The 249,368-nt window shown below is 44.2% G+C and overlaps 4 protein-coding genes across 8 annotated transcripts; all 4 read left to right on the top strand.

The window, feature by feature from the left end:
* Positions 1–11,782: 11,782 nt before the first annotated feature.
* On the top strand, positions 11,783–34,552 carry rpn1 (ribophorin I). Its single transcript, XM_078543056.1, has 10 exons — positions 11,783–12,112; positions 17,331–17,395; positions 19,292–19,598; positions 21,177–21,386; positions 22,676–22,868; positions 25,417–25,516; positions 30,395–30,533; positions 31,160–31,279; positions 32,482–32,727; positions 34,275–34,552. Exons 1-10 carry the CDS (start codon positions 11,876–11,878, stop codon positions 34,455–34,457), a joined length of 1,800 nt encoding a protein of 599 aa, XP_078399182.1. The 5' UTR covers positions 11,783–11,875; the 3' UTR covers positions 34,458–34,552.
* Positions 34,553–40,050: 5,498 nt separating this feature from the next.
* On the top strand, positions 40,051–145,061 carry LOC144681463 (host cell factor 1-like). Its single transcript, XM_078543055.1, has 26 exons — positions 40,051–40,247; positions 56,342–56,490; positions 58,453–58,613; positions 60,078–60,283; positions 61,858–61,942; positions 62,044–62,150; positions 62,649–62,828; positions 70,210–70,572; positions 72,603–72,778; positions 76,684–76,881; positions 77,957–78,184; positions 84,913–85,014; positions 86,446–86,665; positions 95,481–95,617; positions 96,382–96,529; positions 99,643–99,851; positions 101,512–101,770; positions 102,375–102,535; positions 107,113–107,515; positions 111,266–111,568; positions 113,562–113,680; positions 116,160–116,303; positions 133,380–133,568; positions 135,612–135,909; positions 139,320–139,377; positions 140,891–145,061. Exons 1-26 carry the CDS (start codon positions 40,088–40,090, stop codon positions 140,934–140,936), a joined length of 4,809 nt encoding a protein of 1,602 aa, XP_078399181.1. The 5' UTR covers positions 40,051–40,087; the 3' UTR covers positions 140,937–145,061.
* Positions 145,062–183,846: 38,785 nt separating this feature from the next.
* On the top strand, positions 183,847–226,173 carry LOC144681462 (ras-related protein Rab-7a). 3 transcript variants are annotated; one of them, XM_078543052.1, is made up of 6 exons: positions 183,847–183,989; positions 202,674–202,735; positions 215,605–215,731; positions 218,165–218,383; positions 221,856–221,984; positions 225,129–226,173. In XM_078543052.1, exons 2-6 carry the CDS (start codon positions 202,683–202,685, stop codon positions 225,222–225,224), a joined length of 624 nt encoding a protein of 207 aa, XP_078399178.1. In that variant the 5' UTR covers positions 183,847–183,989; positions 202,674–202,682; the 3' UTR covers positions 225,225–226,173. The 3 variants fall into 3 exon arrangements, with proteins under 3 accessions (XP_078399178.1, XP_078399177.1, XP_078399180.1); XM_078543051.1 differs by lacking the exon at positions 183,847–183,989 and adding an exon at positions 185,293–185,379; XM_078543054.1 differs by lacking the exon at positions 183,847–183,989 and adding an exon at positions 187,638–187,659.
* An 11,327-nt stretch (positions 226,174–237,500) lies between these two features.
* On the top strand, positions 237,501–239,953 carry h1-10 (H1.10 linker histone). Of its 3 annotated transcripts, none has more exons than XR_013576788.1 (2): positions 237,501–238,603; positions 239,464–239,635. XR_013576788.1 is itself a non-coding variant. In XM_078543108.1 (2 exons), exons 1-2 carry the CDS (start codon positions 237,783–237,785, stop codon positions 239,306–239,308), a joined length of 660 nt encoding a protein of 219 aa, XP_078399234.1. In that variant the 5' UTR covers positions 237,503–237,782; the 3' UTR covers positions 239,309–239,953. The 3 variants fall into 3 exon arrangements, 2 of the variants coding, with proteins under 2 accessions (XP_078399234.1, XP_078399235.1); XM_078543108.1 differs by having other exon boundaries at positions 237,503–238,308; positions 239,175–239,953; XM_078543109.1 differs by having other exon boundaries at positions 237,503–238,375; positions 239,175–239,635.
* The last annotated feature ends 9,415 nt before the right edge of the window (positions 239,954–249,368 follow it).

Raw genomic sequence — 249,368 nt, 5'->3', positions numbered from 1 at the left:
CATAGAACATCCCAAAGCATTTCACATCCAATGGAGTCCTTGTGGAAAGTTGCCGCTGTTATCATGTAGAAAACACATTAGCACAGCAAGATCCCACTAGCAGCAATGTGATCACAACGTTTGTTTTAAACAATGTTGATTGAAGGATAAATACCAGTCAGGACACTATAGAGATACTCAAAACAGTGCCATATGACCTTTTATACCAATCTGAGTGGGCAGACGAGACCTCAGTTTAACACCGTATCTGGAGGACAGTACCCCTGACAATGAAGCACTTCCTCAGTACTTCACTGGGAGCGTCAATCTAGATTTTTGAATCGAAATCTCCAGAGAGGGGGCTTGAAAACACAACCTTCTGACTCAGGATAAGAATACTTCCCACCGACACAGTTTGGAGGTGGCTTCTACAGGAGTGGTGGGGGGGGGAATTAGAGGGAGCCCATTCTGACCAGGTAACAGATTGAGGAACTTGTGAATCAAAGCCAGTTGAATAATTCTCCGCTTAACGTCACAAACACGCTGGAAAAAGTAACGATTACACGGCTAACGATGGTAAAACCTGAACGGCTTTCAACAGAGTGCAAAAAGAGAAAGAACGTGGGGAGGCATATGGAGTGAGAAACACTGTGTCTCCTGCCAACGCAAGATGGCCACTGATACCCGTCTGCGTGTGTGCACTGGTCCACACAAGGGCAAAGATCAAATGGCGTGCACACATCAGTTTACCTGGCACACTGCCAACTCACTTTTGCTTTCTAACTCAGTTACTGCAACACGCTCTTAGTTTGTGGATTCCACGAATCTCGCACATCATAGTAAGCAAGTTACTCAGAATGTCAAGCTCACAAGCATTTTATTCACACTTGGAGGAAGTGTCACAGTATTTTATGAGGAGTGACAGGAACAATCCGGAATTGTTACTGAACGCCAATGCTTCAACTCACTTCAACGATTTCTGTCATCTCGCAATTTATAAGCACTGTGCATACATTACTAAATATTCAGCAATCGGAAAGATTCAATTGAGACTGGAAAGTAAACTGTTGCAATGTTGTACTGAGTTAGCGAAGGGGCAGAAACGTCCGCATATTCTGTCACGTTCTCAAATCTCTTCAGTTTAAGAAAGATCGATGAATTAATGACTTTGCGGAACTAAATATGATTTTGAAAAGTACTCACAGCCACTTTATTTTGATGCACGGTACATAGTTCTGGAAAGTAAATAAGCTGGGTCCATGTTGCACAATGCCCCCTTAAAAAGGTGGCAGCCGTTTACCTGGGCCTACCATCAACAAATGACTGCACATGCAAGGCATTGGCAGCAAACGCAGCCAATGGGAAATGGTCTGTGAAACCTGCTCTTTTCCAAGAGTATGAGGTACGTGGACATGAAGAAACCCCCTTTGACCCATTTTACCTCAAGCCAACTGAGCTCCTATTACAAATCCAGCCATTGGTCAAACGAAACCTCAAATACCTTTCTCAATTCAATAGCTGACGGTTATTCAAAGGTGTCTTTTTGTTCCTTAGACAGTTTTGTGTCAGCCCTCGTACCCCTAATCTATTCCCATCTCTGGTAGTGTCGAGGGGATTAGGTCACACTTCTGCGCTGTAAGAGAAAGAAAGAGACAGAGAGAAAAGGTGACAACGAGAGAGAGAAAAAAGAGAAAGGGCGAAAGAGAAAGAAAAAGAGTGAGATAAAAGAAAGGCAGAAAGAGAGAAAGCAACAGAGAGAAATATGGAGAGGAGAAAGAGTCAAAGAGCAAATAGAGAAAGGAAGAGAAAGACTAGGAAGCAAGAAAGAAACCTCAGGACATCTCAAAACGCTGATCAAGGATGTTTTGAAGTGTTGTCATTGAAAGCATTTGTACTAAATTATTCCGAAGCTGCCAACTCCCAAACTCAGCATCCAAATCCCTGTCCCCCCATGGAAATGAATTCCTCTGATGAAACAAGTTAAACGTGCCTTTTTTTCCATTTGAAAGAATGCTCCCTTGTCCAACTGCCAGGATTTACTTTGAATTAATGACCTAAATTCCAGAGACCAAGGGGGGAACTTTCCATGCCCGCTGGTGTCCGGCGTGTTTGGCGGTGTGAGCGGACAGTATGGCAAGAATGGGTTTCATGATGTCGTGAAACCAGTTTGCGATCGTCCGCTCAGCCCATCGATGGCGGGCAGCGTTTCCTGCCGAGGCAGTCGGGAACCTCATTGTGATACATCTGCACATCATTAGAAGCCCAGCCCCCCGGAGTCATCCCTCCCACGCCGGATTGACCAAGCAGCGTGATTCCACACTGACATGTTTCACAACAGCATAGATAAGGCATGCGATTGGCGGGATGAACTCCACTCAGGACTTCAAGATTTGTTTGCCTACCTTGCTTCGGGCAGCACTCACAGTCATCAGCGCCAGGCTTCGCAGACAGCACCACAGCACTTTTAGGGGGCCCTCATGGGCAGGTCTCTAACTACCAGATCATGAGAGGTGGCTTTTCAATGGCTAGGGCTTGCTTGGGGTAGGGGGAAGAAGTGGCCTCGGGCAAGGGAAGAGGCTGCAGGGCGAGGGCTGTACCGGGGAAGCCAATGAGGAAAAGCCACCCGGGCACCCAGTTCAAAAACTTCCTCTGTCTTTCGGATGAGATGTTAAATCGAGACCCCACCTGTCCTCTCAGGGGGATGTCAAACCATCCCATCACACTATTCCAATGAAGAGCAGGGGAGTTCACCCCGGTGACCTGGACAATATTTTTCCCTCAATCAACATCACTAAAAGCACATGACCTGGTCATTATCTTATTGCTGTTTGTGAGAGCTAGCTGTGCGCAAATTGGTTGCCATTTTTCCTACATTACAGAAGTGGCTGCGCTTCCAAAGCACTTCATTGACTGTAAGGAACTTTGGGGTGTCTTGAGGTCATGAAAGGTGCTATATAAATGTAAGTCATTCTTTCTTGCTTAATATTATAATTTTAAAGGAGGTGCATGAAAAGGGAGATCTGTTTACGCACAAATGCTTAAAGGTACCAGAACAGCTTAACAAAGCAGTTAATAAAGCATATGGGGTCCTGGGTTTTATAAATAGAAACATTGAGTACAAAAACCAGGAAGTTATGCTAAAACTTTATCGAACATTAGTTTGGCTCCAGCTGGAGTATTCACTTTGAGAAGGGACATGAAGCTTTTGCAAAAGGTAGAAGAGATTTGCAAGAATGGTTCCAGAGATGAGAAATTGTGGTCACATGAAGGTGGGATTGTTCTCCTTCGGTTAGAGCAGCCTCAGTGGAGATTTGATTGAGCTGTTCAAAATCATTAAGGGTTCAAAGAGAGTAAATAAGGAGAAACTGTTCCCAGTGGCTGAGGTTTCACTAATGAGAGGGCATAGATTGGAGGTGATTTTTCTTTATTCTTTCATGGGTTGTGGGAGTTGCTGGCAAGGACAGCATCTGTTGCCCATCCCTAATTGCCCTTGAACCAAATCATTTGCTGGGCCATTTCAGAGGGGCAGTTAAGAGTCGACCACATTGCTATGGGTCTGGAGTCACATGTAGGCCAGACCGGGTAAGGATGGCAGATTTCCTTCCCTGAAGGACATTAGTGAACCAGATGGGGTTTTTACGACAATCAATGATAGTTTCATGGTCACCATTACTGATGTTATGAATTTAATTTAAATTCTGCCAGCTGCCATGATGGGATGTGAACCCATGTCCCCAGAGCGTTAACTTGGGCCTCTGGATTATAAGCCCAGTGACTGGCAAAAGAACCAAAGAAAACATGAGGTAGATTTTTTTTTACCCAACAAGTGGTTAGGATTTGGAATGCACTGCCTGACAAGGTGGTGGATGCAGGTTCAACAGTAGCTTTCAAAAAGGAATTGGATAAATACTTGAAAGAGAGGAAATGACATGGACATGGGAAGTGAAAAACAGAAGGACCAACAGAATTGCTCTTCGAAAGAGCTAGCACAGACTCATGGGCCAAAGGGCCACCTTTTCTATTGTACTGTTCTATAATTTGTTGCTCCTCTTGTTCTCCTGAGGTGAGAGGTAAGAGAGCTGAGAGCCCATTGGCCAAGTAGAATTAGATGTTCCACGTGAACTGAGTTTGTGCCATCTCAGTGGACAGTGACCCAAACACAAGTAATGTCCATGACCAAGACAAAAGCAAAATACTGCGGATGATGGAAATCTGAAATAAAAACGGAAAATGCTGGAAATACTCAGCAGGTCAGACAGCGTCTGTTGGGGGGAGAAACCTAGTTAATGTTTTAAGTCGACGTCCTATCATCTGAACTGGAAGTAGTTAGAGAAGTGATGATTTTTGAGTTACTTCAAAGGCAGGGGAAGGGTGAGGAAAGAACCAAAGGCAAGGTCTGTGATTGGGTGGAAGGCAGGAGAGATTAAATGCCAAAGGGATGATAGTGCAAGGGACAAGGGGATGGTAATGAGACAAGTAAAGAAACAAAAGGTGGGTCTAGAGGAGGTGTAAGTGGCAACAGCAGAATTATCACCAACTGCTGCTGTCCAAACACCAAAAAAAAAACAGAAAAGGAAATGAAGCAGGAACAGTGGTTATGGGTGTGAAATTGTTAAATTCAATTTTTAATCTGCAAGGCTGTAAAGTGCCTAATCAAAAGATGAGGCCCTGTTCCTCAATGTCAGCCTGCTTGATGCTGAATGTTAGTTGCCCAAGATAGAAGGTGTTCTATTTGCGAGCAGTAAAACCTGTCACATTGAGATAAGAGAAGGGAGACAACTCGGACAAAAAAAAACAAAAACTGCATCAAATCTGCCATGATCCACTTGCACGGTGTGGTTCCATGTTTCACTTCTTCAATCGAATATCGACCATCATTTTCCTTTTATTCTCCTGACCATTCAACAACGAGCTAAACTTCATATTCCCCACACCCCCAAATCACCTTCGCCTTTGAAATCACCGACATCCTTCCCTCACCCCCCATTACCGTCACATTCATCCCCCTCAGATTGGTCCATCTCCTCATGACCTCCTCTCCAACTGTCCCAAGTGCCCCTTAAACTCCAACGTATCTACAACCTGGACTCTTGTATCTGATTTCGTAACCACTTCCCAACAATTCCATTGCGCTTCTCTTCACTAATCAACTTTGGAATATCAACTTTAATCCAATCCTCATTGTTAAAACACACCTTGGCCTTTGCTCTTCCCAATGTCAGCAATTTTCTCCAACCGCATATCCTAACACAGATTTTCTTCCAGACCTTTCCCAGCCCTAATTCCCAGCCCTTGTCATTCCTTCTTTCTTCAATGATAAAGACTACAGCCAGTACAACTCACACACTCTGACATTTTCTCCCCAAAGTTCTTCATCGCTCAACCTCTCTCACAACTTTAAGAGACATCTCAAGACCTATGAGGACAAGTTGCATAGACTACGCTTGTGTTCTCTTGGGTATGCAAGATTAAGAGGTGGCCTAATTGAGGTGTTTAAGTTGATTCTGGGATTTGACAGGATAGATAGAGATAAACCATGTCCCCAGGTGGCGGAGTGTACGGGCTTAAAGTTAAAGGCATAACCTTAAAATTAGAGCCAGACCATTCAGGAGTGATGTCAGGAAGCATTTCTTCACTCAGGGTGAAATCTGGAACTCTCTCCCCAAAAAGGATATCGGAATTAGGGGTCAGTTGACAATTTGATAGATTTTTGTTAGAGTATTAAAGGATTTGGAACTAAGGTGGGTAGATGGAGTTAAGATACCATGATCTAATTGAATGGCGGAACAGGCCCAAGGGGCTGAATGGTCTCTTCGTGTTCCCATACTATGGTTCTGCCTCAGACTGTGACTGGTGACATTCCCTCTCCCCTCTTAGATTCCAGCTACCCCATCCTTATAAAGTATCTCTGTTTTGGTTACATACAAGATGCTGTAAGAGCTTTTGGAGTTCACGGTATTGATGAATACTAAACAACGTTTACTACCCTGCAGATGCTTTGCTATCCAGTTGCATTTTTATGTAGGTTTGACGTAGAGATTACTCCCATTGGAACCTGCACCATCTATGAGATGTTTTTTCCTATAATGCCAGACTGGAACTGCTACAGGATAGACCTCAAAACATTGCTCCATTGTTACAAATGGAAAGCAGATCCATGCTGACAAACTGGCATTGCACATTGGAGTAACGAGTCATGACACCACAGAATGGAGGAACCTGGGTCAGCCACTTTAGTCCTTCAAGCACTGTTACCGATCTCACATGGGGTATCATTAGGACAAGGAACGTTTTAGCTTGATTAGCTATCGAGATGAAGACCATTGTATCAGTTAAAAGGGCAATTGGACAAATATTGAAAAAGAAGACATAAAAAGGTAAGGGTAAGGGGGAGTATTAGAGTGGATGACTCCAGGTGAAGCATGCTCAGCATTGTAATTACTGCAAATCTATGTGAGTGATGCTAATGTCAAGTCCAAAATATTGCACCAAGTTATGGGCTAGCGAGAGCGCTTCTTACTCCGACTCTCTAAGGCCTCTGTGCTTGCTTGAGCATGAATCAGGGCACTTATTCCACAGAGTGCTGCCCAGTCATCTCCTCCTCCCCCCTGAACCATTCCCATCCCCCCCTCCCTCCCCAGCTGCTTCTGCTTGAACAACTGAAGACAAGCATCCACACAAAGCTTCCTGTGAGAATCTAGACAGAGCCTGTGTTGCCAGTCCAGGGTTTCCGGTTAATATCTCTGCCGCTGCCAGTCTTGGGTTTATCAGTGGGGTGCCAGGTGGTGGTCAGGATACTGTGGTAAAACTGGAGAACAGGAGCCATCAGTTGGGGTTTTCTTGAGTGTCAACTTTAAGACAGATTGGAGTTCCCGCATTTGGCCGTGACAGTTAGGATTGCATGAACTGGGCTGTTTACATCGTTCCTGATGTCTTCATTCAACATGTAGACCTTTTTCAAGTATTCTGTTAGCTACATAATCTACAGTGTGAGAATTTAGAGATTATGGGACCATTTGAGTCAACCAACTACAAGTGTCACAGTGTGGAAGTCAAACACACGAGTCAACATACTTGTAGACTTCACCAAGGCATCTTTGATGCCCATTCAATCAAAGGGAGCTAAAAATGGAAATTTGTTCCATTTCTTCTCAACTTATATTTACAAGTACATCTTTGGTCAGTTGTCATGCTAGAATCTCCTCATGTTACCCTTACTTTCTTTCTCCTTCTAACCCGAAGGCAAGAGTTGGTTATTAACTTTTCTCCAGTTCAGAGGGTGTCAGGAATCTTGCCTTGGCATCAGAGGGCGAGACACACCAAGGTTCTTAAAAAAAAGCTGACATGCCAAATATCAGATGCTCTGATACCGAGGTTGATTCACCTGAACAATCCAAGATCCCCAACCTAGTGTGTCCAGGACCCCATGTTCAATCTGCAGACACTCATTCCCACTAACAAATAGTTCTTGCTAGTCATTGAAGAACTCACTGCAAGAAAGGAGATGATGTTCCAGATGTTTTCTTCATTATTGGAGTTATTGGTTAATAACCTGAAGGCTGTGTGGTCGAGCCTTGTATCAAGAACATGAATTGTATCCATCAAGGTCCATTCCAGTGCGTGGTCACAGGTGCTATCTCTCAGATGAGGAGTTAAACCAAGATCCCATCTACCTCTTCGAGTGGTCAGCTACACTATGGGTCCCATGAAAACCATTTGCAGGAAAGCAATAAATGTCTTTGCCCAGCGTTCCTCCCTCAACCGCCATCATCCAAAAAAGATTAGACTGGTCATTTATGCCATTATCATTTGTGGGATCTTGCTGTGTGAAAAATGGTTGGCATGTTTTCCCACTTAACAGCAGTCATGCTATTTTAAAAATTAATTCACTTCCTCTGAGATTCTTTGACATGTGACCATGTGCTTTTTCAAGGTGAGAGGGCGTGAGGGTGGAGAGTCTTGAGACTGTAATAACAGGCGGGAGGGGGGGGTTTAAAATCAACAAAAACTTTTAACTTATCTTGCTGGGTCAGAACATTATCATCTCTCTGCTGGCCGACTCACTCCCTTACAGTCCTGCTTGAATCACGAATCTCAGGGCAATTAAGGATGGGCAATAAATGTTGGCCTAGTCAGTGGCGCCCACATCCTGTGACTGAATAAATACATTTTAAATATCACTCAAGCTCACCCAGGAGACTCCCAGGCTCAGTTTCCCACAGGCTGTCTTAGAAATGTGAGACAAAAGGCATCCCTGAAGAGACATGGGACAAACAGTCAAACTGAGGGACAATCCCTTCAAATACAGATCAGTTTTTTTTAAATTCTGTCATGCGATGTGGCCATCACTGGCAGTTCCAACATTTGTTGCCCATCCCTTCTTGCTCTTGAAATGAATGGTTTGCTAGGCCATTTCAGAGGGCAGTTAAGAGTCAGCCACATTGGGCCTGGAGTCACGTGGAGGCTGGACCAGGAAAGGACAGCAGATTTCCTTCCCTAAAGGACATAAGTGAACTAGATGGGTTTTTGGACCAACCAATGATCATTTCATAGTCAGCATTACTGCAACTAGTTTTTAATTCCAGATTTTATCAATTGAATTCAAGTTCCACCAGCAGCCGTCGTAGGATTCAAACCTATGTGCCTGCAGCATTGGCCTGGACCTCTGGATATACTAGTCTGGTGACATAATCACTGTGTCACCCTGCTCCTGGGTCACTGTCTGAAGATTAATCTTGGTGTCTCATTTAACTCCAAGATGGGATTCCGAACCCATAACCACACAGCCAGAACAACACCCCCACTCCCACCTCTGTAACTCTGTGCCTGCCTTAGTTTGCCTGCTCCTGAAACCCTTGTCCACGCTTTTATTATTTCTAGACTTGACTATTCCAACGCCATCTGTGAACTCACAGCCAACACTGACATCTCACTTCCACCCTGCCATCAACAAGGAAGAATCACTCTTCACACAACAAATTACTGATGATGATGACAATTGCAATGCATTCCTGAGGCAAACCTAGTTCCTGTATCTGGCTCCCCACCTCCGTTTTAACAAGTGGGGTAGAGTTTACATAAATGTGATATCTTCCATGAACCAGTGCAACTGGACAATGCTACAGAATGTATTTGTTTCTTAATTTTTTTTCTCTCTATTATATGGTATTCCCAGTCCCATTAATTCAGCTGAAAATGCATGAGTCACCAAAATTAAATACCTTTATTAAGCTTGTCCAGTCATCCATCTGTGAATAAACTGATTTTAAATCACAGAAAATAACAATACTGAGCCACTTAAGAGTTTCTTCACCAGCTAGTTTCTTAATAAATGAAGTCACTTTTTGTATGAACATCTTTTTAAAAATGTGCTGACTAAGTGCCTATGCCTCTCAGAGTACGAGTGCAATTTAAAGAGCGTTCTCAAACCAGATAATCAACAGAAACCCAAAAGTTCAGCCTGGGTGGCATGGCCAGTTTTATGTCTGGGGTCTGAATCAGGCAAATTGAATCTTGACTCAGTGTCACAGATCACAGGAAGCATGAGCATTAGTGGCTTTGGGCATAACTCATTTAAAATCCCCCCCCCACCCCCCCACCAATCTTTTGTGTTGGTTTAGCTCACTATTCCAGGACCATTGTGCAATGCAAACAAAAACCTCAGCTTCTTTTCTCTACTGCAAACTGTCTTCTTAAATCTCCTCTCCTCTGTCTCTCCCACCTCTAACCATAAGTGTGAGGAGCTCATGTATTTCTTTGTCACTAAGATTGAGACAATCTGACCAGCTGCCTCTGCTGTGACCGTCCCCTTCACAAGGCCACCAGGACAACTTCCTCTACTGCTCCCACCCTGCCCTAGCCCGGAACTCACATCTTTCTCTAGTTTCTCTCCTATCTTCCCTCATGCCCTCTCTGAGCTTATCTTGCCCATGAGACCCACCTCCTGCTCCCTCAATCCTATTCCCATAAACTGCTGACTACCCAACTTCCCCTCCTGCCCCCCATATTAGCTGATATTTTTCATGGTTCCCTCTCTCCTTTAAATCTGCCATCATCACCCCTCTCCTCAAAAATCAATCCCTGACCCCTCCATCCATGTCCCCTCTCCAACATCTCTTTTCTCTACAAAGTTCTTGAATGTGCTGTCTTCTCCAAGTTCCATTCACTTTTTCCCAGAACTCCATGTTTGAATCTCTACAATTAAGTTTCCCCCCTGCCACAGAACCAAAACAGCTCTTATCAGTCACAAAGGACATCCTATGTGATTGTGACAAAGACAAGCTTTCCCTCCTTGTCCTTCTTAATCTGTCTTCAACCTTTGATATGGTTGACCACACCATCCTCCTCCAACGCCTCTCCAGTGTTGTTCAGCTGCGTGGGACTGCCCTCACCTGATTCCATTCTTATCTATCTAATCACAGCCAGAGTACCACTTGCAATGGCTTCTCTTCCTGCGCCCACACTATTACCTCATATTCATGTCATCGCTAAGACCGCCTATTCCCACCTCTGTAACATTGCCCGACTTTGTCCCTGTCTCAGCTCATCTGTTGCAGAAACCTTCATTCATACCTTCAATTCCTCTGGATTTGACTATTCCAGTGCACTCCTCCCTGCTGCACCACATTCTACCCTCTGTAAACTTGAGGTCATCCAAAACTTTGTTGCCTGTGTCTTAACTCACAGAAAGTCCCGTTCCCCTATCACCCCTGTGCTTGTTGATCTACATTGGCTCCCAGTCAAACAATGCCTTGATTTTGACATTCTCATCCTTGATTTCAAATCCTTCCATGGACTCGTCCCTCCCTATCTCCATAACCTCCTCCAACCTCCCAACTCTCCAAGGTATCTGCACTCCTCTAATTGTGGCATTATATGCATCCCTAATTCTAATTACTTCATCATTGGTGGCCTTTTCAACACCATTGTGCCTCTCCGCCTCACTTTCCTCCCTTAAGACACTTCGTAAAACCCATCGCTTTGACCAAGCTTTTGGTCATCTGTCCTAATATCCCCTTATATGTGGCTCGGTGTCATACTTTGTTTTTTAATGCTTCTGTGAAACACCTTGGGACATTTTATTATGTTAGGGTGCTATATAAATAGAAGTTGTTGGAAGCCAGATAAACACATGAGGGAGAAAGCAATAGAAGAATGTTGATAGGCTGTGTTGGAATTTGGTGGGAGGGGACTCTTGTGGAGCATAAACACTGGCATTGACCTGATGGGCCGAATGGCCTGTTTCTGCGCTGTTAATACAGGTTCTTTGTCATCCTGTGTATAGGCATGGGATAAAAGAGCCATTTGGCTAACAGACAAAATTCATCCCTTTGCTTTCCAGACCTTGTGGGGGGGCGGGCACTATGAGGGTGGACATGTTGGACAACCAATGGGAGGAGGTTGGGCGGGACATGTTGGGCAACCAATGGGAGGGAGGTGGGCGGGACATGTTGGGCAACCAATGGGAGGGAGGCGGGCGGGACATGTTGGGCAACCAATGGGAGGGGCAGTTGGTCATGTGATGAAACCTCCCGGAATATATGCAGCCAGAGTTGGCAGCCCATATGGTGAACTGGGGTGTCTAAATATTATATAAGCTGTTTTTGGCTAAATATTATATCTGGCTGGAAATGGTTTTCTGCTATAAAAATCATATACCAACCTCGACAATTCACTGATATTGTAGAAATGGTATAATTGTTTTATGAGTTTTTTTTAAACAAAGTATTTTGACAGGCAGTGAGTTAGCCGCCAGCCGTTGCTAAGGGCGGGAGGGTCCTTGAGTGCAGGCGCCGCCATCTTGTTTTCCCTCAATGGGGGTGGGAGGGAGAGAGTGAAGGAAGCGGAGGCCGGCCAGAGCTCAGCAGCATCCGTCTCCATCTGCAAGTCTTGTGAGATGAAGGGGCTCCTCTCCCATATCATCTTCTTCAGCGGGCTCTGGGTTTCCGTGCGGCCGGTGCATGGCGACTCCCTGGTGAACGAGGATGTCAAACGCTCGATAGATTTAGGGACTCACTTGGCCAAAATCACGGCCGATGTGACGCTGTCCAACAGCGGGCCGTCCCCGGCCTCAACCTTCATCCTGGCGTTGGAGCCGGGCCTGGAGGACCACTTGGCCTACATAGGAGTCACCGTAAGCAATTTTGTTTGCCCAAGTGGGGGAAGCTCGGTCATTTTGGATTGCAAATACTTATTTGCAAGCTTTAATTGCAGATTTTTGTTTTTTTTTTTGCAAACCCCGTTTACGCTGCAAAAGAGAGAGAGAGAGAGAGAAAAAAAAATAATCCAATGGCCCACGAAATGTTGGCGAACGGGAATAAACCAGTTGCATTTGCCCAGACGGTGCATTTATGTTCTCCAGGAAGGATAAGGTGTCTTTGGAAAGTTTTGCCTGCCCTTGGGGGTTGAATGAATGACTCTGAGCTGTGCTTCCGTGTTGCTGCAGCTCCAGGAGTTTGACACGTATGCACAAAACTCCAGTGTTCAGGGTCATTTACCGACATCCCACCGAGTGGGATATGTCTTAACCGCATTACAATTATTAAATAAAGTATCCACAAGTATATATTTCAATTTGTGAAAACGTAAACCTTTTGAAGGTGAAGCATTTAATTTCATCACTTTCTGTGTTACTCTCAAAACTCTTACCCTTCTTTGTTAGATGTTAAATTTATCCCCTCCAGTCCCTGACTCGCCAGCCATTGGAAAGTTTTATTCCTGATTCACTTTTATCAAAACCTCTAACAGCTTTCAGTATTTTTTTAATGTGACATTGTGTCCTGAGACATCCATAGCGTTTTCTTTGCATGGTTTATCGCCTGTCTGTGGAAACGCTTTAAAGAAAGGGAGACTTGTATTTATGCAATGTTTTTTCGTGACCTCAGGATGTCCCAGGGTGCTTACGGCCAATGAAGTAGTTTTGAAAAGCGTAGTTGCTGTTCTGTAAGAAATGCAGCAGCCGGTTTGTGCACAGCAAGCTCCAACAAACAGCAAAAGTAAGAAGACTTGTATTTATGTAGTGCTTTTGACACCAAATGTCCCAAAGTGCTTTACAGCCAGTGAAGTACTTTTGAGGTGTAGCCACTGTTTTAATGTAGGAAATGTGACAGCTTATTTGTGCTCAGCAAGATCCCACAAACAGCAGTGTGATAATGTCTGGATAATCCTTTTGTTTCGTGTGTTGTCGATTGAGGCATAGGTATTGACCAGGAAATTGAGAATAACTTCTCTTCGACATAATACCGTGGAATCTTTTGTCAGAGATCAGATTAATGTCTCATCCAAAATAAAACACCTCTACAGTGAAGCACTCCCTCAGTTCCTCACTTGAGTGTCAGCCTGAGTATTTGTGTCCAAGTACTGGATGATTTTTGAATGCAAAACCTTCGGACTGAGCCATGGCTGACCCAGCAATCTCATTTCACTATTGGGAGTGGTTATAACTAGCCTGGTGGCCTCCAAGAAATGCTTTGAAGTTAGCCATGTTAGGAGATACTTTTCTACTTTTTGGGAATCTATCCCCTGGTCGTTGTGGGAGACTTCTGCATTCAATTTCCTTAAAATTCTTGACATACCCTATGATCATGTTCCAGCCCAGTACTGCCACATCTGCTGATGAAGCCCTCATCCATGCCTTTGGGCAGCTGTGTTCTACTGACTGGCTTCCCACCTCGAGATTGCCAAGAACACTAACTCCTGCCAATGCTGCAAAGTATGGTTTATGCGAGATGATGTCATCACGTACTGCAATGTCAGCGGTGAAGAAAGGGGGGGGATGCTGTGTTTTTCAGACTTCACACCCACTGGACTTTGCAAAGGCAGAGCTTTTTCTCCCTTCTGTATTAATTTGGCCTGTGCCATCTTTAATGCAGGCACCTACCTGAGTCATCCCTGATGACCAACACCACACCACCTTCTCAAGGGCAATTAGGAATGGGTAATAAATGCTGGCCTAGCCGGCGATGCCCACATCCCATGAATTAATTTTTAAGAATGACAGTGAAGTCACAGGCACTGACTGCCTGTGTGGGGAGTGCACCTTCCCACTCCCGGAAACCAAGAACTGTGATTGTACTCGAAAGAGTTGCAATCTGTGACTGTTGGTAACTCGAAAGAGTTTCTATGCTTGTGATGTCAACAGCCACCCTAATTTGCACCAAACCTCATTTACCAGTCACCCCCCCCCCCCAACCCAAGCTGTGCTTGTTGACCTCCACTGGCTCCAAGTCCAATAACACCTCATGTTCAGATTCCTCCATATGGCCTTATCCATCCCTATCACTCACCTCCTCCAGCCGTATAACCATCCAAGATTTTGGCATTGCTCCAATTCTGACCTTTTGCACATCCTTAATTTCCACCACTCCACCATTGGTGGCTGTGCCTTCAGCTTCCAAGGCCCTAAGCTCTGAAATTCCTTCCCTAAACCTTGGTGCCCAATTTTTGTCTGATTACACTTCCCTGAAGCACCTTGTGATCTCCCCCCCCACCTCCGCCCCCGCTGCCTCCAGTCCATTTTAAAGGTGTAGTATAAATGCAGGATAATGTTGAATGGCCTGTTTGATGCTGGGATATTGAATTGTTGGCACAGGTCTCTGCCTGAGATCACTGAGTCCTTAAAGTCTGAGACCAATCCTGGAGGTTTCAAACTGGCAACCTTGAATCAGTTGGGTAGGACTCTTGCCTCAGAGTCGAAGTTTTTGTGCTTGAGCTTAACCCAAGACTGAAGTGGATAAGCCCAACGCTGCCAGTGCTTAGAATGTTTTCGTTATTGCAAAGGGGATTGAATGCAAGAGTAGGGAGATTATACTTCAGTTATACAAGGCATTGGTGAGACCACATCTGGAGTACTATGTACAGTATTGGTCTCCTTATTTAACAAATTATCTAAATGCATTAGAAGCAGTTCAGACAAGGTTTACTAGATTAATACCTGGAATGGGCAGGTGGTCTTATGGGGAAAGGCTGGACAGGCGAGGCTTATATCCACTGGTATTTAGAAGAGTACAAGGTGTCTTGATTGAATCATATAAGATCCTGAGGGGGAACAAAAACAGAATTACCTGGAAAAACTCAGCAGGTCTGGCAGCATCGGCGGAGAAGAAAAGAGTTGACGTTCGAGTCCTCATGACCCTTCAATGGAAGTTCTGTTGAAAAAATTTTCTCTGGTTGTGAGACTTTGGAATTCTCTTCCTCAAAAAGGCAGTGGAAGCAGAATCTTTGAATATTTTTAAGGCAGAGGTAGATAAATTCTTGATAAGCAAGGGGGTGAAAGGTTATCGATAGGCAGGAATGTGAAATTAAAATCAGATCAGCCATTATTTTATTGAATGGTGGAGCAGGCTTGAAGAGCCGAGTGGCCTTCTCCTAATTTATGTGCCAGGACCCTGGAATGCTCCTTTGTTGGAAGTGCCACCTTTTGGTGAGACATTAAACCAAGCCCCATCTGTCTCCTCAGCTAGATGTAATGATCCCCATAGCAGTATGTTGCCCTCATCTAACATCAGTGAAAGATATTATCTGGTTATTAGTTTATTATTGTTTGCTGTGTACAAACTGCTGAGTTCCCTGACTTTGTAACAGTAATGTCATCTTTCCTTCTCTCCCTCCTTGTCTAGTTCAATCATGCCCTACTGTAACTGACAGATTTAAATAATGTCTTATCTAGTGTCTCGCTCATTTGCCTTGTTTTAGTAACGTCCTCTTTCTTGTATGGTTCACTTGCTGTGATGTTGTTCTGGTGGCTTTTGAATAATGGCAAATATATTCTGTTGGGTTAGATACAGAGTAAAGCTCCTCCTTGAACACGGGTGACAGGACAGACTTTCCCACAATAAATGATAGCTAACCCGTGCTGTACCTGCCCTGTGAATGTTTGATGGAGACAGTGTAGAGGGAGCTTTACTCTGTATCTAACCCCGTGCTGTACCTGCCCTGTGAATGTTTGATGGGGACGGTGTAGAGGGAACTTTACTCTGTATCTAACCCCGTGCTGTACCTGTCCTGGGAGTGTTTGATGGGGACGGTGTAGAGGGAGCTTTACTCTGTATCTAACCCCGTGCTGTACCTGTCCTGGGAGTGTTTGATGGGGACAGTGTAGAGGGAGCTTTACTCTGTATCTAACCCCGTGCTGTACCTGTCCTGGGAGCGTTTGATGGTGACAGTGTAGAGGGAGCTTTACTCTGTATCTAACCCCGTGCTGTACCTGTCCTGGGAGTGTTTGATGGGGACAGTGTAGAGGGAGCTTTACTCTGAATCAGCCCATAAGAAGATATCTGCCATTACACACACATTGTCATTCTGTGAGAGTAGCCAGGCAGTTGAGCTGTGGTTGGTCCTCCGCTCCCTTCTCCCTGAGAATGTGCAGTGTCAGGATACCCTCCTTGTAAAATCATACCCACCTCCAAATCTGAGACTGTGAATGGGGCGTATATCCCTGGACAAGAGAATGACCCTGGAGCAGGGAGGTTCCATTGGAATAGGAGGTTTCTCCTTGAGCTTGTTCATACTCAGCCGGCAATGATTTTGCTGGATAGGGGCCGTGGACCCGTGGTTGAGAACCCCAGGCCGAGTTCACTACAGCAGCTGGTCCCTGTAGTGAATTATTAGCAAGAAGCTGCAGGACTGAGCCCTTCCTCAACTCACTTCTCTTCCTCAATGTGTGCAGAGTTAGCTTATTGAAATCAGCAGGCAGTTGGTGTGTCAGCCTTGCCTCAGTGCCCATGTGTCGGAAGGCTCAGGTGCTATTCCTGAGATTTGGGCATGTAATGTAGACTGACACTGCATTGCAGTACTGAGGGACTGGTGCACAATCAGAATTGCTGTCTTTCCAGCCCTATCCACATTTGTGAAGTGGTTTGCGACATGCTGAGGCTATGGAAGGTATTATGTAAGTGTAAGTTTGTTAGTTCATTGTTTGCCATTATGGCCCTGGGCTGATCCGAGGAAAATAAGTGATTTCTATCCATTGGTGGAAAGTGCTGTGTGACAGGTTTTCTCTCTTGTGAAGCCTGCTGACAGCTGGTATCTGGGCTTTACGTGGTGATTGCTCATTTGGCTGAGAAACCAAACGGGCTAGTGCCAGTGAGACAGTAACCCAGCGGAGTCAGTGCTTTAAGGGAGGTGGAGAGAAAGTAGGAGGGAACAAACAGCCTACTGGAACTGAGTGGGAGCACAGCTAGCTGTTGGGCAGAGGTATTAAACTGATGACCATAACACCACACTTTGTGCCTTTTGTCCCTGCTGCTTTCACCATTTCTTATTTTGAAGGCTCCTGGGGTTATTTGGTAAGGTCAATTGTTAATTGCTTGATCTTCACTTTACGATTAATTGGACTGTATTATTTTATCCAGTTGAAAACCGATGATGAAGAAGAAACTTCATTGGCTTTGGAAGAGACACGTGTCACAGGGCAGAGGTAAGTGCTTTATCTCCATCCTGCCCATATCTATTCTCTTGCCTTCGTGCTCATTCAAGGGCTCAAGGCTTTTCTCGCACCCCCCCCCCATCAAAAAACCCGAGGCCAGGGATGCACGTTATTATTGTCCAAGTTGATTTTCCAGTTTATCACATCTATTTTCCTTGGATTTAAGCTGCAAATGGTGTGTGTAGTTTCCTAAAAACCTGCTGCTGCTTCCTCTTCCTCCTCCTCAAATTCTGGGGCGGGATTTTCCGGCCCCACCTGCTGCCGAGATCATCTGGCCCTGCCGAAAGTCGATGTACTTCTGGCTGGGCTGCCATGACGGGTTCCGAAAATCCCGGCCCCCGGCCCTATAGTTACCTGACTTTCACTCGCTGTGCCAGTATGTTAATGTTACTATTGCAGCTTTTTCAACTGACCATTTTTCTGACTACTTCTGTATTTGAAAGTTCCAAAACATTCCCAACAAATGATCTTTTGGGAATAAAAACTGATACCACCATGTTTTATTCATTTAGTAACTGTGCCGTGACTGGGATTCTAGGGAAAAATCAGGAACCACTAAAAGTGTGGTAAAAGGCTGTAGATGCTGGTTCAGTTGGAATTCCTAAGTCTGATTATTAGGTAAGGGTGCCCAGGGATGTGGAACGAAGGTGGGTAAATGAAATTGAGGTACAGAACAACATTGATTTAATTTAGTGGAGCAAGCCCATGGAGCTGTGAATGACTTTCTGTGGTTTCTTTTTACACTACCACCACCCCACCCCCCCGCTCTATTTTGTCACATTCCCAAACCTGCATGCTTGAGACCAGTTATAAGACCATAAGATGTAGGAGCAGAAGTAGGCCATTTGGCCCCTCAAGTCTGCTCTGCCATTAAATGGAGATCATGGCTGATCTGATAATCCTCAGCTCCACTTTCCTGCCTTTTCCCCATAACCCTTGATTCCCTTGCTGATTAAAAATCTGTCTATCTCAGACTTGAATATACTGAATGACCCAGTTTCTACAGCCCTCTGTGGTAAAGAGTTCCACAGATTAACTACCCTCTGAGAGAACAAATTCCTTCTTATCTCTGTTTAAATGAGCGACCCCTTACTCTGAGATTATGCCCTCTAGTCCGAGACTCTCCCACAAGGGGAAACAACCTCTCAGCATCTACCCTCAAGCTCCCTAAGAATTTTGTATATTTCAATAAAGTCGCCTCTCATTCTTCTAAACTCCAGTGAGTACAGGACCATATACAAGATGCACTGCAGGAACTTGCTGAGGCTTCTTCAACAGCATCTCCCAAGCCCATGACTTTTACCACTTAGAAAGACAAGGGCAGCAGGCGTGTGGGAACACTATCACCTGCAAATCACACACTGTCCTGACTTGGACAAATATCCATCGTCATCACTAAATCAATATCCTGGAACCCCTGAAGTAGCTAAAAACAGGAGAATCAACAGGATCAGTTGTGTAATTGGACTAGAAACCCAGAGATTGAGAATTCATATCCCACCAGGGTAAGTTGTGAAACTCATGGGGCTAGCGCCTTAGAAAAATGGCCACAAATTGCTGTAAAAACCTATTTTGTTCATTCTTTCAGTGATGAGAGCTGTCCAGCTGTACCTGGTCTGGCCTACATGAGACTCCAGCCCTTCATTGTGAAGCGGCCTAGCAAACCATTGTAAACACAATTTCAACTTGAAGCCTCATTGGGACATTTAGAACTGGATGATAAATGTGGTGATGCCCATGTCATCTACTCCCTGTGAGCAAATAATTTCTCATCTGCCTGAGTGTACATTATAGTATTAAAGCTATTTTGGGTTAACTGGTAGGGGTTTTGTTTATCGAGTCTAATGCACAAAGGAGCTAGCCCACCACTTTCTGCTTTATTTACAGTGGTAAGTTCTTCAGAGTGAAGTTGGGAATGCAGCTGGCTGCCGGTGCCAAAGTCAAGCTGGCACTTGAATCTACGTTCACACACGTCTTGCGCCCTTTCCCAACTCACATTGCCCAGGCCGAGAAGCAGTTTGTGGTCTTTGAGGGCAATCATTATTTCTACTCTCCGTATCCCACTAAGACCCAGACCACTCGAGTCAAGCTTTCTTCAAAGAACATCGAAAGCTACACCAAGCTTGGTAACCCCAGCAAATCTGAGGATTCCATTGATTATGGACCATTCAAGGACATCACTGCCTTCAGCCAGGTGAGAACAGCAAGTTTGTCTTTTTGTGCTCCCCCTGTCAGGATCCCACCTCCGCTCCCTCACCAAACTCCTTGACTTTTCTGGCACATATAATTTCAATGGCTGAAATTTGGCACACAAAACATGGGGTTCGCATTGTGGGTCAATCAGGGTAAAAGAGACTTGACCGATGAACACTCCAGCCGGGACCCAGTCTGCTCTGATGAACCTGGATGTGTGTCTCCTGCATGTATTTAATTTTATATTCCAAGCATTTGTTTGGCTGCAGTAGGGGTTCTGCTCTACTGTTTACAGTGATTTGCTCACCTGTTGGCAAAACCTTTGCTGTGCCTTTGCCTGATGAACCCAATAAGGTGTAAATGCACAAACATCTCCGTTCCATTAGTGATTTGTGCCACTGGGCCACCTGATGCTGTATTGAAAACATGGTCAATTTTAGGGAGAAATTGAAACATGTATAGGGCTGTGGGGAAAGAGTGTTAGAGTGGGAGTAAGTAGATAGCTCTTTCTAAGAGCCAGCACATGGGCAATTACCTCCTGAGTTGAATTTCTCGACCTTGAGGTTTGGAAAGGGTTGTTCTTGGCACAGTTGCCTCCTTGGTGAGTAGATTTCAGCTATCAGCTACAATGAGAATGAAAGAGCGTGCACTTGTTTAGCGCATTGTCACAACTCAAATGTCTTGAGGCATTTTGCAAACCAAATGATTGCTTTTAAGTATAGTGACAATTGTTATGTTGGAAAGTGTGACTGTCAATTTGTGCAGAGTGTGTAATTGGTCTGGAGTAAAAGCAAAATACTGTGGATGCTGGAAATCTGAAATAAAAACAGAAAATGCTGGAAAAACTCAGCAGGTCTGACAGCATCTGTGGAGAGAGAAACAAAATTAATGTTTCAAGTCCGTATGACCCTTCTTCAGAGCTGAAGAGAAGTAGAAATGTGATGAAATTTATACTGTTTAAGCGGGGGGGTAGAGCAGGTGAAGCCAGCAATAGGTGGGGGCTAAGGAGAGATTGACAAAGATGTCATGAACTAAAGGATAAAGGGAGTGTTAATGGTAGTGGTAAGGGTTAAAGAAGCCACTCTTTAGCCCTTACTTCTACCATTAACTCTCCCTTTGTCTTTTTGTCTTCAGCTCTGAAGAAGGATCATACGGACTCTAAACGTTAACTCTGTTTCTCTCTCCACAGGTGCTGGTAAATTGGTCTAGGGTATTTGGCATTCATTTATTCTTTCTCTGACTCCCACTCTGACACTCGGAGAACATGAAATGATTCTCCCTTCATGGTGCAGAACTGTTTGCCAACAATGCCAGACTCAGATTGTCAACTTGGCAGAGACCGATGTCCTTGTTTTGGATTTTTGATGATGCTTGTAGAAAGACCTGGGGACATGAAACAATCGGTCAAACATGTTCCCACCAGACTCTGAATTCTGCACTCTGCGAGGTATCTGTGAAAATGTAGCCCCAAGCGTATTAGGAAGAGAATAAGCGATGGCACCTAGACAGGAATGATGAGGTACCTTTGGTTATTTTTCCCACTGATTGAACGCTCTGTGATCTGTCCTTGATGTTTCAGGACACGCTGAGGTTGCACTACGAGAACAACAGCCCTTTCCTGGCTATCGTCAGCATGACCCGTCTTATCGAGGTGTCGCACTGGGGAAATATTGCCGTGGAGGAGACCATTGACCTGAAGCACTGCGGTGCAGTCCTGAAGGGGCCATTCTCACGCTACGACTACCAGAGACAGCCCGATAGCGGGATCTCCTCCGTTAAATCTTTCAAGGTACTTTTCACTTTTCAGCTATTACACTGATTTACAGTGCTGCCCTGCCACATTGGAGATGTATCAAACACCACAGTACAACATGGTGCAGTGTTATTGATGCACTGGATAATTCGACTTGGGGCACTTGTTGGCTTAGGGGGTGGGGAGTATGATTCATGTATATGGATTTTCATTGCTTGAAATGCAAAGATCCTAGATTCAATTATGAATAAGCCCACTTAAGCTGACATACGAATGATGGGCCAAATGGCCATATTCTGTGCTGCATCATTCTCTAACTAGAGGAGCCGCAGTCTAATTCCAACCCCCGATTTGAGGAAGGTTGAAGGTGGCAGGATAGTTTAACAGGGCAGATAGCAAAGCGTATGGGACCTTGGACTTTATAAATAGAGACATAGAATACAAAAGCCTGAAAGTTATGATAAATGCATGCAAAATGCCAGTTCTGACCCAACTGGAGAATTGTATCCAATTCTGGGCACCACATTGTGGAAGGATGCGAAGGCACTGGGTAAACTACAGAAATATTTATTAAAATGATTCCAGGGATGAGGGGTTACCATTATGTGGAGAGACTTAGGGAAGCTGGGGCTATTCTCCTTAGAGAAGAGATATGATAGAGGTGTTTAAAATTGAAAGATTTAGACAGAGAATATAAAGAAACCATGTCCAATTGCTGAAGGATTGATAACCAGATGACACAAGGTGATTGGCAGAAGATCCAGAGGTGACATGAGGGAAGACATTAGTTTGCGCAACGAGTGGTTAGGATTTGGAATGCACTGTCTGATAGGGCGGCGGATACAGATTCAATAGTAGCTTTCAAAAGGGAATTGGATAAATACTTGATGGAGAAAATAACTTGCAAGAAAACAGGGAAAGAGTGGGAGAGTTGAACTAACTGGATTGCTCTTTGAAAGAGCTGGTGCAGACTTGATGGGCTGAATGGCCTATTCTGTGCTATACTGTTCAACGAAATGTATTAAAGTAATCTACACGATGCTGCTCAGTGGAACTGATCTCTGTCTTTGTACCATTTAGCTTGTATTGTTTTTCCTTTCTTCCTACCAAAATGTATCATCTTAAACTTTCCTGCACTGAATTTCTTCGGCCACGTGTTTGCTCATTCCACCAGCCTGTCTCTGTCCTCTTCAAGTCTGTCACTATCCTCAGAGTTCACAGTGCTTCCAAGTTTTATGTCATCTGCAAATTTCAAAATTGTATCCAAGTCATTGATGTACATCAAAAACAGGAGTGGTTCTGGTACTGTTTCCTGCTTGTTGCAGACCATTCTACCTGCTGCGGCCCAGGATGTTTACTATCGTGATGATATTGGAAACATCTCCACCAGCCACCTGGTTGTTCTGGATGATTCCGTGGAAATGGAAGTCCGTCCTCGCTTCCCACTCTTTGGCGGCTGGAAGACTCACTATGTCATCGGATACAACCTGCCCAGCTACGAGTATCTTTACAATCTCGGTTAGTACCTATCTTGGCATCTTAAACGGGTAAGAGAGATCTAACAGTGAGTGCTATTGGTTCAGACTCTTGGCGCAGCATCCACTTGAAAAATTGCTTTGAACCTAACCAGTGGCAACACTTTGTGATGATTACCAGGGGTAATCAGCATAACTGGAACCTGTTTGTCTGCAATTCTGGACAGGCAAGGGCCAGTCTGAAGCCTGTCAACCCTGGGTTAAGTGCCCCATCAGCACTGCCCAGAACCCACAGCTCTTGTTCTTTTTCTCTCTCCTCTCCTGAAGACAATATCTTTCAGTGAGCCTTCAAGCAGTACCTCACCTAAGTCACTGGCCTTCATGTGCAAAACTAGATTGTCAACAGGGTATTCAGCCACAAAAGGCTTCACATTATTGGGAATAGGAAGAGTCTCATGCGGAGCTCAAATGGTGATGTAGACTTGTTGGGCCGAAAGACCTGTTTCTGTGCTGTGGACAGAACTTCACAGAATCTTAACGGCACAGAAGGAGACCATTCAGCCCATCATGTCAGCACTGGCATTCCAGATGAGCATTATTGCCCTGCCTTTTCCCTGTACCCTTGCATATTGTTTCTATTCAAATAATCATCCAATGCCCTCTCGAATGCCTCCACCACACTTCCAGGCAGTGCATTCCAGACCCGAACCACTCGTGTGAAAAAGTTTTTTCTCACGTCGTACTTGCTTCTTTTGCAAGTCACTTTAAATCTGTGCTCTCTCATTCTTGATCTTGGGAACAGCTTCTCCCTATCTACTCTGTCCAGCCCCCTCATGATTTTGAACATCTCTATCAAATGTCCCCTCAGCCTTCTCTCCAAAGAGAACAGTCCCAACCTCTCCAATCCATCCTCATAGCTGAAGTTTCTCAACCCTGGAACCATTCTTGTAAACCTCTTCTGCACTCTCTCCAATGTGTTCACATCCTTCCTATAACATGTTGCCCAGAACTGTACAGAATACTCCAGCTGAGGGCTAACGAGTGTCTTATATAAATTCAGCATAACCTCCCTGCTCTTGTACTCTCTGCCCCTATTAATAAAGCCCAGGATACTATATGATGCTTTAACTGCTCTCTCTACCTGTCCTGGCACCTTCAATGATCTATGCACATAAACACCCAAGTCTTTCTGCCCTTGCACTCCCTTCAAAATTTTACCCCTTATTTTATATTGTCTGTCCATGTTCTTCCTATCAAAATGCATCACCTCACACTTACCTGCATTGAACTTCATCTGCTACCTATTTGCCCACTCCAACTTGCCTATGTCATCTTGAAGCTCCACACCGTCCTCCTCACAGTTCACAACACTCCCAAGCTTCGTATCATCCACAAACTTTGAAATTGTCCCCTGCACACCAAGATCTGGATCATTAATATATATCAGGAAAGGCAAGGGTCCCAATATGACCCCTGGGGAACTCCACTACAAACCTTCCTCCATCTCTTTGCTTCCTATTTTTCAGCCCATTTTGTATCCACATTGCTACTGTCCCTTTTATTCCATGAGCAGTAACTTTTCTCACACTGACACTGCGGCACTGTGTCAAATGCCTTTTCAAAGTCCATGTACACCACTTATCCTCATCAACCTTTTCTATTACCTCTTCAAAAAACTCCCAAGTTAGTTAAATATGATTTCCTCTTTAGAAACCTATGCTGGCTCATCCTTATCAACCCATATTTTTCCATGTGACTACTAACTCTATCCCAAATAATTGTTTCCAAAATGTTGCCCACCACTGAAGTTAAACTGACTGCTCTGTAATTGCTGGGCTTATCCTTATGACCTTTTATGAGCAAGGGTGTAATGTTTGCAATTCTCCAGTCCTCTGGCACCACCTAGGAAAGACTGAAAGATTATGGCCAGTACCCCTGTCATTTCTACTCTCCCCTCCTTCAATATCCTTAGATGCATCTTATCCGGTCCCGGTGCCTTGTCAACTTTAAGTACCAACGAATCTATTCAACACTTCCTCATCAATTTTGAACCCTTCTAGTGAAAGAATTTTCTTGCCTGTCACCATAGCCTGGGTAGCACCCACCTCCTTGGTAAAGATGGATGCAAAGTATTTATCTAATACCTCAGCCATGGCTTCTTCATCCATTTCAGGTCCCTAAACAGCTCTACTCCTCCTTTTACCACCCGTTTTACTATTCGTATGCCTATAGAAGACTTTGGGATTCCCAGATTTGCCAGATTTTCTCATCATCCCTCTTCGCTTCTCTAAAATACTTGGTGGAAGCCCAGGCCCAACATCCATACAGGATGAGATCAGTCTTGGTACCTCATTGGTCTGTGTGGCACATTGCCAGTCTTTCCACTGACCCACCAGGGAGTGCTTCACTTTACTTGATATTTTCAGTGCCAAAAATAATGTTGGTCTAAGATTGGATCAAATCCATGTGTCCCATTCTTGGCCCCTGCTCCACCACTGTGATTGGATGGTTATGTGTATACTGTACTTGTATTTATTCTGCTGTTGTAGTTGTTTAGTTCCACGTCCATCACACTTTTTGTCTCCTGCCAGGTGACCAGTACGCGCTGAAGATGAGGTTTGTTGATCATGTGTTTGACGATCAAGTAATTGATTTTCTTACTGTGAAGTTAGTCCTACCAGAGGGAACGAGGTAAGCGATTAGCCAGAGTCTCTGGGTTCGGGGGAAGGGGTCATTTGGAGTCTGTGCTGTATTTTCTTTTTTACATTCCTGGGAATTGCACCTCTCCTGGGTGCTGTCCTTTGCCGGGTGCAGTCTGAAAGCACTGCTCTCACCAAAGTGGCCATTATTCACACATGAGCTCCTGGTGACTATAACCTAGAACCAAATTTAACCCTGCACTCGTCTGACCAGTGTCAATGTGCACACAGGCACCAGGACCCGTTCACGCTTCATTCGTGTGCTCACTGACCTACTTTTGCTCACAGTTAATGTCTCAATTTTAAAATTCTCATCTTTGCTTTTAAATCCCTCCATGGCCTTGCCTCTCCCTATCACTAATCTCCTCCAGCCCTAGAATGTTCCAAAATACCTGCATTGTTCGTATCTGGCCACTTGAGAATCCCAATTTTAGTCACTCTACTATGGATGGTTGTGTCTTCAGCTGCCTAAGTGCCAAGCTCTGGAATTTCTCCCTAAACTTCTCTGTCGCTCTACCTTGCTCTCTGAGGTGCTCCTTAAAACACTCCAAGCAGTTGGTCACCCATCATAAAGTTCCCTGCTCACTGGTATCTTTGAGTTTATTATGAATTGTGAAGCGGTGGCATCAGCATTGATTCTAGGCCGATGGTATGGTTGTTGCTCAGCTGCTGCCAGGCAGCACAGGAATTTCCAAGCCTTTCCGCTGGAGTGCATGAGGTCAATCTTCTTTGCTGTTTCCCACCATTTTATGAGGTGTCCTTCATCAAGGGACTCAGAGTCAGGCAAAGCAGTAGGGATCAATGGGATTTACTCAGAATTCCTGAAGAACATTGGGTCACAGGGAAGGAAGTAGCTAGCAAAGCTGTTTACTAACGCCCACACCATGGGCACTATTCCAAACACCTGGTGCCGCTCCAAGATACCGGCCATTGACAAGCTAAGGAAGCAACTCAATGATGCGTGCAGCTACCACCCCATAACCCTGCTCTTATAACATATAAGGTCCTGGAACGCCACCTGCTAAACAGGCTGAGTTCCATCCTGCAAGCAGCAATGTCTCTGCCCCCACACACCGCCCCAGGTTTTTGCACAGGCCACAACTGCCCTGAGCAGATTCTGACACTGACCTCATATTGGGGCTGGTTTCTTGAAAGGTCTGAAGACAGGAACTACCTTTGTTGACTTATCCTGTGCCTATGGCACAGTGTGATGCACAGGCATGCTGCTGAAACACTCCAAAATCATCTGCTGTGGGAAAACCCCACAGCTAATCAACTCCACGATCAGCAACCAACAGCTCCTTGTGCACTTGGGAGATCAAATGAGTCACCCACACACAGCCAACAACCGGCTCCCACAGGAATCGGTCCTTTTCAACATAAATTCCAGCGATCTCCCTCGCACAAAGTCACGGCTCTTCAAATTTGCTGATGCCTTGGCCCTGGATTTCCAGGCTAAAGAAAAACATCAATTGAAGATCCATGTTCTCTGGAAGCCTACTTCAGAAAATGGAGCAAAAACAAAAATTGCTGGAAAAACTCAGCAGATCTGACAGCACCTGTGGAGAGGAAGACAGAGGAGTTAGTGTTTCGAGTCCGTATGACTCTTCATCAGAACTGTTCTGATGAGTCGTACGGTCTCAAAACGTTAACTCTGTCTTCCTCTCCACAGATGCTGTCAGACCTGCTGAGTTTTTCCAGCAATTTTTGTTTTTGTTTCAGATTTCCAGCATCCACAGTATTTTACTTTTATTTCAGAAAATGGAGACTCTGACCAAACACTGCCAAGACTGTCATTTCAGCCTTCCACCTGAACAACTCATAGGCCAGGGAAGAACTTCATGTTCAGCTCTGTGGCCAATCATTAACCCATGACCCAACGCCGAAATACCCTGGCATCACTCTTGACAGTACATTGTCCTATCGGCAACACCTTCAGAACATCAGAGCAAAGGTCAAGACAAGAGTGAATCTTATAGGGAAACTAGTGGGTACCACCTGGGGCAGCAGAGCCAACACTACACACTGCTTCACTTGCCATGGTTTACTCAACAGCAGAGTACAAATGCTCATCCTGGCTCAGGAGCCACCACACAAACTTCGTAGATATCTACCCTACACCCCAGGAAGTCAAGGATTATTTCTTGGATGTTGAGACCGACAGGCTTCCTGTGCTTGAACATATTGAACCTCTTGATGTCCGCAGGGAAAAATCTTCAAAGAACGCCACTTAACAGCTAACGAAGTAACCCCATTGACACAGGACCGCCAAACAAAACTCTCACACTTGTCCGAAATCCAGTAGATCCTATTGGAACATACTCTACACCCAACAAACTCTAGACGACCCCACGTCTCAATGGACACCACCTAGTTTTCTGCAAACTGGTAACTGAACGATGTGTTGAAGTCCCAGGTTTCCCCTTCCATGGAAAATCTGGACAACCCTCAACCATTTGAGAAAGGCCCAGGGAAGATGTCATTTGCTCCACAATTAGAACATGAGGAGCAGCTCAAATTGTGACTGTGACCATCCAGATCAGACCATCGTCCACATACTAAACTCCTGCCGTGAGAGATCCATTGCAGGTGGCTTCGCAACCATTCACACTGTGTCAGCTGAAACCATTGAGTGGATTGTTAACTTTGACACTGATCTATAACTGCTCCCTTAGCCATTCAAATAACAAAAACCTGCCCTAATATCACCTGTGTAGCCAGTGTCAAATTTAATTTAACAACTCTGCTTTGAGGCACCTTGGTTGCTTTATTATATTAACGGCATTATATAAATACAAGTAATAGTTCGTCATTAGTAGCAATTGGTAAAAGATATACTTCTGTGTGAGGGGCACTGAGCAAGAGCTGGAGTCCTGGTCACTTACTCTCCCCCTCCGTCGGCTCCAGACCACTACATCCAATTGTAATGCCCAGACTTACATTCACAAGCTTTGATAACTGGTGGTGGCTTGTGAACCCTGGCTGATGCCATACTGCACATCAAATTTACCAGTTGGACTACCAACTTCGAATAAAGAGACATTAATGGTGGAGGAAAGAGCAGATAATATAGAGAACTACACGATGAATAGTTTAAAACCAGGCAACATGAGAGAGTCCTTGAGAACCATTAGATGCATCTGTACATGGCAGAATAGTTCGTGCACGAAAATGCTACTGTTTTCACCTGTGTATTTTTCTCGTATGTATATTTGATTACTTGCTGCAGATAATCTTTGGCAGATATTTGAGCCAGAGGGAGCTTTACTCTGTATCTAACCCCGTGCTGTACCTGTCCTGGGAGTGTTTGATGGGGACAGTGTAGAGGGAGCTTTACTCTGTATCTAACCCTGTGCTGTACCTGTCCTGGGAGTGTTTGATGGGGACAGTGTAGAGGGAGCTTTACTCTGTATCTAACCCCGTGCTGTACCTGTCGTGGGAGTGTTTGATGGGGATAGTGTAGAGGGAGATTTAGAGTCATAGAGGTCTACAGCACAGAAAAGGGCCCTTCGGCCCATTGAGTCTGCCCCGGTCAAACAAGTACATAACTCTTCTAATTCCATTTTCCAGCACTAGGCCCATAGCCTTGTATGCCATGGCATCGCAAGTGCACATCAAAATACTTAGGTGTTATGAGGGTTTCTGACTCCACCACCCTTTCAGGCAGTGAGTTCCAGATTCCCACCAACCTCTGGGTGAAAAAATTCTTCCTCGCATCCCCTCTAAACCTCTTGCCCCTTACCTTAAAACTATGCCCCCTGGTTATTGATCCCTCCACCAAGGGGAAAAGTTCCTTCCTGTCTACCCTATCTATGCCCCTCATAATTTTATACACCTCAATCATGTCCCCCTCGATCTCCTCTGCTCCAGGGAAAATAACCCCAATCTATCCAATCTCTCCTCATAACTAAAACTCTCCAGTCCAGGCAACGTCCTGGTAAATCTCCTCTGCACTCTGTCTAGTGCAGTCACATCCTTCCGATAATGCAGATTCCAAAACTGCACGCAATACTCTAGCTGTGACTTAACCAGCGTTTTCTACAGTTCCAGCATAACCTCCCTGCTCTTATATTCTATGCCTCAGCTAATAAAGGCAAGTTTCCCATATGCCTTCTTAACCACGTTATCTACCTGTCCCGTTACCAAAAGGGACCGGTGGACGTGCACACCAAGGTCAGTCTGATCCTCAGTACTTCCCAGGGTCCTACCATTCATTGTGTATTCCCATGCCTTGTTTGTCCTGCCCAAATGCAACACCTCACACTTATCTGGATTAAATTCCATTTGCCACTGATCAGCCCTCCTGTAATCTGAGGCTATCCTTCTCACTACTTACCACCCCACCAATTTTCGCGTCATCCATATACCACATACAGCAAGGGACCCAACACCGATCCCTGTGGAACCCCACTGGACACTGGCATCCAGTCACAGAAACACCCCTCAACCATCACCCTCTGCTTCCTGCCACTCAGCCAATTCTGGATCCAATTTGCCAAATTGCCTTGGATCCCATGGGCTCTTACCTTTGTTATCAGTCTCCCATGTGGTACCTTATCAAAAGCCTTGCTGAAGTCCAAGTAGACTACATCAAATGCATTGCCCTCATCTACACACCTGGTTATCTCTTCGAAAAATTCAAAAAACCTGTATCCTGTATCTGACCTTATGCTGTACCTGCCCTGGGAGTGTTTGATGGGGACGGTGTAGAGGGAGCTTTACTCTGTATCTAACCCCGTGCTGTACCTGTCCTGGGAGTGTTTGATGGGGACACTGGATAGTTGAAGTGGAGAATTCCATTAAAATTCATTGCCTTGAGCACAAAAATATAATTGCTCAGTCAGTTAATTTTTGCCCTTCAATTGCACAGGAACATTCAGGTGGACACTCCGTATGTGATAAACCGACAGCCCAACGAGCTTCACTACACCTACCTGGACACTTTTGGGCGGCCTGTCATCATTGCTCACAAGTCTAACCTGGTGGAGCAGCATATTCAGGATATTGTAGTAAGTGGATTGGATGTGATGTATCCAGTGATGAGGGGGCTCATGATGGATACCATGATCAGGGAGGGAAGGTGAGAATTGATGACAGATCCACTGATAGCGAGGCTCGTACGTTGGTGCTGATGGTATTCACTTTGCATATTTCCTATAGTGATGTCTGTGCTGCTATCCCGACATTTGGTTCTATTTGCCTTTCAGTTACATGACTTCACAGACAACTGAGGCTGTATTTGCACACCCAGGATCCATTCCAGAGCCGCAGCCATTTCACAAAGGAATTAACCTGGGCTGGTATTAAATTCTGTTAGGATTACACTGCCTGCCCTGTGTTTCTGAGCAGGCTTTGGGATTCAGGTGCTATTCCCCTCCCCCACCCCAGTATATGTACAGTTGGCACTCGGAACCCATGCCCATCACTCTCCGGGACAGCCTGAGTTGTGGATTTTACACCTTCCCGTAGACTAGTGATGTTCCTTGTGGGCTCATTATTTTGATGTACCGTCTAGTAGCTGTTCCACCCCTTCCTAATGAGGCTGCATTAAACTATTGAACCATCAGAGAGTTGCCTGTAATAATGATTGCACTTTCTCAGGGTTGTCTGTCCTCTTTTCTCTCCCCCTCTTCAGGTCCACTACACTTTCAACAGGATCCTGATGCTGCAGGAGCCCCTACTTGTGGTCGGAGCTTTCTACATTCTCTTCTTCACCGTCATCATTTATGTGCGTTTGGATTTCTCCATCACCAAGGTGAGTTGGTTAAAGTTAACGTTTATAATCCTGTCACTGTCATGGTTCTGCCTATTAATTTGTCCCTCTAGAAAGTTTGGCTCATCTCGGACTCTGCTGCTCATATCCTGTCACAGTAAATCCCAGTCCCCTATCACTCGCTGCTCACTGGCCCCCTTGTTTCTCCCCTCCACCCCCAGCGTTCTCATTCTTTTATCGGCTGTGGCTCCTTTGGTAGCACTCTTGCCTTTGAGTCACAAGGTTGTGGGTTCAAGTCTCACTCCCAAGACTTGAGCACAAAAAATCAAGTTTGACACACACATGCTGTACTGAGGAAGTGCTATACTGTTGGAGATGTCTTTTGGCTGAGACCCTAAATAGAGGTCCCGACTGCCTTCTCGCATAGACATAAAATAATCTGTTACTTGGAAGAGCAAGGGAAGTATTCCTGATGCCCTGGTCAATATCAATCCCTCAATAAAATCACATTATTACATTGCTATTTGTGGGATCTTGCTGTCCACAATTTGGCTGATGTATTTCCCATGTTGCAACAGTGACTTTATTTTTGAAATAAGTACTTCAGTGACTGTAAAGCTTTTTGGGCATCTGGTGGTTGTGAAAGACAGTATATAAATGCAAGTCTTCCTTGTGTTCAAACCCCTCCATGGCTTTTCCCACTCCCTGTCTCGGTAATCTACTCCAGCCCTACAACCCTCAGATATCTAAGCTCCTCTAATTCTGGCCACTTGAGCATCCACAATTTTAGTCACTCCGCCATTGGCGGCTGTGCTTTCAGCTGCCTGGGCCCAGGCTGTGGAATTCCCTCCCTAAACCCCTCTGCCTCGCTCTCCTCCTTTGAGAGACCCCTTGAAACTAACCTCTTTGACCAAATGTTTGGTCACTTGTCCTAAATCTCCTTAATAACTTGGTGTCAGATTTTGGTTCATATTTGTTCCTGTGACGTACCTTGGAGATGTTTCACCATATTAAAGGTGCTATCATTAATCTTAAAATCTGCAGCATAACATCTATTAAACTCACTATCAGAGTCTGCTTTGTTTCTTTTTATTTTCTTCCCCCAACCCCATTCCCAGTGACTGTGGTGACATTGAACTGTACAGAGGCCGATTTCAGCTAACAATATCAGCAGCAGTTCTCAGCTTTGTTTTGTTTTATTTTCTTTCTCTTCTGTTCCTTCCACATGATCTTCACCCCTGCAGGACCCAGCAGCAGAAGCCAGGATGAAGGTGGCATCCATCACAGAACAGGTTCTGACTTTGGTGAACAAGAGGCTGGGCTTGTATCGCCATTTTGAAGAGGCTGTGAATAAGTACAAGCAGTCGAGGGACATTGGCACGCTGAACAGCGGCCGTAAGACCCTGGAGACAGAACACCGGGCTCTTTCTGCCGATATAAGCTCCCTGCAGTCAAAGCTGAAGGCTGAAGGATCGGACCTGGCTGAGAAGGTAAGGGATTTGTGCTTGGTCTGTCCTGGACACATGATGCATGTCAGGCTTCCATCGTCATCAAAAGGCAGGTACAGCGTGGGTTAGATACAGAATAAAGCTCCCTCTACACTGTCCCCATCAAACACTCCCAGGACAGGTACAGCACGGGGTTAGATACAGAGTAAAGCTCCCTCTACACTTTTTCCATCAAACACTCCCAGGACAGGTACAGCACGGGGTTAGATAGAGAGTAAAGTTCCCTCTACACTGTCCCCATCAAACACTGCCAGGACAGGTACAGCATGGGGTTAGATACAGAGTAAAGCTCCCTCTACACTGTTCCCATCAAACACTCCCACGACAGGTACAGCACGGGGTTAGATACAGAGTAAAGCTCCCTCTACACTGTCCCTTCAAACACTCCCAGGACAGGTACAGCACGGGGTTAGATACAGAGTAAAGCTCCCTCTACACTGTGCCCATCAAACACTCCCAGGACAGGTAAAACGACTTGTTTTTAACTGGCTGAATTATGGGGAAGCTGGATGAATGTACTTTGCTATTTTCACTGCCCAGTCTGCAGATATTTTTTTATTTGTTTATGGGATGTGGACATCGCTGGCTGGGCCAGCATTTATTGCCCATCACTAATTGCCCTTGAGAAGGTGGTGGTGAGCTGCCTTCTTGATCCACTGCAGTCCATGTGGTGTAAGTACATCCACAGTGCTGTTAGGGAGGGAGTTCCAGGATTTTGACCCAGCGACAGTGAAGTAACGGTGATATATTTCCAAATCAGGATGGTGAGTGACTTGGAGGGGAACTTCCAGGTGGTGGTGTTCCCATGTGTTTGCTGTCCTTGTACTTCTAGATGGCAGCGGTTGGGGGTTTGGAAGGTGCTGTCTAAGGAGCCTCGGTAAGATTAATTGAGGAACTGGCCATATTAAACTTGGGAGAGGGAGGCAATGGGATGAAAAGGAAGAAAAGATACTTTGTGGTCTTATCTTTTAGTCAAAGGCTCTATCCCTTGTTTGGAGGAGGGAGGGAGTTTTCATGAAGTATTATCAGGTTCAGCTCCCTGGCCAGCAAGTTATTCTCTACTGCAGGACCATCCTTGAATTGCAAGATAACCCCCTAGTTTCTCTTTTCCAGTACAAACCAACTTCTTAAATCACTCCTTCCCCCTTTCTCCTCGACCCTCATCAACACGTGTGAGGTGCTCATGGGCTACTCTGTCACCAAGATTGAGACCTCTGCCACTTCCCTCCTTTTCTCCTAGCCCACTTTGGCAAACTGCCCCATTCTTCCCCCTGCCATAGCCCTGAACACTCATCTTTCTCTTTCTCTCCTATCTCCCCTCGTGCCTTCTCTGAGCTCCTCTTCTCCATGAGATCCATCTTCCATTCCCTGACCCTGTTCCCACTTGGGATGTTTTGTTCATGAGCTATAGAAATGTAATTTGTTGTTTGCTGTGAGTCTGAGCTCACTGGCTGCTGGATATGGGAAGGAAGGAGGGACTGGGTTGGGTTCTGTGTAACTTATGGGCTGACTCTGGCTCTCTCCCACAGGTGGCCGAGATCCAGAAGCTGGATGGTCAGGTGAAGGATCTGGCACTGAAGGCGTCTCAGGAGGCAGAGCGGCTGGTAGCTGGCAAAGTGAAGAAGGACACATACATCGAAAACGACAAACACCTCTCCTCCAAGCGGCAAGACCTGGTGTCCAGGATCGATACTATCCTGGACACCTTGTAGTAGTGATCAGCAGAAACTTGTGTGCATTTGGTTTATCTCCTCCTCCCCTGTAAATGCAAGATCAGATGGTATTAAATCAATTATTTTGTTTTTGATGTATTGTGTGGGTCAAGGAGTGGCGACTGTGTCAGACTTTGAGGCTTTTATAGCATGTGGGAGAATTGGTCTTATTTCTCTTTATTCTTCTTAAGCAATCCCCTCCCCTCTGCCCCATGTCCCTGCTTATTGGTCCTTTTGAGGTTTTAACAGGAGCCGCCAAAAGGCCATGGATTGCAAAGGGTGGGGATGTGGGTGGCTGTTGGCATGGAGTGAGATTCAGTGTGAGAAGCTGAGTGTGAAAATGATCGCAGTGTTTATTTGAAAAACCTTCACAGATCAAACATTCCCCTTGTGTAATCAATTTTTTATTTTTTTAAAGGAGATGAAAAAAAGCTGTGTTTTATTTTACTGTGAATCATTGTGAAACCTCAAACTCTGACTGGCTATTCCATGGGGGGGGAGGTTGTTCTCTCCCTCCCCAGCTCAGCGTCCACTTCCCCTAGTCGGAAACTAATTTCAATGCTCTTGGATTTCTTAAAGTTGGACGGAGCAAAATTAAAGGTACAATTGAACCAGTTTCCCCGTCTGTCTGATATTTGTGGCTGTTAATGTTGTAATTTTTATATAAATCTTTACATCTCTCTCCCTTGCAAGCTGCTGAGGGAAATCTGAGGGAGGGGAGAGAAGGGGGCAAAACCAGAGCTGGATTCTAGAACTGGAAGAGGCAGTGTTCAACAGGAGTATACCAAACATCCACTATACGTGCACCAAGAAGTCTCTGACAGCAGGGCTGGGTGATGATGAGAGATCGCTAACTCCTGATAGCTGTCGAGTGACCTTTACTGGGAGATATGTGAGATCCTGTCAGAGGAGATCAGAATCTGGTTTGGCAGCATATGAACAATCAATGATTCTCTCATGTTGGGTTGTCAGTTGAGTGCTGACTATCTGCAAGTCGATTAGAAGGAAAGGTTCCCTCACCCCTTTGCACCCAGAAAGAGTTGGGGTAGAGGAGTGGAGAAAATTCAGTTTAACTTCACAGCTTGCCTCAATGTTGATTAAACAACTCATACATTCACTTCAAAATGTGACTCATTTGCATTCTGAGATGTTTTGGTGGAACCAACATTTCCTCAGCCACCATCACCAAAAAAAACAATGATCTGGTCATTTCTCCTCATTGTGGGATCTTACCGTGTGCAAATTAACTGCTGTGTTTCATCTAACAGTGATAATATTTCAAAACTACTTTGGCTCTAAAAGACATCCTGATTAGAACACAAGAATTTTTATTATGTCTGTGAAAAAGAGAAATAACTGGTTTTCTTTGCTAATTTTATCCCCTCAGCAAAGCCACACTCACTTGCCTTATCCGGTTGTGATGTCTACTTTCATCTGTTCATCATTTGTATTACTTGTGTGAGGATCTCGGATGCACACAAGTCCCTAACCCAAATCCTTAGCCTATGCAAGTTTAATTATCTCTGTAAATAATCAGTTACTGCTGTCAGCCCTGGGTTCACTACCAGCGTGAAGTGTACTCCTTCCCCCAAAAATCTCGTGTGCCACTTGTTTCCTACAAATCCCACTCTGCACAGTCACCCAATTGCTCGGACAGATGCTGCAATTGCAAAACAAGAATAAACAAATCAGCCAAGGTTCAGATCCTGTTCCCAGATTGGATGAGGTCTGATAATCACACTCCAATAGCTGGTATAACACATGAAGAACAACTGGAAAACGGTGAACACCAACACTCAGGGAGGAGCCAGGAGAGTTGGAAAATGAGCAAAACTGTTATCAAAGCTAAAGTTGTCAATATTGTTTGGGATAAATAAAGAGAATATACTCTTGTTATGGCTATTATTCGATTGCAGTTAACTTAGCTAATAGTTTTTCTAACATCCAGTGGTTGCACAGAGGAAGCAGCAGATTGGGGTGCAGGGGTATGTGGAGTAAGGTTGAGGGAGGAGGTGAAAACCTGAATCATTTGGATGCTGAGTTTGGGGGCGAGCAGAACCCCATTTACTGTTATGCCAAACATTCTGGTCAGGCACTTGTAACCTTTACCAAAAGCTGGAAACGATTGAAAACTATCCATTCCTACTTCTGTTTTCAGGTAAGAGATTTTTTTGAGCACCTCTGTCTCTGTATGATGCTGTTGTCTCTATTATGCTGTTCATTCTAATCACCAATGTTCCTTGAAATGTCTTTAATCAATCTTGTTCAGTCAAATGAATCCTCTGCTAGTAAAAACAGTGAAGACCAGGTTGACATGAGTGTACAGGCCAAAGGGCAACACTAATATAAGTGATATGGTCAAAAGAGATGACAATAAAAGAAAATACTGTGTATACTGGAAATCTCAAATGCAAACAAAGTGCTGGAAATACTCAGATCAGCCTATTATCTGTGAAGAGAAAACATTAACCATTGCACTAAAAGTAAAACTGGCACATTAATTGATAATTAAATCCAAGATTAACAGATTTAAAATTTTAATTGGTTTTTTTCAGAATTTTTACAATCCTAACTCTTTTCCATCTGAAGGTGAACAACGATTAGATAACAACCTGTGTTTCTGCTCTAAATATGAATGGGTGCATTTACCAATTGAACCACCAGAGAGAGCCCTTGGATTATTTTCATTCATCCTGCGGCCTCTGATTACGTTGACAATTTCAGTGCTAAATTAGGAGCAGTTCTGTGCTGTAAATGCTGGATTGAAAGTGCTGAAGCTCACTTCACATTGGAGCCTTGCAGCAGAATGGAAAAACCTCAACCCATCTGTCATGGCTAGGTCTTGAACCATGGCACTAGGATTCAAACCAGCTATTCTAATATGTGGTCAAGATTAGTAGAGTTGGAATTTTGGAATTGTTCTCAATTTTTAAAAATACATTATTTGGAAATTAGTTTTATAGTACCTCCAATTCATTCAGAAGGACACTCTACCGTGCCCTGGTTGATATCCTCACTGTTACAGCCAATGGTCATTATTTGATTTGATTATGTGCTAGTTTGTGTGCACTGCAGATGAACCAGAGTTAGAGGGCCAGGGGGTATATTTCTCATACTTGTTTTCAAATCCCTCTGTGGTTTCACCCTATTTCTGATTTCACCCAGTCCCACAACTCTGCAGGATATTTGCACTCCTGATTATGGCCTCTTGACCATCCCCAATTTTAATATCTCCCCCATTGGCAGTCTTGCTTTCAGCTGCCTGGGCTGTAAGCTGTAGAATTCTTCTTGACCTTTCAGCTTTAAGAAATTGTGATTTACAAAAAACTGGTTTTATAATTTGGTTAACAAAACATCCAGCATTTGGGAAAATGGTTAATCGGAGGGAAGGAGTTTCTGCTATCCAGGTAAAGGAGCTTCTAAATGCAAAACTGGCAGGTGGGTGCAAACTGTAGTGTGACAAATTGAGGTGAGCTGTTTGCATTATAAGTTCCCATGTCAACATTTATAATGATTAAGTGCAGCAAAAAGTGTGTGTCTATGTGGGTTTGGGTTTTTTCCTTTCCATTTATTCTACGTCCTGTCCAACATTTGTCCCTCAACCAACGTCACAAAACCATTGTCCAAAGACAGCCTTGCACTTGTGTAGTATCTTTCATGACCTCGGGATGTGCTTTACAAACAATTAAATACTTTGTTGAGGTATAGTCACTGTTGTAATGGAAACACAGCAGCCAATTTGACAACAGCAAGCTCCCATAAATAGCAATGTGACAATGACCGGCTAATTTTTTGTAATGTTTGTTGAAGGATAAATCTTGACCAGGGATAAATCAGGACATTTTGGGGTGGGGGGGGAATCGCCTCTGCTCTTCAATATAATGCCATGAGATTCTTATGTCCATGCGAGCAGGTAGATGGTGGCTTGGTTTAACATCTCATCTGAAAGACAGCGCTTCTGACAGTGCAGCACTCCACTAGTAATGCACTGGAAGTGTCAGCCTTGATTTTTGTTTTCCAGGCATGGAGTGGGACTTGAACCCACGACCATCTAACTCAGGCAAGTGTGCTACTAACTGAGTCTTGGGCATTTATCATGTTGCTGGTTGTTGGGATCTTACTGTGTGCAAACTGGCTACCATGCACTAAGTTACAACAGTGACTACACTTCAATAAAGTACTTCATTTGCTATAAAGCACTTTGGGTCCTGAGGCTGTGAAAGGCACTTTAGAAATGTAAGTCTATCTATATGCATGCTCTCTCTTCAGGTACTGTAAAAGGGTATTGGCAATCATGGATGTCCATGTTAATCTTGTTCTGGAGGTGTATGTCATCTTTGTTAGTGGTGCATTCATCCAATTTACAATGCTCCTAACCTCAATTTCTTTTACCACCAACTTTTCCCATCAGCATCAGACTTTCTAAATCAAGAAATTCCAGCCGTCTCTTCCTGATCTTGGTCATTTAAAGTTCTTTTGGTTTCAGATTTTACCAGCACCTCTTCATTGTTAACGTGACATGTCCACTATGTACATAAAGGGTTTTTTTTATTCCATCTGATAACTTGAAGCCACCATAAAAATCAAAGTATAAAATGTTTGTGTTCCCTAATAAATAAATATATCAGATATTCCTATGTAATAAGTGGCTCCCATTCCCCCTCCACTCCCCATTGATAAAATTCACCCAAGTAGCATTTCACTTTGCTACATCATTTTTCAACAGGACCCAGGACGAACTATCCAAGTCATCCGCCTGATTGCAAAAAAAAACATTCCTTCTGACGAATGAGTTTTACGTTGTATAACCTCCTGAACAAACATCACCTTTTTTTAGAAAATGTCAGAGATTTTCACCCCCACCCCCCCCCCCCAAAAAAAGTTAGTAATGGGGTCTTTCTTGTGTCCAAGCCTTTGTATGGGTCTTCATAGGTGCCTAACGTATAGGCCTATTCCAACAGACGATTTTGTTTTCCCCTGAGTGTGTATTTAAGGAAACCGTCTTCGAGAGTTTATTTATGTTTAAATTAATTTAATTTAAATTCCGACTTCTTCATTCTGGGGTCTTTCCCTCTGCGGTATTGTGATCATCCGGGGACTTATTCCTCATTTTTCGGTGTCTGCCCATAGTGCCTGTAAAATAATTATTGGACAATATTTGTCACTTTCACATTATGATCACGGTTTAAAAAGAACCTATCCCCTGCAACGAATTGTAACTGATTTTTTTTCTTTGCAAAAGTGAAATAAGTCACTCTAAAAATACACTAAGAAAAATTCCATAACCCCACCCTCTGGCCTGTTTTGACATCCGGGTATTAGCCCTTTACGGGCCCCGCCTTCTTTTAGTGGGTCAGCACTTTTGCCTGAGAAAAAGGATCCCGGGAAAGGACAGTGGACGTCATCTGTTTGAAGTTTGAAACGACGTGGAAATGAAATAAATTTTATTTGAAGAAGAACTGAAACGAGAGAAGCGGGTTTGAAGCGAAATGTTTCCCTGGATGGTGGATGTTACAGGCGTAGGATTGGGGCAGCCCGGGAGGGAGGGGGACCTGACAGGGGTCCTGCGCTGACAACATCCGGGCTCTGTTCTTCTTCACCGCCGCTTTTTCTGGGAAAGCGGCGCCAAGATGGCGGCTCCCATACTCAAATGGAAGCGCGTAACCAACTCGAGCGGGCCGGTACCCAGGCCTCGCCACGGTCACCGCGCCGTTTCCATTAAAGAGTTGATGGTCGTTTTCGGCGGAGGGAACGAAGGGATCGTGGACGAGTTGCACGTTTATAATTCAGGTGGTTTGAATAGTAATAATATACCGTAATGTTTTTCTTTCCCCCCCCACTCTATCTATCTCTCTGTCTCTGTCTCTCTCTCTTCTCCCCTCCCAGACGTGGGAGGAGCGGCTGCTGTTGGAAGTGGCGAGTGCGCGCGCGCGCACGGCGGCTGCTGAAGGGAAGGCGAAGCAGCAACCAAGATGGAGCGGGAAAGAGACTGGGCCGATTGTCGTCGCCGCCGCTGCCGCCCCTCCCCCCTCCTCCCTCCTCCAACCCCACCCCCCCTCACTCTTTCGCCGGGTTCCGGCTCAAAATGGCGGCCGCGCGAGCGGCCCGGCCCCGACGGACAACCCAGAGCAGAGCGCGCCTTTTGGCGCCAAACCCCCCCCCTCCACCCGAATCTTTTCAAAAAAAAAATACAACCTGCGCGTGAGACATTCTCACCCGTTAAAACAAATCCTGAGGTAAAAGTCGGTTAAAACTCCCGACAGTGGGAGCGGTTAATCGAGCAAACGTCAGGATTTCTCTTCACCACCCCTCCCGCCCCCTTTCCTCCTCCTCCTCCTCCTCCCCCTTCAATAAAAAGGGCTGCGCGCGGTTTGAAATATTATATAAAAAAATACAATTCCCCAGAATTATTGATGAAACGTTTTTACGTGTTTTTTTTGTTTGTTTTGAAGTCGATATGATTTGGGGGGGGGTTAGAGAATCGGTCACTTTCCACCGGTTCTCTGAGCTGCAGAGGCGACTCAACATGGCGGCGCCCGGGTGGCTCAGCTTCTTGTTTTGTTTGTGGTTGTTTGCCGAGAGCAGTTGTCCCTTTAACCCCCTCGGTTAAAGTTATTATTCGGGTGCTGGTGTGTTTGTACCCAGTGTTTTCCAGTGGGAACTGCCTTGGTTTTATAACCAGTTTTCTGTCTGTCTGTCCCTCTCTCTCTAATGTGTACAAACGGCGCCATTTCTGTTTGGTTGTCAAGGGAAGAAGCTTCATCCTGTGTAGAGGGAGGTTTTAAACATAATTCAACATCCTCTACAGTAAAGGAAGCGAGACAGTTGCAACAAAAATCATTTTGAAATGCAATTTTTTGTTTTATAAATCTTTTTTTTATTTTGAATCAATCTCATCCCAGGCAGGAAATGATGCATTTTTTCTCTCTCTCTCTCTCTCTCTTCCCCCCTCAAATTGAAGTTTATATTTATCTTTCACTGTTTTTTTCTTGATTACGTTTCATTGATCGAGTGAGCTCCAAGATTGATCGTTTTATTTGGCTGGCTGCATTGCCCACCTTGTGTTGGAATGTTTAGTTCAATGACTTTGCAGAGAATGCTGCAGTCAGTGTGAGATCCAGCCTTAAATCATGCTTGCCAAAAAGTTCCCGATTTTTTTTTCTCTTGGGCATCTTGAGATGCTTCTTTGTTCTTTGTAAAAACTGCCTCATTAGTTATTAAGTAGCACGATATATGGACAGTTTCATTCCCTCTGCTGTTTTTCAAATGTTGCTTTCCCAATTTTTTTTTTTTGAAACATTCGTGGATTTACATTTCTAGGTGCAGACGTTAAAATTTGCATTTCCCCTAAAGTTGCTGAAAATAGACGCTTTTTAATGCAAATTGTATTCAATTCCTCAGCCCCAGTTTTCTTCAACCTAACCCCTGCTGGGTTACGGTCCCTGGATGTTCACAGCCTTCCAATAGCCACTGTTCATGTGGGCTTTTGACAGCAAGAAGCATCACATCCAAAACCGATCTTTTTCTCAACTGGTGGTCATAATAGCAGTACAAGTGATCAGGAATTGTTGATTTTTTTTCATAGCCCTAGCCATGGGGACCAAGGCCAATTTAAACAGTCCCTTCCTGAAACCCGAGTACCCAACCCTGCTGTGGGTCTGTTTTTCTTTCTCCTTTTATGTGGGGAATGCATTTGGAATGCAAGTCTTCACAATCTAATGATCAGAAGTGAAAATGCTTGCTGATTTTTAAAACATTTCCTCCCTAGTCCAGATTACGCATATTGTAAAATGCCAAAAGTGTGCAGGGCAAAAAGATTTCCTAATTCCACATGTTTTCTTGGGTTATGGAGTTACGTCATTAATCTGCTCTGAGTTGTGAATTTGTTATATAAATTTGTAAGTGGAAGGAATAGAGACAGGGATGAGAGGGGTGCATGTGCACATGTTGTTCCCTAGCCACGAACTTCATCCCTCTCCCTGGTCACCATATGAGATTGAATCAGACTGTTTGCAACCTTGGTGTTGTATTTGACCCAGCAATAATCTTCTGACTATCGCCAAGTTCGGCCTTTCTGTAACGTCACGATTTTCACCTCTGGATCAGCTCACCATCTGCTGAAACCCTCAGCCATCCCAGTGCTACTTGGAGGCTTGACTATTCCATAGCTGGCTTCCCATATTCCACTCTCCTTGAGCTTGAGCACATCCCAAACCCTAATGCCCATGTCCTGACTTGCACTAAGTCCGTTCACCCATCACCCTTGTGCTTGATAACATTGGCCTGGCAACACCTTGGGTTTTTTAAATTCTCATGCTTATGTTCAAATCCCTAAATTGCCTTGCCCCTCCCACCCCTTCCCTATCTCTGCAGCCTGTGAGATCTCTGCATGCCTCCAATTCTGCCCTCTTCCACCCCTCCAATTTCAATCACTCCACAGTATTCCACAGTGGTGGAATATTTACACAGCAAATTGTGATTTGGATAAAGAGAAAAGGGGAGGCTTATGGCAGATACTGAGGGCTCAAAACAGCAGAAGCCCTAGAGAAGTATCGAATGTGTAGGGGGGAACTTAAAAAGGAAATTAAGAGATCAAAAAGGGGGCATGAAAAGACATTGACAGGTAAAATTAAGGAAAATCCAAAGTTATTTTACAAGTACATTAAGAGTAAGAGGATAACTAGGGAAAGAGTAGGGCTCCTTAAGGACCATAGTGGTAATTTGTGTGTGGAGCCGGAAGGCGTAGGTAGGGTTCTAAATGAATACTTTGTGTTGGTGTTCACAAGTGAGAGGGACAACATGGGTATGGAAATCAGGCAGAAGGACTGTGATATGATTAAAAGAAATTAGCATAGAAAGGGAGGAGGTTCTAAGTGGTTTGGCAGGCTTAAAAGTAGATAAATTTCCAGGCCTGGATGAAATGCATCCCAGGCTGTTGAGTGAGGCAAGGAAGGAGATAGGGGCGCTGGCAATAATTTTCAACACCTCTCTGGCCACAGGAGAGGTGCCAGAGGACTGGTGGACAGCCAATGCGGTACTGTTATTCAAGAAGGGAGGAAAGGATAAACCAGGGAACTACAGGCCAGTCAGCCTAACCTCAGTGGTGGGGAAACTATTGGAAGCAATTCTGAGGGACAGAATTAATCTACACTTGGAGAGGCAGGGATTAATCAGGGATAGTCAAGGCATGGTTAAGGGGAGGTCATGTCTGACCAATTTGATTGAATTTTTCGAAGAGGTGACCAGGTGTATAGATGAGGGCAATGCATTTGACGTAGTCTACTTCAGCAAAGCTTTTGATAAGTTCTCTCATGGGAGACTGATAACGAAGGTAAGAGCCCATGGGATCCAAGGCAGTTTGGCAAATTGGATCCAGAATTGGCTGAGTGGCAGGAAGCAGAGGGTGATGGTTGAGGGGTGTTTTTGTGACTGGATGCCTGTGTCTAGTGGGGTTCTACAGGGATCGGTGTTGGGCCCCTTGCTGTAAACTACTTAGACTTGAATGCAGGAGGGTTGATCAGTAAGTTCGCGGATGACACGAAAATTGGTGGGGTGGTAAATAGTGAGGAGGGTAGCCTTAGTTTACAGGAGGATATAGACAGTCTGGTCAGATGGGCTGGCAAATGGAATTTAATCTGGACAAGTGTGAGTTGATGCACTTGGGCAGGACAACAAGGCACGGGAATACACAATGAAGCACTGGAAAGCACCGAGGATCAGAACGACCTTGGTGTGCATGTCCACTGGTCCCTTAAGGTAGCGGGACAGGTAGATAACGTGGTTAAGAAGGCATATGGGATACTTGCCTTTATTAGCCGAGGCATAGAATATAAGAGCAGGGAGGTTATGCTGGAACTGTATAAAATGCTGGTTAGGCCACAGCTAGAGTATTGCGTGCAGTTTTGGAATCTGCATTATCGGAAGGATGTGATTGCACTAGAGAGAGTGCAGAGGAGATTTACCAGGATGTTGCCTGGGCTGGAGAGTTTTAGTTATAAGGATAGATTGGATAGACTGGGGTCATTTTCCCTGGAGCAGAGGAGATTGAGGGTGGAGGGGCCTGATTGAGGTGTATAAAATTATGAGGGGCATAGATAGGTAGACAGGAAGGAACATTTCTTGGTGGAGGGAACAATAACCAGGAGGCGTAGATTTAAAGAAAGGGGCAGGAGGTTTAGAGGGGATATGAGGAATTTTTTCACCCAGAGGGTGGTGGGAATCTGGAACTCACTGCCTGAAAGGTTGGTAGAGGCAGAAACCCTCATAACATTTAAGAAATATTTGGATGTGCACTTATGATGCCATGGCATACAAGGCTATGGGCCTAGTGCTGGAAAATGGGATTAGAATAGTTAGGTACTTGTTTGGCTGGCGCAGAGTTGATGGGCCGAAGGGCCTTTTTCTGTGCTGTAAACCTCTATGACTCTAACACGTTTCTATTAAATGGTGTTGGAAGCAGATTCATTTGTAATGTTCAGAAGGGAATTGGATAAATAGTTAAAGGAGCAAAATTTATTGGAGGGAAACGTACAGGATTGTCACAGAGTCATGGAGGTCTACAGCACAGAAAAGGGCCCTTCGACCCATCGACTCTGCGCCGGTCAAACAAGTACCTAACTATTCTAATCCCATTTTCCAGCACTAGGCCCATAGCCTTGTATGCTATGGCATCGCAAGTGCACATCCAAATACTTCTTAAATGTTATGAGGGTTTCTGCCTTTACCAACCTTTCAGGCAGTGAGTTCCAGATTCCCACCAGCCTCTGGGTGAAAAGAGCAGGGAGTAATGAGACCATTAGATAGCTCTTTTACAGAGACAACACAGACATGATGAGTTGAATGGCTGGCTTTTGTGATGTAAGATTCTATGATCAAGAGAGGATTGCCACAGTACAAGGGGTGATGGTATATTTTGAAGCTGATAACAGTGTAACTTTCCTCATTGGAACAATGAAATGACAGCAGTAGCAATAATCTCCCACTGAATTGTGCTACCACATGCAATTTGTGTGTATATTTTTTAGTTGACGTTGCCTTTTGGAATTTAATGCAGTTGTTTCCTGGAAATATGTTGATTTTTTTTTCAGGGGCTGCTTCACACAAAAGTTTGACATCAGTGCTCAAGGGTCCCATTATATGGTAGACCAATCATTTGTTTTAACTTGCACTTTCTGCAAACAACAGCCTCATGGAACGATAAAAGCAAAATACTGCAGATGCTGGAAACCTGAAACAAAAACAGAAAATGCTGGAAAAACTCAGCAGGTCTGACAGCATCTGTGGGGAGAGAAACAGAGTGGATGTTTCGAGTCCATATGAAGGAGAGTCATAAGGACTCGAAATGTCGACTCTGTTTCTCTCTCCACAGATGCTGTCAGACCTGCTGAATTTTTCCAGCATTTTCTGTTTCCCTGTCATGGAAATATAAACTGAAATCAGAACAAAGGGTTCTGTTGCTATGTTTTTATCCACCCCCACCCCCCCCAAACAAATGGGACTCATCTGTACAAGTTTCCAAGCTGTGTTTGTATTACCTGGCCGCATGGTGTCTTCGTGACTTACCTGTGAACATCCTCATAGAACCCCTTGGAAAAATTTCAAAGTCTGGGGGTGCCACTGAGAGCTGGTTAACAGAGAATAGAGAGTAGGAATAAATGGGTCATTTTCAGATTGGCAGGCTGTGACTAGTGGGGTACTGCAAGGATCAGTGCTTGTTGCCCCATCTATTTACATTCTATATCAATGATTTGGATGTGGGGATTAAAGGTTAAATTTCCAAGTTTACAGATAAGACAGAACTTGACGGAAGTGTGAGTTGTGAGGAGCATGCAAAGACGCTCCATGGGGATTTGGAGAGGCTAAGCGAGTGGGCAAAAATTTGGCAGATGGAATGAAATGTGAGGTCATCCACTTTAATAGGAAGAAGAGAAAAGCAGAATATTTCTTAAATAATGAGAGGCTGGAAATGATGAACTTTAATGGGGTTTGGGTGTCCCTGTTCTCGAGTCACTGAAAATTAACATGCAGGCACAGCGAGCAATTAGGAAGGCAAATGGTATGTTGGACTTTATTGCAAAAGCATTTGTGTATAGGAGTAAAGATGTCCTACTGCAATTATATAAATGATTGATGAGCCTGCACCTAGAGTATTGTGTGCAGTTTTGGTCTCCTTATCTAAGGAAAAATATACTTGCCATAGGGTGAGTACAATGAAGGTTCACTAAGTTGATTCCTGAGATGGAGTGATTGTCCTATTAATTAGACAATTAAATAGACTGAGCCTTTATTCTCCGAAGTTTAGAAGAATGTGAGATGATCTTATTCAAACATATAGAATTCTTACAGGGTAATTGCAGGAAGGATGTTTCCCCTGGCTGGGGGTGTCTAGAACCAGGGGACACAGTCTCAGGATAAGGGGCAGGTCATTTAGGACTGAGATGAGGAGGAATTTCTTCACTCAGAGGGTGGTGAATCTTTGAAATTCTCTGCCCCAGAGGGCTGTGGAGGCTCAGTCATTGAGTATGTTCAAGACTGAGGCCGATATATTTCTACATATTAAAAACATCAAGGGATAGTACAGGAAAATGGTGTTGAAGTAGATCAGCCAAGATCTCATTGAATGGCGGAGCTTACAGGTAAATTTTCTTAAGTGTTTTTTTTTTCTGTCTTTTCCGCCTCCCTGGTTAATTTGAATGTTTTGCTCCTGCCAGTTTATCAATTCCATTCTGTTTCACAGCTGCTGCTGTGCCTTTTAGATTCAAAAGCTGAGTCTGATTATTTCCTTTATCCGTTGCTTTTTGAGCCTACCTTGCTTAGCATCATCACTTCCTTTATACTCAGTTGCCTTTTTGCCACAATTCCTGCAGCAGAGAATCTTTATTTTTGAATGATTATTAGTTATTATTTGAAGAGACATGAATTTGAGACCTGAGTTTCCCGTGGTTTTCTGAGGGGAGGAAGGTGAGAAATGGTAGGTTAAGAGAGTGAATACTAAAGTGACCCAGGTGACCTACCTCTTCCCCTTTGAACTACCAATGTCAGCCCAGGCTCTGTTAGTAACGCTCTTGCATCTTGAGTCAGAAATTTGAGTTCAAGCCCTGCTTCAGAGAGTTGAAGACGAAATCTAAGCTGACACTTACACTGTAGTACTGGGGGAATGCTGCATTATTGAAGGTGCTGCCTTTCAGATTAGACATTTAGAGGCTCCATCTGCCTGCTCAGCTGGGTGTAAAAGATCCCACAGTCGCTGTTTCAAAGAAGAGCAGGAGAGTTCCCCCTGGTGCCCTGACCAATATTTATTCCTCAGTCAAAATTACAAAAACTGTCCATTATCACATTGCTATTTGTGGGATCTTACTTTGTGCAATTGGCTGCTGCCTTTCATACGTTACGACACTTCATTGCCTGTAAAGTGCTTTGGGCAATCCTGAGGTTGTGAAAGGCACTGCAGAAATGCAAGTCTTTTTTCCTTTTTTACTAGCTTGAGCCCTGTGTCCTTTCTTCTTTTCCCTCCTGCATGGGTTTGGGTGTATGTTATTTGTTCTCTGCACAAGGTCAGTGATGCATTTATTGCCCAGCCCTAACTTGCAAGGCCACTCTGGAGGGCATTGTGGGCCAACCATATACTGGAGAACTTGTGTCACATATAGGCCAATCCGAGTAGGAGTAGCAGGTTTCTTCCCCTGAAGAATATTGATGGAATGGCTGGGGATTTTGTGGCAATCCAGCTTGTTCTGTGGCCATCGTCTGGTGCTGGGTCACAGATTTATCGAACTGAGATTCACAAATTGCTGTAATGGGATTTGAATTCACTATCTTTAGGTGGTGGGTAAGGGGAGGATTGTGTAAACAGAGGATAATTTCTGCTGCAATCTTTTAAATTAACAACCTACTGACAAATAGTCATTTGGTAGTACAGAACTTGAGTATTGCTGAATAGACACATGTTGAAGCTTTTTGTCTTGCACTCATCAGGACACTTCACAAGAATACCAATAGAAGGGAAAAACAACAATGTACTGTATGTGAAGAGAGTGCTGATTCGTTGCCAAATGGACTCATAGGTAGGGGTGTTGCCATGGGGAGTGCATCAGTGATGGTGACTAACAGTTAACTGCCAAGCATTGTTTGAAATTTAAACCAGGCAGCTTGACCCTGATTGGTTAAGACTTTGCCCTGAGAAATGTCAGCAAATAGCTATTGCTTATTTTGTTTAGATGAAGCAGGCCTAATGCATGTACATATTCTTTCTGTCTGCAAAGAACAGGGCCCTGTGTTTTAATATATGTAGCTTCCAGTACACCCAAATACGCCACACTGCTAGCCCGACTGACAATCTTAAATTGGTTATCACTATTTCCTAGCACACTGAGGATTATTTAGCAAATGTTGTTTTCCCTTAGATTGGTATTCTTGCAAAGAGTCCTGATGAGTGCAAGATGAAAAGCTTCAGCATGTCTCTTTTTTTTTCAGCAATACTGAAGTCTACTGACACTCTAGTGTGGCTGGTGCCTGTGCAGTTACGCCCAAGAAAGTGGTAAATGTTGGTGCTTTAATTTGGGGAAACGCAACTCATCCAGCTTTTAACCTGTAGTCTTTCTGCAAATTCTCTTGCAGCATCCAATTGATTCAAGAGAGTTTACCCCACAACCCTTTTTGAGAAGAATCTCTTGACTTCAGGCCCAAATGAATCACTTGTTTGAATTGGTGCAATAGTGCTCTCTTCTACTGGTGTTAATCAGGAATGAAAACATCAAGCATCAGTGAATGAGTGTTTTGCAGTGAATCAGTCACTATACCAACATAAGTATCATAGAAAGTTACTTGCAACACAGAAGGAGGCCATTTGACCTGTCTTGCCTGCGCTGGCTCTTTTGAAAGAGCAGTTGTGCTTATTCCCACTCAACTCCCTTTTGTCCTTGAGCTTTGTGTTCCCTTGCCCTCAAGTACCTGTCCAGCTTCCATTTAAAATTAGTTATGAAATCAGCGTTAACACCTTTTCAAGTCGAGTATTACAGATCCTCACAACTGAGTAAAAAAATCTTGTCCCCTTTCGATCTTATGGCAGTGGTTTTAAATCTATGACCCCTGGTTGTTAACTGATTTTTGCAGCAAGGAGTCAGAGTTGAAAGTGCAGTGCCTTAACTGCAAATAGAATTTTCCCTCCAGCGAGGGTTAAAGTTACGGCCAATCTGCACAAGGCATTTATATGTAATTCAATATGCTAACATTTTGTGTTTTAATCTTGGGTCAGACGCGTGTCAGATTTTTTAAAGATGTTCTCAGGACTAATTGCAAGCGGGGTGGAGTATAAAAGTAGGGAAATCTTGCTACACCTGTACAGGGCATTGGTGAGACCTCATTGGAGACTGAGAGGTGATCTTATTGAAACATATATGGTTCTGAGGTAGGGTTGGCAGGGTAGATGGTAAGAAGATGTCCTCCCTTGTGGGGGAATCTAGAACTAAAGATCACAGTTTAAAATAAGGTCCCCCATTTAAGCTGGGGATGAGGAGGAATTTCTTCTCTCAGCAGGTGATTAGTGTTTGGAATTCTCTTCCGCAGAGCAGTGGAGGCTGGGTCATTGAATATATTCAGAGCTGATTGACAAGAGAGTTGAGGGTTATGTAGGGATTGGATAGACGGGAAGGTGGAAGTTAAGGCCACAATCAGATCAGCCATGATCTTATTGAATGGTAGAGCAGGCTCGATGGACCGATGTCCTGCTCCTATTCCTTATTCTTATGATCTTATATGTATGACTCTGAGGGGAGCTTGCAGTTGGTGGTGTTACCATAAATCCACTGACCTTGTCCTTCTGGGCAGTAGAGGTCACTGGTTGGAAGTTGCTGCGAAGAAGGCTCAGTGAGTTGCTGCAACGTATCTTGTATATGGTTCACACTGCCCCTGTGGGCCAGTGGTGGAAGGAATGAATGCTTAAGCTGGTGGATGGGGTGCTGAACAAGCGGGCTGCTTTATCCTGGATGATATTAAGCTTCTTGAGTGTTGTTAGAGCTGCAGTCATCCAGGCTAGTGGAGAGTATTCTATCACATGCTTGACTTGTAGATAGTAGACAGGCTTTAGGGAATAAGCAGGTGAGTTACTTGCTGCAGAATTCACAGCCTTTGACCTGCGTTTGTTGTCAAAATATTTATATGGCTGGTCCAGTTCATTTTCTGGTCAATGATGATTCCCCAGGATGTTGATAGTCGGGGGTTCAGTGATGGTACTTCTGTTGAATGTCATGGGGTGATGTCTAGATTCTCTCTTGTTGGAGATGGTCATTGCCTAGCAGTTATGTGGTGTGAATGTTACTTGCAGTTTGTTACCCCAAGGCTGAATATTGTCCATGCCTTGCTGCATATGGGCACTTTATGCTTCAGTACCTGAGGACTTGCAAATGGTTCTGAACATTGTCCAATCAACATCAAACATCCCCACTTCTGACGTAATAATGGAAGGAAGGACATTGATGAAGCAACTGGGGATGTTTGGACCTGAGTCACTATTCTGGGAAAGTCATGCAGCAATGCTCTGGGACTGAGATGATTAGCCTTCAACAACCACAACTATCTTCCTTTGTGCTAAGTATGACTCCAACCAGTGAAGAGTTTTCACATTGGCTTCAATTTTGGTAGGGTTCCTTGATGCCACATTCGGTTAAATGTTGCCTTGACATCAATGGCAGTCAATTTCACTTCATCTCTGGAAATCGGCTCTTTTGCCCATGTTTGGACCTAGGCTTTAAAGATGTTTGTAGCTGACTGGCCCAGGCGGAACTCAAACTGAGCATCAGTGAGCAGGTTATTGATGAGTAAGTGCTGCTTGATGGCACTGTTGATGACACCTTCCATTACATTGATGATGATCAAAAGTAAACTGTTGGGACAGTAATTGAACAGATTGGATTTTTCCTGCTTTTTTGTAGGCAGGACATATTGGGACCATTTTCCATATTGTCAGGTAGATGTTCATGCTGTAGCTGTACTAGAACAGCTTGTCTAGGGAGATGGCTAGTTCTGGAACACATGTCCTCATCACTACAGTTGGGATGTTGTCAGGGCCCATAGCCTTTTCTGTAGCTTGTGTGTTCAGCTGTTTCTTGATACCACGTGAAGTGAATCAGATTGGCTGAAGACTAGCATCTGTGATGCGGGGCTTGTCAGGAGGAGGCTGAGATGGGTCATCCACTCAGCACTTCTGGCTGAGGATGTCTTTTGCAATGCAATGACGTATGGGCTCCACGATCATTGAGGGTGGAGGTGTTTATGGAGCTTTGCCTGTTAGTTGTTTAATTGCCCCCTACCTTTCATAACCTGGTTGCGGCAATACTGCAGAGCTTTGGTTTGATCCGTTGATTGTGTTAGCGCTTAGCAGAGGCATCATGCTGTAGACAGAGCTATTTACCATGCACTTAATGCTGTGTTGTAGCTTCACCAGTGCTGAAGTCGTTACATTAGTGGACTATTCATTGATACTGTGTGCAGTTTTGGGATACATATTTAGGGAAGGATATACTTACAATGGGGTTGGTACAGTGAAAGTTCACTAAATAGGTCCCTGGGTGAGGGGATTGTCCTGTGATGAGAGGCTGAGCAAACTGGGTCTATTTTCTCTGGACTTTGGAAGAAAGAGAGGCGATCTCATTAACACGGATAAGGGGCCATTTAGGACTGAGCTGAGGGGAAATTACTTCACTCGAAAGGTTGTGAATCTTTTGAATTCTCTGCCTCAGAGGGTTCATTTAAGGCTGGGATAAACAGATTTTCAGTGCCTGAGGGAATCGAGGGATATGGTGAGCGGGCAGGGAAGTGGAGTTGAAGCCTAAGATGAGCCATGATTGTATTGATGGCCATGGTCTACTCCTCCTATTTCTTGTTTTTGTGAGACTTGGGCTAATGATCCAGAGATATGAGTTCAACTTTAACCATGGCAGTTGTTAATTAACTTTTAAAAATTTCTTTCATGGGATGTGGGTGTTGCTGGCAAGGCCAGCATTTGTTGCCTGTCCCTAATTGCACTTGAACTCAATGATTTGCTAGGCCATTTCAGAGGGCAGTTAAGAGTCAGCCACATTGCTGTGGGTCTGGACTCACATGTAGGCCAGACCAGGCAAGGGTGGCAGATTTCCTTCCCTAAAGGGCACTGTGAAACAGATGGGTCATTGCAACAATTGATGAGAGTTTCGGGTTCACTGAGACTAGTTTTTTAGTAATCCCAGATTTATTAATTGAATTCAAATTCCATCAGTTGCCATGGTGGGATTTGAACCCATGTCCCAGATCATTAGCCTGGACTTCACGATTAATAGTTCGTGACATTACCACTACACCACCATCTCCCTCCAATACAAAGCTAATGTCAGTGCTGGTGACCATGAAACTGCTGAATTGTTCATTAATGAACCTTTAGGGAAGGAAGTCTACCATCCTTAACCAGTCTGGCCTACATGTGACTCCAGACCCACCGTACTCTTGCTAAGCCATTTCAGAAGGCAATTAAGCCACTCTGTTATATTTAAGGTGGTTTACCACCACCACTTCAATGGTAATTAGGGATGAGCCTTACCAGTCACGCCCACAGCCTGTGAATGAATGAATAAAAAGATGATAACTGTGCAATTTTCACAGTGTATCACCTCTAATGGCTTTCCCAATCAGGAATTCAATGTGCAAACTTAGGTAGGATTGAAGCTTCTGCACATGCAGCAAAACCAGTAGGGGTTGTCACTGGGTTTACTTACACTACTGGTGCCAGTACAGTGGCACTCAAACAAAATATTCCCTATGCAATACTGTTTGTTCAAATTGCTTCTCCTCTACAGCTAACACCAATACTGTTTACAGGTGTTCTGCAGTTCAAATGGGTATAGTCTTGAGTATTTTGTCTAACCACTATTGCGCTCTGCTCAGCTGCTGGTGATAATCTCTACATTGATCTTACAGTTGCTCTTTACTACTGGGGGAAGGGGGCCAGAGATATATTCATCCAATTATCAATTGAACAACTATTATTTAAGTTTTTGCTGTTGCCTTAGTGTCAGAATGTTATGAGTTTGAGCCTCACTAGGCTTGAGAATGTAATCTAAACTGACACTCCTTCCCTGTTGTCTGTGCACAGTCACTGTGAAGAATAATAGATTCAGTCTGCTGACCACAACTGTGAATAAGATGGCTGCCCTTGTGTGGAGGGAATGATGCCTGCAATTCATAATTTAGCACTTTATTTATTTGGCAAATTTTTGGGCAGTTCCAACTTGTATTTTCCTTTCAGCCACCAGGGGTCTGAACTAAGATAGACAGCTCCTAGAAAAGATTACTAAAAGATATCCCTAGTTTCAGCTCGTGTCCGATCTTAGCATCTGTACTCTGTCCTGTCTTTTCAAAAGAAAACATGAACTGATTTTGTTTTGTTGGACTGCGTATTTCAAAATGTCAAAAGAGTCATGGTGAGATAGTTTCCTTTTTTATTCTGCTTTTGGTATATCAAGAGTAGAATAAGCTTGAAACCCTGAATGCACTATCACTTTCAAATGGATGGATATATTAGGATATTTGGTGTGATTCTGTGGTCCTTGGGATATATAATTGGTGGGATGAATATGGACAGTTTCCAAAAAGAATGTGCACAAACCAAAAATACCAGCCCTAATTTGAGAAATCTGATCAGACAGGCCACGTAGTGGCTGGAATGAGAAATGGAAAAATATAACAGTGCATCAGTGTTTTTGAGGCTGAAACATTGATAGGGCAGATGAGAGGGCCGTTCCAAAGTATGCACAATCTTTGAAACTGTTGTTTTCCCTGGAAAAGATTGAAGTCTCACATCAAAGTTAATTTTAGTACCTTTCTACCAACCATTTCTCAATCACTAAATCTTTCTCCCCACTAATTGCTTCATATGTGCAAAGCATAAGCACGTGTTCCTATTTATACTTCACATTACCTCTTCACCTGCCATGTGTCGCCCCGCCTTACATTGCTGCTACATTCTTCTGAGATCTTCGCGCAGTCCTGACTTTTTGTATTTCCTCAATTTTGATTGTTCAGCCATTAGCAGCTGTGCTTTCAGCTGTCAAAGCCAACACTGTCGAATTCGCTCGCTAAATCTACTGCCTGTGTACTCCTTTAAGAAGCTGCTTAAAAATGCTTTGCCCAGGACGTTGTCCCAAAAGCTTCTTATCTCCATGGTGTCTCATTTTGTTTGATAATGCTTCTTAGGGCCTTTAACTATGTTAAGCGTCTTATATAAATGCGTGTAGTTGCATAGATGGAGCAGTTGGTGGAGAAGAAGAATTCTGTGAAAGTTGTTTGTGGCTGGAAAATGACCTCTCTCTTTCTTTCTCACACCCCCTCCCCCTGTTTCTCACCCGCCCCCTCCCTCGCTCGCCCCCCCCCCCAAGCCGCGAGCAGCTAAGCAGCTCTTGTTAAAATTTAAATTTGAAGAACAGGCTTTGATGTTTTACTCTATTATGCTGTGTTTTGGTCTCAAAAAATATCTACAGGCAGCACATGTGATGTGATTAAAAGATACACTGCCTGCGGTTCCATTTTTAATGCCAACTGAAACTTGTCCACTTGTACCACTTCACAGGCAGTAGGATATGGATCTTATCTTGGGGTCTCTTTATACCAGATGTGTGCGTGATCTCATCTCAGAAAGTATCTTTTTCCTATTTCATGAAGTTAAAGCCACAAATGACAACTGAATGTTTGGGGAAGTGCTGAAATAATTAACCATGTATCTTCATCTCTAAATTTGACTTCGCCAACAACTTCCATTAATACCAGCATATCTGGAATTTTACTGTCCATATCATGAGTCACGTAAAGTCCCACTGAGAATCACCACCCTCCCACCCAATCCTGCTATCTCCTAAATGCATGCAGTTTAAAATCCTCGTCCCTTTTTATATTTACAGTCTCTTCTAGCCTTGTGTCCTATCCTGTGTCCACTAGTCTTCTGTGTAACCTTTTTTTTCCACCACCCATGTGGAAAATGCTTCAGCGGTCTCCGCCCTACTGTCTGGAACATTTTCTTCCCTGCTATCTAGGAAAGCTTTTTTAAACCTCGTTTCTTTTTAGCTAAGGCTTCCAACGTCATTCTTAAACTTTCCATGCCCCCACTGAACCCTCTGTTTCAGGTTATCTTTCCAGGATTCATTCTTCGTTTGTGTAACCTCAGTATTCCCCTTTACATGGGGTAAGATGCAGAATTATTATGAGTGTCACAGTCTCTACCCGTTATTGCACTCCAGAATTATCACACGTTATTACACTCCAAAATTAATTTGTTTTTTTTTTAAACAGACTTTATGTTTTTGTGCCAACTGTGGCTCAGTTGGCTACACTCTCTTGCCTATGAGTCACAAGATTCTAGATTCAAGTCCCACTCCAGGGCAGAGTACAAAAATCAAAACTGACACTTCAGTGCAGCACTGGGGGAGTACTATATTGTCTGAGGTGCCATCTGTCAGATGAGACGTTAAACCGTGGCCCCATCTGCTTGCTTGCTTGGATGGATGGAAAAGATCCTATTGACGCTATTCAGGAGAAGAGCAGGGGAGTTTTCCCTGGTGTCCTGGCCAATATGTATCCCTTAATAAACAAAACAGATTACCTGGCCAGTATCACATGTTGGCTGTGTGCATATTGGCTGCCGTGTTTCTTACAGTACAACAGTGACTACACTTCAAAACTGCTTCATTGGCTGTAGAGTCCTCTGAAAAGTCGGTGGCCATGAAAGGCTCCATAAAAATGCAAGTCTTTTACCTTTTAGCTGTGATAAATTACTATATAAAGTGTAAGTAACACGCTTATTTAGTACATTGGGTAGTGGGACACAATTGGGAAATGTCATTTTCTATCTTTTTGTCTGCCTTCAGCAACCAATCAGTGGTTCATCCCAGCGGTGAGGGGGGATATTCCTGCAGGCTGTGCAGCCTACGGATTCGTATGCGATGGCACTCGACTGTTGGTGTTTGGCGGCATGGTGGAGTATGGAAAGTACAGCAATGAGTTGTATGAGCTACAGGTAAAATGTTGCCTGTAAAGTGCCTTGAGGCATCCTAAGGAGTTGGTATAAAATAATGTGTTGTTTTTTTTTAGTTTCTGCCGCTCCCCTCATACATCTCAGGAGATGTTGAGATCAGATGTTTCCCCCCCTCCCTGCTGCTGTCCATCTGACATTAGTTAACACACTAGAGATTGGGCCTGAATCCTGAGCTTCTGAGTGTAACATGCTGTGGAACAGTTATACTACTGAATCATTAGGCAGGTCGATCTTTGTGGTCTTAGCATCTGTATGGGGAGTTCATAACTTCAGTGAAATATTCTTCAAAGTTCACCACTTTTTCTTGACAGTCTGACAGCTGTTTTTATTTGCTTGTTTCTCATTAAAGCTCTTGAGCCAAAAATTACCATCATGAATTTGGAACACTTTATCCCAGTTGTGCAGTTCCAGGAAATGTCCAAATAAAATCGTGAATACATGGAGTTTTCAGAGTATTCATGCTGTTCTGGTCAAAACAAATATACTTTGATCCAGGCTGGGTAAATCTCGCCTCCTGTTTCCTAAAGCAGCAATTTAAGGAGGAATAAAGAGATTCTGGCCTCTTTCCAATTACTTTCTAATGCCATGTTTATTTTAACCACATTGATGTTTAGCCACAAACTCTGAACCAGCTGATCAGAGAATTTTTATTAGTGACTGTGTGTATTGTCCTGAAGCCATCACTGGCAGAATAATTCCACAGGGACATTACATTTTTTTTCATGGAATGTGGGCATTGCTGGCTAAGCAATTTGTTGCATGGGGAGGGGGGGAGAGAACTAACTGTGACATCAGGAATTACTGGTTGTCAGCACAAGTAATTATTTTGTCTGTTATAACAGGTGTAGTTCTAGCTGATACCTGGCTGGCATCAGATGCGTTCCAAATGTAACAATGTTATTGTACATTAAATGCTGATCATTTAAATTGGATGTGGCATTCATTTTGTTTGTCAGAGGTTTTGTTTTATTCATTCATGGGATGCGGGCGTCACTGGCTGGGCCAGCATTTATTACCCATCCCTAATTGACCTTGAGAACTGAGTGGCTTGCTAGGCCGTTTCAGAGGGCATTTAAGAGTCAACCATATTGCTATGGGTCTAGCGTCACATGTAGGCCAGACCAGGTAAGGACGGCAGATTTCCTTCCCTAAAGGACATTAGTGAACCAGATGGGTTTTTATGACAAACGACAGTGGCTTCATGGTTATCATTAGACTTTTAATTCAAATTTCACCATCTGCCGTGGTGAGATTTGAACATGGGTCCCCAGAGCATTACCCTGGGTATCTGGATTACTAGTCCAGTGACAATACCACTACACCTCCGCCTCCCCCTGGGCAGATGGCCGCTTTGCCCCTTTTGAGTACAAGCCCAAACTTAAAATCTATCTGACTGTGGTGCAGCTCACACCCTAGCTTGGAGGGACTAGGGTGGTGGTAAGGGGGAAGAATCATTTGATGCTAATGAGAAGTGGCAGCTCTAGTGATGTTTGCTTTTATCTTGGAAGTGTTGATGCTGTTTTCAGCATCCTTTCAGCCAAAACCAGCTAGCTTCACAACGGACTGAGGATCAAACTTGAAATCATACCATTTAAACTGGGAGTATTTTTCTCTCTCCTGAACAAATCAGGTGATTACAGTAAAAACATTAAGAACCACACTGCCTCTTTTCGCAAATCATTCAAGTTTGATTTATTTCACTAATTCTGTGCAAATACAAAGGGGTGTTAATTAAAGAGTTTGTGCTGGTAAAAAGTGTGTTTTGGAGAAGTAACTGTTCACTCATGAATGGGGTTGTTGTCCAAGATTTAGCCTGCAGGACTAATTTTGAAATCTCAACGTCGTTTAGGCGCCACTGAGGCTGTGTAATTGACATTGAACGGTTGGGCGATATCCAAGGCAGAAATTGCCAGTCATTAATACTGTTGTGCTCTTGTTTTCCAGGCAAGCAGATGGGAATGGAAGAAATTGAAGGCCAAAGCCCCCAAAAACGGCCCTGCACCATGTGCCCGTCTTGGGCATTGCTTTTCTGTAATTGACAATAAATGTTATTTATTCGGGGGATTAGCCAATGACAGTGAAGATCCAAAAAACAATATTCCACGGTAAGAAAGCTGGGTGATTATTTTTCTCCAAAATTTCTCATCATCCCTTCCCAAGCTTGACCTGAATTCCAGATGTGAGCTAATTTTGTAGTGGACGAATTCCAAGAAGTGACATATTTGATCAGATTGGGAATAGGAAATGGAAGATGCTTTCTAGCTTAGTGTTAAGGAGGCACAGCTGCATCCTGGCATTGGGAGGGAAATTAATTTATCTTCCTGTTTCCGCTGGCTGTGAGAGAGACTAGTGTGAAGGAAGTCATGAAAGCTGTCCTACAAATCTGAAGAACACATGACAGAGGGATGTGGTCATGCGCTGTTTAAAAGCAAGTCAATTATTTTTCTTAAACTTAGACCTCATACATCAGGTAAAATCACACTTTGTGCAGGGAGCAAATGAGATAAAATACACGAGGTGGTATTGCCTTATTGCTATCAGCAGCTTGAAGTGTGGGCTTTGCACTGTCTAGTTTATCTTAACAGGTGCCAGCAGTATTATGTTTGGATGTGTGAGACCTGCGTATTGGGATCCTTTGACTTAATGTCCAGTGTAAAAGTGCCTCAAATTGTGAGTCTGCCATTTTGTGCAAATATATTGAAAATTAGCACAAATTGGCTATGGTTTACATCATACAGCTAGTTTATGGGAATCTTTTCAAGTTATTTTCCTCCTTCAACTAAGTCATCTTTTTCCAATTCATGTAATAATCCTTTTAAAAAGAATAGGGAAGATTCAAATAAAATTTAGTGGGGGAAAGCCAAAACGAGAACAGAATGTTAAATTCGCGCCTCGTCCACATGGATTGGTTGAATTAAACTTTTTGCAGGGAGCAGAATGCTAAAATTAAAGCAATTCAAGAGTGAACTGAGGAAGCACTTTTTTCACAAACAACAATACAAATCTGAAACTCTTCCCCCAAAAGTCTGTGAATCAATTGAAATTTTCCGAGACTAAGATTAAAACATTTTTGAGGTTGGGGTGTCGTCATGGAACATAGGCAGGTAAATGGAGTTATAACTGTACTGTCGATATGGAACAAAGGCAGGTAAATGGAGTTATAGTGACAATCAGTCATGATCTAATCAAGGATGGGCTTATTCTTGTTCTTTTGCTGTTATGAGTTTGGAGTCACTTGTAAGCAAGACAGGGTAAGAATTGTTGGTTCCTTTTCCTGAATTCTGTGCTGTATAACTCTATGACTCTAACACCATTAACAACAGTTGTGTTTTTATGACAAAATGGCAGCTTTCATGATCATTTTTCACTCCTGATGCCAGTCCAGAAATTACCAGCTTCATTGAATACAACTCCACAACTGGCCGAGGTAGAATTTAAACCTAGGATGTCAGGGTTGCAGGTCCTTGCCATAACCATCACATTACCTGTTCAGTATCTACAGAACTTAACAGTAAAATCTATAGATCTTTTCTGGTTTTCATTCAAAAAAAACTTTGTTTTTTTGAAAGGTATTTAAACGACTTGTATATATTGGAGCTGAAGCCAGGGTCAGGAGTTGCAGGATGGGACATACCAGTCACCTATGGAACCCCTCCACCACCCAGAGAGTCCCACACTGCAGTCGTGTATCGCAACAAGGACAAAAAAGCAAAGCTTGTCATCTATGGTGGAATGAGTGGCTGCCGACTTGGAGACCTGTGGATGCTAGATATTGGTAAATGTATTTTATTTCTATACTGGCAACAAGTTGTTTTAGGGATTTTAATATTTGGTGATCCAGTAAACCGGGTGGATACATTTAGCCTCTGCGTACTGCTTTCTGGTTAATTATACCTACTGCCAATCCCCTAGAGAAGACCTGTTGAAATCGGAGACACACAATTCCCATTGTTACAAGTGCGCAAAGCCAGCTTTCTACTTTTAACTTCAAGCAGAGCCCTGATGGTGGCTTGTGAAATGTGCATTGGAACAAAGAAGGGTGGATAATTTGTATTTAGAAGACCACTTTGTAGTAGGAGCAGCTTGTGTTTGCCACCTGCTGCATTTTCCTAACATGAAAGCACCAGTAGAGATGCAGGAGGTTAAAATGCACTGATTAAATGTTTTATGGAAGATGCAGAAATATGTGGAAGGCCAGTATTCAAAAGCATGATTATGTTCCTTGGTACAGTTATATCCATTTAGCTTTTTTTTTGTTATTGCCTTTTACTATCCCTTGCTGCCCTTTTAGACTTATGCTTGGAGACTTGTAATCTTTGAGTTGTTGAACTGTGTGGAGGATGGGGCAGCAAAGTATTGTAGCTAAGCCTGACCCACCAATTACACAAACTAACTTTCAGCAAAGCTCACTAGTGGTGACAGGCACCTGCACAGCTGCCTTGGCTAAGAATGGATAACTCAGCATAGGCAAAAGGTCAACCTTCAGACCTCTATGGCCATATCGTACACTGTGCTGTAGAACTTTGTTCCCCACTCCCCACCTCTTTAGTTTTTTCTGCTTCCCACTCTCCTAATGGTGCCAACACTTGGTGTGTGGTTTGATGAATATCTCTGTTCTCTTTCCTCACCAGAATGGCTGTGCTTCATGCCTGAGTCTAGACGGTGAGTGTTGGCAGGTAATTTGGGGGTGGAGGAAATTGCTGCCGAGCTTGACCCTGATATGCTCTGCACGCAGAAGTACGTGTGCAGTTTCCAGCCGGGTTTGCTGGATAAAGACTGCTTCTCTTATCCCTCCCTCCCTTCATCTCAGGTGACACCTAACCTGGGCCTGTTCTGTCTGGCTCAACCAACTCACTGGATGAACACCATAACAGTCAGAGAATTTTAAGGTTTTAGAATTTAACAAAGTGTTTGAATGTCCAAACTGGAAAGGTGCTTCAATCACAGAATGATACAGCACAGAAGGAGGCCATTTGGCCCACTGTGCCTGCGCTAGATCTTTGTAAAAGCTACCCAATCAGTATTAGTCACCCGCTCTTTCCCTTTGGCCCTGCAAGTTCTTACTCCTTCAGGTATTTAATCCTATTTCCTTTGAAAGTTACTATTGAATTTACTTCCACCACCCTGTCAGGTAGTGTATTCCAGATTGTGAATAGCTGCATTTATTTTTAAACATTCTCTTCATCTCCCCTCTGATTCTTTAGCCAATTACCATAAATCTGTGTTCCCTGGTTACCAATCTGCCTGCCACGGGAAGTAACATTTCAGATTGTGGTATTTGTTTACCAAATGCTCCAACCTTTCAGGTTGATGGGATTTCTTTAAATTAATTATATTTGTATAATGCAGAGACTTTAACATGGAACAAACCAGAAGTTGCCGGAGTTCCACCACTGCCCCGAAGCCTACACTCAGCCACAATGATTGGGAGCAAGTAAGAATCTATTCTAATTCTTAAGAGGAATTGCACTGAAATTGCCGGTTGTGCTTGCGTCCAGCTACACACTTTATTTTATTGTATTTTTCTCCTCCCAGAATGTATGTTTTTGGTGGCTGGGTCCCCCTTGTGCTAGAAGATGTCAAAGCTCCCACGCATGAGAAAGAGTGGAAGTGCACAAATACTCTGGCATGTCTGGATCTGGGTATGATGTGTTGCTTCTTAACTATTCCCTCTCGCAGTGCTTTTTAAGCGTTGTCCCTGTGCTGTTTTGTTAATGGGAACCCTTCAGTGGAAGAGATTAAGTGCCAAAATTGGTATCTCGTGTAATCACAATTGAAAGTTCTCCATAGTGAATACTTGGGAGTGATTTCAAGCTGTTTTGCTCTTGCAATTTGGGAGTGAATGAGTCAAATGGTACGTAAACAATTCAACATTGTTCTTATCTGCCATCTGAACCATGAAGTGAGATTACTTCCGTTAAAAGCAATCCTGTACATCTCTAATTTTTCATTGGTAGCGTTACTGTGGAGATGTAATGAACTGGTTTCTGAAGTTTGACTTTAGACGATGTTTTCTGTTTTTGGTTGTCCCTTCCTTTCAGTAAGCACTTGGCCAACATAGCATTGATGTGGTGGGATTTTGTTGTTGTACCAACATACCCTCAATGGTTTACTAATCTCTAATTTTTTTGTTGAACTAGAAACAATGACTTGGACTCAGATCTCTACTGAATCATTTGAAGACAGCATTCCTCGTGCAAGAGCTGGTCACTGTTCAGTCTCCATAAGTACACGGCTCTATGTGTGGAGTGGCCGAGATGGCTACAGAAAAGCTTGGAACAATCAAGTCTGTTGTAAGGACTTATGGTATCTTGAAACAGGTAAGTGCATTTTAGAGAACAGGCTGCAGTTGCATATACATCACCATATGTTAGGGAAACTTAAGGTGTGTAAAGAGAAGAATCGAGAAGGCATTTTATAGGTCACAGGCTTTATATGTGAGAGCATAAGTCTAAGTGTGCTGGCCGATATTTATTCCTCAGCCAATAATGCTAAAATAGGTTATTGATCATTATTGCGTTGCTGACTGTGGGACCTTGCTCTGTGCAATTTGACTGTTCCATTTCTACAGTGGCTAGATTTCAGAAGCACTTCAGTGGCTGTGAACTACCTTGGGGTGTCCGGAGATTGTGAAAGGCACTGTATGATTGCAAGTTCTTTCCTTTATAAAAGTGATGAGGTAGCACTAAAGCTATACGAATTATTGGTTATACCATTGTTATATTATCCAGTTTTGGGCATCCTTCTTGAATAAAGCTGTCAGAAAGGGGCACGTGGACAACCGACTACCTGAATGAGACGTACATTGAGTGAGGAGTTGAGAATTTGGTTCAGGTGGGAAGCTTTTCTTAATTGGAAATTTAGATTAGAGTTAGGTTCTTATGTCAAACATTGTTAGTTGAATAGCCTGGTTAAACAGGGAGTTGCCTGAAGTGGCAGTTATCTGTCAATCAGCCTTCCAAATCCACAATCACTACCATCTAAAAGGACAAGGGCAGCAGGTACATGGGAACACCCCTCCAAGCCACTCACCATGCTGACTTGGGAATATATCACCGTTCCTTCACTGTCGCTGGGTCAAAATCCTGGAACACTCTTCTTGACAGCACTGTGGGTATATCTGTACCAAGTGGACTGCAACGGTTCAAGAAGGCAGCTCACCACCACCTTCTCAAGGGCAATTAGGGATGGGCAATAAATGCTGGCCACGCCAGCAACGCCCACATCTCTTGAATGAATAATAAAGAAAAAGCTGAAAGTAGCTGCTCTCAGTAGGTGTTAGTTGCAGTAGCAGAAAACTGAGGTAGCTGAGTCATCAGAGGCTGTAGATAAGCAGAAAGATTTTAAACCCACATGCAGAAAGGGACGCTTGAGTAAGATGTAGACTGAGTGAGGAGTTGGGAATTTGGTTCAGATGGGAATTCAGTGCAAGGGGGAAAGAGGTGCTCCTTTTTCTACTCTCTTTCAGCCTCCAGTGGTTAATGAGTTGCCTTCCTTGTCTCCAAGCAAGGTGAGGGCAACTTTCTATGAACTGTGTAAGTTATTAATTAATTGACTAATTAAATAACTAAGATTGACAGAAATGGCAGGGCCGGTGGTGTGTTGTGACTGCAGCATGTGGGAATCTGTGGAATGCACCGCAATCAATATCTGCAGAAAGTGTCTGCAGCTTAGGCAACTTTGGTTCCGAGTTGATGAGCTGGAGTCTGAATTGCGGACGTTGAGCATCAAGGCCCACCTCATTACAGCCTTGGTTTAAACATGGACAAAAGAGCTGAACTCTAGAGATGAGGTGAGAGTGACTGCCCTTGGCATCAAGGCAGTATTTAACCGAGTGTGGCAACAAGGAGCCCTAGCAAAACTGGAGTCAATAAGAATCAGGGCGAAAACTCTCCACAGGTTGCATTCACACCTAGCACAGAGGAAGATGGTTGTGGTTGTTGGAGGTCAATCATTTCAGTTCCAGGATATCACTGCAGGAATTTCCCAGGGTAGTGTCCTCGGCCCAACCATCTTCAGCACTTCAATGACCTTCCTTCCATCATAAGGTCAGAGGTGGGGATGTTCACTGATGATTACACCATGTTCACCATTTGTGACTCCTCAGATACTGAAGTAGTCAATGTCCAAATGCAGCAAGACCTGGACAATATCCAGGCTTGGGCTGACAAGTAACATTTGAGCCAACAAGCGCCAGGCAATGACCATCTCCAAAAAGCAAGAATCTAGCCATCTCTCCTTTACATTCAATGGCATTACCATCGCTGAATCCCCCACTATCAACGTAGGTGGAGTTACCATTGACCAGAAATTGAACTGGACCAGCCATATAAACACTGCAGCTACAAGAGCATGTCAGGGACTCAAAATCCTGCAGCGAGTGACTTATCTCCTGACTTCTCCTGGCGCCAAGCTTCTTGAATGTTGTTGGAGCTGCACTCATCCAGGCAAGATGAGAGTATTCCATCACACTCCTGACATGAAGCTTATAGATGGTGTTGCTTGCCCAGTGCCAGGGTTTGGGATATCTGCTCAGGGCTGGAGATTAATTGGCAGTAGGAGAGGGAGGGTCCAGTGGTCGTGGTCCATGTAGGTACCAACCATATAGGTAAGACAAGGAAAGAAATTCTGCATGGAGAGTTTGAGGAACTTGGCACTAAATTTAAAAAGTAGAACCTCAAAGATAATCTCTGGATCATTATTTTAGCCACATGCAAATTGATGTAAGGTAAATAAGAGAGAGATGAATATATGGCTAAAAGATTGGTGTGAGAGAAATGGGTTTCAATTCTTGGGGCTCGGGCACCAGTAGTGGGAAAGTGAGAGGTGTACCATTGGGGGGGTTCTAAACTTGAACCGTGCTGGGGCCAGTGTTCTAGTGAGTCGTATAACTAGGGATGTAGAGAGGGTTTTAAACTAACTAGAGCGGGAAGGCATCATGTAAGGGAAGATTGAGTAAATTGAAAGGAAATGACAGGGCAATAGCTCAAGGTAACAATAAAGGTAATGATAGTCAGAGTATGGCTGGAAGGGATAGTGATTGCAAAGTGTGTCAGCAGATAGGGCCAGAGTAAAAACAGCAAAAAAAAAACTGAATTAAGGACTCTGTATCCAAATGCCTGCAGCATTCCCATTAAAACAGATGAATTGTCAGCTCAAATAGAAATTCATATGTATGACCTGATGGCCATTACAGAGACATGGCTACAAGGAAACCAGAGCTGGGATCTGAATACCCAAGGGTATGTGACATTTGGGAAGGTCAGGAAGCTGGGAAAAGGTGGTGGGTTAGCTCTGTTAATTAAAGAGGGCATTAGTACTGCAGTGAGAGATGACCGCCAGTCTAAAGATCAAGACATAGGATCAGTTTGGGTGGAACTAAGAAACAGCAAGGGGCAGGAACCATTGGTGGGAGTTGTTTATAAACAGCAGTGGTAATATAAATCAGGAAATCAGAGGTGTGTGTGACAAGGCTAATGCAGTAATCATGGGGGATTTCAATCTACGTATGGATTGAGTAAATAATTAGTACTAATGTTGTGGGGGACGAATTCTTGGAATGTATGCGCGATGGTTTTCTAGAACAGCACGTTGAGGAACTAACTAGAGAATGGGCTATTTTAGATCTAATATTGTGCAATGATAAAGGGCTAATTAATAATCTTGATGTAAAGGAACCTTTAGGAAAAGGTGATCATAATATGGTAGAATTTCACATTAAATTTGAAAGTGATATAGTTCAATCTGAGACTATGGTCTTGAATCTAAACAAAGGAGACTATGAAGGTATGAGGGGCAAATTGGCTATGGTAGATTGGGAAACTGTTTAAAAGTTATGACAGTAGACAGACAATGGCTAACATATAAAGAGCTCATACATAGTTTACAACAAAAATCCATTCCTTTAATGCACAAAAACCCAGCAAGGAATGTGTTCCAACCATGGATAACGAAAGAAATCAAGGATTGCATTAGATCAAATGAAGAGGTGTATAAAGTTGCCCAAAAAATGGTAAGCCTGAGAACTAAGCATGTTTTAGAGTTTAGCAAAGGAAAACCAAGTAAAAGATTAAGAAAGGGAAAATAGAGAGTAAACTAGCGAGAAAGATAAAAACGGACTGTAAAAGGCTGTACAGAAATGTAAAAAGAAAAAGATTAGCAAAAACATGTAGATCCATTACAAGCAGAGTCTGGAGAATTTATAATGAGGAATAAGGAAATGGCAGAGAAACTAAACAAATACTTTCTGACTTCATGGAGGAAAATACTAAAAACCTCCCAGAAATAATTTTTTTAATTCATTCATGGGATGTGGGTGTCGCTGGCTGGGCCAGCATTTATTGCCCATCCCTAATTGCCTTGAGAAGGTGGTGGTGAGCTGCTGCCTTGAACGGCTGCAATCTATGTGGTGTAGGTATACCCATAGCGCTGTTAGGGAGGGAGCTCCAGGATTTTGACCCAGCGATATATTTCCAAGTCAAGATGGTGAGTGGCTTGGAGAGGAATTTGTAGGTGGTGGTGTATCTGCTGCCCTTGTCCCTCTAGGTGGTAGTGGTCTTGGGTTTGGAAGGTGCTGCCTAAGGAGGCTTTGAGAGTTCCTGCAGTGCATTTTGTGGATGGTACACACTGTTGCCTCTGTGCGTCGGTGGTGGAGGAGTGAATGTTTGTGGATGGGGTGATAATCAAACGGACTGCTTTGCCCTGGATGGTGTGAAGCTTCTTGAATGTTTTTGGAGCTGCACTCATCCAGGCAAGAGGGGAGTATTCCATCACACTCCTGACTCATGCTTTGTAGATGGTGGGCAGGCTTTGGGGTGTCAGGAGGTGAGTTACTTGCTGCAGGATTCATAGACCTGTCCTTTTAGCTACAGTATTTATATGGCTAGTCCAGTTCCGTTTCTGATCAATGGTAACCCCCCCAGGATGTTGATAGTGGGGGATTCAGCGATGGTAATAGAGAATCAAAAACTAGTGTAAACAAGGAACTGCAAGATATTAATATTAATTTTAAAATGTGCTAACGAAACCAATGGGACTTAAAACTAGATAAATCCCCTGGACCTCATAATCTACATCCAAGAGTGTTGAAAGAAGTGGCTCCAGAGATAATGGATGCATTGGTGGTCATCTTTCAAAATTCCGTAGACTATTGAATGGTTCCTGCAGATTGCAAGATGCCAAATGTAACCCCACTATTTAAGAAAAGGTAGGGAGGGAGAGAAAACGGGGAATTAGGGACCTATTAGCCTGATATCAGTAGTCGGGAAAATGTTAGAATCTAAAATGAATGTGATAACAGGGCACTTGGAAAATAATGGTAGGATTGGGCAGTCAACATGGATGTATGAAAGGGAAATCATGTTTAACCAAACCTGTTGATGTTTTTTGAGGATGTAACTAGCAGAATAGATGAGGGGGGACCGATGGGTGTGGTGTATTTAGATTTTCAGAAAGCTTTTGATAATGTCCCACACAAGAGGTTAGTGTACAAAATTAGAGCACATGGGATTGGGCGTAATATACTGGCATGGATTGAGAACTGGTTAATGGATAGAAAGCAGAGAGTAGGAATAAATGGGTCACTTTCCGGTTGGCAGGCTGTGACTTGTGGGATACCGCAAGGGTCAGTGCTTGGGCCCCAGTTATTCAAAATCTATATCAATCATTTGGATATGGGAGTTAAATGTACTATTTCCAACTTTACAAGGTTGGAAACTAGGTGGAAGTGTGAGTTGTGAGTAGGGTGTGAAGACACTCCAAGGGGATTTTTGAGAGGCTAAGCAAGTAGGCAAAAGTTTGACAGATGGAATACAATGTGGAGAAATGTGAGGTTATCCTCTTTGGTAGAACAAACAGAAATAGAGTATCTCTTAATGGTGAGAAGCTGGGCAATGTTGAACTTCAAGGTCACTTGGGTACCCTTGTTCATGAGTCACTGAAAGCTAACATGCAAGTACAGCAAGCAATTAAAGCAAATGATATGTTGGCCTTTATTAAGAGTGGATTTGAGTATTGGAGTAAAGATGTCTTACTGCAATAATATAGCGCTTTGGTGACACCGTACCTGAAGTATTGTGCACAGTTTTGGTGGTCTAACCTAAGGAAAGTTATACTTGCCATAGAGGGAGTGCAACAAAGGCTCACTAAATTAGTTCCTGGGATGGAGGGAGTGTCCATTGAGGAAAGGGTAAATATACTGGGCCTTTATTCTCTGGCTTTTAGGAGAATGAGAAGTGAACTCATCCAAACATAGAAAATTCTTACATGACTCAACAGGGTAGATGCAGGAAAGATGTTTCCCTTGGCTGAGGGATCTAGAACCAGGGGACACAGTCTCAGGTCTCAGAGTTAAGGGGCAGACCAGAGATGAGGAGGAATTTCTTCACTCAGAGGGTGGTGAATCTTTGGAATTCTCTGCCCCAAAGAGTTGTGGAGGCTCAGTCATTGAGATTGTTGTAGACTAACGTTGATAGTTTTTTACATGTTAAAAACATCAAGGGATACAGGGATAGTACATGAAAATGATGTTGAAGTAGAAGATCAGCCATGATTTTTTTTTGAATGGCAGAGCATGCTCAAAGTGCTGAATGGCCGCCTACTCAAATTTCTTATGTTCTTATGCCAGGGCCACAAAGGAGAGGTGGTGGCATAGTGGTTTTGTCACTGGACTAGTATTCCAGAGACCCAGGGAAATGCTCTGGGGACCAGGGTTCCAATCCCAACAAGGCAGATGGTGAAATCTGAATTCAACAAAAACCTGGAATTAAAAGTTTGATGACTACAAAACCATTGCCGATTGTTGTAAAAACCCATTTGGTTCACTAATGTCCTTTAGGGAAAATAATCTGTTGCCCTTACCTGGCCTGGCCTACATGTGACTCCAGACCCACAGCAATGTGGTTGGCATGTAAATGTCATCTGAACAAGGGCAGTTAGGGATGGGCAATAAATGCTGGCCTAGCCAGTGCCGTGCTCATCCCATGAATGAATAATAATACAAAAAGTCGGTTAGTTATGGGGATAATAGGGATGAGAGGCTTTTGGTTAATATGAAAAACTGCACTGTTCTCTTTTTATTTAAACTTTCGCTGTTGAGAAGTGACAGAAATGTTCTAAATTATAAGAAGTTTTGATGAGGTAAATGGGGCTTGGTGGGGGCTGGGGAAGCTGTTTCCACTGGCCAGAGAATACGTTTGAGAACATCATGAAAAGAACAAAGGTAGAGGTTAGGGGAGGTTTTATTAGGTTGTTGATAAATAGAAGGCCCTACCAGAGAGTGGTTCAAATGAGTCTATAATGGCTTTTAAAAGAGTAATGGTTTGAAAATAATTTGCGTGTATGGGAAAGGGTAGGGATTGGCGCTAAATAGTGCTTTGAAAGCTGGTACAGGCACCGGGTGGACAAACGGTCTCCTTGTGTACCCTAAGAGTATATGGCATTATGCTAAGAATGAAAATCATAATTGTGGAACAGGGGAATAGGAGTAAACTGTGCCAAAGTTCAATATCTGGGAACATGTTTCTGCACTGAGGGTAATACCTGGAAAAATGGTGAAGACAGAAACTCTGCTGCCACATGCTGTGTTGGGGAGAAGAGTGAGCTAGATGGACCAAATGGCTCCTTCATCTTTATCACCTTCCCCCCTGTTCCACTTATATCTTCTGTGTAAATTAAATTTCCCATCACCTTTTTTCTTAATAGAAAAGCCTCATGCTCCTGGCAAAGTCCAGCTGGTTCGAGCAAGTACCAACTCCCTTGAGGTCAGTTGGGGATCGATACCCACTGCCGACAGCTACTTGCTTCAGCTTCAGAAGTACGACGTCCCAACAGCTGCTGCCGCCGTGACGCCTTTGTCAAGCTCTGCCGTTTCGGGCATCCGGCCATCCAGCAGTCCTGCTCCTGCAGCAGCCGCACCAATGTCACCTGCTCCAGTACAGCCAGGAATCCGCTTTGTTACACAGACAACTGCTGCTCTGGGTGCGCAGGCTGCATCCCTAACCGCAGGTGCAGCATCACCAACTGTAGTCAGGATTCCTGCTCCTGTAGCTTCTCCACGTGGGCCAGGTAAGCCACTGCCTCTGACTTCTTTTGGTAGAAAAATTACTGATGGAACCTTGTGTATGATGCATATGTAAGGGCTGAATTTTTCTGACAGAATAATGGTGAGTTTTATTCGTGTTCCCTTGTGTGTAAGTAACACAGCAATTTGTGGCAAAGATGCACGTCTTGAACTGCAAATCGTAGTTAACCTTATAAGAACGACTTCTCATCATCAACCTCCCCCATGAATTACAAGAAATTGCTGCATTTGTGCTGTTAAAACAAATTAACTCCCCGCAAAAAGTTTGGGCTGGCACATAATGACATAAGGACCCTTTCAATGATTCATGTCCCAAACCAGAAAAAAACAAATTAGAACAGTGGAGTCTCATGCACGTTGTAAATTGTTTCTAGAGGCTTTAAAAAAATGTATTTCTTTTCCTTCCTGCCTATTCTTTCTCTTTATTCTCAATCCAATCTTTCTTTCCCCCTTTCTTTCTCTTTCTGTAACCAGATTGACTCTAATTCATCTGAGTTCCTTTGCCATTGTTTTCTTTTTCTATCTTTAAATCACATTGGTTAAGGAGATAAACTGTTGGCTCTGTCATTCACCAAGGTCAGTGTTGCCCTTACACTTCTAACAATTTACTATGCAATGATTTTTCAAGTTGAAGGTTGAAGAAGAAAGTATCTTTCCAAACGAGGCACATAGCGTGATGCTCCGCTCCAGCAAATCCTGATCAATGTATTCTCTGTATTTTAAGATGATGAGTCAGTCAGAATGGCACAAAAGGAGGCCATTTGGCCCATTGAGTCCATGCTGGGTTTCTGTAGGGCAATCCAATCAGTCCCATTTCCCTGCTGAATCCCCATAGCCCCATAATTTTGTTTCCCTCAAGTGCCCACCCAATGTCCTTTTAAAATCATTTGTGACCTTCACCTCCATGACTCACATGGGCAGAGAGTTTCCAGGTCATTACCACTCACTGCGTTTTTTTAAAAAAAATCTCCCTCATATCTCCCACCCCACCTCCCCCAACCATCTTGAATGCTTGTAGTCCTCAGTGGCTTGAGGTAAATGCATCTTCAGGTGTGGGGTCAAGAAGTACAGACCAGAAATTGAAGCTGACTGAACCCAGCCAGCCAAACACTGGGGCACTTTTAAGTGCTATCAGAGACATAAAAGATCACATGCAGTTTTTAAAGAGCAGGAATTCTCCTGGCTGTCCCTGAACCAACAACAACAGTAATGGATCAACTGCTGATTTCTATTGCTTGCTATTTGTAAAACCCTGTGGTGATTTTAGTGACTACATTTGCCCACAGACCAACAGTGATTACACCTCGGAAGTAAGCTGATCTCTCAATTGGATGTGAAGCGCTTTGGGGCATCCTGAGGATGTGAAAGGTGCTATATAAATGAGTTTTCCTTTCTTTCCCTTTAACTCAGAGCAGCAAGACCAGTCTATATCCTTGCCTTTATGTAGAATGATGCCAAAATTGATTTAAACTTTATGTACTGCTTGCAAGACTCAATGTATGCCCAAAGAGATTTGCAAGGATAAAAAGCTCGGGCACATTTGCTTGAGGTGTCAACCATAGCTTGTAGTAGCTCTCCTCTCTTGAATCAGAAGATTGAGTGCAAAATCTAGGCAGACACTCCAGTGCACTACTGAGGAAATGCTGCACTGTCGCAAGCTGCCATCTTTCACATGAGGTATTAAACCAAGATCCTGTCCTCTGTCAAACGTTAATATAAAAGATCCCACAGCAATTTTCCAAGAGGAACAAGGGAGTTCTTAGTGTCCAAACCAATATTTATATGTCAACCAACATTAATACAAAACAGATGGTCTGATCATGATCACATTGCTGTTTGAAGGAACTTGCTGTGTGCAAATTGCTTGCCATGTTTCCTAAAATACAACAGTGACATCAGTTCCAAAAAGTACGCCATTGGCTGTAAAATGCTTTGGGGTATCCCGAAATGCAAGTCTTTCTCTTGAGGCTCATTAATTTCTTTGAGCTGATATTTAACTGACCTCTTGTTATAGGCTCACCGATGATCAGGGCCACTACAGGGCAGCCAGTGGTCGCAACAGCAGCTTCAGCCTCGCCGCTCATCACCGTGCAACGGCAAGCTGCACCTCAGAGCAAAACACCCATCACTGTGGCAGCCCTTCCACCAGGTGTTCGCATGGTGATGCCAGCTCAAACCACAACAGGGACTGTAAGTTTCACATGCGTTATGGCTTCTGTAGTGTGCAGTTTTGCAGGTGTATTATTACGTATTGTGGTTTAAACCCTTAAAATCCTGTGTAACTTTTGGTCAAAACTCCTCAGACTGGATAACTGCTGATGCAACTTAAATTATTTGGGATGCTCATTTCAGCTGTCAGTATATAAACAAAGCTTGTGCTTTGAGGCATATGTTTAACGGTCGACATTGTAGGCTGTTGTAATTCATTTTGCGCTGTAAGTGCACCAGTGGTTTAGATTGTTGCACCAGAAAAATGTTTGTGGCCACTTCAATAACCCAGTTAGTGCTTGCAAGACACTCAGATTAAGAAAGTCCCTGGTTTCATCCATTCTGTTCAATTGTCATGTACTAACTCAGTAACTTCAGCTCCTGGGTTAGGGAGAAAGGAAGAAAATCAAGCAGCATTCACACCAATTATTACTATCCAATAACCATTGTAGGAATAAAAAAGGAATGCTGGGAACACTCAGCATGGTATGCAGCATCTCTGAAGGAAAAAATAGAATTATTGTTCTAGGTTGATGACCTTTCATCAGAACTGGAAGATGTTAGGTTTTAAGCAAGTAGAGACACATGGGGGAAAGAACAAAGGGGAAATTCTGTGACAGGATGGAAAGCAGGAGAGATTAAATGACAAAGGGAGGAGAATGACGGTGCAAGTCAGAAGGTGGTAATGGGGCAAGTAAAGAAACAAAAGATGGGTCCAGAGGAGGTGTAAATGGCTATTGCAGAATAAAAGAGTGGGGCGATGCATGGTAAATCTGTCAAGGAGGAGAACGTTCCTATGACCCAGGAACATGGTGGGAAAGGTGCTGGTAGACTGCAAGGATGGAAACCACTTTACTGGCTGTGTATCTATGGGGGATCCCCACTTCAAGTTCCAGCTCACACTACCTCCACTCTCAGCAGCTCTAATGGAGCCATCCTCCATTACCAGACCCTGCTGCCCAAGAAGACAGAAGCAGTAGTGTAGATCAGCTGATATTGGAAATGTGAGTATGTGTGAATGTCAGGCCATAACTGCGTTGGGCTTAGCTGTGATGGCTTTTTCAAAGTGACCTACCAACACTCCTTTGTGTCTGTGCCAGTTCTTTGAAAGAGCTATCAATTAGTCCAACTCCCCTGCTCTTTCTCTATAGCCCAGCAAATTCCTCCTCTTCAAATATTTATCTAATTCCTTTTTGAAAGTTGATGAGTTTGCTTCCACCAGCCTTTCCAGGTACTGAATTCAGAACATAAAAAATGTTTTCCTCGTGTCATTTCTGGTCTTTTGCCAATTATCTTAAATCTATGCCCTCTGGTTACCGAACCTTCTGCCACAGGTTTTCCTTATTTACTTTATCAAAATCATTATTTATTTTCTCCCCTTAACCATTCCTGTTCTAAACTGGTTGAATTATTTGCGGTAACATGGGGGGTTCCTATAGCAGTGGAGGCTGGGTCATTGCATTTATTCAAGGCTGAGTTAGATGGGTTTTTGATAGACAAGGGAGTCGAGGGTTAAGAGATGGGGCAGACAGGAAAGTGACATCAGATCAGCCATGATTTTATCGCATGGTGGAGCAGCTAGAATGGCCTACTCCTCTTAAGTCCTATGAGTTGATGAGGGTAGAGTGTTTAATGGCATTTACATGGATCTTGGGACAGCTTTCGTTAAGTTTTTTTTAAAAAAAATTTGGATATGCACTTGAAGTGCCGTAACCTACAGAGCTTCAGACCAAGAGCTGGAAGGTGGAACTGGGCTGGATAACTCTTTCTCGGCTGGTGTGAATGCGATTTTCCTTTGCAGAAAATATTTCATTGTTTCTATGTAATACCCCCAGTTTCTATAGTTTCTCTATGTAAATGAAGTCTTTCATCCATGGTGTCATTCTAGTAACTCTCTTCATCTTCTCTAGACCTGGACATTCTTCCTGATGTTTGGTGACCAGAAAGAAAAATAGGGAGAAATAAATTAGAGTATGATAGATAGCTAGCACGAAATATAAAAACAGATAGTAAGAGTGTCTACAAGTATTTAAAAAGGAAAAAGAGTAAGTGAAGGTGAGTATTGGTCCTCTAGAAGGTGTGTTTGGATAATGGGAAATAAGGAAATGGCAGAAGTGTTGAAACGGTATTTTGTGTCTGTCTTCACTGTGGAAGACACAAATAACATCCCAAAATACTTGAAAATCAAGAGCTGAAAGGCAGAGAGGAACTTCAAACAATTATAATCACCAGCGAAACAATACTGAAGAAACTATTAGAATTAAATGCTGACAAGTCCCCAAGACCTGATGGCCTGCATCCTAGGGTCTTGAGTGGCTGCTGAGATAGTAGATGCATTGGTTATATTTTTCCAAAATTCTCTAGATTTTGGAAAGGTCCCATCAGAATATAGACCAGATTGGAAAACAGTGAAATTAACTCCTCTAATCAAGAAAGGAGGCAGACAGAAAGCAGGAAACTACAGGCCAATTCGCCTAACATCTATCATGGGGAAAATGCTAAGATCTGTTTTTGAGGAGCAGGGCAATAAGAAAATCTTAATGCAGGCAGAGTAACATGGTTTTGTAAAAGGGAAATTGTGTTTGATTAATTTATTAGAGTTCTTTGAGGAAGTAACAAGCAAAGTGAATAAAGGGGAACCTTTAGATGTGGTGTACTTGGGTTTCCAAAACACATTTGATAAGGTGCCACATCAAAGGCAAAATAAGAGCCCGTGGTATAGGGGATAACATATTAGCATGGATAGAGGGTTCCATAGGAGTCATATTGGACTCGAAACGTTAACTCTTTCTCCCTCCACAGATGCTACCAGAACTCCTGAGTTTTATAGCATAGATAAAGGATTGGTTAACTAACAGAAAGCAAAGAGTAGGGATAAATGGGTCATTTTCATGTTGGCAAGTTGTAACTAGTGGAGTGCAGCAAGGATCGGTGCTGGGCCCTCAACTATTTACAATCTATATTAATGACCTGGATGAAAGGACTGAATGTATAGTTGCTAAATTTGTTGATGTCACCAAGATAGGTAGGAGAGTAAGTTGTGAAGAGGACATGAGAAGTCTGCAAAGGGATATAGATAGGTTAAGTGAGTGGACAAAAATTTGGCAGATGGAGTATAATGTAGGAAAATGTGAACTTGTTCACTTTGGCAGGAAGAACAGAAAAGTAGTATACTATTTAAATGACGAGAGATTGCAAAACTGAGGTACAGAGGGATCTTGGTGTCCAGGTACATGAATCACAATGAGGTAGTAAGAGCTGGCTACAACACTCCAGGGACCTAACCGTTGTTTATAAAGGTTTAGCATAGCTTCCTTGCTTTTGTATTATATGCATCTATTTATAAATCTGAAGATCTCATAAATCTTAATAGCTTTGTCAATATGTTCTGTTACCTTTGAAGGCTTGTGTACATATACCACCAGGTCTCAGTTCCTGAAACCCATTTAAAATTGTACTGTTTAGTTTATATTGCCTATCCTCAATCTTCCTATCGAAGTGAATCGCTTTGCTGTTCTGTTAAATTTCATCTGACATCTATCAACATCTGAGACCATTGATAGGCCAAGAGACTCATGAACATCCTGCTGTTGATTTCTGCTTTTCCTCTGAACTGCTTAGTCTCCACTCTTTGGAGAAAGGGTAAAAAAGCAGGAAGTTAGAAAATGCACCTGTGACCTCTGTATCACTTAGCAGTGGAGGGCTTTCTGATAAGTTATTTCTTTCTTTGCAAGCTTGATCTGGAAGGTGTTGGCTCCCCTGCCCATTTACAAATGTGTTTGTGAGATGTGTTGTAGGTGAAGGGGAAGTTTGCTGTTGTGTTGGAGGTTGGTGTTGTATTCCATTCTTGCCTCTATTGGTGATTCTTTTTTTTTACCTTTTCCCAGCCACTTACTTCTAGTCCACAGATGAGTGGAATGGCAGCTTTGGCTGCAGCAGCTGCTGCTACTCAGAAGATTCCTTCCAGCACAGCAGTTACCTCAATCGGACTTCACCCTAGCACAACCATGGTGAAAACAGTGGCAGTTGCTCCTGGAGCCAGTACACTGGCTACCACTGTGAAGGTCGCCACTCCGTCAGTCATGGTAAGCCACTTCTATAAAAACCGTTGTAAATATCTCATTTTGGTACCTGTGCACTCTGCCCTTGGAGAGTGGCGTGAAGTGGGATTCACAGGCTGATTAGCAGTGCATGTGAACGTTCCTTTCATGGTCATAATCATCTTTATACTGGCCAATAGGTTGGTTAACCCTATAAGAAGGGAAGGTTTAATGGGCTCCCGCAAACTGTACGAGTAGGACTCGCCCACTGAGCATCCTGTTGGATCTTAACTCGGAGCACTTCACAAACTGTAGTAATCATAAGGACAATTAAGAAAGGGCAATAAATGCTGGCCTTGTCAGCGATGCCCACATCCTAAGAATGAATTTTAAAAGAAATGAAAAGCAGAAGTACTGGCCTCCACTCACTGACGCTGCAGAGTAGGGTTTGAACCATGCACTTTTCTGACTCCGACAGGATGCCCCCTGAGCCAAAGACTTGCCCCACTGATGTAGAGTTCTTGAGCTCGCGGTATTCTCATCCACTCGCCTCCATCCCCGTCTTTCCTCCTTGCACTGCCATTTTAAAGATTAGCTGTGTTATATTAGCCTGTGATATTTCTAGCCCCTCCCCACCCTCATCAATTTTGCACATTCCAATATCAATATTGTAGTTTAACATATCACAACTCAGAGAGTGTAATGAGTAATATGAAGTTTAACATCCATAGAGCTCTGCACAGTTCAGGTATCAAACTTAGGATCCATAAATAAAAGCAAAATACTGCGGATGCTGGAAATCCAAAACAAAAACAAAAATACCTGGAAAAACTCAGCAGGTCTGACAGCATCTGCGGAGAGGAACACAATTAACGTTTCAAGTCCGTATGACTCTTCACCAGAACCTATAGAATCTATAAATCTGTGGTATTTAGCGTTATATTGGGTGATCCTGACATGACCTTTTTGAGGGAGCTGTTAAGACTGGAAGAGGTAGTGTGGTTTTGAGCATTAAGTCTTCATATTGCTGTTTATTCCAAACAATGAGGGATTAGGATGTCTTCATTCCTGGAATGCCTATCACTGACTTATCCCAATTTAATTTGCATCTGCTTTCCAGGTCAACACGCCGGCAACCTCAATGCTGAAGACCGCTGCTGCCCAGTTAGTGAGCCCGACCCATGCTGCCACTTCCACTACTTCGGCTAGACCCATCATCACAGTGCACAAGTCAGGGACAGTCACTGTGGCCCAACAGGCACAGGTGGTGACTACTGTGGTGGGAGGGGTCACAAAAACTATTACACTGGTTAAAAGCCCTATCTCCATGGCGGGAGGAAGCACACTGGTAAGGATATCAACATTAGATTATGTTCCTGTTTGTTTTAGCAGCTCTGTAACTGGTGAGCTTGTGTTTACCATCAGCGTTATTGTTAGGAGAATGATTGTAAATTATACCTTGGTTAGTGAGTAAAATTAGAACACTTGGGATTGGGGGTAATATACTAGCATGGATTGAGAATCGGTTAATACAGTAGGAATAAACAGGTCATTCTCAGGTTGGCAGGCTGTGACTAGTGGGGTACCACAGAGGCCAGCGCTTGGGCCCCAACTGTTTGCAATCCATATCAATGTTTTGGACTTGGGGCCAAATGTAATATTTCCAAATTTGCTGATGATACAAAACTAGGTGAGAATGAGAGTTTTGAGGAGGATGCAAAGCGACTTCAAGACAAGCTAAGTGAGTGGGTAAGAACATAGGTGGAAAATAATGTGGAAAAAATGTTAAGTTATCCACTTTGGTAGACAAAACAAAAAGGCAAAGTATTTTTTAAATGGTGAGAGATTGGGCAATGTTAACATCCAGAGGGATCTGGGTGTTCTTGATCATAAGTCACTGAAAGCTAGCGTGCAAGCGCAGAAAGCAATTGGGAAAACAAATGGCCTTTATTGCAAGAGGAATTGAGTACAGGAGTAAAGAAGTCTTGCTGCAGCTGTATGGAGCCTTGGTGAGGCTGCACCTGTAGTATTGTGTACAGTTTTGGTCTCCTTAAGGGAGTATATACTTGTCATAGAGGGACTGCAATAAAGGTTCATCAATTGACCCTTGGGATGGCAGAATTGCCCTATGAGGTGAGATTGAGGAAACTGGGCCTATATTCTCTGGAGTTTAAAAGAAATAGAGATGATCACATTGAAGCATACAAAATTCTTAGGGCTTGACAAGGTAGATGGAGGAAGGATGTTTCTCCTGGCTGGTGGAGAGTGGAGGTCCAGAACTAGGGGACACAGTCTCAGAATAAGAAGTAGGCCATTTGGGACTGAAATGAGAGGAACATCTTCACTCAGGGCGATGAATCATTGGAAATCTCTACCCGAGGACTGTGGAGGCTTAGTCATTGAGTATGTTCCAGACAGAGATCAGTGATTTCTAGATATTAAAAGTATCAAGGCGCATGGGGATATTGTGGGAAAATGGCATTGAGGCAGAAGATCAGTCACGACCTAGTTGAATGGTGGAGCAGGCTGAAGGGGCCAGTTGGCCTACTCCGGTTTCCTATGTTATGTATTTTTAAAATTGTGACTCCTTACTCTAGCTGTTTAATTTTTTTAAACCGTCTCAAAAAGCTGTGAAAGTCATACTGGTGCTTGCATCAACGCTGATGCTGGCCATTGGGACTCTGTTTTGATGATTCTTATTGTACTTCCTGATTTGAAATGGTGTCTGTCGTTTGGACATACCGTATCTTCTGACCTGCTCTGTAATTCTTGCATCCTGTAGTTTATCGGCAGTTTTATTCCTCATCTGAAGTTGGTATTTTGAGTCATTATGGCAGAAGGCAGCCACTCGGCCTGTCAGATCCTTGCCAGCTCTCTGTAGAGCCATCCAATCAGTCCCATTTCTCTACTCTATCCCCATAAACCTGAAAGTTTATTGCTCTCAAATGCCTATCAAGTTTCCTTTTGTAATCATTGAATGTTTCTGTTTCCACCTCCCTCAAAGGCAGGAAGTTCCAGGTGACTACCACTTACTGCATAAAAAGTTCTTCTTCACATCCATCCTGCACCTCTTGCCAAAAGCCTTAAATATGTCATCACTTGTCCTTTGTCTACCTTATCTAAACCTGCCATAACCTTGCATACTTCTATAAAATCTCCTGTTAGTCTTCTTTGCTTTAAGGAGAGCAACCCCAGCTTCTCCATCTAACCTTGTAGCTAAAAATCCCTCATCCCTGGACCCATCCCATCCTGGTAAATCTCCTTTACACTGTTTCATCCTAATACTGTACCCTCGCTGGACTTACCTGTACCAATCAATCTGTCATGTCTTGCCCAAGCAGCCATTATTAATCAGTCAACTTTGTGTGTTAAGAGGCTATTTTGTCATGGGGAGAAGGGTGATCCTGTCCCTCTCTGGCCATCTTCCTGTAATCTGGAGCAAGGTCTGCATGCTTTTATTACCTCCTGTCCTCACCCAGGGATGCTCAAGTAAATTGCAGAAGGAACATACTTCCTAAGCATATTTTCAATTAGCTGCCTTGAGTGAGTAAGTCAGTCGCTTTATCTCTGGGCACAAATCTTATGTGAGAAATGAGAATATGTGAAAAAGAAAGGTAATCTCAAAAAGTAAATTTGAGAATCTATGCCATTTTAGAGTAAGTTCTTAAAATAAAAAAAATCAAGTTGTTTATTAGCCATTTTTGTGATGCTTTAAAGTATCCCTTTTGTAAGCTTCCAAATTATTCTTTGATATTAGAGTAGCATTGCCCTATTCTGTAGCAGGTTCAACTCTCATTTCACCCCAGTTACCTGATCTCTTGTGGGGCATCAGTTTGTGCACTGGAGTTACACACGTAGACACCACTTGAAAGCCCATTTTGTCTGTACTGCAGCAGCTTCGGGTGCGGAGCAGAGACAACTGAGCAGAAGAGAATAACTGGGGTGGTTTTGGTGGGAGAAATGCAAAACTTGTTTTTAACACATCAAAAAAATGTGTGGAAATGTGATCTGAATCCTGTTTAATGAACTTGAAAACTTTTAACTTTATTTATGTTGCTTTGTGCCCATAGATTTCCCAACATTTAAAATAATAGAAAAGCATAAAAGCTGCAGACTCAAGTCAGGTAGCATCTGTGGAGAAACAAAAGTAACATTTCATGTTGGTGTCCTTTCTGTTTTTTCTTTAATTGTAAAACCAGTTAAATACAATATCAAAGCCAGTGTTGAAGTTCAATCTTTCACTGCTTCCCCTGCCCAGTGTAGTAAACTGTGCTGTTCTGTGCACAACTGAGCAATGAACCAGGAAGGTCCCTGATATTGACTCCCAGATTCAGCTGAGTTAACTGGTCCCTGCCAAGGAGGTGGTAGAGGTGCTAATGTTGTCGCTGGATTCATGGGGGTGTCAATCATTGTCCAGAAACTCATGCTTGATAATGCAGGAAGAAGAATGGAGCTGGCTTAGCTGTGATAACCTTCCTCCATAGAATAGCCCTGTGGGCCGTGAACCGCCTTGGCCAATGCATGACCTGATATCATTTGGGTGCTGGTACCTGTGACACTTTAATCGAACAACAGTTTCTGCTTCCAAGGAAAATTGGGGTGGGGGTGGCGGGGCAGAAAAATTAGTGTGCGAGAAAGACCTTGCTCTTTGATCTGGTACATGTGATTTAACTCGCACCACAATAGCCCGAGAATTAAATTGCATGTTTTATGCTTAGAAATATTTGGCATATGGGTAATAGGCCAAGAGATTTTACCGAGGCAAAATTACTTTTGCTTATCGTGGCTTATCGACAGGGGAGAGGGGTAAGGCCACAAGGCACAGGAGCAGAAACCAGGCCACTCGGCCCACCGAGTCTGCCCCGCCACGCAACCACGGCCGACAAGCCTCCCAACCCCATTCTCCGGCCCTCTCCCCATAACCTTTGATCCCCTTACCAATCAAGAACCTATCTATCTCAGTCTTAAATACACTCAATGACCTGGCCTCCACAGCCTTCTGTGGCAATGAATTCCATAGATTCACCACTCTCTGGCTAAACAAGTTTCTCCTCATCTCTGTTCTAAAAGGTCTTCCCTTTACCCTGAGGCTGTGCCCTCGGGTCCTAGTCTCTCCTACTAATGGAAACATCTTCCCCACGTCCACTCTATCCAGGCCTTTCAGTATTCTGTAAGTTTCAATCAGATCTTCCCTCATCCTTCTAAACTCCATTGAGTATAGACCCAGAGTCCTCAAACGTCCCTCATATGTTAAGCCTTTCATTCCTGGGATCGTTCTCGTGAACCTCCTCTGGACCCTCTCCAGGGCCAGAAGATCCTTCCTGAGATGCGGGGCCCAAAATTGCTCACAATATTCTAAATGTGGTCTGACCAGAGCCTTATAAAGCCTCAGCAGCACATCCCTGCTTTTATATTCTAGTCCTCGCGAAATAAATGCCAACATTGCATTTGCCTTCCTAACTACTGACTCAACCTGCAAGTTAACCTTAAGAGAATCCTGGACTAAGACTCCCAAGTCCCTTTGCACTCCAGATTTCTGAATTCTCTCCCCATTTAGAAAATAGTCTATGCCTCTATTCTTCCTACCAAAGTGCATGACCTCACACTTCCCCACATTGTATCCATCTGCCACTTCTTGCCCATTCTCCTAACCTGTCCAAATCCTTCTGCAGTCTCCCCGCCTCCTCAATACTACCTGTCCCTCCACATATCTTTGTATCAACTACAAACTTAGCCAGGATGCCCTCAGTTCCTTCATTTAGATCATTAATGTATAAAGTGAAAAGTTATGGTCCCAACACTGACCCCTGCGGAACTCCACTAGTCACCGGCCGCCATCCTGAGAAGGACCCCTTATCCCCACTCTCTGCCTCCTGCCAGACAGCCAATCTTCTATCCATGCTAGTACCTTGCCTCTAACACCATGGGCTCTTATCTTACTGAGCAGCCTCCTGTGCGGCACCTTGTCAAAGGCCTTCTGGAAGTCCAAGTAGATAACATCCATTGGCACTTCTTTGTCTAACCTACTCGCTACCCCCTCAAAGAACTCTAACAGATTTGTCAGGCATGACCCCCCCCTTGATGAAACCATGCTGACTTTGCCCTATTTTACAATGCACTTCCAAGTATTCTGAAATCTCATCCTTAATAATGGACTCTAAAATCTTACCAACTACCGAGGTCAGGCTAATCGGCCTGTAATTTCCCGTCTTTTGCCTCACTCCTTTCTTAAACAGGGGGGTTACATTAGTGATTTTCCAGTCCTCTGGGACCCTCCCTGACTCGAGTGATTCCTGAAAGATCACCACTAATGCCTCCACTATCTCTTCAGCTATCTCCTTCAGAACTCTGGGGCGTAATCCATCTGGTCCATGTGATTTATCCACCTTCAGACCTTTCAGTTTTCCTAGCACCTTCTCCTTGGTAATGGCCACCATACTCACCTCTGCCCCCCGACTCTCTTGAACTTTGGGGATGTTACTCGTGTCTTCCACCGTGAAAACTGACACAAAGTACCTATTCAGTTCCTCCGTCATTTCTTTGTTCCCCACTACTACTTCTCCAGTGTCATTTTCCAGCGGCCCAATGTCCACTTTTGCCTCTCTCTTACCCTTTATATATCTAAAAAAACTCTTGCAATCTTCTTTTATATTACTGGCTAGTTTACCCTCATATTTAATCTTCTCCCTCTTATTTCTTTTTTAGTTGTCCTCTGTTGGTCTTTGTAGGCTTCCCAATCCCCTGGTTTCGCACTGCTCTTCACCACATTGTATGCTTTCTCTTTAGCTTTTATGCTGTCCCTGACTTCCCTTGTCAGCCATGGTTGCCTCGTCCTCCCTTTAGTATGCTTCTTCTCCCTAGGGATGAATTTTTGCACTGTCTCCCATATTACTCCCAGAAACTCCTGCCAATGCTGTTCCACTGTCTTTCCTGCTAGGCTCATCTCCCAGTCAATTCTGGCCAGCTCCTCCCTCATGCCTCTGCAGTTGCCTTTATTCAACTGTAATTCCGTTACATCTGATTCCAGCTTTTTCCCCTCAAATTGCAGGGTAAATTCTATCATATTATGGTCACTTCCTCCTAAGGGTTCCTTCACCTTAAGCTCCCTTATCAAATCTGCCTCATTACACATCACTAAATCTAGAATTGCCTGTTCCCTAGTGGGCTCCACCACAAGCTGCTCCAAAAAGCCATCTCGTAGACATTCCACAAATTCCTTTCTTGGGATCCACTACCAATCTGATTTTCCCAGTCTACCTGCATATTGAAATCCCCCAAGATCACTGTAACCTTGCCTTTCTGTCTCCTGGTGTATCTTGTGCCCCACATCCTGTCTACTGTTCGGAGGCCTGTACATGACTCCCATTATGATTTTTTTTACCTTTGCAGTTCCTCAACTCTACCCACACAGATTCTACATCATCTGACCCTACGTCATTTCTTGCTATCGATTTAATTTCATTTCTTACTAACAAAGCAACCCCACCCCCTCTGCCAACCTGTCTATCTTTTCAATAGGATGTATATCATTGGATATTTAGCTCCCAGTCCTGATCCCCTTGCAGCCATTTCTCCGTGATGCCCACCACATCATACCTGCTAATTTCAATCTGCGCCACAAGCTCATTTACCTTATTTTGTATACTGCGTGCATTCAGATACAACACCTTCAGTCCTGTATTTCCCGTCCCCTTTCTCATTGCCATCCCTTTACCTGATGTGCGTGAAGTTAGATTCCTAGCCCTTTCCAAACACTCTGTCCTATTTTGTGATCTGGAGACTTTAATAGCCTCTCCTGGGCTCTCCTTTCTTTTCAGTTTTTTCATAATTTTCCATTAAGTTGAATCCACCCCCCCCACACGCTAACCTGCTGCTTTGTTTCCCATTAGTCATACTTCTTGGAGTTTTACCCTTCCCTTTCCCCCCCACTTTCTTGTTTGGTAGTAGTTTGCTTTAGTAATTATGGAGGAAAGTAACAGAAGCATGAAAAGCTTTGGCATTTGTGTTGTCATTTAGTGTGTAATGATTTTCCCAGTATTTTAATTATGTTGCAATTTTTCATTCTTATCACCCTAGATTTCCAACCTGGGAAAAGTGCTAACCCTGCAGGCTAAACCAGGGCAACAGGCCACCATTTCGGGCCCGGGTTCCACTGGGCCACTTACACAGATTTTCCAGGTTGACAAATTATATTGCATTGCGAGACATATGAGTATTTTGTTTGGCAGGTTAATATTGTGCTTTTTTTTTTTAATGACTTCACTGGAAAAGAGTCTGCAATTATTGATAGAGCGGGCCTGTGTGAAACAGGCTTAATGGACCAGCTAGTCTTTTCCTCACCCTCAATTTCATATTGGAACAATGTAGTGGAGGTGTACTAAAGCAAGTGGATTTGAGGCTTACTCGAGATATTCCAACCCACAACTCTGATGCCTGAACAGTCTTTCTGTCCAATATACTGTGCCTTTTCCGTTAGCTTAGATATCTTGGGAGCCATGTGTTCCCATGCCCTCCCCACCTTTCCCATTTCTCCCCACTGAGATTCACGCAGATCTAATGGAGCAATTGGATGTGAAAGTGGCGAACTACCATTACGCCAACCAGCCTCATCCCACACTTCGGAGGGAACTCCAATTCTGTTTATTTCAGAAAGAAATGTGGCTTAATTCCAAGAGATTTAGTTCCAGGTACAAACAGTACAAGTTTGGTTGCGTTTGACATTCTTGCCCATAAAAAGCTTAGAGTATTGAGGCAAAATAAGAAATTATTTTAACATTAGTGCACATCATGTTAGGCAGCTAGTCAGAGTGCCGCTCCCAGCACCTGTGATTGGGAAGCACACGGCCATGATTTACAGGTGAGGAACCCTAGGAGCCATGCTCATGTCAGAACATCAGTCTGCATTTCAGCAAGACGATTTGCTTATTCCCCCTTGTGTTTTCATTTCTGACTCATTCCCTGCTCCAAAGCTAACATCCTTTTCAGTTTTTGGTGCAAAAAGAAGTGAGCAACACCATCCTGGACCCCTAGCTTCTACTGACTGTGGCTCAAAATGTCAGCTGCTGTTTTCAAGCCACCCATAGAGCTAGTGTGGAAACTTCTGGAATTTGGTGACTTATGATCCCTTCCCATGCAGCAGTACTAACACTGAACCATTTCAGTGATGAGAGCTGCATTTTTTTTTTAACTCGCAGGTTGCTTATTGTAAAAGGATTATGCAATCCCAGCCTTCAAATATTCTGTCATTGACCTATCCAGGTTACTCTCAAATTATGCATCGTGTAAAACATGTGTACAAAGCATGAATAATTCCCAGCTTTGCTGAAATGTATATGTTGCAAATATTTTAACATTAAAATTATAAGATGTTTTGGCTAACTGCAAAAAATATAGTTTTATTGTTCTGGAACTAGCTTTTACTACTGTTTTTGTAACTCTGCCTTATATGTTTGTGGTGGTAATTTTATTTTAAAAGTACAATTTTTGCGCGCGTACACTGGTCAGGCTTCGATGAGAGGTATGTTTGTCCAGACTACAAATTATTTTTAACTTTTGGATTCATTTCCCTGTAGTAGAGCTGACAGCTTTTTATTATTTTTAACACATCAGACTAAAGGTCAACTGCCCCCAGGAGCTACCATTTTGAAGCTCGTTACTTCAGCAGACGGGAAACCCGCCACCATCATCACCACCTCCCAGGCCGGAAATGTGGGCCTTAAGCAGACGTTTGTCAGCCTCGGCAACGTGTCACCTGCCTCTTCAAAACCAGCGACTACCATTCTCAAAACAATTCCTATGTCTGCACTTATTTCACAGCCAGGAACAACAGGTACAGATTAGAGAAATGATCTGTTTTAATATAGATAAGTATGGGATGGTGCATTTTGATAGGAGAAGTAAGGAGGCCACTTATTTTTTTGAAAAGTAAGTGTCTAAATGGGGGTACAGAAGCAAAGCAACCTAGAGATACAGATTCACAAATTAAAGGTAGCAACACAGATTAACAAAGTCATAGAAATGCATCAAAGCATGGGGATTTCTTTCCAAAGGAATACAATTGAAAATCAGTGAATATATGCTAAACTTGTATAGATCCTTGGTTAGACTGCATTTAGAGTACTGTCCAAATTGGCTATGGTTTCCTTATCACAAAAATAATGTGCAGACAGTGGAGTAAATGCCAGTACTGACAGGGTTTAACCATCAGGAAAGACTGAACAGGTTGGGTCTCTTCTCTAGAAAAGAGAAGACTGAGGTGACTCACAGTGGCCTTTAAAATAATGACAAAGTTTGATAGAGTAGACAGAGAGAAATGTTCTTGCTTACTTTTGAGGAAATCGAAAGGAGCATAAATATAATAAAAGCAAAACTGCTAATGCTGGAAATCTGAAATAAGAGCAGAAAGTGTTGGAAAACACAGGTCTGGCAGCATCGGTGGAGCGAGAAATAGTTAACATTTCGAGCCCAATATGACTCTTCAGAACTGTAGAGAGTTGGAAATGAGGTGGGTTTTATGCTGTCAAAAAGGGTGGTATGGTCAGGTAGAACAAAAGGGAAAGTCAAGGATAGGTTAGAGGGTGGGGGAGATCAAATAACATACATGTCATGGAACAAAAGGCAAATAGGGGGCTAATATTTGTAATAAAGAAATAAAGCATGGGTCCAGAGTCAGTGTTAATGACACAATCATATGGCAGAATAAAGGACCCCTCTGAAGAAAGCAAAAACATGAAAACAAGATATAGATAGGCACTTGGCAAAATGAAAACAAAATGGGGGACAGAGTTCAGGGTGTGAAGTTGTTGAACTCAATGATGAGTCCAGAAAGCTGTAAAACGCCTAATCAGAAGATGAGATGCTGTTTCTCAAGTTTGCATTGGGCATCACTGGAATGTTGCAGCAGGCTGAGGACAGAAATGCGAGCGAGAGCAGGATGGTGAATTAAAATGCAAGCAATCGGAAGGTCAGGTTCATACTTGCGGACGAAGCGGGAATGTTCCGCAAAGCAGTCACCCAGTCTTGCCAATGTGGAGGAGACATAGAAATGTAGAAAATAGGAGCAGGAGTAGGTCATTCAGCCCTTCAAGCCTGCTCTGCCATTCAGTATGATCCTCCATCTCAATGCCATACTCCTGCTCTCTCCCCATACCCCTTGATGCCTTTAGAGCCCAGAAATCTATAATTTCATTCTTAAATATATTCAGTGACTTGGCCTCCACAGCCTCTGTGGTAGAGAATTCCACAGGTTCACCACCCTCTGAGTGAAGAAGTTTCTCCTCATCTTAGTCCTAATTGGCTCTAGACCCGCCACCCCTCCCAGCCCCCAAGCCAGAGGAAACAACATCCCTGTATCCAGTCTGTCCATCCATGTTAGAATTTTATGTTTCGATGAGATCCACTCTCATTCTTCTAAATGCCAGTGAATACAGGCCTAGTCAACCCATTCACTCCTCATAAGACAATCCTGCCATCCCAGGAATCAGTCTGGTAAACTTTCACCCACTCCCTCCATGGCAAGTATATCCTCCCTTGGGTAAGGAGACCAAAACTACACACACTACTCCAGGTATGGTCTCACCAAGGCCTTGTACAGCTGCAGCAAGACTCCTTGCTCCTGTACTCAACTCCTCTTGCAATGAAGACCAACATACCATTTGCCTTAACTGTTTGCTTTCAGTGATTGGTGTACAAGGACACCCTGGTCCCTTTATACATCTCAGGATATGGGGCAGATCATTTAGGACTGAGATGAGGAGAAACTTCTTCACTCAGAGGGTGGTGAACCTGTGGAATTCTCTACCACAGAGGCTGTGGAGGCCAAGTCACTGAATACATTTTAAGAAGGAAATAGATTTCTAGACTCTAAAGGCATCAAGGGGTATGGGGAGAGAGCAGAAGTACGGCATTGAAATGGAGGATCAGCCATGATCAAATTGAATGACGACATTTCCCAATCCACCATTTAAATTAATACTCTGCCGTTCTGTATTTCCTACCAAAGTGGATAACTTCATGCTTATCCACATTATACTGCATCTGCCATGTATTTGCCTACTCACCCAATTTGTCCAAATCACCTTGAAACCTCTTAACATCCTCCTCACCACTCTCATTCCCATTTCGTGTTGTCAGCAAACTTGGAAATATTACATTTGGTTCTCTCATCCAAATCATTGAGATATATTGTGAGTAGCTGGTGCCCAAGCACGGATCCTGGCTGTACCCCAGTAGTCACCGCCTGCCACACTGAAAAAGACCCATTTATTCCTACTCTCCTGTCTGCTAACCAATTCTTAACCCATGCCAATGTATTACCCCCAATCCCATGTGCTTTAATTTTGCACACGGACCTCTTAGGTGGGACTTTATCAAAAGCTCCCTGAAAATCTAAATGCACCACATCCACAGGTTCTCCCTTATCTATTCTGCTAATTACATCATCAAAAAACTCCAGTAGATCTGTCAAACATGATTTCCCTTTCATAAACCCATGTTGACTTTGTCTAATCCCCTTGATATTTTCTAAGTGTCCTCTTATCACACCCTTTATAATAGACTCTAGCATTTTCCCTCTTACTGATGTTAGGCTAGCCGATCAGTAATTCGCTGTTTTCTCCCTCCCTCCCTCCTTTTTTAAATAGTGGGGTTAAATTTTCCACCCTCCAGTCGACTGGGACTGTTCCAGAATCTACAGAATTTTGGAAGATGACAACCAATACGTCCACCATTTCCATGGCCACCTCCTTTAGTACCCTGGGGTGTAGATTATCCGGCCCTGGGGAATTATCAGCTTTCAGCTCCATTAATTTCTCCAGCACTTTTGTTTTAGTAATACTAATTTCCTTCAATTCGTCCTTCTCACTAGACCCCTGGTTCCCTCGCATTTCTGGGAAGTTATTTGCATCTTCCTCCATGAAGACAGAACTAAAGTAGTTATTTAATTGCTCTGCCATTTCCTTGTTCCCTATTATTAATTCTCCCATTTTGGACTGTAAGGGACCTACATTTATCTTCAGTAACCTTTTTCTTTTTACATACTTATAGAAGCTTTTACAGTTTGCTTTTATGTTCCTTGCAAATTTACACTCATACTCCTATTTTTTCCCTCTTAATCAATCTCTTGGCCCTCCTTTGCTGAATTCTAAACTGCTCCCAATCCTCAGGCTTGCTACTTTTTTTCCTCTTAGTGTCTAATACTATCCTTAATTTTTTTGTTAGCCATGGTTGGGCCACATTGTGAGCAGCGAATACAGTATACCAAATTGAAAAAAGTTCATCTGGAAGGAGTATTTGGGGCCTTGGTCACTGAGGAGAGAGGAGGTGAAAGGGCAGTGTTATACTTCTGCGTTAGCATGGAAAGATATTGTGGGAAGGGAACAGGTGTTGTGGGTGATAGAGGAGTGAGTTGGGTGTTGCGGAGGGTACCATCCCTTTGGAATAAAAACAGAAAATGCTGGAAAAACTCAGACTTGGCAGCATCTGTGAAGAGAAACAGGTGTTCTGCGTCCATATGATTCTTCTTCAGAGCTACAAGCCCCTTTGGAATTCTGGGTGAGGAGGGGAAGATGTATTTGGTGGTGGCATCATGCTAGAGGTGACAGAAATGGCAGAGGATGCTTTGAAGGTCGAGGCTGGTGGGGTGGAAAGTGAGACCAGGGGGAGCCTTAATATATTTCTGGGAGGGAGGGGGAAAAGTGAGAGCAGAAATGTGGGAAATGGGGGGTTGGACACGGTTGAGGACCCTGTCAACTACAGTGGGGGAGACCCTTGGTTGAGAAAAAGGAAGCCATATTGGAAGCACCATTGTGGAAGGTAGCATCATCAGGACTGGTGCAATCGAGTCCTTACAGGAAACAGGGTGTGAGGAAGTGTAGTCGAGGTAGCTGTAGGAGTCAATGGGCATATAGTAAATATTAGTGTACAGTCTATCCCCTGAAGTGGAGACAGAGAAGTCAAGGAAGGAAGTGTCAGATAAAAGCAAAATACTGCGGGTGCTGGAAATATGAAATAAAAACAGAAAATGCTGGAAAAACTCAGCACGTCTGATGGCATCTGTGGAGAGAGAAAGGGAGTTAATGTTTCAAGTCAGACTCAAAAGATTAAGGAAGTGTCAGAGATGGACCATGGGAAGGTGAGAGAAGGATGGAAGTTTGAATCAAAAATTATGAACTTTTCAAGTTGTGGTGGAGAGCAGGAAGGGCCACTGATACAGTCATCGATGTACAGGAAAAGTGAGTTATGGGAGGAGGCCTGAGTGGGACTGGAACAAGGAATGTTTCACACACCCACAAAAAGACAGGCCCAAGTGGGTACTCATAGCCACACCTTTTATTTGGAGGAGGTGAGACAAGTTAAGGGTTAAATTTTTCAATGAGAGAACAACTTCAGCCAGGCGGAGGAGGGTGGGGGTGGATGTATACTGTATGGTCTCTGTTCAAGAAAGAAGCAGAGAACCTTCAGAACATCCTGGTGGGGGGTGCAAGTATAGAGAGATTGGATGTCTGTAGTGAAGAGGTGGTGTTGGGGACTAGAAACTGGAAATTGTTGAAATTGTGTAGGATATCAGAAGAATAATGAACGTAGGTGGGAAGAGACTGGACAAGAGAGAAAGAAAATAAGAGTCAAAATAGGAAGAAATAAGTTCATTGGGGCAGGAACGTGCCAAAATGATGGGTCTAGCAGGATGGTCCTGTTTATGGATTTTGGGTAGTCGGTAGAAGGGTTGAGGGACTCTGAGGTGGGAGGCTGTGGAGGGACGATCTCCATAGGAGATGAGGTCAGTGACTGTTCTGGAGACAATGGCTAGATGTTCAGTGGTGGAGTTATGGTCCGGGGGAGGCGGGAAGAAGTATCTGAGAGTAGGCACTCAGCCTCTGCAAAGCAGAGGTCAGTACCCCAGAAAACAGCACCACCCTTGTCAACAGGTTTGAAAGCAATGTCAGGGTTAGGCCTGAGAGAACAGAGCGTAGCAAGTTCAGAGGGAGCAGATAAATGAAGACAGTTGATGTCATGTCTACAGTTTTCAATGAAAAGATCAAGAGCGGACAAGAGGCTGGGGGAGAGGTCCAGCTGGAGGGAGAATACTGGAAACGAGTGAAATGGTCTGCTGTCAGGGGAGGAGCCCTGCCGAAAGCATAAATATAAGATAGTCACCAATAAATCCAATTGGGAATTAAAAAGAATCATCTTTATCCAGTGAGCAGTTAATAATGTGGAACTCACTACCACATGGAGAAATGAGGTGATTAGCAAAAATGCATTTAAGGTGGGGGGAGCTAACTAAGCAAATGAGGGAGAAAGGAATAGTAGGATATGCTAGTCGGGTGGAAGGAGGCCTGTCTGGCATAGGCCTGTTTGGCTGGCCTTTTTCTATGCTATAGGTTCTATACAGTATGGTGTACTATACAGATAATGTGCATTGTTTTATTTTCAGTCCAATATTTTTGTTTCAGTTTACATTTTTTCATCTTAATGCTACTTTTTGTCATACCCTACTTTTAATCGTGAGGTAGGAACAAGTGAAGTACAGGAGAACTTTTTAGATCAATATGTAGAGGGTCCAACTAGGGACGGCGCAGTGCTGGACCTAATTCTGAGGAATGAAGCCGTCTGAGGTGGCTGAGGTGGTGGTGGGGGATCATTTTAGTGATAGCGACCGCAACATAGTACAATTTAAGTTTGTTATGGGCAAAGAAATAGACTAGTTGCAAAAAAATGTTTTGGATTGGGGGAGAGCAGATTTTAGTAAAATAAGGCAGGATCTGGCCAAGGTAGACTGGGAACAGCTACTTGTGGGGAAATCTACAGAGGAGCAGTGGGAGGCATTCAAAAAGGAAATGGGGAGGGTACAGGCTCAACATGTTCCCTCTGGGGGGATAGGAAGGAGTAACAAGCCCAGAAAACCATGGATGACCAGAGATATTCAGGATACGATGAGAAGGAAAAGAAAGGCTTTCAGCAGGTACAAGGGAAGCAAATCAGCAGAGGCATTAGTGGAGTACAGAAAGTGCAGGGTGGAGCTTAAGAAAGTAATTAGGAGAGCAAAGAGGGGATATGAGAAAGCTCTGGCTGGTAAAAGTAGGAAAAATCCCAAGATATTCTGTAAGTATATCAATGGGAAGAGGATAACCAGGTAAAGAGTAGGGCCCATTAGGGACCAAAAGGGATATCTATGGGTGGAGCCAGAGGACATTGGTAGAGTGTTGAACGAATGCTTCACATCCGTCTGCACCCGAGAGAAGGAGGATGAAAGTATCGAAGACAGGGAGAGAGACTGTGAGGTTCTTGAGCAAATTAATATAAGGAATGACAAAGTATTGGAGGTGTTGGCAAGCTTAAAAGTGGACAAATCTCCAGGCCTGGATGATTTGTGTCCTAGACTGCTGATGGAGGCAAAGGAGGAAGATCGCAGGGGCTCTGACCCAAATTTTTCCAATTCCTCTCTGGCCATGGGGGAGGTGCCAGAGGACTGGAGAACAGCTAACATGGTTCCGCTATTTAAGAACGGTTGTAGAGATAAGCCAGGGAACTATAGGCCAGTGAGTCTCACGTCAGTGGTAGGGAAACTATTGGAAAAAATTCTGAAGGAGAGAATCTATCTCCACTTGGAGAGGCAAGGTTTGATTAGGGATAGTCAGCATGGCTTTGTCAGAGGGAGGTCATGCTCAACAAATTTGATTGAATTTTTTGAGGAGGTGACCAAGTGCGTAGATGAGGGTAGTGCAGTTGATGTAGTTTATATGGATTTCAGCAAAGCCTTTGACAAGGTCCCACATGGGAGACTTATAAAGAAGGCAAATGCACATGGGATACAGGGAAATTGATAAGGTGGATTCAAAATTGGCTTAGTTGTAGGAGACAGAGGGTGATGACAGAAGGATGCTTTAGTGACTGGAAGCCAGTGTCCTGTGGTTGGATAGACTTGGGTTGTTTTCGTTGGAGCAGAGAAGACTGAGGGGCGACCTGATCGAGGTGTACAAGATTATGGGGGGCATGAACAGGGTAGATAGGGAGCAGCTGTTTCCCTTAGTTGAAGGGTCAGTCACGAGGGGACACAAGTTCAAGGTGAGGGGCAGGAAGTTTAGGGGGGATGTGAGGAAAAACTTTTTTACCCAGAGGGTGGTGACTGTCTGGAATGCGCTGCCTTGGAGGGTGGTGGAGGCGGGTTGTCTCACATCCTTTAAAAAGTACCTGGATGAGCACTTGGACACTGGCTTCCAGGAATCTGTGCTGGGTCCCCTATTATTTATCATTTATATGAACGACATAGATGACTATGTGGGGGGGAGGATTAGTAAGTTTGCGGATGACACAAAGATTGGCCGGGTGGTTAACAGTGAGATTGAGTGTCTTGGGCTACAGGAAGATATAGACGGGATGGTCAAGTGGACAGATAAGTGGCAGATGGAATTTAACCCTGAAAAGTGTGAAGTGATACACTTTGGAAGGAGTAATTTGACAAGGAATTATTCAATGAACGGCATGATACTAGGAAGTTCTGAGGAACAAAGGGACCTTGGAGTGTGTGTCCATAGATCTCTGAAGGTGGAGGGGCATGTCAGTGAGGTGGTGAAAAAGACATATGGGACACTTGCCTTTATCAATCGATGCATAGATTACAAAAATAGGGAGGTCATGTTGGAGTTGTATAGAACCTTGATGAGGCCACAGCTGGAGTACTGTGTGCAGTTCTGGTCGCCACATTATAGGAAGGTTGTGATTGCACTGGAGGGGGTGCAGAGAAGATTCACCAGGATGTTGCCTAGGATGAAACATTTAAGTTATGAAGAATGGTTGGATAGACTTGGGTTGTTTTTGTTGGTGCAGAGAAAACTGAGGGGCGACCTGATCGAGGTGTACAAGATTGTGAGGGGCATGAACAGGGAAGATAGGGAGCAGCTGTTCCCCTTAGTTGAAGGGTCAGTCACGAGGGGACACAAGTTCAAGGTGAGAGGCAGGAGGTTTAGGGGGGATGTGAGGAAAAACTTTTTTACCCAGAGGGTGGTGACGGTCTGGAATGTGCTGCCTGGGAGGGTGGTGGAGGCGGGTTGCCTCATATACTTTTAAAAAGTACCTGGATGAGCACTTGGCACGTCATAACATTCAAGGCTATGGGCCAAGTGCTGGTAAATGGGATTAGGTAGGTAGGTCAGGTGTTTCTCACGTGTCAGTGCTGACTCGATGGGCCGAAGGGCCTCTTCTGCACTGTGAGATTCTGTGAAGTAGCAAGCTTCTCATGATGGTGTCAGTTCTTTTCCACAGTTGGTTGGTACAAGGTGAGCGAGTGAGCTGAGTTTTTAAACTCCTTGATGTTGAGCATTATCCCACTTTGGTGCTGCATTCAGTCCAGCTAAACTGTTAGTTTCAGTTGTATCCCATAGGAGAGATGTAAAAATGAGCTTTCAACTCATGACTTTAACTTGAAAGGCAGATGCTACTGATCTGTACTAACTTGGTATTTTAATCATCAAAAATATTTTTTTTACATAAACCCAGGTGAACGACAGTGTGGGCCAACTATTTCTCTCTATCCATCTGCCAGTTGAGCTAGACAAATCCAGTTATCATGTAATGTAATAGGAATTCATCTCTGAATGGGCTGAGTGACTTGAATTTCACCATGGTTTCCTTGTCTGCTATTTCAGGTGTCACAGGAAGCCCTGGCATGAAATCCCCAATTACCATCATCACTACAAAAGTGATGACATCAGGAACTGGAACACCAACGAAATTCATCACTGCTGTGCCCAAACTGCAAACAGGACAACAGGGACTCACCCAGGTTAGTACAGGATACAGACTGTTGTGAATCTTTTTTCTTTTTAAAAAAATTTTCTTCCTTTCCTTCATTCCCCTCAAAAGAAATTGTATATTAGATAACAATCTCAAATACGTTGTTGGGTCAGGCACTTTTAAATATGCTGTGCACAAGACTTTTTTTGTCAAGAAGCCCTATTGTAGAAGGAAGGCTGTAGTATAGAGCTTAGCCTAGGTGGGGAGTATTCTAATTACTGCAGGGCACTTGACAAAATCCTTATTAAGAATTTGAGAGAATGGAAGGAAACTTGATGGGGGAGGGGGAGAGAAGCAAAGTCCTGAGCACTGGGAAACACTGGGATGTGTGCACTCTAGGGCAATGGAGATGTTGGTAGGAGATAAATGGGTTGGAAAGTTTCCTGAATCTAAGTATCCATCATCCAGAAAGTTGGAAGTTGTTTCAGATGTTGTTTGCCTTGACAGTCAACTGTTGATGTGCTTTCTTCTTTGCAAGTCCAACAGAGACTATGCTGCTGGCAGGGAAACTTATCACCTTCTTCCCTGGGGGTAGCTATTAACTTTAAATGGGACCTGCTCTGATCCAAAACTCTGCCAACGTTCTGGAGAATGGGATTAAGAGTCAGGAAGAGCTTCATTTTACTATTTTAACTATTTTGAGCATGGAAATTGATTTGCCTTGTATTTGCTTCTGTCTGTTTACATAATTAAGCAAAATATCTTTTACGATACCTTTCTGTTCTCTTCCCCACCATCCCACTCACTCCCCAGGTATTGCTGAAAGGTGCTGCAGGACAGCCTGGCACTATCCTGCGAACAATCTCTGGGACACCAGTTAGTGGAGTCAGGCTGATCACCCCCGTGACCGTATCTGCCACCAAACCAGCACTCACAACTTTGGTAGTAAAAGGGACCACAGGTATGAACTATGCCATGTGTGGATAGTTTTTGTTAAGTTGTCTACTGACACCATCTACTTATGTATGTAATGCTTCTTAAATGTTATAAAATGTCCCAAAACATTTCAGAGGCAAACACACCAAGCAGTGATGGGTCAAGGATTGAGGAAATTGAGCAAAGACATGGTCAAAAGGATAAGTTTTAAGCCTTTTTAAAAGACAGTGAGAGGCAGGACAAAGAAATTTATGGAAAGCATTGTAAAATGGGGCCCAGCCAGCTAAAAGGCCTGGCAGAAGGAAGAACTGAGGAGAAGTTGAGTTGGAGAATCAGAGGTTGGCACTGGTATTTAGAACTGGAGGAGATCGCAAAAGAAGGGAAGAGTGAAGCTGTCTAAGGAATTATGGAGGCATTAAAGGATTATGAGTTTAACTGGTGAAAATGGGGACAATAAGGGAAAGGATGATTTTTCGGTTTATTGCCAACAAGCATTGAACTGAAGGGAAGTGGTTATGGGATGATGTGTTGGGATGGGAAAGGATTGAGGTTGGATCTTGTTAAAAATTTGAACTTGCTGTGATTGGGGAGCTGATGGGGTAGGAAAGAGGAGCTCACCAAGTGGAGTATCATTTTTAGAGATTTTAAAAATCCATTAACTCTGTAGACTTGAAGTTGGAGGTGTGGGTGACTTGGAGCATGTGAAAGGGTCAGAGGGAATAAGTTGCCACTGAGAGAATATGTGTGGGTTGTCCTTGTCTTTCAGAATAATTCTATAGTAGTAGGGAAGTTATGGCCACTTTTGCGTTTACCCAGTCAGTTATGGTGATTAGCAGGGCAGCAGGTGCAGTCAAGCCTGTAGCCTGCAATTTGTGCATGGAGAAATGTTAATTCTGCCATGGGGAAATGGTTGGTGAGAGATAGAGGGCGCAAGGACATTGAAGCCAGAGGCAAGGAAGTTGTTGAGCAGATAAAGAGCAGCAGCAGGTGGAGGGTCAGAGGACAGGAAGCTGGCAATACTGCTGAGATGGAGGCAGGCAGCAAAATGTCACTGGTTTTTCAGTAGAACATAGATAATGAGGGCAAAGCCATGAAGAGAGGGAAGGAGTCACTCTTTGTGCTAAGTGTCAGTAATGCCCAGAATGACTAAACAGCAACAACTTGCCCTGATTTATTGCCTGTAACGTAGTGAAATGACAAAAGGTGCTTCAAAGCAGGATTATAAAAGAAAGTATGATACCGTACCACATAAGGCAATATTAGGTGCCTATGTTAGATCACCAAAAGCTTGTTCAGAGGTAGGTTTTAAGAAGTGACTTTAAAGGAGGAAAGTGAGGCAGAGAGGTTTAGGGAGGGAATTCCAGAGTTTGGGGCCTAGGCAACTAAAGTCACAACTGCCAATGGTGGAGCAATTATCATTGGAAATGCACAAGAGGCCAAAATTAGAAGAGCAGAGATGTTTTGGAGGGTTGTGCAATTGGAGGAAATTGCAGGGATAGGGAGGAGCAAAGCCATGGAGTGATTTGAAAATAAGTATGAGAATTTTGAAATCAAGACGTTACTTGACTATGAGCCAATGTAGGTCAGTACACACAGGGTTGATAGGGAAATGGGACTTGGCTGCGAGTTATGACATGAGCGGCAGAGTTTTGTATGGCCAGGAGTGCATTAGAATCGTCAAGCCTAGAGGTAATGAGGGCATGGATGAGCATTTCAGCAGCAGATGAGCCGAGATGGGTGAAGTCGGGCAATGTTACCAAGATGGAAATAAATGGCCTTGGTGTTGGCACAAATATGAAGTCAGAAGCTCAACTCTGGATCAGGTGTGCAAACAGACTGGTTTAATCTCAAACTGTTGCCAGGAAGAGGGCTGGAGTTGGTAATGAGGGAGCGGGGACCGAAAACTATGTCTTCACTCTTCCCAATATTTAATTGGAAGAAATTTCTGCTCATCCAGTATTGGATGTCGGACAAGCAGTCTAATAATTTAACAGCAGTGAAGGAATTGCGAGAGGTGGTGGTGAGGTAGAGCTGGGTATCATCAGCAATCATGTGAAAACTAGCACTGTATGTTCAGGTGACTTGGCCAAGGGATAGCATGTAGATGAGAGATAGGAGATGACCATGAATAGATCCTTAAGTGACACCAGAATAACAGTGCAGGAGTAGGAAGAGAAGCTATTGCAAGTGATTCTCTGACTATGATTAGAAAGATGAGAATGGAACCACATGACAGTGGTCATACCCAGCTGGATGAGGTATTAGAGGATATGGTGTGGTAAAGCGTGTCAAAGGCTGCAAACAGGTGGAGAAGGATGAGGAGGGAATATTTTCCTTTGACACAGTGACATGCAATGTCATTTGTAACTTTGACGAGCTGTTTTAGTTTTGTGGCAGAGGTGGAAACCTGATTGGAGGATTCAAACATGGAGTTCCTGCAAAAGCTGGAAATGGATTTGGGAAATGACAACACATTCACGGACTTTGGACAGGAAAGGGAAGCTAGGGTCCAGGCTTGTTATTGAGGAGAGGGGTAAGGAGAGGTATATAGCCTCATCTAAAAGGAGGTTGTGGATGATAAAAATCTTGTTTGCACAGGAGGACAATATAGATTGAATGATTAGCAGGAAACCTACCAAGATGGTGGCTTGTGGACAAATCCTGCAGCCAGTACCGCATTGTCTCATAGAGGTCAGGAAGATCTTGCTTTTGATCCACCATTCTCTACTGAGTTAGACAAACTGTCAGTACGTCATTGTAATTAACTCTGACATACCTGGACTAGAAATTGGAGAAATAATAGCAAGAGTTTGTGCTCATGATCACTACACAATCCCAGATCCCTCATGGAGGCTTGCTACAAGGGTTATGCTCTTGCCTGTACTTGTACCTTCTTTAGGTGTCAGGCCAGATGGGCAAAGAATAGGCGATGGAAATACAAAAAAAAATGGGTGAACTTGTCTAAAAATGAAAATTTGAACAAGAGTCTACAAACGTTTCTCGTAAATCAATAAAAATCACTGGACAGTTAGGTTCAATGCAACTTTAGGCTTTGGAGCTTGGAATTGATTGCAAGCTGCGTCGTTCAACGTATTTTTGACTTTTTATTGATTTTTTTTTTTGAAAATTGTTTGTTAGGTGCAAGTACATTGGGGACGATAGCAGGTACGATGGGCACCACACTTGCAGGAGTGTCCACTGTTTCGCCCACGCTCAACACGCCCATTGCCACCCTTGGCACCATCGCCAACCTTACTGGCCAGATAATCAGTGCATCCCCCAACACCACTCAGAAACTTACTGCTGTAACTGGAACAACTTCCACAGCTCCCATCATCACCATTCAGGTAGGAACTCAATTGGAGCAAAACATTATACCCTCACGCCACTTTGCATCCCCGAAATTATGGAAAGCCCCAAACCTTGAAAATTGTTGATGTTGATCCATTTCAATGGGAATGTTGTGACTTTAGCAAGGTAGATCAGTGCTTGCCAAACTTCTTCCTGATGTGACCCCATTTTAATGCCTCAGGCTTTGTGTGACCCCAGAGTGAAAATTGGAGGATGGGAGGGGAGGGTTATGGAGTTGTTAAGGGGACGGTGGGGTGGTTAAAACTGCTGGGTTTGCCCTGAACAATCCAAAAGCCTCCCTTTTTGCAGGCTGCGGTAGTAGCAGTAGCAGTAGCCGGGCCTCAGCGAACAGACAATTAAGCCAACGCTCACTGTCGGGAAAAAGAAGAACATTTTAAGGGTCTTGCACCTGTCAAAACTCAGTCCAAGCTCAACAGCCACCACCACTACCTCCGAGCTTACGGCCCCAAAATCTCACCCTGTGACCCCATTGGGGCTCACAACCCATAGTTTGGGAACCCCTGAGGTAGATGGAAGTGGCTCAAGAGCCTGGCAGAGAGAACTTAGATGGGCTGGGACAGATGGAGATTGCTTCAGGGGCTGATGCAGTACTCCTCTGCAGATGCTGGAATATGTGAAATAATACCATAGCAGATGAGGACACCAGTTGCTTTGATATTGACATTTTAATTTGAATTCCATTTCAGGATTCTAGTGCCAGCAGTATATTTGTAGGTAAAAGTGCATAGCCAAGAAATTTGACTAGTCGGTGTCTTTTTTAGGCGCTGAACAAACCTCTGAGCGTTCAAAACAGCAGGTGGGAATGCATCACATGCCATATTGGTAAAGACACAAAAAAATCATGCGGTGCCCATGCCCGAAATGGGTGTTAAACCCCTTATTTGCATATGTAAAAGATATGGAGCATGCTTGAGGTAGCCACTGGAAGGTGAGTTTGGCAGGAGGTAGCTGCCACTGGCTAAACCCAGGGGAGAGATATGGCCTTAATCAAACTGCCTGTTGCGCCACAAACAATTAGGTAAGATTGTAAAATATACTTGGCTGAATGTGGAGCCAGGAGGAGCAGGCTCAATCTTCAGTGCAAAATAGGTTACAAGCTGCCTGTTACTGTCCACAGCTTGACAGCTCGTTGGAAATGAGGCCGGGTATTGTGGCTCACCACTTAAGAGCAAGATTTGATTCCTGTGCTAATCTCCCACGTGCTCAAATAAATTGGTGCACCTGAATTTCTAGGCCTATGATTCCCTGCCAGGACAAGGGAAACCAGGGTTAGTAGTGTCATTGGAACAATAGGATTTATGGATGATACTGTCCCAGAATGTGAATTAAAGAGACAAATATAGAGACCACCAAATTCCTCTCTGGTCCATGGCCAGTTATAATACCCTCCTCCTGGACTGAAATACTTGGTCTGAACAGAGCTAGTCTATATTTCAGTTTACATTGTATTTACCCACTGATCCATCACCCTGATCTGTCAAAAAAACCAAAATACTTCCTCTTTTCGATACCATTGCTTTTACTATGTTGCTATGCACCTTCCATTCATAGTTTAAAGTGGGTGAAGTGCACTGAACTGGTGGTATGGTCTCTCCTTTTTGCATCTTCTCACTTGTGCCTGTGAATTCCTTTCAGCCTGTGTCTGAACCAAACCGGGTTACGATCGTTGCCTCCCCCAGTGGCATGGTGACGCAGCAAGCACAACAGCTCGTAAACTCAGGGTCAGCTTTGGTTGCAGCACCTCGGGTCGCTACGGTGAACTCAGAAACTCAGACCCACAAACTCGAGTTTGTAGAAATGCCAGTCAGGTGTTCAAATCCTCCCCACGAGACGTCAGAAACCAACACCACCAACACATCTACAACCACCACAGCAAACATTGCGGCAAACCAAGGCAAGTGTGAAGCAGGAATGAGAACGAGTTTGGTTTACTGATTTACTCATTATTTTTGCATAACTGATAAGTGAGTTAACTACTTGTAACTGAGTGATGAGTATTAGCTGTGGCTCAGTTGGTAGCAGCCTTGTGTCTGGCACAGAGATTGTGGGTTCAAGTCCCACCCTAGAGACCTGAGCACACAAATGTAGGCTGATGCTCCCAGTACTTAAGGAGTGCTGCACTGCTGGAGATGTCTTCACAATGAGACACTAAATCAAGGCCCCATCTGCACACTCATGGCATTATTTTGGAGCATGGAAGTTCTGTTTGGTGTCCTGGTCAATCAATAAAACAAAAGCAGATTATTCTGGTCATTATCACATTGCTGTTTGTGAGACCTTGCTGTGTGCAAATTGGCTGTCACTTCTGCACTACAGCAGTGACTACATTTCAACAGCACTTCATTGGCTGTAACGTGCCATGGGATTTCCTGAGGTTGTGAAAAATGCTATGTAAATGCAAGTCTAATGTTGGAGATGAATTTATCACAAGGGAAGCTTGATGAAACCTGTCATCTTATATGTTTTTTATTCTTTTTCTTCCCCCTCCAACTCTACAGTCCAGCCACCTGCTATGAACGCACAAGGTATCCCTGAAAGTGTGCACGGTGAAACAGCAACAGCAGGAACAACAAACACTGCAACCACAGCATCTACAGCTCAGAGTGGGGCGGTTACCATGGTAACACAGTCCACACCTGCACCTGGACCCTCCACACAGGTAGGGCAAGGAAGAGATACATAGGGGTATGACACTGGTACAGGAAGGTGGGCTTCAACCCAGGTGAGTGCCTACTCACTAATTAGGTGCTATTAGGTAATAGGCAGTTTCCTATGGTGCAATCTAGTGTAAACTTGGCAATTCTATACCTCCATTTTTATTGTGCTCATGGGTCATCTTCTGATGCAGTTTTAAAAGTTGCTCTCTAGTTTCTGAGAGAGTAGAATGGGTAAGAGTAGGTAAATTGGTACGCATTGGTCTGCTAAACATGAGCTCTGCCAGTGATGGGAGAGCTGCACTTAAAGATGTTACTCTCGGATGTAACATTGCACTGTGTAGATCTTGCTTGGTCTGTCTACATTTGAGAATTCGAGATTTCGCCTTGTGAATTGTTCATTCAACTGCCGTTAGATCTAGGGTAATGAGGAGAAGTAGTGTGATCGATATTCCACTTCTCTTCGCATCTTGAAATGGCTTACTAATAAATTGTGGCTGTTATCCATGATCTCCAAAGGCACACCAAATAATCTGAAAATAATACTTAAGAGTGTGCACGACAGTTGTACTTGATGTATTGTGCAACTGTCGAATAATGGGGTACTTGGTAAAGTAGTCGATGATGACAATGAAGTCAGTACCATGGACATGAAAGAGGTCAGATGTGATTTTAGACCATAGATGGGTAGGAACTTTGTGGGATCAGTAGTTCTCAGTGCTGACTTGGCATATGTTCTTGACATGCCTCGCACTTCTTGACGATGACTTCAATGTTATTGTTAATACCCGGCCAATAGACTGTCTCTCTTGTGAGTCTTCTCATCTGATCTATGCCCATGTGTGAGGGATGAAGTTATTGAAGAATATCACATCACAAAGATTCCGGTATGATGACCTGCCTGCCTTTAAAAATGACTCCCTGGAAGTTGCCTAGCTTGACCCGATAAGGCTAATTAAGGTCAAAATGGTGTCTCATGTTTGTGGACATGTTGGATTGAATCAGGCCATCCATCAATGATGTTTTCCACAGTTTCTGGAATGTAGAATCTTTCACCATTTCTTCTTATAGCTGCTGGCGTTTGCGTTATGCAAAATGTACCAGATCAGTAGGTGAACTTGCATTCTCCTGCAAGTGTAACGTTGCAACTCCCTTGAAACTGCCAATTTTGTCGAAACATTTTGGATATTTCAATGTTAGGTCACATCATAAACATCTGTGACACCCAGGAGGATTGATTGTACTTGCACTCCAGGACTATGGATCCTGCACATAGAATTAGTGAACCAATGTACCCTGAAAGTTTCACAGCTGTAGATTTTGCCATGGCCTTCCACATCTGTGGGTATATGTCTTTTAGAATTCGCAGGGGTAGCATGTTTGCACGTCACCACCCCCGCCCCCCCAATCAATCTTGGCCAATAAAGTGTAGTTACCAACTTTAGGGCAGATAATTTGAAATCTTGGCAAACAGCTCGGATGGTATTATGGCATCTGTGGCAATGAGATTGATGTGTGAAACTTGTTCACTGTTCTTCATCTCGTCCTGCATATCATTGTAATTTTCTGATTTGTCAGTCACCTCGTGTATATGTGTAACCGTTGTGTACTGCCTGTTTTGGATTATTATACGGCTCTTTGTATCTGCCTTTGCTTTAGTGCACTGCTGCTGCCAATGGCTCTTTGTACCACATGCCTTGCAGTATTATTGAAAATCTGGACATTCTCTTGGCGCTTGCAGAAAGCTGCACCTTCCACATGTCCTGCTAGTTTTGGATGTTCTAGTAAGCGCATCAGCAATTGGGGTGGTGCTTGGAACTTGTCCGTTTTGTCGAACTGCGAGGATCCTTGTACTTGGATCCTTGAGTAGTTCTTCAATGCTATGCGTTTTGGCTGTCTAGCAGATCTTTCTAGAACACTTCCATGGGAGTGGATGCGGTCACCAACTCAATAATTCTGTCTGCAAGTTCTGCGTTTGAAAAATCACAGCACGTACCCCTCTGCATCTGCTGATGAAGTGGTCTATGAATTCTGTAGGCTGTTGTCGAAATGACATGAATTCTAGATGAATATGGAAGTTTAACCTGATTCTGAACCAGCCTTCCAATGTAGTCCATATCTTTTGGGAATCCTTTAGCTCTTCTGCAATTAATCTTGACATGTTCAGCCTGTGTAGACCTTCGTTCCCAGTTGCTAGTTTGTTTTTTTTTTTGTTTGACCCTTTCTCGCTCACTATTGATCCGGCCCACACCCTGGTCACTCACCTTTTCTAACTGAGCTAAGCTGTTGCTGGTCCTCTCAAAGTGCTGGCCCTCTCAACATGCTGTCCCAACACTGAACTGACAGGTTATGCGCTGCAATCTCACTGCGAGATATCTGTCTGCTTACAAGCTTTTTATTTGAGCACCGTATCTTCAAAGCTTTGCTGTGCAGTCACCACGCTGTGTTTTCAACGCTTTCTGATGCTGTGACTCTGTTACGGTCTGACCAAAGCATCGAGGGTCATCTCATGCCATGTAACATGATCTAAGACTTCACCATGTTGTACCTGTACTTAATATTGCTGCCAGGCTGAGCACCATGTTGTTTAGAAGGAACCACTGCTGCACACCATGTCGTGTGTGTTATAATAATATAAAGGCACCAATCACTCATAAGGCATTGTGTAAACATGTTGTGGGTTCATTTATTTAAACTAGGTACATGAGGACAAATATACATGGATAGAAAGCTTGAAGACAGCAGCGGAGCTGTGCGTGCCTTTTCTGCTCACAGACCAAAGTGAAACTGAGCCTGGGTCACATGACACACTTCCCTTCTAGTGATGACATGTTACCATCTCCAAGGCATATTACAACAGGCATCTATTCACATCAGCCTGGAATGTTCTTTTTATTCCCGCTTGAGACAGGAGAGTGGTTTTATTCCACAAAAGTCAGGTGACCTTGGGTGGTCATCTTTTCCAGCATTTTTGTGTTCTGGTTTAAAATATAAAATTCATTTGAATTTCAGAATGTGACATGCTGGTTCTAGGCTGGAGATTGCAAATGCATGGATTTTATCAGCAGATGGACTGATGCAAGGGCTGAGATGGAAGTGCGCAGTCTTTTTGATGGCAAGGATATGTGATCAGGAGCTCAGCTCGGGGTCAAAACAAACACTCAGGTTGCAATCAGTGTGATTGAAATTAGTGATGAGGTTATAAAGTTTGCAGTGGAGACCAAATCCGATGGTTTGTTAAATTTAAGGATGAAATGTGAAGCACTTGGAAATTTTAAGAAATGTGATAAGGTGCTATATCGATGGAAGACTTAATTTGGGCCAAACAATTCAGATTAAAAGAAGAGAAAAACTTGCCTGGTGCAATATTATATCTTTGCATGCGTGGCTCAACTGACTGAGGTATTGATTGGAAGATAACATGTTTTAATCCTGGAGATCCTGCAGAACACCAACTTCAGCCTGGACATAGACCTTTGTGATCTTGATGAAAAAGGGCGACGGACACTTTGGTGTTTTCGTATCCAGAGGCAGGTTAATCTTGTGACATATAGAACTAATTTCTAATAAATAGATGTTGAGGAAGCTTGAGAGACTTGAAACAAGAACTGCTGATAAATGTTACCTTGAGTTGAGGTATGAGAACCCGTTCACCCATCCAGCGATTGGTGTTTGACTGATTTAAGTTGCAGAAAGGCAAGCAGTTGCCAAATTTCCAAGCTTCCAACTGGGGAAGCTTCAGTGTTGGGGGTAAGACCTTTGTGCTTCGGGAGAATAATAGCAATATATCTGCCATTGTTATGGTGAGTTGTGCTGCTCATGAGCAGCTGCTAATACCTGCTATCCGCATCGTACTTTTCAAATCCACATTCATCAATTGTCTAGTAACCATTGTCTTTGAGTGGCTTCAAATTAACAATCCTGATATGCAGTTGATGAAAAGCTTGTTAATGAGTCTTGGAGATATAGACCTTTCTTAGAAGTCTAGAATCCTTCCCACTCAGTCCAAATAACGTAGCAGTTATATAATCTTAGTGTTCCTGGTTAGAGCAGCAGTGAAAAGGTGAGTGTTGCTGTATTTGGTAGGCTGCCTAGTTGTAAATAGTTAAACTGCAGCAGTACCCCTGTCCTCACTTGTGGATCCCTGAACCTTTTTTTATTTTGCTGCATCTATATTTGGTAAATGAGTTGTCATCTTACATGGAGTTTCTGCACTCCATGTCAAACAAAAGCTGACCATCACTTGGTTTAGAGACTCGAGATGGGGTGGTGAGGGACTTTGTGTTTGCACAATAAAGTTGATTTAATCCAAATTGCTATCCTCCATGTTGAGAATGCCTATGAGGTGTGTAAACCCTTGCTTGAATTTCTGACTAATATTACTCGAGAACAAGAGGAGACGCTTGAAACTTTAGATTAATTCCTCTGAAGATTCAGATCAATAATTGTTCTGTGCAGCTATTAGGACTACCACAAGCTGACATCTGACTTAATTACTACGATGAAGTCCACATCATTTGTATCCCACACAGCGATTAAGGACAAATCATTGAGCTGCCAAATTATTTTTCTCTCCCTGTAGGCAGCTCCATCAACTGAAGCGCAGTCTAATAACACTGAGCAAAGTTCCGTGTCTACAGCGAGGCAGACTGTTGGACATGTTTTGCCTGCCAGCTCTTCAGGTGTTGGTGCCACATTAACAGTTCGGGTCTCTGGCACCACGAACCAAGGAACAACAGCGGCTACCTTGGCGCAGGTGCTGCAACCTCAAACCAGTGTCAGCCTTCATCAAGACCAACTCCTCCCTCCTCGAGAGCTCCTGGCTGACAGCCGGCCTGAGACCCTCGCCGAGCTGGGTCTGTCTCCCGAAGAGCTGGCTGTAGCAGCTGCCGCTGAGGAGGCAGCCCGATTGGCGGCACTAGAAGAAGCTAGGACGGTGACGACGACACAGGTGTCTCTGGTGTCTAAAGGGACTGCAACTGCAGGTAGGTGTGTGTGCAGGTTTGGGCTCTGAACTGCAAGGGTAGTAAGTAGGATGTATGGTTAAAAATGACTGCAAGCTAACTAAAGGCATGATCGTCCTAACAAAAATATTACACGAATGTTGTGGGTGTTAAGTGTCATTGGACAAATTCACAGGATCGGGCATGATTATAATCATCTTGGCAGTCAGTAGCCAATAAACATAGAAATAGGAGGCCATTCAGCTCCTCGGTCCTCCTGCACCATTCAATTAGATCATGACTGATCTGCATATTATCTCCCATTTACCCACCTCTTCCCCTTGATTCCCTTACCCAACAAGCATTTGTTAAATAAAAGCAAAATATTGCAGATGCTGGAAATCTGAAATAAAAACACAAAGTGCTGGGAAATCTCAGCAGGGTTGGCAGCATCCGTGAAGAGAGATGTCCATTGACCAAATCAGGCAGCAGAAGACATTCTGTGAATCACAACTGTTTTATTGTTAAACTATAGTTCAATACAAATACCTGTTTCCGCTCTTCCCTTCTGGACCCTTGCCCTCTCCAGAAGCAAATGCCTCCCCCCTCCTCTACTGAGGGAAAACCTAGCTCTTAAGTACAGGCTTCAATGAGCATCACCTCTCAATTCACTCTGAAACTCATAAAGGAACCTGCATTTCTAACATTGTCAAGAGAAATAGAGTTAACATTTGGGGTCTAATATATTGATAGATACTTCTCTGGAAGTACCTATCGATCTCAGTGTTGAAAACTTGACCCACGATGTTCACAGCTTTTTGGGTTGGGTTGGGGGAAGCTCCAGATTTCCGCAACTCTTGTGAACATGCTACCTGATATCGCTCTTTAAAAAGCCTAGCTCTTAAGAATATGTTTGCCCACCAGAGGTAATAGTTTCTCTGTAACTACTTTAGTTAATCTTTTTAACATTTTCAACTCCACAGTCAAATCATCTGTCAGTCTTCTATACTCAAAATACAAACCTAGTCAATGCAAACGGTCTTCATAATTTAGCCCTTTTAATCTGGCATAATTTTGGAGTATCTGCACAGCACCCTCAGTACAGCCAATATATCTTTGTGGCGTGGTGCTCAAAACTCCAGTTGGGGTTTGAGCCAAATTTTGTTATTTTGGACTATGTGAAGGTTACAGAAAGCACATGCTGCCATGGAACTGTGCTCCAGCAAGGCAAAGATGATAGGGAAATTGGCAAACAGCAAGAGAAGGTGATTGTTGGTTCTTAAGCAGGTTTCGGACAGACTCTAGAGATGATGCAAGCTGCTGTGGTTCAGCAAGCACAAATCGCACTCATTCTCTGAGACCTATCACTGCTTCAGGTATTCAGAATGAGGTTAATGGTGGTGAGCTACAGTAGTGCACGTTTCACCGCCTGAATATTGAGAAATTGTGTGAAAGCACACTGTTGTCTCTGGCACAAGTAAAGTATAATTTGTTCACTCAGCTCCACATTTGTGCTGTACTTTCACAGGTGACACCAGCTGTAGAGAAACGAGTAGAGGAGCCTTTGTCACGAAAGTATAATAATTCTCATAGTATTATTGTGATCTATTGTAAAAGTAGGTTTTGGATAGTTCGTGCGCGTGTGCGCAATTTAATTGAATTGGAGACAGCTGGTCTGGAGGCTAGGTTTGAAATGCTAAATACATAAACATGGCTGAAGTTTTAGAATGTGAGGTGAGGAGAATTAGCATTTTTAGATAAAACAGGGTAGTTAGAGTTTCAAAGAGATGGTAGGATGTTACACCTAGCCAGAGCAGCTAGGCTGAGCAGTGTGTTTATTTTTCCCAAAGGTTATTGACAATATTAGCATCATGAAAAGATTTATGTTATGAGAAAAGTGAAGTTTTGCATTAAATTGAATTTGCATTAAAAGGGAGAAACATGTATAAAGGAGAAGAAACTATGTGTCAGAGAGAAAGGCATTGTAAGATCTACCAGAAGTGTGAAAGGCCTCCAGTATTTGTGCATTAAGCTGCTGTTTACAGAAACCGAAGGTGGGAAAAGCCACTTTGAATTCTACTGTCCAGGGTATTGTGTTGACTTGCCTGGATCTGTTTAAATCTTTTTTTACCGTTGCCTTAACAGGAGTGTAACTGGAAGCCAGATTAGTCAGGGGTTTTAGGACTTATTGTAGACCTAGGTATGTGCTTGAAATCTTTTGCTGATAAATGTTTAATTTAGTTTTCTAAAAAGAAAATCTGTACAGTCTTGGTGGACTTGTTACTACTGAATTCAGGGCAGGCATCTCAGAATAACTACAAATTGCAAAGTCGTTGTGACCACGTGATCAAATTTCTCTTGTGGATTTGATCCGCCTGGCACACATCATCTAACGTGTCATAGCAGCCCTGCAGATGGGCATTGCAGCTACCCTCTATCCTTCAAGTCTGTAATTCTGTCCTGCAGAATAGGGAAATGTGGATGTTGACACCCTTGTCAGTTTTCTTGTGAAGGGTGTCCAGCTGAAACATTACCTTGTCTGCTGTTTTCAGATTTTGACAAACCCAGTGTGTTCCCTGTTCCTTTTCCCTTTAACATGTTCACAGACTTTCCGGCATCTGTAGGTTTAATTTTAGTATTTTATTCATTCATGGGATGTAGGCAAGACCAGCATTTATTGCCTGTCCCTAATTCACCTCGAATACAACTGAGTGGCTTGTGAGGCCATTTCAGAGGTTAAGAGTCAGCTGCATTAATGTGGGTTTGGAGTCACATACAGGCCAAACTAGGTAAGGACAGCGGGGGCCATAACTTCCGAGCTCCGGGGCAGTGTATCTGGGGGATACTCTAAGATGCCCTGGGAAACCCAACCCCCTGCCCCACCACCACCACTGGAAGCTCGCAGTTAAGGATTTCACAGCAGTTGCCCGGGAAGTTTAAATTTCCTTTGGGCAATTGCCCTGCACTGGCAACCATCCAGTGATGCGATTTAAATCGCAAACTTCAGGTGGTTCTAACTGTCATACAGCAATAGGTACCCAGAAAGAGTTAGAAGAATTAAAACCACTTCTAGCTTCTGGGTAACTATTATACAGACCTCCCAACCACTCCGTACGGCACCCTCCCCAGCTGACCTGACCCGAGTCAGCCAGGACCATTAAAAAGGGGGCGTGTTCTCCTTCCCTCCAGCGCTGCAGCCCTGGACAGAAGACCATGGGAACATGCTGTGCTACACAGATCACACCCAGCCTGAATCGAAGGTCGGGTGAGATAAAAGCAGTTGGATTTCCAGGAAAGTAACTACAAGCGGAGTGGCAATCCCACTCAGTTGCCACTCCACCAGAAGTTACGGGCCATTTCAGAGGGCAGTTAGAGTCAGCTACGTTGATGCGGGTTTGGAGTCACACATGGGCCAGACTAGGTAAGGATAGCAGATTTCCTTCCCGAAAGGGCATTAATGAACCTGATGGATTTTTAGTTTCATTGTCACTATTATTGATACTAGCTTTTTATTTCGGATTGAATTAGGAAGTGAATTTAAATTCCCTGTTGTTGTGGTGGGATTTGAAATCATATGTCTGGATCAGTAGATTAGTGTAGTGATTATGTACTATATTAGTAATGTACTGAGCCACTATACTAATGTGCCACCTGTACAGTTTAAAATAAAGCTGATGTTTGTCGTTCTGTTAAAAAATTAACCAGTCTTTGTGCTCTTCAACCTACTGATAACTAACTGTTAACAACACTGCAGTAGTTTTGAACAGTCTTTCCCCCCTCTTTAAAATGCAGCAAGGGAAGAGGCCATGGATACCTCATCGGCAGATTTAGCAACAATGCAGCCAGCACAGCTGTCGCACCAGGCACTGCAGACACTGGTGTCCCTGCAATCCATCGTACCATTAGCTGAACTTGCACAGCAAGACATAGAAAGAGCACGGCAGCAGCAAGCTGCGGAGAGCAACCAGCCCTCCCGGCCAGCAGAGGCTCTAGCGCCAGCAGATAGTCTCAATGATTCTACCTCGGAGACCAATGGGCCACAAGAACTGCCTAGTACAGTCTCAAGTGTTCAGATGCCTATTCAGAAGACCACAGGCAAGTATGGCAAAATAGCTTTAGTTTTTCTTCTTTTGCTTCTCACCCAAAGCTCTGCTGCCCATATTCTAACTCATCACTTGTCACTCCCATGTTCGCTGTTCTCATTGACTCCAGTCCAATTTTAAAATTCTCATTCATCTTTTCAAATCCCTGCATGGCCTTGTGCCCTCATCTATCTTTGTAGTCTCCTCCAGCCCTGCAACCCTCTGATCTCTGCAAACCTCCAATTCTTGCCATTTAGGGATCCCAGTTTTTCCATTGCTCTGCCATTGACGGCCATGCCTTGAGTCCTTTAGGGCCTAAGTGCTGAAATTTGCTCCCTTAATAACTCCAATTCCCTCTCCTCCTTTAATATACTCCTTAACAGCTACTTCTTTGACCAAGCTTTTAGTCATCTGTCCTAATACCTCCTCCTGTGGCTTGGTGTCAAATTTTGTGTGATTTACACTCCTGTGTAATGCGATGGGATATTTTACTATGTTAAAGGTGCAATATAAATGCAAGCTGTTTACAGGATGTGAGCGATAATGGTACAACCACATGAGAAAGGCAAGGTGACATTTTGTAACTGTTGTTTCACCAAATAGCTTGCTAGAGTTTTGAGCTGGCAATGTAATGGGGATCAGGAGTCCAGTGTCAGCCAGACTAGGCAGAGATAGCAGCTTCCCAAAATCACATCATGAACTAGTTGGTTATGATAATCTAGTAGCTTCCATGGTCACTTCTTTTTTCCAGGTGTCAGCTGGCAATGCAGTTTCACAAGATATCATGGTGCAATGTAACCTCATGACTTTTAGGTTGTTAGTCCAGTATCTGATACTGCAATATCAACAGCAATGGATAGGAAAACCCCATTGATTGGATAACCAAGCATTCCAAAGTAGTGTATTAACTCACAGATAAGTGCCATGTTTTTTTAATGCGAGAAACAGGAGGTGGGACATTTGCTGCATGCACATTACTGGCTACTTTAACCTGTAGTACAGTCTAAATGCAAGAGTGACTCAGTACAATAAATAAATAAAGACCTGTATGCTGCACCAGAGTTGCATTATTTCCAAGCTACACTGAATAAAATTCTTACATTTTTCTAACACGATCGTTGAAACACCTCAAAAGTACTTCATGGTGTTTGGAGTGCAGTGCGAGAGCCTTTCTGTACCAATAATACCCCACAGACAGCAAAGCAGATTATACATGTTATACATGGAGAGATGCATCAAGTCTTGTGTCCTGTTCCCATCAGAGCATCCAGCTGGGTTTTGACTGTCCCTGTTACTTTTTTTTTAAAGGTGTATATTAATAAAAGTATTTATTTTGTTCCAAAGACCATTTTTAAAAATTCATTTATGAGATGTGGGCATCGCTGGCTAGGCCAGCATTTATTGCCCATCCATAGCTTACATAACAGTATATTTTCAGTATATGTAAATTTAATGAAACAGGATTCCAATGGACTCACCATCACCTCAAGGGCAATTAGGGATGGACAATAAATGCTGGCCTAGCCAACAACGCCACATACCATGAAAGAATAAGTAAAAGAGAAAATGTTGAGAACCTTGGTGTTTTTGTGTCTCCTATCCTTCCTTCCTGACTAATTAGTCCAAACACTTGCTTCATGCTATCCAACCCTCCTTGGGTGTTTCAATAACCTTTTTCCTGCAGCTAACTTATTTATTCCCTGCCCTCTTCTCCAGCTTATTGCTCAACTACTTAGGCATCGCCTAATTACTGATGCTTGACTGACTCCTCATCTCTTGTCTTCAACTTACTCAGCTTGGCACAGATGTCAACTAGTAAGCATAATGGATGTAGACTCAATGTGAGACAAATGTTTCCTTGAAATAGGGACTGAATTTCTATTTGATTACAGGATGAGAATATTAAAAGTACATGGCATGACATCTTAATGCAGCGGCTTGGAATTACAAACTGTAAGTGAGGGAAATATTATGGTAAAACTGACCATTGCTTTCCTTTATAACAGGTTTGGCGCCATACACTTCCCTCTTGACGTCATCAACCAACCAAATCTCTAGTCCAATGAAACTACAGGCAGCCACTGCTTTAACCCAAGTGGCCAATGGAATTGGCCTTCCTGTGTCGGTAAGTGCTCCTGTAAGGGCAGGCAATTTGATACTCTTGCCTCCCTTGTAAATTATTGGTTGACTTGTACAACAATCTTGAACATTTCAAAATAAGTGAAATGAAAGTTAGCAGAATTATTTAAAGAAACTTGTGTTTATGTACTGGATTGTTACAATGTGAAAACATCTCAGAATTTCACACACTTAATGATAGGAATTCTGAACAAGGGACTGGCTTTTTGTCTCTGGGACATGGATTCAGATCCAGAACAGATTGATGGCATTTCTGCTGATTCGAAGAATCCTTCAGTCTCCATCCAGTATCTATAGGGTCTACAACAGGAAGCTAACTGTTGCACTGAAATCCTATTAGTCTGTGACCTGTTGGTGTTGCATGGGATGCAATGTAGCTGAAGTATATAGATGAACTGGAGCAGAGGAACTTTCCTCCATGTTTAACTGTGATGGTCCTTACTCAGGATGACTTAATACACTGGGTCTCCATAATAAGAAGGTGTTACATTTCCCCAATATCCCTCTTTCCTTAAGGGTAAGCATAGGCAGAAAAACTGCCATGTCATGGAAATGTCCAATGTCTACCTAAAACTAGTATTGTACAAAAAAGAAAAATGAAAAAAAATAAAAAGTTAAAAAAGATTTCCTTGAAGTTGAGTACAAATTTAAGGTTTGGCTGTTTGCATCAATGTGATTTAATTAAGAGTAGCTGTTAAGCAGCAGCCTATCACATTCCTTTCCCCTCATTCTCTCCCCCACTCTTCACCTGCCCCCCAAACAATAAATGAGAAACCCTGAACGTGCTTTAAAATACTTTGAAGTACAGTGAGTAATTTAAAGGCAGATCTGGAAGCCCTTTTGTGCATAGCAAGATCCCATGATCCCCTAGGGTTGATTGACCAGTGATGTTGATTCATGGAGGAATATTAAACAGGATACAACCTGAAGTGGTTCACACTAAAGATTGCTATTGAATTGCAGTCGTCAATGTGTACGGAAAGATGGCAGCATCACTGCTTTGGGCAGGCAGCTTTTTTTTAACCTGCCCTCCGGTTAAACTGGGATCCTGTCTTCTACCTGCTCCAGGGGATCAAGTCCTATGACTCTACTCAAAGAATAGTTCTGCTGACTGATATACAACTCTGCCCCTCAACCATGCCATGACATACTGAGCTGGCTTTTTATCTTTATGTCGTGGTATTGAAGTAAGTGTTGGCATATTTTCCTAAATAAATAGACACATAATTTCACTTGATAAAGATTCTGTGTGGCTAGCACTAAATGGGTGATTTTTGACAATAGATAGTTTACTTCACCACTAGAGTAGATTCACAGTATTGAGAGGTTCAAAATTTGTCCCGACTTTTATGTTACAGAACAGAATTTGGAGAACTGAGGGCAGACTGTGTAACGCTGAAAGTCATGATCACAATCGTAAAATTCTGCCCTAGATTTGATCTCTCTGTGCCGGAGGCTATCTAGCACAGGATAGATAGAATAGTATCCCAAGGCAGCCACTACCAAGTTATGAGAATCGAGGAAATTTCTTTGGATTGTTATTACCTGGAAAGTTGACAGTAATAGATCAATAGAACAAGGAACATGACTAGGTGATGTGATGGAGTGGGCAGGTAATACCCAGGCTGGTATAATTGTAATGTAGAGAGCCCAGAAAGAATGGTATGCATTGTTCAGCAAACCCCAGAGAAGATATGTAGGACCTTAAGGATATTTTACTAATTAAAAGTGCTAAATAAATTCAAGTTGTTGTCATAGAAGGAGAGAAACCTTGCAACTTTTGCTTGCGTACCTTGTACCATTTTAAAACAGAAATAGGTGGGAATGGGCAGCAGATCTACCAGCATCCTTAAAACTGCAGGTACATTGTCCAAAGTCCGGGCTGAGACCGTGCCAGATTTCTGATTTTCCTGGATTTTGAATTACCAACCAACTCCTTCACACAGGCTTCATGGGAACAGAGAGAAACAACTGATTTCTAATCCCCCCCCTGAAAGCAGCTAGGGATGTTGCAATCGGAAATGTGGAGAGAACCCCCGACTCTCTCCCATTGGTGGTACAGACAACTTTGTGTCCAGGGAATAGCGAGGGCTGGGAAGAGACAAATCTTAAAACGCTGCAATGACTCGTCCTGTGTGTGCACAGCTGTCACTGATTCCATTCTCTGGGATTAGCTCGATAACGGGCTCTTCATTCCTCCGCTTACCGTGTTCCGGGAGCGGTGCCCAGATTTCCCAAGAGAAAAATGTCCGGTTTTCAGACAATTCTGGCTTCGGACAGCCAGATTTTGAGTATTGTACCTGTAAAAGGTCAACATTTCAGATATACCTCCCTCATCAGAATTCATCTGCTGTATTTTCTTTCTGATCACTGCTGGTTGACCCCATTTTATTCTCTAACTCTTCCATGGAAATCTAAAGCCAAGTACTTTCCAGGTGACCAATGTTTTTAATACGATTCCGCAGAAACATGATGCATCTACTCTTACCCAGCCAAAGCCAACAGCCAGGAAGGAACCCAATCAGTGGTATGACGTTGGTGTATTTAAAACTACAAGCACGGTGGTGGTTTCCTATTTCCTGCCTGCAGAGGGCTCTCAAGGAGAAGAGGTAAGATGTGTGTGCAAATGCTATTGTTGAAGTGACCACACCCTTTTATTGATGCCTGAAATACAGTCAGTGCTCTGTAGCATACTGTTAAACTGTAAAATCTTCCTGTACATTTTATCCCCCTTGCCCGTCTCCCAAAGATGCTGACTGTTGCAAGGGTATGGTTCAATGGGCACCAGTTTCCCTCCATTACCTTCTGCTCCCCAGCACCGAGTCACTGTTTTTCATTTGTGAGCTCAAACATTGTGCATGGGCAGACTGATTTATTGTGGGTGGGACGAGAAACAGTGGGTTCAAGGCTCTAGGCTTCTCAGTGTCCCAATTTACTGAGACCCATGAGAAATGAAATTTGCAGCCCTCCTGTTCTCTCCATTTCAGTACAGCACAACACCACATGGTGCATATCAGCTATCTGGGGCAAGGGGGGGATGAACCTGTTATATATTTTACTGAAATAAATTATTTCATTGATTTTTTTTTTTTGAAAATGATACCCAATTGCTTTAGTTTATTTAATTTGACCCACCTTTTTAGAAAAATTGCAGTTCTCCCATAACCTTATCAGTGCCATTGTTTAGCTTCCTGTTTTTGGAATCAGTTATTTTATAACAAAAAAAACCTCAGTTTAAGCAATGTAGCTGCTCAGAATTATGTAGAATTTTACAACGCAGAAACCTGCCACTTGGCCAAACTTATCTTTGTCAGTATTTATATTCCACACGAGCCACTTCCACCCAATTCCATTCAAGTCGAGAGAGAAAAAAGGAACATAGTGGTGGTAGTAGAGGCACAGTATAGTTAGGGGGATTGACACTGTTCTCTGTAGCAAAGAGTGAGAGTCCAGATGGCTGTGTTGCCCGCCCAGTGCCAGGGTTCGGGACATCTGCTCAGAGCTGGAGAGGAACTTGCAGTGGGAGGGGGAGGATCCAGATGTCGTGGTCCATGTAGGTACCAATGATATAGGTAGAACTAAGAAAGCGTTTCTGCAGAGAGAGTATGAGGAGCTAGGCACTAAATTGACAAGCAGAACCTCAAACATTATAATCTCTGGATTATTACCTGAATCGTGTGCAAATTGGCATAGGGTACATCAAATTAGAGAGATCAATACGTGGCTCAAAGACTGATGTGGGAGAAGTGGGTTGCAGTTTGTGGAGCACTGACACTGGGAAAAGTGGGGGCTGTACCGTTGGGACGGTCTACACCTGAACTGGGCTAGGACCAGTGTTCTTGCGAACCACATAACTAGAGAAGTGGAGGGGGTTTTAAACTAAATAGTAGGGGCAAGGGATCAAATGTAGAAAGATGTGGTACATCAAAGTGTAGACAAGGTAAGAGGGTTGGAGAATGGCAGGAAGGGACAGAGAGAAAAAAACCTAAGAATACACAAAGAATCAAGATTAGATGTCAAAGATAACAAAAAGACAAAACTTAAAGGCTCTGTATTTGAGTGCACATAGCATTCATAACAAAGTAAACAAATTGATGGTGCACATTGAAGTAAATAAATATGACCTGATAGCCATCACAGAGGCCTGGCTGCAAGATGACAGGAATTGGGTCCCAACTATTGAGGGGTATAAGACCTTCAAGAAGAATAGGAAGCTAGGTAAAGGTGGAGGGGTAGCATTGTTAAATCAAGGGTGGCATTTGTACAATAGTTAGAGATTACCTTGGTTCAGGAGATCAGGATGTAGAATTGGTTTGGGTGGAGATGAGGAATAGTAGGGGAAATAAGTCACTAGTGGGAGTGGGCTACAGGCCCCCTAACAGTAACCATAATGTAGGGCAAAATATACAAGAATAAATATTGGGTGCTTGTGTCAGGAAGATGTAATAATGTTATTGGAATTTATTGTTAAGTAGAGTAATAGTGGGGTCTGGGTCTGTGTATGTGTGTGAATTGATGTGTGCGTGTGTTAATTGAATTAAAGGCAGCTGGTAGGTAGACGTAGGTGTGAAGGGAACATTTGCATTTTCAAATAAACCAGACTAGATGTCACCTAGCCAGGTGAAGTTCAGAAACAGTGTGTTTATTTTTCCCAAAGATTACTGGTAACATTAGTACTATGAGAGATTTTCATCATCAGAGAGGCCCAAAGACATAGTGAAACAAAGGGGAAAATATGTATAAAGGAACAAAGGTTGTGCATGAGGGGAGGCATTTTAAGATCTAACAAGTGTGAAAAGCCTTCATCTATGCCTCAAGCTGCTGTCTACAAAGGATTGAAATTAAGGAAACTCACTTTGAGTTCAACTGATTCAAGGTATTGTGTGTCACCTTCCCTGTGTTTTTTAAAATCCTGTCTTACTGTTGCCTTAACGAAAGTGTAACTGGGAGTTAGATTAATTAGGGGATTTAGAAGTCATAGTAGTAATGTGTAGATTTAACTTGTACTTAAAATCATTTCTTCTATTAATAAAGGTTTGATTTAGTTTTGTAAGAAAGCTATAAGATTTGGTGGTCTTATTACTGCTGAATTCAAGGCACGCATCTCCAAATTTATACAAATTGCAAAGAAAAGGTTGTGGCAGTTGTTCCAAGTTTCCCTCTGGGATTTGAGCAGCTCAGCATTTACCATCGGCTGTACCATAACATTTGTAATAAACGGATGGCAATAACCATGGGTGACTAATCTACATATAAACTGGAAAAATCAGATTGGCAGCAGTAGCCTAGATGAGGAGTTCATAGAATGCTTTTGAGATAGTATCTTAGAGCAGCACATTCTCGAACCAACCAAAGAGCAGGTTATGTTAGACTTGGTATTGTGTAATGTGACCAGATTAATTAATGACCCCAGAGTAAAGGCACCCCTAGGTAGCAGCGAACACAATGGGCTGAATTTTCCCAGAATTGCACTGAGTGCGGTAGCGGGCGGGTAAAATGGAATCCTACCCACTGATGAAAATGGCGGGTTTTCATGCCATATCTTCCCGAGCTCGCCTCATTATATATTCACTCCCCCGAAACATGCCGTTTCCATGGCGGGTGGGCTCTCGCCGGCTGCCAGCAAAGTGTTCAACGCCACTAGCTCATCACTGCTGTCCGGGAGACATGGCCAGCAAAGGCAAAAAGACTGCAGCCCCCCCGCTTCAACGACGGGTCCCTCGAGCGACTGCTGGATTCCGTGGAGGCCCACCGGGATGTGCTCTACCCCCGCTGTGGCTGCAGGATGGGTAGCGATGTCACCAACCTAGCTTGGGAGGTGGTGGTCAGTGCGAATGCCCTGCAGAGGAGGACAGCAGCCCACCGCTGCAAAAGGATGAATGACCTCCTCCGTTCTGCCTGGGTAAGTCACTCTTTTCATCACTCCCAACTCTCACACTCACAAACCCATCACACATTCACAGGGTCCTCACTCATTGCCAGTGCAAGGGACATCAGCATTCACTCTTTCACACACACGCCCTCATCCCATCCATGGGACCACTCACCACCCACACAGGCCAGGCATACTTATCAGCTGACTTGGCAGGCATGCTGATACACTCTCCCCATTCATATTCATGCAGGACAAACTGGCTCACAACAGGAGGGAAAGGCCATTGACAGGTGGAGGGATGCCGGAATTCAAAGTTCTGACAGAATTCGAAAACACAGCCATCCAGCTGGCGGGCGATGACCGGGACCGGTCCTGTGCTGATGGTGAGGTCGGCACTGCTCTACCAAGTGAGGATCCAGTAGTGCAACATCCATCAGACAACTATGCTGTGAGTAATGTGTCTGCTTTTGCAGGCACACCTGGGAAGCAGCCGATGGAATCCGCGACCCAGAACCTCCAAGCAAGCTCTGAAGAAGAATCTGAAGGCACAGCGCTCACCCACACCCTCCACCAGAGCAGAGACACACACTTTGGTGGGACCTAGCTTTACAGTAGCCTCGGAATCACAATCTGGTGAGCACATCGCACTTTCTGGTCCACAGCAGGCGGGGGCAGAGACTTCTCAGGTCCCCGGCACTCGGAGGACTGCTGGAGGCCAGAACGTTGCTGAGTCCGAGTCGGATGACAAGCCTCTAGACTCGGTCACGTCACGGTTGCTGGAGCTGTAAAGGCAAGCTCGGGAACATCAGGAAGGGATGCCTGCTGCGCTCCTCAGTTTGCAAGGCATGATGGAGGAGTCCGTCCATCTTCAGGGTGAGGTGATAGCGCTGGCATTGCAACGCACCGAGATCAACACTGGCAGGATGGTGGCCATCGTGGAGACCTTGGTCCAGGATATCACTCCTGCACTGTTGCGTGAGCTTAACTCCATCACTGATGCTCTAGTTGGCCTCCAACAGTGTGTACGCGAGAGGGGTGCTGGGCAGCTCGATCTCACTCCAGATACCCCTTCCGCTCACTGAGTCAGCCAGGGGCCCTTGGACACCCATAGGGAGGAGGATCAGCAGGTGCACACTCTGGGGCCATCCACCCAGGTGACTGTGGGAGTGACCGGCCCATCTGACTCCCCTCTTCCTGCAACCTCTGCAGATCCAGCTTCACAGGCCAAGGAGTGTGCCACTGCCACACAGCAGGACCCCGAAAGCAGGCCGGGGCCCCCCCAATTCTCTGCCCTCCAGAGGATGCCCGCCAAAGTCATCACAGTCAGCAGGCTGCCTCCACCTCTGCTGTGGATGTCTGGAGAACACCAAGACGTAGCAACGGGGTTAGGAAAGTTAAGGATAATTAGTTGCGCAGTCTGGGCACGAGTATTAATCACTTGCACATAATGTGCACTATTGTCAGTAAACTCCCAAGAATGTCTCCCTGCCTGTGGCTCCTTGTTCTGATGAGCAGTATTCTTATCACTCAGATGTGAAACCTTTCTGCACAAAATAAAAAGTGGGTGTCTCAGTCCAGGGCCTCTTCCCTGTGCTCTGTGTGGTCTTCAGACCACTGTGATGGCCCAGCCTCACACTCCCTGGAAACATTACCGATGCCTGCACTTCGGCAGTGCTGATCATTGCTGCCAGAATATAGTGGGCAGGCCACAGAGTTCCGTCATTCTCTCTGTGCTCTCAGCACCTTTAAGATGGGGCTGGTCCCCATCATTACCAGCCTCTGTGACCAGTGATGCTCTGCACCAGCTTCTGAAGGGCTGAGATGCTGAAGGCAGACGCAGCACCAGATGCGTCTAAAGTTTCATGGCTGTGTCTCTGAGGTGGCCCTGATCATGGAGCGCAAGCGAGCTGCCCTCGGCCAGACAGGAGTCAGACATTCTCAGAGGATGTGTGAAGTACTATGGAGTGTCCTCACTGCATGTTGTTGTCATCTTCCTGCGAATGAGCAACTATTAGGGCCTCCACTGCATCCCCATGACAGGCGCATTCTCACAGAGGGAATTGGTGTTCATAACTGCGATGTGAGGATCTCCGGGGACACCTCGCTGCATGTCGTTGTCATTCACCACATGTCGTTGTCATTCTTCACAAATCTGGCAGCTATGAGGGCCTCCCGAGTGCGCCTGTCTCATCTAGCCAATGCGGGAGCCTCAACCCTGTCATCGTCACCATCAAGGGCCCCCTCACCCTCATCCCTGCCAGCATCCTCCTCATAGGAGGAGACGTGCAGCTCCCCCATCTCCTCCTCAGCCAGCTCCTCTCCCCATTGCAGCGCCAGGTTGTAAAGGGCGTAACAGACTACGACATTGCGTGACACCCTCTGCGGCTGTATTGCAGGGCTCCACCAGACCGGTCCAGGCACCGGAACACATCTTCAGCATCCTGATGGTATGCTCCACCAAGTTGCGAGCTGCTGCATGAGCCTCATTATACCTTGGCTCTGCTGCAGTCTGAGGCCGCCGCACGGGTGTCATCAGCCACAGCCTCTGTGGGTAGCTCTTGTCCCCAACGAGCCAACCCTGCAGCCTCTGGACCCCGGAAGACCTCGGGGATCTGCGAGCGACTCAAGATGTAGGCATTATGCACACTCCCTGGAAACTCTGCGCACACCTGCAGGATGTGTTTCTAATGGTCTTCTGCCAGCTGCAAGTTCAGTGAGTGGAAGCCCCTGCAGTTGATAAAGTCCACTGAGTGTAGCGGTGGAGACCTGAGCACCATGAGTGCCCAGCACCTGTGGGAAACCCAAGATCCGAGAGAATCCAATGTCCCTTGTATCCTGGCTGTCCCGGACCTGGGCGAAATGCACAAAGTTGTTGCCATTGGAGAAGATGGCACCTGTGACTTCATGGATGCATTTGTGGGTGGCAGATTGTGAAATTTCAGAGGTCACCTGTGGAGCCCTGAAAGCAGCCACTGGCATAGAAATTGAGCACCGCTGTCACTTTCACAGCCACTGGCAGTGGATGCCGTTCTTGTGCCCTTGGCACCAAGTCCTTCAGTAAGTGGCAGATGTGAGCCACCAGATCCCTAGACATGTGCAGTCGTCAGTGACACTGGTTCTCAGGCGGTGTCTACAGACCCTGGGTGTCGCTAGGTGCTGACCAGCCACAGCTCGCCGTTGCTCCTGGGCAGCGTGTGTGGGAGCCCCTGCTACCCCTGCTTCATGAGGTCGCTGCTCCTGCCTTTGAGTGGCCTGGTGTCTCAGTCACCCCTGTCCTCAGTCTTCTACTGTCTCTGTAGGCCATCAGGCAGACAGCTAAGTCACCAGGATCCATGATCCTGACCTGGTCCCCCTGCAGCATGTAAGAGTGAAAGACGTGGTTATCATGGTTGTTCTTAGCACCTTTCCTGGCCCTGTGTGACCGCCTCTTAATGCCTCCTGGAGATTGCTGGTCACCCCTCAGATGGTCAGAGATGCGTGCGCTGCATGGCTGCCCTGTCAGCTTGTGACATGGGGGACACTGGTCTAAAGTAGGATGCTGAGATTGCAAGGGGCTATGAGTGCCTTCAGCAGTGACTGCTACCTGGCCAGCGTGGGCGAGGAGATTGTACAATGCGTGCAGTCCAACTGCTCCGCCGTCCAATAAAGTGGTGGTGGACTCGAAGTCTGTGCCAGGGGTGGGTGGGGCAGGGTGGGGGGAGGGATGGAGCACTTGGTAGCCCTTTGGTGCCTCCACATTGCTTGCATGGGCGGGCAGGCTAGAAGCCTGATCCCAATCATGTCACTGTAGCTGCGCCTATCTTAGTTGCTGAGGCATGGTCAGTTTATACAGGTGTCTCTAATGCGTGGCCACTTCCCTCGCTTACCCTGCCCCCCCCCACCTGTGTGCAGGATGCAGTGCCAGGGCAGCACTTGGTCTCTCTCCCCCCTACCCTCAGCAGTCACCTCTGAGGCTGGCCAGCACTTGCCCCCCCCCCCCCCCACCCCGCCACCGGAGACACCCACCCCTCAGCAGTCACATGCAGGGCCAGACATCAGTTTGCCTTGGCACCCCTGAGGCCTGTGGACAATGGGCAAGCTGTGGAGAACGCTGCTGCTCACTCACCTCAACTCAATTCCCCCAAAGTGAAGGCTGCCGACGTAGACGGACGATATGGTGAGGTTCTATAAGCCTGGCAGGATGGCCTTTTAATTAGATGCTAACATATTGCAATTAGTTCCCCGCCGACTGATGGCGGGAAACACGGCCCGCCGTTGGCGGGCTGAGTGGAAGATCACGACCTGCCGTTGTGTATTTTCCACGCATGCCACCTATCACCCCCACCGCCAGCGGGCTCGGAAAATTCCGCCCCATGTGATTGAATTTTATATTAAATTTGAAAGGGAGAAGAGTGGGTCTAAGGCTAGCATTTTAAACTTAAATAAGGGCAATTATGTGGGCATGAAAGCTGTGCTAGCTGACTTGAACCGGAGTACTAAGCTAGGGGATAGATCAATGGAGAAGCAGTGGCAGACATTTAAGGAGGTATTTCTGCAAAACTCAGAATAAATATATTCCTACTATAAAGAAATATTTTAAGGGGAGGACCCACCATCTGTAATTAACTGAAGAATTTAGGGAAAGCATCAAACTTAAGGTAAAAGCATATAGCTGTGCAAAGATAAGTGGCAGGTCAGATGATTGGTCAGAATATATAAAGAACAGCAGAGAATAACAGAGGTTAATCGGGAGAAACAAATTAGAGTATGAGAGGAAGCTAGCTAAAAATATAAAAACGGATAACAGGTATTTAAACAGGAAAAGAGTAGGTAAAGTGCATGTTGGTCGTTTAGAGAGTGAGAATGGGGAGTTAATAGATAATAAGGAAATGGTGGATGAAATGAACAAATATTTCGCTTCTGCCTTCACTCTAGAGGATACAAAAAACATTCCAGTAATAGCTGTCAATTGGGCGGTGGAAGGGAGGGAGAAACTTGGTGAAATTACAACAGTGAAGCAATACTGAGCAAACTGATGGAGCTGCAGGCTGACAATTCTCCAAGTCCAGATGGACTTCATCCTAGGGTCTCAAAAGAGGTGGCTAATAAGGTAGTAGATGTGTTGGTGTCAATTTTCCAAAATTCCCTAGATTCTGGGAAGATTCTATCGCACTGGAACGTAGCAAATATAACCCCTCTATTCAAGAAGAGAGGGTGGGAGTAAACAGGAAACTATAGGTCAGTTAGCTTTACATCTGCTGTGGGGAAGGTATCAGAGTCGATCATTAATAAGGCTATAAGTGAGCACTTAGAAAAGCTGAAAGTAATTGGGAAGAGTCGGCATGGTTTTATGAAAGGGAAATCATGTTTAACCAATTTTTTGGAGTCCTTTGAAGGAATAACGTGTGGTGGATAGAGGGAGCTTGTAGACATACTGTACTTGGATTTCCCTAAAGCATTTGATAAGGTGCTACATCAGAGGTTATTGGGGAAAATAAAAGCTCATGGTATAGAGGGTAACATTTTAACCTGGAATAGAAGATTGGCTGGCTAGCAGAAAACAGAGTATGCATAAATGGATCTTTATCTGATTGGCAGGGTGTGACGAGTGGAGTCCTGCAGGGCTTTGTGCTGGGGCCTCAACTTTTTACAATTTACATCAGTAGCTTATATGAGAACAGCAAAGGCATGATAGCTAACTTTGCAGATGACACAGTGATAGGTAGGAAAGTATGTTGTGAAGAAGACATAAGGAGTTTGCAGACGGATATAGATGAGTGAGTGGGCAAAAATATAGCAGATGGAGTATAATCTGGGAAAATGTGAAGTTATTAATTTTGGCTTGAAGAATAAAAAAGCAAAGCATTACTTTGAACAACTACAGAATTCCGAGGTACAGAGTGATCTGGGTGTTCTCATGTATGAGTCACAAAATGTTAGTATGCTAGTACAGCATGTGATCAAGACGGCTAATGGAATGCTATCCTTTATTACGAGAGGAATTGAACATAAAAGTAAGGATGTTATGCTTCAGTTATGCAGGGCATTGGTGAGACTGTATCTCGAATACCATGTGCAGTTTTGGCCTCCTTATTTAAGGAAGGATATAAGTACATTGGAGGTGGTTCAGAGGAGGTTTATTAGATTGATACCTGAAATGAGTGGGTTGTCTTATGAGGATAGGTGGACAGACTGGGCTTGTTTCCACTGGAGTTTAGAAGAGTGAGGGGTGATTTGATTGAAGTATATAGGATCCTGAAAGTTCTTGACAAGGTGGATATGGAAAGGATGTTTCCTCTTGTGGGTGAGTCCAGAACTATGGGGCACTGTTTTAAAATTAGGAGTCATTCTTATAGGACAGAGATGAGGAGAAATTTTTTCTGATGGCTGTGCGACTTTGGAACTCTCCGCCTCAGAAGGCAGTGGAAGTGGGGTCACTGACTGTTTTTAAGGCAGAGGTAGATAGATTCTTGTTAGACGAGGGAATCAAAGGTTATTGGGGGTAGATGGGAATGTGGAACTCGAAACAAACGGATCAACCATGATCTTATTGAATGGCGGAGCAGGCTCGAGGAGCCAAATGGTTTACTTATGCTCCTATTTCGCATGTTCGTATTCCACCCATACCCTATTCCTTTTTCCTTTGTACTTTATTTAGCTTCCCCTGAAATGTATTTCTGCTATTAGCCCTAACTACTCCCCATGATAATGAATTTCACATTCTCTGAATAAAAAGAGGTTTCTCTTGTATTCCCTGTTGGATTTATTTGTGATTTTAAGACCCCTAATTTTGGTTTCCCCCACAAATGAAAACTTACGCCATATCAAATCATTTTAGAATTGTAAAGACTTCTATTAGATCACTCCTTCAGTCTTCTCTCTTCTTGAGAAATAAACCCCAGCGTGTTCAGCCATTCCTGATGAGTATAAACCGACAGTTCTAGTATCATCTGAAAGGAGAGTTGTTGTTTTTGCATCTTGTATTTCTTTGCAGCTAATTAGGTGTGATATACAGGAAAGGTATATTCATTCTCAGTCCTAATGGTATTGAAGCACTGGTTCAGAAGTGCAATCTTTTACATATATTATTAATCAGGCAGTGAATTCTTCTGCATCGTGGCATTTTAAAGGAGAGCTTTTTATTTATTTAGGGTGTGCCACTTAAAGAACTTATAAGCCAAAAGTCAGTTGAAAGCACTCTTGTCTCTTGTGTCAGAAAGCTATGGGTTTGATCTCTACTGCAAATTTGAGCACGTAATCTAGACTGACAACTTCAGTGCCGTACTGAGGGAGTGCTGCTTTATCAGAGATGCCATCCTTTGGATGAATGTAGAACATAAACAATGGATTTACTTCCCTATCGCCTGCTTGGCTGGAGTAAAAAAAATCATATGACAAATCGCCGTTTGGTAATACAGAACTGAGTATCGCTGAAAAAAAGACTTTTTTGTTGAAACTTTTTGTCTTGCACTCATATGACAATTTGCAAGAATACCAAATGTGAAGAGAGCAACAATATATACTGTATGAGAAGAGTGCTGATTGGTGGGCAATTGGACTCTGATTGATAGAGGTGTTGCCATGGCGGATGCACTGGTTGATGTTAACTGACAGTTAACTGCCAAGCTTTCATTCAAATTTAAACCAGGCAGCTTGCCTCTGATCAAGGCATTACACTGAGGAATGAACCGTAAGGTGTCACTTATTTTGTTTAGTTGAAACAGATACAATGTGTGTACATGTTCTTTCTGACTGCAAAAAACAGGGCCCTGTTCATTAATATATGAAAGGGGAGGCGATGGCATAGTGGTATTGTTGTTGGACCAGTAATCCAAAGACCCAGGGTAATGCTCTGGGGACCCGGGTTTGAATCCCACCACAGCAGATGGTGGAATTTGAAGTCAATAAAAATCTGGACTTAAAAGTCTAATGATGATCATGAAACTATTGTCAATTGTCGTAAAGACCCATTTGGTTCACTAATGTCCTTTAGGGAAGGAAATCTGCTGTCGTTACCTGGTCTGGCCTACATGTGACTGCAGACCCACAGCAGTGTGGTTGACATTTTAAATGCCATCTGAAATGGCCTAGCAAGCCACTCAGTTGTATCAAACCATTACAAAGTTACAAAAAAAGAATGAAACTGGACGGACCACCCGGCATCCACCTTGGCACCAAAAAAGACCCTTACTAACATCTGGGGGCTAGCGCCAAAATTGGGAGAGCTGTCTCACAGACTAGTCAAGCAACAGCTTGACTTAGTCATCCTCACGGAATCATAACTTACAGATAATGTCCCAGGCACCACCACCACCATCACCATCCCTGGGTATGTACTGTCCCACCGGCAGGACAGACCCAGCAGAGGTGGGGGTACAATGGTATACAGTCGGCAGGGAGTTGCCATGGGAATCCTCAGCATCGACTTCGGACCCCATGAAGCCTCATGACACCAGGTCAAACATGGGCAAGGAAACCTCCTGCTGATTACCACGTACTGCCCTCCCTCAGCTGATGAATCAGTGCCCCTCCATGTTGAATACCACTTGGAGGAAGCACTGAGGGAGGCAAGGGCATAGAATGTACTTTGGATGGGGGACTTCAATGTATATCACCAAGAGTGGCTTGCTACCACCACTACTGACCGAGCTGGCCAAGTCCTAAAGAACATAGCTGCTAGACTGGGTCTGCGGCAGGTGGTGAGGGAACCAACAAGAGGGAAAAACATACTTAACCTCATCCTCACCAACCTGCCTGCCACAGATGCATCTGTCCGTGACAGCATCGGTAGGAGTGACCACCGCACAGTCACAGTGGAGACGAAGTCCCGCCTTCACACTGAGGATACCCTCCATTGTCTTGTGTGGCACTACCACCGTGCTAAACATTTCCAGCAACTTAAGACTGGGCATCCATGAGGCGCTGTGGGCCGTCAGCAGCAGAATTGTACTCGAACACAATCTGTAACCTCATGGCCCGGAATATCCCCCACCCTACCATTACCATCAAGTCAGGGGATCAACCCTGGTTCAATGAAGAGTGCAGGAAGGCATGCCAGGAGCAGCACTAGGCATACCTAAAATTGAGGTGTCAACCTGGTGAAGCTGTAACACAGGACTAGCATGCCAAACAGCATTAGCAGCAAGTGATCGTCAGAGCTAAGCAATCCCGCAACCAACGGACTAGATCTAAGCTCTGCAGTCCTGCCGCATCCAGCTGTGAATGGTGGTGGACAATTAAACAACTCACTGGAAGAGGAGGCTTCACAAATATCCCCATCCTCAATGATAGGGAAGCCCAGCACATAGCGCAAAAGGTAAAGCTGAAGCATTTGTTTCAATCTTCAGCCAGAAGTGCCAAGTGGATGATCCATCTTGGCCTCCTCCAGAGGTCCCCAGCATCACAGGTGCCTGTGCAATTAGATTCACTCCGTGATATCAAGAAACGGCTGAAGGCCCTGGATCCTGCAAAGGCTATGGGCCCTGACAATATTCCGGCAATAGTACTGAAGACTTGTGCTCCAGAACTTGCCACGCCCCTAGCCAAGCTGTCCCAGTACAGCTGCAACGCTGGCATCTATCTGGCTATGTGGAAAATTGCCCAGGTATGTCCTGTCCACAAAATGCAGGACAAATCCAACCTGGCCAATTACCGCCCCATCAGTCTACTGTCCATCATCAGTAAAATAATGGAAGGGGTCATCAACAGTGCTATCAAGTGGCACTTGCTTAGCAATAATCTGCTTACTGACACCCAGTTTGGGTTCCACCAGGGCCACTCAACTCCTGACCTCATTACAGCCTTGGTTCAAACATGGACAAAAGAGCTGAATTCCTGAGGTGAGTTGAGAGTGACTGCCCTTGTCATCAAGGCTGCATTTGACTGAGTGTGGCATCAAGGAGCCCGAGCAAAACTGGAGTCACTGGGAATCGGGGAAAACTATCTGCTGGTTGTAGTCATACCTAGCACAAAGGAAGATGGTTGTGTTTGTTGGAGGTCAGTCATCTCAGCTCCAGGACATCACTGCAGGAGTTCTTTGGGGTAGTGTCCTCGGCCCAACCATCTTCAGCTGCTTCATCAATGACCTTCCTTCCATCATAAGGTCAGAAGTGGGGATGTTCACTGATGATTGCACAATGTTCAGCACCATTTGTGACGACTCAGATAATGAAGCAGTTCATGTCCAAATGCAACAAGACCTGGACAATATCCAGGTTTCGGCTGACAAGTGGCACGTAACATTCGCGCCACACAAGTGCCAGTCAGTGCCAATGAGAGAGAACCTAACCATTGCCCCTTGACATTCAGTGGCATTACCATCACTGAATCCCCCACTATCAACATCCTACGGTTGCCATTGACCAGAAACTGAACTGGATTAGCCATATAAATACTGTGGCTACAAGAGCAGGTCAGGGGCTAGGAACCCTGCGACGGGTAACTCACCACCTGATTCCCCAAAGCCCACCATCTACAAGGCACAAGTCAGGAGTGTGATGAAAAATTCCCCACTTGCCTGGATGAGTGCAGCTCCCACAACACTGAAGAAACTGGACACCATCCAGGACAAAACAGCCCACTTGATTGGCACCACATCCACAAACGTTCACTCCCTCCACCACCAACGCACAGTAGCAGCAGTGTGTACCATCTACAAGATGCACTGCAGGAATTCACCAAGGCTCCTTTGACAGCACCTTCCAAACCCACAACCACTACCACCTAGAAGGATAAGGGCAGCAAATAGATGGGAAAAGCAAAACACTAGGAATGCTGGAAATCTGGAAAAACTCAGCAGATCTAGCAGCATCTGTGGAGAGAGAAAAAGAGTTAACGTTTTGAGCCTGTATGACCCTTCAGAGCTGAAGAGAAGTGGAAATGTGATGAAATTTATACTGCTTAACGGGGTGGGGCAGATGGAGTTGGATGGAAGGCCAGCGATAGGTGGGGACAAAGGAGGGATTGACAAAGATGTCATGAAATGAAGGACAAAGGGAGTGTTAATGGTAGTGGTAGTGTTTTTTTTAATAAGTGCTGATAGTGGCATAACAGGGCAAAAGAGACAAACTGGGATCCTGTCGGAGAGAAGAGCAATCTGAAACAAAAACAGAAAATGCTAGAAAAACTCAGCAGGTCTGGTAGCATCTGTGGAGAGAGGAACAGTGTTAACGTTTCGAGTCTGTATGACCCTTCAGCTCCCTTTGTCCATTAGTTCATGACATCTTTGTCAATCCCTCCTTTGTCCCCACCTATCGCTGGCCTTCTATCCAGCTCCACCTGCCCCATCCCCCTTAAACAGTATAAATTTCATCACATTTCCACTTCAGCTCTGAAGAAGGGTCACATGGACTGGAAACATGAACTCTGCTTCTCTCTCCACAGATGCTGCTCGACCTGCTGAGTTTTTCCAGCATTTTCTGTTTTTATTTGAGATAGATGGGAACACCACCACCTGGAAATTCCCCTCCAAGTCACTCACCATTTTGACTTGGAAATATATCGCCGTTCCTTCACTGTCACTGGGTAAAAATTCTGGAACTCCCTTCCTAACAGCACTGGGTGTACCTACACCACTTGGACTGCAGCGGTTTAAGAAGGCAGCTCACCACCACCTTCTCAAGGGCATTTAGGGATGGGCAATAAATGCTGGCCCAGCCAGTATAGCTTCCAGTAAACACACATGTGCCACACTGCGAACCCATCTGACAATCTTAAATTGGTTGTCAGCATAATTCTTAGCATACTGATGATCATTTAGCAAATGTTGTCCAATCACAGAATCACATCTATTGTTGGGCATTGTTTTGAGTTTTGCAAGGACGGGCTGGCTGGGTACGGTCTGTACCTTGCCCATTGCAAACAGCAGAAGGGACATGCTGTTTGATACAATCTGCCAGTCTTTGGGACGTATGGCCTACATACTAAGCATCACCCTGGCACTGAAATTCATATACCACATTACTCATTTGTGTGATAGGCAGAACGTCTTTTTGGATTTATGGCAACATCCTCTTAGTGATGAATACCACTCGTGTTGCTACTGCATAGCAGTATGAAATAGCTAGCTTCACCTGTTGTTCAAATTACAGTTCTTATATTTATTACAGTTACACGCACTATAAGATTGGCCTTATCAGCAACCTCAAAAATAGGGCCCAAGCTGAAATAAGGTGCATTAAAGCCATCCAACATAAGATGTGATTCAGTAATTGAACAACATTTGCTAAATAATCCTCAGTGAGCTAAGAATTACACTGGCAACCAATTTAAGATTGTCAGTTGGGCTCGCAGTGTGGCACATTTGCGTGGACTGGAAGCTACATGTATTAGTACACAGGATCCTGTTCTTTGCAAACAGAAAGATGATGTACACACATTGCATCTATTTCAGCTAAACAAAACAAGTACCATTCGGTGGTTCATTCCTCAGGGTAATGCCTTGACCAGTTGGGTGTCAAGCTGCCTGGTTTAATGACTACCCTGATCAGATCACTGTACATTGTGCAAACTCATGAACGGGCCTGAGGCCATCACTTTCAGCCCTGAAAAATGCCCAGGCTACCTCAGCTTACCCTGGAAGGGCAAGATATCTCAGAAATCTGAGCAACAGGTGAAGCTATTTGTTTGACACTGCTACGATGGAGTAGAAACACATGTGTTGTTCACCACTAACAAAGCTGCCATCAAGCCAAAAAGACGTTCTGCCTATCACCCAAATAAGTAATGTGGTATATGAATTTCAGTGCCAGGGTGATGCTTGGTATGTAGGCTGTACATCCCAAAGACTGACGTTATATCAAACAGCATGTCCCTTCCACTGTTCACAACAGGCAAGGTAGGGATGTACCAACCAGCCCGTGCTTAAAACACAGTACCCAATATTAGATGCGATTCTGTGATTGGACAGCATTTGCTAAATAATCCTCAGTGTGCTAAGAATTACACTGACAGCAAATTTAAGATTGTCAGCTGGGCTCACAGTGTGGCACATTTGCATGTACTGGAAGCTACATATATTAATACACAGGGCCCTGTTCTTTGCAGACAGAAAGAACATGCACATTACGTCTATTTCAGCTAAACAAAATAAGTGACAGCTATTCAGTGGTTCATCCCTCTGTGCAATGCCTTGACCAATCAGAGTCAACCTGCCTGGTTTAAATTTCTAACAATGCTTGGCAGTTAAGTGTCAGTCACCATCAACCGATGCCTCCTCCATGGCAAGGCCTCTACCAGAGTCCACTTACCAAACAATCAACACTCTCCTCTCATACAGTATAAATTGTTGTTCCCTTTACATTTGGTATTCTTGCAAATTGCACTGATGAGTGCGAGATGAAAAGCTTTGACAAAAAAAATCTTTCTCAGTAATAATCGTACGACACTTACTGAAGAAAATCAGGGCATTCTCTGATTATCCTGGCCAGCATTCTGCCCTTAGCACAGATCAGTGATCACACCTAGAGATCCAAAAATAGAGCTCATTCTCACTAATAAATTCAATAAGAAATTCAGTCAAAACTCTTTTACCCCTAGTGGTTAGGTTGTGAAACATGACACCACAAGAGATAGTTGAGGCAAATCGCATAGAAACTTTTAAGGGGAAACTACATGAGAGAGAAAGGAACGGAAGGATATCCTGATAGTAGGAGGAGGCTCACTTGGAGCTTAAATGCTAGCAGAGAGCATTTGAGCTGAATGGCCTGTTTTGTGCTGTGCAGGCAATGCAGCCTGGGAAATTTTGAGTAGTGCGATTTGTGGGTGATGAACCTTTGATTGTAAGGGAAGCTGAAATCAATTTAGATTCAATCAATGTGATATTTTTCCACAGGATGGAAGTGGCGATAACATACCGGACCACAGCAACCTGAAGACTGTGAAACTGCAGTCAGGCACTGCCTATAAATTCCGAGTGGCCGGCATAAATGCTTGTGGGCGGGGTCCCTTCAGCGAAATATCAGCCTTCAAGACCTGCATGCCAGGATTCCCAGGTGCACCGTCTGCCATCAAGATCAGCAAGGTGAATGATGATCATTTTAAACCAACTTGTATATCTGAATCTTGATTTCTAACTGGAATGGCCTTTGAATAATTCAGTGTTTTCCTGTTTCAGTGGCCTTACGCTTGGTTTCTCCCTGGTGCTGCTCCAGTTTTTTCTTTGGTTTATCAGCAACGCTAAAAGTCTTTCCAGAGGAGAAACTTCACTGTAGGGCACAGGGGCCTTCAGACCTGGGTTTTTCAGATTCCTGAGATTTCCCGATGTACATCTGTAGCTGGGTTTATCGTGAGCAGAGTTGTCTGATTCTATATCTCATTACTTTTTCCTGTTTGTTGACTTACTGTCATCCTATTTCTGTTGCTGTTGGCAAACACTACTGCTGCTAAACCTGAGCTGGCCTTTTACCCTTTCGTCATCTGTATTCTCTCCTATTTTCCCCAAAATGCTGCCACCTTAACTTTAGGCACTTGTTACCTTGTTAGGTAAGATTATGGAATCTAGGGAAGTAGATGGAGTTGAGATACATATCAGTCTTGACCTAATTGAATGGCAAATCAGGTTTGAAGAGCTTAATAGCCTCCTCCTGTTCCTGTGATACAGGTCCATTGGTACATATCATCCTCCTCCTGCAACTGAATTTTTCATGTCAACTTAGCCAGTGGTTTATTTGACTGCAAGAGATATCGCAACAGAGTCTTATCTTCTCCATGTATGATGTTGATTTATGCATTTTTAGCAAAGGATGCTGGGTCAGAAATGGGAGCCCTCACTGCTTTCTCCCTCTACTGCTTCCCCTCTCCCCAACACACCTGGAGGCATTGAGTCATGTTGTGGCTACTATCTGACTGAGATCTGTTAACACTGTTTGTTTCTTGTTACTTGTCTACTCAACCAAGCCTGTGCTCCTGTTGTTGCTGAGCATTTACTAAAGCAGGAGTGATTTGATCAAGAACAGTCAATAAACGGTTTGCAAGCTGTACTTCCTGCTTTACAAAAGAAGTGTTATCATTTTCAGGCCCTCTGTCATCTATTCAATTTTTTAAGGTTATGTGATAGTGAAAAGTTTGAAACCAGAAGAAACTGATACTTTAAACATTTAATCCTCTTTAAAAAAAAAATAAGGAACTTGCATTTTATATATCATCCTTCACAACCTTAGGGCTTTGCAACCAATTAATTACTTTGCCTGCAAAACAATGACTACACCACGAATGCAGCAGCCAATTTATACAGAATAAGGTTCTACTAGCAGCAGGGAACGAGATAACCAATTAAATTGTTTTGGGGGGCATGGATGGGTGCAGTGGTAAAAGAAGCCCTCTAATCTTGAGTAGTTCATGAAATCCCTACATCCACCTGAACGGCAGATCAGGCCTAGACCTAATGACCCATCTGAAAGATAGCACCTTTGACAGTGCACTCCCTCAATACTGCACTGGGATTATGTGCTCAAGTTCCTGAATTGGAGCTTAAATCCATGAATCCAAGGGTATTTGGTTCTTGTGTGAGGAAGGAAATTTGCCATACTCATCCAGTCTACCCTGTATGTGACTCCAGGTCCCCACAGCAACGTGGTGTCCATTACTCGGTCATTTTAGAGACCATTTAAACTCCTTTGTTGTCAAGACAGCTTGTCAACACCACAAGGGCAATTTGGGATGGGCAGTAAATGCTGGCCTAGTCTGGGGCGCTCATAAACCATGAATGAATAAATTTAAAAGATCTGACTCGGAGATGAGGTGCCACCACTGGCTTCATTTGATCGCGGCTTGCTCCATGAGTGTTAAAGAGAACTAGCATTCTGAGCAGGGTATTAGCAATAAGAGATTGAGCATCTTATTAATTACTGTTTAAAGCATTGGTTAGCAGTATAGTAGATATGGCAGATCATGTGTACAGATCAGTTACTGATCAGTTGATAAAAGGGTAATTTGGACTTTGAGCCAAATTGATCTCTGTGACCAGATTATACTGTAGTGTTTTGAGTTGTATTGGAGGGTTTAGTAAATGTTTCAGAATTTAACTGAACGGGATTGATAAATTCAGTTGCGTTTTATTTTGTAGGTTGCTGAAGGTGCACAACTGTCCTGGGAGCCTCCTGCTGTCACTTCCGGGAACATCATCGAATACTCCGTATATCTGGCACTTCCAGGGTCACAGGCAACAGATCCAAAACCCGCAGGGACTTCCCATCTGCTGTTTGTCCGTGTTTACTGTGGGCCAGTTCCCAGCTGTCTAGTATCTTCATCCAACCTAGCAAATGCACACATCGATACAACCACAAAGCCTGCTATAATCTTTAGGATAGCAGCCAAGAATGAGAAGGGCTACGGGCCAGCCACCCAGGTCAGGTGGCTACAAGGTGAGCTGGGATGATTCGTATTCTTGTACCTGGAGTGAGGAAGGATCTGTATAAGCATGAATGACCCAGAAACTATAGCAACATCTTGCATTTGGCTTTAAACGTAGTAAAACGTTGCAAAGCACTTCACCGGTGCATCCTTGAGCAGAATTGGATACCAGGATACACATGATAATAGGACAGGTGACCAAAAGTTTGGTCAAAAGTGTTGGGCTTTAACATACATCTTAAGAGAAGAGAGAGGCAAAGAGGTTTAGGAAAGGAATTGCAGAGCTTAGGGCCCAGGCAGAATAGCACCAGAATATGTTAGATGTTCTCGCTCAAGTTCAAAGTGGATGGAGTTTTTCTGGATAAGGGAATCCAGAGATATGGAGAAAAGTAAGTGGAATTAAGGTATAGATCATCAATGATTAATGGAATAGTGGAACCAGTTCAAGGGGCAGAATGGCCTAAGCTGTTTTATTTTCCTCTCCTCCCCTCTTAAAAATGTTGACTTGTATTAGGGTACAGTTCCATTGGCAATCTTCGCCCTTCACTACCTCACCTCAGTGAAGCCAAGACTCTGAGGGAGCTGAAAACAATAGCTGCTGATTGTTAGTCAGTTCTGTGTTTAGTTGAAGCTCCATTCATGTTATCAGGCTGAGTAACTTATTTCAAGTTAAATGGGAAACATACATTGATGATTCCAGCTACTCATGCAGAATGCTGAAGCAGTACAACAGGTCTATCAGTCTACATCCATGGAGAAGGCAGGTGACTGTTTCAGTTTTCTCTCCTATCTCCCTTACTGCCCTCTCTTGAGCTCATCTTATCCATGTGACCCATCTCCTCTCTCGACCCCATTCCCACTAAACCAGTGACCACCTAACTTCCCTTCCTGGCTCTCATGTTAGCTGACATTAACAGTGTTCTCTCCTCAGGTTCTGTCCCTCTCTTCAAATCTACAGCCATCACCCCTCTTCTCAAAAACCAAGCCTTGGTCCCTTTGTCCTTTCAAGCTATGCTGCATCTCCAACCTCACTTTCTTCTCCAACGTCCTTGAATGTGTTGTTGCCTTTCAAATCTGTTCCCATTTTTCCTAGAACTCCATGTTTGAATCCCTCCAATCAAATTTCCCCCCCTCCACAGTACCAAAGCAGCTCTTATCAAAGTCACAAATGACATCCTACATGACCGTGGCAAAGGCAAACTACCCTCCTTTACGTGTCTGCGGTGTTTGACACAGTTGAGCACACCATTGCCTCTCCACTGCCTGAGTGGGACTGCATTCACCTGGTTCCATCCTTATTTATCTAATCATAGTCAGAGAATCACCTGCAACTGCAAAGGCTCCTCTTTCCGCTCCCGCATCGTTAATTCCTCTGCCCCCGCCCCCCCAAGGATCTGTCGTTGCACCCTTCCTATTTCCCATCTACCTGCTGCTCTTCAGTGACATAATCCAAAAGAATAGTAGCAGTTTCCATATGTATGCTGACAGATTTACCTCACCACCATCTCTCCCTTTGCCTCTAAATTGTCCCACTGTTTGTCAGACATCCAGTACTGGATCAGCAAAAATGTCATCAAATTGGGTATTGAGAAGACTGAAGCCATTGTCTTTGCTCCCTGACACAAACTCTGCTCCTTAGCCACCGACTCCATCCCTCTTCCTGTTAATTGTCTGAGACTGAATGAGACTCTGTCATATTTTACTCCAGGATGAACATTTAGCTGCTCACCCATGCCCTCATTAAGACCCCCTATTTCCACCTCTGTAACATCACCTGATGCCGCCCCACCTGAGTTCTTCTGCTGAAACCCTCATCCATGCCTTTGTTACCTCCAGACTTGACTATTCTAATTCGCTCCTGGCCACCCTCTGTAAACTTGAACTCATCCAAAACTCTGCTGCCTGTGTCCTAATTTGTACAAAATCATATTCACCCTACAGCCCGTGCTCACTGACTGACAGTAGCCTTGGGTTTTTGAAAATGCTCACCCTTGTTTACAGATCCCTTTGTGGCCTTACTCCTATCTCTATAATTTTCACCAGCCCTACAACCCTCCAAGACATCTGCACTTCTCTAATTCTGGTCTCTTGAGCACCCTGTTTTTAATCACTCCACAGTTGGCCATGTCGTCAACTGTCTGGGCCCTAAGTTCTGGAATTCCCTCCCTAAACCCCTCTGCCTCTCTACTGCTTTCTCCATTTTAAGGCACTCCTTAAAACCTACCTCTTTGACCAAGCTTTTGGGCTTCTCCTTACATAGCTTGTCAAATTTTATTTTATAATGTCTTTAGGAAGCAAACACCTCGGGCAGTTTGATTATATTAAAGGCGCTATAGAAATACAAGTTGTGTTTGGTATGAACCTTCGTTAGAACTGAGCAAGTGTCCACACCTAATATTATTCTGTCTCACTTCTGTGCACTTTGCTTTTTAGTTTCTTTTCTCTATAACACAATCTGAATTTTCATGAGATTTTCTGATGGCTGAGATACCATTGTGAATCTCTGGTTTTTTGAAGAGAAGTGCGCTCTATCTGTCTCGTTCATGTTTGAATTTACATCAGATAGTCTATAAACTTTAATTGTCCTACTTTAAACGTAAAAAGCTTATTTTGAGGGCTCTAATTCTCTGTCTCACTCTGTATCAGGTTGTCGAGTTTTTGAAGGATTTTACTGTCTCATTTTTGTCCGATGTCAAATATTCTGTGCTTGTTCGAAGTTATTCACCCTATGACAGTCCTTCAGGAGGAAGAGGATCAAGAGGAAGGTTTTATTTACAGGCTGCCAGCTGGTTTTAGGATTTCCTGCAATTTGAATGAATGGGGAATGTCTGATCCACTGTTTCCCATTGGCTGAGTTGATAAATCTATCACCTGGTTTCACACCAAAGGAGACATCTGATTCACTTAGGTCTCTGAGCTGGCCGATAAAAGACAGAATTGCATTTAGATAGCATCTTTCACAACCTCAGAAGATCCGAAAGAGCTTTACAGTAAGTAGTATTGTTGTAACATAGGAAACGTGACCGTCTATTCTCACGCAGCAATGAGAAAATAACAAGGTAATCTGTCTTACTGATGGTAATCGAGGGATAAATATTGTCCAGGACACTGGGGAGAACTCCTCTGCTCTTCTTCAGAAAAGTGTAGTGGGATCTTTTGCATCCACCCAAGAGGACAGGCAAGACCTTGGTTTAACATCTTATCCAAGAGACAGCACCTCCGACAATGTAGCATTCCTTCAGTGTAGCATTGAGTGTCAGCCTGGATTATGTCCTTAAATCTCTGGCGTGTGATTTCAATCCGCAACCTTCTGACTAAGATGACAGTGCTACCCACTGAGCCATGGCTGGCACCTAAAGTTGGCTTGGGGGAAATGGGTATTGGAAAAAGTTGGTTCTGACAAGTTTCTATTTTTTTCTAGATGCCAGCAAAGATGGGGCAAGGCCTGCAACCAAGCGTTCTGTTGCATCCCATGATGAGTAAGTATTTTGTGTTGTGGGAACTGCTATTAAGAATTGAATTAAGGCTCATTTCATGGCTCCTCACACAGCTGGGAACATGTTGCCCCAACAGGCCATTGAATCAGTCACATTGAGGTGTTGGGAGATAATTTGAAAGCAATGGACTTCAAGAAAATACATGGTGTAGTAAGGAACACTGTTCTGAGGGTGGGACTAATGCAAATTGAGACAGTGTAGAGGGAGCTTTACTCTGTGTCTAGCCCTGTGCTGTACCTGCCCTGGCTAACAAAGGGGCTCAATAGACTGAACATCCTACCCCTGTTCTAGGCTAGAATCAAATACGAACATGCATACAAATTAGGAGCAAGAGTTGGCCACCTGGCCCCTCAAGCCTACTCTGCCATTAAATAAGATCATGGCTGATCTGAATGTAACCTCAACCCCACATTCCTGCCTACTCCCGATAACCTTTCACCCCCCTTGTTGATCAAGAATCTATCTAGATCTGCCTTTAAAATATTCAAAGACTCTGCTTCCTTTTGAGGAACTGAGTTCCAAAGACACTCAACCCTCAGAGAAAAACTTCCCCCTCATCTCTATCTTAAATGAGTGACCCCATTTTTTTAAACAATGGCCTCTAGTTCTAGATTCTCCCACAAGAGGAAACTTCCTCTACTGTCAGAACCCCTCAGGATCTTGAAGGTTTCAATTAAGACACCTCTTACTCTAAATTCCAGTAGATACAAGCTTAACCTGTCCAGCCTTTCCTCAGAGGCCAACCTGCCCATTCCTGGTATTAGTCTAGTAAACCTTCTCGGAACTGCTTCTAAAGCATTTACATCTTTCTTTACATAAGAAGACCAATGCAATACAGTACTGATCCAGAATCAATCCAGATCCAGAATCCATTGCACCCAAGGATGACATGTAAGCCTCTTACATCACCCACTTGCCCTCTTGCAAGAATAAAAGCTGACTTCATTCTGTCACCTTAATTGTTTTTCGTGTCTGATTCTTGACGTTGGGTATCAACAGGCTAGTTAGCTGTGGAGAAAATCCCAGCCAAGCCTGATTCTATCATGAAGAGGTCCCTGCATTGCCACACCAGGACCGGGAAATGGCGGGTGAATTCATTTTGCCTCTTTTCCTCCCATGTTGAGTTGTAATGCCTTTACTGCTGTCAAGCCTGGGATCAGTTAACATGGCCCAGAACAGGGGCACTTATGACCTGTATAGCTTGGCAGCTCAGACCTACTTCAAATCCATCTAGCAAACAGGTTACGAGCAAGAATTGCAGAAACCAGAATATTTATACTGATCCACAAGATGGTGAACTGACGCCATGAAAAGGTTTGTTGGGTTGTTGTTCTGGAAAGTTTTCAAATGGACCAAAGGATCTTCATTCCGACCTGCCTTACGAGGGGTTTAGCCTGACTCTTGAGTAACTTGTTTGCTACCTTTTATAAGGGGGCTCAAATGTAATGTTCCTTTTGTAATCTCTCTCTCTCTTTCTCTCTCTCATTGGAAACAGCAAGCTAATAAGTGCGAACAAGAAGCCTAAGGGAGATGGGTCCTAAATCCCACATGCATTGTGAACTTTCGCCTTTTTATTTTAAATAACTAAGAACTCAACTAGATGCAGAATCTACCTTGGTATATCGGCACACCACGCATCAGCAGGATTTTGCTTCAGAAGAACAAAGTCCTTACTTTTATTACTGTTCATTTAAAAGGACAAGAATCTCATTTGAAAGTACCTGCAGTGAACTAATGGTATTATTTGAAGGAAAGGCACCCTGTTGTATTGGAGCGCATTCACCTGCCAAATGATCCAACTCGCCAAAACAACTTTTACTGATATTTCTCATCCGAGTAGGAACTCTTTTTTTTAAACCTTTCCCCTCTAGTTTTTTTTCTCCTCCCTCCTCCAGCAGCCAATTTTGAAGCAGCGATCATTTCTTTCTGCATATCACACGACTGTCTCTAACTCAAACCTGAAAACCGTGAGATCAGAGTGCACACCCAGTGTTATCATCGTTTGGAACTACGAGTAACTATCTTCCAGTGGACTTAATTGAAGGCTACTAACTTTTTTCCTTCCCGAAGGAACTGTGTCGTCTTCTCTCTGTTCCGTGTCTCTCGCTCTCTCCTTTTACTCCCCCACTCCAAAACCTCCACATATACTTAATTGGGTGTAATTTTATACCCTTGAATCCTGAACTGAAAACGTTTTCTGTACAAACCTCATCTTCACCTGGAGCATTTCCATGTGTACATGTGTGTACTATTCCATTATGATACCTATTAGAGGGATTTGTGATTTATATAGTGTTACGGTTTGACACTGCCACAACAAGAGGCTTTGTGTACACGAACATGTGCCATTTTGTCACAGGTCTGCACAAAAGAAAACTGCAGTGTCTGCTGCTGGTCAGGAACGGTTGTCCATATTTTAGAATGAATTCAGGTTTTATATTAGGCTGGGGCAGGGAGGAGGGTCTTCAACCTGACTAGAAATGCAGTGAATTCTGCTCTGTGTTTTCATGGCAGGAATTGAAGGTTTTGTAGTGGTGGGGGATGAGAGGAAGCAAAACAGCTTTTGAATGCAAGTTTCTAATCTCTTTAGTTTTAAGAGTGTCTGAGGCAGCTGTATATTGAGTGGGCGGGATGAGAAATACCTGGTTAACCTGTGTGATCAGATGCTGGGTTGTACTGGTCTGCATAAAGTCGTGAATGTAATTAATTGGGAACTAGAAATGTATCCCTTAAAGCTTTGCCCAAATGCAGTAAGAATGGTAGAAAATCTGATTTTTCACAGAATGTTTCTTCACTTGTCTGCCTGTGCGTGTCTGTGGAGTGAGTGCGCAGTCTGCATGAGAGGAGGTAACAAGTTCTAACTCTGAATAGAACAATTTCACCATCCCAAAGTGCAACAGAAAAGCATAGCACATGTGTGTGTATGTGGCTAGAGCCTTCCTTGATGCTGTTCTCAGCCCTTGAACAACCCTTGTTCAGGATATTAAGTTTCTGCCCTTCCCCCATCCCCAGCACTAACTGGATTGTGATGTGAAAGGGAGATTGAGAGTCGAGTGGGAAAGTGCCCAAATGGAGAGAAACAACTTCACTGCTTTTCAGCCCTGCAGCCATGCGACAACAAAATAAAGTGGATTGGAACTGGATCTGTACAGACAACTAAAGTGGTGTGTGGCTGAGTCACTGTAGCATTTTTTGCATGGCTGTTTGGGTGTTTCCAGCTGTGATTGGTGTCCAACCCTTTTTGTCAGATAGGGGTGTGGCCTGAGTGCACAGCCCCATGATTACATCCTTATTTTAGCAACGTCTCTAGTCTTAATGTGTTGCATGCTCAAAGTTGGGTGAGGTAATAGGAAAGTTCCCAGAGTGGATAGATGGATGACTAATTGCACAGCCTGTGCAGCACTGAGTCAGGCAAGAAGACAATAGGTCATGTGTTCAACGGCTCATCCTCCGCTGAGGCGAGTGAAATTTACTGGCCAGTAATGAGTGGGAGAGATTGTGGAACTATTGGTCACAGTGCCTCTGGAGATCTTCAGCTGGCCTTGGTGATCACCGCCCAGCAATGACTCCTGGAGAGCTGTGTGCTGGGTCAGGTAGGGATTACTTTGGACTCTACTGTGATGCCTTGATAGAGTAGCTGAGCAACAATCGTCATCTAGACTCACGTGAAAACAACCACTGGTGGCAGCAGATGTCTGAAGACATGTCAGCAAAGCATTGGGAGTAATTTTGCAGGGGCTGTTTTTTTAAGCTAGTTTTCTTCAACTTTCAGCAGCTAAATGTGCTGGACCTTGCTCGCACTTCCTGCTCCAAATTACCTGCTGAGGGTGGAGCACTTCCTGCTCCAAACTACCTGCTGAGGGTGGAGCACTGACTATCGTTTCTTTGTCGCAAATCATTTACTTAAGTATTAGGTGCACAGATTCTTTCCTGATCGATGTCTTGCACTGTTTCCCCAAGGATTTTTTTTGACATTTTGGTACCATCATATACCAAAATGTGTTCTCCATTAATGTGCTAGTACATTTGTGTGAGGATCTCTATTCATCCCCTCGGAGTGTTGCCACCTCCATTGATGAGCCAGAACTGTGCCTCAGTGTTACAGTGACCAGTAAGCCCCAGTACTGTACCCTGGTGTTATACAGTGACAGACCCGTACTCACCAGTACTGTACCCTGGTGTTATACAGTGACAAACCTGTACTCACCAGTACTGTACCCTGGTGTTATATGGATCCAAATATTGGAAGAACAATATTGATGATTTGAACCAGGTGTAATTTTTAGTTTTAAGTGATCAGAATATGAAAACTTCACAAACCATTTTGTTACTCTGTACCAAAATCCTGGGCATCTTGCAATTTATTCATAAGCTACATTTGACTTCTGATCAAAACAGCATTTTTAAAATACATATATTTATGTGAATTTGAAAAGACAAAAGTATCCATGATTGTTCCCTGTGAAAATATGACCCATCTGTTCTGAAAGCAAATACCTGTTACCGGACAAAACCTAGCAAAATAATTTTTACCTTTTTGTCAAATTAAACTCCTGCAGTAGAACTCAGCATGTCGGAAACATCTGAGTTGGGTCCAGGAATGAGCTGGGGCCTAATTTTTATATTTATGTGGGTTTTTTTCTTTCTTCAATGATCAGAAATTCTATCCAAATATCAGAGAGTCTGGGCAAGGTTGGGGGTGTGCATTATATTCCTCTTCTCAGTCGCAAACAGCCACTCTCATTTTATTCAGCCAGCCAGATATTTCGAACATCTTCAATACAGACAGCATAATCACCCTGGTTTTATTTGTCAGCCACATGAAAACTGAAGTTTTTTTTTAAATGCAATAATTGGTTGCCTGTGTCTTTTAAAATATATATAGTTATTCAGAGATCTGGGAGAAAGAAAAATACTGATGTGTTCTCCCGCTTTTTTTTTTAAATCCCCCAAGATTTATATATGTACGATGTGTCTATCTGGATCTCATATCTTAGCAAACTGTACATAAACTTCAATTTTTTTTTATTCCTTCCTGGATCACTTCTACTTAGCTGTCTCAAGTTCAAAGGGCATCCCCCAGGTCGTACACCAGGAAGCATTTCGCTTAAAGCTTTCAGAAAATAGCCTATGGTTTATTATTGCTTCTTTTGACAGGCAGGCCAGTGGTGAAATTGGAAGGGTTTTAGTTATCTGGTGGCGAGCTGTTCTCTCTGTACAGGGTATGTCTTTAAATGATGCAAAAAAAAAAGGCCCAAGTTTGGCTCCAGTCATTTTGTAATATTGTGTACAGCTCGGATAGGAAGTGTGCTAATGTGTTTTTTTTTTAAGAAAAGGGTTTTGTATAGTTTTTACATGTTTAAACTGGGCGGGGAGGGAGGTGGTGGGAAATGCACGTAGTTTAGAATTCGCTCTCCGGAAAAAGATATTTCCCTCTTTCTCCCACCCCAAATTCTGTATGTAGCTATGTTTCCCCATGCTGTGAAGTCAGTAACATTTATATGTACTTCTCTGCTGCTTTCACCTGTTGTAATGAATTTATATTTTTTTGGATTTAAAGGAAAACACAGGAAAAAAAAAACATTGTCCATTGTAGAAAAGTCAAATTATAAATCATTTTGCTACCCTTTTTGTGCTTTTTTTGAATAAAACCTTTTTTGAATAAACTTTTTTTTTTTGTTTCCCTGAAATGTTAAACTTCATTCTCTTGCTTTTCTTGCATTTGTATTTTCAATTGTCTAGTTTCCCCGTTTTTCTTTTCCTCACACCCCCCCCCCCCCCCCGAAAAGTGTTGTCCAAATATCTATCTGGCGAATGTACCTTGAGGCTTGGAGCATGGCTAAGCTGTGAAGGCAGTCAAGCCCCAAGTTCATTTCAGCAAAAAACTACTGTGCCTTTAACATAGTAATTCGTCCCAGGGTACTTTTCAGGAGTGTAAATCAGACAAAATTTTACACCAAGGCGCATGAGGAGATATCAGGACAGATTCTGCACTGTAAGAATTCTGTGATTCTATGGCCAAAAGCTTAATTGAAGAAATAGGTTTTAAGTTGTAGCTTAAAGCACAGAGAGGTGTTAGGGAGGACATTTCAGAGCTTAGGGCTTTGGCACAGGACCTGAAGGCACGGCCACCAAGGGGTGAAGCAATTAAAATCGGGGATGAGCAAGAGGCCAGACTTGGAAGAGCGCAGAGATCTCGGAGGGTTGTTGGGCTGGAGGAAATCTGGTGGAGCAGAGCAAGGCCGTGGAGGGATTTGAACACCAGGGTGAGAATTTTAAAATGGAGGCGCTGCTGGTCTGGGAACCAAAGTAGGTTAGAGAGCATAGGGCAGTGATGGGTGAACGGGACTTGGTGAAAATAATTCCTTACGTTAAAGAGACTGATTTAGCCAGGGCAGTGGTTGAATGGGCCACAATTGGCTCTGGTTTACAGATAACTCAACCAGAGTAACTTAACATTACTTGTAACATTACAAGGTCTGCAAAAGAGTTCTCTGACTGGGCTATGGCAATGCCTCCCACAGTCAATTAGCCCACAGGCTGAGTCTAGACAAATGGTCCCTCTAACCCGCTACAGTAATTTGGGACACATCATGCACAAGCATCATTCCCTTTAAGGTAAGCTATCTGTAGCAATCTTAAAGGCACCAAGCAGTGCAAGAAATAGGTTGCACAAGGCAAATACAAATTAGAGGAAATAATGTTCTACACTTGTGCATAATGATTCGCCAAGCAATTGAAGGGTTTTGCTCCATATGTTCAGAGGAGGAGGCAATTGAACAAAGGGGATAAACTGCATCCTGCATGAGACTGGGAGGGATGGTAACCGACATACAGTTTCCTGTATGCATCTCATGTCCTGAAAATTGTCGATAGTTTTGGTTAGACACCATTATCCCACAGCAGGGGTTTGTGGCTCTTTGCTGTCAGTGATCTGCAATGCATGGATCGGAGAAAAGTTGGTGGCAGGCTATTCAACCGGGGGTGCAGCACAGTCCAATCCACAATTTGTCTTCCTGGTCACATTTTATATATCCAGTACAAGTGGGAGTTGGTCTAGAAGTGTGGTGGTGTGCAGATTCTGCACTCCTAGTCATTCCCACAGTGATGGGGAGGTGACACTTAACAAAGGTCAGACACTTCTCGATGGAGGCAAAATTGGTTGGAATTCTTGGCACCCCCATATCTCAATGACGTAGTCTGTTGATGCTGGCTGTCTAGTACCTCACTTGGAATGGAATTGGATGTTGTTCCAGCTCCTGCCTGTTACCTTTGCCAGTGCAGACATGATGGCCTGAATGGCCTCTTTCTGCGCCATAACGTTTCTATGGTTTTGACACCTGCATGTAGATCTGGTGGGGGGGGGTAACAACACTGCACGGTGTTGTGCACCCCATGCTTGAATGTAATGGCAGCATTCTGTTCGCATGCAGTGGTTATTTATGCATATGAGGTGCATATCACAATATTGATGAGTATGGGGGATAGGTTGATGTATTTGCATATGGGGAAATTGCAATTAATTAGAAGGGGTTGGACAGCAATCAAAGCTTTGTCAAAGAAAAGCAGAAGTGAGATGCATCACGAGTCCCAACCATAGAGCTACTTTTTTTTTTAAAAAAAGTTCTCATCCTTGTTTTCAGATATCACTATCATCTCACCGGCACCTTCCCACCCTGACACACTCTTCCAGCCCTATGACCCTCCAAGATCTCTGCACTCCTCTAATTCGGGCCTCTTATGCATCCCTGATTTGAAACACTCCTCCATTGGTGGCAATTGTTATGGCGCAGCTGATGGTAAATCTGAATTGTTCAAATCCCAAAGGGAAACTTGAAACAACTGCCACAACTTGTTTTGCAATTTGTATAAATTTTGAGATGTGTGCCCTGAATTCAGTGGTAATAAGACCACCAAGTCTTATAGGCTTTTACAAACTAGATTAAACATATATTAATAGAAGAAATTACCTTAAATGCATATATAGATCTACAAATTACTACTATGATAACTTTTAAATCCCCTAATCAATTTAACTCCCAGTTGCGCTTTCGTTAAGGCAACAGTAAGACGCATGGATTTTAAAAGACCCAGGCAAAGAAACATGATACCCTGAACAATTGGCTTTCCAAGCGAGTTTTCTTCACTTCAATCCTTTGAAGACAGCAGCTTGAGGCATAGATGCTGAAGGCTTCTTCACACAGTTGTAAGATCTTTAAAAATGCTTTCCCCTACACACAGCCCCTGCTCCTTCTTTATACATTTCTTCCTCTTTGAATGCAAATGCCCATTGTTTCACTATGTCTTTGGACTTTATCTCCCTGATAATTAAAACTTCTCCTAGCTCTAAGTTTTGCCAATAATCTTTGGGAAAAATAAACAGGCCGGTTCTAAACTTCACCTAGCTAGGTGACACATTTCACCCCTCCTTTGGAAACAATCTAGCCTGGTTTATTTCAAAATGCAAATGTTCCCTTGACACCTATGTTTCTAAACTTCCCCATATTTATCTAATTAACATTTCAAACCTAACCTCTCCTTAGATCAAAGCAACCAGACTAGCTGCCTCTAATTCAATTAAATCTCTCTCTCAGACACATACACACATCCCACTATTACTCTATTTTACAATAAATTCCAATAACGTTATGAGAATTATTTTATCTTCTTGACAGCCATGCATTCGGCTGCCTTGACCCGAAGCTCTGGAATTCCCTCCCTAAACCCCTCTACTTTGCTTTCTTTTTCTTTAAGACACTCCTTAAAACCTACCTCCTGGACCAAGCTTTTGGTCACCTATCCTAACATCCTATGTGGCTCAGTGTTAAATTTTATTTTATAAAACTCCTATGGAACATTTTGTTGTGTTAAAGGTATTATTTATAAGTGCAAATTATTTTCTTACCGCATTAAACACTATTTTAACAGTAACTGCCCCATGTCCCCTTACCCCAGCTGCCTTCACTGCATTGGCCAGACCCAACCACCTTCAGTTGCTTTGTCAATGACACTCCTTCTATTGTAAGGGGGAAAAAATAAAGAATTTGTATTTATACAGCACATTTCATGACTTCAGGATATCCCAAAGTGTTTTACAGCCAATGAAGTATTTTTGAAGTGTAGCCACTTATACAAAATACAGCAATTTGCGCACAGCAAGCTTCCATAGACAGCAGAAATTGGTGACCACATCTGTTTTAGTGAATTTAGTTGAGGGATAAATATCGACCAGGGACAACTCCCCTGCTTTTCTTCAAAATAGGAATCTTTTACGTTCACCTGAGGGGGCAGATGGGGTCTCAGTTTAACACCTCATTTATTGAAAGTGGAATGGGAAATAAAAGTAGGGAGGTTTTACTGCAGCTGTATAGTGCCTTAATGAGACCATATCTGGAAGACTGTGCACAGTTTTGGTTTCCTTATTTAAAAAGATATAATTGCATTAGAAGCAGTTCAGAGAACGTTCACTCAACTCATTCCTGGGAAGAGGGGCTTAACTTATGAAGAAAGGTTGAACAGGTTGGGCCTGTATCCATTGGAGTTTAGAAGAATGAGAGGTGATCTTATTGAAACATAAAATCCTGAGGGGACTTGACAAGAGTAGGTACCAGAAGGATGTTTCCACTTGTGGGAGAGACTAGAACTAGGGGACAGTTTAAGAATGAGAAGTCTCCCCATTAAGATGGAAGTGAGGAGAATTTTTCTCTCAAAGAGGGTTGTTAATCCGTGGAATTCTCTTCCCCAGAGAGCAGTGGAGGCTGGGTCATTGAATTTGTTCAAGGCTGAGTTGTACAGATTTTTGATAGATGAGGGAGTCAAGGGTTATGGGGGGCAGATGGCAAATTGGAGTTGAGACCACAACCAGATCAGCCATGATCTCATTGAATGTCGGAGAAGGCTCAAAGGGCCGAACGGCCTGCTCCTAACGCTTGGGTTCATCTTAAAAAGGCACCTCTGACAGTGCATCACTGGGAGTGTCAACCTGGATTATGTGCACAGATTTCTGGAGTGGGACTTGGAACTCTCAAACTTCTTGACTTAAAGGTGAGATTGTTACCCCCTGCACTACAGCTGAAATTATTGATGAAGATGCGGAAGCCCACAACAGGACCTGTATCACATCCAGTGTGGGGCTGACAAGTGGCAAGCAACATTTGCGCCATAACCATTGTACTTCCCCAACCATTGGCATCAGCAGTTTAACTATGTCAACATCAAGTTAGCACCTAAAGCAGGGTACTGTTAAAACAATAACGTAGTAGCCTGTGCATGTCTCTATTTAATCTCCTGCTGTCACAACCAGATGGGGATCAAAGACTATCCAACACATTGAGTGGGAGATGTTTTCTCATTGTAGAGACAACCTAACGGCTTGTTTGTTATTTACTGTGGGGAAAAAAATCAAAGCTACCTAGCATCTGAAATACCGAGTATCTCAGTCAGCTACATTTTCTGTTAAAACATGAGCAAATGCAGCAATACTTTATAACACAAAGGGAACTTCCCGAACTGATTTGTAAGAAAAATCATGGGTTTTTTTTTAAAGCAGGATTGTTACATTTAAAAATTCAAACTTGCTTTAGAAGGTGAGCTCTCAGACAGTACAGATCGTCGTTCGTCCAGAGAGAGCTGGTTGTTCCAGTTCCTGCTGAGTCGGTAGCAGGAGCTGTGGAAGACAAAGTGGGACGGTAACCTTAACCTGTGATAGCCATGGGTCACGGAGGGGGGAAGATGATCACCCACCACAGATCAACTCCTCCTTAATACCTGGAAGGTGTATGGATGTCAGTTGAGGATAGGTTTGGATTGGATTATGATGCCACTCTTGATGCACTTGCCTCACATGACGAATATGGGACACTTGGACATGGAGCCTACAGACCAGTTACAGTCAAAACCTTCAAGATAGGACTGGGGTTGGAGTACTACTTATGCCCTGAACTAAGATTTTTTTTTAAATTTATTCATTCACAGGATGTGGACATTGCTGGCTAAGCCAGCATTTATTGCCCATCCCTAATTGCCCTTGAGGTGGTGGTGAGCTGCCTTCTTGAACCGCTGCAGTCTATGTGCTGTAGGTACACCCACAGTGCTGTTAGGGAGGGAGTTCCAGGATTTTGACCCAGCGACAGTGAAGGAATGGTGATATAGTGCTAAGTCAGAATGGTGAGTGGCTTGGAGAGGAACTTCCAGGTGGTGTTCCCATGTGTCTGCTGCCCTTGTCCTTCTAGGTGGTAGAGTGTTACGACCGCAGCCGATATTATTCGCTAAGCAAGCCAAATCCCAGAGGGAAACTGGTCTTACTAATCATAGCTTTTTTGGAACAAAAACAAAAATACCTGGAAAAACTCAGCAGGTCTGACAGCATCTGCGGAGAGGAACACAATTAACGTTTTGAGTCCGTATGACTCTTCACCAGAACTAAGGAAATAGAGAAATGAGGTGAAATATAAGCTGGCAGAGTGGGGGTGGGGGGGGGAGGGGGGTGGTGGTGGGACAGATGGGACTGGATAGGGGGCCAGTGATAGGTGGAGGCAAAGAAGAGAATGCCGAAGATGTCATAGACAAAAGGACAAAGGAGTGTTGATGGTGGTGATATTATCTAAGGAATGTGCTAATGGGGACATTAAGGGTAGCCAGCAGGACAAGCTAGTGGCAGATGGCCCTAGTGGGGGTGGGGTGGGGGGAAGGGATCGAAATGGGCTAAAAGGTGGAGATAAAACAATAGATCGAAATAAATTTAAAAATAGGTGGGAAAATAACTTTTTTTTTAATTATAAATTATTGGAAAAAGAGGGGATCGGAAAGGGGATGGGGATGGAGGACAGAGTTCATGATCTGAAATTGTTGAACTCAATATTCAGTCCGGGAGGCTGTAAAATGCCTAGTCGGAAGATGAGGTGCTGTTCCTCCAGTTTGCAGCATTGGAACATTGCAGCAGGCCAAGGACGGACATGTGGGCATGAGAGCAGGGTGGAGTGTTGAAATGGCAAGCGACAGAGAGGTCTGGGTCATGCTTGCGGACAGACCGAAGGTGTTCCGCAATGCAGTCACCCAGTCTGCGTTTGGTCTCTCCAATGTAGAGGAGACCGCATTGGGAGCAGCGAATGCAGTAGACTAAGTTGAGGGAAGTACAAGTGAAATGCTGCTTCACTTGAAAGGAGTGTTTGGGCCCTTGGACGGTGAGGAGGGGGTAAGTAAAGGGGCAGGTGTTGCACCTTCTGCGGTTGTATGGGAAGGTGCCGTGGGAGTGGGTTGAGGTGTAGGGGGTGATGGAGTGGACCAAGGTGTCCCGGAGGGAACGATCCCTATGGAATGCCACCAGGGGGGGTGAAGGGAAGATGTGTTTGGTGGTGGCATCATGCTGGAGTTGGCGGAAATGGCGGAGGATGATCCTTTGAATGCGGAGGCTGGTGGGGTGATAAGTGAGGACAAGGGGGACCCTATCATGGTTCTGGGAAGGAGAGGAAGGTGTGAGGGCGGATGCGCGGGAGATGGGCCGGACACGGTTGAGGGCCCTGTCAACCACCATGGGTGGAAAACCTCGGTTAAGGAAGAAGGAAGACATGTCAGAGAAACTTTTGGAAAGTGGCATCATCAGAACAGATGTGACGGAGGTGAAGGAACTTAGAGTGTGGGATGGAGTCCTTACAGGAAGCGGGGTGTGAGGAGCTGTAGTCGAGGTAGCTGTGGGAGTCAGTAGGCTTGTAATGAATATTGGTGGACAGTCTATCACCAGAAATTGAGACTGAGAGGTCATGAAGGGAAGTGTCAGTGATGGACCATGTGAAAATGATGGAGGGGTGGAAATTGGAAGCAAAATTAATAATTTTTTCAAGATCCAGACGAGAGCATGAAGTGGCACCGAAGTAATCATCGATGTACCGGAGAAAGAGTTGTGGGAGGGGGCCGGAGTAGGACTGGAACAAGGAATGTTCCACATACCCCATAAAGAGACAGGCATAACTGGGGCCCAAGCGGGTACCCATAGCCACACCTTTTATTTGGAGGGAGTGAGAGGAATTTAAGGAGAAATTGTTCAGTGAGAGAACAAGTTCAGTCAGACGGAGGAGAGTAGTGGTGGATGGGGATTGTTCGGGCCTCTGTTCGAGGAAGAAGCAGAGAGCCCTCAGACCATCCCAGACTTTGAAAACGAGGGGAAAACTACTCATCCCAGAAGCATAGGATCCCAGAAACACTTCTGGATTCTAAAATTAAAGGATTTATTCACAAGAAGAAACAAAAACTTAAGCACACAAGATTAAAATTATACCGTTAAAACAGTCTTACAAAACATTCCCCCAAAAAAACCACTTGGTCAAAACACACAAGAAAACTACTTGACAACAGCTCCCTTTAACCATAAAAATCCAGCAATATTACTCAAGGTAAAACTGCTGTCACTTTAGTAAAAGGTATACCACACAACTTCTCACTCTTTTCCACTCAGAAACAGGCGGCTTTCTAAAAAAAAAGAACTTTTGTGCCTTGAAACTGGGTGGTTGCTTCAAATTCCACAACTTGTCTCAGGATATCTTCCCCCACACAGCCAACACAACCTAACTAAGCATCTTTCCTTAAATATCCTTTTCCCATTTGACCTTAGACTCCATTGTTCTAAGCACCTCTTTGAACTCAATTTTTCCAAAATATAAAAATCTTTCATGTTTTCCTATTGCCTCCACTTTTGGGTCAAATACAATTCAATAACCTTCCCCAATTTACCTATGAAACCCTTGTTAGTCACTTCTAAATTCCTTTTGAAATTTAACAGCTGAAAAGTCAAGTCCTTACCTATCACCTAATGCAAATGTTAAAACCCAACCTATTTACTCCTACATTCAACTTCACCATAGCCTCTCATTACAAATGCATGCATCTAGCACCTTTACCTCCCATTTCTCTGTTCCCACAGACAAGCTGTCTTTGCTAACCTTTCCCCAGTTTAATTACACACACGCACACACACATACACACACACACAGAGTCTTCTTTACAGAATACCACCATATTCCCGAAACTACTTTAAAAAATAACATCCATCTTCACAAGAGATAGCAAGTTTAGAAGGTGCAATCGAACTTGGTGAGTTGCTGCAGTACGTCTTGTAGATGGTACACACCGCTGTCACTGTGTCATGGTGGTGGAAGGAGTAAATGTTTAAGGTGGGCGGATGGGGTGCCAGTCAAGCAGGCTGCTTTGTCCTGGATGGTGTCGAGCTTCTTGAGTGTTGTGGGAGCTGCACTCATCCAAGCAGGTGGAGAATATTCCATCACACTCCTGACTTTTGCCTTGTAGATGGTGGACAGGCTTTGGGGAATCAGGAGGTGAGTTACTGTCCACAGAATTTCCAGCCTCTGACCTCTTATTGCCACAGTATAGAATCATAGAAAATTTATGGCAGAGAAGGAGGCCACTTGGCCCATCGTGTCTGTGCCAGCCGACAAAAATGAGCCACCCAGCCTAATCCTACTTTCCAGCATTTGGTCTGTAGCCCTGCAGGTAACAGCACTTCAGGTGCACATCCAGACATTTTTCAAATGAGATGAGGTTTTCTGCCTCTACTATCTTTTCAGGCTAGTGAGGTCAAGACCGCTACCACCCTCTTGGTGAAAGACCTTTTCCTCATCTCCCTCTAATCCTTCTACCAATCACTTCAAATATATGGCCCCTAGTCACTGACCTCTCTGCTAAAGTAAATAGGCCCTTCCAATCCACTCTATCCAGGCCCCTCACAATTTTGTACATCTGAATCAAATCTCCCCTCAGCCTCCTCTGGTCCAAGGAGAACATCCCCAGCCTATCTAGTCTTTCTTCTTAGCTACATTTTCCCAGTCTGGCCAACATCCTCGTAAATCTCTGTACCCTCTCTGCAGTGCAACTACATCCTTTCTCACTTATGCATGCTAGAAACCACATATATTCACGCACAGGGCCCTGTCCTTTGCAGACAGAAGGAGCATGTCCATGCATCGCCCATTTTTCAACTAAACAAAAGCTTGGGGGACAGCCATTCCCTGGTTCATTCCCCATGACAATGCCTTGACCAATCAGAGTCAACCTGTCTGGTTTGAATTTGAACAAAAACTTGGCAGTTAACTGTTCCCGGCTGCAATCTCCATGGCATTGCCTTTACCAATCAGAGTCCACTTGCCAGCCAATCAGCACTCTCTTTTCATTCCATATAAATTGTTGTTCCCTTTTACTTTTGGTATTTTTGTCCTGGTGAATGCGAGAAAATCAGTTTCAACAGCATGTCTATTTTTTCAGAAATACATCCTTTCTGTAATGAAGTGACCAGAATTGCGCGCAGTACTCAAGTTGTGGCCTAACTAGTGTTTAATATAACTCCAGCATCACCTCCCCGCTCCTATATTCTATGCCTCAGCTAATAAAGAAAATGATTCCTTATGCCTTCTTGACCACTTTATCTACCTGTCCTGCTACCTTCAGGGATCTGTGGACATGCAGTCCAAGGTCTCTCGCTTCCTCTACATCTGAGTATCTTCCCATTTATTGTGTACTCCTTTGCCTTGTTTGACCTCCCCAAATGCATCACCTCACACTTCTCTGGGTTGGATTCCATTTGCCACTTTTCTGCCCATCTGACCAGATATTGATATCTTCCTGCAATTTACAGCTATCCTCATTTTTTGTGTCATCTGCAAACTTCTTGATCATGGCCCCTACATTTACATCCAAATTGTTATAGAATTCTACAAAAAGCAGGGGATCTAGTACTGTGCCCTATGGAACCCCACTGGAAACAGCCTTTCAGTTACAAAAACTTGGTTTCCTGCCACTGAGCCAATTTTATATCCAATTTGCTACATTCCCCTGGATCCCATCGGCTTTTTTTTAAACAGTCTGCCCTATGGAACCTTGTCAAAAGCCTTCCTAAAATCCATGCAACTCCAACAACACTCAAGAAGCTCGACACCAACCAGGACAAAGCAGCCCACTTGATTGGCACCCCATCCACAAACATTCACTCCCTCCACCACCACCGAACTGTGGCAATAGTGTATATCATCTAGAACATGCACTGCAGAAACTCACCAATGCTCCTTCCAAGCCCATGACCACTACTATCTAGAAGGACAAGGGCAGTAGATAAATGGGAACACCACCACCTGAAAGTTCCCCTCCAAGCCACTCACCATCCTGACTTGGAAATATATCTCCATTCCTTCACTGACGCTGGGTCAAAATCCTGGAACTCCCTCCCTAACAGCACTGTGGGTGTAACTCTTTTGGGGTCGTAAACAAATAAACTAAATTAACAAAACCAGGAACAAAGTAAAAGGCAGCCCCTTAAAGGGAAACTGCAAAGACAAAATTCAAAGGAAACTTGCCAACATTAAAATGTGATCAAAGGGGTCTACAATGCACCCGAGTCCCCGCGGTGCTCACCGGGCACAGACAGCCTCGACGGTACTGGCAGACAACGCGTTCTCCCTCTCCAGGGACACCCAGCTGCAAACATAGCCGCGGAAGGGGGAAGACAGTCGGGTCGGACAACCCCCTTGATTGCCCACTGCCTGGACCTGTTAATGGCTAACTTGGCCAGGCACAGGAACAGGTTCACGAGGAGGTCCTCCTCCTTCCCGGCCCCCCCCCGCCACTCCGCACCGGGTGCCTGTAGATCAGGAGCGTGGGACTGAAGTGCAAACAAAACAGCAGTATAAGATGTTTCAAGAAACTAAAAAGTGGGTGCAGCCTACAGCAACTAACATACCCGTGGTCCACGGACTCCACAAGGCCACAAAGGACACAGGTGCCTTGGGAGTCTGTGGGTGTACCTACACCCCAGGGACTGCAGCGGCTCAGGAAGGCAGCTCACCACCACCTTCTCAAGGGCAATTAGGGATGGGCAATAAATGCTGGCCCAGCCAGCGACATCCGCATCCCATAAATTAATTTTTAAAAATCCTCCTTGTTACTTCCTCAAAAAATACAATCGAGAAAGTCGGACACGACCTTCCTTTAAGAAATCCATCCTGACTATCCTTGATCAATCTGTGCCTTCCTAAGTGACCGTTTATCCTGTCCTTCAAATTTGATTCCAATAATTTGCCCACCACCGAGGTCAGGTTGACTGGCCTGTAATTATTCGGACTATCCCTCGCTCCCTTTTTAAACACTCCTCCAATCCTACAGCACCACACCTGTACACAGTGAGGATTGGAAAATGATTGTCAGTCCCTCTGTGTTATTGTCACTGGACCAGTAATCCAGAGATCCAGGGTGATGCTCTGGGGACCCAGATTCGAAACCCACCACGGCAGATGGTGAAATTTGAGTTCAATAAAAATCTGGAATTAAAAGTCTAATGATGACCATGAAACCATTGTCGATAAAAACAAAAAACTGCGGATGCTGGAAATCCAAACCAAAAACAGAAATACCTGGAAAAACTCAGAAGGTCTGGCAGACAAGGGACTTTTACAACTAACAAAGGTTTCCTAGGTAAATTGGGGAAGTTTATTGATGTTTCGTCAACTTTGCTCTTCTCCGCCGATGCTGCCAGACCTGCTGAGTTTTTCCAGGTATTTCTGTTTTTGTTATGAAACCATTGTCAATTGATGTAAAAACCCAATTGGTTCACTAATGTCCTTTAGGGAAGGAAATCTGCCGTCTCCACCTGGTCTGGCCTACACATGACTCCAGATCCACAGCATTGTGGTTGATTCTTAACTGCCTCTGAAATGGCCAGCAAGCCACTCAATTGTATCAATCTACTAAGAAGCATAGAAGGAATGAAACCGGACAGACCACCCGGCATCGACCTAGGCACCGGAGATGACAATGGCAATATCAGCCCTGTCGACCCTGCAAAGTCCCCCTTACTAACATCTGGGGGCTAGTGCCAAAATTGGGAGAGCTGTCTCACAGACTAGTCAAGCAACAGCCCGACATAGTCATCCTCACAGAATCATACCTCACAGATAATGTCCCAGACACCACCGTCACCATCCCTGGGTATGTCCTGTCCCACCGGCAGGACAAACCCAGCAGAGGTGTGGGCATAGTGGGATACAGTCGGGAGGGAGTCACCCTGGGAGTCCTCAACATCAACCCTGGACCCCATGAAGTCTCATGGCACCAGGTCAAACATGGGCAAGGAAACCTCCTGCTGATTACCACGTACTGCCCTCCCTCAGCTGATGAATCAGTGCTCCTCCATGTTGAACACCACTTGGAGGCACTGAGGGTGACAAGGGTGCAGAATGTACTCTGGGTAGGGGACTTCAATGTCCATCACCAAGAGTGGCTCAGTAGCACCACTACTGACCGAGCTGGCCAAGTCCTAGAGGACATAGCTGCTAGACTGGGTCTGCAGCAGGTGGTGAGGGAACCAACTAAAGGGAAAAACATACTCTACCTCATCAGATGCATCTGTCCATGACAGTATTGTTAGGAGTGACCACCACACAGTCATTGTGGAGATGAAGTCCCATCATATTAAGTGGCATTACCACCGTGCTAAATGGGATAGATTTCAAACAGATCTAGCAACTCAAGACTGGGCATCCATGAGGCGCTGTGGGCCATCAGCAGCAGAATTGTACTCGAACACAATCTGTAACCTCATGGCCCGGAATATCCCCCACTCTACCATTAGCAACAAGCAGGGGATCAACCCTGGTTCAATGAAGAGTGCAGGAGGGCATGTCAGGAGCAGCACCAGGCTTACCTAAAAATGAGGTGTCAACCTGGTGAAGCTATAACACAGGACTACTTACATACCAAACAGCATAAGCAGCAAGTGATTGACGGAGCTAAGCGATCCCACAACCAACGGATCAGATCTAAGCTCTGCAGTCCAGCCACATCCAGTCATGAATGGTGGTGGACAATTAAATAACTCACTGGAGGAGGAGGCTCCACAAATATCCCCATCCTCAATGATGGGGGAGCCCAGCACATCAGTGCAAAAGATAAGGCTGAAGCATTTTCAACAATCTCCAGCCAGAAATGGCGAGCAGATGATCCACTTTGGCCTCCTCTGGAGGTCCCCAGCGTCACAGATGCCAGTCTTCAGCCAATTCGATTCACCCCACATGATATCAAGAAATGGCTGAAGGCACTGGATATATAAGCCCTGACAATATTCCGGCAATAGTACTGAAGACTTGTGCTCCGGAACTTGCCGCGCCCCTAGCCAAGCTGTTCCAGTGCAGCTACAACACAGACATCTACCTGGCAATGTGGAAAATTGCCCAGGTATGTGCTGTCCACAAAATGCAGGACAAATCCAACCTGGCCAATTACCGCCCTATCAGCCTACTCTCGATCATCAGTAAAGTAATGGAAGGGATCATCAACAGTGCTATCAAACAGCACTAGCTTAGCAATAATCTGCTCACTGACACTCAGTTTGGGTTCCACCAAGGCCACTCAGCTCCTAACCTCATTACAGCCTTGGTTCAAACATGGACAAAAGAGCTGAACTCCCGAGGTGAGGTGAGAGTGACTGCCCTTGACATCAAGGCAGCATTTGACCGAATGTGGCATCAAGCAGCCCTAGCAAAACTGGAGTCAATGGGAATCAGGGGGAAAAACTCTCCACTGGTTGGAGTCATACCTAGCACAAAGGAAGGTGGTTGTGGTTGTTGGAGGGCAATTGTCTCAGTTTCAGGGCATCACTGCAGGAGTTCCTCAGGGTAGTGTCCTCGGCCCAACCATCTTCAGCTGCTTCATCAATGACCTTCCTTCCATCATAAGGTCAGAAGTGGGGATGTTCACTGATGATTGCACAATGTTCAGCACCATTCATGACTCTTCAGATACTGAAGCAGTCCATGTCCAAATGCAGCAAGATCTGGACAATATCCAGGCTCAGGCTGACAAGTGACAAGTTATGTTTGCACCACACAAGTGCCAGGCAATGACCATCTCCAACAAGAGAGAATCTAACCGTCGCCCCATGACATTCAATGGCATTCCCATCACTGAATCCCCCACTATCAACGTCCTGGAGGTTACTATTGACCAGAAACTGAACTGGACTAGCCATATAAATACTGTGGCTACAAGAGCAGGTCAGAGGTTAGGGATCCTGTGGCAAATAACTCACCTCCTGACTCCCCAAATCCTGTCCACCATCTACAAGGCAGAAGTCAGGATTGTGATGGAAAATTCTCCACTTGCCTGGATGAGTGCAGCTCCAACAACACTCAAGAAGCTTGACACCATCCAGGACAAAGCAACCTGCTTGATTGGCACCCCATCCACAAACATTCACTCCCTCCACCACCAACGCACAGTAGCAGCAGTGTGTACCATCTACAAAATGCTCTGCAGGAACTCAACAAGTCTCCTTCGACAGCACCTTCCAAACCCATGACCACTACCACCAGCAAGGACAAGGGCAGCAGACACATGGGGACACCACCACCTGGAAGTTCCCCTCCAAGCCACTCACCGTCCTGACTTGGAAATATATCGCCATTCCTTCACTGTCGCTGGGTCAAAATCCTGGAACTCCCTCCCTAACAGCACTGTGGGTGTATCTACACCACATGGACTGCAGCGGCTCAAGAAGACCTTCACCACCACCTTCTCAAGGGCAATTAGGGATGGGCAATAAATGCTGGCCTAGCCAACGACCCCCACGTCCCATGAATGAATTTTTAAAAAATCCTCCCTGGCTTCTTTTAACAGCCTGGGGTACATTTCATCGAACCCTGGTGATTTATCCACATTCAAGGTGGCTAATCCCCTTAATATTATCTCCCTCCCTTTGTTCATTACATCCAACTCTTCACACTCCTCCTTAACCTCAATGTCTGCATTGTCCCCCTCTTTTGTGAAGACAGACTCAAATTATTTAGTAAGAATCATGCCCACATCTTCCTCCTCAACACACAGGTTACCTTTTCGGTGTTTCATGGACCCCACTCTTTCCTTAGTTATCCTCTTGAATCTTCCCTATGTCGGGCAGGCTGGGCGGGAGCAGGCGGGCGAGGAGCTGATTGCCGCCCGCGATCGGATCCGCGCCGCCATTTTGCGCGGGCAGCAGGAGGGGGCGGGCGGTAGCAGGACTCCAATGACCGTTGGGTCCAATAGCGACCCGGCGGCCTGTTTAAAAATGGCGCAGGCAGCTTTCCAAAGGCTGCCACCCACCGATGGCGCACAGGAGGATGTTTGCGAGCGCTCTTGGAGAGCAGGCCAGGCAGGAGGGCAGGTCGGAGGGCAGGTCAGAGGGCAGGTCGGAGGGCAGGTCGGAGGGCAGGTCGGTGGGGCTGTGTGTCCCGAGATTCTCAGGCGAGTGCCTCGCTGCCCTCCTGGAGGAGGTGGTAGTACGGCGCGACATCATCGTGCCAAGGGATGGGGGGAGGAGCCCCCCCCCCCCACCACATGACGAAATGTGCTTGGGAGGAGGTGGCAGAATGGGTCAGCGAACACAATGTGGTGAGACGCCCCTGGGTGCAGTGCCACAAGCGGTTCAACCACCTCTTGCAATTGGGAAGGGTGAGCACCGTGTAGGCATGGGTCACTTAGCACAGCAGTGAGGAGGTAAGAGTGCCACGCACTGAGGTCACAACGTCTGTCATTGCAACCATTCCGCTGTTGACTGTTTATTGAATTCAGCCTCCAACATGGAATCCCCATTGATAATGGAAGGGGGTGGGCATCCTGATCCGGTGCCAGGCATGCACATTAACAGTGTAACTACTTCAACTAATCAAATGTCCTTGTTCTTCCTTTCAACCTCATTGGAGCGCACCCAGACCGAGGAGGCAGAGTGCCCGCCACTGACACCTGAGGGCCCTGAAGAGATATAAGCACCAGCGCCACACCCTCTCAGCCAGGCAGGCACCAGCGCAGATACCAGCACCTCGGTGGGGTTAAGATCATCGGTTAGTGTCCTGGGGCACAGTGGTGGTGAGGGCACTTCACACTCGCTTGAGGTGCAGGCGGAGGCAGAGAGTGCCCAGGGCGCTGGCAGTCGGAGGACGGCTGGGGACCAGGAACATGCTCAGTCGGTGGCTGATGATGGGCCTCTGGAGTCGTCCCTGAGGCATCAGATGCTGGAAGTCCAGCCGGGTGTGCGGGAGGATGTGCTGGAGATACATGAGGGAATGCGTGCCGTGGTCTCTATTGTGGAGGAGCCCATGCGGAGCATGAGCAATGCAATGACCCTCATAGCCGAGCGGGCTGCCCCCTCCATGCAGAGAGTGGCGACTCTCGTGGAGGCTCCTCCAGGAGTTGAATCAGGGGTTCCTGGGGTTACGCTCGGACCTGCAGCCCTCACACCAGCAATGACCTCAGGCGGTCACTGTCAGTGTGGGAGATGGGTTGGGCACCCAGTATCCCAGCTCGGTGCCCATCCATCAATGATGAGCAGGGAGGCCCAAAGTGACCTCATGTTGGCGCGGCAGCTGCCAGTTGTCTCTGCGGGCACCGCTCAGGGTGCTCTGGATGATGGCAGCAGCTCCTCCGCCCCTCTGCCAGTGACCGTGGTATCTGATGAGGCTGTGATGACTGGGGAGATGCCAGCCATGGCACTGGCCGCTCCATCCCAGGCGGGGCCAGCACAGGCTCCACAGGCCAGAGGACGCCCGCCAAGGTCATTAAGGCCAACAGGACAGCAGAGTCAGCAGCTGCCTCCAATGCCAGTGCCAGAGAAGGGGGAGCACCGAGACTCAGCACCCGCAAACTTAAGCATAAATCACCTTAGGCACAACACGGCCTTATCACTGGTGCTTTTCTGTTGCCCTCCCCTGTATTATTGGCTTCTCATTCAGTGTGCAGCTCAACACCTTTTACTGCACTTGCATTTCTGTTTTGTAGTGTGCAATCATTAAATGTTTTAGTTCTCAACAAGCCTCTGGGTGCTTCATTAGTTCTGCAGGTGAAGGGGAACCCAGGATGTTGTGAGTGACTTGTTTGTCATTGAGCTTCATTGACAAGGCACATAGTTAATGTTCCTAACCAGGCAGATGTTGCTCTCAGGTATCGAGTATGGAGCTGGCAGCCCTGGCATGTGGTGGTGGTTCTTCTGTGGTGGGCTAGCTGAAGGAGCGTTGGATCAAAGTCTCCCAGGTGTCCCTGCCTCCCTGGAGGTTGCCTGGGTCAGTGTCTACCCCCTCAGCATTCTCCTGAGCGTGCTGGTCCTCAGACTCACTACTGGACTGATCATGTGCATCCAGAGCATCTGCATCTACATCTTCTTCCTCCACTGCGTACCCCCTTTCCAGTGCCAGATTGTGGAGAGCGCAGCATGCAACCACTATCAGCGACACACGGTCTGGGGAGTATTGGAGTGGCCCCTTGAATGGTCCAGGCATCGAAAGCACATCTTGAGAAGACCGATGGTTCTCTCTACCACGGCCCTTGTGGAGGCGTGGCTCCTATTGTGCCGCTGCTCAGCTTCTGTTCTTGGATGGCGGAGGGGTGTCATGAGCCAGTTTTTGAGGGGATAGCCCTTGTCGCACATCCAGATGGGCTAGAGCACTCAGCACATGGGAGTGTCTCAGGATGTTGGCGTCGTGGGATCTGCCTGGGTACCTTGCACAGACTTGTAGAATCAGCATCCTGTGGTCACACACTATCTGCACGTTCATGGAGTGGAAGCCCTTCCTGTTGACGAAGGCACCGGGCTCACCCACTGGCGCCTTGATGGCCACATGTGTGCAGTCGATTGCACCCTGGACACAGGGGAAGCCAGCAATCGCTGCGAAGCCTCTGGCTCGCTCAGCCTGGCCGGCCTCGTCCGTGTGGTAGTGGATGAATGTCAATACCCGCCTGAACAGAGCGTCTGTCACCAGCTTGACACAACTGTGGACAGCTGACTGGGAGACTCCGCAAAGATCACCCACCAACTCCTGGAAAGACCTGGAGACATAGAACTTGAGGGCAGCTGTGACCTTCAACGCCACTGGCACGGGGACGTCCACCCACACAGTTGGAGCTAATCTCAGGGCCTATCATCTGACAGTTGGAGGTCACTGTCTCCCTTGAGAGATGGAGCCTCCTTCGGCATTGCACCTCAGACATATTGAGGTTGCTGCATCGCCAGCTGTAAACCCTGGCAGCAGGATAGTGGCGTCTTCTGTGGCCCCTTCCGCCTTGGACTTCCTGTTGGCCCTGCGCCCCTTGTGCCTGCGCCCCTCCTCCCACAGGTCACTCCCCTGGTGGCTGAAAATTGACACCTGGCCTCCTCCCCCTTCTGCCCCTCTCTTCCTCCTCAGAGGAGGTGCCTCCAGTGGAGACCCCAACCCCCATTCCCAGGGTAAGGGAAGGCTGTCTGATACCTGCAGGCCCCAAGAATGATGTTTACTCCAGAGTCCTGACCTGAAGCCTGTTATTCCTGTCCAAGCAGCTCCGGAGAGATTTGAAGTTCTCCTGTTCACACAAGCGAGTAGCTGTAAGTTTCTAAAATAAATGACTAACGACTAGAATTCGCGAGCCCGCTCACCCCTCTTATCCTGCCCGTGGATGAGGTTTTTAAAAATGTGGCCTACCCGCCTGCCGGTTGCCCCCCAGGCGGCGCTCTGAAAATCGCACGGGCTCTGAAAAATCGGGGTGTATTAACCCCTCAAGGGCCTTAAGTGGCCCGTTAATTACTGGAGGGCGCGCCTCGGAACTCATAGCGCACCTGCCCACTGAAATAATGCGATGGCGCGCGGTGTCGTCAGGACGCACGCCTGACATCATCACGCATCATATTACACCCTGGCGTGTCAGGCCCACTCCCAACACACCAATGTCAAAACTCTACCCTTAATGTATTGATAAAGCATCTTTGGGCTCTCCATGATTTTGCTTGCCGATATTCTTTCATGTCATCTCTTCGCTTTCCTAATTTTCTTTTGGGTTTCACACCTCCACTTTCTCTACTCCTCTTGGTTTTCTGTGGTATTTAGTTCTCGGTATCTGAAAAATGGCTGTTCCAGTTCAGTTTCTGGTCAATGGTAACCCCCCCAGGGTGTTGATAGTGGGGGATTCAGTGATGGTAATGCCATTGAACGTCAAGGGGAGATGGTTAGATTCTCTGTTGTTGGAGATGGTGTTTGCCTGGCACCTGTGTGGGCATGAATGTTATTAAGAACTAAGAAAAAACTATGGGTAAAGTGTTTCAAAGCAAAGTGGGATGAGAATTTCAGTTCCTGTTTCGTACAGTTCCAATAGCCGCTCAGCTATTTCTGGCGAGAAATCTCTGCTTGTGAGCCCTGCCTGCGAGGCTGAATAGTTTCCTCACACTTGAGTGTGAAAACTGCACTCCTGTTCAAGGTAAAGGTCTGCATTGATACAACCACTTATCATTCAAGCTACACATAGGGTGGATTATTTCACAGTTTACTCACTGTTTCTATGTGAATAAATGGTGCAGTCATTATGCTCAGAGCAAGGTCTCACAACCGGCAACCAGATCAACTGCCGGTTGTTTTTTTTTGGTGTTGGCTTTAGAGGTTTGCAGCCGCCTAGAGGTTCCCCAGAAAGTTTCAAGAGTCTGCCAAAAATAACCAATAGGATCTCTTGTTTCATCTGTTGTCTCAATCCGCCACCCTCCTGACCAATAATCTTTGCCTAGCTCACACTTTTATGCCCACTCTTGTTTTTAGGTTTATTTGGCGCTTTGGACAAGTGATGCACAGTCAATCATTGCAGTGATTACAGGTGCAGCCATTTGGTGGGCGGCGGAGGGGGGGTGGTGGACAAGGGAGGATCACCGTCGTTCAGACCTGATGGGATGGCGCGATCCTAAGGGGAGAGAGAGATACACCAGCGCTGAGCCAACAGGGAATACGTTCAGGTAGCAGCATCCAAAAAGATCATGATGAGGAGCAGAAGCCTGTAAATAAGAAATATCCTACAGTAACATCAGTGTCACCAGAGGACAGTTCCCTTTTTACATACGCTCACCCCAGTGGGCGCTAGTCATGAGGTTTAAGGCATTGTTCAGTTCATATCCTGTGGTTAGTTTGCCTCTGGCTAAATGGTAATGAATAAAATTGTATTTAATTTCCAGATATCACAGGGGTTAATTGGATTCTAAATTCTTTGTATAATAAATAGATTCAACAACTATGTATATATTAGAAGTAGCTTAGCTCATTCAAAACATAATACTAAGTATCAAAAGTACAATGAATTCTTTCACATTCCTGAAAGAATGTCCCAACATTGATGCATTATTTCCCGAATTGCCTGCACCCTTAAATTAATCCGGCCCAGCGTATTGAAATCCACCAAACCTAGAATCTGTAAAGAGGAACATCTCTTAATCCTACAACACCAGTGTGTTCCATAGTGCACATTAAGGAAACCCTTCACTCTGTTGGCACATCATTCATTTCTCACCTCGATTTTCCAATCTCTCTTTCAATGTATCACTCCTTCAATACTCAACTGGAGATTATGTACAATACACAAGATTATCTTCTTGTCACATTAAGTAAGTAAAACAAAAGTAAGAAACATGTATGTTTAATTGTATAACTCTTTTTATACAGAGAAAGCACTTGTGTATTGCATAAAAAAGAGACATTTTTTGTCGAACTTTTCGTCTTGCACTCAGGACAATTACAAAAAAATGCCAATGTCGGGGGGGGATCGGCATATTTATACTGTATGAGAAGAGACTGCTGATTGGTTGGCAAGTAGACTCTAATTGTTAGAGGCATTGCCATGGAGAATGCACCAGTTGTTGGTGACTGACAGTTAACTGCCAAGCATTGTTTGAAATTTAAACCAGGCAGCTTGACTCTAATTGGGCAAGGCATTGCCCTGGGGAATGAATCAGCGAATGGCTATCACTTATTTTGTTTAGCTGAAACAGGTGCATTGTGTGCACGTGTTCTTTCTGTCTGCAAAGAACAGGGCCCCTGTGTATTAATATATGTAGCTTCCAGTACACGCAAATGTGCCACACTGAGAGCCCCACTGACAATCTTAAATTGGTTGTCGGTGTAATTCCTAGCACAGTGAGGATTATATAGCAAATGTTGTCCAATCGCAGAATCAAATCTAATGTTGGACACTGTGTTTTGACTTTTGCAAGCACGGGCTGGTTGGGTACGGTCTGTGCCTTGCCCAAGTGAACAACGGAAGGTACATGCTGTTTGATAGGATTCACCAGTCTTTGGGACGTATGACCTACATACCCAGCATCACACTGGCACTGAAATTTATACACCAAAATAAGTGACAGCTATTCGCTGGTTCATTCCCCAGGGCAATGTTTTGACCAATCAAAGTCAAGCTGCTGCCTACAGTCTTCAAACCAAGGTTGCCTGAAAATGGATTGTAACAAAAGGAGCTGATAACTGGAGTCTGATACAATGGAAGGAGGAAGCTATGTCATCCTCAGTACACAAAACCAAACTGCAGCGCTGTCCTTCATCCTCAAAGTATCTTCGCATGGTCTGAGGAGACATGAGTCAGAAACACAATTTCTAACATTGCTGTAGCAGAAGCCACAGGCAGTTCCTCGTCATAACAAACAAGTCCAGTGCAGGTACATAATGTGCAACCTCGATGGTGGCATTGAGTGTCTGCCTGCTCCTATCAGGTGTAAACAATCTGCGAGTACCTGTTATTCTGATAAATTCTAAAAATTCCACCAATCTCCCTTCCTTTGGTGATGGCATTGATTCCTGGGTGGGGGTGACAGTTTCCATCACAATGACAACTTTCATTTAACTTCAACATTATGACTTTTGAGTGCAGCTCCAACAAAACTCAAGAAGCTCGACACCATCCGGGACAAAGCAGCCCACTCGATCGGCACCCCACCCACCACTTCCAATATCCACTCCCTCCACTCTGGCACAGAGTAGCAGGAGTATGGAGCATTTACAATATGCATCGCAGCAACTCGCCAAGGCTCCCTTGACAGCACCCTCCAAACCCGCAACCTCTACCATCTAGAAAGACAAGGATAGCAGATAGATGGGAACATCACTGCCTGGAAGATTCCCTCCAAGTCACTCACAATCCTGACTTGGAAATATATCGCCGTTCCTTCACTGTCGCTGGGTCAAAATCCTGGAACTCCCTCCCTAACAGCACTGTGGGTGTACCTACACCACATGGACAGCAGCGGTTCAAGAAGGCGGCTCACCACCACCTTCTCAAGGACAATTAGGGATGGTGCCAGGAAAATATAATAATTCTCATAATGTTATTGGAATTTATTGTAAAATAGTAGTATCTTTGTCTATATGTATCTGTGTGTGTGTGTGTGTGCGAGACATAATTAGATTAAAGGCAGCTGGTCTGAAGGCTTTGATGTATTAGCAGATGAGCTAGGTTTGAAATATTAAGCAGGTAAACATGGGGAAGTTTATAATGTAAGGTTTAAAAGAACATTTGCATTTTTAAATAAACCTGACTAGATTGTTTTCAAAGGAGGGGTGAAATGTGTCACCTAGCCAGGTGAAGTTCAGAAACAGTGTGTTTATTTTTCCCAAAGGTTACTAGAACAATTGGTGCTATGATAAATTCTTATGATCAGGCAGGTAAAATCCAAAGGCATAATGAAACAATGGGAATTTGCATTCAAAGGGGAAAATATGATAAAGGAGAGAAGGCTGTGCATAAAGGCAAGCATTTTAAGATCTAACAAGTGTGAAAAGCCTTTAGCATCTATGCCTCAAGTTGCTGTCTACAAAGGACTTAAGTTAAGGAAACTCACTTTGAATTGGATTGTTCAGGGGATCATGTTTCTTTGCCTGGGTCTGTTAAAATCTATGTATCTTACAGTTGCCTCAACTGGGAGTTAGATTATTTAGGGGATTTAGAAGTTATTACAGTAATAATTCGTAGACATATGTATGTGCTTAAAATCATTTCTCTTATTAATAAATGTTTAATCTAGTTTTGTAAAAATCTCGGTGGTCTTGTTACTACTGAATTCAAAGTTTGCATCTCGAAACACACAAATTGAAAAACGTAGTTGTGGCAGTCCTCTGGGATTTGAACAACTCAGCATTTGCCATCAGCTGTGCCATAACAATGGGCAATAAATGCTGGCCTAGCCAGTGATGCCCACATCTCGTGAATGATAAAAAAAACATTGTGAGCCCCACAGCATTGCAGCGGAGTGTAATCAAATGAAATTTAACACTGAGCCACATGTAAGGAGATATTAGGACAGGTGACCAAAAGCTTGGTCAAAGAGATAGGTTTTAAGGAGTTTCTTAAGGAGGAGAGAGAGGTAGAGAGGTGGAGAGGTTTAGGCAGGGAATCCCAGAGCTTAGGACTGAGGAACAGCTGCCAATGGTGTAGCAATGAAAATCAGGGAGGTCAGAATTGAAGGAGTATAAAGGTCCTGGGGGCTGGAAGCAATATTCACTACAAGTTGCACAGCCACCTGAAAGTCCCCGTGCAGGCCAGTCACTTGTCAGTCTTGTATGTTACTGCACATGCATGGCTATGCAAAAAATGTAAAGGGGCCATTCAATTAAATAAATTACCCATGCACTCCAAAGAAAATGAGAGGCTATGTTGGTTGTAGTCATGGAGGAGTTTACATAGAGAGGATGGAGCGAGTGCTGTGGAGGGATTTGAAAATATGGGAAAATTTCAAATTCAAGCTATTGACAGACTGGAAACCAATCCAGGTCAGAGAGCACAGGGGTGACAGGTGAACAGGTCAGAGAGCACAGGGGTGACAGGTGAACAGGATATGACTAGCAGCGTTTTGAGCTTGAATGAATGGAGGATGGAAGATGGGAGGCCAGCCACTGGAAATAAGCCCAGACAGTGAGTGTTGATGGTCTGTTCAACCTAACTGGGGCTCACAGTGGAGCCTGATCCTGTCCTCACCTGATGCCCCACACAACCCTTTCCCATCAGGAGGTGGTACCTGCTTGATTTTTCTCTCTCTCTCATTCAGGGCGTGTGTAGCCAGTTGCAATTTCCCAATTCCCCAATGTGCAGCTCAGCACAGGTCAGGGATTAAACGTGCTCTGCACATGTTGGGTAGGTAAAGCTTCATCATCACTTCCATCCCATTAGTATGGGCTAGATTTATAGACTTCCATTTTTACAAAGCCTTTCTGTATTGGTGCATTTCTTACATCGCAACAGTGAATACACTTCATTCAAAAAGTACTTCATTCACTGTGAGGCACTTTGGGTTATCCTGAGGCCATGGATCACAGAATTGTTATAGTGCAGGAGGAGACCATTCAGCCCATCATATCTGCAAAGGCTTTCCAAATGAGCGATTCCTTAGTGCCACTCCCCCTCCTTCTCTCCATAACCCTGCACGTTCTCCCTTTCTAGATAATAATACAATTCTCCTTTGAAAGCCTTGATTGACCCTGCCTCCATCACACTCTCAGGCAGCGCATTCCAGGTTGTAACCACGCGCTGCGTGAAAAAGTTTTTCCTCATGTCACCATTGCTTTTTTGGCCAATAGCTTTAAAACTTTGCCCTCTGGTTCTTGATCCTTTCACCAATGGGAACACTTTCTCTCCATCTACTCTGCCCAGACCCTTCATGGTCTTGAACACCGATATCCAATTTCCCCTTAACCTTTTCTTCTCCAGGGAAAACAGACCCAACTTCTCCAATCTATCTTCATAATGTGATAATGACCAGATAATCTGTATTTCAGCAATCTAGGCTAAGGGATAAATATGGAAAGAGACACTGGGGCGAACTCCCCTGCTTTTCTTCAAAACAGTGGCTTTTGGATCTTTAACGTTCACCAGACAGGGGAGACAGGTTGAAGGTCTCAGTCAAATTGTGAGTGACAATTAAGCAACAAAGGGGAAGAGGAGGTCCCATGCTGATAAGGCTCAATGATGACAGAGAGCAGCGAGTGCGTGCAAAAGCAACTCCAGGATGGGAGAAAACTAGAAAGAGACAAATCAGAAAAAATATGAGGAAGCAGAGAACATGATGTAATGTCCTGAGCACAGAAGGAAGTTGCTTCACTTTCACAAGTTATACAAAACTGGACCATCTGGTGGAATGTGGGCTAACACACAAAGCAGTGCATAAATCTAACAGCAACACCACCCCATCCCAACCCAAACACCAGAATCCAGCCAAATATCAGTTCGTTCACTGCAGGAATGTTTTGTGGGATCCTGCAATGCCCTAATTGGCCGTCACATTTCCAACATTGCAACAGTGACTCAACTTCGAAAGCACCTCATTGGCTGTGAAGTGCTTTGGGACATCCTGAGGCTGTGAAAGGCGCTAGAGAAATGTTCACTTTTTTTTCTCTGTGGGATCTGCACTTCCCATCAGGGGCTGGGTGATGGACAGGGACCCTGTCCGCTTCAAAAGCAAAATACTGTGGATGATAGAAATCCAAAATAAAAGCTGGGAATACTCAACAAGTCTGGCAGCGTCTGTGGGGAAAGAGAAACAGAGTTAATGTTTGGATAACCTTTGAACAGAACTGGAGAAATTTAGAGATGAAATAAAGTTGGGGGAGGGTGAGAAGAAGATCAAATTCTGTGATAGAATGGAGGGGGCTGGAGAGGTTAAATGACAAAAAACTTCAAGGCGCAAGGTCTCCTGTCTGATTCTCCTCCATTTCATTGGCTGCGATCACCTGACTCAAGACAAACCAGGATTAAACCAAGAACATCTAATGCAGGAAACCCACACTGAGTACCTCACTAACCGAGCCAACAGGGACATCATGTTACTTCCTTCCCTCACAGTTACTGTCACAAAACAAAATAAGAAAATCTTTAAAGTACTCTGAGGCATTTATTACTCTTCAAGACCAGAGGCACATGTTTATCCATCATCAAACACTCCCAGGACAGGTACAGCACGGGGTTAGATATAGAGTAAAGCTCCCTTTACACTGTCCCCATCAAACACTCCCAGGACATGTACAGCACGGGGTTAGATACAGAGTAAAGCTCCCTCTACACTGTCCCCATCAAATACTCCCAGGACAGGTACAGCACAGGGTTAGATACAGAGTAAAGCTCCCTCTACACTGTCCCCATCAAACACTCCCAGGACATGTACAGCACGGGGTTAGATACAGAGTAAAGCTCCCTCTACACTGTCCCCATCAAACACTCCCAGGACAGGTACAGCACGGGGTTAGATATAGAGTAAAGCTCCCTCTACACTGTCCCCATCAAACACTCTCAGGACAGGTACAGCACGGGGTTAGATACAGAGTAAAGCTCCCTCTACACTGTCCCCATCAAACACTCCCAGGACAGGTACAGCACGGGGTTAGATACAGAGTAAAGCTCCCTCTACACTGTCCCCATCAAACACTCCCAGGACAGGTACAGCACGGGGTTAGATACAGAGTAAAGCTCCCTCTACACTGTCCCCATCAAACACTCTCAGGACAGGTACAGCACGGGGTTAGATACAGAGTAAAGCTCCCTCTACACTGTCCCCATCAAACACTCCCAGGACAGGTACAGCACGGGGTTAGATACAGAGTAAAGCTCTCTCTACACTGTCCCATCATTCACCTTAGAATATTTGCTTCCTGGATACGGCAGGTTGGTGAGGCACTGCTGAAATTAAATGGCATCTACATCAAAACGTACCAGCAAAAATATAGATGCATCACTCATTCAAGGAGCCCTGAAAGCAATGGCTTCAGGTCTCAAAGAAAGCCATCGTTAAGTTACAGCACGGTCTACAAACTAACTGATAGCCCTTCTCCACCCAAATACTGCACTGCCAGGGCAGGAATGCCTTTCATCGCAACATCACAGGGTCATTCCAGCCTGGCAATGGGGTATCAGCAACATGAGCCTCAGGTGTCTACAGATGAATTAGAAAGCCCTGAGTGTTTACTTGATGAACCTATTTCATCTCATGCCACAGAGACAGCCACCACATGACACATGATTTTATTGAGTGACTGGTGTCTCCAAGGTTGAATGATTCATAGACTGCACACACATGACTGATCCTCCCATCAATGGTCATGCACATTTCAACAGGAAAGCTTCTCCTGACTCTTTTTCTCTCCCTAATTTGCACCTCATTCATAATTGGTTGTACCTCGTTATTCCATTCAACAGTTGGTTACTTGTAGCTGCCATGATGGAATCATTTTAAGAGTCATAGAAATATACAGCATGAAAGGATGTCCTTCAGCCCATCATGTCCACACTGGCCATCGTGTGTCATGTGATTCAGTCTTAGTCTCACTTTAGCTTTGAGCAAAGCACACACACAGCTCTGATGTCTTCAAGCTTCATACCTATGTATACCTGCTCTCATGTGCCTAGTCTTAATAAATGAACCCACAACACGTTTACCCAATCCCTTATAAGTGATTGGTGTATTGTACAGTTAATAAGCCCAAGGTATTGCATCATTATAATAACATGACATAGTGGTGAAACAGCCTGGCAGCAAAATTAAGTACAGGTACGACATGGTGAACAGCCTTAGGTCTTGTAGCATTGGAGAGTGGTGAAAACACACCTGGTGATTGTGAAGAAAAGCTTTAAAGTGTCAAAACAGTGCTCAAGAAAAGAGCTGGTGAGCAAACGGATCCCACGTGGTGAGATTTCAGCACATAGCCTGTCAGTTCAGTGAGTGGGACAGTGCGTCAAGAGGACCAGCACTGGGTTAGCTCAGTAGGGAAATGCGAATGACCAGGGTGTGGGTCGGATTGATTGTCAGCAAGGGAGAGTCCAAAAAAACAAAGAAGCAGCCATAAAAATTGGGACAGAGAAGGTTGCAATTTTAACAGGTGGCTTCTGGTGTTGCTGAACAATAAGCTGAATAAAAAGCACAGGCGCCATGACTCCATGGTGCATTCCTGCCACAACTTGTCTTCAAGAAAAATGCATGAAAGCGGCTACAGCGACACTCATCCAAGTACAATAGGAGATGGGAGATCAAAGGGATATTGTCAAAATGTCCACAAAATTTCCCAGTTTGGGTTGGGATGTAGCTGACCAACTATCTAAATTCGAAATGTTTAAACAGTGTACAGAGCTATGGTTTCTTGATTTAGGTGTGTCTGAACCAGGCAAGCAAGCCATAAAAGTTTACCTAGCAACTGGGAATGAAGGTCTACACAGGCTGGACACATAGGAACATAGGAAATAGGAGCAGATGTAGACCATTTAGCCCATTGAGCTTACTCTGCCATTCAAACAGATCATAGCTGATCATCTACCTCTTACGCCATTTGTCCCCACTACCCCCATATTCCTTGATGCCATTGGTATCCAAAGATCTATCAATTTCTGTCTTGAACATACTCAATGATTGAGCTTCTATAACATTCTGGGGTAGAGAATTCCAAAGATTCGCTACCCTCTGAGTGAAGAAATTCCTCCTCATCTCAGTCCTAAATGGCCTACTCCTTATTCTGAGACTGTGTCCCCTGGTTCTAGACTCACCAGCCAGAGGAAACATCCTATCCACATCTAACCTGTCATGCCCTGTAAGCATTTTCTAAGTTTCAATGAGATTGCCTCTCATTCTTCAAAACTCTAGAGAATACAGGCCCAGTCTCCTCCATCTCTCCTCATAAGACAATCCTGCCATCCCAGGGATCAGTCTGGTGAACCTTCATTGCACTCCCTCTATGACAAGTATATCCTTCCTTAGATAAGGAGACAAAAACTGTACACAATACTCCAGGTGAGGTCTCACCAAGGCTCTATAAGAGCAGCAAGACATCTTTACTCCTATACTCAAATCCCCTGCAATGAAGGCCAACATACCATTTGCCTCCCTAATTGCTTGCTGTACCTGCATGTTAGCTTTTAGTGACACACGAACAACGACACCCAGGTCCCTTTGGACATCAACACTTCCCAACCTCTCATCATTTAAGAAATACTCTGCCTTTCTGTTTTTTTCTACCAAAGTGGATAACTTCACACTTACTCACATTATATTCCATCTGCCATGTTCTTGTCCATTCACTTAGCCTGTCCAAATCCCTTTGAAGTCTCCCTGCATCCTCCTCACAACTCACATTCCCACCTAGTTTTGTGTAGTTAATGGGACACTGGACAGGACACATTGGAAGACCAGTTCAGAATCAGGATAAACTTTTGTATTATAAAAGCAAATACTGTGGATGCTGGAAATCTGAAACAAAAACAAAAATAGCTGGAAAAACTCAGCAGGCCTGACAGCATCTGCGGAGAAGAATACAGTTAACGTTTTGAGTCCGTATGACTCTGGATGAGGGGGGTGGGACAGGTAGAGCTGAATAGAGGGCCAGTGATAGGTGGAGATTGCCAAAGATGTCATAGACAAAAGGCCAAAGAGGTGTTGAAGGTGGTGATATTATCTAAAGGAATGTGCTAATTAAGGGTAGAAAGCAGGACGAGCAAGGTACAGATAGCCCTAGTGGGGGTGGGGTGGGGGGAAGGGATTGAAATAGGCTAAAAGGTAGAGATAAAACAATGGATGGAAATACATTTAAAAGTAATGGAAATAGGTGGGAAAAGAAAAATTTTGTATTCATCAACTAGAGTTCATGTGATTTTGACAACAGCCTACAGAATCCATAGATCACTTCATCAGCAGATGCAGAGAAAGGGTATGTACTGTGATTGTTTAAATGCAGAGCCAGCAGACAGAATTGTTTAGTTGGTGATCATATCCAGTCCCATGGAAGCATTCCAGAAAGATCTGCTAGACAAGCCCAAAACATATAGCATTGAAGAGCTCCTCAAAGATGGAGGTGGGTACGGAGCAATCCTCAAAGGTCGACAAAGGTTACAGCTCCTACGTACGACCCCAATTATTGACGCACTCACTAGAACACCTAAACCTAGTGAGACATGTGGAAGGTGTGGCCTCCTGCATGCACCAAGGACATGCCCAGCTTTCCACCAATTCTGCAAAGCATGTGGCAGAAAGGGGCCATTGGCAGCGGCAGTGCACTAGGGCAAAGGCTGATGCAGCTACAAAGAGCCGTGCACTGATCCAAATAGACCGCACACAACAGGGACCTTCAAGTAATAAGAATGACCATCCGGTGCCCTGTCAGAAACATAAACATGAGGTGCCGGACAAACCAAAGCATCACCATGATGTGCCCAATGAGATGAGGAGCTGTGAACACATGTTTCACACCGTCAATCTCATGGAAAACACAAATATAGTCACACCATCCGAAGCGTTTGCCAAGATTCAAAATGTCTGTCCTAAGAAAGTTGGTAACTTTTTGTTACTGGCCAAGATTGACACAGGGGGAAGTGCCAACCTCCTACTTTTGCGGATTCTAAAAGATGTGTATTCACAGATGGAAGGCCTACTACTGTGAAACTTTCAGCGTACAATGGTTCACTAATTCCATGTGCAGTTTCCATAGTCCTGGGGTGCAAGTACAATCAATCCACTTAGGTATCACAGAGGTTCTACCTCATGGAAACTAAAGGCCCAGTGATTGCAGGTCCACCTGCATGTTATGATCTCACATTAGTTACAATCCATGGAATCAGTCAGACATCACAAGGCAGATCAACCTCAGAAACTATTCCTATCAACTCAGTTCATGAACTAACATCGAAATATCCAGAATGTTTTTATAAAATTGCCAGTTTCAATGGAGCTACAACATTACACTTGCAAGACACTGCAAGTCCATCAATTGATCCACCATGTAAGTGCAGAACCCACTTACAAGACAAATTGAAGGTTGAATGAGACAACATGGAGAAAGATGGAATCATTAGAAAATACAGGAGTATACAGATTGGTGCAACTCAATCACATGTATCATAAAGAAAGACAGATCATTGAAAGTATGCCTCAATCCACGACATTTAAGCACAGCTTTGTAATGTCATCCTTACAAAATACCCACATTAGAAGAGTTAAATCCGAGATTTGCAATTGCAAAATTCTTCTTGAATCCTGATGCCAAGCATGGTTACCGGTCAGTACATCTCACGGAGAAGTTCCCAGAGCTTACTACATTCTGTACCCCATTTGGACGATGCTGTTTTCAATGATTTCCTTTCGGGCTATCTTAGCCAGGGTCTCTTTCAAGCTCACATGGACCGCGTTACATGCACTGTGCCTGGATGCATCTGTATCGCCGATGACATTGCTATTGTGGGAAGAACAAGGCAAGAACATGACCATAATCTGGACATATTGGTGCAAGTGGCACGTAATGAGGGATTGGCATTCATCGGTCTGAAAAGTGCCATCGATGGTCAGCAGATCGATTTCTTCGGTCCTATTTATTCCAGTGCTGGCCTACATCCCAATCCAAGTAAAATAGGGCATATTAAAGCCATGCCAACTCCTCAAGATAAGGACAATCTTGGAAGATGTCTAGGTCTTTTTAATTTCTTGTCTCCATACATTCCCAATTTTACTCAAAGATCTCCATCGCTAAGGGAATTGCTGAGAAAGGATGCGCCTTTCCTGTGGCACAAAGACCAGGAAAACCCCTTCGAAACTCTGAAACCATCATTATCAGAAACATCGACATTGTAATTTTACCATCTTACGGAGACAGCTACCCTGGAGATAGATGCCTCACAGGAAGGTCTGGGAACATGCATACCACAAAAAGGCAAACCGATTGCATTTGCTTCAAAATCTCTGTAGCAGTGGGGGAGGTGGTGGCATAGCAGTATTGTCACTGGACTGGTATTCCAGAGACCCAGGGTAATGCTCTGGGGACCTGGGTTCAAATCCCACAATGGAAGATGGTGAAATTTAAATTCAATAAAAATCTGGAATTAAAAGTCTGATGATGACCATGAAGCCATTGTCAATTGTTGTAAAAACCCATCTGGTTCACTAATGTCCTTTACAAAATGAAATATGCTGTCCTTACCTAGTCTGGCCTATGTGTGACTCCAGAATCATAGCTGACTCTTAAAAAACATGCTCTCTGAAAAGGGCAATTAGGGATGAGCAATAAATGTTGGCCTAGCCAGTGATACCCACATCCCATGAATGAATAAAAAAAAACCCAATATTGAGTAGGAAGTTTTAGTGTTTGGAATCATGCATTTCCATACCTATCTATTTGGCAAAAGATTTGTTGTAGAGACCAACCACAAGCCACTGGAGATGAGTTGGTGAAAACCATTGACCAGTGCATCGCCAAGATTACAATGTCTCTTGATAAAGATTCAAGGTTATGACTGTGAGGTTAGGTACAAACCAGGTAAGTTGATGGTCACATCGGTAAATTTAGCAGATTACCTAACCCAGACAAAACAGAATCATGGAATTACAGATTTGTAACAGTGCAGAAGGAGGCCATTTGGCCCATTGTGTCTGCACCAGCTCTCCAAATAAACATTATGATTCAGTGCCATTCTTCTGCATTTTCCCCATGACCCTGCACATCCTTCCTTTTCAGTCTAATTCCCTTTTGAATGTTTCAGTTAAATCTGCCTCGACCACACACTCAGGCAGTGCATTCCAAACCCTAACCACTCACTGTGAGAAAACATTTCTCCTCCTATCACTTTTGCTTCTTTTACGAGTTACTTTAAATCTGTGTCCTCTCACTCTTGATTCACAGGTGGGGACAGTTTCTTCCTACCTACTCTCTCCAGGCCCCTCAGGAAATAGAAAACAGAGGAAAAATCCTTAGATCTACAAGTTGACTTCATTGACATTGAATTTGAAGATGTTCTCCAAATTGATCTGGTACATTTTGCGCACTACAAATACCAGAAGCTACGAGAAGAAACGGTGAAAGATTCCACACTATAGAAACTGGAAAAACGCCATCGAGGGATGGCCTGATTCAGTTCAGGACATCATATTGGAATCTTTGCGACCTGATGACTTTGTCACTCACATGGGCATAGATCAGACAAGAAGAAACGCAAAACAGACAGAGTGGGATTATCCGCCCCCACCCCACCACCACCCCACCCCCGCCCTGCCAGGATCGTCCGGTCCCGCTGAGAGTCAATGAACTTTTGGCTGGGCCGCCAAATCTCCTGCAGCGGGTCCTGCCACGATGAGGCTGTAAAAACCTGGCCATGGTCTGTTAGCCGGGCATGAACAATGACACTGAAGTCGTCATCAAGAAGTCTGAGAAAATGTCAAGAACATATGCCAAGTAAGCACAAAGAACTACTGATTCTACATGAAGTTCCGACCCATCCTTTGTCCAAAATCATATCCAACCTCTTTCATATCCAGGGCACTGACAGCACCCCGTTATTCAACAATTGCACCATACATCAAGCACAACTATCGCGCACACTCTAAGTGCTATTTTCAGTTTATTTGATGTGCCTAGAGAGATCATTGCAGATAATGGTCCACAATTTATTGGTAAGCCATTTCAGGATATGTGTGAAAAGTGGAATATCGATCACACTACTTCATCTCCTCATTACCCTAGATTAACAGTGAAATCCACAGTGAAATCCATAATTCTCAAATGTAATTTTACGACCCACCCCCAGGCGGGGTTCCCCAAAGTTGTTGATCCAGGTGAGACCCCTCAGTTTGTCACCGTCTGGCTGGGATACCCCCAAATTGTTATTCTCGGGTGAGGAGGGATGAACTGGCTCCCTGTCTTTATTCAGCATCCCCACTCTGTTGGTCACAACAAGGTGTAACCTAAAAAGAATCCCTTTTGTGGATACCTTTTTCCCAGGTCCAATCGTTCTGGTTTTGAAGGAGCCAATTTGATCAGACTTTCTTGAGTTACAGGTAAGAGTAAGTTTATTAACTACTAAAGGGCAAGAAAGGGTAAAATATATGCATATACAGTCATAAAGGTTAAAAGTAAGAATTTAGCTTGAAGTAAGTGAATATATATATATTATATATATATTTTTTAAAAAGGTATGCAGAACAGTCCTTGACTCGTGGGGAGTAGGTGATTGAGTGTTGCGGCAGTTGTGATTTGAGGTTCCAGTAGAGTTGACTCCGGTAGTCAAATAGTCAGTTTCAAGGTTCCAGTAGTGTTGAATTTGGTAGAGAGATTGGGGTACCTGCAAAATAGCGATTTGCAGGAGTACTGTATGTGGCTATTACTTCTGAGTCAAACTTCCAGCGCTTGCTCTCTCTCTCAGAACACTCACCAACAGACAGACACTGGGGGAGCTTTTCAGCTCATTTTTAACCCCTCCTTTGTATATTCCAAGTGGGAAGCAAATTCTTAAAGTTTGTCTGGGCATTGCTCACAGGATTTCTTGATGAGATGATACTCATCTCTCATTATGCCCCATTGTCTCTACCAGAGGAAGCAATTAGTTTTTGGATATCTTTAGAAGTACCTTGTCTGGCAACAGGGTGGGATTCCATTACCTCTTAGGGTGCCACCCCTGCAGCATTCCAGCAGTGGTTTGTGTGAATTTTTAAAAACTCAGGTCTTATTTTTAAAGATTAATATTTCCAGACATAATTCAGTGTTTTTCCTTCATTATCTTGACAGTGGACAGACCAAGCAAGATCTACACATTGCAATGCTGCATCTGAGAGTGACGCCTTTAAATGTAACTATTCCATCACTGGTAGAGCTCATGTTTGGCAGACCAGTGTGTATCAATTTACCTATTCTTACCCATTCTACTCTCTCAGACACGAGAGAGCAACTTTTCAAACTGCAAAAGAAGATGGCCAACGTATACAATAAAAATGCGGGTACAGAATTGCCAAGTTTACAATTGGGGCAACAAGTTTGCATCCAGGATCCCACAGAAGGTTTGTGGCAACCAGCTGAGGTGACAAGGATTTGTTCGGAACCAAGGTTCTATGAAGTCATTACACACAAAGGAGCAGTGGTGAGGTGTGACCGTGGACAAATCAGATCCATTCCAGTTCCTCAACCACTGTACAGTCCTACTGCATCTAGGACAAGACCCCAAATGCAACCAGGAACAACATCCGAGAATGACAATCCCACAGATCACTGTGAGCAATTAAAGATACCGCCAGACAAGGTTACTGTTACAAGGTCTGGGTGTACCAGCAGATTACCTCTACCCTACAGAGACTCATAGATTCATCTGTTCTATGCACTTATGTAATGGTAGCTAAACATGAACATGTATTGTAAATAGTTATATGTCTTTGGAATGGGGGAAAGTATCTTTAAAAAGAAAGAGGGATGTTATAATATGCCTTTAAGGGATAGCAGCGTGGCATCACTATAAGGTGTTCCAGCCTTGGTTTCGCTTTTGCTTTGAGCAGAGCACACACACACACACACAGCTCTGATGTCTTCAAGCTTTCTATCCATGTATAACTGTTTACATGTGCCTAGTCTTCCTAAATGTGTTCCTAGTACGTGTTTACCCAATCCCTTACAAGTGACTTGGTGTCTTGTGTTTTATACACTAAATAAGCCTAAGGTATTACATCGTTATAATAACATGACAGGTAACCCCTATTTTTTCAACATAGGAGATAAACACCAGTACAATGGGCTTGATGGACCAGTTGGTTTTTTCCTTCCTGTTAATTTTGTATATTTCCTAACTACACTTTATTACATTGAAGGTGCTTTGTAAATGTGAGTTGTTGTTGTTGGAAGATTGGTTTGATCCCTATTCAGTGAGACTCTTTCTGGGAAGGTGTGTGTGAACACTGGGTGAACCCAGCATTGGGTACTGCTGTGGTGTCCCTGTGGTTGAATAGCTTGTGCAGGCTCATACTTTGACAAGATGGATGAGATTACAGATGGCACAAGAGGTCCATGGATAGGTATACCAGTACCAGTCAGGAACTGCAGGAGAGGAATGGTGAGCATGGGTATAGGGTAGAGAAGAGAATCCCCACACCGACCTTGCATCCTGCCTGCAACTTTGTCCCCTTCTCCACCCACTTATCCCTAACCCCACTTCTCCCCCATAAACTCCCCATCTCATCAGTATCAACCAACTCTCAGCTTCCTCACTTGTAGGATTTCCAGCTGTGATTAAATGTATTCCAGGAGGTTTCACCAAATGACTTGCCTGTACGCTCCAGCCATTAGTCACCCAACACATCCATCCTTCTGATGTTCTGCCTTCCTACACCAGTTGGAAAGCAAAATGGCTCATTACCCAATTGGATGGTGCTTGACTGTCAGCCAAACAGCCTTTTTTCTCCATTTTTATAATTTTTATATCTGGTAAAGAGAAATGTTCAAAGAAAATGACAAAAAAATGTTTTTTTTTAACGTCTCAATGATTTTTCTCCAGTATTGCATACAGCCAGTGTCCTGGAGATTGATAACACAAAAACAGAATTACCTGGAAAAACTCAGCAGGTCTGGCAGCATCGGTGGAGAAGAAATCAGTTAACGTTTCGAGTCTTCACGACCCTTAGGCAGAACTGAAGCATAGTTAGGAGAGGGGTGAAATATAAGCTGGTTTAAGGTGGGGGGGGGCGGGGGGAGAGAGAAGTTGAGGGTGTGGTGATTGTGGAGATAAGCAAGCAGTGATAGGAGCAGAGAATCAAAAGATGTCACAGACAAAAGGATCAAAGAGGTGTTGAATGTGGTGATATTTGTCTAAGAAAAGTGCTAATTAAGAATGGAAGACAGGACATTCAAGGTACAGCTCTAGTGGGGGTGGGGTGGAAAGACTAACAAGGTTTTAGTTTTAGATTTAAAAACAATGGAAATAGGTGGGAAAAGAAGAATCTATATAAATTATTGAAAAAAAAGGGAGGGGGGAGAAACGGGGTGGGGATGGGGAGAGGGGGAGTTTAAGATCTAAAGTTGTTGAATTCAATATTCAGCCCGGAAGGCTGTAAAGTGCCTAGTCGGAAGATGAGGTGCTGTTCCTCCAGTTTGCGTTGGGCTTCACTGGAACAATGCAGCAAGCCAAGGACAGACATGTGGGCAAGAGAACAGGGTGGAGTGTTAAAATGGCAAGCGACAGGGAGGTTTGGGTCTTTCTTGCGGACAGACCGCAGGTGTTCTGCAAAGCGGTCGCCCAGTTTGCATTCTGTCTCAATTTCTGATGATAGACTGTCCACCAATATCCATTACAAGCCTATCGACTCCCACAGCTACCTCGACTACAGCTCCTCACACCCCGCTTCCTGTAAGGACTCCATCCCATTCTCTCAGTTCCTTCGCCTCCGTCGCATCTGTTCTGATGACGCTACCTTCAAAAACAGCTCCTCTGACATGTCCTCCTTCTTCCTTAACCGAGGTTTTCCACCCACGGTCGTTGACAGGGCCCTCAACCGTGTCCGGCCCATATCCCGCGCATCCTCCCTCACGCCTTCTCCTCCTTCCCAGAAACATGATAGGGTCCCCCTTGTCCTCACTTATCACCCCACCAGCCTCCGCATTCAAAGGATCATCCTCCGCCAATTGCGCCAACTCCAGCATGATGCCACCACCAAACACATCTTCCCTTCACCCCCCCTGACGACATTCCGTAGGGATCGTTCCCTCCGGGACACCCTGGTCCACTCCTCCATCACCCCCTACTCCTCAACCCCCACCTATGGCACCTCCCCATGCCCACGCAGAAGATGCAACACCTGCCCCTTCACTTCCTCTCTCCTCACCGTCCAAGGGCCCAAACACTCCTTTCAAGTGAAGCAGCATTTCACTTGCATTTCCCCTAACTTAGTCTACTGCGTTCGTTGCTCCCAATGCGGTCTCCTGTACATTGGAGAGACCAAACGCAAACTGGGCGACCGCTTTGCAGAACACCTGCGGTCTGTCCGCAAGAAAGACCCAAACCTCCCTGTCGCTTGCCATTTTAACACTCCACCCTGTTCTCTTGCCCACATGTCTGTCCTTGGCTTGCTGCATTGTTCCAGTGAAGCCCAACGCAAACTGGAGGAACAGCACCTCATCTTCCGACTAGGCACTTTACAGCCTTCCGGGCTGAATATTGAATTCAACAACTTTAGATCTTAAACTCCCCCTCCCCCCATCCCCACCCCGTTTCTCCCCCTCCCTTTTTTTTCAATAATTTATATAGATTCTTCTTTTCCCACCTATTTCCATTATTTTTAAATCTAAAACTAAAACCTTGTTAGTCTTTCCTCCCCCACCCCCACTAGAGCTGTACCTTGAGTATCCTGCCATCCATTCTTAATTAGCACTTTTCTTAGACAAATATCACCACCTTCAACACCTCTTTGATCCTTTTGTCTGTAACATCTTTTGATTATCTGCTCCTATCACTGCTTGGCTTATCTCCACTATCACCCCACCCTCAACTTCTCTCTCCCCCCGCCCCCCACCTTAAACCAGTTTATATTTCTCCCTTCTCCTAACTATGCTTCAGTTCTGCCGAAGGGTCGTGAGGACTCGAAACGTCAACTGATTTCTTCTCCGCAGATGCTGCCAGACCTGCTGAGTTTTTCCAGGTAATTGTGTTTTTGTTTTGGATTTCCAGCATCCGCAGTAGCTTTTTGTTTTTATCCTGGAGTTTGATCTTCAATTCCTGGAGACTCCAAACCCATCCTGGAGGGTTGGTAACCCCGACTAACACTTGTCAACCCCGTCAAGAAAACCACGGGGTGTAACTGGACGGGCGCTCGGACCCTGCGGCCAACCCCCGGAGCCGGAAGACAAAAGCGAGAGGGGCGGGTCTGCGCGGCGACGTCAGACGCGGTGACGCATCCTCACGGCTGATAAGCGCCGAGTCGGAGCCACAGTTTCGACAGCGAGAGGAAGGTGGATAGGAGCCGTCAGACAGCTCGGAGAATCACACACACACATATACATACACACAACCCCCGCCTCCCGTTTCAGGTGAGTCCTAGCCGGGGTTAGAGGGGGGAAATGAGGAGGAGGAAGAGGTGGCGGCGGCGGCGGTTGTGGTTGTGCCCGCCCGCGGCTGAAGGGGCGACGGTCTCTGGGTGCCGGGCCCAGTTGAGAGGCCCGGGGCCCGCCCAACGGTTCCACTCGCGCTCCCGGGGGGCGGGGGGGGGTACCTGGGGGCCCCTGGCAACTGTCCCCGGGTCTCCCGGGCCCTAGCAACGGCCCCCAGTGAGTTGACAGGAGCTCGCGCCCTGCCCGAGCAGCAGCATCTGCGCTGCATCAAATATTCATGAGCTTCCCGGTGGGGAGCCCGCCCGCCCTTTAACAATCGTTCAGCTCAAGACAAAAAGTCAAACATTACCGAATAATGTGATGCGCGCGTTGCGTTTGCTGCGAACTTTTTTTTCCTTCTCTAACGCAGTTTTAAATCCCTATTTGCAATGTTCACATTTTTAACCGTGACTTCATGTGAACGGTTTGTGACATTTATATTTTGCTCCAGGTTTCTCTTTTTTTTTTCTAGAGCTTGCATTTTCCTTGAGATTTTTATGTTAGTTACATAATCCCGCTGCTTTATGAAAGGTGGTTTTTTTTTTCCGACATAGAATGATTTGTCAACCACTCCAGTTAAACAATTGCGTCTGTGGACTCAGTGGTAACTTAAACTGCCCAAAAGCTTATCTCTAGGCTACAGGGTGACTAAGCTCAATTTCTTGGAGCTGCCTTCATTTTTTAAACCTTTACAATATTAAAAAAAAGGTTTGTAAGCCCTTTTATTTTTTTGCTTATGCTTAAAAAAAAATATAGCTTTCGTTTGGCCGATTTGGTTTTTAAGCCTTGTTCAGGAAGTTCTGTGCAAAACTGAAAGTGAAATTCGATTTGCCTTTTTACCTGTCAAAATGGCAGGAGTTTGTGTTACTTGACACTAATGTCACTGCCCCCCCCCCCCTCTAAGGTGTCTAGTTTTACTTCTAATTACTGCCACTTACTTTGTGCATTTTCAGTGCCTTTTGATTTCCGCCTATTGACTGGATGATGATCAGCTAAATGAACCAACTGGGGCCCACATTGTGGTTAGACAGGATTAATGTTGCAGCCTTTGTCCAATTGGAAAGATTGGGGGGGGTGTGGTTCTGGTGTGTAAATAAGATTGTGATGCTGCTTGGCCCTAGAAGCCTGAGAGCTGCTCCTCGTGATCCTTGCAGCTGAGGAAACACATGACTTATCATTACTCTCCGAATAACAGGCTTGGACACTGGATTCATGTGTGTATTGGATGTGTTACCAAGGGTGTTTCCTTGTGGTAGGATACTTTTTTGCCTTGGGGCATGGGGTAATAGCACAGACCGCATCAGTCACATTGTCATTTCAGTACCCTATGGTAAGGCTGCTTTTGGTTTGTTGGACTTTATTCTGAATGTGTAGCTTGTTTTAATTGTATACTTTTTTTTTGAAATGCGCTTAGTTTCTTCTTAAATTTCACTAGCGTTTGGTGATTTGAGGTGTGTGCATGATGTCTAAATATTTGATTTTTAGGTTATCACTCCATTCCCCAGGAGGAGATTGGAGTGGAGTAGTGCTAAATTCTCGAGTTTAGAATGATGAAAAAGATTTAATTGAAACAAACTTGAGTGTTTCTGGAAGTGCAAGGGGTTGTTTCCCCTGGTTGGAGAGGCTAGAACTGGGGGCCTGTGTTGGGGTAAGGGGGTTGATCGTTGAAGACTCAGGTGAGAAATTTATTTTGGTTGTGAATCTTTGAAAATTTCTACCTCCTTGAGCTGTTGATGCTCAGTCATTGAGTATATTCAGCAAGAAAAATCCAGTTTTGGACACCAAAAGAATCAAGAAAGTAAATTTGTAGTCAGCCATGATATTCATGACAGAGTAGGTTTGAGGTGTTGAATAGCAGCAACTAGCTTGTATGCCATGTTAATATAAATGGATGGAATATAGAATTCTGGCTTATGCTCAAGAATTTTTCCTTTGGAAAGTATTGATTTAAGGGTGGTATGCAGAAATTCGAAAAAGCAAGTTTGCCAGTAACTTAGTGGAACCCCAATGACATAATTCCACTAATGTGAAATATAGTGGTGGGAGCAGCTGCAGGTGAGAATTTGAGTGCTGTGTAAGTGTATTTTAAGTAGATGTCAATAACTCATGTCACTTAAGTACCCAGTGTGATTCAGCTGAGCATTAATGGAAGCCATTATCCTGGAACTGACTTCAGGATCTTTATTTCCACCTGAGGTGTCGCAACCAGGGTGATGGTTGGGTATTAGATGTTCCATTTCCTGGTACTTGTGTTCTTGCTCACTATCCACAGAAATGAAATATCCTTCTGTGACACTGATAAACAGCTTTAGCAGAAGTAGTTTTGCCAGCAAGTTGTCTTTTGTTCCCAGAAAGCTATTGTAGATGGACAGTGACATGCACTCCATGTCACAGTTCAGAGATGGGCTGTGCCTTCAATGTGAGTAAATCAAATTGGGTGGTATGATAAGATGCTCAATTTTTGAAGTGCAGTGATGTTGCATGGAATTATGACTTGTCCTTAATGGTGGCCTGTCATATACTCATTCTTGTATTTCAACATTTGCATTACGAAACCTTTTGGTAGTTAAATGTCCTCTTCACTCCAGTTGTAGCAAAATCGGGAAAGAGCCCAAAATTTAAGAATGCCTTAGGTTTCCTCTCCAATTCTCCCATGCTTGACTGCAGTAGTAGATTTGCCTCTTAATCCCCAGGTTGTAGGTCCATCTCACTTGAGTACATAATCCAGGCTGATAGTTCAGTGCAGTACTGAACAGGCCTTGTCTGCTGTTGTTGATAAAGATCCCATAGCACTGTTTGAAGAGCAGAGAAGAACTTTTAATTCCTTAAACACCGTCAATACTTCAAAGGTGTTTTCACTGGTTTGAAGCACCTTGGGACACCCTGAGCTCAAGGCATTGTATAAATACAATCTGCCTTGTCTTTAAGGCAGTGTATTCCAGTAAGCAGGTTTACTGGACAAAAACAGAATTACCTGGAAAAACTCAGCAGGTCTGGCAGCATCGGCGGAGAAGAAAAGAGCCGACATTTCGAGTCCTCATGACCCTTCAGCAGAACCTGCTGAGTTTTTCCAGGTAATTCTGTTTTTGTTTTGGATTTCCAGCATCCGCAGTAGTTTTTTTGTTTTTATCTTTGGGTTTACTGGACTTGTGTTTTGGTCAGTAATTAGCTGCAAATGCCTCATGTTCAACAACATAGCATCATAATGCCTCTACAAAACACATGCTTGTGCTGCTAAACGGCAGAATCCCCATCCCCTGAATGTTGATATCCTGGGTCCAGAAGTGCCATTTTCCTTCAAGTTTACTGGTCATTCTTTCAGGAACTGAGATAGTGAATATCAGCATTGTGTGGAATCTATGTTTTCTTTCTTGCACTAACCTCATTTGTGCTTCCTGCTGGAGTTGCTGCACAGGAGTGTGAACTGTATCTGCCAGCAGTTTTCATTGACATGACATCTTAGTTTTGAGATTCTCTTGACAGAAATATATACTGAGAACTTTGTATTTCTAAATTCTGGTACTTTGTAAATGGATTTGTTCCTAGTGAATGAATGTTTGTTATTTTTATTGCAGCAACTTTCATTTGTTCAGCACCTTAATGTCCCCAGGTATCAAGACTCTCTTCCTTTTTGATAAATTTGACTGGGATAATATCCTTGCTCCCAGTACTTGCATAAGTTTCCAAATACAGGGAATTAATTGAATAGTGAGTATGAAAGTGTTTGCATAGACACCACAATTGTAATGCTTCTGCATTTTCTGTGATAGAACTAGATGGGTATTGAGAGCCCTACATTGAGGATTTGGCAAGTACAGACACATCCCTGCCCTTGTATTGTTTTCAGTCAGGTGTTGCTGTGATTTAGTCAGCCTTGTTAAATGACACATTTCAGGTGTTCCCATGCAAACTTGTTGCTGCAGAACCCAAACTTTACTGGAGGGTAGCTGGCCTCTGGCTGTCAACTTGATATCCAGCTCTTTCATTTCAGTGGCAGCTTTAACTTGTGTGTTTTTGAAGGTCCTCATTGTATATGTAAGTATTTTCCACCCGTGACAGCCCTCTGTACAAATGTGCACCCACACTGGACCATATCAATGAAGTTAAAACTGTTCTGGCTATCATATTGCATATACACTCTGGTTAACCCAAAATCAGCTTTAAATTGGGAGACGGTTTCACAGCAGTAGAGTTCAATTAGACACCTGTTTAATATCTGAATTTAGTTAGCTTGTTAGTTTCACTTGCATGGTGAAATTACCAGTGAGTAAATGGGTAAAGGTGCTTGTATGGTGCTGAGGCCACAGCAAGCCAGTATGAAGTGATCCATTTTGGGATGCAGAATGTTGGGCAATGTAAACAAAGGGGTACAGGAACAAACATGGGATTTTATGTAGGTGGCAGGACCAATTTCTGAAAACCATTCATTTAAAAATAAACTTCAGTGATGAATACAAAAGCAGGGAAGTTTGATAAATGATAAATCACCGGTTTGGCTCAGCACAGTATTGTCCAACTCCACAAGGTCTTGGGAGTGCTCACAGGATGTTTACCAGAATGGTACATGGATTTAGGGACTTCAGTCATGTGGAGAGAAAAAGGAAACTTCAGTTCTGCTTGGAGCAGAGAATATTAAAGGGAGATCTAGGAGGTGAAGAAATGTTTAATAAATAATTGATTACTGCTCTGCAAGTGGAAACAAAGACAAATTTAAGATAATTGGCAAAAGATCCAGAGGGGGTGAGATTTGAGTTTTGAGCTGAAATGAACTGCCTGAAGGGTGTTGGAAGTGGATTCAATCCCTTTCAGAGGAGTTGGATATATACTTGATAAGGACACATTAAGGGCTTTTGGGTGAGGGGGTAATGGTAAATAGGTTTTGAATCATGTGTAGGCCAGACCAGGGAAGGATGGCAAATTTCTTCCCTAAAGGGCATTTAGTGAACCAGATGGGTTTTTACAATAATTCAGTGGTCATTTCGTGGTCACTATTACTGAAACTAGCTCTTAATTTCAGATTTATTAATTGAACCAAGTCTGTTCATCACCCCTTTTCACCCACAATGACTCCTGGTTAAGCAAATTCCACCAGCTGATTATTAAGCTGGACCTAGTCCTGTGACACTGCCACTATGCTACTGTCTAACACTATGCAATATGCTTGATTTTAGGTTTAAGTGCCAAGTGTTTTTCTGCATTCTGCACTATAGATGCAGATTATCATGAGTTATTCCATTTGTAGTAGTGTTATAGGAAGCTTAGCTTGGTATGCTGCCCTCCTATCTTCCTTTAACTTCTAGTACAATGGCCACTGCCCAGTTCCTTCTGTATCTAGTGGTTTGGCTGCAGTGACCTGCCAGAACTGCATAATTTGACTTTGGTAACCTGTTTTCTTCCCTTCTCTAAAGGGGCTGATTTTATTGAGTCTTGAGCATCCTACCTTATTTCCAGCCTAGGCTCATTCAATTAAGTTCAAAGTACTAACTAGTTGCTTAACTCTGCTGGGAGTGTCAGAATTCAATTTTGTCCTCTTCTGAAGTCCATAATTCATCAGCAACAGCTTTTCCCACTTGCTCCCCATGCCTTCCAAGCTGTTCTAGCACTTGCAGTTAAACTTGATGACTCAGCACATGCAATTATATTTAACAAGTATGCCCAAAACCAATACAGGATGGAATGATAGCAAAGTCCTGAGGATGCTGCAAACTTGGAATAAGAACATATGCTGGAGCAGGTTAGGCAGCACCTATGGAGATGTTTTAGTTCACTGACCTTTTCTATCAAACATTATTCCTGAGTGCCTGTAACTAGGTTAAGTTTTGAATTGAGCATGTGTATCCTGACTTTTTGAGACTAATTCTTTGAATGCTATAGCAAGATATAACGGTCCCTCTGCCTTCCTGGGCTCAACTAACTAGAGACCAGGAATTGAATGAATCACAGTTACAGCACTGAAGGCCATTTAGCCCTCGTTCTCTGCAGGAGTGACTTGCCTGATGCCACTCCCCACCTTCTCCATAGTCCTGCACATCCTTTCTTTTAGGAATGTGATCTACTGAATAGCAACCAATCAGTTGAAATGTGAACATTAAGCATATGTAAAGCTTTCCTTTGACCAGAAAAGTTAATATAGGGAGTATTACTACATTTAAAAGTGTTATATAAATACTAGAGGAAACTTGCAGACCTTGGTTAACTAGACTGATGGATTTGGTGTCAGGATTAAATAGTTACATTTTCAGTCCATTCCCCATTTAGTCATTTTCTCAACACTTGGGTGTCATTGTTGCAAATCTGTAGAGTCAGGACTTTTCAAGGGGGTCCATCTGGCGAGTTTATTTGGTGGGTGGAGCCTAGCACACAATGCATGCGTGGTTGCTAATAATTGATGGCAATCTTTTGGGGGGTGAGGGGTGTTGGAGAACACAATGGAAAGCAAGGGGAGCCCAACATCAAAATTTCCTTGGCTGGAGTTTGTGGAGATAGGACTAATGAAGGATGGAATGATGGAGGGGCAGATGAGATGGAAGTGTGGCAAAATGGCAGGCAATCATTTGATGCTAATTATTAGAAGCTATTCTTTGTGCTAAAAATGAAGTTTCACTGGATTTGAAAGGTTTTAGAAAATCTGGGTGAGTTCAAATACATCAGCATTGATTCTATAGACAAAGATCAACTCCAATGGTCATGAAACAGCATAAACTTACTCTAGGAAGAAACCGTTAAGGTCACCCTTTTAAAAATAAGGGATTGCGCATTTAAGACATGAGAAATTTGAGGGTTGAGTCTTTGGAACTCCAAAGTGGTGGAAGCAGAGCCTTTGAATGTTTTAAGGCTGAGCTAGATAGATTCTTAATTAACAAGGGGGTGAAAGATTATCGGGGGTAGGCAGGAATGTGGGGTTGAGGTTACAATCGGATGAGCCAGATCTTACTGAATGGTGGAGCAGGTTCAAGGGGCTGAGTGGCCAACTCCTGTTACTAATTTGTATATTATGTACATCGCTATGAAACTTGAATCCTGAACAAGGGCTTTATCAAGGAATAAGATTGGTAGTAAGCTGTTTTCAATGTACTGAAATTGTAAGCAGAATTAGTGTTTATTCTCCAATAATATTCCATCTGATGTAAACCTATCTTTTCAACTCTGAAGGAAACACTTCCTATTAGACTTTATTCTGATTATAACCAAGTGAAAGGTCAAATTCTTGACAATTTATATTCTGCCTAGACCTGTCATTGCACATGGACAGCTTTGTTTATTTAGAATTAAATTTTAATTTAAGGTCTTTGGAAGGATAACTGGCAATCATAGAAACATAGAAACAAATTTGCAGATGAGACAAGGGTGGGAGGGTGAGCTGTGAGGAGGATGCAGAGATACTTCAGTGTGATTTGGACAGGCCGAGAGTGGGCAGATGCATGGCAGATGCTGTATAATGTGGATAAATGAGGTTATCCACTTTAGTAGCAAAAACAGGAAGGCATTATTATGAGTGGCTATAAATTGAGAGAGAGGAATGTGCAATGAGACCTGGGTGTCCTTGTACGCGAGTCGCTGAAGGTAAGCATGCAGTTGCAGCAGGCAGTAAAGAAGGCAAATGGTATGCTGGCCCTCATAGTGAGAGGATTTAAGTACAACATGAGCAGGGATGTCTTGCTGCAATTATACAGGGCCTTGGTGAAGCCACACCTGGAATATTGTGTGCAGTTTTGATCTCCTTATCTGAGGAAGGATGTTCTTGCTATAGAGGGAGTGCAGTGAAGTTTTACCAGACTGATTCCTGGGATGGCAGGACTGACACATGAGGAGAGATTTGAGTTGTTAGGATTATATTTGCTGGCATTCAGAAGAATGAGGGGATCTCAGAAACCCATAAAATTCTAACAGGACTGGAGAGGGTAGATGCAGGAAGGATGTTCCTGATGGTGGGGGAGTCCAGAACCAGGGGTCACAGTCTGAGGATACGGGGTAGACCATTTAGGACTGAAATTTCTTCACCTAGAGTGGTGAGCCTGTGGAATTTGCTACCACAGTAGTAGAGGCCAAAACATTGTATGTTTTCAATGAGTTAGATACAGCTCTTGGTGAAAGGGATCAAAGGATATGGGGAGAAAGCAGGAGCAGGCTATTAGTTGAATGATAATGAATGGCAGAGCAGGCTGAATGGCCTACTCCTATTTTCTATGTTTTTGTTTCTATTTTAAAGAAATATTAAGCAACAAAACTAATTTGCAAATATTCAGGTCTCTACTGGAACAAATCTTAATGAAGAATGTTAAGACCAGCTAAAGTGTCTTAAAGCACTTCTAAGATCCATTCATCTTCCTTGTTTCCAGATTACCTAAACATGTGAAGCTCTCAGAATTCTTAGCCTGGGATATAAATTGAGAATTATATTTTCCCCCATAGTTGGAATTCCCTTTCATTTCAGATGAATGGAGGCTGAGTAAATTGGGTTTGTATTCTCTGGAGCTTAGAATAAAAGATACACTCAATGAAACCAAGTTCTGAAGGGGGCTTGATAGAGTGGACACTTACCATTGGTTGGGGAATTTAAAACAGGCAGTCTCAGGATAAGGGGCAGATCAGGAGAAATTTCTTCACTGAAAAGGTTGTGAATAATGGGAATTCTTTACCCCAGAGGGTTGTGGATGCTCCATCATTAAATACATTTAAGGCTGGGATAGAAAGATTTTTGCCTTGCATTAAGGGAAGTGGGTGGGAAAATAGTTGAAGCCCAAAATCACCCATGATTGTATTGAATAGCAGCACAGACTTGATGGGCTGTATGGTCTACTCATGTTAAGAATTGTGCTTCTGTATTCTCAACTTTCTGCACCATTCAAGTCTAGTATTTGGGTAGTAGCAGTCATCTTCTGAGCACTGACTAGCATGTTTCCTGCTGTCAGATCACTCTCCCCCTACAAGCCAGTTTGGATTCATGTCAGCCTGTTTCAGTATTGGGTCAAGTCTACAGTACAGCTGTCAAGTCACTGTTTAATTTTACAAGGATGAGATGGGTGTCTTGGACACTGGTGCAAAAATGCTGATTTTTAAAAAAAAATCAAGAATTCTTCAATGGAAGGTCCTCATCTCAAATCTCGGATATTATCCTACCAGTAATGAGTCATGGCATCTGCCTGGTGTGAATATTTGGAAGAATGGGTCTGTTTTGATTATCTACAAAACTGATACCAATAAATGAGTGTCACAACAAATCTTCCAGAATACTCCTGAGAATTGCCTTAATTTATGTTAAAGATACTATATAGATCCAAGTTGCTAGGGTATGCAAGTTTATGGTCACCTTTTCAGTGCCTGCATTTACCTTTGTTTTGGCCCTGTGGTTAATGTAGACAACTCAAATTTAGATGAAGTATTTGATTATTCCTCCTCCATAGTTTACATAACATCAGTTTCTTTTCATTGAACAGTCATCCTGATATGGCAAAATGAGGTATTTATTTTTTCTTGAGCATCCATTTTAACTTTTAGGACCATCTTGCTAAAATACTGCAGATCAGGAACTATTTGCCTACCAGGAGAGGTCTGGTGCATTAAGGATGCAGGGTAGGGGTCAGCAACCTTAGCCATTGAATTTTTTAAAGTCACAATGCTGATGGTATATTTAATGGATCTGACTTGAGGCTTCCAGGCATATAAATTTGGCAAATACCCTAAGGCTTTTCATTCTGCCTGAAGATCCAAATTCCATAGTGAAGTGTGATTTGTATTGTATCCATATTGGAAGAATGACATTTGTCATGGCAATACTGGCATTTATTGACCATCCCTAGTTGTTCTTGAAGGCTATCATTAGTTGACCCACAGCAGTTAGCATAATGAAAGTGCTTTCACCATGCTGTCGGGTAACCACTATCAACCCTAGAAATATGAAGGAATGACTATACACAAATCAGATGTGACTGAGGTGGTGATCTCAGGCACCACTATTTCCCCCCTCAATGTGGAGGACACAAGTTTGAGCTGCTGTCAGTCATAGCAAGTTGCTTCATCTACCCAGTAGAATGTAGCATGATAATGGATGAAGTGCCAGTCAAGTGGACTGCTTTGTCCTCAGTGCCAAACTGGGCTGGAAGAGTGTAGCTGCACTCCCACTAATGATCGGATACTCTTAACTCTTGATGTACCTTGTAGGTGACTTAACAGTGAGCCACTTGCAGAATGCCTGCCTTTGACCTGTTCCAGTATCTCTGACATCTGGTTCAGCTGAGTTTCTGGTCAGTTGTGACCTTCCCCCTAAAGCATGCTCCCCATCCCCCTTGTTTAGTGAGATTTGGTAATGCCACTATTATAATGGGGAGGTAGTTAGGTGATAAGATATTTATCAGGCACTTGTGTAACATGCTGACTCAGTCTTGTGTGAGGACATGAACTGTCTGAGGAATTGTGAATGGAGTTGAGCACTCCTGAACAGTCCTGCACCTGATATGGTTGGAAGGTCTTTGAAGCAACTGAAGCTAGTTGGTCTCGGGAACACTGAGGAACTTGTACAGTAATGTTCTAGGGCTGGGATTGTCCAGCTTTTTTCTTTAACACACTCCTAGGCCTGCCAATCCTAGCCTACTAAATTTGAGACTTGGAATTGCCCTTTTTCCTATCTAGGAGTGACAGGGATCTTCAACCATTGAATCCAGTTGGTTTCCCATCTCCAGACTGATCTACCTTGTGGTAACATTCAGTGGCTGATTAATGCATTTGCTCACTTCTGCCTGTATTAGCATCTTTGAAGAAAAATCAGCAATTTAAAGCAGTGCTTCCCAAACTATTTTCCAATGTGACCACATTTTAACACTTAAATTAGATGACCCCAGATGCAAAAAAGCAAAGCAGTGTAGTAATTGAGTGCATTTGATATATAATGCATCTGTTTAACAAATTACTTACACTTGTGAAGGTTTCAGCCAAGCTGTCAGTACTCAGTGAAGCCCCTCCCCTACCTTCACACACTAATAGCCTTTCCTCACATCACAGGTCAGTCGGTTGGTGGCACAGCAGCTCTGATAGCCTGGATCAGTGTGCAGCTGACTTCATCAACCTATGCCTACCAGTTATCAACCTATAAGAATTCCATGGTGCCAAGATCAAATTCATTTGAAAGGTTCAATGGGAGAATGAATTGGGGAAGAGAAAACTAATGACTTGTCAGTGTTACCAGATGGGACACTCCAACACAGACTGAGACATGAACAGGGCAAGGTCAGGTACTGCCTACCCTTGGTATAGGGTGCTGGTATAGGATGCCATCTGCTGTCTCCAGCAACCCAGTTTGGGAACTGCTGATTTAAAGTGAATCAAAATGTTCACTAATGTTTAACATTTGACTACAGAATTAAAAACTAGAATATTTCACTGAAGAATAAACCAGTAAGTTATGAAACAATGTACTATTGGAACCAGCTTCATTACAAATATAAATGTAGCTGTAATTTTTTTACATGGACACAAGCTAGTCATGTCTAAAGGCCATAATATAGCATGGATTAAAGGAAGAGGACCTAATAAGATGGATTGTGGGAAAAATAACAACTTGTGAAAATTATCACTAGTTTAGTATAATTTTCTACTTGAGCTAACTTATGCCATACAGTTCAGGATCAAGAAAGCGGGAAGGAATGGACTGTTTCCCTAAAGGATCAGTTCTTGGGAAGCAGTCCAATCCTACCTGGTTTCAAAATGTCCTTGCATCATATTCATAGCCCTTACAGAAAAGGGAGGTAATTCAGCATGTTGCACTTGTGTTGAGGCTTTAAATCCCTACCATGTTTCTAACTTCAAATCCTTTCTATAGGAGGGTCAGTGTCAGCTTGGATTTGAAAAAAAAATCATGAGGGCAAAAGCAAGTCATGGTTAAATGGTGGTTTTTCAGATTGAAGGAGGATAAACAGTGCCAGGACCACTGTTTTTGATTTATATAAATGACTTGTGAACATAAGAATTAGGAGCAGGGGTAGGCCACAACCCCTTGAGCTTGCTCTGCCATTCAGTAAGAATCTGGCTGATCTGATTATAACCTAAACTCTACATTCCTGCCTACCCAATAACATTTCACCCCCTTGCTTATCAAGCATATATTTATTTCTGCCTCAAATATTGAAGACTCTGCCTTCTGAAGAAGAGTCCCAAAGACTCATGACCTTCTTTGAGAGAATTTCTCCTCCTGTCTTAAATGGGTGACCCTTTATTTTTAAATGTTGACCCCTAGGGTTCTCCCACAAGAGGAAATATCCTCTCCACATCTACCCTGTCAAGACCCCTCAGGATCATTCATTCAAGTTACCTCTTCTCTAAATTCCAGCAGATACAAGCCTAATCTGTCTAACTTTCAATCTTTCCTCATAAGACAACCTGCCCATTTTCAGGTATTGGTCCAGTAAACTTCTCTAAACTGCTTCCAATGCATTTACATCCTTGTATAAGGAGACCAATACTGTACATAGCACTCCAGATGTGGCTGTAACGGTGTCCTGTACAACTGAAGCATAACCTATTTTTGTAATCCATTCCCTTCAAATAAAAACACTTTCCTAATTACTTGCTGTACTTGAAGACCGACCTTAGTGATTTGTGCACTAGGACACCCAGATCCTTCCATCTCAGCTCTACAATCTCTCTCTCCCCATTTTAGATCGTCTCCCTACAATTTCACATTTTCCCATGTTATACCCTAATTGACAGATTATTGCCCTCTTACTTAACCTATCCATTTGTAGCCTCCTTGTGTCCTCTGCACAACTTACTTTCTTACCTACCTTTGTCTTAAAATTTAGCAAGAATATTTTTGGTCCCTTCATCCAAGTCATTCATATAAATTGTAAATAGTTGAGGCCCCAGCACTGATCCTAGTGCACACCTTGTTACATCCTGCCAACCAGAGACCCATTTATGCCTGCTGTTTCCTGTTGGGTACCAGCCTTCTATTGATGCCAATGTTACCCTTGCACCACAAGTTTTTATTTTCCACAATAACCTTTGATGCATCACCTTATCAAATGCCTTCTGGAAATCCAAGTACAGCACATCCATTGGCTGCCCTTTATTGGGGTTCTTAAAGAACCCCAATAAGTTGGTTCCTCAAAGAACCCCAATAAGTTGGCTAAACATAATTTCCCTTTCACAAAACCTTGTTGATTCTGCCTGATTGACTTGAATTTTTAAGTTCCCCATGATAACATCTTTAATAGCTTCTAAATTTTTTCCTATGACTGATATTAAGCTAACTGGCCTGTAGGTTCCTGCTCTGTCTCCCTTATTGAAAAAAGGGTTGAATCTTGAGTAAAATCAATTTACTGATGCCAAACTTGAAGGTGTAATAAACAGTAAGGATCTCACAATTCCAATTTTTGGTGTGAAAGGAGGTCATTCAGCCTATTGTCTGCACTGGCTCTCTGAACATTTCACTGTAGGTTGGCACACTTCATTTTCAAATGTCTAGCTGTCTGCCTCCAAGTGCATTCCAGATTTGAACCACTTGCTGCATGAAGTTTTCTCATTGTTTTTGCCAATTTAAATCTGTGCCCTCTTAATCCTTTTGAGTGGGAGCAGTTTCGCCCTATCTATTCCGTCCAGACATTCATGATTTTGAATACCTCTGATCTCCTCTCAACCTTCCCCTTTTAAGGAAAACCATCCTAACTGTTCCAATCTATCTTCATAACTCTGATTCCAGAGATGAGGAACTTTTCTTGTGAATCTTTTGGGCACTCTGTCAATGCCTTCACATCCTAAAGTGTGGCGCCCAGAACTGGATGCAATACTCCAGCTGAGGCTGAACTAGTGTCTTGTGTAAGTTCAAGAAGATCTCCCTGCTCTTGTACTCTGTCTCTAAAGCCTATGGTACTGTGTGCTTTACTAAATGCTCAGCCTGTCCTGCCACCTCATGACTGCACAGATACACCCAGGTCACCCTGCTCCTGTCCTTTAGAATTATAACTTTATTTTTCCCCTCTTCCTAACAAAATCACATCACTTCACATTTCTCCACATTGGCTTCATCTGGCACTTGTCTGCCCATTGTACCAACTTGTCTGGGCAAGTTCTACACTATCCTGCTCAGTTTGCAATGCTTCAAGTGCCATATCATTAGCAAATTTTGAAATTGTGTGCCTTGTACACCAAGGTATAGTTAACATATCAGGAAAAGCATGGCCTCCAATACTGACATATAACATATTGCAGATGCTGCCAGAAAATGCTGCAAAAATTCCATGGGTCTGGCAGCATCTATGGAGAGAGAGAGAGAAACTGTTAACTTTGGGTCTGTATGACTTGGAGCTCATTTTGTCCCACCATTGACCCCTGGGGAACCTCACTACAAACCTTCCTCCAGCCCAAAAAACATCCATTAAATAGCCCATTTCCTGTTTAAACCAATTTTGTATCTGTTATCCTTTTATTCCATAAATTAACTTTGCTTAAGTACTGTATCAAGTACCTTTTTGGAAGTCCATGTATACCACAACAGCATTGCCCTCAAACCCTCTAGCTTGAGCTTTCTGGAAGTAGCTGAACACTACTTTCCCTTTGGGAAAGCCAGAATGGATTTCTATTAGTCTTGTGGGCAAATCCAGTTTAATTGGATGATGCCACTTGACAGCAACAGGACATGCCCAAGCAGAATGGGCAGACAGAATTGAAGTGAGGTGAAGCATTTTGACACCGGATTGGGAGTGGAAACAGACTTAATGACACAGTTCCAAAGAATGCAAAGATGTGGAGATGCATCTTCACAGATCTTTGAAGGTGGCATGACATAGTGAGTAGTTAACAAAGCATATTAGATCTTTGGCTTCATAATGAGGTATTGAGTACAAAAGTGGAAAGTTGCACTGAAGTTGTATAAAGCCCTGGTTAGGCCACAACTAAGTGTCCAGTTCTGGTCACTACACTGCCCATGGATGTGAGGGCCCTTGAATGCACAGAAGAGATTCATAGAATGGTAAGGGAAGATTTTATCTCCAAGGTTGGGTTGGAGAAGCTGGTGTTTCCCCCCCCTTGGAGCAGAGGGAGATGCACAAGGTTAATTGGCTTAGATAAGGTAGACAAAAGCTGTTCCCATTAGCAGATGGTACAAGGACTAGGGGCAAAGATTTAAGGTTTAGAACTTTTTTAACATTGGTAATGACCTGAGCATACTGCCTGAGGGTGAAGTGGAAATAAGTGAATTCAAAAGGAAATTGGATCGAGACTTAAACTTGCAGGGCTATGGGATAGAGCTGGGAAATGGAGTTGACTATCAGTGCTAGGATGAATTTAATGGGCTGAATGGCCTCTTTGGTGTCTTGCCTATAGTAAAATGTGGCATGATATTGCACACTGGTGATTTGGCCCATCAAGGTTATGTTGTCACCTTCCACATGAAGCATTAACGAAAGCTGATTTGTATAAAGGAGCTTTGTATTTTATGCCTCCTAAATACAAAGGAAATTGTATCAAACAGCTGCAAATAACTAGTTAGATGCTCAAGTGGTGTCAGATCTGGGCACCATATTTTAAGGATGTAGAGGTGAGTTACCAGGGATTAGGATGTTTGCCTGATTTCAGTGTCTTAAATTGCCCTCATGCCCCATATGCTGTGTCAAACATTGATATTGTTCCAGTACCCTTTCAGCAATAGTCTCCCTGTTTCCCAGGGAGAGTGTCATTAGAGGTTGTGGGCTGCAAATCTTGCAGCCCACAGTAAGCAGAGGTCAAACCTTATTTTCATTTTGCTGTCTTTAGCAGGTTTGAGTTAAAGGTGAAGGGTATTTAATTTAGTCATGAGGTAGCAGGCCAATACTGAAAAATTGCCCCTTTTGTAAAGAATTGAATATTACTGGAAATGTCCGGTTTCATGTAAATCAGGCACTTGTTTTAATTCACCTTGTCTGAGTCTGCTCTGCAGGTGTTGACATTACAGCATCCATTAGTCATTGCTATGGTCCCCTAGATTCTGCTTATACAAGGCAGAAATATAATCTTGATCATGAAGGTAGGGGTCAGAAGTTGGAAATGCAGCTCCTGTTTACAGGAACAACCTAAGGGTTAAGATTTAGAATTTTGCAATCACCTATTAATCTGTCATAAGTCAATCTGGCAGAACTGGTGTACAGAGAATTGTATTTGACTTGCATTCTGAAATACAAAGTTATTGTACTTCTAGAATGAGGAAGTTGTAAACAGGAAGGCACTACCAGCAAAATGCACCAGCCAAAAATGTCACCTATGAGTAATCCATCTGATTTGAGGTTACTGCTCTGCATAAAGTCAAATAGTAGAGACCAGGAACCAATCTAATGCATTAGCTGATCATGTTGGGAGGCAGTTGTGTTGCTACTGGAAAAACCTTAAGGGATGGAGCAGAATCAACCAGTGACATGTGAAGCACAGATGTGGCTAGAATTAGCTGGAATACCTTTAAAGACAAAAGCCAAGTTTATTTGTAATTGTTCATAACTGTGTCTACCTACACCTCATGGACTGCAGTGGTTCAAGACAGCTCACACTACCTTCAGGGCAACTAGGGATGGGCAATAAATGCTGGCCCAGCCAGCAAAGCCCACATCCTATGGGGGAAACCCTCTTTGCCTTTTTGCACTCAGCTCACCTTGCCAGAACTCTTTATACCCTTGTTTTGTTCCTGACAAGGGAATGGGGAGAAAACTTGGTGTGATTGGGTGTTGTGGGACTAAAAGTTTTTATGGAAGAAAAGGCTAGGTGGGCTGAATGGCCTCATCTCTACTGCTCAGTTAACTTGTTCCATAGATAACCAATTTTCTTGGAACAGTCAATTTTGGAGGAGGTAGTAACATAGGGAGGCTGCCTCCTTGGCATGCATTGCAGCTTCATAATGGAATTTGGTAAATTAGCTTCATTTCAGTTTCTTCTCTGATCACCTGCCAGTCAATTACTTGAGTAGTCATTGCATAGCTGAATCTAAATGCCATATCATACAAAGGAAACTGCTCTAAATACAATAGTTACCTCCAGGAGGGGAGGAATTGAGTTAACTAGGAAAATAGATAAGGCAGCTTTTATAACTTTTCATTTGAGCTTCTGTTCAAGCAGGTACCACTTTTGGATATTTAGGGATGGGAAACAAGCAAGGGCCTTGCCAGTAACACTCATGAGAGAATTAAAAATAGTTTATCATTAGGTTGTTCTAAAATATGGGCAGCAGAATGCTTGAATGGAAATGAATTCTAATATTGGGTAGTTTTGCTAGGAAAATTTTAGTTAAGGTTTCAGAGGGTACGTTTGTAGAAGGAATGCTGTTTTTACAATAGTGTGGTAGGGATAAATTTATATTTGGTATCCCTGAGGGTATGATGAGGCCCTATTTAGATGCAAGCTGTGGCTCTTGATAGCACTCACCTGAATCAAACTTGTAGGTTAAAGTCTCTCCAGAGACTGGAGCAAAACTGCTATGCTCCAGTACTGTACCAAGGGAGTGCTTCACTATTGGAGATGCTGCCTTTTGGATGAGTTGAGATGATGTCTGCCCTCTCGGGTGAATATAAAAGGTCTGTTCAAAGAAAATCATTATGCCTGGTGTCCTTGAGCACCATTGCTATAAAACAGGTGATATGGTCATGCTATTTGTGGGAGCTTGCTGTTTCTTGCATTACAGCAGTACTGCATCTCAATATTTCATTGGCTGTAAGGTGCTTTGTGGTTATGGAAGGTGAAGGTGCCAAGTCTATCTTTATAGCAGCTAGGAGCTTCTAAAAGCATTTAGGTGAAACATTGCAATGTTTGTTCAAACTGACTCTCTGCAAAAGGCAGGTGACCCAACCTGAATTTTCAGTTGAACATGTGCAGTCAGACTCCCCCAATCAGCTTTAGCAATCTTGGACCCTTGCAGCTTGTCCTGTGGCACATTGGATTTCCCCCTTCTTTGTGAATGAACTGAAATTGTTTTAAAGTTCATATACTTTGGGCACTGTGGGGTACTTCAGGGAATTTCCAATCTTTAAAACAAGCTCAATTTTCAGTGGGCTAGTGTCCAAAAGAGGAATCAGTTTGCATTTTAGTTAAATCCATTTGACTGGGTAATTCCTTAAGCTCATTTGTAACTTGGTTAATGGGAGGAGGGTAAGAGGACAGAAATTCAGTCAAGGTTTAGACTAAACTGTATAGGAAAATGCATGGATTTGAACTGTAGGTGTAAAGATGGAGGTACTCTGCAAAGTTGCCTCTTTAAATATACCAAAAATTAACATGTTTTATCATAATGTCAAATCAGATATGGAATTTGGGCTTGAACTTTGCAATCCTAAACTGGACCTTGTCCCCACTTTTACCATATGACCAGTTAACACTTAAGGGAATCAAGTAGATTTGTTTCCACAACCAGATTTTGTACAGTTAACTCATTACATTCCAGGAATAATTAACTCCTCACACTTGGAGTATGTAGAATTGACTAGAATCAGGCATGGATCAAACCAAGTAGTTGTGGTGAGCTCCCTTCCCTGAACATTAAAAACCTAATTACCAATGAACCAGCTTCCATGGCATTTTCATGATTCTAGCCTCTGGTCATTTCTCCATAATGTCCTAACTAATCTCAACAGTGACCCTTTGTATAAATTTGTCTAAACTAAATCCATTTTCTTCCAGCTTTAAAAGATGACATCTAGGAAGAAAGTTTTGCTGAAAGTCATCATCTTAGGAGATTCAGGGTAAGTTTTATATCCTATCTAATACTTTATTTTTAATTGTCATTGCAACATGAATAGAAATACCAGTTCTCCAGCTTCATTGTGGATGGCTTGTTTTATTTCTGTATCAAGGCATTGCTCCATAATGACACTTGATTCATTTCACTTCCTTGGATACCTAAGCACAATCTGTACTTGTTTCAACAAGCTCCATTGAGAAGCTGAAAATTGTGGGTGAAGCTTTTCACTAAGTGTTAAATCATGTAATTTATTTCTTCCCTAGTTTAAGTTAATCTTTAACTCAAATTGACACTTTTAACCCATTTGTTTGCTTTAAACTTGGGAGAAAAAGCTACAAAAACAATTAATAGAAGGATACTTGCTGAAGACCAATGCCAGTTTGGTTCAATTTTAAGTAGATCTATTATTGGAGGCTCATGCTAAAGCCTAGACCCTGCCATGTCCAATTAATGTCCTTAATTGCTGCCAGATTAAGGACATTGATCATTTGTACATATTTGATCAGCAATGAATAGTTCTTCAATGTGATATAACAAGTGAACCTGGTGTCAGCTGTAGCTCAGTTCATAGCACCCTCGCCTTTGAATTAGAGGGTTGTGGGTTCATGTCCCACTCCTGGAAACCAAGAACTGTGATTGTACTCGAAAAGAGTTGCAATCTGTGACTGTTGGTAACTCAAAAGAGTTTCCCTGCGAACAAGGAACATGTCCCAAGCACTAATGAAATTTTAAGGCACCTTAACAATTGTACATCAAATTGTGCTCCAGTTTGATCAGATCAAGCAGACCCAATTACTTTAAGCAGTTCTTTGCTCATAGAGTAATGTAAGATTTTTAAGAGTTGCTCCACAGGTTTTGACTTGTGTATTGAGCATTAAGGAATCCAATATTAAAGTACATGCTAACTGTCAAAAGTCTTGATCAAATTTATTGACACTGCTTAGTTTCAAACACCTGCATTTCCCAGTTGATGTAGTCAAACATTTGTGTGGTGAGCTTGTACTTATAGAATTGAAGAAACTTTTCCTCAATTTGGGGGGGAAAAATTAGTTGAGAATCACAAGAATAATTGTAAAGGAAACAGCCCAGCCAAGGGATGCAGGATATTTAAAAGTAAAGCCTGTAAACTATCTCACAGCAATTAAACAAGTGTTGTTGAGATAGCAATTAAAATTTATACAGGGGCCTTGCATCTCAAGGTGTCACAAGCTATGACACCTAGCCACAGGGCAGGTGACCTGAAAAATTGACACCTGTAAACTTAATCTTTTAAGTTGTTCAATCTTGGGCATTGAATATATTTGTGGAGCTGGAACAAAGTATAAGGGGAGATTTGTAGATTTTCAAAATTTGAAGGTTTTGACAAAGTAAATAAACTGCTAGTGGCAGAAGGGTCAGCAATTGAGGACCAATTTAAGGTAATTTGCAAGAAAAACAAGCAGCATGAAGGGAATTTGATCTGGAATGCTGCGATATGATCTGAGTGGTGGAAGCAGATTAGAATTTTCTAATAGGAACTAGATAGATAATGCAGCAAAAGTTATGAGTAAAGAGCAGGGAAGTAGGATTAATGGGAGCTATCCCAAGCGCAGTGGGCTGAATAGTAACCTCTGACATTTAAACAAACTCAATCCAGCTAAAACTAATTGTTCAAGGTTTAACTTTGAGACATTTACAGCAGGGTTGATGCATTTTTCTGGCTTGACTTGGTTTTGAGCCTCTTTGTTACATAATACAATTTGGAATATATCAGTATCAAAGGTAGGCAAGCTAGTTTAGCATCCAAAGCCTGAATAAAGGGGGCACCAAATTTGGTTAACACTGAGATGGCCTTAATTTCTGGCATTGTCATGGTTTTACTGTTAAGTGAACTGAATCCTGTCCAGTTGGTTTCAATGAGAGTTTGGCTTGTTCAGGTTGCTGTTTATTCAGCTGGGAGGAAGTCTGTTTTGCCATTTTAAAAACCACCTGCACTCAATCAATATTACTTACCTAATCTCAATATTACTTACCTGATCTCTAGTATTTATACCCCAAATTTTTGTCATTCCCTCCAGCTTGTCACTTCTGGAACAGCCTTGCTTTTTGCACTTGTCTGTGCAGCTTTTTTGGCCATACAGAAATGTCCTGTCCAGTATGTTAAGCCTAGGAATGTCTCTGTAGCCTTCATTCTGCTGTGGCTACATATCTGAGTTAGCATTTAATCCCAATTGGTGTCTAGATGTTAAGTAAACACCAGTTCATTATCTAACTTTTCAGTCTTAATTAACATAAGAAATAAGAGCAGGAGTAGGCCATTCAGCCCCTCAAGCATGCCCCACTATTCAATAAGATCAAGGCTGATCTGCCCCAGACCTAACTCTTTCATGCCAGCTCCTCCTAGCCCTCAACTTCCCAATATTTCAAATCTATCTACCTCTTAGTGATCTAGCCTCCACTACCTCAGGTAGAGAATTCCAGACATTCACTACCCTTGAAGAAATTCCTTCATCTGTTTTGAGTGTCCCCTAGTTCAAGATACCCCCACTTGTGGAAACATCTTAACATCTACCCCGTCAAGCCCCCTCATCTTGTATGTTTCAATAAGATCACCCCTTATTCTTTACTCTAATGAATAAAGGCCTAATCTGTTTAGCCATTCTTGATAAGTCAACCCTTCATCCCAGAAATCAGCCTAGTGAATCTCAAACTGACTCCAGTGCCAGTATATCCTTAAATACAGGGGTCAAAACTGTACATAGTACTCCAGGTGTGGCCTCACCTACACCCTGTACAGTTGTAATAAGACTTCCCCTGTTTTTAAACTCCAAACCCCTAGCAATACAAGCCAAAATTCCATTTGAGTTCTTACTTGCTGCACCTGTATAACTTGTTTTATTCACAAGAACACTCAGATCCCTGATCCCTGTGCTGCACTTTTTTGGAGTCTGTTTTTTAAAAAAAATCTGCCTTTTGATTCTTCCTACCAAGTGCATGACCTTACATTAAACTCTATCTGCCAAGTTTTTGCCCACTCTCTTAACCTGTCTATCCCCTTGCAGATTCCTTATGTCCTCATCACAACTTGCCCTCCCACCTATTTGTGTCTTGTCAGCAAATTTGGATACATTACACTCTGTCCCCTCCAAGTCATTTAGTTTGGATAGTAAACCAAGGCCCTAGGACTGATCCTTGTGGCACCCCACTAGTTACATCTTTCCAACTTGAAAAAGACCCATTAATCCTGACTCGTGTTAACCAATCCTCAATCCATGCTAAGACATTACCCCAATTCCCTGAGTTCCTATCTTGTGCAGTAACCTTTATGTGGCACCTTATCAAATGCCTTCTGGAAATCCAAATGCCATCTACCAGTTTCCCTTTATCAACTCTGCTTGTTATATCCTCCAAGAACTTTAGCAAATTTGTCAAACATTATTTCCCTTAAACCATGTTGACTGAATTAAGCTTTTCTAAATGTCCTGCTATTTCTTCCTTTAATAGACACTCGCATTTTCCCAATGACAGATGTTAAGCTGAATAGCCTATAGTTTCCTGCTTTTGTCTCACTTGAACATCAGTGTCACATTAGTAGTTTTCCAATCTGCTGGGACTCTCCTGGAATTCAGTGAGTTCTGGAATATTTCAACCAATACCTCCCCTATCTCTGTAGCCACTTACTTTAAAACCCTTGGATGCAGGCCATCGGGTCCTGGCAACTTGTCTGCCATTAGTCCCATTAGTTTGTCAAATACTTTGTCCCTTGTGATAGAGACTGTCACATGATCTTTCCTCCCATTAGCTCCTTGCTTATCTAATTGTAAAGTTGCAATGAAGCACCTCCACCCAGAACCATAGGTGTTTACTGAACAAGTAGAGTCCATATTGGCTTTCTTCTAAAGCAATCAAACTAATCCTATCTCCATAACACCAACTTGCTTCTATTGTCAAAAGGTGCAGTGGTCTCTACCTCATACATACTATTGCAATCCTCAACTTTAAAAACTTCCTCAGTCTACTTTTAGCCTTCCCTCCCTCCAGTGGGATGGTCCCAAATCTCTCTCAAACTATTGCTTTTCATCTTTGGCACAAAAGTGATTGGGTAACATCAATGACCTTTTCTACAAATGGGACACCAAGAGCAACAGATTACTCTTAACTGAGCAAATTATTTATGCACATCTGTCATTTTTTTTTTACTCTTGTACTCTGCCCCTATTTATTAAATCCAAACCATTCTTAGCCTCTTGTGGCTTTCAGGTTTTACCTATTCAGGGAATGTATTTTATCACTGGATCACTTTCTTTCCATTGAATATATTCCTTGTTCTTGAAATATTGCCAGTACTTGTACCTACATTAAATGTCTTGCCATGCCCCTTCACTGCCTATTGATGCACTCTAATGAATGATTTAAAGCAGATTCAGCAGTGACCACTTTCAACCCAAGCAAAATCCATTTGCCCAACTGTCCATCAGTTTTTCAAGCCAAAAGCCGTATTACATTTTTAAACCACAAAGGTTCATATCAAACCTGAACTCATGTTTGCTGCATCTAGTATATTCCCTCAGTCACGCTTTAAATAAGTTATTTCCTTTAATGTACCTCTACTGAGTAACCCATGCATTTTAATGCTTGGTAATTTTATGGATTTTTTTGTCAACTGGCGCAAGAGTAACTGCTCTGCCTGGTTGCAGATGTTTTCTATACTTGTATGGGTTCCTATTTTATCTGCTGGATCTATAACCATTTCTAACATTCACTGACAATTTAATCTTTAGTTTCTTTACTACTCTGGCTGAATATGCTGTGACTAGCCTCTACCTTCACACAGGCTGCTTTTTTTTTGAGGAATTAGCCAGGACCTGCCCTTCCAACCTTTTGGGTCTTAGTTTTGGCACCTTCCAGTGGATTAGGCTACACAGCTCCATTATGTGACCTCCAGGTTAGTGCTGTGTAGTCTGGTACTGCAGAGATTACTGGTTAACAGACTTGAGTGGCAGGTACTAAATATTTAGTTTAAAAACAAAAAACTGCGGATGCTGGAAATCCAAAAGAAAAACAAAAATACCTAGAAAAACTCAGCAGGTCTGGCAGCATCTGTGGAGAGGAGCACAGTTAACGTTTTGAGTCCGAATGACCCTTCAACAGAACTAAGTAAAAATAGAAAAGAGGTGAAATATGAGTTGGTTTAAGGGGGTGGGGAGGTGAACAAGAAGAGCTGGATAAAGGGCCAGTGATAGGTGGAGATAACCAAAAGGTGTCACAGACAAAAGGACAGAGGTGTTGAAGGTATTATTATCTAAAGGAATGTGCTAATTAAGGGTAGAAAGCAGGACGAGCAAGGTACAGATAGCCCTAGTGGGGGTGGGGTGGGGGGAAGGGATCGAAATAGGCTAAAAGGTAGAGATAAAACAATGGATGGAAAATACACTTAAAATAATGGAAGTAGGTGGGTAAAGAAAAATCGATATAAATTATTGGAAAAAACATAAAGGAGGGGGAAAATCGGAAAGGGGGTGGGGATGGAGGAGGGAGTTTAAGATCTAAAGTTGTTGAACTCAATATTCAGTCCGGAAGGCTGTAAAGTGCCTAGTCAGAAGATTAGGTGCTGTTTCTCCAGTTTGCATTGAGCTTCACTGGAACAATGCAGCAAGCCAAGGATGGACATGTGGGCATGAGAGCAGGGTGGAGTGTTGAAATGGCAAGCGACAGGGAGGTCTGGGTCATGCTTGCGGACAGACCGAAGGTGTTCTGCAAAGCCGTCACCCAGTCTGCGCTTGGTCTCTCCAATGTAGAGGAAACCACATTGGGAGCAACAAATGCAGTAGACTAAGTTGAGGTGAAATGCTGCTTTTCTTCAAAGGAGTGTTTGGGCCCTTGGACGGTGAGGAGAGGGGAAGTAAAGGGGCAGGTGTTGCATCCTCTGCGGTTGCATGGGAAGGTGCCGTGGGAGGGGGTTGAGGTGTAGGGGGTGATGGAGGAGTGGACCAAGGTGTCCTGGAGGGAACGATCCCTGCGGAATGCCACCAGGGGGGGGTGAAGGGAAGATGTTTGGTGTCATCATGCTGGAGTTGGTGGAAATGGCGGAGGATGATCCTTTGAATGCAGAGGCTGGTGGGATGATAAGTGAGGACAAGGGGGACTCTATCATGTTTCTGGGAGGGAGAAGAAGGTATGAGGGCGGATGCGCGGGAAATCGGCCGGACAAGGTTGAGGGCCCTGTCAACCACCGTGGGTGAAAAACCTCAGTTAAGGAAGAAGGAGGACATGTCAGAGGAACTGTTTTTGAAAGTGGCAACATCAGAACAGATGCGACAGAGGCGAAGGAATTGAGAGAATGGTATGGAGTCCTTACAGGAAGCGGGGTGTGAGGAGCTGTAGTTGAGGTAGCTGTGGGAGTCGGTAGGCTTGTAATGGATATTGGTGGACAGTCTATCACCAGAAATTGAGACAGAGGTCAAGGAAGGGAAGTGTCGGAGATGGACCATGTGGGAATGATGGAGGGGTGGAAATTGGAAGCAAAATTAATAAATTTTTCCAGGTCCAGACGAGAGCATGAAGCAGCACCGAAGTAATCATCGATGTACCGGAGAAAGAGTTGTGGGAGGGGGCCGGAGTAGGACTGGAACAAGGAATGCTCCACATACCCCATAAAGAGACAGGCATAACTGGGGTCCATGTGGGTACCCATAGCCACACCTTTTATTTGGAGGAAGTGAGAGGAGTTTGAGGAGAAATTGTTCAGTGTGAGAACAAGTTCAGCCAGACGGAGGAGAGTAGTGGTGGATGGGGGTTGTTCGGGCCTCTGTTTGAGGAAGAAGCGGAGAGCCATCACCCTATCCCGGTGGGGGATGGAGATGTAGAGGGATTGGACATCCATGGTGAAGAGGTGGTTGGGGCCAGGGAACTGGAAATTGTTGATGTGATGTAGGGTGTCAGAGGAATCATGGATGTAGGTGGGAAGGGACTAGACAAGGAGAGAGAATGGAGTCAAGATAGCAAGAAATGAGTTCCGTGGGGCAGGAACAAGCTGACACGATTGGTCTGCCGGGACAGTTCTGTTTGTGGATTTTGGGTAGGAGGTAGAAGCGGGCCGTCCGAGGTTGGGAGACTATCAGGTTGGAAGTTGTGGAAGGAAGATCTCCAGAGGAGATGAGGTCAGTAACAGTCCTGGAAACAATGAGTTCAACAATTTTAGATCATGAACTCTCTCCTCCATCCCCACCCCCTTTCCGATTTTCCCCCTCCTTTTTGTTATTTCCAATAATTTATATAGATTTTTCTTTTCCCACCTACTTCTATTATTTTTAAGTGTATTTCCATCCATTGTTTTATCTCTACCTTTTAGCCTATTTCGATCCCTTCCCCCCACCCCAACTAGGGCTATCTGTACCTTGCTCGTCCTGCTTTCTACCCTTAATTAGCACATTCCTTTAGATAATATCACCACCTTCAACACCTCTTTGTCCTTTTGTCTGTGACATCTTTTGGTTGTCTCCACCCATCACTGGCCCTCTATCCAGCTCTTCTTGTTTCCGCCGCCCCCCCTCCTTTAAACCAACTTATATTTCACCACTTTTCTATTTTTACTTAGTTCTGTTGAAGGGTCATTCGGACTCAAAACGTTAACTGTGTTCCTCTCCACAGATGCTGCCAGACCTGCTGAGTTTTTCCAGGTATTTTTGTTTTTGTACTAAAAATTTGGTGTTGTCCCACTTCACCACAACACAAAGTTTGAGCTTTTTCACAGGTGATCCAGGTTTGGAAGTCACTGCCTAAAGGTTCTAGTGAGTGCTGTAACCTACAAGTGCACAAATAGGCTGAATAGTTGTTTGTAAATTTTCCTTTCAAAAGGAACTATTCAGTCAATCATACCTATGGCTCTTTGAAAGACCTATCCATTTAGCCTACTCTGCTGCCAAGCCTCAATTTACAGCACTCTTGAATCTGCAACTGTCTGACTCATGTCCCCACTATATAGGACTTGAACACTAAAATCAGGGCTGACACTTCTGGTACTGAGGGAGTGCAACACTGGAAGTGTTGTCTTTTTGGATGAGATGTTAAACTGGTCTCTTGCCCTCCCCTGCCTCACCAAAGTGAATATAAGATCTCTTCACTTTTTAAGAGCAGGTGCCCTGGCCAATGTTTATCCCTCAAGCATCATTTAAAATGGATGATCTCATTGCTGTTTGTGGGATCCTACTGTTTCCTACAATACAACAGTGATCACACTTTACAACAAATTATATATTTTTTAAAGTGCTTTGGGACATCCTGATGTCATAAGGCACACAAAGCGAAATGTAAGGCTTTCACTTTCCCAATAGGCTATGAATGTTGTGAAGTAGCTATGGATTTTCATTTTGAAGTTTGTTTTGATAACTTTCTAATCAAATCACTTGCGGTTGTTTGATTACAAGGCCTGAGTCAAGGAAAAGTAGTTTATCTGAAGTTATGCATCCACTCCGGATTGGGAATGTCCTGGACTTCCTAGACTGTTATTTCCCCACTTGAAGTAATGGCACTGGAAGTGACTTGAGATTAAAAGGTGAACTAATAGCTATCCAGTGACTCCTGCTGAGGGTGCAGGACCCTGGTTCCCCTTGGATTTTCATTCATTATAAATATTTATTTCAAATGCAGTGACTTGTGTAGATAAACATGGCAGTCACATGTGGCAAGTTGGTCTGTTTCTGGTAGTGGTTGAGGGAACAATATTAGCTAAGAGCAGCTCAGTCTTATAGACTCAACGTTAACTGTTTCCCTCTCCACAGATGCTGCCAGACTGAGTGTGTCCAGCATCTGCAGTGTTTGTGGCATTCAGTTTGGGATGTTGGACTTGGCAGTTATTCAGTATGATTACTGAATTGAGGCTTCTAATGAAGTTTGGGGTTTTATAGTAGTCCCCTGGGATCACTTTAAAATTTTAAGTTTGTTGGAATACTTTACTTTCACTGAACGGTTTTGATGCAGCTTAAGGGGCCTGTGAATAAGTGCCAGAAAAATCATTCTCCATATCTGCAGGCCTATACTAGTATTCTGGGAGGAAACAAAAGTGGAACAAAGGCTTGATGGTTCATCAGTTGTGCAGAAAACTACAGATTATGAAGGCAGGCTATTGCCAGTGTGCTCTGTAACTGGAGCTGCAGCCTGCACATAAACAAATCTGACGTCATGCCTTCAAACCAGCAAAACAAGTGGTGCATAATAAAATGGATTGAATCTCTGATTACTGTGCCAAGATGGAGTGTTCCTCTCCCTGGAGTATCTTGTGCTGATCTAAATGCTGGCATAGTCTCTTGCAACCTTTGAAACCTTGGGTTGCAACCTAATTTAAAGTGGCAGGCTTTAAAAAAAAACACTTGCAGACAAAATTCAGATTTAAAGGCTGACATCACATTCTCATGTGTATATTATAACATCAGTGTTGGTTGTTATATATTGTTTTCAAATGGAGGTGAGAGAACATAGACAAAACTGCAAAAATAAATCCAGCCTCAAATCCCACATTAAAACTGAAATTGACCTTAGCTCTACCAGCTTGAAGTCCAGTATTAGTTAAAGATTTATGTATCAGCATAGTGCCTCCTTCATGCAGTGACTTGTATAGGTAAACGAGTCTGCATTATGCCCCACTAACAATCACTGTCTAGTTAATCAGGATACCAGTTCTGTTGAAGAGCCATGCGGACTCGAAACGTTAACTGTGCTCCTCTCCACAGATGCTGCCAGACCTGCTGAGTTTTTCCAGGTATTTTTGTTTTTGTTTATCAGGACAACTGCCTGCTTTTCCTTGAGCTAAGATATGGGATTGTTTTTAACATCACCTGAACAAGCACAGGAGGATCTTTGTTCAACATTTGAAATATACGATGGTATTGTCACCATTTGTACAGTCCATTTTTGAGGGATGGTGAATTTAAGACAAGTCTGTAACAATATGCCATCTGCTGAGTAACAGAGGTAAAACATCTCATTACTGGAGTGCCTGTAACCCTGTCCTCGAATACAGAAATTCTAGCATAGTTTACATGAAAAATTGGAATCGCAGATGATCCCAAAACCAATTGTAATCCTGGGATCTAAAATAAAAACAGTTTGAATAAATTACAACCCTGAAAATTGGATTTTTGAAGCATAGGAGCTCTGGATTGTAGTGCAAAACAGTGGTTAAAGTATATTCTAGTTTGTATATCTGCTCCCCCACCTGATGTCAGAAACCAAACTCTTTACAAAGCCAGTGTCCACTTGTTTGTTGAGAAATAATGCTAGTGTCTCATCCCTCCATTTTAAAGGACTTGATGCTGTAAAATTATCATTTTATTGTCTAATTATTACACAAGGCCATAAATCAGATTTCACAGCCACAAACATCATATAGCAGAATCCAATTACTGCAGTCCTCTTCAATTCTCCCCCTAGTTCATTTTCCTTGTTGTTATCTCCCTCTAACTTTCTAAAGCATTAGAAAAAAGCTTATTTGAGTTTGGTCATCCCCCTCCGCCTCTATAATCTGCATCCACATGACCATTAAATGCTGAAGTGTCACGAGTGTAATCACTTCTTCCAATTTTCACCACTGAGGCACTGACTGCGGTACAATACCACAGGCACCAGCAACCTCCTGATATCTTGGTGTCCAGGATCCATTTTACAATCCAGTTGGACTGGTAAACATTAAAATCTGATTACATTTTTTTAACCAATGGGAGCTATGCCACAGGGTTTCACTTGTTTTATAAACTAACATGTTATGCACTCAGGTTTACTTCCCCTAAGAAGTCTCATGACTTTATTTGTTCATTGCTGGCTGGGCCAGTATTTATTGCCCCATCCCTAATTGCTCTTGAACTGAGTGGCTTGCTAGGCCATTAGAGTCAACCACATTGCTGTGGGCCTGGAGTTGCATGTAGGCCAGACCAGGTAAGGGATGGCAGACTTCCTTAAGGAAAAGATGGATTTTTATGACAGTCAATGGTTTCATGGTCATTAGACTTCTAATTTCAGACTTTTTATTGAATTTGAATTCAAATTTCACCATCTGCCATGGTGGGATTTGAACCTGGGTCCCCAGAGATTGACCCCGAATATCTGGAGCACTAGTACAGTAACAATACTACTGCCATCCCTCTCCCCTCCATCTTGGAAGTTATTTATTCCTGTGGAGATCACTAAGTGCTACAGTCCTCCAGAGGATTCTCCTCTGCTGCAGATATTCCCAGAGGTAAAACTTCCATTTTCCATTTCTTCACTGGATGCCTCTGTCCCTTGTTCTGGTTACTTTTCAATACTTGCAAGCTAATCTACTTGTTGCTTTCTTTGCTACAAAACTGGAGACCACTAGATTCGACCACTAGTTTCAAACTAGGCAATCTTCTATCTTCTGTTCTCTCAAGATTCAAACTGCATGGAAGACAGACAATGAATTTGGTGTCTTACTCAGTGCATGTCTATAACTTTGGCCATCTTGAGCTGCAAACTGCACACCTGTTCCAAGCTGCAACTAACTCAGCAAAAACACCCAGACAAATTGAAACCAGAAGAACTTTCCCAAGCTTCACTGTCTCCATGACTTCATAGCCTGCTCTGGGCTGTCCTCAAACCAACCTTTAATTCTCCCTCATTTCTTGTTCTGAAGTAAATGGATTTAACATTCAGTAAACCCTGAAACTTTTAAATTAAGCTCTAGCTCAAACCTCTCTGGATTGCATTTCTTTGTAAGCACTGCAAACATCATATCTCCAGCTTGCATTATAGCTTATCGCTTCTAGTCTGACTTCAATTAACCATGTTAGGCCCAGTATCATTCTGCCTCTATCTGATCTGGTTCATGTAGCTCAGTCAGACTGTACTTTGTTTTTATTCAATATAAAGAGAATTGACACTTGTACAAGGTAATTCTGTTTCAGCTGAACAGTCACCATCTTGTATTGAAGCTCAATTGGTGGGTACTGAAAAATCCAGTGGACAGCTCAGAAGAAACTACCCTAAGAATGTGGAACTTGCAACCACAGGTGGTGGGTGAAATGTGTAGGTGCTTTTAAGGGGGAGAGTGAGAAAACCAGTAAATGGTTACTGATAGACTTGCATGAAATGAGGAGGCTTGTGTATAAGTACTGGCATAAGCTGTTTTTATTCATTCATGGGATGTGGGCTTTGCTGGCTGGGCCAGCATTTTATTACCCATCCCTAGTTGCCCTTGTGGTGGTGAGCTGCCTCCTTGAACTGCTGCAGTCCCTGTGGTGTAGGTACACCCACAGTGCTGTTAGGGAGGGAATTCCAGGATTTTGACCCAGTGACAGTGAAGGAATGGTGATTTATTTTCCAAGTCAGGATGGTGAGTGACTTGGAGGGGAACCTCCAGGTGGTGGTGTTCCCATGTCTGCTGCCCTTGCCCTTCTAGGTAGTAGTGGTTGTGGGTTTGGAAGGTGTTGTCTAATGGTCCTTGGTGATATCCTGCAGTGTATCTTGTAGATGGAACACACTGCTGCTACTGTGCATCGATGGTGGAGGGAGTGGATGTGGTTGGGCCAAATGTGCAATATCCTATGTAATCTTCAACCATTCTGGCTGCCTGGTTTTATCACTGCAAACTAAAACCTAGAATTAACTTAAACATTGAGGATTGTGATTCAATTTGAGATGCATTTGGGGATGCACTGTAGGTAACACTGGTGCTGACTTGTATCTTGGTTTAAAAACCTAGTAAATTGAATGCCAGCAGGCCAACTTGTAGCCAGGACACTACTCTGAGTTTACTAGGTGAAAGGGCAGCTTTACTGTCTAACCTGTCCTAATAAATTGCAGAGTTTCTACACTAATTTGAAAATTGTATTTGTGAAGCTACAACAGCATATCTCATTTACCAAACTTTCTTTCTTTTAGGGTAGGGAAAACCTCATTGATGAACCAGTATGTAAACAAAAAGTTCAGTAACCAGTATAAGGCAACAATAGGGGCAGACTTTCTAACCAAGGAAGTGATGGTGGACGATCGATTGGTGACTATGCAGGTAATGCTAAAGCCAATTTACTCAGTGGTACAAACTAGAATTTCCTGTGCTTGGTCTGTTCACTTTTTTTATTGGGACTTGGGGGCTGGTAAACGTAAACTAAACAGTCTCCATTCAAAAACTGAAGGATGCACCATCCGTGGCTTAAGGATGGTATCAAATTGTAAAAAATACAAACCTATCACTAATCTTTGGAATTTGGGAGATTGGGCAAATTTTAGAAATCAAAGTGAGCTAGCTAGAAATATAAGCAGGTTATTAAGTATATAGAAGGGAAATGTTGGATCCTTGGGTGAGACTGGGAATTAATGGGAAACCAAGAAATGGCAGAAATGTTAAGTGTTTTGTATCAGTCTTCACAGAAGACAAAGCATAGTTGAAAATCAAGAGGAAAAATGAACTTGGAACAATGATCACTAGGGTAAAGGTACACGGGAAAAGTAATGGGATTAGAGGCTGCTGAGACCCCTGGACCTGATGGCCTGTATCCTTGGGTCTTGAAGTGGCTACAAGAGACAGTGGATGCTTTGGTTGTAATCTTTCAAAATTCACCAGATTCTGCTAAGCTCCCAGCAAATTGGGGAAAACCACAAATGTAACTTCAAGAAAGGAGGAGACAACAGGAAACTGCAGGCCAGTTAGTCTGACATCTGTCATGGAAAAATGCTGGATTCCATTAGGAAGTAGGACATTTAGGAAAGCATAATATAAATCAGTCAACATTTTATGAAAGGGAAACCATTTGATTCATTGAGAATGTAACAAGCAGAGTGAAATGAAGGGGAACCACTAGAAGAGGTATATTTGGATTCCCAAAATATATTTGGTAAGGTGCCACAAGGTTGCTACACCAGATGAGAGCTCATGGTGTTGGGGATAACAGTAGCATGGATAGGGAATTTCTTTAACAGTCAGGATAAATGGGTAATTTCCAGGTTTGCAAACTAACTAGTGGTGTGCCACAGGGCTCAGTGCTGGGGTGTCCCCTATTTATAATCTATTAAGGACTTGGATGAAAGACCAAGCAATGGTAGCTAAATTTGCAGATCCAGTAGATAGGAAAGCAAATTGTGAAGGGGACACTGCAAAAGGATTTGGGTTGAGTGAGCAAAAATTAGCAGATGAGTATGTTGGGAGAAATAAGCTTGTCTGCTTTGACCAGGATGAGCAAAGCCAAAAATTTAAGATTGTAGAAATCTATGGTAAAGAAAAGCCTGGATGTCCTGGCACAATTTCAAAGCTAGCATGTAGGTACAGCAAGTAATTAGGAAGGCAAATGGAATGTTGGCCTTTATTGCAAGGGGGTGGATGCAAAAGTAAGGAAGTCTTGCTGCAACTATACAGGGTACTGGTGAGAGTGCACCTAGAATACTGTACAGTTTTGGCCTCTTAAGGAATATACTTGCATTGGAAGCAGTTCAGATGAGGCTCACTAGGCTGATTCCTGGGATGAAGGGGTTATGAGGAAAGGTTGGTGAGGATACTTGTGGGGGAGTCCAGAACTAGACACCTTTACCTTTTTTTAAAACTAAGGCATGTCTCAAGATGCAGATGAGGAATTTCTTGGTCGTTTGATGTTTGGAATTCTCTAAACCAGAGCAGTTGAAGCTGGGTCATTGAATATATTCAAGGCTGAGTTAGACAGATTTGATCAAGGGAGTTGAGAGTTATTGGGGGTGGGTACAGGCAGGAAAGGAGTTGAGACCACAATCTGATCAGCCATTATCTTATCAAAGCTTGAGGGGCTGAGTGACCTCCATGATCTTAAAACACACTTGACTGACTTTCTATGCATAACCATTGGTTCTTAAAAATATATATATGTAGACTAGTTGCAAATTTGATGGAATAATAGTGCTGAATTAATGTTTTGAGATGTTCCTGGGTTTTATGAAGTTTTTTTCAGCTAGGAGAGGATGACCTGTTTCTACTTTGACTCAGAACTGCCTGAGCTCCATTGGCAGGCATCCATTGAGCAGTGGGGTTCCCAACAGTTGAATCTCCATCTGCTTAAGAGGGCCTTTAGCCATCCAACTTCTGGGTCTCCTTTTTGTATGTCCATTCTTGTCCTACTTGGGCGCCCTTTTGAGGTTCCACAGATGTTGTGCCTAGTGGCTTAACTAATGCAGAACACACATTTATCCTGAAGCTCAAGGCATTATGCATGAACACAGTCCTTAAATATTTAAGCCCAAACTTTGACCCAATGTTGGTGTCTTGAGTTTAAAAACTTTGCTTCATTCTCATCAAATTAAATGCATAAATGCCTGATCAAGTTTAGATTGTCTTTGTGATCTTCAAAGACAATTTCCTAGTTATGTCTTAGGAATATTTAAGTCCACCAGATATTGTATTGACATTGCTAGGTCCTTCCCAGGGTCTAAAGGCTTCAAGTTTGTGATGGGATTTTAAACTTTGTGGTCTTGTCTTCAGATCTGGGATACAGCAGGACAAGAGCGGTTTCAGTCATTGGGCGTGGCATTCTACAGAGGAGCTGATTGCTGTGTGCTGGTCTTTGATGTAACAGCGCCCAACACATTCAAAACCCTTGATAGCTGGAGGGATGAGTTTCTCATTCAAGCTAGTCCACGAGATCCAGAAAACTTCCCATTTGTTGTCCTTGGAAACAAGATAGATTTGGAAAACAGACAAGTATGTATAATCTTTTCAATGGGAATGTTGTATGCAGTGTTCACTTGGTGGTTTAAGCTTTTTAGCCTTTGCCCCTCAAGCCATATGAGAGCCTGGTGCTCAGCTTGCCACATCTCCTGAGTGGCTTAGTGGATGCTACACCACACAATGGATTTTCTATTCAATTACCTATAGAGAATTTTGTATTGCTTTGTGTACTTTTACAACATTGCTCTTCCCTACCTTCATTCTTGACGGTGCTGGCATTAATTGCCATTGACCAATTTCAGGACAGTTGAGAATCAACCATTTTGGTGTAAAACAAGTCACCAGCCAGACTGAGTGGTGAACCAGTTGAGCTTTTGTCTGACAGCTTCTTGATCAGTTCTGATACCCTTTTGAAATTCTCAACTGCCATGGTAGGATTTGAATTTACATTATCTGGATTACTTGTCCAGCAAGTATCCTACAGTACCCTGAAATTGGAAAGATATTGGGCTGACAGAACTTTCATGTACATCTTGAAAGGGAACCCAGCTGTCTCCCCATGCTCATCAATGGCATGCCCTTCCCAGGTCCCCCATCAACATCCTGGGAGGTTTGCTTTGAAAAGTTGAACTCTACCAATTACACTGTAGCCAAACAGCAGGTTGGAGACTGGGTGTTCTGCCTGACCCTCAGCCTATCTATATCCTGACAACTAGGTCAGCAATGTAATGGGGCACCACTTGCCTGGAAAAGTACAGAAACAACAATGTATGATGCCTTCCAGGATGTTTAATGTTGGTGCCTAGCCAATTTGATTCAGTACCCACCCCTCCACTAGCTGAAGTATATACAATCTACAGGATACACTGCAACATTGTGGTTACTTTAACAATTGTACTACAACAAGATTAGCAATTTGAAAGACTTGTGTTTTTATATAGCACTTTTCATGACTAGCTGTTTAAAAACACTTTTTACAGCTAATGAAGTACTTTGTGTAGTCACTATTGTAGGAAATGTAGAGCAGCTATATGTACACAGCAGACTCTCAAACAGCAATGTGGTGAGTTTGTGATTGGGGGATAAATGTTGGCCAGATACTTCCCTGCTCTTCAGTAGTGCCATGGGTTTTATTCATTTGCAGGATATGGGCATCATTGGCTAGGCTAGCATTTATTGCCCATCCTTAATTCGCCTTGAATGTGGTGGTGAACTGCTGCAGTCCATATGGTGTAGGTACACTCATAGTGCTGTTAGGGAGTTCAGGATTTTGACCCAGCGACAGTGAAGGAATGGTGATATATTTCTAAGTCAGGATGGTGAGTGGCTTGGAGAGGAACTTGCAGATGGTGGTGTTCCCATGTGTCTGCTGCCCTTGTCCTTCTAGATTTGGAAGGAGCTGTCTAAGAAGCCTTGGGCAATGGTGACTCCCAGTCCTACTCTGGCCCCCTCCCACAACTCTTTCTCCGGTACATCGATGATTATTTCAGTGCTGCTTCGTGCTCTCGTCTGGACCTGGAAAGTTTTATTAATTTTGCTTCCAATTTCCACCCCTCCATCATTTTCACATGGTCTATCTCTGACACTTCCCTTCCTTGACCTCTGTCTCAATATCTGGTGATAGACTGTCCACCAATATCCATTACAAGCCTACCGACTCCCACAGCTACCTCGACTACAGCTCCTCACACCCCGCTTCCTGTAAGGACTCCATCCCATTCTCTCAATTCCTTTGCCTCCGTCGCATCTGTTCTGATGATGCCACTTTCAAAAACAGTTCCTCTGACATGTCCTCCTCCTTCCTTAACCGAGGTTTTCCACCCACGGTGGTTGACAGGGCCCTCAACTGTGTCCGGCCCATCTCCCGCGCATTCTCCCTCCCAGAAACATGATAGGGTCCCCCTTGTCCTCACTTATCACCCCACCAGCCTCCGCATTCAAAGGATCATCCTCCGCCATTTCCGCCAACTCCAGCATGATGCCACCACCAAACATATCTTCCCCCCCCCCCCCCCTCCATGACACCCTGGTCCACTCCTCCATCACCCCCTACACCTCAACCCCCTCCCATGGCACCTTCCCGTGCAACCGTAGAAGATGCAACACCTGCCCCTTTGCGTCCCCTCTCCTCACCGTCCAAGGGCCCAAACACTCCTTTCAAGTGAAGCAGCATTTCACTTGCACTTCCCTCAACTTAGTCTACTGCATTTGTTGCTCCCAATGCAGTTTCCTCTACATTGGAGAGACCAAATGCAGACTGGGTGACCACTTTGCAGAACACCTTCGGTCTGTCCGTAAGCATCACCCAGACCTCCCTGTCGCTTGCCATTTCAACACTCCACCCTGCTCTCATGCCCACATATCCGTCCTTGGCTTGCTGCATTGTTCCAGTGAAGCTCAACGCAAACTGGAGGAACAGCACCTCATCTTCCGACAAGGCACTTTAAAGCCTTCCGGACTGAATATTGAGTTCAACAATTTTAGATCATGAACTCTCTCCTCCATCCCCACCCCCTTTCTGATTTTTCCCCCTCCTTTTTGTTTTTTCCAATAATTTATATAGATTTTTCTTTTCCCACCTACTTCCATTATTTTTAAATGTATTTCCATCCATTGTTTTATCTCTACCTTTTAGCCTTTTTCCATTCCTTCACCCCACCCCCACTAGGGCTATCTGTACCTTGCTTGTCCTGCTTTCTACCCTTAATTAGCACATTCCTTTAGATAATATCACCACCTTCAACACCTCTTTGTCCTTTTGTCTGTGACATCTTTTGGTTGTCTCCACCTATTACTGGCCCTCTATCCAGCTCTCTTGTCCCAACCCCCCCTTAAACCAGCTTATATTTCACCCCTTTTCAATTTTTCCTTACTTCTGTTGAAGAGTCATACGGACTCGAAACGTTAACTGTGCTCCCTTCCACAGATGCCGCCAGATCTGCTGAGTTTTTTCAGGTGTTTTTGTTTGTTTTCCAGCATCTGCAGTTTTTTGCTTTTATCTTGATGTCCCCCAGGATGTTGGTGGGGGATTCAGTGAATGCTAATATGTACCCAAGCTGGCAGAGGAGGCCTTGGTTTAACATATCTGCCAAAAGATGACGTCTCCAATGTAATGCTTCCTCAGTACTGTACTGAAGTGTTTGCCTTGGTTTTTTCAGTCCTGAAGAATTTTAGAATATGATCCCTTCCAACTTTCCCACAGCAATATACCCAGATCAGGATAATGTGCAGTTCTTCATTGTCTTGGTCAGCCCTGGAATTCCCTAGAATCTGACAGATACCACATGGACTGCACCAATTCAAGACCAGACCTCCAGTTTAGGCCAACTAGGGATGAGCAACAGATATGGGAAACAGATCAGCTTGCGTCCCAAGAAACAAGTAAATTTGGCAGTGTAGGGACTGGGGCTACAGCCCTCCAGATATACTTGTATTGAGTGACACTACAGAAACTTGCATTTCTTAACTGTGAGCGTTTGCTGAAATGTCTTTTTCCTCTTTCCAGGTCACTGCAAAAAGAGCACAGGCATGGTGTCAGAGCAAAAATAACATCCCATATTTTGAAACCAGCGCAAAGGAGGCAATAAATGTGGAACAGGCTTTTCAAACAATTGCACGGAATGCACTTAAACAGGTACAATCTGATCTGCCTGCTTAATTCCATGAAAGTATACTGTGCTCATTTGGTTCACAACAGTGTAGTTGTCATGAGATATTTACACAAGCTTTCTGAGGCTTGGGGGAATGGGTCAACAGATGGTTCTTAACCTATAGAGCTACAATTGCTTGGTGCTCTTCCAAGCCTATCTTTGGTACCACTTGTAAATGAAACACAACCCAGCATGGTAACTCCTTCCTTCAAATGGTCTATTGTTTGACAGTTCTGGTCAAATGTATGGGTCTTGTGAAATTCAGCCATCTTCCTGGCGGTAATCTGCTTCTCTGAAGGGATGGATGGATGTGTGGCAAGTCAGCTTCTCCTTCCCTTCTCCACACTTCTGATCCCCTGGCTTTTGTCTCTTCTTATACCATCTCAGTATCTGGGAGGGCTTGACTAATTGGAGCTAAATTACAAATGGTCACTTAACTAGACAACCTTGAGGCTTTGTACAGTGAATTGTCATCCATCCTGAATCCAAACATCTCAAAGGGAATGGAATTCAACTGACCCATTTCACTTGATTGTGTGCCTTCTGTTTTGTCATTAAGTTTTTAAACTTTTGTGCACTGCAGATTCAATAGGGGGAGAAGGGTAGGAATAGACGACCACTATTGCACCTTTTACACAGCTCAAGATTAATGTTCCTTTTGCTATAAGTGTACAACTTTTATATGCAGAATCATAGTCTACTTTTTAAAAAAAAAAGTCAGCTATTCTGTCCAGCATTTGAGTATGCTATTCAGTACTCCCTGGTGAGCAAAGTCAGCATCATGGGACTAGACATATAAACACTGGCTACAAGAGCAGGTCAGAAGCTAGGAATCCTGTGGCGAGTAACTCGCTCCCTGACTCCCCAAAGCCTGTCTGCCATCTACAAGGCACAAGTCAGGCATGTGATGGAATACTCTCCACTTGGATGAGTGCAGCTTCAACAACATTAAGAAGCTTTGCACTATCCAGGACACAGCCCACTTGATCAGCATCCCGTCCACAAACATTCATTCCCTCCATCACTAATGCACAGTGGCAGCAGTGTGTACCATCTACAAGATGCACTGCAGAAACTTGCCAAGCCTCAGGCAACACCTTCCAAATCCACTACCACCTAGAAGGACAAGAGCAACAGATACATGGGAACACCACCTGGAAGTTCCAAGTCACTCACCATCCTGACTTGGAACTATAGTGCTGTTCCTTCACTACTGGGTTAGAATCCTAGAATTTCCTCCCTAACAGCACTCTGGGTGCATACACCACATGGATTGCATTGGTTCAAAAAGGCAGCTCACTACCTTGAGGGCAATTGGGAATGGGCAATAAAAGCCTGTGACACTTGCCCCATCAAAGAATAAAAAACTTGTGCTACATTTCAACACCAGTGGGAACCAGAATCAGCCATTCTTCAAAAGTATTGGTGGGTGGGAGTGGGGTTATCCCAGGCTCCTACTGGATATTTTATTCATAGGCTGTGGGCATCACTAGCTAGGCCAACATTTATTGCCCTTGTTCAGAGGGCATTTAAGAATCAACCACATTGTTGTGGGACTGGAGTCACATGTAGGCCAGACCAGGTAAGGACAGTAGATTTCCTTCCCTACCCTGAAGGACATTAGTGAACCAGATGGGTTTTTGCAACAATCAGCAATGGTTTTGTGGTCCTCATCAGACTTGATTCAAATTTCACCATCTGCTGTGGTTGGAATTGAATCTGGGCCCCCAGAGCATTACCCTGGACCTCTGGAATTACTAGTCCAGTGACATACCACTACCACCACCCTCACCCAATATCTCTTCTGTGGAACTGCTTGAATTGTCTAATCACTTTCCCTTGTAATATGCCAGAACCCTATATCTTGAGACAATTCTCTGCTGGCATCCCTTGTGCTGTGATTGTGACCTTTTGTCTTTGCATTAACCAAGCATACTCAGTTCTGTACCCTGGTTGTGGCAATTTGTTTTAAAATAAGGCCAGATGCTAAACTGTCTACCCCCTACATCCAACCTTCCAATTCTCTTACATTTTAGCTCACTTGGCCCTCATGTCTCTCATTTAAAACCTGTCCCATCTCCTGACTACACAATTTCCGTATGTTGTTAACCTCTCTACTTTATTTGCCATTTCTATCCAATCCTTGAATGAGTTACTACTGTCCAACTGTGCTTATCTGTTGGACATGCATGAATTTGGGGGTTATGACTGATGAAGTCTGCTGTGATTAATTATACTTTTACTCCAGTGTTTCCTAAACTTTTCCCAATTACTCAATTTTAATGCTTAAATTGGTGTGACCCCCAGAATGGAAGGGTTGTTGAGCAAGAGTCAGGAGGGGAAAGAGCAAGGTCCACTTCAGTATTGAAGACTCAATTGGACCTTGGAGCTAAATCATGTGCATGTAATGGCGCCTCTGCCAATCTCAGGACTGTCCTGCAATGTGTCATAGCATGTGTTCAAAGTACCTTTCCCACAGTGGCTAATTGAGGATTTCCAGGGATGCAATCAGGACAGTGAAAAGTTTGCTTTTCAGCCAGAGCCTTTGGACAACAGTTACCACTGCTGCTTCAAGAGCTCTTGCCCTTAATACCCTGGTGACCCCAGCAGGGGGTTGCAACCCATGGCTTGGTAACCCTGCTTTACTACTTTTAAATCCACTCCTCAGCATCTCAAATGGTTTGTCTTATGCAATTACCTCACTGGTGTTCCCCTAACATGTGGCCCTTGGTGACATTGGGTCTGTGACTTAAAGCACACCAAACACTGTAGATATCAGTCCTTATTAGCAACTGCCTTATGAGCAATGGCTTATCCAGAACTCTTCAGCTCTGCTGTCAAATCCATTCTGGCTCCTGTATATTTACTTGACTCTTCCCATCAGTTGTGGTGAGGGTTCTTGCACATGTTGACCAGTGATGCCTACTTTTATAGCAAAGGTATTCTTCCTCAAACCAATTATATGTAATCTTAAACAAAAACAGAATTACCTGGAAAAACTCAGCAGGTCTGGCAGCATCGGCGGAGAAGAAAAGAGTTGACGTTTCGAGTCCGCAGTAGTTTTTTGTTATATATGTAATCTTTTTAATTTGTAGACTGAGTTAAGATTTACTTAATTTTTCTCCTAGGAAACTGAAGTGGAGCTCTACAACGAATTCCCAGAACCAATCAAACTAGACAAGAATGACCGGGCAAAGACTTCAGCAGAGAGTTGCAGCTGCTGAGTGTGGGAGGGGTGGTTTCCACAAATCAGGCCTTTGACGCAGTCCTCATCCTGCCCTCCCCCTTCCTCCAACCATAAGCCAAGATTCCTTCATGCACCTTGCGTAGTGCCAGTGTGCGCACAAGGAAGAGCTGCATCTAATTAGCAGAGCTGTTGTATAACTGGTAGTAACATTGGAAGGAAAAGCAAATGTATACTGAACTAAGTTTATTGTCTGAAGACCCATGTTTTACAATTGTACTGTAAAATGAATAATTAATGATTTTTAAGTCTGTTCTGTCTGAAGGCAAGAACTGGAAATGGCCATTGTTCTCCAACTTTTTTTTTCGAACCCAGTTCTTGGAGATGACCTGAGCAAAGCCATCTTGCTGTGGATTGTGTTCACCCTGTTCCTTATCTGCTCCCTATTTAGTGTTGCACATTGCCTCCCAGCTCAAGGATGAGCCCATTTTAAACCCACACTTACTGATTTAAATCTTGGGATAAGGGGAATGAAATGCTAAATGGGCACCAGCAATTCTTGGAGATGGCATGACCAGTTCAGTACTTTTTTATTGGCAATTAAAAGTCAATGATGGTAACTTTGGTCCAATAAGTTTATCAAAACTGCTTTATCTTTGTCTGGGTTTCAGTTAAGTGTTCTTAAATTGATTTACTTAACATGCTTGTACTGTATGCAAAAATCAGTATTAAGTTAATTAGAAAGTCCACTTGTTTTGTAGCCTGTAGCTACCCATTGAGATTAGTAACATGAAGTTACTTTTGAACAGACTTGCCAATAGCATGTCTGGTACTAGTGACTACTTGCCAAAGTTACTAGTCTTGCTTCTTAGCTTAAAATCTCAACACTTCAGTGTACTTCCTAAAAGGTTCATATTCTAGTAAGTGCAACAAATTTCTGTAATCATGATATTGCCAATAAATAGAACAGGAGTGACTGTGGTGTTTGATTCTTGACTTTTGTCATTTTTTTTGTCCTCCACCTTCACATGTTTGAGATTTTCAGTCTATCTGGCTCACCCAGAAATAACTATTCCTCTATTTGACAAAGCTTCACCCATCTTCAGTCTTGAATTCCTTTCTTTACCCTATTGTCTGGTTTCTTTTTCTGCCCTCCGTCTGGTCTTTTTGCCGTGGCTGTTCTGAGCCACTCAGTCACCTCTCATGGGGGCATAACCTGTGACCAATTCAAAACAACAGGAGAAATTCTTTGGGCAAGTTCCAGGACATTGCAGTAACATTATCCTCCTCCTCGCAGCTAATTGCTCAAGTTACCTGCATAACCAGCAATGACCACTATCAATGTTGCTCTGAAGGAGTGTGGGGAATCCATGCTCATGACATGTTTTGTTGACCTTGAGTTCTTTATTCTGTCTAGTTTCTTGCTGTGGAAGCAGTTTCTTGCTAGAGTCCATGTTGAGCCTAAGAACTTTCTTTCCCCAAGTAAGAGGGAGTAGTCCAAATAAAACTAAGGAAGTCATGCATGCCATGTAGAGACCAGTCAGTAACATTGCAAACCCACAAGCCTGCTCAACCCAAGAAAATTGGAGGGGGTGGGGGAGGGAAGAGGGGATGAGAGGAGGAAAACTTGTGTAATTGGCTGAACTTATTTGCAGGATTTCAATATCAAACAGCAAATCCCTCAGGTCTGACAGCATCAATGGAGAGAAACGGTTAACATTTCAAGTCTATTACCCTCCTTCAGAGCTCAAGGATTGTACAGACTTGCAGTGCTGTTTTCTCCTCAGATGCTGTCAGACATGAGTTTTTCCAGCACTTTCAGATTTCCAGTATTTTGCTTTTAGCAAATACCCCCTGTCAGGCAGCACCTGTGAAGAGAAACCATTTATTTTGGATTGATGGCCTTTCATAAATATTTCTTGAACCTGTGTTCCTAATTAACAGATTGTTTCACTGCAATTTGCCCTGTGTCTAGGAGCCAGAAAGATATCTGGTCATCTATTCTGGACCACCTTTGGTTATCTTTTTTTTTAGGGCAAAGCTTTTGTAGATTATTCCCATCTCCTAATGTTTTTGATTCATGTTCTCTAGTTCATTTACATAGTTCATTGCAGTAATCCACTCACCCTTTTTAGATTGCTTCAACCCTCCTCCCCCTCCTCCCCCCCCCCCCCCCCCCCCCCCGCCATTGTCTGTGTCCTCCAATTAAGTCAATTTGTCCCCTTTTGCTGACTAATCCTAATGCCTTCTGCTAAGAGAGCAGAGGTATGGTGTTGGCCTCTTGAAACTGCTGTGCCATTCAATATCCAGGGCTGATCTATCTTGACTAAATTTTCGTGCATTAACTTCCAATGTCTAGACAGTCTAAGGTGTAGAATTTGAACAAATGTTAAAATTGATCGTGTTAAAGTCCTTCACTATTACCTATCTATTTTAAGTGCTTTGGAGTATCTTGAAGTTATGAAAAGTTAACTAACTAACCAGGAGCACCTTCACGTGGACTGCTGTGGTACAAGAAATACATCTCCATGACAAGTGTGGACTGTGCCAGTGATATCTACATCACATGAAGGATTTTAATGTTTTCTAATAAATTGCTGACTGGCTACAGTTTGAGCCACATACACTAATCTTATTGGACAAAGCCTATTTTGGAGATGACTAACCATCCAAGACCACTCAGTAACCAAGGAATGAAAGCATGAAACACTCCTTACAATTTTGGAACCAAGTGATGTGGGTAATTAGTGCTGTTCTTAATTCTGTCGATATAGTTAGATACTCGGACTTCAAACACACAGCTCCTCACACCCAGCAACTCCTATTTGAAGAATGAAGGCCAAATGAGAGACAAATGTTTCAACAGTATTGCAACCAGGATGGGAGGAGTGTGAATTATCAAGCCCCACCACTCTGCAGGCTGTACCATTAACTTAAATGTTTAATTTTCTCACCAAAATGGCCAATTGTTTACCTATACTTCTAGTACCTAGAAGAAAAGGGACTCTCACTAGGCTTCTTGCAAAAGCTCAATGATTAAAACAAAACCCCTTTTAAACAAGTTTCAATAACTGGTTGACATGATTGTAATCCAGAAGTATAACCCTTTAAAACTTCCCCCAGTGTGTGCACAGCCACACACACAAACATAAGACTCTCTGGTAGGCTCTACAGAGTCAGGTGGATGGAGGAAAAAAAATTAGGAGGGGGGAAAAAAAGAATTAGAGTTCATGTTTGGCTGGGCCCAGTAGATGTTGGGAAGTTCACCAACAATGCTTCAGTGTGGAGGGGAGCTTAGCTGGACCAATTCTTCCTGTCTCAGCTAGCAAGTCCAAAATTATGTAGACAAATTCTGGCTACAGGCTGAGAGCCACATGGTTTCATAAAGCAGAGAGAGCTAGTCAAGGTAGCCTTCTGTTCTCAGCCTTTCCTATGCTTGGGATGTGGGTGTCACTGGCTAGGCCAGCATTTATTGCCCATCCCATTGCCCTCAGTCAACCACATTGGAGTCACGGTCACAGGTAAGGACAGATTTCCTTTCCTAAAGGGCATTAATGAACCAGATGGGTTTTTAACAACAATTTCATGGTCATCATTGTCCTTTTAATTCCAGATTTCTATTGGATTCCATCTGCTGTGATGTGATTTAAACCTGGGTCCCCGGAGCATTGCCCTGGGTCGCTGGATTATAAATCTAGTGACAATACCACTATGCCATTGACTCCCAAGACTGAAAATAAAACCACAGGTTTGACCTTAAAGTTTGCCTGTGTCATGTGATTGCCTTTTTTGTCTTCCAGCTTTTCATTAAAGTACTTTGCAGTTCAAAACAAACAAAACTTCAAGTACCATACAACTCAGGTGATTTCTTGGAAAAGGCCTGCTTGTTGATAGTTCCAAGGTGAACTTATGACCCCTTTTTAAAAAATAAAACACTCGGGCAGCCTCTAATGTCCAAATAATGCACTGTCCTTCCGTGTTTTAAAAAGAAAAATCCAGTTTAAAGAGATATGATTCTAACAACAGGAAGTCATTTAGCCCATTGTGTCTTTGCTGGCTAAAAATACTAAACTTTCCAGCTCGATCTGTTGATTGCCCTTAGGCTCTGGCACTGCCCGAGTGCATATCCAATTATTTTTTAAAAATGTGATGAAGGTTTCTGTCTTTCAGGCAAAGAGTTCCAGACCCCTACTATCCTGTAGGTGAAATAATTCCTCTGCAACTCCCTCTAATCCTTCTACCAATTAATTGACCTCTGCTCAGGGGAATAGATCCTTCCTATCCACTCTGTCTTGGCTTCTCAGTTTTATACACCTCAATTAAATCTCCCCTCAGCCTCCGGAAAAACCCACCCTATCCAATCTTTCCTCATAGCAGGAATTCTCCATTCCCAGCAACGTTGCATAAATCTCTGACCTGGTGTTTTATACAGTTCTAGCATAACCTCCCTGCTCTTATATTCTCTGCCTCAGCTAATAAAAGAAAGCATCCTGAATGTTTTTATAACCACCTTATTTACCTGTTCAGCTACCTTCAGGGATCTGTGGGCATCCACACTGAGGTTCCTTTGTTTGTCTACACTTCTCCAGTATCCTCCCATTTATTGCCTATGCCTTTGCCTTGTTTGTCCTTCCTGAACACATCGCCTCACACTTCTCCAGATTGAATTCCATTTACCCATTTTTCTGCCCACCTGCCCAGACCATTGGTATTTTCGTGCAGCCTACAGCTTTCTTCCTATCAACCACATGGCCAATTTTTAATGCAAACTTTTTAAATTATGCCCCTTAAAATCTAAATCATTGATATATCCAACAAAATGCAAGGGACCCAGTATTAAGCCTTGTGGAACTTCAGTGAAAATAGCTTCCCAGTCACAAAAACACCCATCAACCTTTATCTTCCTGCACTGAATTAGTTTTGGATCCAACTTGTCACTTTCCTTTGGATTGCACGAGCTTTTACTTTTCTGATCAGTCTGCCATGTGGGTCATTACCTTTGTTAAAATCCATGTCGACTACATCAAACACGCTACACTCTGCCTCAGAAGGTGGTGGAGGTGGGGGTCATTGAATGCTTTTAGAGCAGAGGTAGATAGATTCTTGTTAGGCAAGGGAATCAAAGGTTATCAGGGGTAGATGGGAATGTGCAATTCAAAACAGAAACAGATCAACCATGATCTTATCGAATGGCACAGCAGGCTCGAGGGGCCGAATGGTCTACTCCTGCTCCTATTCCTTATGTTCTTATCAACCAGCCTCAAGACAGAGGAAGTAAGTCTTAAGGCGTATCTTAAAGGGGGAGAGGCAGGGAGGGAATTCCAGAGATTGGGATCCAAACAGCTGAAGGCATAGTCGCCAATGAAGGGCCAAAGTGAATCAGGGATGCACAAGAGGCAACACGTTTTGGTTCAGGAAGAATTAAAAGCAATCTGGAGCTTGTGCAGTGACTCTTGCTGAAAAGTGAGCGCAGGGACAGGAGATGGATGATGTCCCTTCTGCTAAAACTCACTGTGCAGGTTGACATAGGAAGTATGATTGCTGTATTGGAGGGCAATTGACATTAGACAGTCCAATTGAACCCCTAGAGAGACAGTCAGGAGAGAATAGAAATAACAATAATTCTAATGAGCTATTTTTAAAAATTCATTTGTTCAGGAGATGTGGGCATCATTGGCTAGACCAGCATTTATTGCCCTAATTGCCCTTGAGAAGGTGGTGAGCCACCTTCTTGAACCACTGTAGTCCATATGGTGTAGGTACAACCACCATGCTGTTAGGGAGGAAGTTCTAGGATTTTGACCCACCAAAAGTGAAGGAACAGTGATATATTTCCAAGTCAGGATGGTGTGTGTGGCTTGGAGGGGAACTTGCAGGTGGTGGTGTTCCCATGCATCTGCTGTCCTTGTCCTTCTAGGTGGTAGAGGCCGTGGGTTTGGAAGGTGCTGTCGAAGGAGCCTTGGTGAGTTGCTACAGTGCATCTTGTAGATGGCACACACTGCTGCTACTGTGCGTTGGTGGTGGAGGGAGTAACTGATTGTGGATGTCGTGCCAATCAAGTGGGCTGCTATGTCCTGGATGGTGTTGAGCTTCTTAAGTGTTGTTGGAGTTATGCTCATCCAGGCAAGTGGGGAGTATTCCATCACACTCCTGACTTGTGCCTTGTAGATGGTGGGCAGGCTTTGGACAGTCAGGAGGTGAGTTATTCGCCGCAGGATTCCTAGCCTCTGATCTGCTCTTGTAGCCACAGTATTTGTATGGTTAATCCTTGTATTCCTTGTTTTCAAATCCCTCCATGACCTTGTCCTCCCCAATCTCCCTATCTCTGTAATCTCCTCCAGTATCACAACCCTCCGAAATCTCTGCACTCCTCCAATTCTAACCTCCTCAGCATCCCCAATTTTAATCGTTTAATTTTAATTTTAAAAGCACCATTGGCAACTGTGCTTTTATCTGCCTGGGCCTTAAGCTCTGGAATTCTCTCCCTACACCTCTTGACCTCCCTACCTCACTTTCCTCCTTTAGGACATTTCTTAAAACTTACATATTTGAGCAAGATAAAAACAAAAAACTGCGGATGCTGGAAATCCAAAACAAAAAATAAAAAATACCTGGAAAAACTCAGCAGGTCTGGCAGCATCGACGGAGAAGGACACAGTTGACGTTTCGAGTCCTCATGACCCTTCAACAGAACTAAGTAAAAATAGGAGAGGGGTGGAATATAAGCTGGTTTAAGGTGTGGGGGGAGAGAGAGAGGGGGGTGTGGTTGTTGGGACAAGCAAGAAGTGATAGGTGGAGATAATCAAAAGATGTCACAGACGAAAGAACAAAGAGGTGTTGAAGGTGGTGATATTATCTAAAAGAATGTGCTAATTAAGAATGGATAGCAGGACAGGCAAGGTACAGATAGCTCTAGTGGGGGTGGGGTGAAATAAGACTAAAAGGGCATAAAAGGTATAGATAAATGATCGGTGGAATACATTAAAAATAATGGAAATAGGTGGGAAAAGAAAAATCTATTATAAAAATCTATTAAATCTGACATTAGTCGTCTCAATTTCTCTGCTCCTCTCACCCATTCTAACCTGTCTCTCTCTGAAGTTACTGCACTCCGTTCTCTCAGGTTCAACCCTAACATTGTCATCAAACCCGCTGACAAGGGTGGTGCTGTTGTTGTCTGCTGCACTGACCTCTACCTCGCAGAGGCTGAGTGTCAACTCGCAGACACTTCCTCCTACCTCTCCCTGGACCATGATCCCACCACTGAACATCAAGACATTGTTTCCAGGACTGTCACTGACTTCATCTCCTCTGGAGATCTTCCTCCCACAGCTTCCAACCTGATAGTCGCCCAACCTCGGACGGCCCGCTTCTACCTCCTACCCAAAATCCACAAACAGGACTGTCCCGGCAGACCGATTGTGTCAGCCTGGTCCTGCCCCATGGAACTCATTTCTCGCTATCTTGACTCCCTTCTCTCTCCCCTTGTCCAGTCCCTTCCCACCTACATCCGTGATTCCCCTGACACCTTACGTCACATCAACAATTTCCAGTTCCCAGGCCCCAACTGCCTCCTCTTCACCATGGATGTCCAATCCCTCTACATCTCCATCCCCCACCAGGATGGTCTGAGGGCCCTTAGCTTCTTCCTCGAACAGAGGCCCGAACAATCCCCATCCACCACTACTCTCCTCCATCTGGCTGAACTTGTTCTCACACTGAACAATTTCTCCTTTAACTCCTCTCACTTCCTCCAAATAAAAGGTGTGGCTATGGGTACCCGCATGGGCACCAGCTATGCCTGTCTCTTTATGGCGTATGTGGAACATTCCTTGTTCCAATCCTACTCCAGCCCCCTCCCACAACTCTTTCTCCGGTACATCGATGATTACTTCGGTGCTGCTTCATGCTCTCGTCTGGACCTGGAAAAATTTATTAATTTTGCTTCCAATTTCCACCCCTCCATCATTCCCACATGGTCCATCTCTGACACTTCCCTTTTTTTCCTTGATCTCTCTGTCTCAATTTCTGATGATAGACTGTCCACCAATATCCATTACAAGCCTACCGACTCCCACAGCTACCTCGACTACAGCTCCTCACACCCCGCTTCTTGTAAAGACTCCATCCCATTCTCTCAGTTCCTTTGCCTCCGTCGCATCTGTTCTGATGACGCTACCTTCAAAAACAGTTCCTCTGACATGTCCTCCTTCTTCCTTAACCGAGGTTTTCCACCCACGGTAGTTGACAGGGCCCTCAACAGTGTCCGGCCCATCTCCCGCACATCCGCCCTCACACCTTTTTCTCCCTCCCAGAAACATGATAGGGTCCCCCTTGTCCTCACTTATCACCCCACCAGCCTCTGCATTCAAAGGATCATCCTCCGCCATTTCCGCCAACTCCAGCATGATGCCACCACCAAACGCATCTTCCCTTCACCCCCCCGGCGGCATTCCATAGGGATCGTTCCCTCCGTGACACCCTGATCCACTCCTCCATCACCCCCTACTCCTCAACCCCCTCCTACGGCACCTCTCCATGCGAACGCAAGATATGCAACACCTGCCCCTTCACTTCCTCTCTCCTCAACGTTCAAGGGCCCAAACAGTCCTTTCAAGTGAAGCAGCATTTCACTTGCATTTCCTTCAATTTAGTCTACTGCATTCGTTGCTCCCAATTTGGTTTCCTCTACATTGGAGAGACCAAACGCAGACTGGGTGACCGCTTTGCAGAACACCTTCGTTCTGTCCGCAATCATTACCCAGACCTCCCTGTTGCTTGCCATTTCAACACTCCACCCTGCTCTCATGCCCAAATGTCTGTCCTTGGCTTGCTGCATTGTTCCAGTGAAGCTCAACGCAAACTGGAGGAACAGCACCTCATCTTCCGACTAGGCACTTTACAGCCTTCCGTACTGAATATTGAGTTCAACAATTTTAGATCTTAAACTCCCTCCTCCATCCCCACCCCCTTTCCGTTTCTTCCCCCTCCTTTTTGTTTTTTCCAATAATTTATATAGATTTTTCTTTTCCCATCTATTTCCATTATTTTTAATGTATTCCACCGATCATTTATCTATACCTTTTATGCCCTTTTAGTCTTATTTCACCCCACCCCCACTAGAGCTATCTGTACCTTGCCTGTCCTATCCGTTTTTAATTAGCACATTCTTTTAGATAATATCACCACCTTCAACACCTCTTTGTTCTTTTGTCTGTGACATCTTTTGGTTATCTCCTCCTATCACTGCTTGCTTGTCCCAACAACCACACCCCCCTCTCTCTCTCCCCCCACCCCTTAAACCAGCTTATATTTCACCCCTGTCCTATTTTTACTTAGTTCTGTTGAAGGGTCATGAGGACTCGAAACGTCAACTGTACTCTTCTCCGCCGATGCTGCCAGACCTGCTGAGTTTTTCCAGGTTTTTTTTTATTTTTTGTTTCATATTCGAGCAAGCTTTGGTCATCTGACCTAATTTCACCTTATGTAGCTCAGTGTCAAATTTGATCTTATAACGCTGCTGTGAAGCACCTTGGGGCCTTGCCTTACATTGAAGGTGCTATATAAATACAAATTGTTGTTGAGTAGAGAAGTTTAAAGGGCGATTTAATAGAGGTGTTTAAAATTATGTGGAGTCTTCTGGAGTAAATAAAGAAAAGCTTTCTTTCACTGACAGATGTTTCAATAAACAGAGGACACAGAGTTAAGATAATTGCAAATAAAAAAGGTTTTTTACACAGCGAGTTGTTGTGGTCTGCAATGTGCTGACTGGAAGGGCGGTGGAAGCAGATTCAATGAGGGGATTAGATAAATACTGGATAATTTTGCAGGGCTATAAGGAAAGAGCAGGGGAATGGGGACTAATTAAACAGCTTTTCCAAAAAGCCAGCACAGGCACAATAAGCTGGATGACTTCCTTCTGTACTGTATAACTCTATTACTCTATGGCTGTATAACTCTATTACTCTATGGCTGTATAACTCTATTACTCTATGGCTGTATAACTCTATTACTCTATGGCTGTATAACTCTATTACTCTATGGCTGATTTAAGATGATTGGCAAAAGAACCAATGTCCACATGATTTTTTTTAGGCAAGGGAAGTGGTTAGGGTCTGGTTGCTCTGCCTGGGAGAGTCCTGGTGGCAAGGTCAAATTGTGGCTTGAAGTGAATGAATGGCAGGACTATGGGCCGGCAAGTGGGACTAGCTAAATTGCTCTTGCAGAGAGTCGGCATGTACACGTCTGGCCGAATGGCCTCATTGTGTGCTGTACCCATTCGATGATTATATATTTGAGGCATCCAGGCACTCGGGTGGGTCTGGGACACAACTTTCAAAAAAAAAATTCACAAACATCTGGAGCTCAGCTCAGGGATGGTAAAAAGCAGCAAAGTTGATGTAAAACTCACACTTGGAAATGACAGTGAAAGAGCAAATTATCCCATTAACATCCGCCCACCCACATAGTCCCTGGCATCAATTAACCCCAAAGGGGGAATAACTCTGTGATTTCATAAGGTACAATTTGGGTAACTTTTTGTCCTTAGGGATCAGACTTTTATCAGAAAGGAGACGCCGAAGAACGAGTTTAATCTGTCTCCATCCATTTCACCTCCACCTTGATTCAGTTTAAAACCCCAGGAATTCTCCGGATGGCTTAAAGGTCAATTTAGCAGAGCTAATTCTCTCCGGTATCCACAAGATGAAATGCAGCAATAATAAAAGCAAAAAACTGCGGATGCTGGAAATCCAAAACAAAAACAAGAACAAAAATACCTGGAAAAACTCAGCAGGTCTGGCAGCATCTGCGGAGAGGAACACAGTTAACGTTTCGAGTCCTCATGACCCTTCAACAGAACTAAGGAAATATAGAAAAGGGGTGAAATATAAGCTGGTTTAAGGGGGGGGTGGGACAGGTAGAGCTGGATAGAGGGCCAGTGATAGGTGGAGATAACCAAAAGATGTCACAGACAAAAGGACAAAGAGGTGTTGACGGTGGTGATATTATCTAAGGAATGTGCTAATTAAGGGTAGAAAGCAGGACAAGCAAGGTACAGATAGAAATAAAAACAAAAAGATAAGAACAAAAAACTGCGGATGCTGGAAATCCAAAACAAAAACAGAAATACCTGGAAAAACTCAGCAGGTCTGGCAGCATCGGCGGAGAAGAGCAAAGTTGGCGTTTCGAGTCCTCATGACCCTTCAACAGAACTTGTTCTTCTCCGCAGATGCTGCCAGACCTGCTGAGTCTTTTCAAGGTACAGATAGCCCTAGTGGGGGTGGGGGTGAAGGAATCGAAAAAGGCTAAAAGGTAGAGATAAAACAATGGGTGGAAATACATTTAAAAATAATGGAAATAGGTGGGAAAATAAAAATCTATATAAATTATTGGAAAAAAACAAAAAGGAGGGGGGAAAAAAATGGAAAGGGGGTGGAGATGGAGGAGAGAGCTCATGCTGAAATGCAGCAACTTGTGACAGATCCAATTTGCATCGTTGTCGATCCATTGGGATTTACAGGGTCTTTTAAAAATTCGCGGGAATCGGTTGGCTGAAACGGAGCTGGAAATAAAGTGGAGAAAAATATTTCAAAAAGACCAAGAAGTTTTCACTTTTCAATCAGTTTGACAGAGAGAGAGAGAGAGAGAGGAGGAGAGGAGAGGATTTATTTTATTTTATGTTATTTTTTTTGCATGTTTGTTGGTGAGAGACGTGATTTTCTGCAAATGATGATGTTGGACTAGTTTCCTGCACTTTTGAATCTTACTGGATGCAGATTTCGCTCCGAAATGCTAACTCCCCCCCCAAAAAAAAACCCAGAGCGAGCCCTTCCGTGCGCGGCCGCGCGGGGGCGCGCATTGTGTTAGTTGCAACAAATTAAAACCCGATTTATGGTCATGTTCAGCCCCCAAAGGGGTTAAATTTGCGCCGGGCAGGGGGCGCGCTCTCCCTTTGGCGCCGGGGGGCGGCCGTGGCGGGGTGGCCGCCGGGCTCCGGCCCCCAAACCCCGGCTGAAAGGGGCGACCCCTATCCCGGGCTGGCCGGTGTGGCTGGGGAGCCGGTGCGAGTTGCGGGTTACGGGGCGGACGGGGGCCGCCCACCGGCCCGCCGGCCGCCCCACCCGGACGACAAGAGCCCGGCCCGCCGGCCGGCCCGCCGCCCGCCGCCGTCGGGGCGGGGGCCCCGCCGGGAAGCCGCCCGAGAGGCGCCGCAAGAAGCACAAGTTGCCGCCGATCCGGAGCCGGGCTGTTGATGTTTTCCTTGACGTTCGCTCCGAGCGGCCAAATAAAAGCGGCTGCGCAAAAAAATTCCGCAGCCACAGGGTCGAGCAGCCAGAATCCCAGAGCCAGGCGGAGGGAGGAAGGAAGGAAGGAGCCGGGGGGAAAAACCAAGGCAGCCTTTGCAAAATCCTCCACTTTTCCCCCCCCCAATTTTGCAACATATTGTTTGCAATTGGATACTTGTCTCTGCAAATTAACCTTAGTCATTGTCCATCATCATATAGCATTTTATTATTTTATTCCCGCCTCCCTTCTGTTTTCTGACCCATATCCCCCCCAAAAAAACACACACACATTATTCCCCCCCCCCTGGGCCATGTCTGCAGAAGTGGAAACCCTGCCTGTTGCACCAGCCGAGGAGGAAGAGGAGAAGAGCCCGGCTAAGAAGGCGGGATCCAAGAAGAAGAAGTCGGGCAAAGGCAAGAACCAGCAGGGCAAGTACAGCGCGCTGCTGGTGGAGATCGTCCAGCGGCTGGGGGCCCGCAACGGCTCCTCGCTGGCCACCATCTACAAGGAGGCCAAGACCGTGCCCTGGTTCAACGAGCGGCAGGGTCGCACCTACCTGCGCTACGCCCTGCGGGCCCTGGTCCTCAACGGCACCCTCAACCAGGTGAAGGGCAAAGGGGCCAACGGCTCCTTCAAGATCACCAAAAAGGGGGAGGCCGGGCAGGCGGCCAAGAACAAAAAGAAATCCTCCGGCTCGGGCAGCGGCGGCGGGAGCGGGAGCAGCGGCGGCGGGAGCGGGAGCAGCTCGGCTAAATCCCACAAGAAAGGCGCGTCCGGCAAGAAGGCGGAGAGCAGAAAGAATCCAAAGAGTCGCTCCGGGAGCAGCAAGGACAGGAGTAAGAGCAAGAAGGGCAAAGGAAGCAAGGGGTCCAAGAAAGCTTAGAACCGACTTTTGCTCAGTGTGTGTGTGTTTGTTTCCTTTTTTTTTCTCTGTTGTTGCAAAATTTAAAAAAAAACAAAATTGCAGCTGACTTTTGATAAGGTTTTTCGAGTCGTTGTATGACCTGTTTAAATGGGGGGGTTGGGGTTGGGTTGGGGGGGGTGGGGGGGGAAAGGAGGGTTGGGGTTTTTTTTTGTGTGTCTGTGTAGTTTGTGGCCCCATCATGTGCCGCCCGAGTTGATTTAAGAAACGCGGGAAGATTTTTCCCCCTCCCCCCTTTTTACAGGGTTTTCCCCCTTTTTTTTGTTGGCAAAAAGTTTACTTTTTTCCTCCCCCCCTTTTCCCTGGGATTGTAGCTTTTTTTTTAAAAAAAAATTATTTTGGGAAGTTTTTGTGCGTTTTTAATATATTTTCACCTGAATGACGCTCGCCGACTGGTTTAGTTTTTTCTTTTCTGAATGTGAATCATGATCATCCCAAACACTTCGAGATGGAAATGCCCTGGACGCGGGAAATGTTCATCATTTTCGGGAAACCGATGCATTTTTTTTTGGTGTTGCTTTAATTTGAAACCGTTTAGGGAATAAAACTGAATTTGGGTCTTGAATTTGGTCGGAACAATTGGTTCAAATGGGGTCATAAAGGGTTGTTTTACCCATCAAGACTTTAAGAAAAAAACCAAACACCTTTTGGATGGGGAAAAATACAAATTGGAAATTAAGGATTTTTTTTTTCCCCCAAAAGTTTCGGGGTTTTTTTTTTATACCTTCGATTTGATTTTGTTCTTGGCCGATCGTTTAAATTTAAAATCTTTTTTTTTAGGGTGGGGAGCCCCCTGGTTTGCTGCTCTCTTGGCAACTGGCGCCATGGTAACGCTGTCAGCCAATCACCGTGCAGGCAAAACGATTAGTTACATGCGAGGCGGGAGTGAGATCTCTGCGCTGATTGGCGGCTGAAACCCGACCTTAACAATCCGGAAGTCCCAGTTTGGAATTTGCATCTTCCCCGGGTTTAAAATTGTTATTTTTAATTTTTTTTTATTAATGCCTTTGGCGGGGGGGGTGGTTTTTTTTTCCTTCCGAGACGAATTGCAGCCGGGAGAGGGAGGGAGGGGGGAAATGGGGAAAATAAAAAAAGAGTTTGTACCTGAAATGCAAGAAAAAGGGGACCAAAGTTGAGAATGTATTTTGCTTTCCCAATCTTTGTGACATCATTAAAAAAAAATACAACCCAGATAAATCAGTGTTTAGTTGTTTTGCAGAATGCAAGGTTCTGGATTTCACTCTCTCGGGTGTGTGGCCAATGTGCCCCCCCCTTCCCCCCCCATTGTATTGCAAGAATCTCGCCATGTGCCTTTCCTTGTTTCGGGTTCATATCGATTTATATACTGGACGCCTGCCGTGCCTCTGGGTGGGGTCCAAGGGAGAAGCAGCGTTCCTTTTTTTGTTGTTGTTTTGGGATTTTGACGATTCCAAGCGAATTTCTTTATTGAGCAGTTTGTATAACGTGTCGAAACTGTGGAAAATGTTCAATGCCGTAACTGTAAACCTACAACCGTGTAGTCTACATTGCAAAAATGAATAAATGTTTTAAAAGGACAACACTGGGTTTGCTTCTCGTCTCCCACCCATTTGGGCGACCCCAGGGCTATTGTCAGGGAGCACTCCTCCACCCAGAGAGGCTGGGGGGAACCTGGAACACTCCCCTCTCCCCCCCCCAGAGGGCTGAGGGTCAAATAAACAAATCAAAACAGATTTTGTAGCTTTTTGTTTAGCAATGGACATGAAGTAAAGGTAGTTTGATGTCCAAAATGATCTGGAGCATAATTGAATGGTACAGCATGTGGGGGGTAAATGGCCCTTATTCACATTATGATCTCCAGTGTGATGGAATCCATCACTACCCCACCCCCACCTTCATTTTATACCTTTCCCTTGGTCTTGTACAGAATTTAGAGTCCACATACCAGCGACCCTACTGCAGTCTCCCACAGTCCATAAAAAATAGGAGTAGACCACATGGCCTGTTGAGCCTGTTACACCATTCAGTGCAATCGTGGCTGATCTTGGGTTTCAACCCCATTGTTCAGCCCGCCCCCCACATCCCTTAACTCCCTGAGACCATAACCCTGTCTATCCCAGCCTTGAATGTATTCAAATGATTGACAGTAAGATGTTGGTGTGTCAAAATTCAGTGTAATTTTCGCAAGTAAGAATCACCTCCTCCCCCTCCCCTGCCATCGACTTGTAGCAATCTCGGGCTCAGCTTTAGGAAAGACTGGGTGCCACGGTTCGACCCTGAGCTGAATTTCTAGGACATCCGTTTCCATATCCAAACCGCCCCCCTCCTCATTGGAACCGCAAAGGGGTCAAACAACGTCCCTCACTAAAACATCGGGCCATTAATTATAAAAGCAAAATACTGCGGATGCTGGAAATCTAGAACAAAAATACCTGGAAAATCTCAGCAGGTCTGACAGCATCTGTGGAGAGGGATATCATCTATCACTGTCCCTCTATCAAGCTCTCCTGTCCCACCCCCCTCTACCAGCTTATATTTCATCTCATTTCTATATGTCTTAGTTCTGATGAAGGGTCAGGCGGACTCGAAACGTCAACTGTATCCCTCTCCGCAGATGCTGTCAGACCTGCTGAGTTTTTCCAGGTATTTTTGTTTTTGGCCATTAATTATCTCATTGCTGTTTGTGGGATAAGACATAGGAGCAGAAATTAGGCCATTTGGCCCATCGAGTCTGCTCCGCCATTCAATCATGGCTGATAAGTTTCTCAACCCCATTCTCCTGCCTTCTCCCCGTAACCTTTGATCCCCTTACCAATCAAGAACCTATCTATCTCCGTCTTAAATACACTCAATGACCTGGCCTCCACAGCCTTCTGTGGCAATGAATTCCATAGATTCACCACTCTCTGGCTAAAGAAATCTGGATCTTGCTGTGCACAAAGTGGCTGCTACATTTCCTACATGACAAGGGTGAGTGCACTGCAATAAGTATTTAATTGGCTGCAGAGTGCGCTGGGGATGCGAAAGGCGCTATATAAATGTTTTCCTGATGCTTTTTGGTAATTTGGCCTAATATCACCTTATGAAACTAGATGTCAAATTTTACTTTATAATGTTTATAATGGTACATTTTCTTGCCGTTAATGTGTTAACTAAATACAAATTGTTTTAATGTTCATATGTAAGATGTTGGTTCCCTTCACCAGAGAGAGAGACACTCAAATGGGGATATTCCAGAGTCTGCAGAATCCTCTCTGGGCCTGAGTGCTGCTCAGCTCTGCCATCTAGTGCAGGTCTACAGGTAATACAGCATTGGCAAATGGACCTGGGGAGATTCAGTTTGCTTGCTCAGCCCCAGCCTTCTCCAGTTACTGTTTTAAAAAAAAGACCTGCAAAAATACTTGGCAAATGTGAGCAACAGCTTACATAGTGTCTTTAATATAATAAAATGTCCCAAGGCATTTCACAGGAGCATTATAGAACAAAATATGACACTGAGTCATAGAAGTGGAAATTATGGGGGAGGGGAGAGTCACCAAATGTTTGGTCAAAGTGGTTAGTTTTAAAGAGCTTAAGAGAGGAGATAGAGGCTGAGGGAGGGAATTCCAGAGTGAAGGGCCTGGGTGCGGCAGCCAATGGTAGATTGATTAAAATCGCGGATATGCAAGAGATCGGAATTAGAGGAGCGCAGGGGTCTCAGAGGGTTGTAAGGGCCAGAGAATGTTACAGAGATAGGGAGGGGGCGAGGCCATGGAAGGATTTTAAAACAAGGTTGAGAATTTTGAAATTGAGACATTGCTTAACCGGGAGCCAGTGTAGATCAGTGAACACCGAGGGGGGGGTCAGGAATGGGACTTGGGGGTCATTCAAAGTTCTGCTGACTGTGTCCAAACTCCAACCAAGTTTACAGAGTATGATACAGGGGAGGTAACAAAGGCATGGGTGAAGGTTTCAGCAGCAGATGAGCAGATACAGGCAGTTGATTAAATGTTACGGAGGTGGAAATAGGCGGCTTTAGTAATGGTGCAGCTATGTGGTTGCAAGTTCATCTGGGAGTCAAATATGACACTGAGGTTATGAACAGTTTGGTTCAGCCAAGGGAGAGGGATGGAGTGGGCGGCAGGGACCAAGGACTGGCTTCAGCCTTCCTGATATTTAATTAAAGGAAATTTCCCTCATCCAGCACTGGATGTGGGAATAAGCAGTTTGATCATTTCGAAGCAGTGGAGGGAGGGAGAGATGATGGTGGGGTCGAGCTGGGTGGCGTCAGTTTACACGGGGAAAAGAACACTGATTTCAGGTGACATCACCGAGGGGCAGTGTGTAGATGAGAAATAGGAGGGAGGCCAAGGAAGAGGATTTGAGTACAGGAGCTGTGAAGTCTTGCTTCAATTGTATAGAACCTTGGTTAGACTACACCTGGAGTAATGTGTGCAGTTTTGGTCCCCTTACCTCAGAAAGGATATTATTGCCATAGAGGGAGTGCAACGAAGGTTCACCAGACTTGTTCCTGGGATGGCGGGACTGTCTTATGAAGAGAGATTGGGGAAACTGGGCCTGTATTCTCTAGAGTTTCGAAGAATGAGAGGTGACCTCATTGAAACCTACAAAATATTTAAAGGTATAAAAACAAAAAACTGCAGATGCTGGAAATCCAAAACAAAAACGCAATTACCTGGAAAAACTCAACAGGTCTGGCAGCATCGGCGGAGAAGAAAAAAGTTGCCGTTTCGAGGTCTCGAAACATCAACTTTTTTCTTCTCCACCGATGCTGCCAGACCTGTTGAGTTTTTCCAGGTAATTCTAAAATATTTAAAAGGATAGACAGGGTAGATCCAGGTAAGATGTTTCCCCTGGTTGGGGAGTCTAGAACCACGGGACATAATCTCAAAATAAGGGGGAAGCCACTTAGCGCCGAGATGAGGAGAAATTTCTTCACTCAGAGGGTTGTGAATGTTTGGAATTCTCTACCCCAGGGGGTAGTGGAGGCTCAGTCACTGAGTGTGTTTAAAACAGAGATTGACAGGCAGCCACTGTAGTGAGAAACAGAGTTAACTATTCAGGTCATGACATTTCATCAGAAATGGCAAAAAGCCAGAAATGTAATAGGTTTTGAGCAAGTGAAAGGCTGCGAAAAAGATCAAAAGGGAAGGTCTGTGATAGGGCGGAAGACAGGAGAGATTAACTGACAAAAGAGTTGGTGGTGCGGGGGTAAAGGGAGCGGTAATGAGATTGCGAGAGACATGCAAGATGTGTCTAGAGGGGGTGTGAATGGCAGAACGATGTCATCTGAAAGCAAAAAACTGAAAAACGAGTAAAACCGAAACCTGGACAGGAAAAGGAAATTAACTGGGGCCAGAGATTACAGCCTGAAATGATTAAACTCGGTGTTGAATCCGGAAAGCTGTAAAGTGCACAATCAAACGATGAGATATTGTTCCTCCAGCCTCCGCGCAGCTTCATCGGAACGTTGTGGGAGACAGAGAGATCATCTCGAACTTTTGCCGGTCTGATGAAAGGACATCAACCTGAAACGTTAATTCTGGTTCTCTGTCCACAGAGATTTCAGTATAAACAATTCTCTGGCAATGATGAGATGAATAAGAATGGAGCCAGGTGAGAGTAGACCCACCCAGCTGGACAGCAGTGGAGAGGGGCTGGAGGAGGATGGTGTGATCAAACCGTGTCAAAGGCTGCAGACAGGTCGAGGTGGACGAGGAGGGAAAGTTTACCTTTGTCACAATCGCATAGGATTTGTGACTTTGATAAGAGCCGTTTCAGTACAGTGGCCGGGGTGGGATCCAAACATGGAGTTCTGGGAAAGATGGGGGCAGATATTTGGGAACGACAACACGTTCAAGGAGCTTGGAGAGGGAAGGGATGTTGGAGATGGAAAACGGTAGTTTGCAAGGATGGAGGGGGTCAAGGAATAGGATTGAGGGAGCAGGAGGTGGGTCTCCTGGACAAGGTGAGCTCAGAGAGGGCACGAGGGGAAATAGAGTAATTACAGAAAGATGGGAGTTCAGAGCTATGGCAGGGGGGAGCATTAGAAGGGAGTTTGCCCTGCTGGCCTAGTGAAGGGGAGGGACACAGCAGAAGAAGCTGGTCAGATTGTCTCCATTTCAATTACAAAGGAATGCACGGGCTCCTGGTGCTTATTGTTGGATGGGAAGGTGGAAGGCAGTGGGGTTTAAGAAGATGGCTGGCTGTACAGAAAAGGAGCTGGGGGTTATCACTGAGTCCCCGGATGATCTTGGAATAGTTAGTAGTTTGAACAACGATGAGGCAGAGCTGAGAGATCAGCCAGATCTGGGGTAAAACAACTGTCCACCATATCGGTTCAAGTCAACATCGCTTGGAGTTGATGGAGTAGAGATGAGGGTCTTACCAGGGAAATGGCCAGGGTGAGACAGGGTAAAGGTTTCACTGGGGTCTAGGACATTGAGAGTGGGTGTGAGCGTGCACTCAAAATCAGCTGAGAGAAGGGATAGTCGGTGTTTTGGACTAATCTGAAGAGTATCAGAAAAATAGGCTTAATAATAGGATCAGAAAAGGTGTTGAGAGAGAGACACAAATGGACCCGTACCCCAGTGTGTGTGGGACTGTACCCCAGTGTGTGTGGAACTGTACCCCAGTGTGTGTGGAACTGTACCCCAGTGTGTGTGGGACTGTACGCCAGTGAGAGTCAGTGTGTGTGGAACTGTACCCCAGTGAGAGTCAGTGTGTGTGGAACTGTACCCCAGTGAGAGTCAGTGTGTGTGGAACCCGTAATCCAGTGAGAGTCAGTGTGTGTGGAACTGTACCCCAGTGAGAGTCAGTGTGTGTGGGACCCGTACCCCAGTGAGAGTCAGTGTGTGTGGAACTGTACCCCAGTGAGAGTCAGTGTGTGTGGAACCCGTAATCCAAGTGAGAGTCAGTGTGTGTGGAACTGTACCCCAGTGAGAGTCAGTGTGTGTGGAACCCGTAATCCAGTGAGAGTCAGTGTGTGTGGGACCCGTACCCCAGTGAGAGTCAGTGTGTGTGGAACTGTACCCCAGTGAGAGTCAGTGTGTGTGGAACTACAAAAATACAAAATAGGAGCAGGAGTGGTCCATTCGGCCCCTCTAGCCTGCTCTGCCATTCAATAAGATCATGTCTGATCTGTTTGTATTTCGAGTTCCATATTCACATCTACCCCCGATAACCTTTGATTCCTTTGCTTATCCAGGATCTATCTACCTCTGCCTTAAAAACATTCAGTGGCCCCTCTTCCTCTGCCTTCTGAGGCAGAGAGTTCCAAAGCTGCAAAACCCTCTGCTAGAAAAAAATTCTCCTCATCTCTGTCCTAAACGGGCGACCCCTGGGACGGAACCTTCCCAGATTTGTACAAAGTCCGGTAGCAGTCCATCTACCCGCCGGCCTGAATGGTGGGTGTTCGAGTTGTATCGTCCCCTCCCCACTTCATTAATTATTCACTCATGGGGGGCACACCCTGTCCCTGGCGGGCGGCCTCCCATTCACCTGCCACACCCTCACCTCACTCCCTCCTCACGCCACTCGCCATATTTAAATTGCAGCCACGCGTACCCCCCTCAGTGCCTCCAGTTGAGGATACATGGTCCCCAAAGGCAAGAAGACTGCAGCCCCCCCAATTCAGAGGTGCATCCCTGGAACGCCTTTTGGACACCGTGGAGGCAGCTGTGACACCCTCTACCCCAGCTCTGGCCACAGAAGGGGCAGCAACATCACCAATCTGGCTTGGGAGGTGGTGGCAGTGGTGGTCAGTGCCAACGCTGCCCACAAGAAGTTGGCCATCCAGTGCAGAAAGAGGATGAACAATCTCATCTGTGCTGCCAGGGTAAGTCAACCATCTCATCCATCTAAACTCACCCACTCTCAAACCCATCACACATTCACTGGCATCTCACTCACTGCCAGCTCAAGAGACATCACCACTCACTCTCTCACACACACCCTCACATCTCCATCTGGCCGCATCTCCTCTGGAGACTGACTCCTCATCCCGCCCATGGCTCCACTCAGCACAGACACACGCACGCCTGGCACCTCTCTCGTTTGGCCGGGCATGCTCCTTGCTCACACTCTTTCCATCTGTCTTTAAGCAGGACAAGATCGCTCACGGTGGAAGGGAGAGGTCCCAGATCGAGGGGGAAGGGAGAGGTACCAGACCGGGGTGGGGGTGGAGTGCCGGACATCAAGGTTCTCACTCCCTTCACAGGCCGGGCGTTAGAGATGGCCAGAGAGGGTGTGGATCGTTCCTGCATTGACAGCGAGGCCAGGGCCAAACATCCAAGTGAGGATCATGCACCAGATCATCCCTCTGGCAACTCAACTGTGAGTCCACTGTCCTGTGTACGCAATGGCCTTGCACTAATGACCTCTGCTTTCTCTCATAGGTACACCTGCCACATCGCCCTCAGGCAGCCTTGGCACCGACTCCGGCATCGACAGCACCTTGGATGAGGACCCTGAGGACAGCACCCTCGAAGACCCATCACACCCACGGCCTCACCTGTGCAGCAACACCCACCTCGGTGGGACCTAGATGTACAGCAGGCTCGGGTTCACTGTCTGGCGAGCACAGCACACAATCTGTTCCACAGCGGGCGGAGACCAGGACACCCGCAGTCGCCAACACTCGGAGGACGGCTGGAGGCAAAGAATCTGCTGAGTCTGAGTCAGGTGATGAGCCACTGGACTCAGTCCTCAGTCAGTTGTTGGAGCTGCAGCAACAATCACAGGAACATCAGGAAGGGATGTCCGCTGCACTCCTCAGGTTGCAAGGCACGATGGAGGAGTCCGTCTGCGTTCAGTCCAAGGTGATTGTGTCGGCATGCCAATGCACAGAGGTCAACACTGGTAGGATGGTGGCCACCATGGAGACCTTGGTCCAGGACGTTGCTCCTGCACTGCTGCGCGGGCTGAACTCCATCACTGATGCCGTAGTCAGCCTCCAACAGTGTGTACATGAGAGGGGTGCTGAGCAGCTCGATCCCACTCCAGCTACCCCTGCTCCTCAAGGAGTCAGCCTGGGGCTCTCGGGCACCCACAGGGAGGAGGATCAGCAGCTCGACACCCCGGGGCCCAAACACCCAGGTGACTCCGGGAATGTCCAGCCCATCCGAATCCCCTCTTCCTCCATCAGCTCCAGCTCCACAGGCCGAGGAGGGTGCAGCTGCCACACAGCAGGACCCCGAAAGCAGGCCGGGGCCCTCCAGATCTCGGCCCTCCAGAGGACGCCCGCCAAGGTCATCACAGACAGGGTATAGCTGTCAGCAGGCTGCCTCCACCTCCACTGTCGGGGGAGAACCAAGACGTAGCGACAGGGTTAGGAAAGTTAAGATGTAATTGCACAGTCTGGGCATGGGTGTTAATCACTTGTACATAATGTTGCTTATTGTAAATAAACTCCCAAGAATGTCTCCCTGCCTTTGTCTCCTTGTTATGAGGAGCAGTGTTCATGTCACTCAGATGTGAAACCTTGGTTCCTGCACAAGATAAAGGCAGGTGTCTCAGTCCAGGGCCTCTTCCCTGTGCTCTGTACAACCTTCCCAGCACACTGACACTGCATCTTCACTCTCACTGGTCACGTCAGTCATGTCTGCACCTCGATGGGGCTTATCATTGCTGCCAGAATGTCCTGGGCCGGTGGCACAGAGTTCCCTCAGTCTCTCCGTGTGCTCCCAGTATCTGTGAGATGCAGCTGGCCCCCCCATCTCACCAGTGTCTGTGTCCAGTGACAGTGGGGTCCTGGAGGGTTTAGCTCATGAAGGATGCCGTAGGACCAGGAGAAGTGAAAGTTTCCCTGCTGCATCTCTATGATATGACCCTGGTCACAGAGCACAAGTGAGGTGCCATCAGCCAGACAGGAGTCAGAGATTCACATAGACTATGTGAGGATCTATGGAGTGTCCCCACCTCATGTCATCATCATCCTCCTGGAATGTAGGGACTATGGGCATCTGGTGCATCTCCATGACAAGAGGCTTATCACAGAGGGTATGTGCACTGCCATCAGCCAGACTGGAGTCAAATGTTTGCAGATGCAATGTGAGGATCTATGGTGTCCCCTCACTGCATGTCATGACAATTCTCCACAAATCTAGCGGCTATGAGGGCCTCCTGTGTGCCTGCCTCATCTGGACAACACAAAGGCCTCATCACCGTCATCCTTGCCTTCAAGAACCTCATCATCCTCATCCCTGTCGATGTCCTCCTCATCGGAGGAGACGTGCAGCTCCTCCATCCCCTCCTCAGGCAGCTCCTCCTCCTGTTACAGCGCCAGGTTGTAAAGGGCACAGCAGATGTTGATGATGTATGACACCCTCTGTGGACTGTACTGCAGGGCTCCACCAGACCGGTCCAGGCACCAGGACCTCGTTTTCAACATCCCAATGGTTTGCTTCACCAAGGTGTGAGCTACAGCCTGAGGCAGCCGCACAGGTAGCGGGTCCTCTGTGGGTAGCCCTTGTCCTCGAGGAGCCTCCCTTCAGCTTTTGTGAACCATGGAAGACGTTGGGGATCCGATAGTGGCCAAGGATGTAGGAGTCGTGGACACTCCCTGGGCTCGTGCACAGACCCGCAGGATGTGTTTGTGGTGGTCTCAGACCAGCTGAACATTCAGCGATTGGGAGACTTTGCGATTCACATACCGTACTGTTTGTTGTCACAGAGATCAAAGCGACAGGTGAGTGCAGTCGACTGCACCCTGCACCTGTGGGAAACCTGAGATCACCACAAATCCCAGCGCTCTGGCTCCCTGGCTTGTCTGATCCTGGCTGAAATGCACAAACTTGTGTGTCTTTGTGAATGTGGCATCCATGACCTCCTGGAAACACTTGTGAGATCCCACAGAGGTCACCTGTGGAGATCTGGAAGGAGCCACTGCCATAACAATTGAGCACCAGGGTCACTTTCATGGCCATGGGCAGTGGATGCCCTCCATGTCCCCGTGGCGCCAAATCTGAGTGTCGCTAAGCGCTGACCTGCGACAGC

The sequence above is a fragment of the Cetorhinus maximus genome, chromosome 6 (assembly GCF_964194155.1).
Source record: "Cetorhinus maximus chromosome 6, sCetMax3.hap1.1, whole genome shotgun sequence".
In the NCBI taxonomy this organism is placed as follows: domain Eukaryota; kingdom Metazoa; phylum Chordata; class Chondrichthyes; order Lamniformes; family Cetorhinidae; genus Cetorhinus; species Cetorhinus maximus.
This window is presented reverse-complemented; position numbering and strand designations above follow the sequence as displayed.

Bases quoted from the DNA above. Each gene is read 5' to 3' on its own strand.
- rpn1 (XM_078543056.1), top strand. From the start codon at position 11,876: ATGAAGGGGCTCCTCTCCCATATCATCTTCTTCAGCGGGCTCTGGGTT. The intron at 30,534-31,159 runs GTAAGTGGATTG...CCCCCTCTTCAG, and splicing joins AGCATATTCAGGATATTGTA to GTCCACTACACTTTCAACAG. The intron at 31,280-32,481 runs GTGAGTTGGTTA...TCACCCCTGCAG, and splicing joins TGGATTTCTCCATCACCAAG to GACCCAGCAGCAGAAGCCAG.
- LOC144681463 (XM_078543055.1), top strand. From the start codon at position 40,088: ATGGCGGCTCCCATACTCAAATGGAAGCGCGTAACCAACTCGAGCGGG. The intron at 76,882-77,956 runs GTAAGCCACTTC...TCTGCTTTCCAG, and splicing joins TCGCCACTCCGTCAGTCATG to GTCAACACGCCGGCAACCTC. The intron at 107,516-111,265 runs GTAGGTGTGTGT...TTTAAAATGCAG, and splicing joins TAAAGGGACTGCAACTGCAG to CAAGGGAAGAGGCCATGGAT.
- LOC144681462 (XM_078543052.1), top strand. From the start codon at position 202,683: ATGACATCTAGGAAGAAAGTTTTGCTGAAAGTCATCATCTTAGGAGAT. The intron at 215,732-218,164 runs GTAATGCTAAAG...TCTTGTCTTCAG, and splicing joins ATCGATTGGTGACTATGCAG to ATCTGGGATACAGCAGGACA. The intron at 218,384-221,855 runs GTATGTATAATC...TCCTCTTTCCAG, and splicing joins TAGATTTGGAAAACAGACAA to GTCACTGCAAAAAGAGCACA.
- h1-10 (XM_078543108.1), top strand. From the start codon at position 237,783: ATGTCTGCAGAAGTGGAAACCCTGCCTGTTGCACCAGCCGAGGAGGAA. The intron at 238,309-239,174 runs GTAAGAGCAAGA...CTTTTTTTTTAG, and splicing joins CGGGAGCAGCAAGGACAGGA to GGTGGGGAGCCCCCTGGTTT.